Below are 269900 nucleotides of genomic sequence, written 5' to 3'. Positions count from 1 at the left end.
CATTTCTCCCACTCCAGTCAGAACCAAAGCATAGATCATTCCTTGGATATCATTCATTTCTCTCTCTCTAGTGAGAACCACTGCATAGATCACTACCTAGATTTCTCTCATTTCTCTTACTCCAGTGAGGACCACTGCACAGATCATTCCTTAGATCTCTCTTACTCCAGTGAGGACCACTGCACAGATCATTCCTTAGATCTCTCTTACTCCAGTGAGGACCACTGCACAGATCATTTCTTACATCTCTCTTACTCCAGTGAGGACTGTTGCATAGACCATTCCTTACATCTCTCTTACTCCAGTGAGAACTACTGTGTGGATCATTCCTTAGATCTCTCTTACTCCAGTGAGGACCACTGCACAGATCATTCCTTAGATCTCTCTTACTCCAGTGAGGACTGTTGCATAGACCATTCCTTACATCTCTCTTACTCCAGTGAGAACTACTGTGTGGATCATTCCTTAGATCTCTCTCACTCCAGTGAGCTCTACTGCGTGGATCATTCCTTAGATCTCTCTCATCTCTCTCGCTCCAGCAAGATCCACCAAGTACATCACTACTGAGATATCTTTCCCTCCAGTCTTGACCACTACATCGATCACTCCTTAGATCTATCTCATTGAAGTGAGGACCACTGACTAGATCACCCCTACTCCAGTAAAGATATCTATAGCATCTCTCATAGGGATCGGCTAGTACATCATTCATATCAGTGGACCAGGGAACTCCTTGACCCCCAAACAGTCCGCTATGATTGATTTTGAACTCCACCACCCAGTTACAGCTGACTACAATCACTGATAAACCCTGAAATCACACCTGGGAGCCTGCAATCCCTCTCTAAAAACCCATCTCTAGCTCCTTATCACGCTTGTGACATCATCATACCTGCTGCCAGAGCCAAAAGCCAAGGTGCGAGGATAGCTCCACTTTAAATCATCATCTGTTTTTTTTTTAAATGAACAGTGATCATCATAAAAAGTTATTCATGGCAAGTTATTTTTTTTGCACATTTTGGATCAATGCAGGAAAGGCAAAGGGACTGATCTAGATTTGGGGGAGGGGTTACTCCGTTGAAGCGGTAGTTAGATTTTGGTCGATGGGATATCCATCATCATAGCGACGGAGTTACCCCTCCACGAGATCTGAATCAGGCCCAGAATCCCTCTGCATGTTTCTACACATTCTACGCTACATAATATTTCATCTACATGAAACTGATCCTGATATCATTTTTGCAAGGAATCACTAAATGCTTTTTGGTGTGTTTAATTTTGCACTACAGATTCTGCTCTTGTTGTTCTTGTCTGCAGCCATTCTATCGCTTTCATATGAAAATGGAAGATATCAAGAATTTAAGAAGTTTGTGAGGAGATTAATGGTGTGACTGTATTATAATGAATAAATGCCCTCTGCTGTACAGAATTCTGTGAGTTTTTCAAAATCACTCGTCCTTTGGCCTCGTCCCTCTATATGAAGTACTTAAGTGTCACAAAACCAGAGTCAGGATCAGTGTTTGTCAGAATCTGAATATTAGGCCACATGTGATAATGCCTAATGAATGGTAGAACCCTGTTGTCAGCCATGTGTGGTTTGATTATGAACACGTTCCTATCCTACGAACGTGGGGACCCTCACAAATGTGATTCAGTTCTAGAAGGTCACACGCATGGCACCTATGCCCTGGGATCTCTCTCTCTGTGCAAGGAAGTCACCTCCTTCTGGAGGTCTTGAATCAGTCCACATACATCTGTGTTTATGTTATTGGCAAGATCTTGGGCAGGCTAGCAGATCCCAATTGGTAAAAAGTGCCCTTTACTACTCCCTCAATCCCCACTGTCAGGGAAAATGTTTTCACATATAATGCTGGCTATTAACATACATAGGTGACACAGCAACACCTGCTCACTGCATCAAAATGAAAACGGATTCACTCAGAAACCAGTTTCCAGTGTTATCTCCTTGGTTGAGCAACACTGCAATATGTGGCATGCATGAATGTCTCAGAGGCTTATAATCTCACTCATTTTAACAACAGCCTTAACAGACGATTTGGGTCCAGATTTAAGAGGGCCTAGCGCCTCCTTGCCCTACATTAGCGTAATTTTGTTTTAATGCTAAAGTGGCCCAACGAGGCGAAACTTGCTGCACCAGATTTACAAAGTGGTGCAATGCATGCATTGCACCACGTTGTAACCCTTTGAGCCACATTATGCCTGCACCAGGCATAATGTATGCAAGGGTGGTGTTGCCCCATTGGGGGGGCCGAAAATTGGTGCAAAGAAATCTAAAAAATTTATTTGCGCCATTTTTTTCTGCATTTTTAAAGGCTGGTCAGAGCAGGCGTCAAAAGGGGGCACACCGTTGGTGACAATGGGCTCCTATGTACTGTTCAGGGTTAGCACCAAAATGTTGGCACTATCTCTGAATTGTAAATAGCATTACAAATTCTGACGCTATTGCCCCCTACCCTGCGCCATGGTGCACTGTATTTTAAATACAGCGCACACATGGTGGCATTAGGAGGCGCTAAGGGGCGCAGGGAAAGTGGCGGTGCACTGGGTGTAGCATCACCTTTCTTCAATCTGCCCCTTGGTGTCTTGAGGTGGATGGATAAAAGTTAGATTAACTTTTTAACAAAATCAATTATTATTGTTTTAAAAGCAAAATAGGTAAGGCTAATAATGACCAAAACAATACAAGGGTCCTCTACCCTGAGGCATATTAATCAGCACACTTCAAGAGTGTGACAATGCAGTCTTGCAAGATGAAAACCTGTAGAATATCATTGTTTCTCACAGAAACCAAACTCCCCATGCCCCCAGCCCTCCAAGTTTCCCTACTCCATGGAAATAACATCCCACACAACCACATCTGGCCTTTTCAATAGCCTTCCACAAAACAAAGCAATCAAGAGGGATCCATTATCCTCCAGTCTCTTGGATTTCAGTTGATGTCTAAGGTTCACGTTATCCCAAGTCTTCAACGCACCACCTCGCCCCCTTGAAAGCATCAATAGGTTTTAAGGCCTTCAGCCTTAGTGGTAATGACAATGATGATCCCCCCCTTAAGAAAGATATGTCAACACTGAACTCCAGATCATTTCAAAATCTACTTTCCTGTCCATTGCGTTATTGGTAAATTTCTCCATTGCTAGGAGATTCCACAGACAGGCATGCCAGGGTGTTAGGAGTGAAAGCTAGGATTTCCTCCAGTATGAGGCCACTGTGGCCTTGGCCGCCCCTAAACAATTCCATGAAACCACTGTTAGTTCTGTTTTAATGTTGTGGGTGGATGGTCTACTTACTAGTAGGACAGTGGGCATGACGTGAGTAATTGGATATCGCAAGATAGTCTTAAGGACCACTTATGTCATATCTAAATTGGTAAATATTGGAACAGTCCCACCAGATGTGTCTTCTGTCCCCAACCACATCACATCCTCTCCAGCATTTTGGTATAAGATTTATGGAGTGTAGCTGGATAATAATATCAAGAAGGTTATAGTGAGCTTCTCTTACAGATATACTGACAGATATACTATGGACTCAGTAGTCACTGCCTCTTTAAGGCCTAGCTGAAGCACCCAGTGCCTTACCTGTGTGTTGTGGATTCTCTGTCTTGTCTTCTTCAAAGATTTGTTTGCACTCACCAAAAGATTTAGGGGGTCATTACAACATTGGCGGTAAAAGCCGCTTACCGCCATGCAGAAGACCGCCAATACACCGCCGCGGCCGCAGAAATCCACCACAGCTATTATGACACACATCTCGGAATCCGCCGAAATTCAGACACCCACACAAGTCCGCCACACCAAAGGTCAGTGATAAACTGGCGAAAACAAAACCTCCACCGTCACGCCAACAGAAACACGCCCATGCTATCACAACCCACGAATCCACGCGGCGGTCTTTCAACCGCGGTATTCCATTGGCGGTACACACCGCCGCGCTCAAAATACACCCACATCTCCAAAACACCGCCACATTGGACAATTCGAAATACACACACCTGATACACATACACACACCACTCCCACACACCCATTACAATATAAAACACACACCCACATCACCCACAAACCCCTACGACCAAAAATTGTGATGAAGGCCAGAGAGAGACTGCCCAGCATTGACAACCCCACCACACAGAGGCACACAACACCATCACCCACACTACTTCCATGCACAAAACACCACACACCACTACACATCACCACACTCATCACCACATACACCACCCCACACATCACCTACACCACCCCATGGCACGGCAAAGACACCCCAGGTTCTCGGAGGAGGAGCTCAGGGTCATGGTGGAGGAAATCGTACGGGTAGAGTCACAGCTATTCAGATCACAGGTGCAGCACACCTCCATTGCCAGGAAGATGGAGCTATGGCGAAGAATCGTCGACAGGGTCAATGCAGTGGGACAACACCCAAGAAATCGGGAGGACATCAGGAAGAGGTGGAACGACCTACGGGGGAAGGTGCGTTCCGTGGTCTCCAGGCACAACATCGCGGTACAGCGGACTGGCGGCGGACCCCCACCTCCTCCTCCACAACTAACAACATGGGAGGAGCAGGTCTTAACCATTATGCATCCTGAGGGCCTCGGAGAAGTCGGTGGAGGAATGGACTCTGGTAAGTCAAATCTTAACTATCATATCCCCCACCCTACCTGCATGCTATCACAGACCCCCACCCTCACCCCCTCCCCTAACACTCCAACTCCTCACTAATGTACTAATAACACAAACCACCCATCCCAACACCAAGCCCTGCATGACACAACAAAGCATGGACACCCCTCACTAAAGCATGCCCACTGCACATACTCATAACACCCCCCCAACCATCATCACACAAGCCCCCACACAGGAATGCTAGCACCGGGGTACAGGGTCACCCACCCATTGCACACCATGACACACACACATGAAATATTCATGCTTTCACACCCCTGCAGGACCACTACCCAACGTCACCAGACAGGAGGGTCCAGACATCTCTACCCCACCCACAGAAGAGGCCCACAGTGATGACAGCAGCTCTGGCCAACTGGATCCAGATGACCAGCCCGGACCATCGTGGGCCCCGGGACAGTCGGTTCCCCTCACACAGGCACAGCCCACCACAGACCTTCCACCCTCTGGTAACACCAGCACAGCACCCACCCAGCGGGTCCATACCTCCGTACCCAGGACACGTCAATCAGCTGTGTGTCCACCACTACAGGGAACCCAGGATAACCCACCACCCCAACAACAACAGGGACCTGGGGGCAGTGGTAGTGGGCACACAGCCCAGGGGACAGAGGCACAGGAACACAGGGGAACAGGGAGGGCTGCTGTGCAACAGGGGGCGGACAGGCCAAGGGAACCCACTCTCCACGAGGCCCTCTCCTCCATCATGGGAGCCTACCACCACTCCCAGGAGACGATGGCTACGGTCCTGGCCAAGTTTCAGGAGACCCAGCACCTGCAGGAGGAACAGTATTTGGGCTTCAGGGAGGAACTCATAACCATCAGCTCCGTCCTGGGCACCATCGTAGGGGTGCTGAAGGAGATACTGAACACCAGGAGGGGCACCGTGGCACTCCAAGGGGCCCCTGACACTAGCATGGACGATGAACTGCCCACCACTTCCTCTGGCGCTAGTGGACAGGAGGCACCGCCACAGGAAAACCACACCAGCACCCCACACCCTGCAGATGGAGAACCGCCCCGCAAGCGGTCCCTGAGATCCAGGAACAGGACAGAGCATGATGGCAAGACCCCGCCAAGAAATTAGACCACCCTGATTGTCATCCCACTGTCCCACTTTGTAACCCTGTCCATATTGGAACTGCCCCAGCTCCAATTCCTATGCCCATATGGGCAATGCACCTGTTAGACTAATAGACTGGACTCTGCCATGGACATTCCTCCACCATCACCCCTGACCATTTTACCACCCCCCTCCAATATTTAGCACTTCAATAAACACCCTTGAAGCACAAAACAATCTGGAGTCAGTCTGTGATTTTGAAAATGTGTATTGGCAATGACAGTGACAAAATCCGTTCTTAAATGTAATGTCAACATACCTATGTCACACATCACAAGTCCATGAGGAATGTAAGCAGATGACACACGTTGGTAACCACACCTGTGAAACCGTAATGGAAATGTACAACTCAGTTACCATGTACTGGTTGAAATTGACAGACAGGATAGAGTTAGAAGTGTGAAAGTACTTGTAGTAGGCAGGAATGTGTACTCACCTGTGTGTCACTGGAAGTATTGCTGGATAACTGAGTCCCTGTTGTCAATGTCTTCTTCCTCTGCTTCCTCCTCATCACTGTCCACAGGCTCCACAGCTGCCACAACACCGTCATCTGGACCATCCTCCTGCAGAAAAGGCACCTGGCGCCGCAAAGCCAGATTGTGATGCATACAGCAGGCGATGATGATCTGGCACATCTTCCTTGGTGAGTAGAAAAGTGAACCACCTGTCATATGGAGGCACCTGAACCTGGCCTTCAGGAGGCCGAAGGTGTGTTTGATCACCCTCCTAGTCCGCCCATGGGCCTCATTGTAGTGTTCCTCTGCCCTGGTCCTGGGATTCTTCACAGGGGTCAGTAGCCATGACAGGTTGGGGTAACCAAAGTCCCGGCGGATAGATGACATCAGGTCAGGCTCCAACTGGGTACACAGTTCCTGGATTATGGCACGGTCAAACCTGTAGGTGATGATTAAATGTCGCTCCTCCATTGTCAACAGGTCCACCAGCGGTCGGTACACCGGAGGATTCCGCCATCTCCTCACATGTCCCAGCTGACGGTGCCTAGGAAGGACAACAGCGACCACAGAGTTAAACAACTCAGAGGTATGTACCCACAGTCTACACAGAACACGAAACATAATCCAGAAAGTTGTCTGTATGTGTGTTGAGTCCAGGCCTAGGTATGTGTGACGCAGTTGGTAATTTGGCCATGTGGGCCCCTGAAATGGCGGCTGCCTGACCTCTAAACTGGGACAATGGGATGTGAGGTAACTGCGCTGGCGTTGTACACCGTCGCAGTAGGTGGTCGAAGACCGTGGCGCAATGCTGCATTGGTTAACATTGGACCCTATGGGTCCCAGGAGCCAATGCCGAAGTGCACCGGCGGTGATGATACGCACCGCCGCGGACCTCACTGCCGCGGACGTGACCGCCATTTTCTATCTGTTGAATCACTCGATACCTGATCTTCGACAGGAGAGGACCTACACTGCAAGTGCTGCTGTGACCTCAGTCTGGAAGAGACAATGGCTTGTGCATCTGGGAAAAGGGCCCCTGCCTTCACTGCACAGGAGTTGGAGAAGCTCGTGGACCGGGTCCTCCCCCAATACACGCTACTCTACGGTCCTCCAGACCAACAGGTGAGTACACAGGGAGCAAGTTGTATGGGCTATGCCTGTGTGGAGAGGGCTGGTTGTAAGAAGGAAGGGGGCAGAGTTCTGCGTGCATGAAGGACGATGAATGCATGTGCCACATGGCAAGGGTAGGGATGTGGGCCACTCACTTAGACGGTGCTGTTGGTAATGACTTCTCTTCTTCCCCTGTACATTTCATCTAGGTCAGCGCTCACCAGAAGAAGGATATTTGGCGTGTCATCGCCAAGGACGTCCGGACCCTAGGGGTCCACCAGAGACGGAGCACCTACTGCCGTAAAAGATGGGAGGACATTCGCCGCTGGAGCAAGAAGACGGCGGAGGCTCAGCTGGGGATGGCCTCCCAACGTGGGAGGGGTGCCTGTCGCACCATGACCCCCCTGATGTTCCGAATCCTGGCGGTGGCCTACCCTGAGTTGGATGGGCGCTTGAGGGCATCACAGCAGACACAAGGGGGTGAGTACAACATCATTCTGCGGACTTTGCGTGCAGTGAAGGTGTCTGGGTTGGGGAGGAGGGCTGTGGGTTTCCCTAGGCCAGGGCGAGTTCCGTAGGCTAGGCCCCTCCGTAATGCAGGCCATGTGGCACTCCACCCCACCTCTGTAGAGTGCCAAGTACAGGTATTAATGCCCCTGTGTCATCTATGTGTTCTGATGTCCACCTTAGCCATGTAGGCCATATCCCAGGAACTGCATCTGTAGAGCCCAACAGCGTGGCGTAGTGCAGGGGGCTGCTGTGTCTGTATTGTCCGCCAACGGTAGCGGTAAGCCAGGCACTCAACCTGTCTTTCTTCTGTCCCCCCCCCCTTTTTGTGCTCCCCCTGTTCTTGTGTGCATCAGCATCATCAGGTGGAGGTACAGTGGCACCGGAGCACAAGGGAGCTGCATCCCACATGGCCATGGAGGGCCACACCATGGACTCTGAATACACTAGTGGGACGGAGGGCGAGGGGAGCTTCACGGCGGTCACAGGATCAGCAACCAGCGACACGGACTCGTCCTCCGATGGGAGCTCCCTTGTGGTGGCGGCAAAATCTGTACCCCCCACTTCTACAGGTACAGCCGCCACCCCCCCTACGCCCTTCCAGCAGCCCCTCAGCCTTCGCCCCAGGCCCGCTCACCCAGGAGGGTGGGCATCACCTTCGCCCCAGGCACCTCAGCCCCTGCCCCTGTCACCTCTGCTGCCCTCAGTGAGGAGGCCATTTACCTCCTCAGGTCACTCACTGTTGGGCAGTCTACCATTTTGAATGCCATCCAGGGTGTAGAAAGGGCATTGCAACACACAAATGCATTCCTGGAGGGCATTCATTCTGGTGAGGCTGCCCTTCATCGAACCCTGCAATCTCTGGCCTCAGCACTGATGGCAGCCATTGTCCCTGTGTCTAGCCTCCCCCCTCCAACTTCCTCCACCCAGACCCAATCTCCTGTACCCCAGCCTATCCCAAGCACACCATCAGACCAGCCTGCACACACCTCAACACACAAGGGAAGCTCAGGCAAACATAAGCACCACACATCCCACAGGCACTCACGCAAGCATCACACACATACAGACACAGCAACATCCACTGCCTCCACTGTGTCCCTCTCCTCGTTGTCTCCCTCCTCCCTCCCAGTGTCGTCTACACTCTCACCTGCATGCACTACCACTACAACCACTAGATCCCGCACCAGCACACCCACCACCACACCCGCTCACCTGCACTCACCACCCCCACTCCCATTTACACGTCCCCTGTGTCCTCTCCCAGTGTGTCTGTGACGCCCCCTCCCAAAGTACACAAACGCAGGCACACACCCACCCAACAGCCATCCACCTCACGACAGCCTCCAGCGCATGTACCTGCACCCAAAGCCACAAAAGTTACACCTCCTACAACCACCTCCTCTTCCTCCACTCCCAGGCCCCCTCCAGCTACCCGTCCCAGTGTTCCTAAGAAGCTTTTCCTGCGCAATCTTGACCTCTTTCCCACCCCTCCCTCCAATTCATAGGTCCCGTACTAGCACCTCAGCCAAAAAATCGCCGGTACCAGTGGTGCCTGTTAGAGGTATGTGGAGTGCACCGGGCACAAGGCCAGCCAGTGTGACACGGAGCCACAGCACAGCCAGTCCCCCCCGTGAAGCACCAGAAGTTGGACAGTGCCCAGCAGGACAGGGGGAAGACTCCAGCCGCCAAAGCCGATCACAAGGGTCCCGGGGGGAGTGTCCACTCAGCTGTGACTCCTCCCAAGGTGGAGAAGGGGCAGAAGAAGTCGCCAAAGTCTGGGAAGAGCAGCACGGCCATCATCCCCGCTGCCCAGGAGGCCACCGCCAGCATCATCGTCACTGGCCAGGAGGCCACCGCCAGAGTCAGTGCCCAGGAGGGCAACCCCATTGTCACTGGCCAGGAGGCCACCGCCAGAGTCACTGCCCAGGAGGGCCCCAGCAGCCACAGCCCCGCTGGGCAATGAAGGACCGCCATGTCAAGCCCCGCTGAACAGGTCGGAAACTGCAAAGTCAAGCACCGCTGAACAGGGCAAGCACCGCTGAACAGGGCACAGACCGCCATGTCAAGCACCGCTGAATAGGGCACAGACCGCCATGGCAAGCACCGCTGAACAGGTCAGAAACTGCAAAGTCAAGCACCGCTGAACAGGGCAAGCACCGCTGAACAGGGCACAGAGCGCAATGGCAAGCACCGCTGAACAGGTCAGAAACTGCAAAGTCAAGCACCGCTGAACAGGGCACAGACCGCCATGGCAAGCACCGCTGAATAGGGCACAGACCGCCATGGCAGGCACCGCTGAACAGGTCAGAAACTGCAAAGTCAAGCACCGCTGAACAGGGCACAGACCGCCATGGCAAGCACCGCTGAACAGGGCACAGACCACCATGGCAAGCACCGCTGAACAGGTCAGAAACTGCAAAGTCAAGCACCGCTAGTGACAGAACTGGGACCGTGACAGGGAGAGTGATGCACTCTGGGCACCAGTCCCCCTCCAGAACCAGTGGAGAACAGCATCCACTCCGTCTGTCCTTCACAGGATGAAGCACTCTGGGCACCAGTCCCCCTCCAGAACCAGTGGAGACCAGCATCCACTCCGTCTGTCCATCACAGGATGAAGCACTCTGGGCACCAGTCCCCCTCCAGAACCAGTGGAGAACAGCATCCACTCTGTCTGTCCTTGGCAGGATGAAGCACCCTGGGCACCAGTCCCCCTCCAGAACCAGTGGGGAACAGCATCCACTCCGTCTGTCCTTAACAGGATGAAGCACTCTGGGCACCAGTCCCCCTCCTGAACCAGTGGAGACTGTTATCCACTTGAGAGACTGTGGCTTTGCACTCCCCAGGATGTAACAGTGGGCAAACCACCCACTATAGAGATTTGAGAGACTGTGGCTTTGCACTCCCCAGGATGGTACAGTGGGCAACCCACCCACTGTAGAGACTTGAGAGACTGTGGCTTTGCACTCCCCAGGATGGAACAGTGGGCAACCCACCCACTGTAGAGACTTGAGAGACTGTGGCTTTGCACTCCCCAGGATGGAACAGTGAGCAAACCACCCACTGTAGAGACTTGAGAGACTGTGGCTTTGCACTCCCCAGGATGTAACAGTGGGCAAACCACCCACTATAGAGATTTGAGAGACTGTGGCTTTGCACTCCCCAGGATGGTACAGTGGGCAACCCACCCACTGTAGAGACTTGAGAGACTGTGGCTTTGCACTCCCCAGGATGGAACAGTGGGCAACCCACCCACTGTAGAGACTTGAGAGACTGTGGCTTTGCACTCCCCAGGATGGAACAGTGAGCAAACCACCCACTGTAGAGACTTGAGAGACTGTGGCTTTGCACTCCCCAGGATGGAACAGTGGGCAACCCACCCACTGTAGAGACTTGAGAGACTGTGGCTTTGCACTCCCTAAGATGTAACAGTGGGCATGGAGCCCCCTCGTGGATCTGGCGTTGTGCAGTCATCCGGGTGAGGTGCCCCCCCTTCCCTTCCCCCTGAGGTGCCTGTTGTATTTCTATCTGATGCCCCGGCAGTGTTCTCTCCGTTTTGATCAGGTATCGTGGGTGGGCCTCGCCCATGCATTTTGGGCCCAGTGGTCCACGGACAATGAATGATGCATTACCTGCACTACTAATCATGATTTAAATTTTGTGGAATGTGTATATTTATCTGTATATATTTGGTTACTGTATTTTGATATATTACAATGGTTGCACTCATTTCCTTTTGTCTTTGCATTCTTCCAGGGGTTTGGGGGTTGTTACTGTAATGTTTGGATATGCATTGGTGTGTGTGTTGTAGTGGGTGAGGGTGGGGGTGGGGTGGGGTGTTGAGTGTGTGTGTCCCTGACTTTTGCCTCCCCCTCCCCTATGTCGTAGGTGCAGTACTCACTGTTGTCTTCTGCGCCGGTGTTGATGATGGTCGTACAGGAGCAGGAAGACTATCGCAGGGAGTATTTGGTGTTCCCGTTCCATGGTGTCCTTGTTCCTCATGGGTTGTGTAGAGGTGAGCGTTTTCCCTTTGCAATGGCTGTTTCCGCAGTGTTTTTATCCACATTGAATCCGCCCCGGAAAAGGTGGCGGATTGGTAGGTTGTGATACTGTGGGCGGTACTTTGTTTCCCGCCTGTCTGTTGGCGGTGACCGCCACGCTGTTTGTCTGTACCGCCGTGGCGGTCGGAGTGTTAAAGTGGCTGTCTTTGTTGGCGGTTTCCGCCACGGTCATAATTCCCATTTTTTTTTCCGCCGGCCTGTTTGCGGTCTTACCGCCGCTTTAACACTGTCTGCCAGGGTTGTAATGACCCCCTTAATCTTCCTTTTAGCATAAATCAGAAATCACGTGACAGTCACCATGATGCCAAGATGTGAAGGAGCCTGGGGGAAATGCTGGTGGAAATCTAGGATTGAAGTACATCATAGTGTTGGGGAAGGATATGTAGTTAAGCGTCACCATCTATTTATTGAATCTCTCACTGTAAGGGATGTGGCATAGGACTCTCTTTGGGGGGCAATTCCATTAGTCCTAGGTGGGTGACTGTCAGACCCCATTAGAGGCTACTGGGCCACCGCCATGGGGTCGGGGTCAATTGCCTCTCGTGTCCTGGGTTCTGTCCTACTACGGCTCTGCAAAATTGGGCCAAGTGCAAACCCCCTTCAGTGTTTGACTCTCAGTGGCAGTGATGGCAAGAAGTGACATTTTTCTCTATGAGGTAGTGAGGGGGTGCGCAAGCGAAGAACTCAACAATCACCCCAAAAGCTGATTGTCCAATTGAGTGCTTTACTTCAGTAAAAGAAAAGTAGTTTAATGTACATATTCAAAACGTAGTACTCCAAGAGCAAGTAACAGGTACAAATAGGACACTGTAAGTCTGGCTGCTCTGCCTTGCACTCAGCTGCACAGCACCCCCTCTTCCAGGTGTCTCTCCCTTTCGTAATTCCAGAAAGGGAGACCGTAGGTCTTCCCCTGGGGTTTTAGGTTTTCCAGTGGGTTGGTATCAAGCTTCAGGTCCAGAATGACCCTTTAAATCACTACATGGCACTTTGGGCCATATGTATGAACACATTTTCCCATAGACATAGAATGAGTAAAAACCTTTGATACACCTGGCCCTTAGTTAATTAAAAAGTCTCCTTTCAGCACAGTCTCACCACAGAGCAAGCACCAGAGCCCGGCAGGAAACTATAGCATGTTTATCTCTTCGATCCCACTTCCGGTTGAAGAAGCAATAGCTGGAGGTATGGCCTGTGATTTGCAGGAAGATCTGTAGGAGAACAGAGGGGACACCGTCAGATGTCCTCGCAGACGGGGTGGACTGGATGAGCAGAGGTCTCTAGTGTTATACATATGTATAACAACAGTGGTTCACAGGACTCAATTAGATCAGTGACCAAAAACAATGTATGTAAGTGGAAGAAATTATTTTGTCTAGTCTTGAACACTCAGTAACCGTTTATTATCCATAAGTGACTAAGTAAATTATTTATAAAAATACGTTTTAAGTCTAGGTGAACGGTGGTGAGATAGAAAACTTTAAGTACTTACGGCGTGATTCGCAAAGGGCCTCTGCACTCGTGTTGGAGGCCCCGCAGTCGTGGCTGGGGTTTCACACTTGTGACGAGACCTCCGCAGTGGGTAGTTGCAGTATGGAGGGGTCCTGTCATGAGTGCGGGACCCCCACCACAACTGTGTGGCCTCCACCACAAGTGTGGAGGCCCTTTGTGAATCAGGCCCTTAATGTTCCCAGTGATCACAGAAGAATATATAACATATTTGACAAACTTATAGAGTTTTAAACACATAACATAAAACAAATAAATTGCCAGAGCCTGTGATTATCTAACTAGAAAGATTTTAGGTTTGAGTGGGGTAGTTGTCAATGTTGTTTCAACCCTGTTTGAAATGTTGAGGTCTCGTCAGAACAAACAAAACGAGGAACACCCACCTAGGTGGGAGGATCAGGCCAACGATAAATTAGATAATGGTAAATGAAGACTGGGCATGGCTTAACCAGAATTTTGAGTATGGTACCTCTAATAGGTCGAGAGACTACTGACTCATAGACATAGGGACTGATTTAGAGCTTGCGGATGAGTTACTCTGTCACAAAGGTGATGGATACCCCCTCCGCTGAAATATAAATTCCCTATATCCTATGAGATTTATGTTTTGATGGATAGGAAATCTGTTGCCGTTGTGTCAGAGTAACCTGTCCACCAAGATGTAGATGAGGCCCATAGTCTTAATGGATGCCTCAAAAAGCAGTACCCACCATTAATGGGTGAGTCACACGCTGTGCCACCTGGATAGTAGCAACGGGATTAGTGAATGGCAACAGTAAGGCGAAGACAACAAACTCGACAGCGCTCACCCGGTGGGTCACCTGAAGACAACCTGTCAGTAAATATCAACACCTAGGGGCATATTTATACTCTCTTTGCGCCGAATGTGCTTCAACATTTTTGACGCACAATCGGCGCAAACACTGCCCCATATTTATATTTTGACGTCCGACCTCGCGGGCGTCAAAGTTCCACAATGTGCGTCATTTTTAAGAAGGGGGAACCAGCCTTGCGTTAATTATATGCAAGGTAGGCGTTCCCTTCCAAAAAATGACTTTAAGGCCTGTGCGCCTTATTTATACTGTGACGTCATTTTGACGCACAGGAGGGGGCAGGCCTTAAAAAACGGCGCCCAGCCTTATGGGCGCCGTTTTTTAACGCCTGGGTCAGGGCAGGCGTTAAAGTACCTGTGGGCTCAGAAGGAGCCCAGAGGTGCCCTCCCATGCCCCCAGGGACACCCCCTGCCACCCTTGTCCAACCCAGGAGGACACCCAAGGATGGAGGGACCCATCCCAGGGAAGTTAAGGTAAGTTCAGGTAAGTATTTTTTTCGGTTTTTTTTTGTGGCATAGGGGGGCCTGATTTGTGCCCCCCTACATGCCACTATGCCCAATGGCCATGCCCATGGGACATATGTCCCCTGGGCATGGCCATTGGGCAAGGGGGCATGACTCCTGTCTTTGCTAAGACAGGAGTCATTTCAATGGGGGTTGGGCGTAAAAAAAAAAATGGCACAAATCGGGTTGAGGCCAAAATTTTGCCTTAGACCTGACTTGCCCCATTTTTTGACGCCCAAGCTCCATTTTCCCCTACGCCAGCGCTGCCTGGTGTGAGTCATTTTTTTTGACGCACACCAGTCAGCTGCGCCGGCTAACGTCATTCAATAAATAAGGCGCCTGCATGGCGCTTTGGAATGGCGTTAGCCGGTGTTAAAATTTTTGAAGCACAACTGCGTTGGCGCAGTTGTGCGTCAAAAAGTATAAATATGTATAAGTTATAGGCGACTCTAGTTAGACTTTAGGCAATCAAAAGCCATGGCAATATATTGCTTTCAAGTTGTGGGTTTCCTGCATTTCCACAATTTATAAGTTTTGTTAAATAGACTATATTTTCTTTCCTTCTTGCGTGATTACTGGGCACACTAAGCACTTTAATTCTTCTGTCTCACTACCTTGTGCAAAGTCCTGGAAGAATGTCTATGGATGATTTACTTTGTTTTTGTCATTTATGGATTGTAAACTCTTATTGAGCGTTCAATGCTAGATAAAATGAATCCTTTAATTACATTTGTTGTTTTCAGTGATTGAATTGACTGATCAAAATACCTTGTCTAATAATTGAGTCCTTGATAAATCACTTTTGTTGTACACACATCATTGACCAGGGATCAAATAGGTCCAATGGCAACCACAGCAGGTTTTTGTTGCAGTGACAGGGCCCTCCTTCGATGCTGTTCTTCATCGCAATTAGACAATCCACCTAGGGATCTTGGTGGAGGTGGCAGGGTGCACATCAGTACAAGCTGCCTTGGGCACAATGCTTGTCTGAGGTGGCACAAGCACAATCTGCCCAGTTCTTGCTCACAGCGCCAGCGACCTCTCCCCGTGATTCCTGTCTGGAGTCACTAGCTCGGCCAGACTGCGTCTGTGCTCCCCAGGGCATGCACATCACTCTCCACAGTCTTCCTTCTTGTGGCCGACCCACACAGGCCAAGCTGCTTCTGATGCTCCCTGGACAGTCACTTTCTGCAGAGTTGGCAGGCTCCTTCCCTCTCTCAACAGGCAGGTTGGGTTGTAGGCACTTCAAGGTAGAAGATCAACTTTTCCAGCAAGGCAAGAGTTCACAGCTGCCCGGGGCAGCACATTCATTGGAGTAGGGTGCACTGTCCCTGTTTGTGCTTGGGGCACCTGCTTAAATGTGCAACATGGCACAAACGAGGGCACTGTGCCCTATACGTAACACAGGCCCAGGTGGGATAGCTGGGAAATATGCCCATGCCATATGAAGAACCAGAACCTTATGGGCCTGGCGGCGCAGGGTACGCCTGAAATCTCCTTGGATTCACCTGCCTCAACTAACAGAGACACGGGACACTCTGTCAGACGTAAAAGATCAGATTTTATTAGCTGCAGCTAGTACAGTTGTCCAAGAAGTACACAAGGTATGTTCTCAGGAGACTGCCACTTTACTTTGTGGCGCACAATCTTATATACCGTATAAAAACCATTTATTAACTACATACACTCCCAGAACACATAGAAAGGAGCCAGTAAGAATAATGTAAAGATAGAACAGAGCCAATAGAAATGTCGGAAAACAAGACAGCACCAATAGAAGGAATTGGAAAACAAAGTATCAAGTGACTTAAGGTTGCCTTCCCTCCAGCTGTGTTTGTCACCCCTCCCTTGAACTAATTCATTAACCGATCCACAACGAAGTTGCATGTGGTGCGATAAGTTTGTGTGCGTTTGGAGGACAGTTGTGAAATGAGAGAATACTAGCAAAGGACAGCGAAGGCCAGACGATAAGATAAGATCGGCGGAGGATAGTGTGAGCCTACAGATAGTTGAAACAAGGATTAGAAAACCAGACAGGGATTAGTGTACTCGGTCAGACCTTAATACCAGCCTTGTAAAGATAGAGGCAGAAGGCTGTTTTGAACACCATGTTGCAGAATAAGCAGAAAAGGCAGAATGGACTTCGTTCGCTGTGCTGCCTGAGTGAAGGCAACATAAAATGGCGGCGGGCCACAAAATGGCGGGTCGATACGATCGTATTAAAAATCGAATTTCCTCAGACCCTCCTTTTGCCAGAACTCAGGCAAGATACACAAACTCATGTTAATCTGAGTCGATGTCTATGGCCATGAGGTCATCAAGCTGTTGCTGTACCATCATTTTGATATTCTCTGCTCTTTGTGACTTGGGTTTGGGAATACATGCAGTAGCACATAGGTTGCAGATGGCAGGACCGCAGTGCATACAAAGACAACAAGAGAATATAAAAGCTAAAATTACTCCAAAGAATGTCAATACCTTCCAACCCCATTTGGACAGTAATCCCCAAAACCACTCTGAAAAGGACCAATCTCCTTCGTCCTGATGAATCGACTCGGAGATTATGTGTAACTTAGAGATAGCTTGGTATACTGTCGGAGCGTCATTAGGTATGAAAATACAGCAACTTGATCCGATCAATTTGCATACTCCACCACGGTCCGCAAGAACAAAGTCTAAGGCAACACGGTTCTGCAAGGTCATAAGACGATCAGCCTGTAGTTCAGCTGTAATGTTACTTAAAGCTCCTACAGTGATGTCTATGGTGGTTTCTACGACACGAACCAATTGCCTTATATTTCTGCTGTTGGCCATTGGACCCCAGAAGGGAAGAAATCCTTTGAGGAAATCTCCTCCCTCTTGTCCTGCTGTGTCTTTCGAATCCACAATCCCTCTGCCATATCTATTTTTATGATGGTTCGCAGGAGCGGTGTATGTAGGGGGAAGAAGAAAGGCTATATAACAAGTACCAGAGAAATCAGCTGGCAACCATGTATAAGCCCTATCGTGGCAAACGAAGTATGTACCTTGAGATGGTACTAACGGCAGTGAATTCAGGGCTGAATAAACATATGTATGGGAACATAAACTTTCTCTTTGTCCGGTGTTTGGAGTTCTACCATTTATTTGCAGACAGAAATTTCCTTGTTGGGGTATGACCCGTATCGGAGGAGATTTTCCTTGCTTAACCTTATCATTGAGGCTGGAAATGTAATTAGTTATGTTCCAATTGGTATATGCTTTTCTTTCATCTATGGAAGCTTCACTTTTTTCCATGATTTTAGCCATAGCTACCATTCCCTTTATCAATAAACTATGACTGAAATCTGAACCAACACTATGTGAACTGACAGGTTGTTTAATTTTACTTTGATATGCATTATTGAAAATGACAAAATAAGCCCAAGCGGAACCTTCATAGGAGAATGGAAGAACTAAATATGGCATTCCTTTTTCTACCGTATGTGGTATGAGTCCACACACCCAACAGTCAGTTGTATTGATCACTAACTGATGTTGATGTAACAACTGGACGAAGGAATTGTTAAAGTATTCAGTTCTTCTGATGAGTTCATGCTGGGGAAGAGTGTGAAATAGGTGCGGAGAGATAGTAGAAGAAGATGTAGAGGTAGGAGAAGAGACAACTTTTTGCTGCAGAGTAATAATGATCCAGTTTACAGATGCCAAAAGAATACACGACAATATAATGACGCATAGAGCAATACTACAACGACTATATATTTCTTTACAATTATTCTTTACATTTTTACTTTCTCTTTTATCTAATGTAGCCTCCATCTTTCTAAGTGGATGCTCACGGCAATCTTCCTCAATCACTGTAGTCACGATTATCTACCGTCCTATGACACTGTGAGGTCCTGCAGGCCTATTGCCACTTACTCAGGTCGTAACTAAGACTCCTACCGTGACCCTGCAACCGGGATAGAGTACTACATAGGAGAGAAATTTACAAGTTCTTTGGTCTTGGTCTCAAATTATAGCGTTCCTGTCCAGAGGCAGTCTGGTTTTGAAACAATGTTCCTGGATTTGTCGTGTTCAAGCGACGATGCGATGGTATTGCTTCTTGAAGGATGTCGTCGTCCTCTTTCTCAGAAAGTGTTCCAATTAGACGCGCATCACTGAATGGTACAAATTGCGGAACTTTCTCACTTTCAGAGTCACTGATGCCTCTACGGACCCACTGATCGAAAGGCAAGGGCAAAGGCACTTTCTTGCAGTGCACGGCATGCACCCAGTTTTTCTTTCCTTCGACTTTAACTGCTGTTCTTGTGGTCAAAAGAACCAGGCGTGGCTCTCTCCATCTGGGCTCCAAATTTCTCTGTCGTTGGAAATTTTTCGTGCAGACCCAGTCACCTGGTCGGATGGAATGACCTGGGTCTGTGGAAGCCTCTGGTAGAGCACTCTGAACCTGTTGATGAAGAACACGCAATTTAGTTGTAAGGTCATGCAAGTAGTCAATCAACATCGGGTATGGCAAGTCTGAGTATTTTTTAGGGCGAGGAACTCCCCATACATTAGCTGGGCGACCAAATATCACTTCGTAAGGGCTAAGCCCCAAACGAGAGTGTACTGCTGTTCTGGTGGACAGAAGAGCCAATGGTAAAGCATCAGGCCAATTAAGTCCTGTGCTAGCTTGCACCTTAGCAATTTTAAGCTTCAAGGTTCCATTGTAGCATTCTACTAAACCAGCCGACTGTGGGTGATTCGCCGCGTGGAACTTCTGTTTTATGCCAAGACCTGCACAAACTTTTTGCATGACTTGACCCACAAATTCGCTCCCATTGTCACTCCAGACAATGCGCGGCAAACCAAACCTAGGGAAGAATTCTTTCAAAAGTATTTTGGCAGTTGATAAAGCAGTATTGTCCTTCAGAGGGTAGGCTTCTACCCATCTAGAAAAAGCACATACTACCACCAGAACATATTTGAGGTTGTTGCATCGTTCCATGTGAATATAATCGATCTGCAACACCTCAAATGGATATGTTGGAGGAGCAAAATGACCTGCTGGAGTTGGGGTTCCCTTTCCCGGATTGTACATCAAGCAAACAATACAATGTTTTACTACATTATTTGCACACTTTGGGATCCCCTCATTTTGCCACACTGGAGCCAGAAGTTTACATATTCCTTTTGCACTTAGGTGAGCTGGACCATGTGTCATAGTAACTACAGGCAGTACATAAGCATCTGGTAACAGCCAACGTTGATGTTCTGATAATTCAACCCAACATCCCATCTCATCTAACATTCCTGTACTTTCCTTCCACTTTCTCACCTCATTCTCCGTAGCCTCTCCTTGAATTGATTTCACACTCTCTACTGTATCTTCACACATTCCCTTTTCTCTTACGCAGTTTGCGGGACCTGCAACATACATTCGACTTGTGTTGTCTCTGGCTGTCTTTTTCGCTACCTCATCTGCAAATGCATTTCCTCGACCAACATCGTCCACAATCTTTTTGTGTGCACTACACTTCACGATCGCTATCTGAGTAGGCATTGTAAGTGACTCAAGAAGTTCAGTCACTAATTGACCATGTTGTATCTTAGTACCATGGGAAGTAAAGAATCCTCTTTCCTTCCATAAACGCCCAAAGTTAAACGCTACACCAAAAGCGTATTGGCTATCAGTGTACACGTTTACTCTTTTTCCTTTGGATAACACACACGCTCTAGTTAAGGCTATCAATTCAGCTGCCTGAGCTGAATTATGTCTAATGCGTGCTGTCTCCACAATCGTATGCAAAGTAGTAATAGCGTAGGCTGAAGCTGTATCTCCATTCGGGAGCTTGAAACAAGAACCATCTACCCATAGTGTTCCATCTGGATTCACTAATGGCGTGTCTTTTAGGTCAATTCTACCCTTAGTCTCTTCTTCAGTACGGAGAAAACAATCATGCTGTTCAGAGACATCTCTCTCTTCTGGAAGAGGCAACAAAGTAGCTGGATTCAGGGTATTACATCGTTTGATGTGTATGTGACTAGCCAAAAGCGTCAGCTCATATCCGGACAACCGAGCACTCGTAAGATGCTGCGTTTTTGTCCTATTTAGTAAAGTATCCACTGCATGTGGCACCATAACAATGAGAGTATTATCTAGCACTACTCCAGCAGACTGTCGAATAGAAATTGCTGCTGCCGCTGTCGCCTTAAGACAACTAGGCAATGCTTTAGCTACTGGATCTAACGTAGCTGAGAAATATGCGCATGGTCGCTGTTGATCTCCAAAACGCTGCGTTAAGACTGACAATGCACAACCCTCTCTTTCGTGGACATAGAGCGTAAAGGGCTTACTGTAATCAGGAGTACCCAATACAGGAGCAGAACACAAAGCAATACGCAAATCAGTAAAACTCTTCTGACATTCGTCAGTCCACGGAAGAGGCTGAGGCGTATCTTTTAAAGTTAGCGCCAACAGCGGTTTAGCCAATAAAGAGAAACTCGGAATCCACTGTCTACAATAAGAAGTAATGCCCAAAAAAGCACGTACCTCTCTTTGTGTGGATGGCACTGACATTTGTGCAATTGCCTGAATTCGTTCGGGGGTCAATCGTCGTCCCTCCTTTGACAAGAGATGACCCAAATAAGTCACCTCGCGACAGACATATTGTAATTTAGAAGGAGAAACCTTGTGATTCAGATCAAACAAATGACGCAACAGTGCAACGGTCACGTTTTTGCAAATCTCCTCTGAATCAGCGGCAACTAATAAGTCATCCATGTACTGAATGAGAGCGGCACCGGACGGTAAGGAAAAGGCATCAAGATGACATTTTAGAGCTTGACTGTAAATAGAGGGACTTTCACAATAACCTTGAGGTGCGCGTTTAAACCGGAAGCTTCGGCCTCCGAGGGAAAAACCAAAAATATCTCTACTCTCTTCGGCGATGGGAATACTAAAGAAAGCATTCTTTAGATCAATAACTGAAAACCAAGTCGCTGTAGAAGGTATCATCGTCAACAGAGCAGTGATATCTGGGACTACAGGAAACTGCGGTACGACAATCTTGTTTACCTCCCGAAGATCAATTACAAAACGATAAACAGGAGGCTGAGAAGGATCAGTGCGTTTAAGAACCGGAAGAACAGGACTGTTACATGTATTTCCTCTCGTTTCCTCAACCACACCCTTCTGAATCAAATCATGGACAATTTCCAGAAGTGCTTTCTCACCTTTAGTAGAGATTCTGTATTGCGGAATACGTGGCATTTCAGCATTGGGCTTAAGAGTAACAACATAAGGGGGGATCTCAAGACAACCAACGTCATTCGGACCCGTAGCCCAAAGCGTTTCGGGAAGAGAAAGCAATTCAGGTGGGAATTGATCTTTTGATAAGTACATTGGACTAGTCATTTTCTGTCCTAGAGTGAGGTATACACCAGAAGGTGAACAATATATCGTAGCATGCATTCTTTTTAATAGATCTAAACCCAACAGATTTTCACCACAACCATTCGTCAGAAGAAGCGGAGCTTCTAAATCATAAGGGCCTATTGAAACAGGCAAAGGGCAAGAAACTGGATTGCGAACAGGGGCGCCAGAAAATCCTACAGATACATTCGTTAAGCCAGACAAAGGTGCGCCAGGGAGTTTAGAATGAATGATAGAGCTTCTCATGGCACCAGTATCTAAAAGAAATGGCTCTGAAACACCCATTGTAGTGACTTTAACATAAGGTCCATTCTGATCCACTGGAATTGACGTAACCCCCTTACTTTGTCCATGGCTGTCCTATTCAAAATGAAGACTTTCATTCCCTCCTTCAATATACTGATCCTCACTGTAATACTGTGTAGACCTAACATTTTGCTGGTCAAAGTAATTTCCGGAGTTTGGAGGAACAAAAGAACGCTGCTCTTGGGTTAACACACCTCGACCTCTACCTCTATTTGCTGACTGAGGACCACCACGACCTCGTGAAGCAGATGTTGCTCCATTACGCTGCAACAATGCCGGACAACTGTTCTTAAAATGACCTTCCTCCCTACAATAAGCACATTGATTGGGACCTAGCAAAGGTCTTGGAATGAATGGTTCAGGCTTTTGATACAACCTCTGAAACTGCGGAGGCTGTTGAAACTGAGGCTGAACATAACGAGGATGATAAGCCTGTTGCAAGAGAACTTTAGTTTTTAATTCTTTCGTCTTTTTCTCTTGTTTTTCCCTTTCTTCTTTGTCTCTATTTTCATAATATTGTGCAGTAGCCAATATCTGGGCGGAAGAAGAAACTGCCCATGAACTCTCGGAGTCTTTTAGCTTGTGTGATAGTTCAGGAAGCAAGTTATATACGAACTTATCCACAAATAATCGCTGTCCCCCTTCTGTAGCCATATCTTGACCACTGTGATCAATGAATGTCTCCTCGAATCGGGTAAAGAAATCGGAAACACTTTCATCTTTCTTTTGTTTACATGCTGCTAGCTTATCCCAATTAACTCTCAAAGCAGGCATCATTGTTTTCATTAATGTAATAATCCTACCAGGGAGTTCTGAGATCAAAGCGTCGGGCTTTGCACCACCTACTTGACCTCTATCTGCGGCAATAATAGCGTTCCAATCGCCGCCTAATTCTTGAGCGTGATCCTCTCTACGAATTTTAGCCCATATTGTCTGTGGAACTACATTTCCCATCAACATGTCAATATCTGCTAGATTCATAGTACATGCATCAACTGTTTGCGACAACTCTTTATAGTAACCAGCAGGATTTTTGCGTGGATCTGGGAGTGACTGTTTAAGTGCTAAAACTTCAGACCTTTTCCAGGGGACATGTATCCATATGCGCTGAAAATGCGCAGGAATAGCTGGATTAGCACCTGCTGCTGCAACTTCTTCCTTCCATATTGGAGAAACCTCTCTCATGGGATAGTTTTTCAGTGCTGTCCTAACTGAAGGATCAGAATCAGGAAAAGTCTGTGAGAACAATAGGGATCTGAAAGAAATAAGTGTTCTGACAGCGTTTTCAACCTTAGGACCCACAATAAGTCCTTTGTCAAAGTCAGCCTGAACATCTAACAGATCCTGTGGGACCGAACCCAAATTCATATCCTCCCATTCTTTAGCAAGAGTATCGCACATAACTTTAAAAACATATCTCTGCGTAGGTGCATTCCATTGCAGAAAGGTGGACATAATATCAGACGTACTATATTGGGGACCCTTCTTGATCCATCTACAAGCAAGTGAGTCCAATTTTTCTCGCTCTTCGGAGTCTGTGAATTGACTACGAGACTGTCTTCGAGAAAAAGCTGGAGACACGTTTAAAGCTTCAAAGAAAGGTGATAAGAGACCAGAGACAGTATCTGCAAATTGCTTACGCATAGATGGAGAATTTGACATAAGGATAGGGGACAAGGTATTAGGTGAATTAACTAAAGGAGCATTAGGAATTGCCAAAGGAGCAGAAGGCAAAGGAGTTAAAGGCAAAGCTGGCATAGGCAATACTTGAGGAGGCAAATGTGGAAAAGCTGGAGCAGGCGGAAGCACAACTGGCGGCTGAACAGGCTGTAACATCGGGGGTGCATTAGCACCTTGTACATAGGGCGGAGGCAATTTCAATAAGTGGGACATTAAGGAATCTTCCTCAAAATCTTTTCTCTTATCAAGGGAAGAGATAGGCAACGTCGGATAGCATTTATCTATTGCCATTCGATGCTGTCTGTCTGAAATTTCCATTGCATTATCTATTTCATCATCTTTGAATTGCTGAGCAGCCTGTATAATCGTCATTCCCTGTGTTTTCCTATCTCGTTTCGCTTGTTTAATTTCTCTCTGTTTGGCTTCCTTACGCCAAAGGCGAAAAGAGTCAAACATTGCCGGCCGGGCTTTTCTTTTAAATAACGTTGCTTCTAAATTATCTAGCACATCAGTTTCGAAACTACCATTTTCTGGCCATTTTAAAACACCATCTTTCTTTGTATATCGGGTCCATGTCTTATTAAAAGCAATAGGACCAACACCATGTTTAGAATAGAGCTCATATGTGGGAGTTCCAACCGAAGGAATCGGACAGGAGTCCTCAAGCTGGGAGTCCCTATTACAACCAAAGCAACAAAGTTTTCCAAACTTAGTCATACCAGACATCTCACGATTTTTACTGGCTGTTCACAAACATCAAGGGGGTAAAACTTTCAGTTTACACAGCACAAATGCACTTACCCCTCGGCTTTGGCCACTGCAATGGCCAAATCTAAGGACCTAAGGACAAAACAAAGACCAAAATTTGTGGGCGCGACCCACCAAATACTTAACTAAGGATGTCTTCTTACACCAACAGAGGCCCGTCTATCGTCTCGCTTTACCATACATCATCAAAGAAAGGGCCAAGGCAGGGCGGCAGTCAGGGCAGCAGTCGTCAGTAGCCGTCAGGAAGGAGTAACCGCGCTGAAAAAGACCTTCGGACCACTTCGACATACAGGGGTCGCTTGACGTGGCTCGCGATTCCTCCAGAATTTTCTTGCGGGGTTCCTCACGACCTTCAGGCAGAACCGGTACCGCTGAAGCCGCCCCACGTTGGGCGCCAGTTGAAGAACCAGAACCTTATGGGCCTGGCGGCGCAGGGTACACCTGAAATCTCCTTGGATTCACCTGCCTCAACTAACAGAGACACGGGACACTCTGTCAGGCGTAAAAGATCAGATTTTATTAGCTGCAGCTAGTACAGTTGTCCAAGAAGTACACAAGGTATGTTCTCAGGAGACTGCCACTTTACTTTGTGGCGCACAATCTTATATACCGTATAAAAACCATTTATTAACTACATACACTCCCAGAACACATAGAAAGGAGCCAGTAAGAATAATGTAAAGATAGAACAGAGCCAATAGAAATGTCGGAAAACAAGACAGCACCAATAGAAGGAATTGGAAAACAAAGTATCAAGTGACTTAAGGTTGCCTTCCCTCCAGCTGTGTTTGTCACCCCTCCCTTGAACTAATTCATTAACCGATCCACAACGAAGTTGCATGTGGTGCGATAAGTTTGTGTGCGTTTGGAGGACAGTTGTGAAATGAGAGAATACTAGCAAAGGACAGCGAAGGCCAGACGATAAGATAAGAACGGCGGAGGATAGTGTGAGCCTACAGATAGTTGAAACAAGGATTAGAAAACCAGACAGGGATTAGTGTACTCGGTCAGACCTTAATACCAGCCTTGTAAAGATAGAGGCAGAAGGCTGTTTTGAACACCATGTTGCAGAATAAGCAGAAAAGGCAGAATGGACTTCGTTCGCTGTGCTGCCTGAGTGAAGGCAACATAAAATGGCGGCGGGCCACAAAATGGCGGGTCAATACGATCGTATTAAAAATCGAATTTCCTCACATAGATGTCACTGATTCTCCTTCAGGTCCTTGGCAGTGGATCAGGGATAGGATGAGAGAGTGTGGGGGGTACCGGCTCATCAGGAGCTGTGGACCGATGTGGGGTCCACCGCCCAACTCAGGAAATCCACACTGGAAAATCCACACAAGACAAGGTTCAGAAACAAACCATCAAGGTTTTTTTTCCAAATTTAAATATCATTACAGAAGGCAGAAAGGTAATGGTTGCTAAAAAAAAAAGCATTCAATATGCAAATAATTGTGATTTAGCATAAGCAATGGAAGCAGAGCCTTAAATGTTGAAACATAATACGCATTTTCCCGATCAGCAAACAGTGAGCTTTCAAACTGTTACAGCTAAGCATTACGATGCAACCCAACCCTACACCATTTTTATGGAATGACCATGGCGGCCATGTTGCTCGGTTGAGTCATTCCTGAGAGCTGCACATCCTCCTACTAGTCCTTTCAAACCAATGCAATAACAAAGCATGACTGCTCTTTTCCACAGTGATGCCAAGCCCATCTTCTATGTATCCCAACTTATCCATATCCAATCAACAACAGCACTAGTACTGGGTCACACGAAGGTACAAACGGAGACTTATCCACACACATGCAATGTGTGGAACTGCCACAGATCAATTACAGTATCCTCACTAAGCTACTTGCTCCTGACAGAGGGGGCCTGCAGTTTAGGGTCCCCACCCCCATCAGAATAAAAGACATGAGATGCACTGAGGCCACACAGATGCTCTACTAGTATTGCCCACCTTACTTCTCTTGTGGAAATGCACTTTGTATTTTCTCTGATACACCAACCGGTCTATGTCCTGAAGAAGCCACTAAGCCAATGGGGCCGAAACGTGTTGACTGTTTATGCAAAGGAAGAAGGGCACCAGACCCTACCGCCAGACCCTATCACTAAATGAGGCCAAAAAACAAATAGAAGGACCACCCGCCATTGCCCCTTTCTTGATCATTAACCCAGTGCCTTTGCTATCTTTGGTTTTTAGGTTTCAAGGAATAGTACCATTAAGGGATGTCAATGGTTTTAAAGGGTAGAGGTGGGGTGCTAAGGGTTCTTTGGTTCTGGGATGGGTAGTGTAAAAGAATAGTAAGTATTTTTAGGGTTCAGGGTTTGGGTGTGTTAAGCAGTAGTAAAAGTTTTTAGGTTTAAGGGATGGGTAGCGTGAAGGGGTTGTACATTTTTCATGTTAAGAGAAGGGTAGTATTACAGAGTATCCTGGGTTTCTTGGGGTTCATGGAAGGGTAGCTGTAAGAAGTTTTTAGGGTTCAGGAAAGGGTAGAATTAAGGAATAGTAGGGGATTCTTAGAATGCATGTAAGGGTAGCATTATGGGGTAGCAAGAGGTTTTCAGGGCAGGGTTCTGGGAGGGGCAGAATTAAGGGGCAGCAAGGGGGATTCAGGTTTCAGTAAAGGGTAGGGTTTGGGGTAGTAAGAATTGTTAAGGTTCATGGATGGGAACGTTTAAGGGGTAGTAAAGGTTTTTATGGTTCGAGGATGGGTAAGGTTTAAGTATTCATAACATTAAGGGCTAGTAGGGTTTTAGGGTCCAGGGATGGGTAGCATTTAGGAGTAGTAAAGATTTTTTCTTGTTTGGGGGGTACCTGGATCAGTAGCATTAGTGGGCAATAAGGGGTTTTTAGGGTTCACAAAAGGGTGGGGTTCAGGGGTGGTAAGGGTTTTTTAGGCTTCAGAGATGGGTAGTATTAAGGAGTAGCATGGTTTTCGGGTTCTGGGAAGAGCAGTGTTAAGTAGCAAGGTTTTTCAGGGTTCATGGATGGGGATTAAGAGGATCAGGCATGGGTAGCGTTAAAGGCTTTTTAGATTTAAGGAGTAGTATTGGGTTTTCAAGGTTCGATGGTGGGTAGCTATAAGGGGTGGTAAGGGTTTTAGTGTTCAGGGTTAGGTAGTATTAATCAGTAGTAAGGACTTTCAGAGCTATGGGATATGTATCATTAAGTGGTAGTAAGGGTTTTTATGGTTCAGGGATGGGTATCGTTAAAGTGCAGTAAGGTTTTAAGGGTTCAGTACAGAGTAGCATTAATTTGTTTCTAGTGATTTTTAGGGTTTAGGGAAGGATAGCATCATGGGTAGAAATAACTTTTTGGGGGTAGTAAGAGGTTAAAGGGTTCAAGGAAAGGTAGTGTTAAGGAGTAGCTAGGGTTTTCAGGGACGGGTAGCAATAATGATTAGTAAGGGGTTTGTAGGAATCAGGGAAGGGTAGTATTGAGGGGGTTTCAGTAGTGTTTGGGGTTAGTAAAGGGTTTTTAAAGTTCAAGGAAGGGCAGTGTTAAGTGGTACTAAGGAGTCTTCTAGGTTCATGGAAGGGTAAAGTTAGGGAGTAGTAAGGGGTTCTTAGGGTTCAGGGATGGGTAAAGTTAGGGAGTAGTAAGGGGTTCTTAGGGTTCAAGTTAGGGAGTAGTGAGGGGTTCTTAGGGTTCAGGGAAGGGTAGCATTCAGGTTCAGTAATGAGTTTTTAGGGTGTAGGTAAGAGTAACATTGAGCAGTAGTAAGGGTTTTTAGGGTTCCCATAAGGGTGGCGTTAATGGGTCGTAAGGCTTTTTAGTGTTCAGGGATGGCTATCATCAAGGGGTAGAAAGAGAATTTTAGGGTTCAGGAGCTGGTATTGTTAAGCGTTAGGATTCAGACAAGGGTGGCATTAAGTGTTAGCAAGGAGTTTGTAGGATTCGTTGAATGGTAACATTAATGGACATTAAAGGATGTTTAGGTTCCAAGGAAGGGTAAATTAAAATGACAATATATTAAATAAATTAATTAATTTAGCATACAAAAATATTACATTTGAAGAAAATTAAATGTATTGGTAATGTAAGTTTTTAGAAATTCAAATTAATAATTTTCTGAGCTAATGTGCTAAAAATGTCTCTCCGGACCATAAATCTTAAATGCCTTGATAAGGTGTCTCTGAGGGAGGTTTATGATGGGAAGGGAAGGGAGAATGTAGTTTGTCTGGCAGCATAGCAACATATTTTTCCTGACTGGCCTCCTCTCTTCCGTGCTGCTGCCCTAGAACAACAAATACCTTAATCATCTTACCTAGGTGACACATAGCACTTCAGTGGCCCTTTTTTGACCTAAAGGTCAAGCTCTGTTGTAACACAATAGCCAGACTTTGTAAGGAGCTCCGTCCGGCTCGTGCAACTTGATAAACAAAGGATTCCAGCTCTTGGATGGAAAGCACTTTTTCTGTGGACGCACACAACTTCTGCCCAATCAGACGTGTATTCCTGTTCACCAACATGTAGGTGGAGCGAAAGCCTATCTCTGTCCCACTTCTGAATCTTTTGTAGGCTGATCAGATAAAGTATCGGCGAGACCTAAAAGTACATATAGTAAGGCTCATAAATGGTACCTGAAAATACAAGCCCTTCTACTAGCTGACCAGTAGGTGGCAACACAACCCAGACTAACTAGCCCGGCATCTCTATCCTCTCCCCAACAGAATTTTGCATTTTAGACACAAGCAAGAAATAATGATCTTTAATACAGCAAAATACACATTAATGTATATATCATCACTAACCAGTCCAGAAGCACAGCACGAGGCTGAAAAGGACTGTAGATGGCGACACCACTGACTAACCCTGTGCACTCCCTCCCAAAAGATATCAAATTAGTGGACAAAGCTAACAGGCAAGGACGACTATCGGGCAGTGCGACTGGTGCGGCCGCACCGGGCGCTGACCTCAGGGAGTGGGGGAGGCAATGTGTTTAGCGACATCTTGCAATTTAAAGACACCTGCTGCAGAGTTCCTTGTGCAAAATAAACAAAATGCCTGAAACTGCCTAAAACCAGCGCTGGAGAAGGGCGTCTGGAATCTGAGACAAACAGTGCACAGAAGCACTGAGTTCTCAGTAACCGCTGGCTTCATATAGCAATGTATAGAATAAGGTTTCCAAATTCACTGTCACAATAATAGCAGAAGATGTGGATTCCTGCTAAGTGAGGGCATCTGCTTCTCGGTTGTCCATCCCTGGATGAATGGTGACAGAAGGAATAAAAGTCTTCAAAGACACGCATAGAGCACAACTGTCAGTGCGAGAGGAGAGGAGGTGCGTGGATTGTAAGGTTCGGTGATCAGTGCTCCGGCACCAATAAAAATGTCAAGAAAACTCTTGTGACTAATGTCCCTGACAGATCGAGTTTTGTTTTTGGCCTCTGGATAAAATAGCACAGAGGGTTAATATTCCTGCTGCAAAGAGTGAGTACCCTGCTGATCCCAGATCTGTATTTTATGTGGATAGCTCAGTGGGTCACTGCTTTTGTCAGAGAGATTCTTTTGTTGCCACAGCTCATTAGATACAAGCCTGATAGAGAACGGTGACTGTTACGCACTGTCATCCAACAGCTGCATGCAGGCTGCATAAAATAGGTTAAGACGCTATGTTGCACTGGGCGCCTCCAGCGCTAAAGCCGGCCCTGCTAAGAGGGTTTTAAGAATACTCACCAGGAACCGTTTAACTGGGATTCCAATGATGGAGGGGTCCATAAAGGGGTGTGGCCAAAGAAGCACAACTGGAATCCTTTCCAAGAGGCGTGGCCTATGTAATTAAGGGCGTGTCATAAAACATGTGAATCATATATGCCAACAGACCAGATTCAAACAGGAGACTACTGATTTTTTTAAGGAAAAATGGTTTTACTTTACTTGTCTCCCGACCTAAAATTGCCTCGGCTTCAATAGTAGCCAATGGGGAAAATACATTCCCCTGAATGTTTTTCAAAGACTCCCGCTACCCTGGTCCACAATATTGGCATCTATTGTGTGAAACAGAATCTCGTGGTTCACACAGTGTGCCACCTGGCAAGTATTTGAGTGTCTCTGTCAGGTTTCTGTCAATGCACCCAGACCCATAACACAACAAAGGACATATTCCTCAAACAAACCAAATGCATTGACTTTGACAATGCTTGCTAGCAGTATCAAATAAACGAGTAACAGCAATTCTTTTGTTGCAAGTAATTAGAACTGATCGTGCTTGAATTCTGAAAATATGAGACTGTGAATTAAACGTTTCTAAAGTCGCTGGAGCTGGTGTAGGTCTTTGGAGTGTCCCAGTCTTCATACCACTCTACCCTGTGGTCACTGCCAGTGGCAGGCACTTTGGGGCATATTTAAGAGCCCCTAGCGCTGTTCCAACACCACATTAGCTTCCTTTTTCAAGCTAATATGGAGTTAAAAGGCCAAAAATGCTGCGCCATATTTAAAGTGGTGCGATGCATGCATAACGCCACTTTGTAACCCTTTGTGCTACATTATGCCTGCACCAGCATATTATATGCAAAGGGGGCATCCGCCCGTTAGGGTGGGCCAAACAAATGGTGCAAGGAAATAAGAGATTTCCTTGCACCATTTTTGGCACTTTTAACTCCTGCTCAGAGCAAATGTTAAAAGGAGGCTTCCATTGCGTACAATGGGCCTCTGGGTGCTTTGCAGGATTAGCATCAGAATTTTTTACGCTAATCCTGCAAAGCGCTGGACTAACATTGAAAATTCAGATGCGATTCTCCTAATTACAACCATGGTGCGCCGTATTTTAAATACGGCACGGACATGGTGGTGTTAGAGGGCGCTAAGGGGAGCAAGAAAAGTGGCGCTGTACTGTGGGGTTAGCGCTCTAGTTTTTATGGCATCTGGCATATTTTAAGACCAGATGCATGCGACGCGCAGCGGACGCGCGCAGCGGGCGCACCGCTAAAGGCAAGCCCGTCTGCGCCCATCTGCGCCCGTCTGCGCCAGAACGAGCCCAGAGCCTAGAAGCTCTGGCTCTTCTATGGTTAACAGGGTATCATTGTGTTATGATAGGGATACTTTGTATGCTTTCAACTTAGGGACACATGGTTTATGTGTCAATTCCATCGATCCTAGCAATAAGAGCCACACATGCACAGGTTGCAATTGGGCCCCTTCCCTTATCATTGACCCAAAGTTGCCTTCGGAAAACAACAAACATACTATCCTGTTGACTAACTGTCGTCCTTTAGGGGCGCACAAGCTAGATATTCGCACTCTTTTGGAACAAATACAACCACTGATTTTATTTCTAACCAAAACATGGTTAGATGATAGTTCAGCTCCCGATATTGTTAAGGCTCTTCCTCCAGATTATAAAATCCGTAGATTGGATAGACCCTCTAGGGGAGGTGGCATTGCAGTTATTTTTAGAAACACATGCTCTGTTAGTATAAATCCTCTTCAGACTACAGGATGCGAGAGCCTGTTTTTTGCTATCAGCCCAAATCCCCATTATACAATGTCTGGTATTCTAATGTATAGGCCCCCGGGGCCATTGGGAGACTTCCTTACCTCATTAGCTGAGAAGATATCTCAACTAGCTCACATTAAATCTACTTTCACACTACTAGGAGATTTTAATCTACATGCTGAAGAAGAGGAGAAAGCCTCAGAAAGATGTCTGGTATCAGACATGAAAGCTTGCGATCTAAGTCAGCTAATCACAGACCCCACCCATAGTAAAGGTCACACTATCGATCTTGTTTTTTCTAATACTTGGGAACTAAAATATTTGAGATTCCATCATCTGATTTGGTCTGACCACCACCTAATATAATTGGAATTAGATATTCCCAAATACAAGTCAAGGGTGGGTAAAACACCTATTCGCACAAGAAAGTGGCATAAACTAAAGCCCACTGACTTCATCAATTCTCTAGAAAAGAACAGGCCAGAGAATCTAGGAGACACTAGGGTTGTGCCTAAAATAAGGGATAACGACAGGCAACAGAACTTAAAAAATATAACGTTCCTGTCTCACTCATTCAATAAGTGGATTTGTGATAGCCTTGATGAACTTATACCCTTCTATGATCTAAATGACAGACCCCGGAGAAGGATGTCACCCTGGTATACCCCACATCTACTGGAACTTAAAAGGGAGTGTAGAAGAGCAGAAAGGAAAGGGAGACTTAATCAAGACGTATTACTGAAAGCAGAATATAGGAAACAGATCCGTATCTATCACAATGAAATAAAAGAAGCACAGACAAAATATTATGCATCAAAAATAGAAGAAGCTGCCAACTCCCCAAAATAAATTTTTAAGGCCCTTAAAGACCTAATTAATACCCCTGAAGAACCACGCCTCATTGAGGATCCGCAGCCTCAGGTTGATCATTTAGTGGCTTTTTTTCATACAAAAAGTACAGTATATCTACTCCTCCTTCTCTAACATTTATAAAGGAGATCATAAGGGTAATGTACATAAGGCCAAGGATGCAGTAATGTTTGATAACTTTACCCCGATTAACACAGAACCGTAACCCGATGTCTGGTTTCCATTAAATCCGGTTCACCAATGGATCCAGCAACACCCCAGATCCTCCTTATGGGTTCGCCAATGGTAAGCCCGGTGATTGCTGATCTCATCAACTCCTCATTCTATATGGCTATAGTGCCAGATCTTTGGAAGCAGGCCAATGTCAAGCCTCTCCTGAAAAAACCTAATTTGGACCCAGAAATCATGAATAATTGTCGTCCCATTTCACTGCTACCCATTATAGCTAAAATAGCCGAAAGACAAGTGCAAGTCCAACTCTCACTATTTTTGGAAGAAAATAAGATCCTTCATCCCATGCAGATGGGTTTCAGGCCACAACGTGGCACAGAAACCGCATTAATAGCGATTACGGAAGAAGCAAAAATACAGCTAGATACAGGGATCGAAACAGCTATTATTTTGCTAGATCTCAGTGCCGCGTTTGATACGGTAGATTTGGAGGTTCCCACTGAGAGACTACAAGATGCTGGAATTACCGACACTGCTCTTGGACGGATTACCTCCTTCATTAATGAAAGATCCTATCAGGTATTAGAGAAATTTTGCCTCTCCAAACGTATCTCAAGTGGCTGTGGAGTTCCTCAGGGTTCATCCCTGAGTCCTCTGTTATTCAATATCTATATGCTCCCACTCGCTGAGATTGTTCAAACGTTTGGCTTAAAACTTGTTTCCTACGCAGACAATACACAACGTATTGTCTCCTTCTCCACCAAGCAGCCGGATCTTGGGACAGCGCTTGAACCTTGCCTACAAGCAGTGGCCGTATGGCTGGCATCTAATAAACTTAAGCTTAATGATGGAAAAACGGAGGTGATGTTCTTCGGACGCCTCAAGAACCCACTTACAGATCTCCAATTATAGATGGATAGATGGGGTAGGTGCTCTACCGCCGCCCAAAGATCTTGTAAAAAGTCTGGGAGTGTGGCTGGATCCCTTTTTATCAATGTCCCAACATGCCAACAGAATAGCTGGAGCCTCCTTTGCGTTCTTGAGGATGCTTAGGAAGGTATTGCCAATTCTGCCTTTCACCGCTAAAAGACTGATTATGCAGGCCTTGATAGGCTCCCGGCTTGATTACGGGAATGCCTTATTCATAGGGTCACCTAAATATGTAATAGATAGACTACAGAGAGTTCAAAATGCCGCAGCACGAATGCTTTTAAAAATTCCTAAACATCGGTCTATACGCAAGGGAATCTCCTCTCTACGTTGGCTCCCTGTTGCAAAAAGAATTCAATGCAAGACTCTATGTACAGAGCATTACATAATCTAGGTCCTGAGATGATCAGACCTTTAGCCATATTCTACATGCCAGGTAGAACATTGAGATCCTCCTCGGCCAGCCTTTCTGAGGTTCCCAGAGTCAAAAAAGCAAGATGAGGACAACGATCCCTGCCTTTTCACGGAGCAAAACTTTGGAATAGCTTGCCGATATAGATCTGAGCATGCTTACAGGAAACTTCTTTCTGCAAAACCTTGAAAACAGGGTTATTTAGAGCCTGAAGTTTTTGATGTTATGTTTCTTGCGATTAAGTGGGCAGCGTAAAGCGCTACGAGGCCTCAGGGCAGATAAAGCGCTATACAAGCTATAATAACATAACACAACATATAAGAACACAGTATAACTTCATCAGTTGTTTGCTACATCACTTATTCACCATACTCAGCCTTCTCTTTAGTTTCTCTCTCTATGTTTTTTTCTATCCCTGTTTCTTCTTTAGCTCTCTGTCATTACTTCTTCTATTTTTCCTGTGTAATTACCTCACTTGTACTTCCTGTTTTGAACTGAGGTCCCAAATATTTCTCACCAGGGGCCCCTAAATCGTTTAAAAGGACACTGTGTACAACATAATATGGGCCCGATAGGGACCTATTTGATTGCTATTCTCCGGTAGGACTAACCTCCTTCACGTTCTGTCCAGCGAAAAAAGCAACTAGGACAAATTAATCACTCACCACGACTGGCAGAAAACTGGCTACTCTCCTTTCACTGGGCTAAAAGTGACTGGCACTAGTGGCATCAAATGAATATATTAGGATGGACTGGCCGGTTTTAGCAGTAGTGTTTAAGGGTGAGATGTTTACAGGATTTCCCTCTTAAAATGTCTAATGGTCTTCTTCAACTGGGTCTTCAGCCCATCCTTGTGGGATGTCAATGAAGAATGCCTGTGCATTGTATGTGTATCATTATAGATTACGCAGTGCTTTATCTGAGCCAGTGGCTGCCAGTGGGGGTCACAAGCAGTTAGTTTTGAGGGCCGGCACATATCTTTCTGCATCAAGCATTTACTGCAACCAAATGACATATATGGGAAAGACGAAGGAAGAGAAAAACGAAAAAGCGTTGCCAAGGGAGAAATCAGAAAGCTGCAATAGTGAGCTGAAGGGGCAAGGAGTGGCCAGAAATGAATTAAAGAGGCCCGAGATGGCTTCAGGATTACACTGCCTCTATTAAGTGCTCGCAGGTTTAATTGCAGCAGCTGCGTGTTTCAGAGTAGAGCTTTGGTCACCGGCACGTTTTAATTTACAAATTAAGCAATGGGGTTACGGAAAGCATGCAGTGTTTGTTGTGCTACAGGACAGAAGTTCATGGTGATTCTCTTTCTGTTAATAGCTGACAAGTTGGAGGCTGTGAATGAGTCTGGTAGACAGAAATGTGATCTGGTGGAAAGTCAGGGAACATTACCAAACCTCCCAACGAAGACAGCAGGGCTCCAGAAGTAGGAAGGGGCGGTGCCTTCATGAGGGCATTGGGGTGTCGCCCTACTGATTATTAATAATAATTTCGTAAAGTAAAATGTTTATATATTTTAAAAAGTACAGCAGCATGATGCTACTGTGAGCACATAACTTCCAGAATTTCGAGCGAGGAGCGCTCCTGAGGCAGCCAGGCGGGCCTGAGGGGTGGTGCTTAGTGTTGCAATAGCAACAATGTTGCCAGGCACTCTGTGAGAAAGCTTCCCACCGCTGCACCTAAGTGCGCATGTCAGGTTGGACGGCAGCCTTCCTCCGGTCAACCCAACATGCGCAGTAGGTCTTAGCAACATAGGCTACATTGTTCACATTAGTGAGCCAGGGAGGACTCACAAGGCGCAGCCTTCGGTATTAGAAATTAGCGTTGAGATCCTCTGCCCCAGCCAATCCTGACGCTGCACCAACAGCAGGAGACGTGGTAGTGTTGCCAGGCGGGGGCCTGGCATTGAGTTCAATCAACATGGACGATGCACATGATGAGAGTGGGGGAGGAGGAGACTGTCTCCTGGGGTCCTAACGTTTTTTCGTCATTTGGTGCAGCGCCATCACGCCACGAGTGATGAGAGATGGGCCACACAACAGGCATGGTGACAAATCCAGATGAGAACTGATTGAACCAGCTAATCTTAATCCACACACAGCACACTGGTAACTTAAGTAAGTTTATTAGAGGATCATCACCAGGATGTAAAACAATTTGAAGGATCTGACACAACTAAAAAAGAACATGGAAAAACAATAAATTGAGAGAAAACAATGGTGTGTTGTCTCCTTTCATAATCACTTATAAATGAGCAAGGCTCATTGACAGTCCTTGTATAGTTGTACTGCGGGAAAGTTGGAGAAAGATTGATAAAAAAAGGCATAGGCATAAATATAGTCATCTGTTTAATATTGTCCCACAGATAGGTTTTAGGAAACTTAGGGTAAGATTTACAAAAAACTAGTGCAGCGCCAAAATCAGCAGTGTAACGCTGTACCAAAATCAGCAGCACTGCGCCAGTTTTGAAATGCAGGGCTGCACCGTATTTACAACAATGCGGCGCAGCCCTTGGTTTCCCCATGCGCTGGTGCTAAATTAAGCTGCCGGCACCAACACAGGTGTAAAGAAATGGCTCCCTTTTGCAGTTACCCCCCACTTTTTGCCTGATACTGATGCTGACTTGACTGAGAAGAGTGCTGGGACCCTGCTAACCAGGCCCCAGCACCAGTGTTCCTTCACCTAAAATGTACCATTGTTTCCACAATTGGCAGACCCTGGCATCCAGATAAGTCCCTTGTAACTGGTACTTCTAGTACCAAGGGCCCTGATGCCAAGGAAGGTCTCTAAGGGCTGCAGCATGTCTTATGCCACCCTGGAGACCTCTCACTCAGCACAGACACACTGCTTGCCAGCTTGTGTGTGCTAGTGAGGACAAAATGAGTAAGTCGACATGGCACTCCCCTCAGGGTGCCATGCCAGCCTCTCACTGCCTATGCAGTATAGGTAAGACACCCCTCTAGCAGGCCTTACAGCCCTAAGGCAGGGTGCACTATACCATAGGTGAGGGTACCAGTGCATGAGCATGGTACCCCTACAGTGTCTAAACAAAACCTTAGACATTGTAAGTGCAGGGTAGCCATAAGAGTATATGGTCTGGGAGTCTGTCAAACACGAACTCCACAGCACCATAATGGCTACACTGAAAACTGAGAAGTTTGGTATCAAACTTCTCAGCACAATAAATGCACACTGATGCCAGTGTACATTTTATTGTAAAATACACCCCAGAGGGCACCTTAGAGGTGCCCCCTGAAACTTAACCGACTGTCTGTGTAGGCTGACTAGTTCCAGCAGCCTGCCACACCAGAGACATGTTGCTGGCCCCATGGGGAGAGTGCCTTTGTCACTCTGAGGCCAGTAACAAAGCCTGCACTGGGTGGAGATGCTAACACCTCCCCCAGGCAGGAGCTGTAACACCTGGCGGTGAGCCTCAAAGGCTCACCCCTTTGTCACAGCCCAGCAGGGCACTCCAGCTTAGTGGAGTTGCCCGCCCCCTCCGGCCACGGCCCCCACTTTTGGCGGCAAGGCTGGAGGGAACAAAGAAAGCAACAAGGAGGAGTCACTGGCCAGTCAGGACAGCCCCTAAGGTGTCCTGAGCTGAGGTGACTCTGACTTTTAGAAATCCTCCATCTTGCAGATGGAGGATTCCCCCAATAGGGTTAGGATTGTGACCCCCTCCCCTTGGGAGGAGGCACAAAGAGGGTGTACCCACCCTCAGGGCTAGTAGCCATTGGCTACTAACCCCCCAGACCTAAACACGCCCTTAAATTTAGTATTTAAGGGCTACCCTGAACCCTAGAAAATCAGATTCCTGCAACTACAAGAAGAAGGACTGCCTAGCTGAAAACCCCTGCAGAGGAAGACCAGAAGACGACAACTGCCTTGGCTCCAGAAACTCACCGGCCTGTCTCCTGCCTTCCAAAGATCCTGCTCCAGCGACGCCTTCCAAAGGGACCAGCGACCTCGACATCCTCTGAGGACTGCCCCTGCTTCGAAAAGACAAGAAACTCCCGAGGACAGCGGACCTGCTCCAAGAAAAGCTGCAACTTTGTTTCCAGCAGCTTTAAAGAACCCTGCAAGCTCCCCGCAAGAAGCGTGAGACTTGCAACACTGCACTCGGCGACCCCGACTCGGCTGGTGGAGATCCAACACCTCAGGAGGGACCCCAGGACTACTCTGATACTGTGAGTACCAAAACCTGTCCCCCCTGAGCCCCCACAGCGCCGCCTGCAGAGGGAATCCCGAGGCTTCCCCTGACCGCGACTCTTTGAATCCAAAGTCCTGATACCTGGGAGAGACCCTGCACCCGCAGCCCCCAGGACCTGAAGGACCGGACTTTCACTGGAGAAGTGACCCCCAGGAGTCCCTCTCCCTTGCCCAAGTGGAGGTTTTCCCGAGGAACCCCCCCCTTGCCTGCCTGCAACGCTGAAGAGATCCCGAGATCTCTCATAGACTAACATTGCGAACCCGACGCCTGTTTCTACACTGCACCCGGCCGCCCCCGCGCTGCTAAGGGTGAAATTTCTGTGTGGGCTTGTGTCCCCCCCGGTGCCCTACAAAACCCCCCTGGTCTGCCCTCCGAAGACGCGGGTACTTACCTGCAAGCAGACCGGAACCGGGGCACCCCCTTCTCTCCATTCTAGCCTATGTGTTTTGGGCACCACTTTGAACTCTGCACCTGACCGGCCCTGAGCTGCTGGTGTGGTGACTTTGGGGTTGCTCTGAACCCCCAACGGTGGGCTACCTTGGACCAAGAACTAAGCCCTGTAAGTGTCTTACTTACCTGGTTAACCTAACAAATACTTACCTCCCCTAGGAACTGTGAAAATTGCACTGTGTCCACTTTTAAAACAGCTATTTGTGAATAACTTGAAAAGTATACATGCAATTTTGATGATTTGAAGTTCCTAAAGTACTTACCTGCAATACCTTTCGAATGAGATATTACATGTAGAATTTGAACCTGTGGTTCTTAAAATAAACTAAGAAAAGATATTTTTCTATATAAAAACCTATTGGCTGGATTTGTCTCTGAGTGTGTGTACCTCATTTATTGTCTATGTGTATGTACAACAAATGCTTAACACTACTCCTTGGATAAGCCTACTGCTCGACCACACTACCACAAAATAGAGCATTAGTATTATCTCTTTTTGCCACTATCTTACCTCTAAGGGGAACCCTTGGACTCTGTGCATACTATTCCTTACTTTGAAATAGTGCATACAGAGCCAACTTCCTACATTGGTGGATCAGCGGTGGGGTACAAGACTTTGCATTTGCTGGACTACTCAGCCAATACCTGATCACACGACAAATTCCAAAATTGTCATTAGAAATTGATTTTTGCAATTTGAAAAGTTTTCTAAATTCTTAAAAGACCTGCTAGGGCCTTGTGTTAGATCCTGTTTAGCATTTCTTTTAGAGTTTAAAAGTTTGTAAAAGTTTGAAATTAGATTCTAGAAACAGTTTTAGATTCTTTAAAAAGTCTTCCAACTTTTAGCAAAATAATGTCTGATACAGAGATGAATGTGGTGGAACTCGACACCACACCTTACCTCCATCTTAAGATGAGGGAGCTAAGGTCTCTCTGTAATATAAAGAAAATAACCATTGGCTCCAGACCTACCAAAATTCAGCTCCAGGAGCTGTTGGCAGAGTTTGAAAAAGCCAACCCCTCTGAGGATGACTTCACAGAGGAAGAAATTAGTGACTTGGAGGGCAATTCCCCCCTTCCAGTCCTAAATAGGGAGACCAGGGCCTCTCAAGCCCTGTCTCCAAAAATGATAGTCAGAAATGTTGCTTCCCTCACAGGAGGGTCCAGCATTTCTGAAATCACTGAGGATGCTCTCAGTGAAGATGACCCCCTGTTAGCCAGGATGGTCAAAAGATTGGCTTTGGAAAAGCAGCTCCTAGCCATAGAAAGGGAAAGAAAAGAGATGGGCCTAGGTCCCATCGATGGTGGCAGCAACCTAAATAGGGTCAGAGATTCTCCTGACATCCTAAAAATCCCCAAAGGGATTGTAACAAAATATGAAGCTGGTGATGACATCACCAAATGGTTCACAGCTTTTGAGAGGGCTTGTGTAACCAGAAAAGTGAACAGATCTCACTGGGGTGCTCTCCTTTGGGAAATGTTCACTGGAAAGTGTAGGGATAGACTCCTCACACTCTCTGGAAAAGATGCAGAATCTTATGACCTCATGAAGGGTACCCTGATTGAGGGCTTTGGATTCTCCACTGAGGAGTATAGAATTAGATTCAGGGGGGCTCAAAAATCCTCGAGCCAGACCTGGGTTGATTTTGTAGACTACTCAGTAAAAACACTGGATGGTTGGTTAACTGGAAATGAAGTGTGTGACTATGTTGGGCTTTATAATTTGTTTATGAAAGAACACATTTTAAGTAACTGCTTCAATGAAAAGTTGCATCAGTATCTGGTAGACCTAGGTCCAATTTCTCCCCAAGAATTGGGAAAGAAGGCAGACCACTGGGTCAAGACTAGGGTAACCAAAACTTCCACTGGGTGTGACCAAAAGAAAGGGGTTACAAAAACTCCCCAGGAGAAAGTGGGTGACACTAGAAACAAAGAAAAAGAGTCCTCTGTAGGCCCCCAAAAACCAGAACAGGTGGGTGGGCCCCAAGACACAACCCAAAACAAAGGTGGGTACCAGGGTAAGAACTGGGATGCCACTAAGGCATGGTGCCACAACTGTAAACAGTCTGGGCACCACACCAAGGACACTTCTTGTCCCAAAAACAAACCCCAGAACAAAATTCCAGGGGTAACCAGTGTAGCCATGGGAGATGACTCCTCAGATGAGGAGGTCTTCCTAGCCTTCAACTGGAAACAGGGCCCAACAGGTGAGTTGGAGATCCCAGAGGGAAGTAGACACTTCCACCACCTACTGGTGAATGGAATCCCAACCACTGCCCTGAGAGACACTTGTGCCAGTCACACTATTGTGCATGACAGGCTGGTGCTCTCAAACCAGTACATCCCAGGTGAGACTGCCAGGGTAAGAGTTAGCCTAGACAGGGTCACTAAGAGGCCTGTGGCTTTAGTGCCCATAGAAGTGGGTGGCACTCTTAGCTGGAGAAGGGTAGTAGTCAGTACAGACCTCCCCCTTGATTGTCTCCTTGGAAATGACTACCCAGAGGTTAGTCAGAGCCCAAGAGAGAAACTGGTCCAGTGCCAGTCCTCTCCCAAGGATTCTGGAAGTCCTGCCTCTGCAGTAAATGCAAGCAGGCCCCAGAAGAAGAAGAAAAGAAAACAGAGTAGGAAGGGTGGACAACCTTTAGCCAAGGTTACAGCAAGCCAAGGAGATTCTGCTCCAGTAGGGGAGAACTCCAAAAATGGCCCTGATAAAGTCCAACCTGACCCACAAGAAGTCCTGGCTAGTCAGGCAACTGTTAAACCTGAGTGGGTGGCTCCTCAGCTAACAGAAGAAAGAGTGGAAGAAGGGTGTTTACTACAAGATGTGGTAACCCCCCACTCCAATACAGCAGACAGGCAACCTGAACCCAAAGAAGCCTGTAACTTAGCCCCTTCCCTTTTAGGTGAAGAGCTAAAGGTGTGGTTCTGGGCACTGACAGCTCTCAGTGGCCTCTGCTGGGGGTTAGCCTTTATGGCTGCACTATCCTTAGCATGGTGGTCTGACCCCATGCCAAATAGCAAGTTAGGCCCCCTGACCCTATTGGTCATGGTGGGGTTACTCCAGCTCTGGGTAACCTCTCTGGGTAAGCTAGGGGTGACCCTGGCCAAAATAAGGTTAGCAGAGGCGGACACCTCTAAGACCAAAATAGAAAGAATGGGTGGAGACATTGAAGAGGCAGACAAGAGGCAATTCAGACTAGGTCCTATCACTGTGGAAGTGGGTCAGTTCCCCAAAGGGAATGACCTGAACAGAAGGATGTAAGGCAGAGTAGGCCCTGCAACTAACCAGCCTATTTCTCCTACTCTTCCTCGCCTGACAGACTAGGAAGACTCTCCCAGCTTGGGCTGAGTCTCCTGGCCTGTGGGCTGGGGGGGGCTTGTGTAAAGAAATGGCTCCCTGTTGCAGTTACCCCCCACTTTTTGCCTGATACTGATGCTGACTTGACTGAGAAGTGTGCTGGGACCCTGCTAACCAGGCCCCAGCACCAGTGTTCCTTCACCTAAAATGTACCATTGTATCCACAATTGGCACACCCTGGCATCCAGATAAGTCCCTTGTAACTGGTACTTCTAGTACCAAGGGCCCTGATGCCAAGGAAGGTCTCTAAGGGCTGCAGCATGTCTTATGCCACCCTGGAGACCTCTCACTCAGCACAGACACACTGCTTGCCAGCTTGTGTGTGCTAGTGAGGACAAAATGAGTAAGTCGACATGGCACTCCCCTCAGGGTGCCATGCCAGCCTCTCACTGCCTATGCAGTATAGGTAAGACACCCCTCTAGCAGGCCTTACAGCCCTAAGGCAGGGTGCACTATACCATAGGTGAGGGTACCAGTGCATGAGCATGGTACCCCTACAGTGTCTAAACAAAACCTTAGACATTGTAAGTGCAGGGTAGCCATAAGAGTATATTGTCTGGGAGTCTGTCAAACACGAACTCCACAGCACCATAATGGCTACACTGAAAACTGAGAAGTTTGGTATCAAACTTCTCAGCACAATAAATGCACACTGATGCCAGTGTACATTTTATTGTAAAATACACCCCAGAGGGCACCTTAGAGGTGCCCCCTGAAACTTAACCGACTGTCTGTGTAGGCTGACTAGTTCCAGCAGCCTGCCACACCAGAGACATGTTGCTGGCCCCATGGGGAGAGTGCCTTTGTCACTCTGAGGCCAGTAACAAAGCCTGCACTGGGTGGAGATGCTAACACCTCCCCCAGGCAGGAGCTGTAACACCTGGCGGTGAGCCTCAAAGGCTCACCCCTTTGTCACAGCCCAGCAGGGCACTCCAGCTTAGTGGAGTTGCCCGCCCCCTCCGGCCACGGCCCCCACTTTTGGCGGCAAGGCTGGAGGGAACAAAGAAAGCAACAAGGAGGAGTCACTGGCCAGTCAGGACAGCCCCTAAGGTGTCCTGAGCTGAGGTGACTCTGACTTTTAGAAATCCTCCATCTTGCAGATGGAGGATTCCCCCAATAGGGTTAGGATTGTGACCCCCTCCCCTTGGGAGGAGGCACAAAGAGGGTGTACCCACCCTCAGGGCTAGTAGCCATTGGCTACTAACCCCCCAGACCTAAACACGCCCTTAAATTTAGTATTTAAGGGCTACCCTGAACCCTAGAAAATCAGATTCCTGCAACTACAAGAAGAAGGACTGCCTAGCTGAAAACCCCTGCAGAGGAAGACCAGAAGACGACAACTGCCTTGGCTCCAGAAACTCACCGGCCTGTCTCCTGCCTTCCAAAGATCCTGCTCCAGTGACGCCTTCCAAAGGGACCAGCGACCTCGACATCCTCTGAGGACTGCCCCTGCTTCGAAAAGACAAGAAACTCCCGAGGACAGCGGACCTGCTCCAAGAAAAGCTGCAACTTTGTTTCCAGCAGCTTTAAAGAACCCTGCAAGCTCCCCGCAAGAAGCGTGAGACTTGCAACACTGCACCCGGCGACCCCGACTCGGCTGGTGGAGATCCAACACCTCAGGAGGGACCCCAGGACTACTCTGATACTGTGAGTACCAAAACCTGTCCCCCCTGAGCCCCCACAGCGCCGCCTGCAGAGGGAATCCCGAGGCTTCCCCTGACCGCGACTCTTTGAATCCAAAGTCCTGATACCTGGGAGAGACCCTGCACCCGCAGCCCCCAGGACCTGAAGGACCGGACTTTCACTGGAGAAGTGACCCCCAGGAGTCCCTCTCCCTTGCCCAAGTGGAGGTTTTCCCGAGGAACCCCCCCCTTGCCTGCCTGCAACGCTGAAGAGATCCCGAGATCTCTCATAGACTAACATTGCGAACCCGACGCCTGTTTCTACACTGCACCCGGCCGCCCCCGCGCTGCTAAGGGTGAAATTTCTGTGTGGGCTTGTGTCCCCCCCGGTGCCCTACAAAACCCCCCTGGTCTGCCCTCCGAAGACGCGGGTACTTACCTGCAAGCAGACCGGAACCGGGGCACCCCCTTCTCTCCATTCTAGCCTATGTGTTTTGGGCACCACTTTGAACTCTGCACCTGACCGGCCCTGAGCTGCTGGTGTGGTGACTTTGGGGTTGCTCTGAACCCCCAACGGTGGGCTACCTTGGACCAAGAACTAAGCCCTGTAAGTGTCTTACTTACCTGGTTAACCTAACAAATACTTACCTCCCCTAGGAACTGTGAAAATTGCACTGTGTCCACTTTTAAAACAGCTATTTGTGAATAACTTGAAAAGTATACATGCAATTTTGATGATTTGAAGTTCCTAAAGTACTTACCTGCAATACCTTTCGAATGAGATATTACATGTAGAATTTGAACCTGTGGTTCTTAAAATAAACTAAGAAAAGATATTTTTCTATATAAAAACCTATTGGCTGGATTTGTCTCTGAGTGTGTGTACCTCATTTATTGTCTATGTGTATGTACAACAAATGCTTAACACTACTCCTTGGATAAGCCTACTGCTCGACCACACTACCACAAAATAGAGCATTAGTATTATCTCTTTTTGCCACTATCTTACCTCTAAGGGGAACCCTTGGACTCTGTGCATACTATTCCTTACTTTGAAATAGTGCATACAGAGCCAACTTCCTACAACAGGTATCCTTGCACACTAGTGCAAGGGTGTCTGCGTTGAGGGATGTGATTGTTTATGTGCAGAACAATCTAAAATGGTGATTTGGCACTTCTATGTGTGCTGCAGAACGCAGCACACATAGAAGTACAAAATCGTCATTTTTTAATGATTGTTTATGTGCAGGAAGGGACACTTTCCTGCACATAAACAATCATCCATGGCATTTTGCTTCTACTATGTGTGTTGCAGAATGCAACACACATGAAAAAAGCAAAAAACGATGCCATGCTAACACCACCCCTGAGGTGGCATTATTTTTTGGAGCTGCCTCAGATTTACAATTTCTCATAAATCTGGGGCAGCGTCAAAATCAATGGGGGTTCGATGGAACACCCACAGCAACACCCATTGCACACCCCTCTGACCGAGAAAACTGTGTTAGAGGGGCCCATATTTACAAGGAGACGTAAGGCCACAAAAAGTGGTGTTACATCTCCTTGTGCATATGGAGAAGAGTTTAGTGCCACCGGAGCGTCGCAAAAAGTGACGCTGTGATGGCGCTAGGGCCTTGTAAATCTGGCCTTTGGTTTGTTTATGCTTGTAAAAAGGATGTGAGTTTTCAAAAAATAAGGGCTGCAGCAGCATCAACTTCAATGGCTTACAAACATGGACTAGGATGTTAATAAGGCAAATTAAACTTAACCATAAATTAATCTTCTTCAAGAAAATAGTAAAAAAATAAATTAAAAACGTACAGAAAACATGCTATTAAAGTTCTAAATAAGAAGAAGAAGGCAGTCAAAATCCCTGCTGCTTAAATAATAGTTTGCAGCTGATTGAGCAAATCAGCAGCAGTGACTATCACTTTCAGTTTGCAGGGCCAAAGTGAAAAAAGCATTGACAAAGCCAATAGATCTCGTTTATGCCAGCTATTGGATTTTTACAATGATTTAAGCCAAGTCCCGACAGCAAGCGAGGTGACAGGCAAGCAACCCAACACTGGGTGTGAGGAATGGGGCAAGCAACGATGATGGGGAAAGAGTAACAACACAGAAGGGAGCGAGTACAACCAACAACTTGGGATGGCGAGTGGAGGAGAGATGGCCTGCGAACACATGCGCTGTTATGGAGTGCTGCAACTAGAGTAAAAAAAGTAACTCCAACAGCAGAAGCAGTGGAAGGACACTGGGCAAGGAAGAAGTACTTGGGTCATGTTCCAGGGGAGGGACAAACACATGAAGAGGAAGCGATGCTGGCTCAGGCTGATCAAAGAGATGCAAGGAAATGAGAGATGAAACCAACCAATAGTAAGCAATTGGTGGGCTCTAAGCCCTTGTAAGTAAACAAAATCTCTTGCAAGTGACAGCACAAGTCACAATTATGTCTCAGACAAGACTGAAACTGCTTAATGCACTATGGAGCAGCTCAGCAGTAAATAGAAAGTGCTAGGCCCTTCAAAAATAGAAATAATAAAAAAGTTATATTTCTTCAGGGTGTTCAGGGTACCATGGAGGCGTGAGTGGGAGGAAGCAATATGTAGGGGAAAACTTAAATAAAACTAAAGGTTTGTGAGGTAGAGGAAGAAAGAAGCACATGAAGGATAGAGCAACATGGAATGGAGAGATGCACACTCACAAGAGAGAGCAACACAGAGTGTGGAAGGAAGCGAAATACACGAGAGACAGCTGGAAACACATGCATTCACATGAAGTGCTGAACCAAAAAAAGGCTCCCTTGAATTAAGCAGCAAAAGGATGGAAGACAGCCGAACAGAGAGATGGAAAAGAGACTCTGCTCCAGGGGTTAGACAAACACAAGATGGACAGACTGGAGCAAGTAAGTAAAAGGCATTAGCAATAAAGATAACCGATGGTAAGCAATGGGTGGACTGAAAGCTCTAAGCCCACAACATGCCTTTCTCAATGAGACAGCTTGCACTGTCTAGTTGGCTCGACCTAAACATGCATTTCATGAATTTCACCTTGAAAGAACTTATTCAGTAAACTCTTCATGAAGTTTTATTTGGAACTGAGGTTTTCACTATTGTTGCTTTGAGGTTTTCTTCGAGGGAACACACCTCGAATTTCAGATGTTATTTTATACATGCTTCTATAGGAGAACCAGATTTCTCCTGAAAACAGCACAGAGAAATTCTGTAGTGTACAACCCACCATGAGCAAGGCATTAGATCATAGAAGCTATACTGCCCCATTTCTGTTCCATTAGATTTGAGTGATAGGGCATTGACTGCCCATGTTGTTGAAATATAGTTTGAATGTGCTTTTTGATTAATTTAAGCTGCTGACACATCTAAATTTTAATTTCTGATTTAGGTGCTTTTACTTATGAAGTGCTTGATTTCAGGATGCCCTCACATGTTCTAAAAATATAGTGCTGTTTAGTAAGTGCCCTTGCATGCTCCGTTGTTTCATTGTGCTGCCGTGATGATATGTTGTTGGATTTACAGTTTATGTCATCAGGAAGTAAACATGCACAAACATGGGCCATCTTAGAAATTAAATGAAAATACTTAACCTACATCAAAAGTATCCACTATGCCTCATTTTTCTGGGTCATGCATACCAAAAGATCTGATTCAGGTGGGATACTCCTGATTTTTTAAGCAAGAAATTACTTTATTTTGGCTGTGCCCCCTGAATGTTCCTCTTCTTCAATAGGAGTCAATAGGAAAAGTGCATCCTCCCGATTATAGGGCATATTCACAAGCCCCTTACTCCCCTTACGCCCCCTTAGCACTGCTGTCGCGTCATTTTTTTTCTCACTCAAGCGGCACTAAACAGGCCCTCACCCTGCGCTATATTTACAAAGTAGCGCAATGCTAGCATTGCTCCACTTTGTAAACCCTTGTGCCACATTATACCGGTGCCAGGTATAATGTATGCAAAGGGGAGTGTTCCCCCACTGGTAGACCCAAAAAAATGGTGCAGTGAAATTTACAAGATTTCACTGAGCCATTCTAGCGTCATTTTTTAATGCCTACTAAGGGCAGGTATTAAAGTGACGCTAGGTTATTTGCAATGGGCCTCCCTGAGCTTTGTTTGACTAGTGTAAACATTTTTGGCGCTAGTCAGGCAGCACCACAATAGCATCAAAAATGTTGACGCTATTGTGCTAAAATGCACCATGGTGCCATGCCATGGTGTTGTTACGTGGCGCAGGGAGACACAAGGAAACTAGCGCATTGGAGCTGATGCACCAGCTCCTTGGAAAAATATTCCCCTATATTTTTTTTAATCTCCCACTTTCCTCTTCTAAAATGTTGACATGTAAGCTAGGCATGCCTTTTAAGTTTTTACAACACATACTTAATCTTCTGATTTATTTGCCTCGCACTATTCTCGAGGGTATGGATGAATTCTGATAATGCAGCCTGTTTAGCAAAGGGGACCTACTCATTGCTTCCATATTGTTGTAACGTAGATTGTTGCTTCATATATTAATGTTCTTAAAACCACTAGTTAGCATGTTGATGACATCATCACGAATGACATCACACTTCCTTTGACTTAAAGATGACTTTGCAGCACGTCACATTGTACATCTCAGCTGAGCCTCAGGCTGTGCTGGTGCTCGGGACACTGAGGTCAGATCTAATATTACAGGCTTGAAAGAGGCTGAAAAACATAGGAAAGTGATCTAAAATAGGTAGGCAGTGGAAGTCAATAAAAGTGGTAGCCTACACCGTATTCTTTCTAGAACAGTTTGGTGCAACAAACATAAATTTGCAATACTATTATCACACACTTCCCCTTACAAAAAAGGCTGAGCTATTTGTTTTGAGAATACGTTAAAACCTAATATGTTGCTAAGAGGTGGAGTGGCTTTTAAGTTGTATTTACAGTTGCAACTTCTAAGGACCTAGGGTGTAATGGCCAAAGTACCATGTTAAACAGAGAGCTCTGCTCACACGCTCAACACCATAAAAATGGCAAACTTTTAAAACAGAGAACAATTACTTGTTTTTATTTTTTTATTTGGGGTTGTTAAATCTTGTGTGGCTGCTGACAAAGAGTGCAGTTAGTTCTTCCTTAAAAGGTGGAGATCCCATGAATGGCAATAGACAAGAGTTTTTAGGCCAACAATCAAAGCTATATTTTGGCTGAAATTGCATCTGCTTGAATAGAAGTCAATGGGGAAAATGTAATCCCCTGATTTAAAAAAAAAAAAATCTCCCACTTTCCTGTTTTCAAATGTTGGCATGTTGCAGAGGCGCTGTAATAAATGCGTGATTTTGCATTTAAGTGCGGTGATGTGGTCCCACCAGACTGAAATGTGTTATTGCAACGCCTGATGCGTGGTACTTGGCAGCGCTGGTCATGCACGAGACCCGTTGTTGCTCAGTTACAGTATCAACTTTCTGAAAGGTGTAGGGCTAATGAACTACATTACCCAGGTTTCAAAGACTCAATTGATGACGCACGGGCGGCCATCTTGAGCTTGGCGTTCAAGCGTCTTTGACGAGCGGTGGCTGCTCAGGTCTCAGACATTTCCTCCCTCTCTCGTCTGATTGGCTGCCCTTGTGCTCTCTGCGCATGCGCGGCCACTCTATGCTCCGGGACGGTCTATCTGGCCTTGCGCTCTATGGCCTGCACTTCCGGAGCGCGGTGTTTGGGTGCTGCAGGAGGAAGCGCTGTGCTTTGGGGAGGCACAGGCGGTCTCTGAGGGGAGGGCACGGAGGGAGGGGCCCTCCGCTGCCTGGGACTGTGAAGGAGGCTGGGCAGGGGTCCCAGGGCATCAGAAGCACTATTGGAGGGGTCACTGAGGGAGTAGGGGAGCCACAACACGGGGTCCCTGGGGTTGGGTACATAGAACGGGGGTGTCCATAAAGGGGGTGCTTTGAGGGCTCGCACGGGGGTGTTTCATCCCAGGCTCCTTGGCTGTCCACAGACACAGCTGGGGTCAGTGGGGGCGCAGCTGGGAAGCCCCTGGGGGCAGTGAGGCTTTTGGGCCTCTGCTGGTGACAGGAGGCACACCCAGTGCTTGAGAGGGGGCAATAAGTAGGTTTATAAACATCTCGGATTTGAGGAGCCCTGGAGTAAAGACAAGATGCCCGAGATCAAAGTGAAGCACGTGGTTTCCTGCAGCAGCGAGGACACAGTAAGCAAAGCCGGGGTTTCTGATGACAGCTGCTGGCCGTGGCTGCCAAGCTTTCAGTGTCCACGTGCATGATCGTTCTGTGTTTGCAAAGCCCCTGTATGTGACATTTGCATAGCTCATGTAATTGCATTTATATAGCGCGCACTACCACTGATGAAACATTAAACTTTCAGCGACACTGCCACGCGCATGTGAACACAAAACTGCTAATCTCACTAAGCTTTGGGTTTGAATACAATACTCGCAATTGTTTATTAATGCAGAAAATAGCACAACTATAAGTGCCAGCATGCAGTTTTGAAAGGGAGTGAATGATGTACCTGTCATCAGTGAACGTGTGCACATGCTAATAATTCACCAGTCTCCTCTCCCTTAAATCCTTTTGAGAGAAGGCCATGCAGACTCGGTGTAAAGAGGGGCCCGTGCAAGTGACACATCTAATCAATCAAGGACTTATAGAGCGCACTAGTCACCCGTTAGTTTCTCAAGGTGCTTGGGGGGGGAGCTACTGGTCATAGAGTCATGTCTTGATGCCTTTCCTGAATGTAAAGAGGTCTTGGGTCTGGTGAAGGTGGAGCAGTAGGGAGTTCCAGGTCCTGGCGGCTAGGTGAGCGAAGGATCTTTCTCCAGCGGCTGTGCGGCGGATGCGGGGGACGGACGCGAGGGCGAGGCAGGCGGAGCGAAGATTGTGGGTGGGGGTGTGGAAGGTGAGTCTATCGTTGAGGTAGCCAGGGCCTGTGTCGTGGAGGGCCTTGTGTGCGTGGATGAGGAGTTTGAAGGTGATCCTCTTTGATACTGGTAGCCAGTGTAGGTCTCTGAGGTGGGGTGAGATGTGGTCACGGCGCGGGACGTCCAGAATGAGGCGGGCGGATGCGTTTTGGATTCTTTGCAGCTTTGTTAGAAGTTTGGTTGATATTCCTGCATATAGGGCGTTTCCGTAGTCCAATTGGCTGCTGACCAGGGCGTGGGTGACAGTTTTCCTGGTTTCAACGGGAATCCATTTGAAGATTTTGCGGAGCATACGGAGAGTGTTGTAGCAGGAAGAGGAGATGGCATTGATCTGCTGAGTCATGCTGAGTGTGGAGTCCAGGATGAAGCCCAGGTTGCGTGCGTGGGTGGTGGGTGAGGGTGCAGATCCTAGGGAGGTGGGCCACCAGAAGTCATTCCAAGCTGAGGGGTTGGTGCCAAAGATGAGTATTTCTGTCTTGTCTGTGTTTACCCTAAGGTGGCTTGATTCCATCCAGCTGGCGATGGCGTGAAGTCCGTTGTGGAGGTTGTTCTTTGCTGTTGTAGGGTCTTTCGTGAGGGAGAGGATGAGCTGAGTGTCGTCTGCGTAGGAAACTATGTTGATGTGGTGGGTTCGTGCGATGTTGGCGAGGAGGCCATGTAAATGTTGAAGAGCGTGGGGCTGAGCGAAGATCCTTGGGGGACGCCACAGATGATTCTGGAGGCTTCTGACAGGAACGGCGGGAGGCGGACTTTTTGGGTTCTGCCTGAGAGAAATGACGAGATCCAGTCGAGTGCCTTGTCGCGGATTCCAGCGTTGTGGAGGCATGTGCGGAGAGTGTGATGACATACTGTGTCGAAAGCAGCGGAGAGGTCCAGGAGGATGAGTGCTGCTGTTTCTCCTTCGTTGAGCATGGTCCTAATGTTGTCTGTGGCAGCGATGAGCGTGGTCTCGGTGCTGTGGTTTCTGCGGAATCCGGATTGGGAGGTGTTGAGTACTTTGCTGTCTTCAAGGAACCGGGATAGTTGGCTGTTGATGATTTTTTCGATGACCTTGGCTGGGAAAGGGAGGAGGGAGATTGGCTGGTAGTTCTTGTGGTCGTCCGGGTCTGCCTTTAGTTTCTTCAGCGCGGCGTTGATTTCTGCGTGCTTCCATCTTTCTGGGAAGGTGGCTGACTCGAAGGAGCTGTTGATGGTTTTGTAGAGGTGGGGGGCGATGATATTTGCATTGTTGAAGATATGGTGTGGGCATGGGTCCGATGGTGATCCAGAGTGGATGGAGGCCATGATGGTGGCAGTGTAATCTATATTGGCGGGGGTCCTGGTGTGGAGGAGGTGGGTGTTGCTTGTAGTGTTAGGTTCTTGGGTGTTTATCAGCTGGTGGGTCTGGGGTTTGAAGCTATTATGGATTTCTTCTATCTTTTGACGGAAGTGGGTTGCCAGTGAGTTGCAGAATTCTTGTGATGGCGGGGGTTTGTTGGAGCAGGTCCTGGGGGTTGAGAGTTCATTGATGATGCCGAAAAGCTCTTTACTGTTGTGATCGTTGGCGTCAATACGGTTTTTGAAGTGGGTCCTTTTGGTGGTGCGGATCAATTGGTGATGTTTGCGTAGGGCATCCTTGAAAGCAATGTGGTTGGAGTTGGTAGGGTCAAGGTGCCAGGTCTTTTCCATTCTGCGACATAGCCGTTTGGATTCCTGTAGTTCTGGTGTGAACCAGCTGGCCTTGATTCTGTGGGAGGTGTTTGGTTTTTTTTTTAGTGGTGCGAGGGTGTTGGCGCAGTCTTCTATCCAGCGGTGTAGGTTGGTGGCGGCTGTGTTGGGGTCCGGGGTGCCAGGGGGTGGGGCCCGGGCGAGAGTGGAGATCAGTTCATCTGTTGATATTTTGCTCCAGTTGCGTCGGAGGGTTGTGTGTGGTGGTGGTGAGTGACTGATTTCTGGTAGGAGAAGTGGTTGCAGCGGTGGTCAGTCCAGCTGAGTTCGGTGGTGTAGCTGAAAGAGATGTGTTTGCTGGCTGAGAAGATGGGGTCTAGTGTGTGGCCTGCGGAGTTGGTGGGTGAAGTGACAAGTTGCTTGAGACCGAGGTTGGCGAGGTTGTTGATTAGGTTGGTGGTGTTGATATCGTTGTTATTTTCTAGGTGGAAGTTCAGGTCACCAAGGAGGATGTAGTCTGTTGAGACGAGGGCTTGGGAGATGATGGCGATGTCGTCGCAGAACTGCGTTCTGGGGCCAGAGGATCTGTAGATCAGTGTTCCTCTGAGTGTGTTGTTGATGTGGATTTTGAAATGGAGGTGCTTGGCGGAGTTGATGGTGTTGTGGGAGTTGGTGGAGATTCTTATTGTGTTTTTGTAGTCTATGGCGATTCTCCCTCCTAGTCTGTTGCTTCGGTCTCTTCTGGTGATCTTGTAGTTTTCTGGTATGGCTATGTCTACGTGTGGTTCAGATGCCGAATTCATTCAGGTTTCGGTGAGGAATGGGACGTCGGGTGAGTGTGTGGTCAGTAGGTCCCAGAGTTCAATTGTATGTTTGTGGACGGAGCGGGTGTTGAGTAGGATGCATCTTAGGCGGTTGTCTGTTTTGATTTGGAGTTTGGAGGTTCGGTTGCAGGTGAATTGCAGGCTTTGCAGGAGAAGGGTCCTTTGGTGCGCGTTGGTGAGGCCTGGACGCAGATAGAGGAGCGTCCTGATAAAGGGCTTGGAGTTCGTTGGCAGAGTAATGGTGTTTGGTGGCGCGGGGGTGCGTTGGCCAGGGGGTCTGGCGCTGGGTGCGGTCTTGGCGCAGACGGGTTTGCCTTTGGCACGCCTTCAGCGCGCCCGCGCTGCACCCGGCATAAGAGGGGAGGTGGGAGGGTTTGGCAGCTGGGAGGAGGGAGGTAAGCCTCTAATGGGAGGGTGGGGGGCGGGGGCAGCAGGAGCGGAAAGGAGGTGGGAGGGGGGCGGGGCCACGGGGAAGCAGCAGCGGGAAACCTCGAGGGAAACCCAAGAAAGGAAAAAGATAAAAACAACACTCAAGTATGGCAGCACCTACCGGAGCAGTGGCGAGAATGGAGCAACCTGCCTGCAGTGATCTAACGTGCATGTTAGAGCACTTTGCTCTCCCTGAAACCTAAAATAGGTGCATCTTTGCAAGTATCCGAGTTTTGGCAAGAGGTTCAGTCAAGGTCAGACTCGCAGCATTTGTTACTGTTGCCCAGTCTCAGCACAACTGTCGCTATTGAGGTTTCCCAGATCTTCAGCCAAGTGCTGTTTCCAGGTCTTTAATTAATCTAAAGGGTGTAAGGAGCAAGATAATTACCCGGCATTGGCGAAGGTTGAAGGTCTCGCCTTCGCCTTCGCCTGTGTGACAGTATTGCTTTGCTAATGATTTTTAGATTTTCTGTATAGAATCTATGATGCTCTGTCACATAGCTAAAGAAGAATCAGGATAAAGCCCATGGCACAGCTGCCCTTGTCGTTTTGTAGGGTCATGCACAAGCCAATAGAACGATGCAGGTACTTCTATTTTTGCTTTTGGTTTTTTTTTACCAGTCCCAGTTGGATTGATAAACAGAAAAAAAATGCACCACACCATTTTTTAAAGTGGGAGGGGCCGACGAAACACAGGAAATAAGAGGGGCGGCTTTGCAGGTAGGGAAAGCAACACAGAGGGAGTGTAGAAAAGAAAACGGACGAGAGAAACAGCAACATCAAGTTTGGAGGGGGCTTAACGGCGAGAAAACAACACGGTCTTGAAGATGGAGAGTCCATCACACAGGGTGGGAGAGTAGCACACTGGTGAAGTGACAGATACGGTGAATCACAGGAGGGGGCAGCCAGAGAATGAGAAAGTGAGTGAGAAAGGCCGAAGGGGTTAGAATGAGAGCGCTGAATGTACATTGAAAGAAACTAAAGAAGGCATGGCTACATGGAACATGTTTTCATTTAAAGAGGAAGGCAGAGAGAATGACACAGCTGTCGAAAAGGAAAGTGAGATGAGCATGGCCACAGACAGGAGTGACCAGGAAAAGAGCTTGAGAGAAGGACAGAAAGTTGGAAAAATAGAACTGTAAAGATGGGTTGGACAGCTGTGTGGCAAAGAACAGGAAGGGTGTTTGTAAAAGACAGAGCAAAAGGGGGAATTAGTGTCCACTGCCAGAGAGAAAAGGGAAAAATCATAGGAAGAGAGGGTGGGAATAAATGTTGGGAGATTTGGGGGGGGGGGGGTAGGGAGTGAGCACATAAGATAGGAGCGGCATAGGGATGTGAACGAGAATGGGGATCGAGGCGGTAGTAGGGTAAAAAGGGGAGAACAGGAGAGAGGACAGGACATTTGTGCAAATGTGAAAGGAAGCATTGAGGTGGGAGATTGCAGTAGAAGTCAGAAGGATGGGATGCCTGATTGAACAAGATGTGCCCACTGTTTGCGGTCTGGCCCATTCGGCGTGCCAGCCACTGCTGGATCCCAGGACTCCTTGAGTGCTGGCTGTAGGTGTGCTATTGGTCCCCCAGCCATGGACCGAGGACTCTTTTTGGCTTACTTTTAAGCCGGGATGGACAGTTTGTGTTAGTGCCCACGACTATAATTGGCGGAAGCCACCAGTCAGTGGCTTAGCTGCTCAAGTGAGGGACTCTGAGATCCGGTTCTGCTCTTGTCCAGCTGAGACCACTTTCCCCTGATGAGGCCACCTCTTTCTACCGTGAGCCCCCAGCAAGAATGCGCTATAGTGCATGTGGTGCCACCCAAGCCTCCTTCATAATGGGTATAATTTGATAACAGGCCATTAAGGGTTGGTGCCCTGCCTGAGCCACATGACACTGACCTTGGTGACGGTTCTGCTGGCACCCACATGGCATTAAAACCATCTTTACTACATCTGGGCAATTAATGAGCCAGGGCTAGCAGTGGCACAACCAGCACAACAAAACACGCAGTTCAATTTAATTAGGTGACAGCTTCGGTTGCCTGTGGTGATGCAGTGGAAATTGCCAAATATATCAGACTAACCCGTAATGCATAGCACTTGGCTGGACAAACGTGGGAGCTGTGTGAGGAATCTTTACCTTTTACTATTGGTCTCTCGAACCTTGCATCATCCCTGTGGTCACCTATACTAGCCGTTGTACTATGTTAGGAGGCGGAGCCTCCTAGCACCATTGTAGATATTCATTTTGGCACCTATTGGGGCCCAACGTACTCAATTTGCCTACTCAGGAGTTGGACTCAATAAGTCCTGCACTAGTGGTACTCAGGTAATTGTTTTTGGGTTGCCCTCTCACCCTTGCAACTTTGAGTTTTATGCTCTGCCGTACGCATCTGTTTGTGCCTTGAAGAAGGTGTGTGGTCGGCTGACCACTGGACACCGAAACACACTTTGGCACCTACATTTCAGTTGTACAGTTGCCATACAGAGTCTTTGCTATGTTTAGATGGGTTTTTTGTATTTTGTGTTGACCTTTATATTATACACTGCAGGGTTGTGAAATGTATTAAAATATTTACTTGTCCATGGAACAGTTTGCTTCTGAAATCTACTTGAAAGAATAAAAAAATGTACTTATCCCTTTGGTGCCATATAGTGCGGCGACGAAATATGGCAGCAATCTCATTATGTAAGAGCTCTGATAATAGCCTCTTTGATTATTCCAGGGCTACCAGTAGAGTAGGGCTTGAATACTTTCAATTTCTACTATAGCAATTGTAAGAAAGTACCATCTTGCCTGGTATGTTACCCCCATATTTCACTGCATATATGTTGTTTTAGTGTATGTGTCACTGGGACCATGCCAGCCAGGGCCCCAGTGCTCATAATTGTGCCCTGTATGTGTTCCATGTGTGATGACTAACTGTCTCACTGAGGCTCTGCTAACCAGAACCTCAGTGGTTATGCTCTCTCTTTACTTTCTAAATTGTCACTAACAGGCTAGTGACCAATTTCACCAATTCACATTGGCATACTGGAACACCGTTATAATTCCCTAGTATATGGTACTGAGGTACCCAGGGTATTGGGGTTCCAGGAGATCCCTATGGGCTGCAGCATTTCTTTTGCCACCCATAGGGAGCTCTGACAATTCTTACACAGGCCTGCCACTGCAGCCTGAGTGAAATAACGTCCACGTTATTTCACAGCCATTTACCACTGCACTTAAGTAACTTATAAGTCACCTATATGTCTAACCTTTACCTGGTAAAGGTTGGGTGCTAAGTTACTTAGTGTGTGGGCACCCTGGCACTAGCCAAGGTGCCCCCACATCGTTCAGGGCAAATTCTCCGGACTTTGTGAGTGCGGGGACACCATTACACGCGTGCACTGTGCATAGGTCACTACCTATGTACAGCGTCACAATGGTAACTCCGAACATGGCCATGTAACATGTCTAAGATCATGGAATTGTCACCCCAATGCCATTCTGGCATTGGGGAGACGATTCCATGATCCCCCGAGTCTCTAGCACAGACCCGGGTACTGCCAAACTACCTTTCCCGGGGTTTCGCTGCTGCTGCTGCCAACCCCTCAGACAGGTTTCTGCCCTCCTGGGGTCCAGCCAGGCTTGGCCCAGGAGGGCAGAACAAAGTACTTCCTCAGAGAGAGGGTGTTACACCCTCTCCCTTTGGAAAAAGGTATCAGGGCTGGGGAGGAGTAGCCTCCCCCAGCCTCTGGAAATGCTTTGATGGGCACAGATGGTGGCCATCTCTGCATAAGCCAGTCTACACTGGTTCAGGGATCCCCCAGCCCTGCTCTGGCGTGAAACTGGACAAAGGAAAGGGGAGTGACCACTCCCCTGACCTGCACCTCCCAGGGGAGGTGCCCAGAGCACCTCCAGTGTGCTCCAGACCTCTGCCATCTTGGAAACAGAGGTGCTGCTGGCACACTGGACTGCTCTGAGTGGCCAGTGCCAGCAGGTGACGTCAGAGACTCCTCCTGATAGGCTCTTGCCTGTGTTGCTAGCCAAACCTCCTTTTCTGGCTACTTCATCTCTCTCTTCACCTTCTGCCAAAGGATCGACCGCTGACTGCTCAGGACGCCTGCAAAACCGCAACAAAGTAGCAAAGAAGACTACTGCAACCTTGTATCGCTGATCCTGCCGTCTTCTCGACTGGTTCCTGGTGTTGCATGCTCTGGGGGTAGCCTGCCTCCTCTCTGCACTAGGAGCTCTGAAGAAATCTCCCGTGGGACGACGGAATCCTCCCCCTGCAACCGCAGGCAACAAAAGACTGCATCACCGGTCCTCTGGGTCCCCTCTCAGCACGACGAGCGTGGTCCCTGGAACTCAGCAACTCTGTCCAAGTGACTCCCACAGTCCAGTGACTCTTCAGTCCAAGTTTGGTGGAGGTAAGTCCTTGCCTCCCCACGCTAGACTGCATTGCTGGGTACCGCGTGATTTGCAGCTGCTCCGGCTCCTGTGCACTCTTCCAGGATTTCCTTTGTGCACAGCCAAGACTGGGTCCCGACACTAACCTGCAGTGCACAACCTCCTGAGTTGTCCTCCGGCATCGTGGGACTTCCTTTTGTGTCTTCGGGTGAGCTCCGGTTCACTCCTCTTCGTAGTGCCTGTTCCGGCACTTCTGCGGGTGCTGCCTGCTTCTGTGAGGGCACCCTGTCTTGCTGGGCGCCCCCTCTGTCTCCTCTCCAAGTGGCGACATCCTGGTCCCTCCTGGGCCACAGCAGCATCCAAAAACCCTAACCGTGACCCTTGCAGCTAGCAAGGCTTGTGTGCTGTCTTTCTGCGTGGGAACACCTCTGCAAGCTTCTTCACGACGTGGGACATCCATCCTCCAAAGGGGAAGTTCCTAGTCCTCTTCGTTCTTGCAGAATCCACAGCTTCCACCATCCGGTGGCAGCTTCTTTGCACCCTCAGCTGGCATTTCCTGGGCATCTGCCCAGTCTCGACTTTGTCGCGACTCTTGGACTTGGGCCCCTTGTTCCACAGGTACTCTCGTCCGGAAATCCACTTTGGTTCCATTGCTGCTGTTGGTCTTCCTTGCAGAATTCCCCTATCACGACTTCTGTGCTCTCTGGGGAATATAGGTGCACTTTACACCTACTTTTCAGGGTCTTGGGGTGGGCTATTTTTCTAACCCTCGCTGTTTTCTTACAGTCCCAGCGACCCTCTACAAGCTCACATAGGTTTGGGGTCCATTCGTGGTTCGCATTCCACTTCTGGAGTATATGGTTTGTGTTGCCCCTGTACCTATGTGCTCCTATTGCAATCTACTGTAACTTTACATTGCTTGCATTACTTCCTTTTGCTATTACTGCATATTTTTGGTATTGTGTACATATATCTTGTGTATATTTGGCATCCTCATACTGAGGGTACTCACTGAGATACTTTTGTTATATTGTCATAAAAATAAAGTACCTTTATTTTTAGTATATCTGTGTATTGTGTTTTCTTATGATATTGTGCATATGACACCAGTGGTATAGTAGGAGCTTTGCTTGTCTCCTAGTTCAGCCTAAGCTGCTCTGCTAAAGCTACCTTCTATCAGCCTAAGCTGCTAGAAACACCTCTTCTACACTAATAAGGGATAACTGGACCTGGTACAGAGTGTAAGTACCCCTTGGTACCCACTACAAGCCAGGCCAGCCTCCTAGAGCAATTTCCTTATTTTGCCACCTTTCCGCAGATCTCCATACTGGGGCTGGAGGAAGGAGGAAGCAGTAAGCAATAGTTCCAGGGCTGGAATGCCTTTGAGTCTGCAGACCTACTAACTTGCGTGATTTAAGGATTTTCACCAGCTCTTTTCTAATCTGTTCCCATAACGAGAAAGGTTGGACATTTTTTGTAAAGTCATGAAAGCCACTAATTCAAAAACATATACAATGGATGTGCTTTTGTGACTTTCTTTAAGAATTGGGTCCCTAATTAGGTCTGGCGTTAACAAAGACATTTTGTTTTTATTAAACTTCTATTTCTCTCTCTATTTATCCGCTGGCTTTACTGTGAGTGATCACATTCTGCTCTTCCACAAGGAGCATATTGCCACACAAAGTAGTTTTGTTCAGTGCCAGGAACTACTGTGGCAATCAGTGGCATAACAAAACTGGAGGGGGCTCCCCTGCAAAGAACATGGAGTGCCCTGCTCCAGACTCACTGGGGCTTGCGGGGCCTTTGTTGCACCACTGATGGCAATGTGTGCTTCTTGAGACCCAAAACTTTTTTTTTTCTTTTTGCCAGTGTTTGTTACAATGGTGAGGGCCTGGCAGCTCCGACAGCAATAAAATGGTACAAAAAACCATGCCGAAACAAGACACTCATTGACAAAACCAAGAGACTCAAAAAATGTTGGATCGATTGGCTTTGCCAGTGCTTGTTTATTTTCATGCTTCCAATAATCTTGTTGAAAATGGCTACGCTGATTTTCCAGTAGGAATATTTTTTGGAAATGCTAGCATGCATCAATACATTTTACTAAATGACACTTCAAAGAAATAGCACCTAAAATTTCATAGTAGTGAAACGTTTTCCCACTTGCATTTTTTTCCCCAACATTTCTATTTCGAAAGCAAAGAATCTTCACTCTTGCTTACAAGCTTCTTACCCCAAACAATATGTCCTGGGCGTATTCCACATCCCTGCACTGTTTAAGTAACTCTGTATTTAAACTTTCAGTGATGTGAATCTAATCATGTGAACTGGTATCAAGTATAAGCTCTGTTAGCATCTACATCATGACTGTTATTGCGGATGATTTTGTTTTGTAGAAATCAATTGGGTACTGTATAAGACTGCATTTATCTGTGTTTTACGGGTCTATAGTTGAGTATGATGTTGTATGTGAATGGTATGCATTGAGATTGTGAGTGTGTTTTCTTAATTTGTTGGGGGTGTTGGGGAGTTGCAATATGTTATTGTCTAAATCATTCTGAAAAATGTAAAGGTAAACTTTGAATAAACAAAAGTAACAAGAAGTGTATTGTATCATAGCAGTTTATTTGTGATGTTAATTGTATCTTGCGACAAGAGCGTTTAATTGGAGCTCAGTTGCTCTTTGATTGTCTTGTTGTGCCATGGGGGCACTGAAACTGTTCCACACTAGTATCTTCTGCCCTCTCCTGCAGATGCCTTGGTACAGCAGAGCTAGAACCCTTACACCAGTGAGGGTTTGTCTAGCCTCTGGCAGAAAGCATCTCCATGTACTCACATTTCTGCTGTTGCTGAGCAGCACATCACAGCATTACATGTTCCTGCTCAAGAAGAGCAACAGAGGTTTCATACTCCTGTAGCATGTGCACACTGTAACCAAGCTTGGAATGCTTTAGGCTTGCTTTGCTATAGATGGATGGAATGGGGAAACACTTTTAAACCTTTCAAGAAGGTACCAGAAGGACATGTCTGCGCTTTATAAAGCTCTCAAATAAATACATAAGCCGAGACATTGGCCTCAATCTGTGAAGTTTACACATTGGAAGTAACTGTTGTTTGCATACCAATTCAGAGCATCAGACTGACCAATGGCAAACCTATTGTGTGTTGATCTGTTTATTGTGTAACACTGCAGGAATTGGAGAGTAGTGTTGTTACACTCAGTCCATAAATAGTTGAACAGACACCACTGTGATAGCAATGGAAAATTTGAGTGCATTTTATAAAATAACGCAGCTGATTTTTGGATTGTGCTAGAGATGTGTGATAGATAACAAGATTATTTAACATAGATTATGTCCATTACGTTTGTATCCCATTAGGCTCAGTTATTTGTAAAGATATTTTCGATAGACAACTCTACCATAATATTCTGTATCTTCCAGTTGAAGTAGCTGAATTATCACTTTAGGCTTTAAGTTAAGGATGGTGTCTTCAGAGAGGACAGTGTGTCAAGGAGTGAGGTCACCAGCTTACTGTTGCCCAGTGTCCACTTAATTGGACTTCGTTTTTAGTTTTACTGTCGGCCTCAACTGCTTCACTCTCGTTTGTTACAACATGCAGGCATTATGTCCTCTTCTTGTGTTTGGCTCTACCCTGGAGCATGGACCATCCACCGCACCCCTTTTAGGAGCTTCTTCTATTTTCATGTTCAAGCATTCCAATTGAGAGCTTGTATTTCCAGTCTGTCGCCCATATCCCCATCAATGTAGCTTCCGTTCCCTCCCACTCGTCTGCTTTCCATGCTGCTTCTTTTCCCTCCCAACTCTCTACCCGTTCCTATTTGCCATTGCAATGTACTCTGTGCCACTGCACTCTATATTGCACCACTTAATTCTGCTCCACTGCACACTAGCCTACTCTACGCCATTCTATTCTGTACCACTCTACTTTGCACCACTCTACAACATTGAACTGTCACTCTACTCTTCTCTGCTCCACTCTATTCTACGCCAGTGCTCTCTACGCCACTGCACTGTACTCTGCACTACTGCACCCTATTACATTGCACTGTGCTCTGCACCGCTGCTCTTTACGCCACTACTGCTCTGTATGCCACTCTAACCTACGCTACACCACTCTGCTGTCACTCTATGCCAATACATTATGCCATTTCACCTCACTGTGCTCCACATCTCTCTACTCTGCACCACACTACTCTATACCACTGCACTCTGCTCTGTACCATTCTACACCACTGCATTCCACGCCATTCTACCCTACATCTCTACAACACTGCTCTCTGCACCACTCTACGCCACTAAACTCTACTCTGCATCACTCTGTGCCACACTATGCCACCCCACTCTGTACTACTCTACTTTGTTGTACAACATGGCTAAAAGACATTGGCAAGCTGATAGCTCTCACGTCGGCAAAAACAGTTGGCTTTGCCAATGCTTGTTATGTTACCGTACTTTTGGACTTTTTATTGGTTGGTGTGTTTCTCTACCAATACATTCGTGCCCTTGCATAACTACAACAGGGATTTTGCTGATTTAGTTTGTCATGTTTTCATCCTTCTAATGCCAGCCTAAGGTCGGAAGTTTGTATCAGCCACATTTTTCATGCTTGAAGCAGCCATTGAATTTCTGCGAAATAGTAATTCTTACATAGCTATGTCCTGTTACGTGATGGTGATCAATGCGTACTTGAGCGTGTGGTGGTATTCCTTAGATGCGGCATCACCACCAGTGTTGTTCTTAGCAAGAACCCTACAATTTTAAAGTGTGGCTGTTTGTAGGGGCACAGTCTCCTCGTACTGATGCTCCTTGGCTGGATTAAGATGAGCAGCCATGAGGGTCCTTCTTTGTCCATCACAGGCTCAGAGGACGCCTTCAGGCTTTTCTGTGTCAAGCCCGCCCAACAACCTAAAGATAATAGAATGCTCTCCAGGTCAGGCATGCGAGTCACACTTAACAAGACTTGAGTCAGCGAGAAAGCGCTGGGGGACAGTTCAGGGTGTGTGCCCGAAAGTGCTCTATGTAGTCCTGCAAAATGACTTCTGCTTTTGAAATGAGACTTTCTACGAAGACCATCTGTGACATTCTGTGTACCCTTTGTGGTCTGTGTGGTAGATCACAGCTGCCTTTGCCACCTTTCGAGGCCATGTGCCAATAAAACAGTGAATGTGCCAAACTAACCGCAGGTGTTTTTGGGTGTTACTGCCTTGGAAAACAATGGTTTCCTTATGACTCTTGAGGGTGTTTCACATTGGAACAGGGGTAACAGTGGACAACCTGGCGGCTGGGAAACCAGGTTCAACTAAAACAATGAATGAGCCAAACCAAGTGCAGGTGTTTTTTGGATGTTGGTTTAATGGAAAAACAATGATTTCCCTGTGACTGTGGGGACAAGATACTTAGGGCCAACAGTAGTGAATCAGGGTTACATGTAGTGTCTGCTTTTACGGTGAGAGCTTGAAACTCCGTAGAAGAGGAGAGCAGTCCTTGTCAGTTGTATTTTATCGGCGCAGCTGTTAGCTCTGTGTTAACTAGGAAGGCAAATGGGGTTTGCAATTTGTTGTCGTTTTTTGTTTTCATGAAATCAGTCTTTTTTTAAGGAAATGAAACTGCAGCTTTGTTGGATTTCATTTTGCTTGATCTTGCTTGCAAACAGAATAGCATAGGGAAGATGTGCCCTCTGTGCCTTTTGTAAGTTTCAGCCTACTCCGGTTCACTAGTTCCAGGGGGACTCCTCTTGTAGGTAGTTTGGTGACCAGATCTGCTCAGCACCTGCGACCACTCAAGCTAAGCCAGTGGGAGGTACTTCACCATTAGTAATGCGGTAGAAAACTAGTGCTAATACTCAATATTCTAGAATGTTTGTTATTCCCACTAAAATCAAACTTCAAGTGATGGTTTAAAGTGGGTAATCACTCGCTAAAACAGCATGAAGGTGAAATGTGAGTGCACCACATTGGTCACAAGCGAAAACATCTGGATCACAAAAGAAGAGGCGAATAGAAAGCTATTGGTCTTAAAGAGTGCTGTCCATCCCAGAGGCCGCTCTGTTCTTTGCACCTGTCATACTTCCCGTGCACTTTGTTTACGAATGTGGATTGCAATGTCGATTCCCCATGGTCTCTGTGAATTGCGCCTAAATTTATAGTTCTTATGACATCAAGATCACCAAAATTGTATTTGTGGTATTTATTAAATCTGTTTTACCCCCAGACGCACAAAGCAGAAAACTTGTTGAAGGCAGATACTTATCGAAAATGGAAGGCAAGCAAGGCTGGAGAAAAGCAGGTGTCTGTGATCCTGCAGGTGAGGCTTAAGATGAGGTGGGAAATTCTTCTTGAACTGTGGAGGGTAACGTACAAGTTGTTCCTGACTTGACAGCACCATCCCGACTTGCTTTATATTCGGGGGGAGTGGGCATGGTCAGCCTGATGCCTTTATTAGGTATAGGTTCTGAAAATAGCTACAGTTTGTGTGATTGTCCAAACTGAGGTCTGTTTGAGGGCAGAGTTATATTGTCGGAGAACAGGAAACAGGTTTCATGTAGATCTTTAATAAACCGCTTTATGGGAAGTGCCAAGTTGGAGGTTAGGTATGGATGGACACCATACACTTGTTCCATCACCTGCCTGAGTCCCTGTAATGATTGAGTAGAGGAACAGTAACAGAACTAAGATTGAGGTCTTTTTAATGCATGATTGTAAAAGAAAGCAGCATTAACATCACAGTGTGTATTTCTCTTGGTAGCGGAATGTCTGGGAAAACAGTGGGTGAGAGTTAAGCTGGTCAGCCAACAGCTCTGTAAGCATCAGAGTAAAGGAAACCCGTGAGATTCTGCATCGGTTCCAAGATGGACAGTAGTAAAAGTTATGTTAGAATTAAAAGGCATTTGCAGAACACAGCTGTGATGCAGGTCGTTAATAAAAGGCTTGATAAGAGCTCTCCTTAAATAGGACAGATGCTTTCAGGTTGAGCATGGGGTGCTTTGGCTGGTTGGTGGATGGCCAAGTGCTGGAATAGCAGGAAATATTCCATGATGCAACTGTGGTCCTTTGAGGAAGTGACCTACTCGTTTCAAACTTTTCCTCTTACTTTAAAGTCTGTTTCGCATACTCTGCTTCTTTGACTAAGGGTTTAGGACTTGGTTTGTATTATTTTTCCCGCCGCTCCAAGCTTACGCTTTACTTGCCCAACTCTCTTGTGTCCCTGCAGCTCGAAAAGGCAGAGCAGATCCACAGCCTGGACATCGGAAATGAAGGCTCAGCTTTCGTCGAGGTGCTGGTTGGCCACTCCACATCCGCCAGCGAGCAGGACTATGAGGTACAGGCCCTGTGCCAGCACTGAGGAAACAGGTGGCTGTGTCCACAGCCGCAGGGTAACCGGGAGTGGCGCGAAAGCACAGCTGTATATAGATGATGATATTCTTGAATCGGTGGTTATTCAGTCTTCTGCATTAAAACCTTCCAGAGGTTCTAGGAAATCGTTAAGTGCTATATAAAACCAGTGTAGGGTTCAGACCTGAGCACTACACTATTAAAGTTGACTAGTGCTGCAGACTTGTTCACGTAAGCCCAGCCTCATGCCCATTCACTCTCTGGGCTGAAAACGTAACAGTTAACCACAACTGGTGGTAGTCCACTTAGTGGAGCAGGACTTCTGCCGAAGAGCCTGTAAATGTGACCTTGAAGGATCTGCAACTGCCTTCTGTTTGTGCCTGAATGTGGGGCACCTTCCTTCACAGTGGGCGCTTCAACGCGCTAGAAGAGGAGAGCAGTCTTTGCCAGTATTTTGTTAGTGCAGCTGTTTGTGTTCTTTAGCTTACAATGCAGGTTTATTACCTGAACGTTAGGATCTTCCTGCCATGGCGTTTTCCTGTCCCAAGTGCAATCTCCTACATTCTTGTCCCATAGTATTGAAGTACTTCAGTACATTCAGTGCCCCATCTCCTGCTGCCACGCAGCTTTCATTCCTTACACATCTTGCCTTGTCCCTTGTTGATTTTACAATGCCCCACAGCACTGATACTTTGACATCATGTCAACCTCTTACCTTCTGACACACAGACCAGAAGGAAACAGGAATGAATACAGAAATTGCACTCGTGAATCCAGAAAAAGCTTCATGCTGCAAATCCGTGTTTCCTTAACCCCACCCTTTAAATCAACATTTATTCATAGAGAGATCTCCAAAAGGTACAGACAAAGTAATGGCAATCCTGCCGAGAGAATCACACGTGCAATGAGAAACTGGTAGATGCACAGAAACCGACACATTTAAAGTTAAAGAGTAACTTAGAAAGTGAAGTGCTCCTCGCTCACAGGGGATTAGTAAATCTTTATTGTTGCTAGGCAGCACAAATGCAGTCTTCCATACCTGCCACAGAACACAGTGACCTCACATAGCTGCATTTGGCTCATGATAAATGGTTTCTAAAGAGTGCATGAGCCATGTGACAGCTCTGCCCACACAATACAACAGCTTTTTGTAACGTATATATCCGTGTAACATAAGCCAACACATAGACCCTACAGGCCAGTAGGGCCTGAGACAAGCACAGGATGAGAGCATCTGAAAAATAGAGTTCTGGAAACAGAAGAATTTAAATATTGCAACCACTGATTTTTCTTGAGACCTTGTACGTGGTCCTTTGGCTGTTCTGGAATTTTTTCTTGTCTGCATGAAACTCTGATCTACCACTTGTAGTTTTATTTTCAATACTTTCTACATAATCACTTTTTTACACAGGTAATTTTCTGTTTGTGAAGTCTATAGATGTTTTGTTTTGAACACAGTTGCCAACATGTTTTCTAAAAGCTGCATGGCGATGGACCTCCTGACAAAATAAGCCATGTGTGCAACATCCTTCACCGCCATCTGTTTCACAAACTAGGCTAATACTGTGAATAATGCACCCTTTTTTGTCAAAGGTGATACTGGTCACTTCCTCCTTCATGTCCCCATCGGAGAGCAAGAATGGGAGCAACCTGAATCGCGTCCGCATGTTTGGGCCAGACAAACTCGTGAAAGGAACAGCTGAGAAGAAATGGGACCGGGTGAAGATTGTATGCACACAGCCCTACAACAAGGTACGTGATGAAGAGCAGACGCCACCTGTGGACAGCACCAGTGCAGAACAGTGCTGTCCCTTCACAGGGGTCTGCTGGGGGTTTTGTCTGACCATTCGGTTGAGTGAACTCTGCGACACAGCTTTGTTCAATGCTGGGGAATTGTGGACCCGGTGGATTGATAGAAGTGTAATTTCAGGTTCTTGAGAAAGATGCGGTGGTTGATTTTGTTTGGCGGTGTGTCTTTGCCTCTGCACTATTAGCTGCTATGGCAGCTGTGGTTTCCCTACACTTCACTTTGAGGTAATATGCACTTTATAAGAGTTGTGAATGAGTCAAGCATTCTTCTTGGTGCCCGGATGGAGTTCTAATCTGATTATCAGGTAAAGCACATGGATTATGCTTTTGTTCCATGGCTGCAGCTGTACCATGATTGCCCCGTGACAGATTCAAGATGAGCTGCGGAGTAGTAATAATATCCATGGCAAGGAGCTATGATATCTTGACGTTTGGTTGAGCTCTCTTCATTGTGGTTTTATCCCCACGATGGAGTGCTCATCGCTGTCCTTTAAAACCCACGGGTTGTAGCTCTCAGTGGAAAGCAGTGATTGCTACTGTCATGTCTGTGTCCAGTGACAGCTACTGTGAGAATCATGGCTTATTCTATCTGTCGCTTGGAGCTGCGATTTCTAACTGTTCCACGGGAGCAATTCTACCCTCTTAAAGGGCCTGTGATTTGCATGTCCCTTGATATCTGCAGTAAGACGTGTAGGTCACCAGTTCTGGAGCTCATGCTATAGTTGCAGCATGACGGTACCTATTCCTGCTGTAGAAGACTTTATGTGCATTTCATTTGTGGATCTTCAGTTGCGCACATTCTCCTACACGCCTTTAAGACGGTTCTTGTCTGACATTGTTTAATCCCACACTGAGTCCCAGCAGATTTCCACGCTGCACGATTAATATTGAAGGTGTTTTAATTTTTTATAGAATATGTTCTGACCAGGCAAGGGGTGCTGTAGTCCTTTTTGCTTTAGTTTAGTTTCTGTGCTGTCACAAGGCGGAGGCTGCAGCGGTGTGAGGCTAGGTGTCCCTGGCCGCTGCAGAAGGACCGGTGCTTGAAAGGAGTATATGGTAGTCTGGGCGAGGAATGGCGTCTATCGGCTCTTTTACTCACAATGAACTTTACATGCTGTATTGTTGTACAGTCTCCTAACCTCTGCGTTGTTCCACCTTTCCTTTCAGAGCCTGGCTTATGGCCTCTGCTTCATTCGAATGAATTCCCCGCCAGACCCAGATGAAGTGCAGGCGGCCGCTCCCTCTATGGTACACTTCAGTCTCCTCTACATTTTACATGCTCTTTGCCACCGTCCTGATTCATGTACTGCCTTTTTAGAAATGCTCATTAATATTCATCCTGTCCAAGTACAACTTGTGAAGTGTTATAGAGATTCACAATAGGAATAACCTAGCACAGCTTAAACCAGCAATTGGGCACCGGTTGCCATGTACCGTAGTTTCTAGACTGGCACCCCTGCATGTTGGAAGAAAAGATTTATGGCTGCACTTGGGTCACTGAAATGCCTGGATTATTGAGCTAATGGCTATCACCTGTCTGGCTTATCTCTGAAAGGCAAAGCGGGTTGTTGCAGTCCGGCTGACACATGTTTTTCACACTATAAGCCAGTCTTCTTTAAAGGTGAATGACGTGGCATTCTGGAGAAGAGGACTATTCGCTTTACCAGCACATCAGTCTTCACTTCTAGGTTGCTAGTTAACCCGATAGTTGACTATGTGTGATGAAAGTAAGGTGGTCTAATGCCTTGAAACCTATTTGGAAGCGGAAGGTATAAAATACTTGATCATCAGTGCCGATCCGTAATATGCGAAGGACCGAGACACCCCGGTAGCTTCCCTAGGCCAGGGTTCTGCAAAGTCGGTCCTGGAGAGCCGGGTCCAGGCCAGATTTTTAGCATATCCACTTTTAGAAAAAAGATGTTTCAGAAATCTACAATTTACTAAATGTGGATATGCTAAAAACCTGGCATGGACCTGGCTCTCCCGGACCGACTTTGCAGAACCCTGCCCTAGGCTGTTAGAGGAAGCACGCCCCATCTGCTCAGTGACTTGCCACGTGGCTTGAATCCAGTCTCTGCGCTGCAGCCGCTCTGCTGATCTCTTTTGTTTTTCTGCAGAAGGTCACCAAGTTGGGTCAGTTCAAAGTGAAAGAAGAGGAAAGCAGCTCCCTACAGCCTGGCGCCCTCTTCTTCAACCGGGCCAGCAAGCCTAGCACTCCTTCCCCAAAAGGTGAGGGCATCAGTCTGTTATTGCTCCTCTCGCCCTGCCTGCATCTCTGCTCTCTCTCTCTGCTCTTATTCTCCTCCTTTTCTCTTCTTGACTTTCTTCTTCCCTTTTCTGCTTTTTTCACTGCATCCCTCATTTTCTCCTGTCATGCCACCCTTTTCCTTTGTTCTCGTTTCCTGGATAATAATTATTTTATTGATCAATCACACGGTATCCACTGGCAAGCAAACATCAAGTGTTAAAACATCTTAAAATTCAAAACTGCAAGTGTGAAGCACCAAAAATGGACTATCCTTGAGCTCTACCCAGCTTTATCTCCATAGCAGTATAGGTTGCTAAAGTATAAGCCCCTCTCATTTGCACAGTTTGTAAGGAAGGGCCAGATGTAGCAAAGGGTTTTTCCCATTCTGTGTCAATGGGAAAATGTGTTCGTACATATTGCCCGAAGTCCTTTGTAGGGTCCCTGTTTGTGTCAGGCATAGAGATGGTACCGTGTGAAAGTGGGAGATCAGGGGGTGAGCAAATACCTATCACAGCTAGTAGCATGCACACAAGTAGCACTGAGAGGAATTTGTTGAGAAAATGAGCAACTCCTAGAGGTCATGCCACTAATTATATAATGTGGGTGGCAATTACGTGAACTATCACAAGTACATTATAGTCATTTGAGTGTGTGCTGAGAAGTGAAGAATGTTGCCAACGAGGCTGATGCGATCAACTTCAGTCCACTTACCTGAACATTGCAAGTCATATTTTTTATATTTATGTAAAGGGCTGTGAATCAACACAATGTGTACAGTGCACCTGTACTGTTCCCACATCTCCATCAATAGGATTTCAGTTCCAAATTTTGTTTAATCTCTGGGTGGACCAATTTCATCCATATAGAATCTTGAAGAGCCCAACTTCTAGCAGGATTGCTTCAACCTCTGTTGTAAATCTTCTGTAGCATCAACCAGACTTCCTCTAAATTCTCCTTTGAACTTCTTCTTGCCTGCGTTCCTTTAAATGCGGTTCCTTGGGTATTGAAGACAGTTTAATTGTTGGTGTTTCAGAGTTCATGCCTCTGGCGTCTCTCAGAGCTTCAATGTGCGTAGAACGAATTTATGAATACATCTTTAAAACTAGTTAATTAAAAACTAATTATTATAAAACAACTCTTAAAATCCAGTTTAAAAAGAGTATCTGTTGGGCAAGAGGGATTCTTTTAGCTTGGTCAATTGCGTGTTGAAATTTTGATTATTATCCCCTTGGCTCAAGCCATGCAAAGTACCTACATTAGTTCTTATTGTCTGTTGATTTCACAAAGCCACTCCATAAGTGGCTATCAGAGCATTTGAAACATAGGCTGCTGTGTTCTTTGCAAATACAGACCCTAGACAATGAATAACAGGGGCTAGAAACCTCTAACTCTTGCTGTTGAGACCTGGGCAGCAGCATACGGTATGAGCCGACCTTTTGCCCCTGTAATTGTAGAAGCAACAGCCTGAGGTTTTCCTTTTATACGTCTATGATTGTAACACTTCTCCCAGCTCGAACAGACCAAAATGAAAGCTGAGGTATTGTATTATCAAGTCCCATGGTGTTGTGAGTTGTAGACTGGTCAAGTGTTGCCCAATGATGTAGCTAAGTAAAACCAAACTTCTGTAAAACTGTTTCTTAAAGAGGTCTTAGTCATTGTTTGCAGATTTTAAAAAAATGTTTTGTTTTTTCTCAAAGTTCTTTTAAAACCTGGTAATAACAAGTCTTAAACCGCAGGTGGCTGCATGTTTAGCTAATGTAGCCGAGTATACTGTCTGGTGCGAGTTTGTTGCACTTCCATAGATAGGTGATTCCAGGTTTTTACGTAAGGTAACTTTAAATGTCCTCTCATCATAGACTGAGCATACTTTGCTTTATACCAGTACATAAGGATAGCAGTACTCTGGGCTACAGGTTGAGACTGAATCTTGAATTACAGGCACATTTGCTACTCGTTTGTTGATGGTGCTAGTTATAAAAGCGATTTAAAGAGATTTCACTGTGTTTATTCAGCCAGGTGCTGAATTGCACTGGAAAAGCTTTCAACACACAAGTCTCTGCAGGAGATTGAGGAGCTGATGCCGTGTGCGGTCATGTGTCCAGTCTGTAGCAGAGACAGTGGTGCAGCTAAAGTTATTGCATCTATGAATGGCAATGGAGAAGTGTGGCACAATGGTTAGAGCGGCAGACCCTGTTGCAGAGATCTGGCCCGGGACCAGGGTTCAATTCCCGCCTCGGTGGGTCTTGGGCTCAATTCCCTTGGACCAGATCATTCTCGCCTCGGTGCCTAATCTAATTATTGGGTCCCACTCTGTAACTCTGGGCAATAGCTTGCTTAATCTCCACAACGGCCCTCACAGCGCTTCAATGCCTGGCTTCACCCTGGGGCTGCCCAGGAGTGGGTGCCTCACAGGGAAAAGCCAGGAGGGGTTCCACAGCGGTATGCGTACAGCGCCTTGAGACCCTAACGGGTGAGTAGTGCGCTATACAAGTGCGAAGTTTACAGTTTATGAATGGATTAAGGTGAAATTCAGCTCGCCAAAGCTCAGAAGACATGTTGAGCCCGACAGTGTTCCGTAAAGGAGCCTCTTTAGTCCAGTAAGATGCCTCTCCATTGTTTAGCAGATCTACACTGTTCCCTAAGCAGCCATTCGTTCATAGTGATTTGTTAGTAGGTTCTTAGATGTGATCCATGGCAAACACCTTTGTATTAACTGACATTTTCCGGCAACCACACAGGATGTTTGGCCATGTCTTCGCCAGTGTCCAGGCATGTTCAGTGATCATTCATTCTGATGTTTTTGCCTAGCGCTCAGTCTGGCTGACAGTGCAGTTACGCAGTGTTCGGTGGGCTGGTCTGCAAGGTCCGTGTGAGCCGTGGTTGTGCTTTTTTTGTGTCTGTCTGTTGACCTGTTTTATGGGCTGTTTTTTACTGTTGAGTTCCTTGATATTACATGAAACCATGCTTGCAACATCAAATACAAATGCATGCGGTATCCCACGCCCTGCAAAACACTTATAAGTCTGCCTTTACAAGTATAAACTGCCCCGGTATCCAAATGTGGAAAACTTTTTTCACTATCCATTTCAATATTCAGGGCCACTTTTATTTTGCTGCCAAGGCCTATTATCTGCCCCAGTCAGAGCACAGTCCAGCACAGGTCCAGCACAGGTTTGTTCCAAGATGGAGAAATAGAGCCCTACAGAAGTGCTTGATTTAATATAGTTTGGGCATCTTCAGTCCTGACTTTCGATCATCCCACAGGTATAGTTTTATGACCTGGTTGACCTTGATCACTAATGAGTGAAGGACACTGATGGGGAGCATCCCGAAGATGTAATTTAAGCATTTCTAATAGATTGCACACTGCCATACTTGGGGATTTCTCACATGACGAAGGAAGAACACTGCCCTGCTAAAGACTAGACGGGACCTGATGCAAAAAGAAGGGACATTTTGCCACAGTGTGCAGAGAGCAGCCTCGGGATCAGTGGGGATGGGTAAACGGTGTGATGTGTGCGAGTGATGGTGGATATGAAAGGAAAAACAAAAATGTATCCAAGTATTTGGATGTGGAAACAGTGTGGGGGGGGTTAGAACACACCACTATACAGCTATTTGGGCCACAAGATTGATGTTGTGGAATATATTTGATCTTACATACATTTTAAATACAGTATAACAAAGGTTTAAAGTGTTAGTGGCTGAGAAGTGAGAATCCGCTACTGATAGCTCAGTCTCGGCACGGTTTCAGGCTGGGAACAGGAGTCCCTACCACACGATCTGCAAGGTTTACAGTCGCCGTAAGAGGAACAAGCAGTGGGAGTAGCGCTCTGAATCTGCTGTAAAGGTCGCTGAAAGAAAAGAACAGGCACAGCACACATGGATGGAACTGATGAGGCTTCGATCGGTCATGTCTGGGGTGGTGTGAAGCCTGCGCAGAGCCGCACGCTGTTACCCGCCAGCCCATGGGGGCACTCCGATTGAAAATCTCCAAATACAGTCTGGAGCCTAGGGATATTCCCAAAGTGAGGAATCAGCGGTTAGACACACCCATCAGACTAATGCAGAGCAAGCTAGAAAAAAGAATAGGCAATTACGGGCAACCAAGATTCCAAAGCTATTTCTCGTCCTACTAAGATAGGAGGCATTATCCAGTGGTAACATTTGTTAGTAATGGAACATTAAGAACTCGCGGTCTGCTTTTTTGCTTGCTGTGTACAGATCTATACTGTTAGCCCACTTCATCCATCTTTTGGTCAGAATCTAGTTGGAAAATGCTCCATCTTTTCCAGAGGTTTAAAAACAAAAAAAGTATTTTGTGTAGAATATTTTCTTATGCCCTCTGAATGAAAAAATGCACTACATTTATCTCCTCTTTTAGGAGAAATTGCAATCAAGAAATTATGTATTCCTCCTATCTTAAGTAGAGGTGGCGTGGGTAGCAAATTTTTTTTGAACCTCAACACCAAAGGATTCTGAAATATTGGCCCCTTCAGTGCCACATGCTGTTGCGAGCATCAAGTGTGTGTCACTGTCTTTTGGGGGTGAAGGGTGCAGAATCATGGTGTTCTTCAGCATTTGGTTTGCTATGTTTAGACTTGTTCTTCACCCTCAGGGTTTACTGTTTTAGGGACATATGCTTACAACTTGACCACTATCTTTTGCAATTCTGTGTCCTCAAATATCTCTTGAATCCTTTGGAGTCCGAATTCTCGACAGTTTGAAGAAATCTGGTTTAGCTAGTCTTTTTGAAATCGTATGTGACAGGCTAAATAAATTCAAGCTTGTGCTATACACATGGGCTTCATGTTGTTTCTTTGATTTCTCTGTATCACAGCAAAACATCTTTTTCACTACACTGCTGAGAAGCAACAACTGCTTGTTTGTAGCAGGCTTGTATATTTATAATAGTATTGTAAAACATTACACCTTTTACTACTCACAAAAGGTTTTAAACACCCCTCACATTTTCCTCTTTTATACTTTCAAAACAACTATTCTGCTCATGACCCCAGTTATACCCTGCATTCTTCTTGAACAAATCATGAAATAGATCCACATTTATTGGAATAATTTTCTATTAGCTTGCGTAAAATTAATTCAAGCCAAAGACTGACATCAGTTGCTCCTTGTTGATAGGTCATTCTTTGGCACTATTTCCAACTTGCAGCTTCTGGGTCCCCAGTACTCAACCTCAAAATTGCTCTTCTCGTGCTTGATAGTTAACCCTGGATTCCAGAATATGGGCAACACCTCCTCCATTTGCTGTCATGCTCCTCTATGCCTTGACCAAAAACTAGAATGTTAGCTTGGAAAACTCTTCCCCAGTCAACACCCTTCTGTATTTCAGTCATCGATCTTTAGAACACTGCAGATGCGCTGGCCATCCGAACTGGCGTACATATTTATTGGTATGCATTTCAGGCACGATGAAGCCTGTAAAATGTTGAGAATCCTCTTGAAGTTCACTTTGGTGGTAAGTACACATTAGGTTGATTGTTGAGAATACAGATGCTCCTGCCACAAATGACAAATCCTGGAAATTTGGCAAGGGGAAACTGTCAACCCATACTGTGTCATTAAGACAGCTCCACATAGGAATTAAATTCCACGATTCCTTAAGGAAAATCAGTACTGGCGAAAGCCAGTCTAAAGAATTTATTAGTTCAGTTATGATCTCTTATCACAAGTCTTGTAAAATTACTTAAACTTTATCCCTGTAAGACAGTAGCACATTCCTCAACACATTTTCACTTGTCACAATTCTTTTGTTGGTGAAATTCCAGAGCTCTTCTCCAAAAAATGTCCTTAAATAATCTTCCAATCGTAGCATATCTTTCTACTGTACACTTAGGGCAGATGTAGCAAAGGTTTTTACCCATTCTGTGTCTATGGGAAAAAGTGTTCGTACATATGCCCCTTAATCTCACCTACAGCATGCAACAGGGAATTAGCTTTCATACCCAACCATATGCTCAATTCTTGTGTGGTCAGTCCAGCACGACTCTGATTACGACTCTTAAGTTATCCAAAACCCTCATGAACTTGAAGTTGATCTTGGTCTGGGTGACGAATCTCTACATCACCAAAAACAAGAAGAGGTTGTGGTCGAAGCACAGGTCTTATTCCCACTGAAAGTTGTGGGGAAAGTCTTGGTACTATAACTGTCCCTGACACAGTCCACTTAACATTCTAAGACTTTAAGTCAAAGTCCAAATGAAAACATAAAGTGCCGAAGCAGCACTCTATCCCACCCTTCCAACCTATTTCGAAAGTGAAGATACAAGGGTGTCAAGCTAAACTTTGAAGTACCCGGTTTTGTAAACAGTTCCTCAGTATGTCCCAACCACTGAGAGTTTGATGGCCATCTTTCACTCCACAGTAGATAGCGGCTTCACAGGGAGGCTGTGCTGCAAATATTAAGTAGGATTCCATCCGCTTTGGGCATTCCTTTGGACCCATGGGAAACACCGGGACCTCCAGAGGGATTACTATTAGCAGGCCTTCCCCAACACTTTCTGTGCCATTGACACCCATTTGTGGGCCATACCAACTCAATTACAGACTTCCAAACTGATTCCCAAGACAGACCCCAAACTAAAATTGTCCCAAGCCCATCTGATGTCATGCTACAAGATCTCAAAGGTGCAACCAGTCATTATGCAACCGGCCTCAAACCCTTTGCGTCTGTCCTTATGTAGCTGTCAGTAAAGGCTCCCTTTTCTTTTTGGTTGTGACTCAGTACAAGAAACACAAAGGGTTCCCAAGACACTGATGAGAAGAATGATCTGTTTCTCCCCCTCATTATAATTCTGATACATTGTACTTAGATTTATAAAATGCTAGAGGGTTGGACACCTCACTTGGAATTGAGCTAGACTCGTCCCATGGGCCACAAACAGAAGAAGGTGCATTATTTGCAGCGTGGTCCGTAGGATGGCTGATATGCTGGAGCTGCAGCTGTCCTCCATTGAGACAAAAACACATGATCTAACAGAAAATCCTCCAACTAAGCCAGATGTTGCTGTGCTGCCAGTTCAAGTTTAATTTCAAGCTTTTTTTTAATAAATTGCATAGTAAATAAATCCATTACTCCAGCAATAAAAACAGAGACGGTATTACAAATTTGGAATAAATGGTGTACAGAACACCCATAGTCATTTACATAATGATTTCTCATTCATTTGTATTAAAATAACCTTGGATTACCAGTAAAGTGCTCCGCGTTCTCATGAAATAGTAAATGTAAACGTAGCTGTGTGACGGTGCAGAGGGATTAGTGCTAGCCGCAATAATCTCTGTGCAGTTTTGTAAGGAAATGCCTCCTTGGCATGGTTGCCCCCTGACTTTTTGCCTTTGCTGATGCTATGTTTACAATTGAAAGTGTGCTGAGGCCTGCTAACCAGGCCCCAGCACCAGTGTTCTTTCCCTAACCTGTACTTTTGTATCCACAATTGGCAGACCCTGGCATCCAGATAAGTCCCTTGTAACTGGTACTTCTAGTACCAAGGGCCCTGATGCCAAGGAAGGTCTCTAAGGGCTGCAGCATGTCTTATGCCACCCTGGAGACCTCTCACTCAGCACAGACACACTGCTTGCCAGCTTGTGTGTGCTAGTGAGGACAAAACGAGTAAGTCGACATGGCACTCCCCTCAGGGTGCCATGCCAGCCTCTCACTGCCTATGCAGTATAGGTAAGACACCCCTCTAGCAGGCCTTACAGCCCTAAGGCAGGGTGCACTATACCATAGGTGAGGGTGCCAGTGCATGAGCATGGTACCCCTACAGTGTCTAAACAAAACCTTAGACATTGTAAGTGCAGGGTAGCCATAAGAGTATATGGTCTGGGAGTTTGTCAACCACGAACTCCACAGCACCATAATGGCTACACTGAAAACTGGGAAGTTTGGTATCAAACTTCTCAGCACAATAAATGCCCACTGATGCCAGTGTACATTTTATTGTAAAATACACCCCAAAGGGCACCTTAGAGGTGCCCCCTGAAACTTAACCGACTATCTGTGTAGGCTGACTAGTTTTAGCAGCCTGCCACAAACCGAAACATGTTGCTGGCCCCATGGGGAGAGTGCCTTTGTCACTCTGAGGCCAGTAACAAAGCCTGCACTGGGTGGAGATGCTAACACCTCCCCCAGGCAGGAATTGTCACACCTGGCGGTGAGCCTCAAAGGCTCACCTCCTTTGTGCCAACCCAGCAGGACACTCCAGCTAGTGGAGTTGCCCGCCCCCTCCGGCCAGGCCCCACTTTTGGCGGCAAGGCCGGAGAAAATAATGAGAAAAACAAGGAGGAGTCACTGGCCAGTCAGGACAGCCCCTAAGGTGTCCTGAGCTGAAGTGACTCTAACTTTTAGAAATCCTCCATCTTGCAGATGGAGGATTCCCCCAATAGGGTTAGGATTGTGACCCCCTCCCCTTGGGAGGAGGCACAAAGAGGGTGTACCCACCCTCAGGGCTAGTAGCCATTGGCTACTAACCCCCCAGACCTAAACACGCCCTTAAATTTAGTATTTAAGGGCTACCCTGAACCCTAGAAAATTAGATTCCTGCAACTACAAGAAGAAGGACTGCCTAGCTGAAAACTCCTGCAGAGGAAGACCAGAAGACGACTACTGCCTTGGCTCCAGAAACTCACCGGCCTGTCTCCTGCCTTCCAAAGATCCTGCTCCAGCGACGCCTTCCAAAGGGACCAGCGACCTCGACATCCTCTGAGGACTGCCCCTGCTTCGAAAAGACAAGAAACTCCCGAGGACAGCGGACCTGCTCCAAGAAAGGCTGCAACTTTGTTTCCAGCAGCTTTGAAAGAACCCTGCAAGCTCCCCGCAAGAAGCGTGAGACTTGCAACACTGCACCCGGCGACCCCGACTCGGCTGGTGGAGATCCAACACCTCAGGAGGGACCCCAGGACTACTCTGATACTGTGAGTACCAAAACCTGTCCCCCCTGAGCCCCCACAGCGCCGCCTGCAGAGGGAATCCCGAGGCTTCCCCTGACCGCGACTCTTTGAATCCAAAGTCCCGACGCCTGGGAGAGACCCTGCACCCGCAGCCCCCAGGACCCGAAGGACCGGACTTTCACTAGAGAAGTGACCCCCAGGAGTCCCTCTCCCTTGCCCAAGTGGAGGTTTCCCCGAGGAACCCCCCCCTTGCCTGCCTGCAGCGCTGAAGAGATCCCGAGATCTCTCATAGACTAACCTTGCGAACCCGACGCTTGTTTCTACACTGCACCCGGCCGCCCCCGCGCTGCTGAGGGTGAAATTTCTGTGTGGGCTTGTGTCCCCCCCGGTGCCCTACAAAACCCCCCTGGTCTGCCCTCCGAAGACGCGGGTACTTACCTGCAAGCAGACCGGAACCGGGGCACCCCCTTCTCTCCATTCTAGCCTATGTGTTTTGGGCACCACTTTGAACTCTGCACCTGACCGGCCCTGAGCTGCTGGTGTGGTGACTTTGGGGTTGCTCTGAACCCCCAACGGTGGGCTACCTTGGACCAAGAACTGAACCCTGTAAGTGTCTTACTTACCTGGTAAAACTAACAAAAACTTACCTCCCCCAGGAACTGTGAAAATTGCACTAAGTGTCCACTTTTAAAACAGCTATTTGTCAATAACTTGAAAAGTATACATGCAATTTTTATGATTTGAAGTTCCTAATGTACTTGCCTGAAATACCTTTCAAACAAGATATTACATGTTAAATTTGAACCTGTGGTTCTTAAAATAAACTAAGAAAAGATATTTTTCTATACAAAAACCTATTGGCTGGATTTGTCTCTGAGTGTGTGTACCTCATTTATTGTCTATGTGTATGTACAACAAATGCTTAACACTACTCCTTGGATAAGCCTACTGCTCGACCACACTACCACAAGATAGAGCATTAGTATTATCTATTTTTACCACTATTTTACCTCTAAGGGGAACCCTTGGACTCTGTGCATGCTATTCCTTACTTTGAAATAGCACATACAGAGCCAACTTCCTACATTGGTGGATCAGCGGTGGGGTACAAGACTTTGCATTTGCTGGACTACTCAGCCAATACCTGATCACACGACAAATTCCAAAATTGTCATTAGAAATTGATTTTTGCAATTTGAAAAGTTTTCTAAATTCTTAAAAGACCTGCTAGGGCCTTGTGTTAGATCCTGGTTAGCATTTCTTTTAGAGTTTAAAAGTTTGTAAAAGTTTGAATTAGATTCTAGAACCAGTTGTAGATTCTTAAAAAGTATTCCAACTTTTAGAAGCAAAATGTCTAGCACAGATGTGACTGTGGTGGAACTCGACACCACACCTTACCTCCATCTTAAAATGAGGGAGCTAAGGTCACTCTGTAAAATAAAGAAAATAACAATGGGCCCCAAACCTACCAAAATACAGCTCCAGGAGCTTTTGGCAGAGTTTGAAAAGGCCAACCCCTCTGAGGGTGGCAACTCAGAGGAAGAGGATAGTGACTTGGAGGAAAATTCCCCCCTACCAGTCCTATCTAGGGAGAACAGGGTCCCTCAAACCCTGACTCCAAAAATAATAGTCAGAGATGCTGGTTCCCTCACAGGAGAGACCAACACCTCTGAAATCACTGAGGATAACCCCAGTGAAGAGGACATCCAGTTAGCCAGGATGGCCAAAAGATTGGCTTTGGAAAGACAGATCCTAGCCATAGAGAGGGAAAGACAAGAGATGGGCCTAGGACCCATCAATGGTGGCAGCAACATAAATAGGGTCAGAGATTCTCCTGACATGTTGAAAATCCCTAAAGGGATTGTAACTAAATATGAAGATGGTGATGACATCACCAAATGGTTCACAGCTTTTGAGAGGGCTTGTGTAACCAGAAAAGTGAACAGATCTCACTGGGGTGCTCTCCTTTGGGAAATGTTCACAGGAAAGTGTAGGGATAGACTCCTCACACTCTCTGGACAAGATGCAGAATCTTATGACCTCATGAAGGGTACCCTGATTGAGGGCTTTGGATTCTCCACTGAGGAGTATAGGATTAGATTCAGGGGGGCTCAAAAATCCTCGAGCCAGACCTGGGTTGACTTTGTAGACTACTCAGTGAAAACACTAGATGGTTGGATTCAAGGCAGTGGTGTAAGTAATTATGATGGGCTGTACAATTTATTTGTGAAAGAGCACCTATTGAGTAATTGTTTCAATGATAAACTGCATCAGCATCTGGTAGACCTAGGACCAATTTCTCCCCAAGAATTGGGAAAGAAGGCGGACCATTGGGTCAAGACAAGGGTGTCCAAGACTTCAACAGGGGGTGACCAAAAGAAAGGGGTCACAAAGACTCCCCAGGGGAAGGGTGATGAGACAACCAAAACTAAAAATAGTAAAGAGTCTTCTACAGGCCCCCAAAAACCTGCACAGGAGGGTGGGCCCAGAGCCTCTTCACAAAACAATGGGTACAAGGGTAAAAACTTTGATCCCAAAAAGGCCTGGTGTCATAGCTGTAAACAGCATGGACACCAAACTGGAGACAAGGCCTGTCCCAAGAAAGGTTCCACTCCAAACTCCCATCCAGGTAACACTGGTATGGCTAGTCTCCAAGTGGGATCCACAGTGTGCCCAGAGCAAATCAGGGTCCACACTGAAGCTACTCTAGTTTCTGAGGGTGGGGTGGATTTAGCCACACTAGCTGTCTGGCCGCCTAACATGCTAAAATACAGACAGCAACTCTTAATTAATGGGACTAGAATAGAGGGCCTGAGGGATACAGGTGCCAGTGTCACCATGGTGACAGAGAAACTGGTTTCCCCTGGCCAATACCTGACTGGAAAAACTTACACAGTCACCAACGCTGACAATCAGAGAAAAGTACATCCCATGGCAATGGTTACTTTAGAATGGGGAGGGGTCAATGGCCTGAAACAGGTGGTGGTCTCCTCAAATATCCCAGTGGACTGTCTGCTTGGAAATGACCTGGAGTCCTCAGCATGGGCTGAGGTAGAACTAAAAACCCATGCAGCAATGCTGGGTATCCCTGAACTGGTGTGTGTGAAAACAAGAGCACAGTGCAAGGCACAGGGTGAACAAGTAGAGCTGGAGTCTGGAAGAATGGCCCAGCCTACCAAGAGAACAGGAAAGTCAGTTGGGAAACCAACTGCAACACAGCAAAAGAAAGGGAACCTCTCTTCTCAGGAAGAAGTTCTGCCCTCTGAGGGAACTGAGCCTTTGGAGCTTGAACCTTATCAGGTTGAGCTCTTAGGCCCAGGGGGACCCTCAAGGGAGGAGCTGTGTAAGGGACAAGAAACCTGTCCCTCTCTTGAAGGCCTTAGGCAGCAAGCTGCTGAAGAGTCCAAAGGCAAGAAAAATGGAACACATAGGGTCTATTGGGAAGATGGACTCCTGTACACTGAGGCCAGAGACCCCAAACCTGGTGCCACTAGGAGAGTGGTAGTGCCTCAGCTGTTCAGGAAGTTCATCCTAACATTGGCCCATGACATTCCCCTTGCTGGACATTTGGGACAAACCAAGACGTGGGAGAGGTTAGTCAACCACTTCTACTGGCCCAATATGTCCAACATGGTTAAGGAGTTTTGCCTCTCCTGCCCCACCTGTCAAGCCAGTGGTAAGACAGGTGGGCATCCAAAGGCCCCCCTCATTCCACTTCCAGTGGTGGGGGTTCCCTTTGAAAGAGTGGGTGTGGACATAGTTGGTCCACTAGAACCTCCCACAGCCTCAGGAAATATGTATATCCTGGTAGTAGTGGATCATGCTACCAGGTATCCTGAAGCTATTCCCCTTAGGTCGACTACTGCCCCTGCAGTAGCCAAGGCCCTCATTGGTATCTTTACCAGAGTGGGTTTCCCTAAGGAGGTGGTGTCTGACAGAGGTACCAACTTCATGTCAGCATACCTAAAGCACATGTGGAATGAGTGTGGGGTGACTTATAAATTCACTACACCATACCATCCACAAACTAATGGCTTAGTTGAGAGATTCAACAAGACATTAAAGGGCATGATCATGGGGCTCCCAGAAAAACTCAAAAGGAGATGGGATGTCCTCTTGCCATGTCTGCTTTTCGCTTACAGAGAGGTGCCACAGAAGGGAGTAGGATTCTCACCCTTTGAACTTCTGTTTGGTCATCCTGTAAGAGGACCACTTGCTCTTGTTAAAGAAGGCTGGGAGAGACCTCTCCATGAGCCTAAACAAGACATAGTGGACTATGTACTTGGCCTTCGCTCTAGAATGGCAGAGTACATGGAAAAGGCAACCAAAAACCTTGAGGCCAGCCAACAGCTCCAGAAGTTTTGGTATGACCAAAAGGCTGCACTGGTTGAGTTCCAACCAGGGCAGAAAGTCTGGGTTCTGGAGCCTGTGGCTCCCAGGGCACTCCAGGACAAATGGAGTGGCCCTTACCCAGTACTAGAAAGGAAGAGTCAGGTCACCTACCTGGTGGACCTGGGCACAAGCAGGAGCCCCAAGAGGGTGATCCATGTGAACCGCCTTAAGCTCTTCCATGACAGGGCTGATGTCAACCTGTTGATGGTAACAGATGAGGATCAGGAGGCAGAGAGTGAACCTCTCCCTGATCTTCTGTCATCAGACCCAAAAGATGGCACAGTAGATGGAGTGATCTACTCAGACACCCTCTCTGGCCAACAGCAAGCTGATTGTAGGAGAGTCCTACAACAGTTTCCTGAACTCTTCTCCTTAACCCCTGGTCAGACACACCTGTGTACCCATGATGTGGACACAGGAGACAGCATGCCTGTCAACAACAAAATCTTTAGACAATCTGACCATGTTAAGGAAAGCATCAAGGTGGAAGTCCACAAGATGCTGGAATTGGGAGTAATTGAGCGCTCTGACAGTCCCTGGGCTAGCCCAGTGGTCTTAGTCCCCAAACCTCACACCAAAGATGGAAAGAAAGAGATGAGGTTTTGTGTGGACTACAGAGGGCTCAATTCTGTCACCAAGACAGATGCTCATCCAATTCCAAGAGCTGATGAGCTCATAGATAAATTAGGTGCTGCCAAATTCTTAAGTACCTTTGACTTGACAGCAGGGTACTGGCAAATAAAAATGGCACCTGGAGCAAAAGAGAAAACAGCATTCTCCACACCTGATGGGCATTATCAGTTTACTGTTATGCCCTTTGGTTTAAAGAATGCCCCTGCCACCTTCCAAAGGTTGGTGAATCAAGTCCTTGCTGGCTTGGAGTCCTTTAGCACAGCTTATCTTGATGATATTGCTGTCTTTAGCTCCACCTGGCAGGATCACCTGGTCCACCTGAAGAAGGTTTTGAAGGCTCTGCAATCTGCAGGCCTCTCTATCAAGGCATCCAAATGCCAGATAGGGCAGGGAACTGTGGTTTACTTGGGCCACCTTGTAGGTGGAGGCCAAGTTCAGCCACTCCAACCCAAGATCCAGACTATTCTGGACTGGGTAGCTCCAAAAACCCAGACTCAAGTCAGGGCATTCCTTGGCTTGACTGGGTATTACAGGAGGTTTGTGAAGGGATATGGATCCATTGTGACAGCCCTCACTGAACTCACCTCCAAGAAAATGCCCAAGAAAGTGAACTGGACTGTGGAATGCCAACAGGCCTTTGACACCCTGAAACAAGCAATGTGCTCAGCACCAGTTCTAAAAGCTCCAGATTATTCTAAGCAGTTCATTGTGCAGACTGATGCCTCTGAACATGGGATAGGGGCAGTTTTGTCCCAAACAAATGATGATGGCCTTGACCAGCCTGTTGCTTTCATTAGCAGGAGGTTACTCCCCAGGGAGCAGCGTTGGAGTGCCATTGAGAGGGAGGCCTTTGCTGTGGTTTGGTCCCTGAAGAAGCTGAGACCATACCTCTTTGGGACTCACTTCCTAGTTCAAACTGACCACAGACCTCTCAAATGGCTGATGCAAATGAAAGGTGAAAATCCTAAACTGTTGAGGTGGTCCATCTCCCTACAGGGAATGGACTTTATAGTGGAACACAGACCTGGGACTGCCCATGCCAATGCAGATGGCCTTTCCAGGTTCTTCCACTTAGAAAATGAAGACTCTCTTGGGAAAGGTTAGTCTCATCCTCTTTCGTTTGGGGGGGGGTTGTGTAAGGAAATGCCTCCTTGGCATGGTTGCCCCCTGACTTTTTGCCTTTGCTGATGCTATGTTTACAATTGAAAGTGTGCTGAGGCCTGCTAACCAGGCCCCAGCACCAGTGTTCTTTCCCTAACCTGTACTTTTGTATCCACAATTGGCAGACCCTGGCATTCAGATAAGTCCCTTGTAACTGGTACTTCTAGTACCAAGGGCCCTGATGCCAAGGAAGGTCTCTAAGGGCTGCAGCATGTCTTATGCCACCCTGGAGACCTCTCACTCAGCACAGACACACTGCTTGCCAGCTTGTGTGTGCTAGTGAGGACAAAACGAGTAAGTCGACATGGCACTCCCCTCAGGGTGCCATGCCAGCCTCTCACTGCCTATGCAGTATAGGTCAGACACCCCTCTAGCAGGCCTTACAGCCCTAAGGCAGGGTGCACTATACCATAGGTGAGGGTGCCAGTGCATGAGCATGGTACCCCTACAGTGTCTAAACAAAACCTTAGACATTGTAAGTGCAGGGTAGCCATAAGAGTATATGGTCTGGGAGTTTGTCAACCACGAACTCCACAGCACCATAATGGCTACACTGAAAACTGGGAAGTTTGGTATCAAACTTCTCAGCACAATAAATGCCCACTGATGCCAGTGTACATTTTATTGTAAAATACACCCCAGAGGGCACCTTAGAGGTGCCCCCTGAAACTTAACCGACTATCTGTGTAGGCTGACTAGTTTTAGCAGCCTGCCACAAACCGAGACATGTTGCTGGCCCCATGGGGAGAGTGCCTTTGTCACTCTGAGGCCAGTAACAAAGCCTGCACTGGGTGGAGATGCTAACACCTCCCCCAGGCAGGAATTGTCACACCTGGCGGTGAGCCTCAAAGGCTCACCTCCTTTGTGCCAACCCAGCAGGACACTCCAGCTAGTGGAGTTGCCCGCCCCCTCCGGCCAGGCCCCACTTTTGGCGGCAAGGCCGGAGAAAATAATGAGAAAAACAAGGAGGAGTCACTGGCCAGTCAGGACAGCCCCTAAGGTGTCCTGAGCTGAAGTGACTCTAACTTTTAGAAATCCTCCATCTTGCAGATGGAGGATTCCCCCAATAGGGTTAGGATTGTGACCCCCTCCCCTTGGGAGGAGGCACAAAGAGGGTGTACCCACCCTCAGGGCTAGTAGCCATTGGCTACTAACCCCCCAGACCTAAACACGCCCTTAAATTTAGTATTTAAGGGCTACCCTGAACCCTAGAAAATTAGATTCCTGCAACTACAAGAAGAAGGACTGCCTAGCTGAAAACTCCTGCAGAGGAAGACCAGAAGACGACTACTGCCTTGGCTCCAGAAACTCACCGGCCTGTCTCCTGCCTTCCAAAGATCCTGCTCCAGCGACGCCTTCCAAAGGGACCAGCGACCTCGACATCCTCTGAGGACTGCCCCTGCTTCGAAAAGACAAGAAACTCCCGAGGACAGCGGACCTGCTCCAAGAAAGGCTGCAACTTTGTTTCCAGCAGCTTTGAAAGAACCCTGCAAGCTCCCCGCAAGAAGCGTGAGACTTGCAACACTGCACCCGGCGACCCCGTCTCGGCTGGTGGAGATCCAACACCTCAGGAGGGACCCCAGGACTACTCTGATACTGTGAGTACCAAAACCTGTCCCCCCTGAGCCCCCACAGCGCGGCCTGCAGAGGGAATCCCGAGGCTTCCCTGACCGCGACTCTTTGAATCCAAAGTCCCGACGCCTGGGAGAGACCCTGCACCCGCAGCCCCCAGGACCCGAAGGACCGGACTTTCACTAGAGAAGTGACCCCCAGGAGTCCCTCTCCCTTGCCCAAGTGGAGGTTTCCCCGAGGAACCCCCCCTTGCCTGCCTGCAGCGCTGAAGAGATCCCGAGATCTCTCATAGACTAACCTTGCGAACCCGACGCTTGTTTCTACACTGCACCCGGCCGCCCCCGCGCTGCTGAGGGTGAAATTTCTGTGTGGGCTTGTGTCCCCCCCGGTGCCCTACAAAACCCCCCTGGTCTGCCCTCCGAAGACGCGGGTACTTACCTGCAAGCAGACCGGAACCGGGGCACCCCCTTCTCTCCATTCTAGCCTATGTGTTTTGGGCACCACTTTGAACTCTGCACCTGACCGGCCCTGAGCTGCTGGTGTGGTGACTTTGGGGTTGCTCTGAACCCCCAACGGTGGGCTACCTTGGACCAAGAACTGAACCCTGTAAGTGTCTTACTTACCTGGTAAAACTAACAAAAACTTACCTCCCCCAGGAACTGTGAAAATTGCACTGTGTCCACTTTTAAAACAGCTATTTGTCAATAACTTGAAAAGTATACATGCAATTTTTATGATTTGAAGTTCCTAATGTACTTACCTGAAATACCTTTCAAACAAGATATTACATGTTAAATTTGAACCTGTGGTTCTTAAAATAAACTAAGAAAAGATATTTTTCTATACAAAAACCTATTGGCTGGATTTGTCTCTGAGTGTGTGTACCTCATTTATTGTCTATGTGTATGTACAACAAATGCTTAACACTACTCCTTGGATAAGCCTACTGCTCGACCACACTACCACAAGATAGAGCATTAGTATTATCTATTTTTACCACTATTTTACCTCTAAGGGGAACCCTTGGACTCTGTGCATGCTATTCCTTACTTTGAAATAGCACATACAGAGCCAACTTCCAACAAGTTTTATGAAAATGGCAGTGCACGGCCGCAACAGTCTAGGCCAGACACAGCTCAGCTTTCCAACTCCTTCGTTATGAGCCTGACTGGGAGTGGCTGTACTCATTGTGCATAATATCCTGCCGCTGCTCTGTTGTCATTTGCCTGGAAACAAATAATCAAGGCAGGTGGGATGCTTACCCTTCTGAAGCTGTGTCTTGACTGTACAAAATGAAGTAAAGTGACATGCCTGCCTGTCTGTCTCTGCAAAGTAAGTTAAGATCCTCGATGTTTTTATTGCACATTATGTCCTGTGTAGACTGTCAGCCAGCTGGGTCGGTGTGCACGGGATCTAGGCTAGTCTCAGTTTCAAGAGCTGTTTTCTCATGTTTTCCCTCAACTCTCATTAGGTATTTCACCTGCAGTTCAGCCGTGTCCCCGTTGGTTTAAAACAAGCTGCAACAGCTCGTCTACAGTGGCATAGCCCCTTGCTGTTGAACATCGCTTTTAGTATTGTCCTATGATCCTCTAGTGTGGACTTGCATGAACTGATTTTGTGAGCATTATTTCAAGTCCTTGCCCGCATAGCAGACATAGCTCCCTTTGCTTAATGTGTTGCCATGGCGACAGATGTAAGAGTGAGGGAAGGCACCCCAGGCAATATTTCAGGAACCTCTCTTTGAAATAAGCATTAGCCCCAGAGTCGAGGGGCAATTGGGATTTCAACACAGTGTAGCCGGCTGTTGTCATCCAAGCGTGCTGTCACTTTGAAGATGCTTCTTTATCAGTCAGCATTGAAACTCACTTGATTAGTTTGTTCACTTTTTTTCAAATTGAAAATAGCTGAACTATGCGTCCCATACTGAGTTTAGACCAAGAGTTGCCAACGAAAATGTGACGTAGTTTCTAGCTGGGGAATGGGCTCTCATGCCAATTTCCTGCCACAGATAATAGTTTACAGTTTGCGTGCTGGCATTTTGTAACTTACAAAGGCATTTGGTAAACACCCCTTGCCTGGCCAAGGTTTGTTTTGTTAGCCTGAATTCCAGCCTCAGCTAAGGCACTGACATATGCTGAGACAGTTGGAATAAGGACCTAAAGGTTTTGGCTATGATCTTATCAGGAGGAGGCCATCTTTTCACCTTGAGGCCTTGTAGTAAAGTACCCTTTTTGACATGGTCACCCCCCCCACATGTTTGCCACTGGTACTGAGGTTTTCGACTAAAGATGCGCTGGTTTCCTGCTAACCAGGTTCCCAGTGCCAGTTCTCTTTCCCTCAAACAAGGTAAACTAACCTAATTTTGTATAATTTGTACACACATAGTAAATGGTACCCCTGATACCTAGGGCACGGGTACCAAAGAGGGTCCCTAAGAGCTGCAGCATGTATTATGCCACTCAAAGGGACCCCCCTACAAATTGTACACAGCCTGCCATCACAGACAGCGAGTCATGGTGCAAGCCATGAGTGAAAACATGTGTGTGCCATGCTCCAGTCCCAGCATCTAAATATATGTAAGTTGCCCCAACAGCAAACCTTAGAGCCCTAAGGCAAGGTGCATCATTTTTGATGTGAGAACATATCTGCAGGAGCAGTTATACCTCTGAAATGTCTAGTTCAATTACATTGCAAGTGAACAGGGAAGCCGTCTTATAAATCAATCAGTCATAGTTGTAGAGCGCAACTACTCACCCGTAAGGGTCTCAAAGCGCTGAGGGGGGGTCAGTCCTCTGTGCTTAGTCGAAGAGCCAGGTCTTAAGGCCCTTCCTGAATTCAGGCAACAATGGTGACTGCCTGAGGTGAAGGGGGAAGGTGTTCCAGCTCTTTACTGCGAGGTACGCACAGGATCTTCCTGCCGCCGAGGTCTTCCGCATGCGGGGTACGGTGTCTAGTGCCTGCTGAGCAGAGCAGAGAGGTCTGACGGGGGAGTAGAAGGTGATGCAGTACTTGAGGTAGGAGGGTGCCAGGTCGTGGAGCGCCTTGTATGCATGGACGAGGAGTTTGAAGGTGATCCTCTTCTCGATAGAGAGCCAGTGGAGGTCCCTAGGAGTCTGGTGATGTGTTTGCGGCGGGGGACATTCAGGATGAGTCTGGTGCAGGCGTTTTGGATCTGCTTCCGTTTTTTCAGGTTCTTCTGGGTGGTGCTGGTGTAGAGAGCATTGCCATAGTCGAGTCTGTTGGTGACCAAGACATGGGTTGCGGTTTTGCAGCAATTGTTTGGGATTCATTTGAAGATCTGTAAGGAAATGCCTCCTTGGCATGGTTACCCCCTGACTTTTTGCCTTTGCTGATGCTATGTTTTGAATTGAAAGTGTGCTGAGGCCTGCTAACCAGGCCCCAGCACCAGTGTTCTTTCCCTAACCTGTACTTTTGTATCCACAATTGGCACACCCTGGCATCCAGATAAGTCCCTTGTAACTGGTACCCCTGGTACCAAGGGCCCTAATGCCAGGGAAGGTCTCTAAGGGAAGCAGCATGTCTTATGCCACCCTAGAGACCCCTCACTCAGCACAGACACACAAAGGAAACAAAGAAAACAACAAGGAGGAGTCACTGGCCAGTCAGGACAGCCCCTAAGGTGTCCTGAGCTGAAGTGACTCTAACTTTTAGAAATCCTCCATCTTGCAGATGGAGGATTCCCCCAATAGGATTAGGGATGTGACCCCCTCCCCTTGGGAGGAGGCACAAAGAGGGTGTACTCACCCTCAGGGCTAGTAGCCATTGGCTACTAACCCCCCAGACCTAAACACGCCCTTAAATTTAGTATTTAAGGGCTCCCCTGAACCTAAGATTTAGATTCCTGCAACTTACAAGAAGAAGAGGACTGCTGAGCTGAAAAACCCCTGCAGAGGAAGAACAGAAGTCACCAACTGCCTTGGCCCCAGACTTACCGGCCTGTCTCCTGCCTTCCAAAAGAAACCTGCTCCAGCGACGCTTTCCAAGGGACCAGCGACCTCTGAATCCTCTGAGGACTGCCCTGCTTCCAAAAAGACAAGAAACTCCTGAGGACAGCGGCACTGCTCCAAAAGAACTGCAACTTTGTCACAGAGGAGCAGATTTAAAGACCCCTGCAAATCCCCGCAAGAAGCGTGAGACTTGCAACACTGCACCCGGCGACCCCGACTCGACTGGTGGAGAAACTACAACTCAGGGAGGACCCTCCTGCGACTCCGAGACCGTGAGTAACCAAAGTTGTCCCCCCTGAGCTCCCACAGCGACGCCTGCAGAGGGAATCCCGAGGCTCCCCCTGACCGCGACTGCCTGAAACTCCATTTCCCGACGGCTGGAAAAGACCCTGCACCCGCAGCCCCCAGCACCTAAAGGAACGGAACTCCTGTGCAGGAGTGACCCCCAGGAGGCCCTCTCCCTTGCCCAGGTGGTGGCTACCCCGAGGAGCCCCCCCTTGCCCGCCTGCATCGCTGAAGAGACCTCTTGGTCTCCCATTGAAAGCTACAGAAAACCTGACGCTTGTTTGCACACTGCACCCGGCCGCCCCCGCGCTGCTGAGGGGGTACTTTTTGTGTGGACTTGTGTCCCCCACGGTGCCCTACAAAAACCCCCTGGTCTGCCCTCCGAAGACGCGGGTACTTACCTGCTGGCAGACTGGAACCGGGGCACCCCCTTACCTCCATTGAAGCCTATGTGTTTTGGGCACCTCTTTGACCTCTGCACCTGACCGGCCCTGAGCTGCTGGTGTGGTGACTTTGGGGTTGCTCTGAACCCCCAACGGTGGGCTACCTTGGACCAAAAACTGAAACCTGTAAGTGACTTACTTACCTGTGAAATCTAACAAAACTTTACCTCCCCCAGGAACTGTGAAAATTGCACTGTGTCCACTTTTAAAACAGCTTATTGTGTTTTATGTAAAAAGTATACATGCTAAAGTAATGATTCAAAGTTCCTAGAGTACTTACCTGCAATACCTTTCAAATGAGATATTACATGTAAAATTTGAACCTGTGGTTCTTAAAATAAACTAAGAAAATATATTTTTCTATAACAAAACCTATTGGCTGGATTTGTCTCTGAGTGTGTGTTCCTCATTTATTGCCTGTGTGTATGTACAACAAATGCTTAACACTACTCCTTTGATAAGCCTACTGCTCGACCACACTACCACAAAATAGAGCATTAGTATTATCTCTTTTTGCCACTATCTTACCTCTAAGGGGAACCCTTGGACTCTGTGCATGCTATTCCTTACTTTGAAATAGCACATACAGAGCCAACTTCCTACATTGGTGGATCAGCGGTGGGGTACAAGACTTTGCATTTGCTGGACTACTCAGCCAATACCTGATCACACGACAAATTCCCAAAATTGTTATTAGAAATTGATTTTTGCAATTTGAAATTTTTCTAAATTCTTTAAAGTCCTGCTAGGGCCTTGTGTTAGTCCCTGTTAGCATTTCTTTTAGAGTTTAAAAGTTTGTAAAAGTTTGAATTAGAACCTAGAACTAGTTTTAGATTCTTAAAAAGTATTCCAACTTTTAGAAGCATAATGTCTAGCACAGATGTGAATGTGGTGGAACTCGACACCACACCTTACCTCCATCTCCAGATGAGAGAGCTAAGGTCACTCTGTAAACTAAAGAAAATAGCAATGGGCTCCAGACCTACCAAACTACAGCTCCAGGAGCTGTTGGCAGAGTATGAAAGAGCCAACCCCTCTGTGGATGGCAACACAGATGAAGATGATAGTGAACTGGAGGAAGATTCCCCCCTACCAGTCCTATCTAGGGAGGAGAGGGCTTCTCAAGCCCTGACTCCAAAAATAATAGTCAGAGATGCTGGCTCCCTCACAAAAGGGACCAGCACCTCTGAAATCACTGAGGATAACTCCAGTGAAGAGGACATCCAGTTAGCCAGGATGGCCAAAAGATTGGCTTTGGAAAGACAGATCCTAGCCATAGAAAGGGAAAGACAAGAGATGGGCCTAGGACCCATCAATGGTGGCAGCAACATAACTAGGGTCAGAGATTCTCCTGACATGTTGAAAATCCCCAAAGGGATTGTAACTAAATATGAAGATGGTGATGACATCACCAAATGGTTCACAGCTTTTGAGAGGGCTTGTGTAACCAGAAAAGTGAACAAATCTCACTGGGGTGCTCTCCTTTGGGAAATGTTCACAGGAAAGGGTAGGGACAGACTCCTCACACTCTCTGGAAAGGATGCAGAATCCTATGACCTCATGAAGGGAACCCCGATTGAGGGCTTTGGATTCTCCACTGAGGAGTATAGGATTAGATTCAGGGGGGCTCAAAAATCCTCGAGCCAGACCTGGGTTGACTTTGTAGACTACTCAGTAAAAACACTAGATGGTTGGATTCAAGGCAGTGGTGTAAGTAATTATGATGGGCTGTACAATTTATTTGTGAAAGAACACCTATTAAGTAATTGTTTCAATGATAAACTGCATCAGCATCTGGTAGACCTAGGACCAATTTCTCCCCAAGAATTGGGAAAGAAGGCGGACCATTGGGTCAAGACTAGGGTGTCCAAAACTTCCACAGGGGGTGACCAAAAAAAAGGGGTCACAAAACCTCCCCAGGGGAAGGGTGGTGAGACAGCCAAAAACAAAAATAGTAGAGAGTCTTCTACAGGCCCCCAAAAACCTGCACAGGAGGGTGGGCCCAGAGCCTCTTCACAAAACAATTCTGGGTACAAGGGTAAAAACTTTGATCCCAAAAAGGCCTGGTGTCGTAACTGTACTCAGTCTGGACACCAAACTGGAGACAAGGCCTGTCCCAAGAAAAATACCACTTCTAACTCCACTCCAGCTAACACTGGAATGGCTAGTCTCCAAGTGGGATCAACAGTGTGCCCAGAGCAAATCAGGTGTCACACTGAGGCTACATTAGTCTCTGAGGGTGGGGTGGATTTAGCCACACTGGCTGCCTGGCCCCCTAACATGCAAAAATACAGGCAGCAGCTCTTAATTAATGGGACAAGTGTAGAGGGCCTGAGGGATACAGGTGCCAGTGTCACTATGGTGACAGAGAAACTGGTTTCCCCTGGCCAATACCTGACTGGACAAACCTATCCAGTCACCAATGCTGACAATCAAACTAAAGTGCATCCCATGGCAATGGTAACTTTAGAGTGGGGAGGGGTCAATGGCCTGAAACAGGTGGTGGTCTCCTCGAATATCCCAGTAGACTGTTTGCTTGGAAATGACCTGGAGTCCTCAGCATGGGCTGAGGTAGAACTGAAAACCCATGCAGCCATGCTGGGTATCCCTGAACTGGTGTGTGTCAAGACAAGGGCACAGTGCATGGCACAGGGTGAAAAAGTAGAGCTGGAGTCTGGAAGAATGGCCCAGCCTACCAAGAGAAAAGGAAGGTCAGCTGGGAAACCAGCTGCAACACAACACCAAAAAGAGAACCTCTCTTCTCAGGAAGAAGTTCTGCCCTCTGAGGGAACTGAGCCTATGGAGCTGGAACCTTATCAGGTTGAGCTCTTGGGCCCAGGGGGACCCTCAAGGGAAGAGTTGTGTAAGGGACAAGAAACCTGTCCCTCTCTTGAAGGCCTTAGGCAGCAAGCTGCTGAAGAGTCCAAAGGCAAGAAAAATGGAACACATAGGGTCTATTGGGAAGATGGACTCCTGTACACTGAGGCAAGAGATCCCAAACCTGGTGCCACTAGAAGAGTGGTAGTGCCTCAGGGTTTCAGAGAGTTTATCCTGACCTTAGCCCATGATATTCCCCTTGCTGGGCATTTGGGACAAACCAAGACGTGGGAGAGGTTAGTCAACCACTTCTACTGGCCTAATATGTCCCAGAAGGTTAAGGAGTTTTGCCTCTCCTGTCCCACCTGTCAAGCCAGTGGTAAGACAGGTGGACACCCAAAGGCCCCCCTCATTCCACTTCCAGTGGTGGGGGTCCCCTTTGAAAGAGTGGGTGTGGACATAGTTGGTCCACTAGAACCTCCCACAGCCTCAGGGAACATGTACATCCTAGTAGTAGTGGATCATGCTACTAGGTATCCTGAAGCTATTCCCCTTAGGTCGACTACTGCCCCTGCAGTAGCCAAGGCCCTCATTGGTATCTTTACCAGAGTGGGTTTCCCTAAGGAGGTGGTTTCTGACAGAGGTACCAACTTCATGTCAGCTTACCTAAAACACATGTGGAATGAGTGTGGAGTGACTTATAAATTCACTACACCATATCATCCACAAACTAATGGCCTTGTTGAGAGATTCAACAAGACATTAAAGGGCATGATCATGGGGCTCCCAGAAAAACTCAAAAGGAGATGGGATGTCCTCTTGCCATGTCTGCTTTTCGCTTACAGAGAGGTGCCTCAGAAGGGAGCAGGGTTCTCACCCTTTGAACTTCTGTTTGGCCACCCTGTAAGGGGACCACTTGCTCTTGTTAAAGAAGGCTGGGAGAGACCTCTTCATGAGCCTAAACAAGACATAGTGGACTATGTACTTGGCCTTCGCTCAAGAATGGCAGAGTACATGGAAAAGGCAAGCAAAAACCTTGAGGCCAGCCAACAGCTCGAGAAGTTTTGGTATGACCAAAAGGCTGCCATGGTTGGGTTCCAACCAGGGCAGAAAGTTTGGGTTTTGGAGCCTGTGGCTCCCAGGGCACTTCAGGACAGATGGAGTGGCCCTTACCCAATCCTGGAAAAGAAGAGTCAGGTCACCTACCTGGTGGACCTAGGCACAAGCAGGAGCCCCAAGAGGGTGATCCATGTAAACCGCCTAAAACTCTTCCATGATAGGGCTGATGTAAATCTGTTGATGGTAACAGATGAGGACCAGGAAGCTGAGAGTGAACCTCTCCCTGATCTCCTCTCATCAAACCCTAAAGATGGCTCAGTAGATGGAGTGATCTACTCGGACACCTTCTCTGGCCAACAGCAATCTGATTGTAGGAAGGTCCTGCAACAGTTTGCTGAGCTCTTCTCCTTAACCCCTGGTCAGACACACCTGTGTACCCATGATGTGGACACAGGAGACAGCATGCCTGTCAAAAACAAAATTTTTAGACAGTCTGACCAAGTTAAGGAAAGCATCAAGGTGGAAGTCCACAAGATGCTGGAGTTGGGAGTAATTGAGCATTCTGACAACCCCTGGGCTAGCCCAGTGGTCTTAGTCCCCAAACCTCACACCAAAGATGGAAAGAGAGAGATGAGGTTTTGTGTGGACTACAGAGGTCTCAATTCTGTCACCAAGACAGATGCCCATCCCATACCTAGAGCTGATGAGCTAATAGACAAATTAGGGGCTGACAAATTCTTAAGTACCTTTGACTTAACAGCAGGGTACTGGCAAATCAAAATGGCCCCTGGAGCAAAAGAAAAGACAGCATTCTCCACACCTGATGGGCATTATCAGTACACTGTTATGCCCTTTGGTTTAAAGAATGCCCCTGCCACCTTCCAAAGGTTGGTGAATCAAGTCCTTGCTGGGTTGGAATCCTTTAGTGCAGCTTATCTTGATGATATTGCTGTCTTCAGCTCCACCTGGCAGGATCACCTGGTCCACCTGAAGAAGGTTTTGAAGGCTCTGCAATCTGCAGGCCTCTCTATCAAGGCATCCAAATGCCAGATAGGGCAGGGAACTGTGGTTTACTTGGGACGCCTTGTAGGTGGAGGCCAAGTTCAGCCACTCCAACCCAAGATCCAGACTATTCTGGACTGGGTAGCTCCAAAAACCCAGACTCAAGTCAGGGCATTCCTTGGCTTGACTGGGTACTATAGGAGGTTTGTGAAGGGATATGGATCCATTGTGACAGCCTTCACAGAACTCACCTCCAAGAAAATGCCCAAGAAAGTAAACTGGACCGTAGAGTGCCAACAGGCCTTTGACACCCTGAAACAAGCTATGTGCACAGCACCAGTTCTAAAAGCTCCAGAATACTCCAAGCAATTCATTGTGCAAACAGATGCCTCTGAACATGGGATAGGGGCAGTCTTGTCCCAAACAAATGATGATGGCCTTGACCAGCCTGTTGCTTTCATTAGCAGGAGGTTACTCCCCAGGGAGCAGCGTTGGAGTGCCATTGAGAGGGAGGCCTTTGCTGTGGTTTGGTCCCTGAAGAAGCTGAGACCATACCTCTTTGATACTCACTTTGTAGTTCAAACTGACCACAGACCTCTCAGATGGCTGATGCAAATGAAAGGTGAAAATCCAAAACTGTTGAGGTGGTCCATCTCCCTACAGGGAATGGACTTTATAGTGGAACACAGACCTGGGACTGCCCATGCCAATGCAGATGGCCTTTCCAGGTTCTTCCACTTAGAAAATGAAGACTCTCTTGGGAAAGGTTAGTCTCATCCTCTTTCGTTTGGGGGGTGGGGGGGTTGTTTAAGGAAATGCCTCCTTGGCATGGTTACCCCCTGACTTTTTGCCTTTGCTGATGCTATGTTTTGAATTGAAAGTGTGCTGAGGCCTGCTAACCAGGCCCCAGCACCAGTGTTCTTTCCCTAACCTGTACTTTTGTATCCACAATTGGCACACCCTGGCATCCAGATAAGTCCCTTGTAACTGGTACCCCTGGTACCAAGGGCCCTGATGCCAGGGAAGGTCTCTAAGGGCTACAGCATGTCTTATGCCACCCTAGAGACCCCTCACTCAGCACAGACACACTGCTTGTCAGCTTGTGTGTGCTAGTGAGAACAAAATGAGTAAGTCGACATGGCACTCCCCTAAGGGTGCCATGCCAGCCTCTCACTGCCTATGCAGTATAGGTAAGACACCCCTCTAGCAGGCCTTACAGCCCTAAGGCAGGGTGCACTATACCATAGGTGAGGGCACCAGTGCATGGGCACTGTGCCCCTACAGTGTCTAAGTCTAACCTTAGACATTGTAAGTGCAGAGTAGCCATAAGAGTATATGGTCTGGGAGTCTGTCAAACACAAACTCCACAGCACCATAATGGCTACACTGAAAACTGGGAAGTTTGGTATCAAACTTCTCAGCACAATAAATGCACACTGATGCCAGTGTACATTTTATTGTAAAATACACCCCAGAGGGCACCTTAGAGGTGCCCCCTGAAACTTAACCGACTATCTGTGTAGGCTGACTGGTTCCAGCAGCCTGCCACACTAGAGACATGTTGCTGGCCCCATGGGGAGAGTGCCTTTGTCACTCTGAGGCCAGTAACAAAGCCTGCACTGGGTGGAGATGCTAACACCTCCCCCAGGCAGGAGCTGTAACACCTGGCAGTGAGCCTCAAAGGCTCACCCCTTTGTCACAGCACCGCAGGACACACCAGCTAGTGGAGTTGCCCGCCCCCTCCGGCCACGGCCCCCACTTTTGGCGGCAAGGCCGGAGGAAACAAAGAAAACAACAAGGAGGAGTCACTGGCCAGTCAGGACAGCCCCTAAGGTGTCCTGAGCTGAAGTGACTCTAACTTTTAGAAATCCTCCATCTTGCAGATGGAGGATTCCCCCAATAGGATTAGGGATGTGACCCCCTCCCCTTGGGAGGAGGCACAAAGAGGGTGTACTCACCCTCGGGGCTAGTAGCCATTGGCTACTAACCCCCCAGACCTAAACACGCCCTTAAATTTTGTATTTAAGGGCTCCCCTGAACCTAAGATTTAGATTCCTGCAACTTACAAGAAGAAGAGGACTGCTGAGCTGAAAAACCCCTGCAGAGGAAGAACAGAAGACACCAACTGCCTTGGCCCCAGACTTACCGGCCTGTCTCCTGCCTTCCAAAAGAAACCTGCTCCAGCGACGCTTTCCAAGGGACCAGCGACCTCTGAATCCTCTGAGGACTGCCCTGCTTCCAAAAAGACAAGAAACTCCAGAGGACAGCGGCACTGCTCCAAAAGAACTGCAACTTTGTTACAGAGGAGCAGATTTAAAGACCCCTGCAAATCCCCGCAAGAAGCGTGAGACTTGCAACACTGCACCCGGCGACCCCGACTCGACTGGTGGAGAAACTACAACTCAGGGAGGACCCTCCGGCGACTCCGAGACCGTGAGTAACCAAAGTTGTCCCCCCTGAGCCTCCACAGCGACGCCTGCAGAGGGAATCCCGAGGCTCCCCCTGACCGCGACTGCCTGAAACTCCATTTCCCGACGGCTGGAAAAGACCCTGCACCCGCAGCCCCCAGCACCTAAAGGAACGGAACTCCTGTGCAGGAGTGACCCCCAGGAGGCCCTCTCCCTTGCCCAGGTGGTGGCTACCCCGAGGAGCCCCCCCCTTGCCCGCCTGCATCGCTGAAGAGACCTCTTGGTCTCCCATTGAAAGCTACACAAAACCTGACGCTTGTTTGCACACTGCACCCGGCCGCCCCCGCGCTGCTGAGGGGGTACTTTTTGTGTGGACTTGTGTCCCCCACGGTGCCCTACAAAAACCCCCTGGTCTGCCCTCCGAAGACGCGGGTACTTACCTGCTGGCAGACTGGAACCGGGGCACCCCCTTACCTCCATTGAAGCCTATGTGTTTTGGGCACCTCTTTGACCTCTGCACCTGACCGGCCCTGAGCTGCTGGTGTGGTGACTTTGGGGTTGCTCTGAACCCCCAACGGTGGGCTACCTTGGACCAAAAACTGAAACCTGTAAGTGACTTACTTACCTGTGAAATCTAACAAAACTTTACCTCCCCCAGGAACTGTGAAAATTGCACTGTGTCCACTTTTAAAACAGCTTATTGTGTTTTATGTAAAAAGTATACATGCTAAAGTAATGATTCAAAGTTCCTAGAGTACTTACCTGCAATACCTTTCAAATGAGATATTACATGTAAAATTTGAACCTGTGGTTCTTAAAATAAACTAAGAAAATATATTTTTCTATAACAAAACCTATTGGCTGGATTTGTCTCTGAGTGTGTGTTCCTCATTTATTGCCTGTGTGTATGTACAACAAATGCTTAACACTACTCCTTTGATAAGCCTACTGCTCGACCACACTACCACAAAATAGAGCATTAGTATTATCTCTTTTTGCCACTATCTTACCTCTAAGGGGAACCCTTGGACTCTGTGCATGCTATTCCTTACTTTGAAATAGCACATACAGAGCCAACTTCCTACAAGATCTTTCAGAGAAGTCGGAATGTCGGAAAACAGGAGGATGCGAGCGAGTTGACTTGGCGGTTCATGGTGAGCGATGAATCCAGGTTAAAGCTGAGGTTGCATGCGTGGTTTGTTGGGGCGGGAGGGGGGAAGGGAAGCAGGCAACCAGGAGTTGTCCTAGGCTGATGTGGAGGGTCCCAGGATGAGAATCTCGGTCTTGTCAGAGTTGAGCTTGAGGCAGCTGTCCACTTCCATCCTGTTGTGGAAATTCTTCTTGGCAGTTGTGGGGTTTTCGGTCAGTGAGATGATCAGCTTTGTGTCGTGGGCATAGGAGACAATGTTCAGCCCTTGGTTCCTGACGATGGATGCGAGCAGGGCCATGTAAATGTGGCTCAGGGAGGAGCCTTGTGGAACTCCGCAGCTCATCTCTGTAGGCTGTGACAGGTAAGGCGGGAGTCTGACTCTCTAAGTTCTGCTGGTCAGGAAGGAGCATATCCATTGTAGGGACTTTCCACGGAGGCCACCTGCGTGGAGTCTGGAGCAGAGGGTGTGATTTGAGACCATGTGAAAGGTGGCCGATAGATCCAGTAGAATGAGTGTTGCTGTTTGGCTGCCGCCGATGAGCGAGCGGATGTCATCTCCTGCGGCAAGGAGGGTGGTCTCTGTGCTGTGGTTAATCCTGAAGCAGGATTGACAGATGTCAAGGATGTTGTTGTCCTCAATTTTTTTTGCAGAGGTGTGTGTTTGATGGCATTTCTGATAACCTTGGCTGGGAAAGGCAGCAAAGAGATGGGGTGGTAGTTCTTGAGGTCCAGGGGGGTCAACCGTGGGTTTCTTCAGGAGCGGGTGGATCTCTGCGTGCTTCCAGGTAGCCATCTCCATGGAGCAGTTGAGAATGGCAAAGCTGGTGTGCGATAGAGGTAAGGTATGTACTGGGCACTGGTCATTACAAGTTACCCAGCTACATAATGGCTTCACTATGGTGTTTGAGGTGCCCCCTAATACCTACTACTCCTCTAGTGTGAAAGCTGACTGGTATCAACTAGCCTGCCACTGCAGACATGTTTCTGACTCCCTGGAGGTAAGAGCCTGCGATCTCAGAGGCCAGAAACAATGCCTGCTCTGGAGGAAGGTATTATCACCTTCTCCAGCAGGATGTCTAGTGAATCTGCATGCCGAGGCCAGGGACTTCAAAGACCCTGATGCCTTTCGTATGCGACCCCCAGCTACCCCCCAGGCCTAGGAGTTTCCACCCCCTGCCCAGAGGTCTACTCTGCACAAGGACACGCAATAAACTAGCTATGTAAGTAGGCTTGGTGCACTACCAGGCTAGTCCCACCCCTAAGGTGGGCAGCATGATGTGCTCCACAAAAGAAAAGTTCCACCATCATGTTCTTGGTGGAACTTGGAATTCTGGGACAGGGTTATACCCACTCCCTACAGGAAGTGGTCATATAGGGGGTGTACTGACCGCAGGGGTAAGTAGCCCTGTTGCTACTACCCTACACTCCCCTGAATGCCTGTAAATTAAGTCTTTAGTTGGCCCCCTGATGCCAGAAGAACAGATTTGTCTGACTGAAGAAAGAACGAGACAAAGAAGAGCCGTGGAAGCGAGAACTGTGGGCTGGTTGTGGACTTTGGCGCAAAACCCTGCCTGGTCACCTTTTCCTGTCCTGGCAGTCACGAAAACCTGACTTGTTGTGCATCCTCCAAAAACCCCAGAGAGCCTCAACCACTTCACAAAGCCTTCAGCATCACCCTTGAAATGGAGGAATCACTTCCCTGCAGGCACCAACTGCAGCGTCTGGTTCGCTGTATTGCTGATCACTGTGCTCACTGGCACAGCAGCCACCCTGGAGGAGGTTTCCTGACCCCCAGCGGGACCGACCCATCTCCCCACCAAGTGAGAATACCCCAGGTCCTACCAAAGCCGGCCTGCACCAATACCTTGCTGCAACCAACGCTTGTTTGAGTCCAGACCAGACTCCAGTGCCACAACCAGAAACCAGGCCTCGAAGGACATCACCATCACAGCACCGAGAGTGGACTAGCTGCCCTGTTTTGTCCCCTTCTTGCAGGTCAGCCCAAGGATTGTGGTGCCTTGATGCAGGCACACCTGCTGACCAAAACCTGCTGCATCCGAGCTCCACGACCCGAGTCCTTGACAACACACGGTGATCTCTTGCTCCCAGGACCCCCACCAACTGAGCCCCCTGTTGGGAGCTCCCGGACTTGTCCCCAAGTCTCCTTCTGCAAGTCCACGTGATCCCCCCCACCCCTGAGCCAACCATACAGGGCACAAGGCACCGACCCATCCATCACCTTTGCACCTTGACTGCCCTGGGCAGATAAAACTGAACTGCAGGTGTTTCTTGTGATCTCGTCTCCTTAGCACCCAACAACTTAAGGGGGACCCCTGAGAACCAACTGCAAAGACCCCTATGCAGTAAAGGTACTTCACCCTAAGGAAGTCTTTTTCCGTGTAGAAGCAGATTTGAGTGAATTGTTACTTACTTTCAAAAATTGATACAGTACAACAGTACTTACCTACTTTTGAAGTTTTTCTGTTGTCGAAACATTCTGTAAAAAAGAACTATATGTTCGATGGCATCTGTCGCTGTAGATACGCATGTTCTGCAATAGCTCGCCATCTGGTGTTGGGCCGGAGTGTTACAAGTTGTTTTTCTTCGAAGAAGTCTTTCGAGTCACGGGACCGAGTGACTCCTCCTTTTGTCTCCATTGCGCATGGGCGTCGACTCCATCTTCGATTGTTTTTTTTCCGCCATCGGGTTCGGACGTGTTCCTGTCGCTCCGAGTTTCAGAACGGAAAATTAGCTAATTTCGGAAGATTTTCGTCGGTATTGTTGCGTTCGGGATCGGCGTACTTAGATTCAACACCGCATCGAAGATCGAAGAGCTCCGGTGCCCTTCGGGGTAGTTTTTCGATCCTCCGTCGGGGCCTGGTCGGCCCGACCGCGTGCTGAAGAACGCCGATGGAACGGACCCCGTTTCGTTTCTGCCCCAAATGCCACAATAAATACCCCTACACAGACCAACACTTGGTCTGCAACCTGTGCCTGTCACCTGAGCACAGCGAAGACACCTGCGAGGCCTGTCGTGCGTTCCGGTCCCGAAAAACACTCCGAGACCGTCGAGCCAGAAGACTTCAGATGGCGTCCGCACCGACAGCCCAACGGGAGTTCGAGGAACAGGAAGAGGAAGGTACCTTCTCGATCCAAGACTCAGACTCCGAAGGATTCGACGATACACAAACCGTGAGTAAGACGTCGAAAACCACACAGAGAAACATTTACAAGGCCCAGGGGACGCCACTGCCACCAGGCCATGGCTCGACCCATAAATTCGGTGACCGACCGTCGGCACCGAAAAAGGCCCAAACAGTGCCGAGATCGTCCGACTCCGGTCGAGACACCGGCCCGCAGCCTTCTCGGGACCGAGAAAGTGCTGGAGACAAGCCTCGACACCGAGATGCCGGTGTGGACACGGCTCGACGCCGAGACAGCGGCACCGAAACAGATCGACGCCGAGAGGTTTCGGCCCCGAAAAGGAAAAAAGTCACCTCGGAGCCGAAAAAACACGCAGACAAAGTTTCGATGCCGAAACAAACTGCAAGCGACCCAGCTTCAGGCTCTTATACAGAAGAGCACTCGCTAACCTCCCAAATGCAGAAGCATAGGTTTGAGGAAGAGCTACAAGCAACTGATGTGGACCATACGCAAAAGCGTATCTTCATTCAGCAGGGGACAGGAAAAATAAGCACCCTTCCCCCCATTAGGAGAAAGAGGAGGTTGGAGTTCCAGACGGAACAAACACCACAACCAAAAGTGGTGAAAAGAGTTACACCACCACCCTCTCCTCCGCCCGTGATTGACGTTTTACCAGCACAAACTCCATCACACTCCCCAGCTCACACCACCATGAGCCAGGGTGACCAAGATCAGGACGCATGGGACCTATACGACGCCCCAGTGTCAGATAACAGCCCGGAGGCATACCCTACAAAGCCATCTCCACCAGAAGACAGCACCGCGTACTCTCAGGTGGTGGCTAGAGCAGCACAATTTCACAACGTAAGCCTCCACTCAGAACAGGTCGAGGATGATTTCTTGTTCAACACACTCTCCTCCACCCACAGCTCATACCAAAGCCTGCCTATGCTCCCTGGTATGCTCCGGCACGCAAAAGACATATTTAAGGAGCCGGTCAAAAGTAGGGCAATCACACCAAGGGTGGAAAAAAAGTATAAGCCGCCTCCTACGGACCCGGTTTTCATCACTACACAGCTGCCACCAGACTCTGTTGTTGTAGGAGCAGCTAGGAAAAGGGCCAACTCCCACACATCTGGAGATGCACCACCCCCAGATAAAGAAAGCCGCAAGTTCGATGCAGCTGGTAAGAGAGTCGCAGCACAAGCTGCAAACCAGTGGCGCATCGCGAACTCCCAGGCACTACTTGCGCGCTATGACAGAGCCCACTGGGACGAGATGCAACATCTCATTGAACATCTGCCCAAGGACTTACAAAATAGGGCAAAGCAAGTGGTCGAGGAAGGACAGACCATTTCCAACAACCAGATCCGCTCCTCCATGGACGCTGCAGATACAGCTGCACGGACAATTAATACATCTGTAACTATCAGAAGGCATGCATGGCTCCGAACGTCTGGATTTAAACCAGAGATTCAACAAGCAGTTCTCAATATGCCTTTTAATGAAAAAGAACTGTTCGGTCCAGAAGTGGACACAGCAATTGAGAAACTCAAAAAAGATACGGACACTGCCAAAGCCATGGGCGCACTCTACTCCCCGCAGAGCAGAGGGAATTACAGCACATTCCGTAAAACGCCCTTTCGAGGGGGGTTTCGAGGTCAAAGCACACAAGCCAGCACCTCACAAGCCACACCGTCCAGTTACCAGGGACAGTATAGAGGAGGTTTTCGGGGACAATATAGAGGAGGGCAATTCCCTAGAAATAGAGGAAGATTTCAAAGCCCCAAAGCCCCTACTACTAAACAGTGACTCACAGGTCACTCACCCCCTCCACACAACACCAGTGGGGGGAAGAATAGGCCATTATTACAAAGCATGGGAGGAAATCACTACAGACACTTGGGTTCTAGCAATTATCCAACATGGTTATTGCATAGAATTTCTACAATTCCCTCCAAACATACCACCAAAAGCACAAAATTTAACAACACACCATTCCAATCTCCTGGAGATAGAAGTGCAGGCACTATTGCAAAAGAATGCAATCGAATTAGTGCCAAACACACAAATAAACACAGGAGTTTACTCACTGTACTTTCTGATACCAAAGAAGGACAAAACACTGAGACCAATCCTAGACCTCAGAGTAGTGAACACTTTCATCAAATCAGACCACTTCCACATGGTCACACTACAAGAAGTATTGCCATTGCTAAAACTACACGACTACATGGCAACTTTAGACCTCAAGGATGCTTATTTCCATATACCAATACACCCATCGCACAGGAAATACCTAAGGTTTGTATTCAAAGGAATACATTACCAATTCAAGGTACTGCCTTTCGGATTAACAACCGCACCAAGAGTCTTTACCAAATGTCTAGCGGTAGTCGCTGCACACATAAGAAGGCAGCAAATACATGTGTTCCCATATTTGGACGACTGGCTAATCAAGGCCCATTCGTTCAAACAGTGCTCAAATCACACAAATCAGATCATACAAACCCTCTTCAAACTAGGGTTCACCGTCAATTTCACAAAATCCAAAATTCTGCCACGCAAGGTACAACAATACCTGGGAGCCATAATAGACACATCAAAAGGAGTAGCCACTCCAAGTCCACAAAGAATTCAAAATTTCAACACCATCATACAACGCATGTATCCAACACAAAAGATACAGGCAAAGTTGGTATTACAACTCCTAGGCATGATGTCATCATGCATAGCCATTGTCCCAAACGCAAGACTGCACATGAGGCCCTTACAACAATGCCTAGCATCACAGTGGTCTCAAGCACAGGGTCACCTTTTAGATCTGGTGTTAATAGACCGCCAAACTTACCTCTCGCTTCTGTGGTGGAACAACATAAATTTAAACAAGGGGCGGCCTTTCCAAGACCCAGTGCCACAATACGTAATAACAACAGATGCTTCCATGACAGGGTGGGGAGCACACCTCGATCAACACAGCATACAAGGACAATGGAACGTACATCAAACAAAACTGCATATCAATCACCTAGAACTTCTAGCAGTTTTTCAAGCACTAAAGGCTTTCCAACCAATAATAGTTCACAAATACATTCTCGTCAAAACAGACAACATGACAACAATGTATTATCTAAACAAGCAGGGGGGGACGCACTCCACGCAGTTAAGCCTGCTAGCACAAAAAATTTGGCATTGGGCAATTCACAACCAAATTCGCCTAATTGCACAGTTTATACCAGGGATACAAAATCAACTCGCAGACAATCTCTCTCGAGATCACCAACAGGTCCACGAATGGGAAATTCACCCCCAAATTCTAAACACTTATTTCAAACTCTGGGGAACACCTCAGATAGACTTGTTTGCGACAAGGGAGAACGCAAAATGCCAAAACTTCGCATCCAGATACCCACACAAACAATCCCAAGGCAATGCCCTATGGATGAACTGGTCAGGGATATTTGCTTACGCTTTTCCTCCTCTCCCTCTCCTTCCTTACCTGGTAAACAAACTCAGTCAAAGCAAACTCAAACTCATATTGATAGCACCAACTTGGGCAAGGCAACCCTGGTACACAACGCTGCTAGACCTATCAGTGGTACCCTGCATCAAATTGCCCAACAGGCCAGATCTGTTGACACAGCACAACCAAAAGATCAGACACCCAGATCCAGCATCGCTGAATCTAGCAATCTGGCTCCTGAAATCCTAGAATTCGGGCACTTACAACTTACCCAAGAATGTATGGAAGTCATAAAACAAGCAAGAAGGCCATCCACCAGGCACTGCTATGCAAGTAAATGGAAGAGGTTTGTTTGCTACTGCCATATTAATCAAATACAACCATTACACACAACTCCAGAACATGTAGTGGGTTACTTGCTTCACTTACAAAAATCTAACCTAGCTTTCTCTTCCATTAAGATTCACCTTGCAGCAATATCTGCATACCTGCAAACTACCTATTCAACTTCCCTATATAAAATACCAGTCATTAAAGCATTCATGGAGGGCCTTAGGAGAATTATACCACCAAGAACACTACCTGTTCCTTCATGGAACCTAAATGTTGTCCTAACTAGACTTATGGGTCCACCTTTTGAACCCATGCACTCCTGCGACATACAGTTCCTAACCTGGAAGGTGGCATTTCTCATCGCCATTACTTCCCTGAGAAGAGTAAGCGAGATTCAGGCGTTTACTATACAGGAACCTTTTATACAACTACACAAAAATAAAGTCGTCCTAAGGACCAATCCTAAATTTTTGCCAAAGGTTATTTCACCGTTCCATCTAAATCAAACAGTGGAACTTCCAGTGTTCTTTCCACAGCCAGATACCGTAGCTGAAAGGGCACTACATACATTAGATGTCAAAAGAGCACTAATGTATTACATTGACAGAACAAAAAACATCAGAAAGACTAAACAACTCTTTATTGCATTTCAAAAACCTCACGCAGGAAACCCAATTTCAAAACAAGGTATAGCCAGATGGATAGTTAAATGCATCCAAATCTGCTACCTTAAAGCTAAACGACAGCTGCCCATTACACCAAGGGCACACTCAACCAGAAAGAAAGGTGCTACCATGGCCTTTCTAGGAAACATCCCAATGCAAGAAATATGTAAGGCAGCCACATGGTCTACGCCTCACACATTCACCAAGCACTACTGTGTAGACGTGTTATCCGCACAACAAGCCACAGTAGGTCAAGCCGTATTAAGGACATTATTTCAGACTACTTCCACTCCTACAGGCTGATCCACCGCTTTTGGGGAAATAACTGCTTACTAGTCTATGCAGAACATGCGTATCTACAGCGACAGATGCCATCGAACTGAAAATGTCACTTACCCAGTGTACATCTGTTCGTGGCATCAGTCGCAGTAGATTCGCATGTGCCCACCCGCCTCCCCGGAAGCCTGTAGCAGTTTGGAAGTTACCTTCAATTATTTATATATGTATCATCTCAACCTTAAATAGGTGCATACTTAGTCACTCCATTGCATGGGCACTATTACTACAATTCAACTCCTACCTCACCCTCTGCGGGGAAAAACAATCGAAGATGGAGTCGACGCCCATGCGCAATGGAGACAAAAGGAGGAGTCACTCGGTCCCGTGACTCGAAAGACTTCTTCGAAGAAAAACAACTTGTAACACTCCGGCCCAACACCAGATGGCGAGCTATTGCAGAACATGCGAATCTACTGCGACTGATGCCACGAACAGATGTACACTGGGTAAGTGACATTTTCATTTCCTATACATTGGTCTCTAGTTCCTTCTTGAGTGTGTCGCATTTATTTACTCTGTGTGTTCAACAAATGCTTAACGACACCAACACCACCACCTTGCTCGACAACCTCGACAACCTCGGACTCAAGCAACTGGTGAACACCCCCACCCACACCGCCGGCCACAAGCTCGACCCCATCTTCACCGCCAGCAACCACTTAGCCTTCAACTACTCCTCCGAGATACACTGGACCGACCACAGATGTGTACACTTCACCTTCAGAAGCAAGACCCACCACCTTCGCACACAACTAATCTCCCGCAGACCCTGGAACAAAATCTCCACAGAACAGCTACTTTCCACTCTCAACCACAACCAACCCGCAATCACCCCCGACGCCAACAACGCAGCCCTCTGCCTCACACAGTGGATCACCAACTGCGCCGACAACCTCGCCCCCCTCAGAAACCTCCCAAGACAGACCAACATCAGGAAACCCCTTTGGTTCACAGACGCCCTCAAAGAAACCAAGAAAACCTGCTGTACCATCGAAAAAACCTGGTGCAAAGAACGCAGAGAACATGTTAGCGCTCAAGACCGCCACCCGCAAACACCAACAGCTGATCCGCTCCACCAAAAGGGCAACCTTCAAAGAGAGACTGGACAAGAACACCCACAACAGCAAAGAACTCTTCAACATCGTCAAAGAGCTCTCCAATCCCAACGCCAGCTTCAACACCATCACGCCCTCACAAGACCTCTGCAACTCCCTCTCCACTTTCTTCCATCGAAAGATCACCGACCTACACAACAGCTTCGGACCCCAGATCCCGCCGACCACCACTGAACTCACAGCCCCAACCCTCACCCTCAACGCTTGGACCCCCATCGGCCCCGAAGAGACAAGAACCACCATGAACACCATCCACTCCGGCGCCCCATCGGACCCATGCCCCCATCACATCTTCAACAAAGCCGACACCATTATCGACCCCTATCTCCAGAGCATCATCAACAGCTCGCTTGCCACGGCCATCTTCCCCCAGAGTTGGAAACACGCAGAAGTCAACGCGCTCCTGAAGAAACCTACAGCGGACCCCAACAACCTGAAGAACTTCCGGCCCCATCTCGCTCCTCTCCTTCCCGGCCAAGGTCATCGAGAAGGCAGTCAACAAGCAACTGGCCAACTTCCTCGAAGACAACAACTTGCTCGACCCCTCCCAGTTTGGCTTGAGGGCCAACCACAGCACGGAAACTGCCCTCATCGCAGTCACCGACGACATCAGAACCCTGATGGACAACGGTGAAACAACCGCCCTCATCCTCCTTGACCTCTCGGCCGCCTTCGACACCGTCTGCCACCGCACCCTAATAGCCCGCCTCCGCTCCACTGGTATCCAAGGACAGGCCCTGAACTGGATCATCTCGTTCCTCTCGGACCGAACACAGAGAGTCTACCTCCCGCCCTTCCGCTCCCACCATGATCATCTGCGGCGTCCCACAAGGCTCCTCACTCAGCCCCACTCTCTTCAATATCTACATGAGCCCCCTCGCCAACATTGCTCGCAAACACAACATCATCATCATCCCCTACGCCGACGACACACAGCTGATACTCTCCCTCACCAAAGACCCAGCCACCGCCAAAGCCAACCTGCAGGATGGAATGAAAGACGTCACACAATGGATGAAGCTCAGCCGCCTGAAACTGAACTCAGACAAAACGGAGGTCCTCATCCTCGGAAACTCCCCGTCCGTCTGGGACGACTCGTGGTGGCCCACGGCCCTGGGCACCGCACCTACCCCCTCAGACCACGCACGCAACCTCGGATTCATCCTGGACCCCCTTCTCACCATGACTAAGCAAGTCAACGCCGTCTCATCCTCTTGCTTCCACACCCTTCGAATGCTCCGGAAGATCTTCCGCTGGATCCCCGCCGATACCAGAAAGACTGTTACCCACGCCCTCGTCATAAGCCGTCTGGACTACAGGAACACCCTATACGCAGGAACCACCGCAAAACTTCAGAAACGTCTTCAGCGCATACAAAACGCCTCTGCACGCCTCATCCTCGACGTACCCCGCCACAACCACATATCCGCCCACCTGAAACACCTGCACTGGCTCCCCGTCAACAAAAGGATCACCTTCAGGCTCCTCACACACGCACACAAAGCCCTCCACAATAAGGGCCCCGAATACTTCTACACTCCTACCCGTCAATTTCGCTCAACCAGCCTCGCTCTCGCCACCGTCCCTCGCATCCGCAGAACCACCGCCGGAGGTAAATCCTTCTCCTACCTGGCAGCCAAGACATGGAACTCCCTTCCTGTCCACCTCAGGACTACCCAGGACCACCTCGCCTTCAGGAAGCGCCTCAAGACCTGGCTCTTCGAGCAGCCTTCAGGAAGCGCCTCAAGACCTGGCTCTTCGAGCAGCAGTAACCCCCCCCCCCAGCGCCTTGAGATCCTCACAGGTGAGTAGCACGCTCTATAAATGCCTTGATTGATTGATTGATTAACTCTACCCTCTGATAAGCTTAAACTGCTCGCCCCACCCTACCACAAAAGAGATAATTTGGGATTATTTTTTTAATCCCTGCAAACCAATAGGGTTTGCCTGGACTGTCTGCAGTATCCCCTTACATTTATTCCACTACATAGCTAGCCAGCTTCCTACAGGCCATTACCTACCCTTAGGCTAAGTTATTCTAGTTTGTTGTCAAATTCTGTGCTCTGTTTGTCTGGCTGGGAGGATGGACATCTAACTTGAGCTGGGATTGTCCAATATGCATTTTTGCCTGCCAGGATCTCATTAACTGGTGGAGAGCCCAGCATATTCATATTAAAGTCCCCTGAACAAACTAATTCCATTGGATTCAGCCCATTCAAAAGCTCCATGATCTAAGTTTTCAAGTGCTTTATTAATTTGCATTTGTCCTTTGCTATTGGCATCTATATAATCGCTATTGCCGGGGGAATCTGTGATGCTCCCCAAATGAAGGCAATGCAGACTATATGCAGGCCTGGGCATATCATTAATTTTGGCTTGCACTCCTTGGTTATCCAACGGAGAGTCATCTTGGCTTATTCGGTGCCTCTAACACCCAACTCCAGTCGTTAGACTTGTCGTATGGTTCTTTGTCGCCCCAGGCTAGAAGTAGTTTAGCCCGTGTTTCTTTGCTGGTGACATACTGAAGGCGCCCCTTAAGACTGAGTTTATTTGCTTTGGCCCATAGATGTTACTGTGCTTGTTTGCCTGATTTGCTTAAGGATAAGGGTAGTTTCGTTATTTAAATGAGGTCACTTTAATTCCCCGTCCTTTTTAAAACCTTCCTGTGTCCACTACTCTTTTGACTGCTTGAGGTGATGCCCAGGAATCCATGGTTGTTTAGTTAGGCTGCTTGGTCTGGATTTGATGAACTCCACCAAGACTATATCACTCAATCCTATGCCTTTTATATTCCGTCATTTGATGGAGGAGGCATAGGATGTTACTTCAGTTCAGTGTGTCACAAGTCCCTCCAGACTGGTATTCTGGGTACATTAATGTCACCAAACTCTCGCCAACATCTAGTTGCAAAGACTGGTAGGAGGTGATCATTCCCCAGCCTTCCAGTTCCTGAACCTTGTCATACTTGTACTCTTTTGGGCTAGTGCTGCTGCAGGCAGCTGCACCATTAGAAGTGGGTGGAGGTTTAGGTATATCCTCTCTGTTTTGTCCAGGTGGTGGATGGCCAGGTAGTTACTTCTTTAGGCCCTCTCGGATTCTCTGTTTGCTCTTCCAAAGGATTGGGTGATTTGCGAGGACCTTGGGTCTGGCTTCCACCGAGGGGTGTGCTGCTGTTGTGTTATGAGCTTCACTGATGTTTCCCTGTGTGTCGCCAGCCTTGAGCTGGGTGGCTGTACTTGCTGCCCAAGAGCATTTGCTTTGGGCTGGGATATGTTACCTGCTGGGCTCCCTGCAGTTGCCGTTTATTTTGGGTGTGTACAGTGTTTGCTGAGGCCACCTCCTACAGAGTAGTAGGTCCTTTAGTATGTTTGACATCTTCCGGTGCCTGGTCTAGGTTGCTTTCTTCATCTGGTTCGTGGCTTCTCTGTGGATGGTGGCTTATGTTCTTAAAGACTGAATATAAATTAGACTTATCTGCTGGTTTCAGCTTATTTCTCGTCTTACGGCAATTTTTCCTTTGGGGTTTGTAGAGTTTTTAAGGGTTGTCGGGCATCATTTTTTCATTCGGAACCTCACCTTTGTCCCTTACTGTGGCAGCTGAGGTTGTAGTTCATAAGAGGGTAGGATGCAAAATCATCAACTTGGTGCTATGGGCTGGATTTCTTTGACTCTGGATACTCTGTGGTGTGGAGGTTGTGATGCTCTGGCCAACAGTGACCTTATTCACGACGTTCCTGGCTGATGTTTCTAGGTCTTTTTGGGGTATCACCACTAAGTTGCAATTAACCAGTATGCCCCCTGATACGTTCTTGTTAGACAGCTTTTCCAAATTTAATGTGGTCTTGAGATCCTCAATCAGACCACTTGGGGCGGATGCTATTGTTTCTAGTTTGTCCAGTATGGGTAAGCAAGGGCAAGTGCTACAAAGTGTTTCAGCAGCCAGTTGAGCTCGCTTTATAAGCTATTTAGATCCGCTATTTTTGCGTCTGTGCCACTGCCATTGTGTTTAGGAGAGTTATTTGAGTATCCATTTTTTTTCTTCAATTGGTAATTTAGAGCTTCAACAGAGGATTGAAATGTTCTTCGTAGTGAGATTACAGATGTCCTTAGTCTCAAAGTCACTTGATTTAATTTCAGGTACCATGGTCTTTACCTTTGAAAAAACTTATGGTGTGCCTCCCATGTAGGATATCACTATTTCTTGCTATTCCTCAGAGGTCAATGGGGGCATCTCGTGCCACTGGACCCCATGATGATTTGGTGGCTGCCCAAGGTGTCTTACAATGGGGGTCTGCTGGGTATCTTGGAAGAGGGTGTGCTGACGATAATCCATGTATTTTCTTGTAGCACTGTCTTGGTGTATAAAAAAAACTTACCTTCACTGTACTTATCTTGCGTATTAAAGGATTTCTGATAAATCATGCCTTTTATAGTCATGCAACTCTTTGTTCCAGGGGCCTAACTTGACAATCTTTCTTCTGCAAAAGCAGTTTTACTGTGCTAAAGCACAACTCCCTCCACGCCGTGTTCCTGTTTTGTTGTGGCTTTTGCCTAGTAAAACTAGGTAACATTGGCTCAGTTAGCATGGCAAAATTAATTGTGACTGTTTCTAACATGCTGGCTCTATGCTTGCCTGAAAAGCCTGGGGGTGGAAGCTCTAAAGACCAATAGACAGGTCATTATGATGCACCAAAGCAGCCAGTGACCTCAAACTACTATAAAAAAAAAGAATCTGTGATGCTGGTGGGTTTTTTTTTTTTTTTTTTTTTTCTCTCTCAGAAATCCAAGGCTGGAATAGCAAAAGATAAAAATTTTGTGCATCCAAAATCTGTTTTCTAGTTTGGTACTAGCTCTCTCTAAAGCATAGCTCCAGCTACCATGGATTCCAAGTTGGTGATGCTGAAAACCATCTTGAAGAAAAACTGGTAATACTAGGGCTACTATTTCTGCTTGCGTCGCTGTGTACAATTAATACATTTAAAACAATGTCCAATTACCACCTGTAAAGAAATGGCTCCCTGTTGCAGTTACCCCCCACTTTTTGCCTGATACTGATGCTGACTTGACTGAGAAGAGTGCTGGGACCCTGCTAACCAGGCCCCAGCACCAGTGTTCCTTCACCTAAAATGTACCATTGTATCCACAATTGGCACACCCTGGCATTCAGATAAGTCCCTTGTGACTGGTACTTCTAGTACCCAGGGCCCTGATGCCAAGGAAGGTCTCTAAGGGCTGCAGCATGTCTTATGCCACCCTAGGGACCCCTCACTCAGCACAGACACACTGCTTACAAGCCTGTGTGTGCTAGTGAGAACAAAATGAGTAAGTCGACATGGCACTCCCCTCAGGGTGCCATGCCAGCCTCTCACTGCCTATGCAGTATAGGTAAGACACCCCTCTAGCAGGCCTTACAGCCCTAAGGCAGGGTGCACTATACCATAGGTGAGGGTACCAGTGCATGAGCATGGTACCCCTACAGTGTCTAAACAAAACCTTAGACATTATAAGTGCAGGGTAGCCATAAGAGTATATGGTCTGGGAGTCTGTCAAACACGAACTCCACAGCACCATAATGGCTACACTGAAAACTGGGAAGTTTGGTATCAAACTTCTCAGCACAATAAATGCACACTGATGCCAGTGTACATTTTATTGTAAAATACACCACAGAGGGCACCTTAGAGGTGCCCCCTGAAACTTAACCGACTGTCTGTGTAGGCTGACTAGTTCCAGCAGCCTGCCACACTAGAGACATGTTGCTGGCCCCATGGGGAGAGTGCCTTTGTCACTCTGAGGCCAGTAACAAAGCCTGCACTGGGTGGAGATGCTAACACCTCCCCCAGGCAGGAGCTGTAACACCTGGCGGTGAGCCTCAAAGGCTCACCCCTTTGTCACAGCCCAGCAGGGCACTCCAGCTTAGTGGAGTTGCCCGCCCCCTCCGGCCACGGCCCCCACTTTTGGCGGCAAGGCTGGAGGGAACAAAGAAAGCAACAAGGAGGAGTCACTGGCCAGTCAGGACAGCCCCTAAGGTGTCCTGAGCTGAAGTGACTCTAACTTTTAGAAATCCTCCATCTTGCAGATGGAGGATTCCCCCAATAGGGTTAGGATTGTGACCCCCTCCCCTTGGGAGGAGGCACAAAGAGGGTGTACCCACCCTCAGGGCTAGTAGCCATTGGCTACTAACCCCCCAGACCTAAACACGCCCTTAAATTTAGTATTTAAGGGCTACCCTGAACCCTAGAAAATTAGATTCCTGCAACTACAAGAAGAAGGACTGCCTAGCTGAAAACCCCTGCAGAGGAAGACCAGAAGACGACAACTGCCTTGGCTCCAGAAACTCACCGGCCTGTCTCCTGCCTTCCAAAGATCCTGCTCCAGCGACGCCTTCCAAAGGGACCAGCGACCTCGACATCCTCTGAGGACTGCCCCTGCTTCGAAAAGACAAGAAACTCCCGAGGACAGCGGACCTGCTCCAAGAAAAGCTGCAACTTTGTTTCCAGCAGCTTTAAAGAACCCTGCAAGCTCCCCGCAAGAAGCGTGAGACTTGCAACACTGCACCCGGCGACCCCGACTCGGCTGGTGGCGAACCAACACCTCAGGAGGGACCCCAGGACTACTCTAAGACTGTGAGTACAAAAACCTGTCCCCCCTGAGCCCCCACAGCGCCGCCTGCAGAGGGAATCCCGAGGCTTCCCCTGACCGCGACTCTTTGAATCCTAAGTCCCGACACCTGGGAGAGACCCTGCACCCGCAGCCCCCAGGACCTGAAGGACCGGACTTTCACTGGAGGAGTGACCCCCAGGAGTCCCTCTCCCTTGACCAAGTGGAGGTTTCCCCGAGGAACCCCCCCCTTGCCTGCCTGCAGCGCTGAAGAGATCCCTAGATCTCCCATTGACTTCCATTACAAACCCGACGCTTGTTTCTACACTGCACCCGGCCGCCCCCGCGCTGCTGAGGGTGAAATTTCTGTGTGGGCTTGTGTCCCCCCCGGTGCCCTACAAAACCCCCCTGGTCTGCCCTCCGAAGACGCGGGTACTTACCTGCAAGCAGACCGGAACCGGGGCACCCCCTTCTCTCCATTCTAGCCTATGTGTTTTGGGCACCACTTTGAACTCTGCACCTGACCGGCCCTGAGCTGCTGGTGTGGTGACTTTGGGGTTGCTCTGAACCCCCAACGGTGGGCTACCTTGGACCAAGAACTGAACCCTGTAAGTGTCTTACTTACCTGGGGAAACTAACCAAAACTTACCTCCCCTAGGAACTGTGAAAATTGCACTAAGTGTCCACTTTTAAAACAGCTATTTGTCAATAACTTGAAAAGTATACATGCAATGTTTATGATTTAAAGTTCCTAAAGTACTTACCTGCAATACCTTTCGAATGAGATATTACATGTAGAATTTGAACCTGTGGTTCTTAAAATAAACTAAGAAAAGATATTTTTCTATACAAAAACCTATTGGCTGGATTTGTCTCTGAGTGTGTGTACCTCATTTATTGTCTATGTGTATGTACAACAAATGCTTAACACTACTCCTTGGATAAGCCTACTGCTCGACCACACTACCACAAAATAGAGCATTAGTATTATCTATTTTTACCACTATTTTACCTCTAAGGGGAACCCTTGGACTCTGTGCATGCTATTCCTTACTTTGAAATAGCACATACAGAGCCAACTTCCTACATTGGTGGATCAGCGGTGGGGTACAAGACTTTGCATTTGCTGGACTACTCAGCCAATACCTGATCACACGACAAATTCCAAAATTGTCATTAGAAATTCATTTTTGCAATTTGAAATTTTTCTAAATTCTTAAAAGTCCTGCTAGGGCCTTGTGTGTTAAGTCCCTGTTTAGCATTGTCTTTTAGAGTTTAAAAGTTTGTTAAAGGTTTGAAATTAGAAACAGTTTTAGATTCTTTAAAAAGTCTTCCAACTTTTAGCAAAATAATGTCTGATACAGAGATGAATGTGGTGGAACTCGACACCACACCTTACCTCCTTCTTAAGATGAGGGAGCTAAGGTCTCTCTGTAATATAAAGAAAATAACCATTGGCTCCAGACCTACCAAAATTCAGCTCCAGGAGCTGTTGGCAGAGTTTGAAAAAGCCAACCCCTCTGAGGATGACTTCACAGAGGAAGAAATTAGTGACTTGGAGGGCAATTCCCCCCTTCCAGTCCTAAATAGGGAGACCAGGGCCTCTCAAGCCCTGTCTCCAAAAATGATAGTCAGAAATGTTGCTTCCCTCACAGGAGGGTCCAGCATTTCTGAAATCACTGAGGATGCTCTCAGTGAAGATGACCCCCTGTTAGCCAGGATGGTCAAAAGATTGGCTTTGGAAAAGCAGCTCCTAGCCATAGAAAGGGAAAGAAAAGAGATGGGCCTAGGTCCCATCGATGGTGGCAGCAACTTAAATAGGGTCAGAGATTCTCCTGACATCCTAAAAATCCCCAAAGGGATTGTAACAAAATATGAAGCTGGTGATGACATCACCAAATGGTTCACAGCTTTTGAGAGGGCTTGTGTAACCAGAAAAGTGAACAGATCTCACTGGGGTGCTCTCCTTTGGGAAATGTTCACTGGAAAGTGTAGGGATAGACTCCTCACACTCTCTGGAAAAGATGCAGAATCTTATGACCTCATGAAGGGTACCCTGATTGAGGGCTTTGGATTCTCCACTGAGGAGTATAGAATTAGATTCAGGGGGGCTCAAAAATCCTCGAGCCAGACCTGGGTTGATTTTGTAGACTACTCAGTAAAAACACTAGATGGTTGGTTAACTGGAAATGAAGTGTGTGACTATGTTGGGCTTTATAATTTGTTTATGAAAGAACACATTTTAAGTAACTGCTTCAATGAAAAGTTGCATCAGTATCTGGTAGACCTAGGTCCAATTTCTCCCCAAGAATTGGGAAAGAAGGCAGACCACTGGGTCAAGACTAGGGTAACCAAAACTTCCACTGGGGGTGACCAAAAGAAAGGGGTTACAAAAACTCCCCAGGAGAAAGTGGGCGACACTAGAAACAAAGAAAAAGAGTCCTCTGTAGGCCCCCAAAAACCAGAACAGGTGGGTGGGCCCCAAGACACAACCCAAAACAAAGGTGGGTACCAGGGTAAGAACTGGGATGCCACTAAGGCATGGTGCCACAACTGTAAACAGTCTGGGCACCACACCAAGGACACTTCTTGTCCCAAAAACAAACCCCAGAACAAAATTCCAGGGGTAACCAGTGTAGCCATGGGAGATGACTCCTCAGATGAGGAGGTCTTCATAGCCTTCAACTGGAAACAGGGCCCAACAGGTGAGTTGGAGATTCCAGAGGGAAGTAGACACTTCCACCACCTACTGGTGAATGGAATCCCAACCACTGCCCTGAGAGACACTTGTGCCAGTCACACTATTGTGCATGACAGGCTGGTGCTCTCAAACCAGTACATCCCAGGTGAGACTGCCAGAGTAAGAGTTAGCCTAGACAGGGTCACTAAGAGGCCTGTGGCTTTAGTGCCCATAGAAGTGGGTGGCACTCTTAGCTGGAGAAGGGTAGTAGTCAGTACAGACCTCCCCCTTGATTGTCTCCTTGGAAATGACTACCCAGAGGTTAGTCAGAGCCCAAGAGAGGAACTGGTCCAGTGCCAGTCCTCTCCCAAGGATTCTGGAAGTCCTGCCTCTGCAGTAAATGCAAGCAGGCCCCAGAAGAAGAAGAAAAGAAAACAGAGTAGGAAGGGTGGACAACCTTTAGCCAAGGTTACAGCAAGCCAAGGAGATTCTGCTCCAGTAGGGGAGAACTCCAAAAATGGCCCTGATAAAGTCCAACCTGACCCACAAGAAGTCCTGGCTAGTCAGGCAACTGTTAAACCTGAGTGGGTGGCTCCTCAGCTAACAGAAGAAAGAGTGGAAGAAGGGTGTTTACTACAAGATGTGGTAACCCCCCACTCTAATACAGCAGACAGGCAACCTGAACCCAAAGAGGCCTGTAACTTAGCCCCTTCCCTTTTAGGTGAAGAGCTAAAGGTGTGGTTCTGGGCACTGACAGCTGTCAGTGGCCTCTGCTGGGTGTTAGCCTTTATGGCTGCACTATCCTTAGCATGGTGGTCTGACCCCATGCCAAATAGCAAGTTAGGCCCCCTGACCCTATTGGTCATGGTGGGGTTACTCCAGCTCTGGGTAACCTCTCTGGGTAAGCTAGGGGTAACCCTGGCCAAGATAAGGTTAGCAGAGGTGGATACCTCTAAGACCAAAATAGAAAGAATGGGTGGAGACATTGAAGAGGCAGACAAGAGGCAATTCAGACTAGGTCCTATCACTGTGGAAGTAGGTCAGTTCCCCAAAGGGAATGACCTGAACAGAAGGATGTAAGGCAGAGTAGGCCCTGCAACTAACAAGCCTATTTCTCCTACTCTTCCTCGCCTGACAGACTAGGAAGACTCTCCCAGCTTGGGCTGAGTCTCCTGGCCTGTGGGCTGGGGGGGGCTTGTGTAAAGAAATGGCTCCCTGTTGCAGTTACCCCCCACTTTTTGCCTGATACTGATGCTGACTTGACTGAGAAGAGTGCTGGGACCCTGCTAACCAGGCCCCAGCACCAGTGTTCCTTCACCTAAAATGTACCATTGTATCCACAATTGGCACACCCTGGCATTCAGATAAGTCCCTTGTGACTGGTACTTCTAGTACCCAGGGCCCTGATGCCAAGGAAGGTCTCTAAGGGCTGCAGCATGTCTTATGCCACCCTAGGGACCCCTCACTCAGCACAGACACACTGCTTACAAGCCTGTGTGTGCTAGTGAGAACAAAATGAGTAAGTCGACATGGCACTCCCCTCAGGGTGCCATGCCAGCCTCTCACTGCCTATGCAGTATAGGTAAGACACCCCTCTAGCAGGCCTTACAGCCCTAAGGCAGGGTGCACTATACCATAGGTGAGGGTACCAGTGCATGAGCATGGTACCCCTACAGTGTCTAAACAAAACCTTAGACATTATAAGTGCAGGGTAGCCATAAGAGTATATGGTCTGGGAGTCTGTCAAACACGAACTCCACAGCACCATAATGGCTACACTGAAAACTGGGAAGTTTGGTATCAAACTTCTCAGCACAATAAATGCACACTGATGCCAGTGTACATTTTATTGTAAAATACACCACAGAGGGCACCTTAGAGGTGCCCCCTGAAACTTAACCGACTGTCTGTGTAGGCTGACTAGTTCCAGCAGCCTGCCACACTAGAGACATGTTGCTGGCCCCATGGGGAGAGTGCCTTTGTCACTCTGAGGCCAGTAACAAAGCCTGCACTGGGTGGAGATGCTAACACCTCCCCCAGGCAGGAGCTGTAACACCTGGCGGTGAGCCTCAAAGGCTCACCCCTTTGTCACAGCCCAGCAGGGCACTCCAGCTTAGTGGAGTTGCCCGCCCCCTCCGGCCACGGCCCCCACTTTTGGCGGCAAGGCTGGAGGGAACAAAGAAAGCAACAAGGAGGAGTCACTGGCCAGTCAGGACAGCCCCTAAGGTGTCCTGAGCTGAAGTGACTCTAACTTTTAGAAATCCTCCATCTTGCAGATGGAGGATTCCCCCAATAGGGTTAGGATTGTGACCCACTCCCCTTGGGAGGAGGCACAAAGAGGGTGTACCCACCCTCAGGGCTAGTAGCCATTGGCTACTAACCCCCCAGACCTAAACACGCCCTTAAATTTAGTATTTAAGGGCTACCCTGAACCCTAGAAAATTAGATTCCTGCAACTACAAGAAGAAGGACTGCCTAGCTGAAAACCCCTGCAGAGGAAGACCAGAAGACGACAACTGCCTTGGCTCCAGAAACTCACCGGCCTGTCTCCTGCCTTCCAAAGATCCTGCTCCAGCGACGCCTTCCAAAGGGACCAGCGACCTCGACATCCTCTGAGGACTGCCCCTGCTTCGAAAAGACAAGAAACTCCCGAGGACAGCGGACCTGCTCCAAGAAAAGCTGCAACTTTGTTTCCAGCAGCTTTAAAGAACCCTGCAAGCTCCCCGCAAGAAGCGTGAGACTTGCAACACTGCACCCGGCGACCCCGACTCGGCTGGTGGCGAACCAACACCTCAGGAGGGACCCCAGGACTACTCTAAGACTGTGAGTACAAAAACCTGTCCCCCCTGAGCCCCCACAGCGCCGCCTGCAGAGGGAATCCCGAGGCTTCCCCTGACCGCGACTCTTTGAATCCTAAGTCCCGACACCTGGGAGAGACCCTGCACCCGCAGCCCCCAGGACCTGAAGGACCGGACTTTCACTGGAGGAGTGACCCCCAGGAGTCCCTCTCCCTTGACCAAGTGGAGGTTTCCCCGAGGAACCCCCCCCTTGCCTGCCTGCAGCGCTGAAGAGATCCCTAGATCTCCCATTGACTTCCATTACAAACCCGACGCTTGTTTCTACACTGCACCCGGCCGCCCCCGCGCTGCTGAGGGTGAAATTTCTGTGTGGGCTTGTGTCCCCCCCGGTGCCCTACAAAACCCCCCTGGTCTGCCCTCCGAAGACGCGGGTACTTACCTGCAAGCAGACCGGAACCGGGGCACCCCCTTCTCTCCATTCTAGCCTATGTGTTTTGGGCACCACTTTGAACTCTGCACCTGACCGGCCCTGAGCTGCTGGTGTGGTGACTTTGGGGTTGCTCTGAACCCCCAACGGTGGGCTACCTTGGACCAAGAACTGAACCCTGTAAGTGTCTTACTTACCTGGGGAAACTAACCAAAACTTACCTCCCCTAGGAACTGTGAAAATTGCACTAAGTGTCCACTTTTAAAACAGCTATTTGTCAATAACTTGAAAAGTATACATGCAATGTTTATGATTTAAAGTTCCTAAAGTACTTACCTGCAATACCTTTCGAATGAGATATTACATGTAGAATTTGAACCTGTGGTTCTTAAAATAAACTAAGAAAAGATATTTTTCTATACAAAAACCTATTGGCTGGATTTGTCTCTGAGTGTGTGTACCTCATTTATTGTCTATGTGTATGTACAACAAATGCTTAACACTACTCCTTGGATAAGCCTACTGCTCGACCACACTACCACAAAATAGAGCATTAGTATTATCTATTTTTACCACTATTTTACCTCTAAGGGGAACCCTTGGACTCTGTGCATGCTATTCCTTACTTTGAAATAGCACATACAGAGCCAACTTCCTACACCACCTTCAACCACTGCCCAAAGCTTGCTGTCTGTTGTCAAGAGGATTCCTGGGCTGCCATTGCAAGAACAATTGTTGGCTCAGAAACTGATCGTGATAGTACCCATTCCAAAGTTAATGTCAAAAAGTTAGATTTTCATCAGAATTGGCAGCTGAAGATTTCTCTAATCTGTGAAGCATTGCGCACTAAAGAAGCTGTTTGGGCTTCCATTAGCCTCTAAAGTTCAATTTAAAACCCTCCCAATCATTTGTAGGTTGCATTTTGGGACTGCATTTTTGTGATCTGCTAGATGAAACCTGCTGACAGTATTGAAAGAAAAAGCTGTTGAGAAACAAAACTGTGGTTGGGGGGGTTAGGGAATGACTTTTATAGTGGGGCTTACATCCAGTCGAACTCTTCGCCTTCCTTATGACTTTAGGCATACACACCAGTCTGCCATTGGGAATGGCATTAAACATTGCTGTTGCGCTTAAGTCGCACACTGGGAGTTTGCTCTTTATAAATTACATGATTGATGCATCTAGGGCAAGATTTTTGCATTCATCTGGTCTTTAGTACCAGGCCCCCTGTTCTGCTTTGCTTGGCACTGAGAGGGAACAAAGCTAAAGAACGTGAAGAATGCAGCACTCTTAGTCTGAGTAATTAATTTATTAAGGCACTTCCCAGGTTTCAAATGAAAATATACAAAAATAACGTGAGCACTTAATTTGAATGCAGCAACACACATGCATCTACTCAAATCTAAAATAATCACAGCAATTGGATAATAATAAAGAAAATGCAATACATCAACAATGAATATATATGCAGTGACTATGTATATTTATGCATGCACACAGTAAAGCTAGATATTAAAAATGCATCACCATGGGGATCGAATCCAACATCATCCATGTCTGCCAACGTCAAGCTGTGGAACCCGTGACAGGTGAGACAGGAGTAACCTTCCCCATCTGGATTATTCTGAGCAATGCGTCCACCCTCAGAAATGAGTTCCTTCTACCTCAATGTCAAGCTTCCTCTCCTTAAGAGGAAGGTTCTAAAAAAAAAAAACCCTCCCATCAATTAAGTTGTGAATTTACTGGGTCAGTTTTGAAAAATACAAGCAAGAGATTGGCCAGGTCCCAAGGTGTCTTTCCACGACCGAGCTGTACCCCTCTCTGCCATAAACATTCTCATTTCTCATCCTGGTGCACTCTTATCAATGTAGCATCTCCACGTTATGTTCCCTTCCCTGGTGAGAAAAGCGAAAACCTGTTAACAAGCTGTGCGTGGAAAAATACCTGCGCCACTAATGTGATGGCATTTGAAGCTAAGCTAAGCACAAAATGGAGTCAGGGGTCAAGTTGGAGTCAGTGGTTAAATACAGATAGCATTACACCCCCTGATCCTTTCTTTAGATGCTAGGGATATGCTTTGGCCTCTGGAGAAATATGGCTACTGTGACTTACTTTGAAGCAGATGGAGAGCTCCATGGAGAGGATCAGACCTCCCATGAAAAAAAGGTCTAGCACAAGGCCTCTATTAAGTTTGTTGCTGTAATTGAGCTCCGGGGTGCTCAACCTGTGCAGCCCATCTGGCCAGAATCGCCCAGAAGTAAAAAGAGTAGACAATTCATTGAGGAGCTGGCCATTTCTCGGACACTGCAGGTTGAACCTGTGAGTTCTGTTGGTGACAGAGAACTGTAGGTGATCTCCCACCAACAGGAAAATCCTGACCATAACTGTGCACATCTGAGATAGGGGACCTTTTAGTTCAGTCAAGTGGCTAAATAAAATGTTTTTGTCAGGCCAGATACAGTTCTCTAAACTTTCAGCATGGTTCCTATGCTCCTGGAGCAGAGGATCAGACTTGTGGGGCTGGATCAGTTAGTGTTTTAGAGCATGCACCTAAGATAAATTTGATAACAAATCTAAATGGAACTCTTCACCGTGGTCAGTGGTTACCCTGAACATCTGATGTGAATCTATACCCCTGAAGCGTTTGTAGGGCATACCTGACCAGAACATAGTCCCTAAAGTAAGAATACCCACCACAAGCCTGTGGGATTCCAAGAAGGGGATACATGTCATAGTGTGGAGAAAATTTAACTTTTATGAACCCCTTCCCCTAGTTTCTGTCATATTGACCTCTGGGGTTTGAGATCTCCAGGATTTAATGGGGCTAACAATCTTTTCAGTTCATGTATAAAAATAACATTTTGTGAAAGGACTCCTTTCTCATTCCTGTCCAGGGTGCCAAAACCTCACATGCCAGTAGAAAGACTTTACATGCATAGATGCCAGGATCAACTTACATTGTGATGCAAGGATAATACAAAGACTGTTACGGTCTAGGGTAGCTCATATTATAAACAGGTAAACTTGCAAATTACTGTCAACACGATCATAGTTACTCCACTATTAACAGTTGACGGTTGTCTGATGCACATGCTGCCCTCCCATCTTTCATATGAAGTGAAGTGTCAAAGGCTAAACTGATTGCCCGCCTATTTGATGCGAAAGATTATTCTAGTGGCATTGTAGCGTCCTTATAATAGAAGATTTTTTTATTTTTATTTCAAAAGCGTTTAAAAACAATTCTGAATAACCCGTGGATGGCAGAGTAATACAAAACGTGATTCAGCTCAGACTGGAATGACTGCTGTTATTTTTGCTCTGTCCAGATCATGCCCTTGTCCCATGTGTTCCTGCTCGCACATGAGCTTCTCAGAAGAGGTAGAATCTTGGTAGAGATTTTGAGTGTCATGCTCAAGCATGTGTTGTTATTTAAATTTTCTCCAGTTTGTGTTTAGTAGCTAGCCCCTAACCTCATAGATGTGAATCTGTCTGGCAGTATGCACACTTACCTTGTGGTCCCTGAGTGGCTCAGTATCCTGTAGGATAAAAACTCAGGCACTGACTGATTTAATTTCTTATTGTAGCCTCCCAGAGTGAGCAGCCCTCGCCGACATATGCTGCCGCTGCTCTCCACTCTGACATCTCCGGGGAACCCAGCGCCTCACCAGCTACCAAACCTCCTAGTAGTGGCAGTTCCACCAAGGTAAATATTTGCTAGTACTCTCTGGACATGTACTGACATATCCTTATCTGCAATAGCCACATGTGACATTCCCATCAGAGAGTAACAACTTATTTATCATACACTATTTCTAGTTGCTGATGTGTTTTTAAGTACTTCCATTATTACAAAGGTGTGAATGTTTAAAGAGAAATACCTGTCTTTGGGAAGGGATGCTTCAGTAATCAACCTATGTTAAGACAAAACAAAAAAACAATATTTTCGCTTTTGGTGCCATTCAGTGAAGTGACTGATTATGGCAGTTTTCATTATGTCAGCGCTTTGACAATAGCCTCTTTGATTATGTTTAGGGTCCTTTTATTTCGGGGTTGCTGTAGCAATGTGCCCATTTTGATAAGGTTGCTCCCGCTTTTTGTCTGATATTTGATGCAATTTTGACTGAACGTGCACTGGGTTCCTGCTAACCAGGTCCTCAGTGCCAGAGCTCTTTTCCTAAAACTGTGCGATTGTCCCCCAATTATCAGTACCTTTGGCCCCCTGTAAGTCCCTAGTAAATGATACCCCAGGTACCTAGGGCATGGGCACCAAAGAGGGTTCCCAAGGGCTGCAAGATGTGTATTGTGCTACCCTCAGGGAACCCTCACCCAGCACATGCAGACTGCCATTGCAGGCTGCGTCTCTTGGTGCAGCTAAAAGTGAAAACACTGCATGCAATATGTGTAAGTCACCCCTACAGCAGGCCTTGGAGCTCTAGGGCAGGGTGCATAGGTTGAAGTGTGAGGACATCTCTGCCTGAGCAGATATGCCCCTGCTGCTATATCTTTGTCAATTCTTAGCCATTTTAAGTACATGTGCTGGACCCTGGTCACTAAGAGTTCCACAGCTACATGACGGCTTCACTGAGGATAGGGATGCATGGCATCAGTGAGGGTTTAATTCGAGATGTTTGATACAAGTGATGGATTTATTAATACACGCATCCGACCACACCTTTTAGAGGTGCCCTGAAAAACCTACCATTTACCTGTGTGCTGGCTGACTAGTTCTAACTGGCCTGCTCCCACCAACACGTTTCTGACCCCCAAGAGTTAGAGATTTTGCTCTCTGGCAAACAGGAACAAAGCCTGCTCTGGCAGGGTTGTTAGCACACTCCTCCCAACCGGATGAGCTCTGTATCTGCATTCCAAGGCAGGGAACTTCAAAGAAGCCCACTGCCCTTGATATGTAGATCTGGCTTCCCTCAAAGGTGAGGATGCCGACCGCCCCCTCTCTTGCCCAGTGGCCATTTGGCACCTGGACAGGTGGTAAAATTAGCAGACCGGGAGGGGTGCCCACCTCTCAGGTCAGACCCACCTCTAAGGTGCGCTGCCTGATATGGACACAACTTTTGAAAGCCTGCATTCTTGGTGTTGGCAGAACTAGAAACTCTGGGATAGGGTTATGCCCACTTCCCACAGGAAGTGGTCACATAGAGGGCATAGTGACCCAAAGGGTATAAGTACCGTATTGGCTTCTACACTACACTCCTCTAACACCCCTAAATGTTGTATGGGTGGCTGGCACGAGGAAATCAGATCCCTGCTGATCTGAAGGACAATCAAGAGAAGCAAAAGGCAAGAACTGAAGACCACTGGCTGACTCGGCACCAGCCCTGCCAGCCTGCCTGATGACTTCAACAGTTTCTAGAAAGACGTCACGTCCTCCAGCTGCTGAATCTTCCAAAAGCCAAGGAAGAACTTCAGCCCAGCACAAGGAACTCCCATGGATCAGTGAAGCTGCTTCCCTGTACCTTTGCAGGCACCGAAGAACCACTGAAAAGTACTACAGACTGCCAAAACCCAGTGCTGGACAGTACCATTGAACCTGTGCCCACCAACTGGAGCCGAAGTGGGCCAGCGGTTCCAATGCGGTCCCCACCCTCTCCAGAGACACTCCATCATTCCCCACTGCAACCTCCACACCGACGCCTGCAGCCTCTTTGTGCAGGTCCCCACTCAACTGCAACCACCTCCTGTGCTGGCAACCCGACGGTCCACTGCACTTCTGCACTCAGGCGCCCCAGAATGAGAAGATGAGGACCACAGGTGTGTCTGCTTCCCCCATTCAGACTGGTCCTCCAGTCCACACCTGCAGCCTGTTTCTGTTGGCCCCCTCCACTGCGACAGCCATCGGTGACTGAAACCTGATGGTTCAAGAACCCTCTGCACTCAGCTGCTGCGGACTGAGGAGAAGAGGGCCACTGATGTGTCTACGTCCCAGAGCATCACAAGAACCGAGACCACCTGGTGGCCCACACTGAATGGACCCCCAGGTCTAACCTGCAGCCTCTTTTCCAACCGGACTGATCCCCCAATGACTGACATTGGGCACCCAATGCCGTACTACACCTCTGCACACGGCTGCCTCAATGCTGCCCGGTATGACCTGTTGGTGTGGTCTTGACTCTTGCCCAATACTTACATAAATTCCAGGAGATTGCTCTAGTAAGTTGCTGTTCTCTACCTGTTTCTTGTATTTGTTTTTCCTCCGTAAGATAACATTGTAGCTTTCAAGAACTGCACTGTCGACTTTCCTAAACTGTAAAGGTTTTTCTTGCAAAACTTACTTACCTGATAATACTGATTCTGGTGCCAAAACATATATAAAGATGCTTGCTATTTTGTAAATTGGTGTGGATCTCCTTAAGTCGCGTGTCTCATTTGTTGACACTGTGTGTATTTGCAGATCTCTCACACTCCACACTCCCAAGGCTGCTCGACCGCACTACTCCCTAAAAGAGCACCTTGGAATTGCTAGAGCAAGCTCCTGTCCACTAGTCAGGGCACCCCTGGACTCTTCGCATTATATGTCTCATTTTGATATATCGTATAAAGAGCCAGCTTTCTACAGTTCGGATTCAAGTAGAACTCTGCTGTTTCCACCTTCATGCAAGGGGGAGTGAAGCAGGAAGCAGTAGCCCCAAGTTGGAATGCTTTGAGAGTCCTGCACACCCACAAACATGTTTAAGGACTTCTCTCAATTCTCTTCTCACACTGGAAAAGGTTGGAAGTTTGCCCCTGACAAGGGAAGGCTTAAACCTTTTCTCGGATGGGAAAAACGATGGTGTAGAGAAGTGAATTTGCAGTCAGCAGATTTTTGCATAAGCAGATATACACAAGTGTTCACTAATGTGAAAACAGAGTTCACAAAAGCTTGCTAGCAGTACCTTTTCTAGGCTTCCTTCTGTAAACCTATGAATGCCTCAAAGTCCTATATCTGACTTTCTGTAAGAATTAGGCTCCTAATTTATTTTCATGTTGCCACAATCATGCCTATCCTTCTTTTGCACTGATTCTCCACTATTAATTTTGTTTCTTTAAAATACTGAGATGTATTAATTCAGAGAAATTACACCGTTTCAGAATATAAAATTGTTTTGAGTGTCAAATTGTTTTGTGCGCATTTTATTTTCAAAACAATCACCTGCCGTGCTTTAATGCTTCTTTATATATTTGCATATAATCGGGCAGCATTCTCGTTTGTCTATATTTCTGTATTGGAACCACCACTGTATGTATCCTCAAACTGTGCTTACTGCCTTTCTCCGCATACACCCTCACTTCTAATAAAGGATTGGCATTAATGAACTGAACAACTTATGCGCATAGAAACAAACCTTGCTTTAGTGACACAGTATACGTTCACCGCTCCATAGTGTAGTTCTGTTAACTGATAGCCAAAGGTCTTGTGCTGGAGGAGGGTTGGGCCTGCTTGTCCATTCGACAATATACACATGAAAACCGGACCTTCACCCCAAATGATATCTCATGGGCATCTGGTGATAAGAATCCCTCTCTGTCTGATTGTCTATCCTTTTTGTCATTTTTATGATCTGTCTTGATAGCACAACCATCACCAGACGATTAGGTGACCATTACCAGGAGAGAGACTTCAGCTGCGCCCACATTGAGAACCAGAAGTACATGTTTTGATTCGGTCGAAGTTGTGTGCTTCCAAAAAGTCATTGCCTTCCTTGAAGCTGTGATCATTTTATTTATCCAGGTGCCTGAACTTAAACTTTCATGGGCATGCATGTGGCAATGTAAGCCTATTAAAGTGTACTAGATAGCTAGCTAACATGTTGTTTTTCTCCGACAGCGTAGATGGGAATAGAGAAGTCATAAACCCACATGGAATTTTAGGTCTGACTTGAAAGTGCATCTGCCATCTGACCATGTAACCTACACCAGTATTATTCTGGAGTTCTTTGTTTCTACACAAATACATAGCCATTCCCATGCTATTTACTCATAATGCTTCACATTACAATACAACATTTCTTTAAAGCCAGTCCTATTTGCATTGCCAGTTCCTGTTAGTGTTATTTCCTCCTCTGTATTTGTCTGTCCTATACTTTGTCTTGTTGCTACAACTGTTTTAGAGACTTAAAGTGTGTTTAGTGTTCTTGAAATACCTGCTAATAGAAGGGGGTCATCCAACCTGGAGATGTTTGTGAACAACTGTTTTCAAAACGGCAGTTTCTTAGTTTTATTATATTTGTATTTTTCTAGAGCTGTTACTGAACAACCACGTTTGATTGTTTTTATCGATTTTACTTTAGGTGAATCACAACTCAGTCGCCTACTCTCTTTGCACAGCCTCTGCAGCTGGTGCACTAAGTCGATTAACTAGGTTGGTCTCTTAGTCTGTCTTGCCTGAAATTTTCTACCATTTTCCCTCTTTGCTGTAGAAATCACCTTTTTGTGTAGAAATCACCTTTTTAGCTCGAGTCAAAAATCTAGGTGTTCATTAAATTAGGCTGATGAATACCTTCAAGCAAATTGTGATCCTCCTTACCCACCCAAGTTTGAGATTCATGGCTGCAGGAGTTTGCCTAACCCATGCATCTCCATGTTCTGCGTTGTAGATGTTATACACTTGCCCCTGCTGAGGTCGGGTAAGACCTGACCTTCCTACCTAGATACAGGGATATCTTGGAGTGGCAATGGCACCACTACAGAATTTTCAGGTTTCCTAAATCTCTGCTTTTGGGATTGAGGTATTACTTTTCTTTCACACTTCCTATACTGAGTGCTTTGATTTTGATTCTTTCCTCCACTGGGAGCCAATGGAGGGTGGCCAAGGAATTTTTTTGCCCATGCACCTTATTGTGCCAACAGGCCTTGAAGTTGGAACTCCATGTTTCAGCATCTCTTCAGCAACCAGTCCTGGTTTGTAATCCCACCCCAGTTATCAGTACCTTACATACCTTTGTTCTGTAGAGCGAAAATGGGTCTGCTCTGTGGAGTGAAAATGCCCCCCCTTTTGTTGAAGAGGACAGGGGACCAATACTGTTATTCAAAATATAGAAAGTACACAAAATCTTACTGCTACTTTTCTGCTCTCCACCTTGAAGAAGAAACTTGCAAAGTACGTTTTCTTTTTAGGTATGTTTCACCTGCTATGTTTATTGAAGAGCATCAGAGAATGGAAAGTTTCCTTCGAAGAGATCATTTCTTTGTATAAACGGGCAACGTTAGCTTTGGGCTGTAGAAAGGCCCCAGGGGTGAGGTGAGATGTGGGGTTTATTTTCTGACATGGCCAGAGAGCCTGCTTTGGCCCTTTAAGTGCACCCTTGGTAGAGGAGTGAGGGGGTAGGGCAGTTAGCCTGGTGGGCAGAGCCAAGGCTATCCGTAGTGCAGCAGGTGCAGTTACTTCGGGGCCTCTCACAGCGCAAGAGGCACACTTTACCCTAGTAATGGGCGACAAAGATTTTTGGAGAATTTTTGTTTTTGTTTGATGCATTTGCACTATTATAATATTTAATGTGAATTTTGGGTGAAATAAAAGCTACTCTAAAAATTATGTTGTAAATCGTGCACCACCAGATCCATCCTTCAGGCCCTGCCTTTCCTCTCGCCATTTCCTCACCATAAGGTTTGGGGGGGGGCAGACATTAAGACCTTTTTCTCAAGTAGGGGCCAGAAGCTCTAATTAAAAAAAAAAAAAAAAAGTTTAAAGACCTGCGACTTACAGGGTTGCTGTTGAAATGAAAAACATGGGCTAGCAGTGGTTAGGTTCTGAATATGCATCTGTGTTCCTTGCAAAGTGCCAGTTAAGGAACTAAGCATTGGCGATGCCAGTACTCTTTGCCTTTACAGGCCTATTGGCTTTGTCAGTGGTTTTACTACTTCTGTATAGCGTCCCCAAAGCTTTGCAGCATGGCTAAGAAAAGAAATATTAGAATGCGCCAACGTGTCATTTTTTTTTTTTTTTTTTTTTTGGACACTCATAGCAAGGGGGAGGCGCAAAGCAAAAAGAGAAAAACACGGCGGAAGGGGAAAGCAAACAAAAGAGAGAGCAACTTGGAGCTGGGGGGAGAAGTGCATGGGCAGCAAAGCACTGTGGGATGGGGAGAAGCACACAGACGGAGAAAGAAGAACGTGTGTGTGGTGGGGGACGTGCATGAGGGAGACAACATTAATGGACTGCTTAAAAAAAAAAAAAAAAAAGTAGCGCCTAAAAAGTGAGCAGAAGACGCTCCAGGAGAGGGGCAAATCAAGAAGAAGGGAAGCCCACAAAAGCTAACGAATAAGAATCAAGCAAATGAGTTACAATAAAGTCAACCAGTGGTCAGCAGTGGGCGGGCTTTTAGCCCACTGTAAGCTAACAGTAGTCAAGACATGAGAAGTGTCTTCTCCGACAACTTGAGTTCAGCTTTCCATCCTTCTTCGGTTGATCAGTTAAGCACTGCTTAATCAGATAATTGATGGGACTCACAGCGCTTTGAAATGGCAACACTTATGATACGGAGTGCTATATAAAACAGGTTATTATTTACTTGTGCATGCCTTGCTCATGAACAGTGTCTGCTTTGTGACAGCAAGTGGTTTTAAAGCATTTGTCATTCTTGGTGATTAGTGAGTTCACATTAGAACAAGTAACAGTAATTTTTGTGAATCACCATGTGCTCCACCGTGCTACAATTTGGACCAGTGAAAATAATGAATAAACCTTCCTCCTCCATTTCAAACCCATACTATATAAAACACAGCAAACTGAGCCGTCTTCAAGCTCAAATGTAGGCCAAATAGTATTACCCGTTATGCTATTAAATCCCTTCTAACAACGCACTTACAGAAATCTTGGCAATCGTAATCAGATATCTTCCTGTGCCAGCTAAATTATTCCTTAAGAGCCTGAAACACAGAGATATGAAGCTTGAGAAAAGCTGTTCGTAATATTGTCATTTGTGTAAAATGCATAGTGGTCATTCTCTGGTATTCTGATGCTGTAATAAATTGCACAAAATCCGTACAAAGATATCAACTTCTGTGCAGAAACCTTTTAACACACTAGTATTCTGTTTACACTTAATTTACTAACTGAATCAGCCTGCTTTTGTACATCCAAATTGAACTGAGGGATATACTTTCTAAGAGTCCTGAACTGCATCCCAAGAGTTGCAAAATTGAGATCTGTTGAGATCGAATTTGGTGTGGTGGAAAATTAACTTTTACATTTGTTTTTTCAAAGTACTTCTTTTTGAGTGGGGAGCTATTAAAAACTGTGCAAATGAACATTTCCACCACACACACTCATGTGAAATACTTCCATCCATTGTTTGAACATGACAATCTCAAAACTCAACACAACCAGCAGTGCAAACACATGTCCAACCCAGTGCTTATCTTTTAGAAATGAAAAGTACTTTATTCTCCAGTAAGGCACAATACTACACAAATCACAAAAATGACCCAGATAAATGTCCGACTGCTATATGCTTCAAGGTGGATGCCCCTGTGCACTCTACCCTCCTCCCCTTCTCTGATTGTCGAGGGCCCAGTGGCATATTTACTAGTGGAGATGCAGCACTCCCAGTTGTTAACATATTGTCTCTTTTTGGCTTGTTTTATTCTAAATAGTCTCCCACCTGATCCTCTGGGTGATGGGGACTGCGGTAGGCCTTTCTCTTATAGTCTAGCTCACAAGGGTTGTGCTGGGTTGCGATCTGATCACACAAAAGGATGTCCAGACCGGGTGGGTGTGGGCCATGCGGAAAGGTTCAGAGGACAGTGGTCAGAGTGACTGGCTTCTGATAGTGGAGTTCTTCTGGGCTCTTGTGATGCCCCTTAGCCGTGGAGAAGACGACCAAAGGTGGCTATCCGTGCCAGAGCATTGTAAGGCTAAGCCCCAGTGTTGGTTCAGCCCGACTGGCCTCCTGGCCAGACCCTGCAGCCTCTTTTCGCAGTTACTGATCTCCATTGGAATGCATTGGGCACCCAATGCTGTTTTGCACCCTACACCCGGCTGCCGCCATGCCGCTGGTGGTGTACTGCTGGTGCTTGCCCAGTATTCACCTTAACTCCTGGAGATTGGTCTTGTAAGTTGCCATACTCAACTTGTTTGCAGAACTTGTTTTTCCTCCCACAGGAGAACACTGTAGAACTCAGAAATTGTACTGTGTCCACTTTTTTAAGTGAGAAAAATTTGTATTTATAAACGTACTTACCTCAACGATTTTTCCTCCGATGCCTAAACACATATAAAGATACCTGCTATATTTATAAATTGGAGTGGAACTCCTTTTTGAGTTGTGTTTCATATATTGACTTGTGTGTATTTGTCTTGCACTCCTCTGTGTTAAGCCTACGGCTGCTCGCCCACACTATCCCTAAACAGAGCACTTTAGGATTCCTTAACCAGCCCACTCATTGGGGAACCCCTGAGCCCTTTACACAGCATTTACATACCAATTAAAGGGGCCAGCTTCCCACATTGGTGGTGCAGTGGTTGGGATACACGACTTGACATCTACTGTACCACTTAGTTGATAAGTCATTCCACAGCGGAATCCAAAAACTGTCTCTAGGTAGTGAAAACTCTTTTTTTTCTTTTTCCCAATTTTCAATTTTTTCTAAATTGTTTTAAAATAGCTGTAGGACCTTGGTTAAGTCCCTATGCATAACTGTTTAGAATTTAAAGTAGTAAAGTAAGTTAAGCCCTTTAGAAAAATTCTTGGCATTTTTTGTAAGTCCTTTTGAAAAGTTCCCAACTACTTTAAACACCATGTCTGAGCAAGGTCCTTCCCAGGAACTCAATCTGGCACTCTATCAACACCTTAAGGTACCCCAACGTAAGGAGCTTTGTAAAGCATGGGAACTTGCCATGGGTCCTAAACCCTCAAAAGCTCATCTGCAGCAGTTGCTGGCAGAAAACCTTCAGGCCCTGGCAGGAAGAAGATAGCACCGAGGTGGATGAGGTAGACAGTGACTCCATCTCTTCCATCACGTCCCCCTCAGACAATACCTCCACTGAGAACCGTACTAGTAGTGTCTCAGAAGGAGATGCTGAAGATGCAGATAGCATTAGAGGCTAAACTCTTAGCTATAGAAAAATAAATAATGTATGGGGTTAGAACCAATCTCTGGTGGCAGCAATACTTTAAATAGGGAGGAAAGAGTTGGCTTTCGACCCTAAAATCTCCAAAGGAATTGTCCCCAAATATGAGGATGGTGACGATATCACCAAAATGGTTTTCAGCCTTGGAGAGGGCTTGTAGAGTGAGCAAATGCAACAAAAAGTATTGGAGCTCTCTACTCTGGGAGCTGTTCTCAAGCAAGTGCAGGGATAGACCCCTGACATGGGAAGGGACACATACTGAGTCCTATGACCTCATGAAGGGCCCATTGAGGGCTTTGGATTCACCACTGAAAATAATAGAATCTTGTTCAGGGAGACACAAAAGACCCCAAGTCAGTCCTGGGTTGATTTTGTAGACTTTTCAGTGGAAACACTGGGTGCTTGGTTGAAGGGAAGTCATTTACACGATTACGATGGGCTTAACAATTTAATTATGAAGGAACATCTGTTAAGTAACTGTACTTCTTAGAAGTTGCATCAATCCCTGGTGGACCTGGGGCCAGTCTCTCCCCAAGAGCTGGAGAGGAAGGCTGATCATTGGGTCAAGACTAAAGCGTCCAAGAAAAGTCATGGAGGAGATGACCAAAAGAAAGGGTCGGGGAAGCCCCTCCTTCCCCCTAAGAGAAAAAGGTGGAACACTCTAAAAATAAAGAAAAATAGTCCTCTGTAGTCCCCCAAAAACCTGCTCAGAAGGGTGGGCCCTGAGACACCTCACAAAACAAAAGTGGGTACCAGGGTAAGAACTGGGACCCGAAGAAGGCTTGGTGCCTTAACTGTAACAAGATAGGGCCCGACCCAAGGACCCTTCCTGTCCTAAAAACCAACACGCTAGTGCACCTCCAGGAGTTGCTAGTGTAGTGTTTGAGGATGGCTCCTCAGATGAGGAGGTCCTCCTAACCTTTAACTGGAAAGTGGGCCCACAAGGTGAGATGGAGATTCCAGAAGGGAGTAGTCACTTCCACCACCTACTGGTGATTTGAGTCCAAGCCACTGTCGTGAGATACCTGTGCCAGTCACACTCTTGTACATGACAGGCTGGAACTCAAACCATTACGTCCCAGGTGAGACTAGAAGTGTAAGGGCTATCCCAGGGGAGGTTACTGTTAAGACTGTGGCTTTAGAACCCTAGAGATAGCTGGGTCCCTTAGTTGAAGAAGGGTGGTAGTCAGTACAGACCTTCGCCCTTGACCGTCTCCTTGGAAATGACCACCCAGAGGTTGGGCTGAGCCAAAGTGAGGCACTGATCCAGTGCCAGTCCTCACCCAAGGATTCTGCAAGTGCTACCCCTGCAGTTAGTGCAGTGCAAGTAAGCCCCAGAAGAAGAAAAAGGGAAAGTGTAGGAAAGGTGGGCAACTTTTTGCCAAAGTTCCAGTTAGCCAAGGAAATTCTACCTGGTGAATGCCCACGTGACCCACAAGTCCTGACTAGTCAGGCAACTGTTAAACCTGAGATGGTGGCGTCTGAGCTGACAGAAGAGCGAGGGGAAGGAGAGTGCTTGCTACAGGATGTAAGAACACCCCCCCTCAAACTCTAAAACAGCAGACAGGCAGCCTGAGCAAGCGTTGTCCATTCATTGGGGAACCCCTGGACCATTTACACTGTATTTATATACCACATTAAGGGCCAGCTTCCTACAGTGCCCCAGTAGGTCCCGGACCAGGTCTCAGAAAAAGGTAGGCCTTATGCCCCTGTACGCATGCTATGTTAGCGTAGGATAAGACCAAAAAATCTAGGAACCTGGAACATCAGATTCTCACTGTTAGACACTGTGTAGGCGTTTATTTATGGAAAAAAACTATTAGTATCCTGAAACATTTTGTGAATAAGGCAAGTATTGTCTAATGGGTAGCTTACTTTTTTGTCGAATTTAAAACAATATGTTTGTATTTCTGTATCTCTATTGTTTGAGACATGCTTTCCTGCTTTGTGAGACAGTCTGTTTTATTAAGCTTAGTTTAGCCCAGAATGATTTTTTGGTGTGTGTTTTGAAATGCACGTGTTCACAATGCACGTCCGTGGAAAGATTGCAATTTTAAGCTTTTCTTAGTTTCGAAAAAATCCTCTGAAGGCTTTTTAGGTAACCTCGGAAGACAATTACGTTTTTAGACACCAGAACAGCGGCCACAGTGTTCAGTGTCTGTTTACAGCTAATTAGCAGAACCAATGAACTGAGCAAAAGAAAACGACATAGCAAAATATTTCACAGTTTTTATGATTTTTTAGGAGAAACCCCAGCAATAGACCAGCTTTCATCTAAATCATAGAACCAGATAGTTTTTCCGATCTATTCATCAAATAGTTGTCATTGTGCGCCATTAAACAAAACTCTAGACAAACTTACTTTGTCTTGAGGTCCTCTGAGTTGATTTCCCAATGATCCGGTATCAAATCATGAGCTTATAGTAACACTAAAAATAGCTAACAATAAAGTTAAAGAACAGCAAATGTTTGGGGTATGAACTACCTGGCTTTTGGTACCCTATCATTTTTGCCTACCACTATCTGGACACAAAAGAGGCAGAAAGGACAGCAGAAAATGAAAAGGATAAGTAGGAAAGGTAAAGGGGGCATGGGAAGTAGAAGACTAGGGAAAAAGAGCAAGACAGTTAATGAAATAAGGAGAGGTCTAGGGGAGGAGAATGAAAGAAGAATAGCAAAACACTAGAAGGACAGGGTGGAGGAGTTATGGTAAAGGCTTGAGTTGAATGGAAGAGAAATAAGCAGGGCGGTGCGCATGGAAGGCTGAGAGGAGTAGATGATTGTGGTCCCACTCCTGTAACACAAACCAGAAAAAGGAGAACCTGTGATGCATTTTTTTAGTTGCCTTGTTGATCGGTAGGCTCCTGGACAACTAAAAACACAACAAGTCCTCTGTAGGCTCCCAAAAACCTGTGAGTATAGCTTGTAGGATTTGTAGGCTGAATCGTACCGGACACATCCTACCTGAAAGTTTTGATTTCAGTCTGTATTTTTGATTTATTTGTGGTTGATTGTTAGGATTCTGTGGCAGCTAAAAACACAATATGAACATAACTTGGTAGGATTTGGTAGGCCACAGTGTAGTTCTTTAGAAAATGTGACTGAAGGTGAGAAAAAGGACAACCGAAAGGCTAACGTTCATTCACATAACATAAGAAATAAATTCTGCTCAACTGTCCTGACCATTCACCTCTTTTCACATCACTGTTAGACTTGAGACTAAACCGAATGTAAAAGCATCAGCTGCATTTAAAGGTTCCTGTACACAGGCAGAAACCCATTGGCCAGCTTTGAGAAAATAAATAAGTATTGGCACTTTACCTTGTAATTTCTGTGTTTTGGTTGAGAGGAGTGGTTTAGCAGAACGTTCATTCTCTACTCTGTGGTCACTCACTGTTAGTTAAGTTGTTCCTACTGGTCGCCCTATACAAGAGGACTGTTTTGTCCAAACATTAATATCCATGGTTATTTTTCTTCTTTGTCCCCACAGGAAATCACTCCTGGGAAAAGGAAGTTTGAGTTCAAGGAGAACCAGAGCAACACGTCCCTGAAGAAAACTGAGCCAAAAGAACCAACCAAGGACCTTGCTCGATCGAAAGCCAGCCCAGTGCCGCCACCCCCAAAGAAAGTTAAAGGTGTGTTGGGGGACACCAGCAATCTTGCTCCCTGCTGCTTCCCATTACTGCAGCATGTATCGCCAGCAATACATTTTAAATTGCCTTATTTTTCAGAGTTAACATGAATACTAAATCACTATTTAAATCACCTTTAACATATTAGTCACGGTTAGCACATTTTTAATTGCTGCGTTGATTGTGGTGCTGCTTGGCAGAGTAGCTGTCTCACCTGTGGGCAAGCGTCTTCACCCTTCCTGTTTGGTTGGGTTAGTCCCCCCCCTTATCTGCACTCCCAGTATATTGCTTTTTTCGATTATCATTATTGTTGATTGCTTGGCTCCTGGGCACACCTTAAAAACACAATGCAGACACAGCTTGTTAGGATTTGTTACGCTAAAGTGCAGTTCTTCAGAAATGGCAATAGTAGCAAACATTGGCAAAACCAGTAGGTTACGTATATGTGAGACTTATTGGCATGCACAAAGATTATTACTTTTTTTTTTTTAAGATGTTGCACAGCATCCCATGCCGCTGTACATCTTAACAAAGCCTAATTGTTCTGCGAACGCTGTCTGGCTTTGTTAGTGTTATTTTAAAGAAGTGCAACATGATTCAAAGTAAATAAAAATGAAGCACTATGGCACAGCCAGCGCTGGCCACGCCATAGCGCTTTTGGTTTCCTTTAAGTAATCCTACTGGCTTTGCCAATGCCTGCTACCGGAAGACAGCGCTTCACTGTTCCATCAAGGACGCTTCTCCTTGGAACTCCGGCCAGGACCCCTTCCTGCCCTTCCTTTTTGTTTTTTTACTTTTTGACAAAGTATGAAATTCGGAATTGGATTGGCTTTTTCACAATGAAAAAAAAGTAGGCTTTTTTTGTAGCATTTGGCCCAAAAAGTCAAGTAAAATTAAGAAACCCATCTCAAGGTAGTGAAGCAAGCTTCTTGGTGCAGTGAGTTTGACAGGCGGCCTCAGTCATGTGGAAGGTGGTAAAGGATTGCAGATGCACACCGACATTTTGATTTTTTAATTTTTTTTTTAAGTTCTATAAAAACATTCTACACACATTTCTGAGAAGCTGCAAAGCTTGCAGATTTACAGGACCGCTCACTATGGTAATTCTTAAGGCATGCATAAATGTGCAGGTTTTACATACATGCAGTTTAAATGTTTAAGAAAGCATTTGAACTTGCTTTTTTTCCCTCCAGTGTTACATAAAGATGCTGCACAGAGCCTGAGATGCTGTGCAGCATGACTCAAATTAAATAAAAACATAGCGATATGTGGCTGCCTGCGTTGCCTCCATCATAGTGCTTTTTTTGTTTACTTTAGGTCATGTTGCATTGCAGCCCATGCTGGTGTGCAACAGCTTTGCTAATGTTTTTTAAAGAGGATGTGGTGTTATGGCCAAAACAGCTGCTTGCAGAACTGGGGAACTAGGTTTGAGTCTCTGTGTCAGCTCAACATCCTGTGATTCTGGGCAAATGACTGAAATTCCCCATACTTAAAAATCAAAAATGAATGTGTCCTTGTGTAAAGTAAATGGTGCTCATGTAAAGCTCTCTAATACCTTTGGGTCGAGTTTGTGCCATAAACCTGGAAAAAAATAATTTAAAAAAAGCAACTAGAGGGAGGAACGTGGCAAACAAAGAAGGTAGGGTGAGTGGCTTAAAGAAAACAAAGAGGTTGCCGAAAAGTACATTAAAAAATAGTACCTTAAGAAGCTTGTGGCTAGTGTAAGGGCACTGGCCACAGGAAGCAGTACTTGGTCCATGCTCCATGGCAGGGACTAAGGGATGAAGACTGAAGCCCAGTACAAGAGAAGGTCGAACGTGAGGCAGAGTAGCCGACCAATAGCAAGCAAGGAAACAAAAGTGACATAAGAGCCAACCAATGGTAAGTAAAGGTAAGTAATGGACAGACTCTAAGCCCCTTCTAAGTTTTTATTTTTTTATTTTTTTTAAACAACAATTTTTGCGGACAGCACATGGGTCCTGTAGCGAATCCTAAAAGTGAAATATACAGTTACAGTAGGATAAGAAAATGTACACCATCATCCTGGTTTCTTTGCAACCAGCAAAAATCTCCCATGTGGAAAAAGTGAACATTTCAGAGGTTTGGTCAGTAAAGGTGGTCTGCTTCTAAAACAGTATCACGGTCGAACCAGGTTGTTTAAATTGATTGAGAGAAAGTAATGAAGTTTTTTTTATTTGACGCCTGGTTATTTGTTATCTAGGAGAAGTATGTTCACTTTTCATACGCCTGCCAAGAAGGCAGCTGGGTTGTATTTGCCATGTGTTTCTTTCTTGGTATATTTCAGTTTTGCGTCTCAAAGTATAAAAAATGTCTAATGTTGTAAAGCATATAAAGACACTGTAAAAGTAAATGAACATGGAAAAGTGTGTGCAGGAAATTCAAGTTGCTGACATTCTGTGAAAGTGGGCTAGTTTTATGTCACAAAATGGTGGAGGATGGGTCATCCTCTCTTCGTGGACCGTGCAGACTCATAGAGCTCTCGGGTTAAATGTGGGCATGTGTTTTGTAAAGGACCTTTCTCCTTTTAACAATTTCTCCCAGGTGTTGCATCCTAGAGTTGGCACTCATTTGAATTGTGCTGCTGTTTTGTTTAAAATATCTAATTTGCTTCCTCTGTACTTGTAGCAGAGTCACCTGCCTCTCACACTACACCATCAGCCCCCCAGCCAAAGAAAGCTGTGATGCCAGAGAAGACCAGTGTGAAAAAGGAGAAGCCGCCCGCAACATTTGGCCAGTTACTTCAAGGCACTGTTTTTGTGCTGAGTGGCTTCCAAAACCCCTTCCGCTCTGAGCTGCGTGACAAGGCCCTCGAGATGGGTGCCAAGTATCGACCCGACTGGACTGTGGACAGCACACACCTCATGTAAGTGAAGCTGTGGAAAGGCGAGTCACTGTGGGTTGAGGGCACAGATACCTAGAGAGGGAGGGGAAAAGGAAGGAGCCCAGAGTGACATTTGAATTGACAGCCTTCTGTGAAACAGGACAGGGAAAGAAAACCAACATTGCAGTAGCGTAGTGTTGGTGGGGTTAATCCAGCTACATGTAGGACTTGGCGGAGGGGGAGAGAATACAGGTTATATTGTTTGGGTGGGCAGTTAGTTGAAACCTAACATGGGAGTCCTCCGTCCCTTTTTAAAACATTAGAATGTTTTCATTTGGAGACATCAGATGCACCTCAACAATAGCCATTTAAAGTAAAGTTTCTAGAGCCTTAAAAGTGATCTTGCAGAAAGAGACGAAAGACTGGAAGGGTTGAAGATGTAACAACCAAGAAACAAAGTAGGTAAGGGTTTTTGATACCGGGTAAAAGGCTGCATGTTGGGGGGGGCGTGTGTACTGTAGCTGTCTCTGCTGGATACTACTGATGGATACCTTGAATGTTTAAGAGATCGCTGACTCTCCTTTCCATCTCTTCTCTCTAGTCTTTCTTTCTATCCCTTCTCTCCAGCACCCTCTCTGTCTGTCCTTTTAAGTCCCTCTTTTCAGACCTTCTTTCAGGTCCCTCACACCAGTCCTGCTTTCCAGCTTTTCTTCCAAGTGCCCTACGGTGTACTTGCATATTGCAAACAACTAGAAAGAAATGGTGTGCTGTACAAGGCTGTAAGCACAGGGATGTGATTGAGTATTGTTTAAAATGAGGCAAAATATTCAAGTATGGTGATTCTCATTTTTTCCCCTAAAGAACAGTTGTTTTCTATTAAGACCTGAGTCTTCAATTGTTTCCTGAACTGCAGTGGTTTTAGGGTTGTTCATTTCTTGACAGTTATGTTTTTCCAGATCTTTGGACCATAGCTAGATATTCCTGTCTTCGGATTTTCACTTTTTTTAGTTCTTGGTTTCTAGTCTGTCGATATCCTAGTTTATAGCATCATGATGTGGATCTGTGGTGGTAAATTATTTGATTGGGTATGCGGGAGTGCCATTTCTGGTAAACATGCCTTTTATGCAGCTGGGTTTCAAGCTGATGCAGGAGTACAGTAGGAGGCAGTTTCTTTCTTCAGGTTTCTGGTGATAAGGTTGAACTAGGTCAGGTCTTTAATGTTCTACTGAGTCTAAAGTGCCTTTCAGTGTGCTGATGTCTGCGAAGTAAAGCGATTTAGGTTCGTTTCGGAGAGCAGGCCAAGGGTTTCTGTGTGACTTATGTTGGCGAGCAGGATGAATTCTGTCTTTGCCAGGGTTAGTTTTAGGTAAGTGCTGGACGTAGAATTCTGATAAGGATCGACTGCACTGATTGTCAAGCGGATTTTAGATATTTAGGTAGAATTGTTTGTTTACAAACATATGGGTTGAACTTGATGCTGCTTCAAAAAGAAAAGATTGTAAGGGGTTCCATCTACACTTTGTTGCTCTGAGGATCTCCTTAGGACATAAGGAGTTTGTGGTAATTTACAGTTCCCTTGTGTATGAGTTAAAGGTGCTTTGCAAACTACAAGGTAAACCTCTGTTAGTACATGTTGTAAAAGCCCATTCATTTCTCTAGTGTGTTGCTTAGTTCTTAGTGGTCAATGTGGTCCAAAGTCTAGTACAGTCAGGATGCAAGGAGCACTCCTATTGGTGATTAAGGGAATGTTTGACATTGTGAAGGGTGATGGTCTTAGAGATGCGTTATGTGCTGAAGATGGATTGGTATTCCTGAAGGGCTGGTCTTACTTATCTAGTTTTGTAGATAAGTGGAGGCAGTTAAATGGAGACAATTTCCCTGATTGGATGGTGTAGTGGTATAATAGTTTTGCAATATGTTTGGCGTTTAGATAGTTTCTCCAGTAGAGGAAGGATCTGGCATCTTTTGAGATCATGTGGGAAAGATACTCGATTGGCAGAAGATCTGAAGATGTTGAGAGTGCGCAAGAGAGTGTCTGTATAGATTTCACAGAAGATGAAGGAAGAACCTTGTCTTTATGTATTTTGACATTGTTAAGAACTTTGCCAGGGCCATTATGCAAGGCAGAGTTGAAGGTTGCAGATTTTTCTGGGTTGCTGCAGGATTACAGGGAGCTGGAGGCACTGTGGATGTTTACTTTTAGTATGTGATATGGGTTATTTTTTTTTTTATATTCTTAATATAGAAGGGATTTATGGCATCACTCTTGTTGATAGAATGTGTCATGGAGGGTTCAGCATGGGGTTGTTGCAGTCTTTGAATGCCTGAAGAGTTCTATCACGGTTTACCATTATCAGCCCCCTCAGCCCTCCTTCCTCTGGCCTCCTTCATCAATCCTCATCCATATCCCCTCTCCCAAGTGCTGCTCCTCAACCCTCCTTGCAGGCCGCCCCTCTATCTCTTCCCCTCAGACCTCCTAACCAGTCCCTCTTCTAGCTCTCCTTTCCAGTCCCTCTACGTCGTATACCTTCCAACACACCCACCTTTCTGTTCCTCTGCTCAGACATTCCTCACAGCCTCTCTCTACAGCCCTAGATCCGTTTCACAGGCATCCTCCCCATTGGACCTCTGAAAACTATTCTCTTTCGCAGAACCTCTCTTTAGAACATTTCTCCCACTCCCTTCCTCGTGGCTATAGACAGTCTAAGTCCCCCACACTGTAAGCTTTCCTCCTCCTCTTTAACCTTGCCCGTTTACCGTTGACATGCCTTACCTCTGCCCCCGCTTCTTTCCCTTGCTCTTCCCCGTTAGTCCTTCTTTCGAGCCCTCTACCAAAGCTCTGTTCTGCTCTGTTCCTTTCCTGACCCGCCCACTCTAATCCCTGTCCTGAGTTTTTGAGCCCCAGTCTCAGAGCTCTAAATACTCCCTTTCTTCTTAGACATTCTTCTTCAATAATACAATAATCAGATTTGTTATAGAGTGCGCAGCTACTTTAGCAAGCCCCCTTATGCTAAGGCTCATTGGATTATTGATAGGCCAGACCGAACAATCATCCAGGCATCCAGATGCTAAAAGAAACATTCAATGGCTTTGTTTTCTACCGTCCCAGATGTGCGTTTGCCAACACCCCGAAGTATGCCCAAGTGAAGGCCATGGGGGGCATCATTGTGCGCAAGGACTGGATCCTCGACTGTTATAAGAGGAAGCAACGCCTTCCGTGCAAAGGGTGAGTGACTTGAATTCCTAGTTTCATTCTGTCATGCCACTTTGACCAACCCTGTGCATTTTGTACTATAACTTACATGACATGGCTGTTCCAGCAGTAGCAGCCACCTCCCCCCCCCTTAGCGCCTTGAGACCCTAATCAGTGAGTAGTGCGCTTTGCAAATTCCCTGATTGATTATTATGTATTTGTTTTTGTGTGACTATGTATACAGATGGAGGTCACTGGAAACTATGAGTAACAATACAAACATGAAAACCTAAATTATTTAGTGTGGCAGTAAGAACCATCATTATGTGTTGTTGCATTAAGAGGGTATTGTCTTCACCATCCTCCATGAGGACGTTTTTTTGTTTTGTTTTTATTAAGTACTTTAAGCCTCGTAAGAGTGTGTATGTTCTGTGAGAGTACCACTTTTCCCGGCAACCTATCTTTCTGCAGCCTTGAGAAAAGCACAAAGTGAAAGAAATGTCTTGTTTAAGAACGCAGTGCTAACCTAGGTGAAGAACAGCTAGATAGAGAAAATAAAACAAGACCGCAAATGTGGCTACTATTAAAATAATATAACAAAGCTAAAATAAAACATATCTAGGTTAAAGTGCACAGCGGAAGGCCTAGTTTGCTAAAATAACATGTTTAAAACTGTAGCTAGACTGGCTACACAACAGTAGGATGCACAGACCCTCGCCCACCAAAGTGACATGGTTTATCATTGGTCTGTGCTCCTCCCTCAGTGGGAGTAGCAATGCCCAGCGGACCCCTAATAGGGGCTCTTTGCCGGAGATCTTTTCTACTCAAACTGTTGTGGTCTGCACCTAGCTTGAGAGGGGCTGTGGTAAATTGGTAGTGAAGTAGTAAAAATTGGCAATGGGTTGCCAAATATTCACTATTTATTGACGCTGGAAACGCATGTCAAGATTGAAAACAATCTATGAAGACAACAGTGAGTCTCAGGATCTTCATCAGAAGGTCAACATGTTTCTTGCCTGGTCTGTTCACAATGGGTCAGTGGCAATTCGTCAAGGTTTGTGTATTAATGCCCTAATCTACCTATAGGGTATACAATGCTACACATATGTGTGTGTGTAATGGGGAGTCTATAATTTGTTATGTAATTCACATATTGGGTGAAATTCAATGAAGGAATATAAGTAAGTATAGGAATAGTTTCAAACTGGAGATCTTGAGCCTATCAGACAATTTTTAATTTGTAAACGGGGGCCTTAGACTGCCATGGAGTCGCTTCTCAAGCTTAAATTTTTACTCCTGAGAAAGCGTGGTGAACAACCCACCCGCTCGCTGGCACTCGGGGGAGGGGTAGAAGTAATGTCTAATGCTTTATGCCTACATGGTGCCAACCCCCACCCACATCCTACTCAGGGGTGTAACGGAGGCCCCCGCAGCCCCCCACAGTGTGGTGGTGGAAGGGCGAGTTTTTCTTGTTCTGGGGCGGGCCTCCTTACCCTCTAAGCCATGCCATTGATGCCAGAAGAATGCGTGCAATGGAATGGAACAAGAAATAAACACTCTGGAAAGCCACTCTGCTTTACTGAGCAGGTCCCTGCAGTGTGAGGGGGTGGGAGGGTGTTACCGTTCACAGGGCCCCAATTGAGCCCGTTCTACACGGGGTCCCATCATTTTGCGTCACGCCACTCGTACTGCTCCTAAAATATACTGCGTGTTGTCTTGTTGATGCCTTCCTTCAAGGTCTTTAACCCATTCCCAATTCCATAGTCTTTGCTTGTGTTTTTCACTCGGGAGGACCCTTGAAGGTCCGCTAAGAGCCTCTGGTTGGGTTTTCTGACAGCTCCTCTTGGGTTTTATGGACCTGGCTTCCTGTCAGACTGTAGCATGCCCTAGGTGATCTTTTTCTTGTCGGCCTGTTTTGCCTAGACTACAAATTCGTGTGGACTCTTTGTGCTTCCCAAATGACTTTGGTTTGCCCTGAGTGTGACTTGAATGTTATTGCTCGCCTTTTTGTTTGAGTTTTGTACTTCGTCACTCCCTGCCTTTCTTTGGTGTGAGGTCTGGTTGTCTGCATCCTTTTGGGAAAGGGGGAGAGATTTTGAACCGGATCCCAGCTGGGGCCATGTGGTGCATTGCTTAATGTACTCTGACATTTCCCCTCTGTAAGGAAATGCCTCCTTGGCATGGTTACCCCCTGACTTTTTGCCTTTGCTGATGCTAAGTTTTGATTTGAAAGTGTGCTGAGGCCTGCTAACCAGGCCCCAGCACCAGTGTTCTTTCCCTAACCTGTACTTTTGTTTCCACAATTGGCACACCCTGGTATCCAGGTAAGTCCCTTGTAACTGGTACCCCAGGTACCAAGGGCCCTGATGCCAGGGAAGGTCTCTAAGGGATGCAGCATGTCTTATGCCACCCTGGGGACCCCTCACTCAGCACAGACACACTGCTTGCCAGCTTGTGTGTGCTAGTGAGGACAAAACGAGTAAGTCGACATGTGTAGGAAGTTGGCTCTGTATGTGCTATTTCAAAGTAAGGAATAGCATGCACAGAGTCCAAGGGTTCCCCTTAGAGGTAAAATAGTGGTAAAAAGAGATAATACTAATGCTCTATTTTGTGGTAGTGTGGTCGAGCAGTAGGCTTATCCAAGGAGTAGTGTTAAGCATTTGTTGTACATACACATAGACAATAAATGAGGTACACACACTCAGAGACAAATCCAGCAAATAGGTTTTGTATAGAAAAATATCTTTTCTTAGTTTATTTTAAGAACCACAGGTTCAAATGTAACATGTAATATCTTGTTTGAAAGGTATTGCAGGTAAGTACATTAGGAACTTTGAATCATTTCAATTGCATGTATACTTTTCAAGTTATTCACAAATAGCTATTTTAAAAGTGGACACAGTGCAATTTTCACAGTTCCTGGGGGAGGTAAGTTTTTGTTAGTTTTACCAGGTAAGTACGACACTTACAGGGTTCAGTTCTTGGTCCAAGGTAGCCCACTGTTGGGGGTTCAGAGCAACCCCAAAGTTACCACACCAGCAGCTCAGGGCCGGTCAGGTGCAGAGTTCAAAGTGGTGCCCAAAACGCATAGGCTTCAATGGAGAGAAGGGGGTGCCCCGGTTCCAGTCTGCCAGCAGGTAAGTACCCGCGTCTTCGGAGGGCAGACCAGGGGGGTTTTGTAGGGCACCGGGGGGGACACAAGCCCACACAGAAATTTCACCCTCAGCGGCGCGGGGGCGGCCGGGTGCAGTGTTAGAACAAGCGTCGGGTTCGCAATGGAAGTCAATGAGAGATCAAGGGATCTCTTCAGCGCTGCAGGCAGGCAAGGGGGGGCTTCCTCGGGGAAACCTCCACTTGGGCAAGGGAGAGGGACTCCTGGGGGTCACTTCTGCAGTGAAAGTCCGGTCCTTCAGGTTCTGGGGGCTGCGGGTGCAGGGTCTTTTCCAGGCGTCGGGACTTAGGTTTCAGAGAGTCGCGGTCAGGGGAAGCCTCGGGATTCCCTCTGTAGGCGGCGCTGTGGGGGCTCAGGGGGGACAGGTTTTTGTACTCACAGTCGTAGAGTAGTCCGGGGGTCCTCCCTGAGGTGTTGGTTCTCCACCAGCCGAGTCGGGGTCGCCGGGTGCAGTGTTGTAAGTCTCACGCTTCTTGCGGGGAGATTGCAGGGTTCTTTAAAGCTGCTCCTTTGGATAAAGTTGCAGTCTTTTTGGAGCAGGTCCGCTGTCCTCAGGAGTTTCTTGTCGTCGTAGAAGCAGGGCAGCCCTCAGAGGATTCAGAGGTCGCTGGTCCCTTTGGAAGGCGTCGCTGGAGCAGAGTTCTTTGGAAGGCAGGAGACAGGCCGGTGAGTTTCTGGAGCCAAGGCAGTTGTTGTCTTCTGGTCTTCCTCTGCAGGGGTTTTCAGCTAGGCAGTCCTTCTTCTTGTTGTTGCAGGAATCTGATTTCTAGGTTCAGGGAGAGCCCTTAAATACTAAATTTAAGGGCGTGTTTAGGTCTGGGGGGTTAGTAGCCAATGGCTACTAGCCCTGAGGGTGAGTACACCCTCTTTGTGCCTCCTCCCAAGGGGAGGGGGTCACATCCCTAATCCTATTGGGGGAATCCTCCATCTGCAAGATGGAGGATTTCTAAAAGTTAGTCACCTCAGCTCAGGACACCTTAGGGGCTGTCCTGACTGGCCAGTGACTCCTCCTTGTTATTCTCATTATTTTCTCCGGCCTTGCCGCCAAAAGTGGGGGCCGGGGCCGGAGGGGGCGGGCAACTCCACTAGCTGGAGTGTCCTGCGGTGCTGTGACAAAGGGGTGAGCCTTTGAGGCTCACCGCCAGGTGTTACAGCTCCTGCCTGGGGGAGGTGTTAGCATCTCCACCCAGTGCAGGCTTTGTTACTGGCCTCAGAGTGACAAAGGCACTCTCCCCATGGGGCCAGCAACATGTCCCTAGTGTGGCAGGCTGCTGGAACCAGTCAGCCTACACAGATAGTCGGTTAAGTTTCAGGGGGCACCTCTAAGGTGCCCTCTGTGGTGTACTTTACAATAAAATGTACACTGGCATCAGTGTGCATTTATTGTGCTGAGAAGTTTGATACCAAACTTCCCAGTTTTCAGTGTAGCCATTATGGTGCTGTGGAGTTCGTGTAAAACAGACTCCCAGACCATATACTCTTATGGCTACCCTGCACTTACAATGTCCAAGGTTTTGCTTAGACACTGTAGGGGCACAGTGCTCATGCACCGGTACCCTCACCCATGGTATAGTGCACCCTGCCTTAGGGCTGTAAGGCCTGCTAGAGGGGTGTCTTACCTATACTGCATAGGCAGTGAGAGGCTGGCATGGCACCCTGAGGGGAGTGCCATGTCGACTTACTCATTTTGTTCTCACTAGCACACACAGGCTGGTAAGCAGTGTGTCTGTGCTGGGTGAGGGGTCTCTAGGGTGGCATAATACATGCTGCAGCCCTTAGAGACCTTCCCTGGCATCAGGGCCCTTGGTACCAGAGGTACCAGTTACAAGGGACTTATCTGGGTGCCAGGGTGTGCCAATTGTGGAATCAAAAGTACAGGTTAGGGAAAGAACACTGATGCTGGGGCCTGGTTAGCAGGCCTCAGCACACTTTCAATTCAAAACATAGCATCAGCAAAGGCAAAAAGTCAGGGGGCAACCATGCCAAGGAGGCATTTCCTTACAACATGGCACTCCCCTCAGGGTGCCATGCCAGCCTCACACTGCCTATGCAGTATAGATAAGTGTAAGGAAATGCCTCCTTGGCATGGTTGCCCCCTGACTTTTTGCCTTTGCTGATGCTATGTTTACAATTGAAAGTGTGCTGAGGCCTGCTAACCAGGCCCCAGCACCAGTGTTCTTTCCCTAACCTGTACTTTTGTATCCACAATTGGCAGACCCTGGCATCCAGATAAGTCCCTTGTAACTGGTACTTCTAGTACCAAGGGCCCTGATGCCAAGGAAGGTCTCTAAGGGCTGCAGCATGTCTTATGCCACCCTGGAGACCTCTCACTCAGCACAGCCACACTGCTTGCCAGCTTGTGTGTGCTAGTGAGGACAAAACGAGTAAGTCGACATGGCACTCCCCTCAGGGTGCCATGCCAGCCTCTCACTGCCTATGCAGTATAGGTAAGACACCCCTCTAGCAGGCCTTACAGCCCTAAGGCAGGGTGCACTATACCATAGGTGAGGGTACCAGTGCATGAGCATGGTACCCCTACAGTGTCTAAACAAAACCTTAGACATTGTAAGTGCAGGGTAGCCATAAGAGTATATGGTCTGGGAGTCTGTCAAACACGAACTCCACAGCACCATAATGGCTACACTGAAAACTGGGAAGTTTGGTATCAAACTTCTCAGCACAATAAATGCACACTGATGCCAGTGTACATTTTATTGTAAAATACACCACAGAGGGCACCTTAGAGGTGCCCCCTGAAACTTAACCGACTATCTGTGTAGGCTGACTAGTTTTAGCAGCCTGCCACAACCCGAGACATGTTGCTGGCCCCATGGGGAGAGTGCCTTTGTCACTCTGAGGCCAGTAACAAAGCCTGCACTGGGTGGAGATGCTAACACCTCCCCCAGGCAGGAATTGTCACACCTGGCGGTGAGCCTCAAAGGCTCACCTCCTTTGTGCCAACCCAGCAGGACACTCCAGCTAGTGGAGTTGCCCGCCCCCTCCGGCCAGGCCCCACTTTTGGCGGCAAGGCCGGAGAAAATAATGAGAAAAAACAAGGAGGAGTCATTGGCCAGTCAGGACAGCCCCTAAGGTGTCCCGAGCTGAAGTGACTCTAACTTTTAGAAATCCTCCATCTTGCAGATGGAGGATTCCCCCAATAGGGTTAGGATTGTGACCCCCTCCCCTTGGGAGGAGGCACGAAGAGGGTGTACCCACCCTCAGGGCTAGTAGCCATTGGCTTCTAACCCCCCAGACCTAAACACGCCCTTAAATTTAGTATTTAAGGGCTACCCTGAACCCTAGAAAATTAGATTCCTGCAACTACAAGAAGAAGGACTGCCTAGCTGAAAACCCCTGCAGAGGAAGACCAGAAGACGACAACTGCCTTGGCTCCAGAAACTCACCGGCCTGTCTCCTGCCTTCCAAAGATCCTGCTCCAGCGACGCCTTCCAAAGGGACCAGCGACCTCGACATCCTCTGAGGACTGCCCCTGCTTCGAAAAGACAAGAAACTCCAGAGGACAGCGGACCTGCTCCAAGAAAAGCTGCAACTTTGTTTCCAGCAACTTTAAAGAACCCTGCAAGCTCCCCGCAAGAAGCGTGAGACTTGCAACACTGCACCCGGCGACCCCGACTCGGCTGGTGGCGATCCAACACCTCAGGAGGGACCCCAGGACTACTCTGATACTGTGAGTACCAAAACCTGTCCCCCCTGAGCCCCCACAGCGCCGCCTGCAGAGGGAATCCCGAGGCTTCCCCTGACCGCGACTCTTTGAACCTAAAGTCCCGACGCCTGGGAGAGACCCTGCACCCGCAGCCCCCAGGACCTGAAGGACCGGACTTTCACTGGAGAAGTGACCCCCAGGAGTCCCTCTCCCTTGCCCAAGTGGAGGTTTCCCCGAGGAACCCCCCCCTTGCCTGCCTGCAGCGCTGAAGAGATCCCGAGATCTCTCATAGACTAACATTGCGAACCCGACGCTTGTTTCTACACTGCACCCGGCCGCCCCCGCGCCGCTGAGGGTGAAATTTCTGTGTGGACTTGTGTCCCCCCCGGTGCCCTACAAAACCCCCCTGGTCTACCCTCCGAAGACGCGGGTACTTACCTGCAAGCAGACCGGAACCGGGGCACCCCCTTCTCTCCATTCTAGCCTATGTGTTTTGGGCACCACTTTGAACTCTGCACCTGACCGGCCCTGAGCTGCTGGTGTGGTGACTTTGGGGTTGCTCTGAACCCCCAACGGTGGGCTACCTTGGACCAAGAACTGAACCCTGTAAGTGACTTACTTACCTGGTAAAACTAACAAAAACTTACCTCCCCCAGGAACTGTGAAAATTGCACTAAGTGTCCACTTTTAAAACAGCTATTTGTCAATAACTTGAAAAGTATACATGCAATTTTGATGATTTGAAGTTCCTAAAGTACTTACCTGCAATACCTTTCGAATGAGATATTACATGTAGAATTTGAACCTGTGGTTCTTAAAATAAACTAAGAAAAGATATTTTTCTATATAAAAACCTATTGGCTGGATTTGTCTCTGAGTGTGTGTACCTCATTTATTGTCTATGTGTATGTACAACAAATGCTTAACACTACTCCTTGGATAAGCCTACTGCTCGACCACACTACCACAAAATAGAGCATTAGTATTATCTATTTTTACCACTATTTTACCTCTAAGGGGAACCCTTGGACTCTGTGCATGCTATTCCTTACTTTGAAATAGCACATACAGAGCCAACTTCCTACATTGGTGGATCAGCGGTGGGGTACAAGACTTTGCATTTGCTGGACTACTCAGCCAATACCTGATCACACGACAAATTCCAAAATTGTCATTAGAAATTGATTTTTGCAATTTGAAAAGTTTTCTAAATTCTTAAAAGACCTGCTAGGGCCTTGTGTTAGATCCTGTTTAGCATTTCTTTTAGAGTTTAAAAGTTTGTAAAAGTTTGAATTAGATTCTAGAACCAGTTGTAGATTCTTAAAAAGTATTCCAACTTTTAGAAGCAAAATGTCTAGCACAGATGTGACTGTGGTGGAACTCGACACCACACCTTACCTCCATCTTAAGATGAGGGAGCTAAGGTCACTCTGTAAAATAAAGAAAATAACAATGGGCCCCAAACCTACCAAAATACAGCTCCAGGAGCTTTTGGCAGAGTTCGAAAAGGCCAACCCCTCTGAGGGTGGCAACTCAGAGGAAGAGGATAGTGACTTGGAGGAAAATTCCCCCCTCCCAGTCCTATCTAGGGAGGACAGGGTCCCTCAAACCCTGACTCCTAAAATAATAGTCAGAGATGCTGGTTCCCTCACAGGAGAGACCAACACCTCTGAAATCACTGAGGATAGCCCCAGTGAAGAGGACATCCAGTTAGCCAGGATGGCCAAAAGATTGGCTTTGGAAAGACAGATCCTAGCCATAGAGAGGGAAAGACAAGAGATGGGCCTAGGACCCATCAATGGTGGCAGCAACATAAATAGGGTCAGAGATTCTCCTGACATGTTGAAAATCCCTAAAGGGATTGTAACTAAATATGAAGATGGTGATGACATCACCAAATGGTTCACAGCTTTTGAGAGGGCTTGTGTAACCAGAAAAGTGAACAGATCTCACTGGGGTGCTCTCCTTTGGGAAATGTTCACAGGAAAGTGTAGGGATAGACTCCTCACACTCTCTGGACAAGATGCAGAATCTTATGACCTCATGAAGGGTACCCTGATTGAGGGCTTTGGATTCTCCACTGAGGAGTATAGGATTAGATTCAGGGGGGCTCAAAAATCCTCGAGCCAGACCTGGGTTGACTTTGTAGACTACTCAGTGAAAACACTAGATGGTTGGATTCAAGGCAGTGGTGTAAGTAATTATGATGGGCTGTACAATTTATTTGTGAAAGAACACCTGTTAAGTAATTGTTTCAATGATAAACTGCATCAGCATCTGGTAGACCTAGGACCAATTTCTCCCCAAGAATTGGGAAAGAAGGCGGACCATTGGGTCAAGACAAGGGTGTCCAAGACTTCAACAGGGGGTGACCAAAAGAAAGGGGTCACAAAGACTCCCCAGGGGAAGGGTGATGAGACAACCAAAACTAAAAATAGTAAAGAGTCTTCTACAGGCCCCCAAAAACCTGCACCGGAGGGTGGGCCCAGAGCCTCTTCACAAAACAATGGGTACAAGGGTAAAAACTTTGATCCCAAAAAGGCCTGGTGTCATAGCTGTAAACAGCATGGACACCAAACTGGAGACAAGGCCTGTCCCAAGAAAGGTTCCACTCCAAACTCCCATCCAGGTAACACTGGTATGGCTAGTCTCCAAGTGGGATCAACAGTGTGCCCAGAGCAAATCAGGGTCCACACTGAAGCTACTCTAGTTTCTGAGGGTGGGGTGGATTTAGCCACACTAGCTGTCTGGCCGCCTAACATGCAAAAATACAGACAGCAACTCTTAATTAATGGGACTAGAATAGAGGGCCTGAGGGATACAGGTGCCAGTGTCACCATGGTGACAGAGAAACTGGTTTCCCCTGGCCAATACCTGACTGGAAAAACTTACACAGTCACCAACGCTGACAATCAGAGAAAAGTACATCCCATGGCAATGGTTACTTTAGAATGGGGAGGGGTCAATGGCCTGAAACAGGTGGTGGTCTCCTCAAATATCCCGGTGGACTGTCTGCTTGGAAATGACCTGGAGTCCTCAGCATGGGCTGAGGTAGAACTAAAAACCCATGCAGCAATGCTGGGTATCCCTGAACTGGTGTGTGTGAAAACAAGAGCACAGTGCAAGGCACAGGGTGAACAAGTAGAGCTGGAGTCTGGAAGAATGGCCCAGCCTACCAAGAGAACAGGAAAGTCAGTTGGGAAACCAACTGCAACACAGCAAAAGAAAGGGAACCTCTCTTCTCAGGAAGAAGTTCTGCCCTCTGAGGGAACTGAGCCTTTGGAGCTTGAACCTTATCAGGTTGAGCTCTTAGGCCCAGGGGGACCCTCAAGGGAGGAGCTGTGTAAGGGACAAGAAACCTGTCCCTCTCTTGAAGGCCTTAGGCAGCAAGCTGCTGAAGAGTCCAAAGGCAAGAAAAATGGAACACATAGGGTCTATTGGGAAGATGGACTCCTGTACACTGAGGCCAGAGACCCCAAACCTGGTGCCACTAGGAGAGTGGTAGTGCCTCAGCTGTTCAGGAAGTTCATCCTAACATTGGCCCATGACATTCCCCTTGCTGGACATTTGGGACAAACCAAGACGTGGGAGAGGTTAGTCAACCACTTCTACTGGCCCAATATGTCCAACATGGTTAAGGAGTTTTGCCTCTCCTGCCCCACCTGTCAAGCCAGTGGTAAGACAGGTGGGCACCCAAAGGCCCCCCTCATTCCACTTCCAGTGGTGGGGGTTCCCTTTGAAAGAGTGGGTGTGGACATAGTTGGTCCACTGGAACCTCCCACAGCCTCAGGAAATATGTATATCCTGGTAGTAGTGGATCATGCTACCAGGTATCCTGAAGCTATTCCCCTTAGGTCGACTACTGCCCCTGCAGTAGCCAAGGCCCTCATTGGTATCTTTACCAGAGTGGGTTTCCCTAAGGAGGTGGTGTCTGACAGAGGTACCAACTTCATGTCAGCATACCTAAAGCACATGTGGAATGAGTGTGGAGTGACTTATAAATTCACTACACCATACCATCCACAAACTAATGGCTTGGTTGAGAGATTCAACAAGACATTAAAAGGCATGATCATGGGGCTCCCAGAAAAGCTCAAAAGGAGATGGGATGTCCTCTTGCCATGTCTGCTTTTCGCTTACAGAGAGGTGCCACAGAAGGGAGTAGGATTCTCACCCTTTGAACTTCTGTTTGGTCATCCTGTAAGGGGACCACTTGCCCTTGTTAAAGAAGGCTGGGAGAGACCTCTCCATGAGCCTAAACGGGACATAGTGGACTATGTACTTGGCCTTCGCTCTAGAATGGCAGAGTACATGGAAAAGGCAACCAAAAACCTTGAGGCCAGCCAACAGCTCCAGAAGTTTTGGTATGACCAAAAGGCTGCACTGGTTGAGTTCCAACCAGGGCAGAAAGTCTGGGTTCTGGAGCCTGTGGCTCCCAGGGCACTCCAGGACAAATGGAGTGGCCCTTACCCGGTACTAGAAAGGAAGAGTCAGGTCACCTACCTGGTGGACCTGGGCACAAGCAGGAGCCCCAAGAGGGTGATCCATGTGAACCGCCTTAAGCTCTTCCATGACAGGGCTGATGTCAATCTGTTGATGGTAACAGATGAGGATCAGGAGGCAGAGAGTGAACCTCTCCCTGATCTTCTGTCATCAGACCCAAAAGATGGCACAGTAGATGGAGTGATCTACTCAGACACCCTCTCTGGCCAACAGCAAGCTGATTGTAGGAGAGTCCTACAACAGTTTCCTGAACTCTTCTCCTTAACCCCTGGTCAGACACACCTGTGTACCCATGATGTGGACACAGGAGACAGCATGCCTGTCAAAAACAAAATCTTTAGACAGTCTGACCATGTTAAGGAAAGCATCAAGGTGGAAGTCCACAAGATGCTGGAATTGGGAGTAATTGAGCGCTCTGACAGCCCCTGGGCTAGCCCAGTAGTCTTAGTCCCCAAACCTCACACCAAAGATGGAAAGAAAGAGATGAGGTTTTGTGTGGACTACAGAGGGCTCAATTCTGTCACCAAGACAGATGCCCATCCAATTCCAAGAGCTGATGAGCTCATTGATAAATTAGGTGCTGCCAAATTTCTAAGTACCTTTGACTTGACAGCAGGGTACTGGCAAATAAAAATGGCACCTGGAGCAAAAGAAAAGACAGCATTCTCCACACCTGATGGGCATTATCAGTTTACTGTTATGCCCTTTGGTTTAAAGAATGCCCCTGCCACCTTCCAAAGGTTGGTGAATCAAGTCCTTGCTGGCTTGGAGTCCTTTAGCACAGCTTATCTTGATGATATTGCTGTCTTTAGCTCCACCTGGCAGGATCACCTGGTCCACCTGAGGAAGGTTTTGAAGGCTCTGCAATCTGCAGGCCTCTCTATCAAGGCATCCAAATGCCAGATAGGGCAGGGAACTGTGGTTTACTTGGGCCACCTTGTAGGTGGAGGCCAAGTTCAGCCACTCCAACCCAAGATCCAGACTATTCTGGACTGGGTAGCTCCAAAAACCCAGACTCAAGTCAGGGCATTCCTTGGCTTGACTGGGTATTACAGGAGGTTTGTGAAGGGATATGGATCCATTGTGACAGCCCTCACTGAACTCACCTCCAAGAAAATGCCCAAGAAAGTGAACTGGACTGTGGAATGCCAACAGGCCTTTGACACCCTGAAACAAGCAATGTGCTCAGCACCAGTTCTAAAAGCTCCAGATTATTCTAAGCAGTTCATTGTGCAGACTGATGCCTCTGAACATGGGATAGGGGCAGTTTTGTCCCAAACAAATGATGATGGCCTTGACCAGCCTGTTGCTTTCATTAGCAGGAGGTTACTCCCCAGGGAGCAGCGTTGGAGTGCCATTGAGAGGGAGGCCTTTGCTGTGGTTTGGTCCCTGAAGAAGCTGAGGCCATACCTCTTTGGGACTCACTTCCTAGTTCAAACTGACCACAGACCTCTCAAATGGCTGATGCAAATGAAAGGTGAAAATCCTAAACTGTTGAGGTGGTCCATCTCCCTACAGGGAATGGACTTTATAGTGGAACACAGACCTGGGACTGCCCATGCCAATGCAGATGGCCTTTCCCGGTTCTTCCACTTAGAAAATGAAGACTCTCTTGGGAAAGGTTAGTCTCATCCTCTTTCGTTTGGGGGGGGGTTGTGTAAGGAAATGCCTCCTTGGCATGGTTGCCCCCTGACTTTTTGCCTTTGCTGATGCTATGTTTACAATTGAAAGTGTGCTGAGGCCTGCTAACCAGGCCCCAGCACCAGTGTTCTTTCCCTAACCTGTACTTTTGTATCCACAATTGGCAGACCCTGGCATCCAGATAAGTCCCTTGTAACTGGTACTTCTAGTACCAAGGGCCCTGATGCCAAGGAAGGTCTCTAAGGGCTGCAGCATGTCTTATGCCACCCTGGAGACCTCTCACTCAGCACAGACACACTGCTTGCCAGCTTGTGTGTGCTAGTGAGGACAAAACGAGTAAGTCGACATGGCACTCCCCTCAGGGTGCCATGCCAGCCTCTCACTGCCTATGCAGTATAGGTAAGACACCCCTCTAGCAGGCCTTACAGCCCTAAGGCAGGGTGCACTATACCATAGGTGAGGGTACCAGTGCATGAGCATGGTACCCCTACAGTGTCTAAACAAAACCTTAGACATTGTAAGTGCAGGGTAGCCATAAGAGTATATGGTCTGGGAGTCTGTCAAACACGAACTCCACAGCACCATAATGGCTACACTGAAAACTGGGAAGTTTGGTATCAAACTTCTCAGCACAATAAATGCACACTGATGCCAGTGTACATTTTATTGTAAAATACACCACAGAGGGCACCTTAGAGGTGCCCCCTGAAACTTAACCGACTATCTGTGTAGGCTGACTAGTTTTAGCAGCCTGCCACAACCCGAGACATGTTGCTGGCCCCATGGGGAGAGTGCCTTTGTCACTCTGAGGCCAGTAACAAAGCCTGCACTGGGTGGAGATGCTAACACCTCCCCCAGGCAGGAATTGTCACACCTGGCGGTGAGCCTCAAAGGCTCACCTCCTTTGTGCCAACCCAGCAGGACACTCCAGCTAGTGGAGTTGCCCGCCCCCTCCGGCCAGGCCCCACTTTTGGCGGCAAGGCCGGAGAAAATAATGAGAAAAAACAAGGAGGAGTCACTGGCCAGTCAGGACAGCCCCTAAGGTGTCCTGAGCTGAAGTGACTCTAACTTTTAGAAATCCTCCATCTTGCAGATGGAGGATTCCCCCAATAGGGTTAGGATTGTGACCCCCTCCCCTTGGGAGGAGGCACGAAGAGGGTGTACCCACCCTCAGGGCTAGTAGCCATTGGCTACTAACCCCCCAGACCTAAACACACCCTTAAATTTAGTATTTAAGGGCTACCCTGAACCCTAGAAAATTAGATTCCTGCAACTACAAGAAGAAGGACTGCCTAGCTGAAAACCCCTGCAGAGGAAGACCAGAAGACGACAACTGCCTTGGCTCCAGAAACTCACCGGCCTGTCTCCTGCCTTCCAAAGATCCTGCTCCAGCGACGCCTTCCAAAGGGACCAGCGACCTCGACATCCTCTGAGGACTGCCCCTGCTTCGAAAAGACAAGAAACTCCCGAGGACAGCGGACCTGCTCCAAGAAAAGCTGCAACTTTGTTTCCAGCAACTTTAAAGAACCCTGCAAGCTCCCCGCAAGAAGCGTGAGACTTGCAACACTGCACCCGGCGACCCCGACTCGGCTGGTGGCGATCCAACACCTCAGGAGGGACCCCAGGACTACTCTGATACTGTGAGTACCAAAACCTGTCCCCCCTGAGCCCCCACAGCGCCGCCTGCAGAGGGAATCCCGAGGCTTCCCCTGACCGCGACTCTTTGAACCTAAAGTCCCGACGCCTGGGAGAGACCCTGCACCCGCAGCCCCCAGGACCTGAAGGACCGGACTTTCACTGGAGAAGTGACCCCCAGGAGTCCCTCTCCCTTGCCCAAGTGGAGGTTTCCCCGAGGAACCCCCCCCTTGCCTGCCTGCAGCGCTGAAGAGATCCCGAGATCTCTCATAGACTAACATTGCGAACCCGACGCTTGTTTCTACACTGCACCCGGCCGCCCCCGCGCCGCTGAGGGTGAAATTTCTGTGTGGACTTGTGTCCCCCCCGGTGCCCTACAAAACCCCCCTGGTCTACCCTCCGAAGACGCGGGTACTTACCTGCAAGCAGACCGGAACCGGGGCACCCCCTTCTCTCCATTCTAGCCTATGTGTTTTGGGCACCACTTTGAACTCTGCACCTGACCGGCCCTGAGCTGCTGGTGTGGTGACTTTGGGGTTGCTCTGAACCCCCAACGGTGGGCTACCTTGGACCAAGAACTGAACCCTGTAAGTGACTTACTTACCTGGTAAAACTAACAAAAACTTACATCCCCCAGGAACTGTGAAAATTGCACTAAGTGTCCACTTTTAAAACAGCTATTTGTCAATAACTTGAAAAGTATACATGCAATTTTGATGATTTGAAGTTCCTAAAGTACTTACCTGCAATACCTTTCGAATGAGATATTACATGTAGAATTTGAACCTGTGGTTCTTAAAATAAACTAAGAAAAGATATTTTTCTATATAAAAACCTATTGGCTGGATTTGTCTCTGAGTGTGTGTACCTCATTTATTGTCTATGTGTATGTACAACAAATGCTTAACACTACTCCTTGGATAAGCCTACTGCTCGACCACACTACCACAAAATAGAGCATTAGTATTATCTATTTTTACCACTATTTTACCTCTAAGGGGAACCCTTGGACTCTGTGCATGCTATTCCTTACTTTGAAATAGCACTTACAGAGCCAACTTCCTACAATAAGTCACCCCTCTAGCAGGCCTTACAGCCCTAAGGCAGAGTGCACTATACCCTAGGTGAGAGCACCAGTGCATGAGCACTGTGCCCCTACAGTGTCTAAGCAAAACCTTAGACATTGTAAGTGCAGGGTAGCCATAAGAGTATATGGTCTGGGAGTCTGTCATGCACGAACTCCACAGCACCATAATGGCTACACTGAAAACTGTGAAGTTTGGTATAAAACTTCTCAGCACAATAAATGCACACTGATGCCAGTGTACATTTTATTGTAACATACACCCCAGAGGGCACCTTAGAGGTGCCCCCTGAAACCTTAACCAACTACCCGTGTAGGCTGACTGGTTTTAGCAGCCTGCCACACTCGAGACATGTTGCTGGCCACATGGGGAGAGTGCCTTTGTCACTCTGTGGCTAGTAACAAAGCCTGTACTGGGTGGAGATGCTTATCCCCTCCCCCTTGCAGGAACTGTAACACCTGGCGGTGAGCCTCAAAGGCTCACCCCCTTTGTTACAGCACCCCAGGGCATTCCAGCTAGTGGAGTTGCCCGCCCCCTCCAGCCACGGCCCCACTTTTGGCGGCAAGGCCGGAGGAGATAATGAGAAAAACAATGAGGAGTCACTGGCCAGTCAGGACAGCCCCTAAGGTGTCCTGAGGTGACTCTGACTTTTAGAAATCCTCCATCTTGCAGATGGAGGATTCCCCCAATAGGGATAGGAATGTGACCCCCTCCCCTTGGGAGGAGGCACATAGAGGGTGTACCCACCCTCAGAGCTAGTAGCCATTGGCTACTAACCCCCCAGACCTAAACACGCCCTTAAATGTAGTATTTAAGGGCTCCCCAGAACCTAGGAACTCAGATTCCTGCAACCTAAGAAGAAGAGGACTGCTAAACTGAAAAACCCTGCAGAGAAGACGGAGACACCAACTGCTTTGGCCCCAGCTCTACCGGCCTGTCTCCCCACTTCTAAAGACACTGCTCCAGCGACGCTTTCCCCAGGGACCAGCGACCTCTGAATCCTCAGATGACTGCCCTGCTCTAGAAAGACCAAGAAACTCCCGAGGACAGCGGCTCTGTTCACCCAAGACTGCAACTTTGTTACAAAGAAGCAACTTTAAAACAACTTGCGTTTCCCGCCGGAAGCGTGAGACTTGCTACTCTGCACCCGACGCCCCCGGCTCAACTTGTGGAGAACAATCACTTCAGGGAGGACTCCCCGGCGACTGCGAGACCGTGAGTAGCCAGAGTTGCCCCCCCCCTGAGCCCTCACAGCGACGCCTGCAGAAGGAATCTCGAGGCTCCCCCTGACCGCGACTGCCTGTTCCTCAGATCCCGACGCCTGGTAAAGACTCTGCACCCGCAGCCCCCAGGACCTGAAGGATCTGAACTCCAGTGCAGGAGTGACCCCCAGGAGGCCCTCTCCCTTGCCCAGGTGGTGGCTACTCCGAGGGCCCCCCCCCCTTGCCTGCCTGCATCGCTGAAGAGACCCCTTGGTCTCCCATTGAGTTCAATTACAAACCTGACGCGTGTTTGCACACTGCACCCGGCCGCCCCCGTGCTGCTGAGGGTGTACTTTCTGTGCTAACTTGTGTCCCCCCCCCGGTGCCCTACAAAACCCCCCTGGTCTGCCCTCCGAAGACGCGGGTACTTACCTGCTGGCCGACTGGAACCGGGGCACCCCCTTCTCCATTGAAGCCTATGTGTTTTGGGCACCACTTTGACCTCTGCACCTGACCGGCCCTGAGCTGCTGGTGTGGTAACTTTGGGGTTGCTCTGAACCCCCAACGGTGGGCTACCTTGGACCCAAACTTGAACCCCGTAGGTGGTTTACTTACCTGCAAAAACGAACAAACTCTTACTCCCCCCAGGAACTGTTGAAAATTGCACTGTCTAGTTTTAAAATAGCTATATGTGATTTATGTGAAAAGTGTATATGCTATGTTGATTATTCAAAGTTCCTAAAGTACCTACATGCAATACCTTTCATTTGAAGTATTACATGTAAAATTTGAACCTGTGGTTCTTAAAATAAACTAAGAAAAGATATTTTTCTACACAAAAACCTATTGGCCTGGAATTGTCTCTGAGTGTGTGTTCCTCATTTATTGCCTGGGTGTGTACAACAAATGCTTAACACTACTCCTTTGATAAGCCTACTGCTCGACCACACTACCACAAAATAGAGCATTAGTATTATCTCTTTTTGCCACTATCTTACCTCTAAGGGGAACCCTTGGACTCTCTGCTACTATTCCTTACTTTTGAAATAGTGCATACAGAGCCAACTTCCTACACCCTCTCTGTTTGTTTTGTTTTCTGTACTTTAGGGACACTGCATGTGCTTCTGTGGAGTGTGGTAATTGGAAGGGGTATGTGTGTTTTTATTGCCTTGCTTTAATACGAGGTGTAGTGAGTAGTCTAATGTTAGGTAGGGAGCTGTTAGCAACTGTCAGCTCTGTCTTAGTTACTGTTTTATGAAAGCTCATTGTGGCCTGTGCATTCTGGATGGCTTTAAGGGTGTTTGTTGAATGGCTTGGTGTTAGTTGATGTTCTAGGTTCATTGATGAATGTGTAAGGCCTTCAAGATGTAGAGAGCAGCATGATTGGTTTGCTAGCTTTGGCTTTGGAGAATATGGATGAGAAGAAAATAAGTGAGGAGATGGCATGTGATAGAACTTATCCTGTAAACCTATACTCGGATATTTAAATTCTGTTCGCTTTTTTGAGATGCTTCCAGTATTATCTAAAGAGCTCATATGTGAATGTGATTAAAATGAAAATAAAAATGTGACTGTCAGGATTCCCAAACTTGCCCTCCTTTGGTGAAAGGATTTTGTTATACAGTTAGTCCTGTGCGTATTTCCATGTGAGCTTTGCCTGGAAAGCATTTGCTTGTGCTTGATGCGTGGTTAGTAGTCCAGTTTGTGTCGCAGTCAGGAGGGTATGAATGGTTTTGGTTTCATTGATTGTGGAAGCAATATTGGGTTAATGGTGTGGTTTAAAGCCTTATGGTTTCTCAACCTGATGACATCTGAGTTAAAAACAGAACTTTGGATTTGTGCCTTGCTTGTTTGTTTGAGGGGCATTGCGGAGAGAGATGCTCTTGGGCTATGTAGTGGTTTTCAGCGGTTTAATGCATAGATTTCAGTAAAGGAAAAGAAAAGTGGGCAGAAAGCATAGTGAGACAGTAACATGGTAATGTGTGTGGGTGCTAATCATTACCCAATAATGGTCTGGGAGCAACAAGCGCAGGTAGCTGTTCTAGCTATTAGATTCTGGTAGGGAGTGAAAGAAAGATAGAAAACATGTGTATTGTAGTTAATAACGCTTCTTCAGGTTTGGGTGGTTTGGGTGTCTTTGAAAGAGTTTAGAATTTGACTGCTTTACTTGTGTGAAGCTCACTAGTGTAAGAAGCCAGGTGGCGCGTCAGCTTGGTCCCAGTGCCTTTGAAGTATTCTGAGCGGTCGCTCTGGGTGTATTTCTTGAAGACGTGTGAGATGGAGCTCATTGCCTTTGTTATGATATGTGTAGCCGCAGTTGAAAGGGTGAGGTTTGATCCTCTTGCCTTCATGTATGCGTTGTGGGCTGAAGGACATTTATGTTGCTGATTGAAAGGGGTTGCCATGGATACAATATGGAAGTGGTTAGGAGGTGAGTAGAGGAAAGAGGCGTATATGCTTCTTTTGTTGTAGTTTTTGCTAAGCGTTTTCTTATTTAGACCTGTTGTGCAATTTTCGGCACTCGTTTGAGGGAGGAGTCTGTAAAGTATGTGCCATGCATACCATGTTACTTTCGGGTGTATGGTGTAAAATAAGAATTGTATTGTTTTGTGGTGTGACTGAGGCCTTTTCTTGGGATGCTGGAAACATTGTTGCTTTCTGGCAAGTATCCTTTGATGGTATTAACTACCGCTGGAAGCCGACAGCCACGGTTCTACCACACTCTAATTGTATAGCCAAGATCATCCTTTGGGTGTGTACTTCCTTCATAGCACCAGGGCTGAGCACTTCTGTCTTACTTCAGGAGGTGGGTGGGCTGAAAAACTCAATGAGTCTCTTTAAAATCAATGTTCAGCCAGAACTTTATCTTAAAAAAAGATTTTTTTGTTAACCCCACACAATTATCAACAGTTTGAAAGAGTCAAGGTTCACCCAAAGAAAAAAAAGGTACCAGCTAGTTGTCGTGCTTAAGTGCAACCTTGAGCTTTGGCATAGCTACTCCGCGCAAGGCACTAGATTTCTCTTAACATTGGTTCATGTCAGCTCATTGATCTTGGGTTTTTAATGTGGGTAAGAAAATTTCTCCCACACTGGTGTGGTAGATGTGGGCAGCGGACACAAAAGAGGGGACTTTTCTTGTTGTTTGCCAACTTTGAGTGTGAGAGGGATGCCTCCGAGGCCTCTGATCGTTACTCACCTGGACCTCTAACAAGGCTACGGTGACAGGGGAGCTCATGCTTGTAAAACGCACAACCCCTGGCCACTATTGAGACCTTCCGCAGAACTCACCACTTAAGCCTTCCGATCCGTAACATAAGAGACCCTCCTTATGTTACTTTTGTAACCTTTCTGAAATGCGTCTGCTCTGGCGTACGTCAGTAAAGCCCAGTATTTTGATATATCTGATGCTGCTCCTACATCAGTTACCCCCCAAAACGAAACCTTTTACCATGGCCGGGTCTCAAACTGACAGCTGTCCGAATAGTCATAACTAAATTGTGGGCAGTAAGAATCCTGTTTTTTCTTTAATAAGTGACGATGTAGAGTTGTGTAGAGTGCTGTTTACCCTAGGTCAGCCGGTGTACTTCTGGCTGTGTCTTTGGAATGTCAACGTTTTCAGTTATATGTGAATTATAGCACACTTAACCTTAGCTGAAACTTCAGGTGTTGTTATAACCTGCAGTTGAAAATGGCTGCTAGGTTTCTTACACTGGTTATGTCTCAACGATGGGTTTATTGCTGTTTTCATGAAATGTGCCTTGTTCTTACATGCAAGTATGGCGCCACTTAATAGACTTTCAGATATTCAAGTCCATAACAATATGGCTTTCCCTTAATGCTTTAAACTACAAATTCAGTACGTAGCACTCTGTTTGTTTGGTTGCTCTTCTGGACAGGCTTAACCCAGACCCAACCCTTGTACAGTTCTGGAAATTGCAATACTCCTTTTAGAATATAGTGCTGCCTGTTCAGTTAAAAAGCCCTTGCTGGATACCCCAACACTAAGACCAGGTCCAGCCAAGCTGTCCGACTAGGACCTCATGCGTGTAGCCTCGACCGCCTGTCTGCAGCTGCGGTTAGGTCTTCTCGTTGAAACTTCTCCCACTGTATTTGCACTTACGTGCTCCCTTTAGTGTTTGTACGTTGCCGCTACCAACTCTTATAGATTCTCTGTCAAGGATATTGAAAGCTTGTCTCCGTCTCAAGAGGACTTCTCCACCCACTAATGCTGCGCGCTACTCTTGTGTTCTTGAACTTCAAACAGAATTTTGGTCTTTAATCACCCATGCGAAATCGAGGATTTGAATAAGCATTCACTGAGTGCTTGTATGGAAGTCTGGGTTGGAGTAGGGAGGGGACCGAGCTGGGCTGATTCCTTTATTGTATTGAGTGGTCCAAATTTGAATATGTCTGTGAATGAGAAAGTAGGAGGCAGAGAATGGGTGAGATGTTGAATGTATTAAGTTGCCACTTATCCAGGGGGTGAAATGTTATTCTGAAAGGGAGCCTTAGTGCCCTTCCCGCAGCTTCTATGTAAACGGTGTCTGCTGCACAGGTGTATAATATCCGCTACTATTCTGCACCCTACTCTAATTGCAGATGTGCCCGATCACAGAAGTGTCATTCTGCATCAAATTTGTGGGCAGCAATGCCCGTCCGCGTCCCTTGTGTTTGTGCTTGCTCTTATTGGATTGTACCATTTGCCAAAAAGCCCTTGAGGTTCTGTACTAGTTGACCTACCTTTACAGTGTTCTGAGGCCTGCCTTGATCTTGCTTTTAATACTCTATCAGTCTGCCCCATGATCTACAAGTGGTATCAGATGTGATTGAATCTTCTCATCAGTTGGCTTGAAGCTGCACTCTACAGCTTGGAGTCCGCCTTTGGTGTGAATTTGTTTTGAACCTTAGCACATGCCAGCTGACGCGTGTATTGCTATAACATTTAATTACACACACTGGACTGTAAGTTATTTTTTTTTTTTTTTTGTTTTTTTTTGTGTTAAATAACCATACGTAGTTGTTGTTTGTTCAATAATTCAGGGTCGGTGTCTTCTTGTGCTCTCAGATTGCAGAGTGGGTACACCCTGCAGAATAGGTTTCCTTCCCTGCTAGCAGTCACCCTGAGTTGGGGGGTTATGACTGTTTTAAGAGTGACTGGTTTCTCTTTAAAATGCTTTAGCAATCATTTTCCAAAACCAAGTAATAGAATAGGATAGAATTGTGGGCACTTGAAAGCTCTTGTATTAGAATACAGAATTGTGGGCACTTGAAAGCTCTTGTATTAGAATACAGAATTGTGGGCACTTGAAAGCTCTTGTATTAGAATACATTCACTGAAGTGCAGATAAAAGTTTACTTTTTTTCTTATATGCCCTGACATGCCTTCTCTGTGAGACGTAAACCACTATTCCAGGTGACGCATTCTTTTCTTGTCCTCACAGGTACCTAATGGGCGGTGCAGAGTCCAGCAGTAGCGATGACGACAGTGATGATGATGTGCACGTTGTTCCAAAACCCGCGCCACCGCACCAAGTACGTCTCCATGGGCTGCAATGTGGACGTCCCTACTACAGTAGTTAAGAAATCAGAGAAATTAGGTCCATTAAACTGGGGTGTGGATTCTATGTTTAACTAATTTACTTACCTAAGGGACAGATGCTTACAGATATCGACATGTCCTGGAAAATAAAATTCTACTTCTCCCACCTAATGCATACATCATTTATGTGGACTGAAATGGAAACCTTAATGTCTTGCTAGCACTTATTACGAGTATCCTTAGGCTTCCTTTCCTGTTGGTTCTCTCCTTTTCCTCCTGCACTGATGCACCCCTTCTGACCCAATCACTGATCCCCGGCATATTCACACACCAACCTTTGTGTGCGCACACACACAAGCACACATGCACTCACTCACACTCACACAAACTCTCACTCTCTAAAGATCAACACACGTGATCTCATTCCTCAGATGCATTCCCTAAGCTCTTAACTTCCAGAATGCCTCTCATGAGTACCCCTCATGCTCTGAGCCAGCCCTATTTACTTTGCTCTACCTGGCCCCTTCATCCGTGCCCCATGCGCCCCTGTCCGGAATATGCACTCTTCCTCGGGCTCAGACGCCTTTGCCCCTCACGTTGCTCTGTCGTATACTGATGCCCACCCTTCGTGTACCTGCCTGCCCTGAGTATTTGTCTGCCCTTCCACCCAAAGCAGCTCTAAAAGGTTAGTTTCTTGTTTTGTTTTTGGAACTCTCTGTAGTGCCTTGTTTATGTTTTGGTTGTTCTTTGAAAGTGGTTCCTGTTAGGTGTAGATCCTCGAGTAACCACAGCCTGTAAGCTGCATTCTTTTATTTCATTTCGTCTGTAGAGGAAGAGTATATTCCTTCGCAACAATGGTAGCTGTTGAAGTCTTGTTGAAGTTTCATCAGGAAGAAGGCATTTTATCTAGCACAGAAGAAGTCTATCCCAATATTTTGATGTATTTTGACTTTAAAAACCTGTATTTCTTTTATTGAGCTGATAGGTGCAGAAGGCTGCTTATGTATGCCCCTGTGAAGGTGCTCACAGTTTTCCTCCTCCTAAATGAATAGCTCTGTGAGGAGTTTCACGCTTGCAGGTGGTTTGACTGTTCAAGCAACCCGGGTTTTTGTTGCATTGTGAAATATATATATATATATGTTCGATGGCATGTGTAGCTGCAGATACACATGCTGTGCACAGTCCGCCATCTGGTGTTGGGCTCGGAGTGTTACAAGTTGTTTTTCTTCAAAGAAGTCTTTTCGAGTCACGAGACCGAGGGACTCCTCCCATTTCGACTCCATTGCGCATGGGCGTCGACTCCATCTTAGATTGTTTTTTTTCCGCCATCTGGTTCGGACGTGTTCCTTTTCGCTCCGTGTTTCGGGTCGGAAAATTAGTTAGAATCTCGGAAACAAATCGTCGGTATTGTTTGCGTTCGGTATCGGGTTAGTTAGAACAAATCGAGACCGAATTTTGAAGAGCTCCGGTGGCCCTTCGGGGTTTTTTCGATCCCCCGTCGGGGCCTGGTCGGCCCGGCCACGTGCGACTTCAAGGCTGATGGAACGGACCGCATTCCGCTTCTGCCCAAAATGCCATAACAAGTATCCGTATACGGATCAGCATCTGGTCTGTAACTTTTGCTTGTCCCCCGAGCACAAGGAGGATACTTGTGAAGCCTGTCGAGCGTTTCGGTCGAGGAAGACGCTGAGAGACCGAAGAGCCAGGAGACTACAAATGGCGTCCACGCCGACAGGTCAAGAACGTTTCGAGGAGGAAGAAGAAGCTTTCTCCATACACGAGTCGGATTCTGAAGAACTCGACGCCGAAGAAACACCCCAAACCGTGAGTAAGACGTCGAAAATCAAGACTCACGAGAAGTCCACAAAAGCCCAGGGGACGCCACCGCCAACAGGCCATGGCTTAACCCGAAAACTAGGTGCCCGATCCAAGGCACCGAAAAAGGGCATGCTGGTGTCGAAGTCATCCGACTCCGGTCGAGATACCGCCACACAGCAACCTCGGAGCCGAGACAGCGGCTCCGAGAAACTTCGGCACAGAGACAGCGGCACCGAAGAATTTCGGCACCGAGACACCACGCCGAAAACAAAGAAGGTTTCTTCGGAGCCTAAAAAGACTTCCGAAAAGGTTTCGGTTCCGAAACATCCAGCCTCGGAGCCGAAAACTAGTTCCTATACAGAGGAACAAGGATTAACCTCCCAATTACATAGATTTGGAGAGGTGCTTCAAGCTGTAGAGCCTGACTACACGCAAAGAAGGCTTCATATTCATGAGGACACAGGGAAGATAACCACTCTTCCCCCAATCAAAATAAAAAGGAAACTTGCCTTTCAACAAAAGGACAAGCAACCACAGGCAAAAGTGGCAAGGAAAACAACCCCACCACCGTCTCCACCACCATCAATACATGCATCACCAGCAACAACTCCACCACTGATGCACTCACCAGCTCATACTACAATGAGTCAGGATGATCCCGATGCATGGGACCTTTACGATGCTCCAGTGTCTGACAACAGCCCAGACTCCTATCCCACAAAACCGTCACCACCTGAGGACAGTACATCCTACACACAGGTGGTCGCAAGGGCAGCCGAATTTCACAACGTCACCTTACATTCTGAACCAATTGAGGAGGACTTTCTGTTTAACACCCTATCCTCCACCCATAGCCAGTACTAAAGCCTTCCTATGCTCCCAGGAATGCTAAAACATTCAAAAAAACATTCAAAACAAATATTTCAGGATCCAGTTAAAGGCAGAGCCATAACTCCAAGGGTGGAGAAAAAGTACAAGCCACCGCCAACAGATCCAATCTATATTACAACACAACTAACACCAGACTCAGTAGTTGTCGGGGCAGCTCGTAAGAGAGCCAACTCTCATACCTCAGGAGACGCACCACCTCCAGACAAGGAGAGCCGCAAATTTGATGCTGCGGGAAAAAGGGTTGCAGCACAAGCAGCTAATCAATGGCGTATTGCCAATTCCCAAGCACTTTTGGCAAGATACGACAGAGCTCATTGGGATGAAATGCAACATTTCATCGAACACTTACCCAAGGAGTTCCAAAAAAGAGCGCAACAGGTGGTAGAAGAGGGACAAAGTATCTCAAATAATCAGATACGGTCTTCCATGGATGCAGCAGATACAGCTGCAAGGACAATAAACACTGCAATCACGATACGAAGGCACGCATGGCTGCGCACTTCAGGGTTTAAGCCGGAAATCCAACAAGCTGTGCTCAATATGCCATTTAATGAACAGCAATTGTTTGGGCCGGAGGTAGACACTGCCATTGAGAAACTCAAAAAAGACACCGATACAGCCAAAGCCATGGGCGCACTCTACTCCCCGCAGAGCAGAGGCACATTTCGAAAAACACCTTTTAGGGGAGGGTTTCGAGGTCAACCCACAGAAATCACAACCTCACAAACAAGACCTACTTACCAGGGTCAATATCAGAGGGGAGGTTTTCGGGGGCAATATAGAGGGGGCCAATTCCCAAGAAATCGAGAAAAATTCCAAGGCCCCAAAACTCCTCAAAATAAACAGTGACTCACAAGTCACACAACCCCATCACATAACACCTGTGGGGGGAAGACTAAGCCAATTTTAAAAAATTTGGGAGGAAATAACAACAGACACTTGGGTCTTAGCAATTATCCAGCATGGTTATTGCATAGAATTTCTCCAATTCCCTCCAAACATCCCACCGAAAACACACTATGTCAAAACAACATATAGATCTTCTAGGACTAGAAGTTCAAGCATTGCTACAAAAGGACGCAATAGAATTAGTACCAAATCTACAACAAAACACAGGAGTTTACTCACTGTACTTTCTAATACCCAAAAAGGACAAAACTCTGAGACCAATACTAGATCTCAGAACACTAAATACCTACATCAAATCAGACCACTTTCACATGGTCACGTTACAAGACGTAATCCCACTGCTCAAATAGCAAGATTACATGACAACATTAGACCTAAAAGATGCGCATTTCCATATACCAATACATCCTTCACACAGGAAATACCTAAGGTTCGTATTCCAAGGAATACATTACCAATTCAAAGTGTTGCCATTCGGAATAACAACTGCGCCAAGAGTTTTTACAAAATGCCTGGCAGTAGTAGCTGCACATATCAGAAGGCAGCAAATACATGTGTTCCCGTACTTAGACGACTGGTTAATCAAAACCAACACGCTAAGAGTGTTCACAGCACACAAAATATGTCATACAGACCCTTCACAGGCTAGGTTTCTCCATCAACTACGCAAAGTCACACCTTTTGCCGTGTCAAACACAGCAATACTTAGGAGCGACAATCAACACAGCAAAAGGGATTGCCACTCCAAGTCCACAAAGGGTTCAAATATTTCACAAGGTAATACAGGCCATGTATCCAACACAAAAGATACAAGTCAAAATGGTAATGAAACTCCTAGGCATGATGTCTTCATGCATAGCCATTGTCCCAAACACAAGATTGCACATGCGGCTCTTACAACAGTGCCTAGCATCACAATGGTCACAAGCACAGGGTCAACTTCTAGATCTGGTGTTGATAGACCGCCAAACATACATCTCGCTTCTATGGTGGAACAGTACAAATTTAAACCGAGGGCGGCCTTTCCAAGACCCAGTGCCACAATACGTCATAACGACGGATGCTTCCATGACAGGGTGGGGAGCACACCTCAATCAACACAGCATCCAAGGACAATGGGACATACATCAGAGGCAGTTTCACATAAATCACTTAGAACTGTTAGCAGTATTTCTAGCGCTGAAAGCATTTCAACCCATAATAACCCAAAAATACATTCTTGTCAAAACTGACAACAATGTATTATCTAAACAAACAAGGAGGGACACACTCGACACAGTTGTGCCTCCTAACACAAAAAATATGGCATTGGGCGATTCACAACCACATTCGCCTAATAGCACAATTTATTCCAGGGATTCAGAACCAGTTGGCAGACAATCTCTCTCGAGATCACCAACAAACCCACGAATGGAAAATTCACCCCCAAATACTAAACAGTTACTTTCAAATTTGGGGAACACCTCAAATAGATCTATTTGCAACAAAGGAAAATTCAAAATGCCAAAACTTCGCATCCAGGTACCCACAAGATCAATCCCAAGGCAATGCTCTGTGGATGAACTGGTCAGGGATATTTGCGTACGCTTTTCCCCCTCTCCCTCTCATTCCATATCTAGTAAACAGGTTGAGTCAAAACAAACTCATACTAATAGCACCAACATGGGCAAGGCAACCTTGGTACACAACACTACTAGACCTTTCAGTAGTACCTCATGTCAGACTACCCAACAGACCAGATCTGTTAACACAACACAAACAACAGATCAGACATCCAAATCCAGCATCGTTGAATCTAGCAATTTGGCTCCTGAAATCCTAGAATTCGGGCATTTAGACCTCACACAGGAATGTATGGAGGTCATAAAACAAGCTAGAAAACCTACCACTAGACACTGCTATGCAAATAAGTGGAAAAGATTTGTTTATCACTGCCGTAATAATCAAATTCAACCTTTACACGCATCTGCAAAAGAAATAGTAGGATACTTACTACATTTGCAAAAATCTAACCTAGCTTTCTCTTCCATTAAAATACATCTTACGGCAATTTCTGCTTACCTACAAATTACGCACTCAATTTCATTGTTTAGGATACCAGTCATAAAGGCGTTTATGGAAGGCCTAAAGAGAATTATACCACCAAGAACACCACCAGTTCCTTCGTGGAACCTCAACATTGTCCTAACACGACTCATGGGTCAACCTTTTGAGCCCATGCACTCTTGTGAAATGCAATACTTAACGTGGAAAGTTGCATTTTTAATTGCCATCACATCTCTAAGAAGAGTGAGTGAAATTCAAGCATTTACCATTCAAGAACCATTTATTCAAATACACAAAAATAAAGTTGTTCTACGGACCAATCCTAAATTTTTACCAAAAGTAATCTCACCGTTCCACTTAAATCAAACGGTAGAATTACCAGTGTTCTTCCCACAGCCAGATTCGGTAGCCGAAAGAGCACTACATACATTAGACATCAAAAGAGCACTAATGTACTACATTGACAGAACAAAACTAATTCGAAAGACAAAACAACTATTTATCGCCTTTCAAAAACCTCATACAGGAAATCCAATTTCAAAACAAGGCATTGCTAGATGGATAGTTAAGTGCATTCAAACCTGCTATCTTAAAGCTAAAAGAGAACTGCCTATTACACCAAAGGCACACTCAACCAGAAAGAAAGGTGCTACCATGGCCTTTCTAGGAAATATTCCAATGAACGAAATATGTAAGGCAGCAACATGGTCTACGCCTCATACATTTACCAAGCACTACTGTGTAGATATGCTAACTGCACAACAAGCAACAGTAGGTCAAGCTGTATTAAGAACATTATTTCAAACTACTTCAACTCCTACAGGCTGAACCACCGCTTTTGGGGAGATATAACTGCTTACTAGTCTATGCACAGCATGTGTATCTGCAGCTACACATGCCATCGAACGGAAAATGTCACTTACCCAGTGTACATCTGTTCGTGGCATTAGTCGCTGCAGATTCACATGCGCCCACCCACCTCCCCGGGAGCCTGTAGCCGTTTAGAAGTAGACTACATTGCACGAGTAGTTACAAGGAAGGTAGCGGTGAGGATTGAGATCTGGCTTTTGGAAAAGAATAAAACAAACTGATGACAACCGAGTCGGATATTTGACTATATGGTGATAATATTGCCTAGTGAAACCAGAAACATCAGGATATTGATAACAGTTAAAATAGGCAAATTAACCAGAAGGTTGCAGTGATTACGTGACTTTGTTGTTTAAAAGAAAGAGTTGCCAGTGTCCTTCGACTGTCCTGAAGAGGCCATAAATTTAGAGGCCGAAACGCGTTGACATTTCCTTACGGAACCAAGGGCGTGTAATTAATAAACTGAAGGTTTAAATAATTGGAAAGCACTACATAAATACCTTTAAAGTATGTGAGGTGTTTTCAGCTGGGTGCTAACCCCTTGGTCACCGGTATAAGACAGGATCACTACGAGAATTAAGCTAGAGTGACCTTTATGAACCATTCCGTTGGACATTTTACTTTATTTTGATGTAATTATTTTTTTTGTGTGTAATTGTGTAGAGGAATTTGTGTTTAGTCATTGATTTGATATGTTTTTTAGACGTACTTATGTCGAGGAATTCGCTGCTATTTTCTAAATAAATAAATAAAGATTTTTGGGAAATTAATTATCCCGATTAACCAGAAGTGGATTGACTGGTTAGTTTAATTAATGCATAGATTTGTACCTACCTGTTATATATCTTTTGTGATTTTGTTCTAGAAGTAGATCTTAAACATTTGTACATTTGTAAATATATTACTTAAAACTTTATTATGTACATACGCATTCACTCCATTGCATGGGCACTATTACTAGCATGCACAACTCCTACCTCACCCTCTGCGGGCAAAACAATCTAAGATGGAGTCGACGCCCATGCGCAATGGAGTCGAAATGGGAGGAGTCCCTCGGTCTCGTGACTCGAAAAGACTTCTTCGAAGAAAAACTACTTGTAACACTCCGAGCCCAACACCAGATGGCGGACTGTGCACAGCATGTGAATCTGCAGCGACTAATGCCACGAACAGATGTACACTGGGTAAGTGACATTTTCCATATATAGATAGATAGATCGATAGATATATGGTATAAGATATCTTTTTAGGGAGCAGCTTGAGGAACGGTACCAACAACATGAGCCCCATACATGCTGCCCTCTTGTCAGAAGACTGAGGGATGTCTTTAAATCTCTTTCCAATCCCCGGTGTATCTGTACTGTCCAACCGTGATCTTCTCTTCGTTCTCTGCACCTCATAGGGTGGTGATAGGTGATGTTGATCTTTGTTATTCACGGGCCTGGCCATTTGTCTGTCGTAAGCCTTGAAGTGTGACGGATGGTTTTGTTAAAGAGCATTAGGGGGTAGCGATCCTCTTCTTTACGACATTTGAGTGATCTGGCTCTCCAGCCTGATATGATTTTTTCGGGGCTTACTAATCCAAGCTGCTTTTTCTCCCCATTGAGCCATCAAAATAGTGATTTGTTGCTCTGCATTTGTTGTTTTCATTTTCTTTGGCCTTGTGTTCCTTTCAAGTTGTTCATGTGACAAGCTTTATTTTATGTAAGCTGTATGGTCTCAGTTGCCCATTCAAAAAGGAATGGCCATATGCTTTCCAAATATCTTCCTCTAGTACAGACGTCTCTGAATAAGATTGTTTTTGTTACAGTAATTAGTTTGTTAATGTACTTGTACCTCTTTTTCCGGCCAAGGTTCAAGTGTCATTGGATTCTTTTTTTCTCCACCCTATTGTCTTGTTTAAGAAAAACATAAAGAGATATATTATAGGGGAAAAGTTGCACCTTTATGGATAACATTGACCCCTCAGTAATAGGAACTCTTGATTTTTACACTCCTAATGCCTGAGCCCGCACCTCCTCCCTGATCAGTTTGCAGCAAATATGGGTTAAATACCCTTTAAAAATGATCCTCTGCACGGCAGATATTGGGGTTTGGGGTGGGAGTGTCTAGAAGAGAACCAAATCTAGTAACCTTTTCAAATAGCATTCAAATGTAATTGTAATTGTATTTATATAGCGCTTACTACCCCTGACAAGGCTTTGAAGCACTTTTCGGCGAGTAGCACGCTACTCCGGAACCCAAGAGGAATTAGTGGTGGATTAGTACAGGAAAAGATGAGTACAGTATTAGTATGAGTTAATTTAAGTGGAGGATATGTTAGTTTGTTAGTTGGATTGACTAGAGTAATGAAGGGGATAGAGGAGGGAAGAATCCCAAAGTGTTAATTAGGAGTTTATAGTAATAGGATGAGGCTTTGGATGAGTAAAGGAGAGATGAGGAGGTTAGAGTCTGTGGAAAGGGGTTACGGAGATCATGGTAGCAGACGGTGTTTTGGATGAGTTAAAGGTGAGATAAATGAGGGAGAATTTAGTAGGGTTGTGTAGGAAGTTGGCTCTGTATGCACTATTTCAAAGTAAGGAATAGTATGCACAGAGTCCAAGGGTTCCCCTTAGAGGTAAGATAGTGGCAAAAAGAGAATACTAATGCTCTATTTTGTGGTAGTGTGGTCGAGCAGTAGGCTTATCAAAGGAGTAGTGTTAAGCATTTGTTGTACATACACACAGGCATTAAATGAGGAACACACACTCAGAGACAAATCCAGGCCAATAGGTTTTGTTATAGAAAAATATATTTTCTTAGTTTATTTTAAGAACCACAGGTTCAAATTCTACATGTAATATCTCATTTGAAAGGTATTGCAGGTAAGTACTTTAGGAACTTTGAATAATCACAGTAGCATATATACTTTTTACATAAAACACAATAAGCTGTTTTAAAAGTGGACACAGTGCAATTTTCACAGTTCCTGGGGAGGTAAAGTAATGTTAGTTTTTGCAGGTAAGTAAACCACCTACGGGGTTAAGATTGAGTTCCAAGGTAGCCCACCGTTGGGGGTTCAGAGCAACCCCAAAGTCACCACACCAGCAGCTCAGGGCCGGTCAGGTGCAGAGTTCAAAGTGGTGCCCAAAACGCATAGGCTTCAATGGAGAGAAGGGGGTGCCCCGGTTCTGGTCTGCTAGCAGGTAAGTTCCCGCGTCTTCGGAGGGCAGACCAGGGGGGTTTTGTAGGGCACCTGGGGGGGGACACAAGTCCACACAGAAAGTACACCCTTAGCAGCGCGGGGGCGGCCGGGTGCAGTGTGCAAACAAGCGTCGGGTTCGCAATGTAAATCAATGGGAGACCAAGGGGTCTCTTCAGCGGTGCAGGCAGGCAAAGGGGGGCTCCTCGGGGTAGCCACCACCTGGGCACGGGAGAGGGCCTCCTGGGGGTCACTCCTGCACTGAAGTTCCGATCCTTCAGGTGCTGGGGGCTGTGGGTGCAGGGTCTTTTCCAGCTGTCGGGATTTTTAGAGTCAGGCAGTCGCGGTCAGGGGGAGCCTCGGGATTCCCCCTGCAGGCGTCGCTGTGGGGGCTCAGGGGAGACAACATTGGTTACTCACAGTCTCTGAGTCGCCGGAGGGTCCTCCCTGAGGTGTTGTTTCTCCACCAGTCGAGTCGGGGTCGCCGGGTGCAGTGTTGCAAGTCTCACGCTTCTTGCGGGGATTGCAGGGGTCTTTAAATCTGCTCCTCTGTAACAAAGTTGCAGTCTTTTTGGAGCAGGTCCGCTGTCCTCTGGAGTTTCTTGTTCCTCTTGAAGCAGGGCAGTCCTCTGAGGATTCAGAGGTCGCTGGTCCTTGAGAAAGCGTCGCTGGACAGGTTTCTTTAGAAGGCAGGAGACAGGCCGGTAGGACTGGGGCCAAAGCAGTTGGTGTCTTCTTTCTTCTTCTGCAGGGGTTTTCAGCTCAGCAGTCGTCTTCTTCGGTAAGTTGCAGGAATCTAAATCTTTAGGTTCAGGGAAGCCCTTAAATACTAAATTTAAGGGTGTGTTTAGGTCTGGAGGGTTAGTAGCCAATGGCTACTAGCCCTGAGGGTGGGTACACCCTCTTTGTGCCTCCTCCCAAGGGGAGGGGGTCACATTCCTATCCCTATTGGGGGAATCCTCCATCTGCAAGATGGAGGATTTCTAAAAGTTAGTCACCTCAGCTCAGGACACCTTAGGGGCTGTCCTGACTGGCCAGTGACTCCTCCTTGTTATTCTCATTATCTCCTCCGGCCTTGCCGCCAAAAGGGGGGCCGTGACCGGAGGGGGCGGGCAACTCCACTAGCTGGAGTGCCCTGTGGTGCTGGAACAAAGGGGTAAGCCTTTGAGGCTCTCACCGCCAGGTGTTACAGCTTCTGCCTGGGGGAGGTGATAGCATCTCCACCCAGTGCAGGCTTTGTTACAGGCCACAGAGTGACAAAGGCACTCTCCCCATGTGGCCAGCAACATGTCTCGAGTGTGGCAGGCTGCTAGAACCAGTCAGCCTACACGGGTAGTTGGATTAGGTTTCAGGGGGCACCTCTAAGGTGTCCTCTGGGGTGTATTTTACAATAAAATGTACACTGGCATCAGTGTGCATTTATTGTGCTGAGAAGTTTGATACCAAACTTCCCAGTTTTCAGTGTAGCCATTATGGTGCTGTGGAGTCCGTGTTTGACAGACTCCCAGACCATATACTCTTATGGCTACCCTGCACTTACAATGTCTAAGGTTTGGTTTAGACACTGTAGGGGCACAGTGCTCATGCACTGGTGCCCTCACCTATGGTATAGTGCACCCTGCCTTAGGGCTGTAAGGCCTACTAGAGGGGTGACTTATCTATACTGCATAGGCAGTGTGAGGTTGGCATGGCACCCTGAGGGGAGTGCCATGTCGACTTACTCGTTTTGTTCTCACCAGCACACACAAGCTGGCAAGCAGTGTGTCTGTGCTGAGTGAGGGGTCCCTAGGGTGGCATAAGATATGCTGCAGCCCTTGGAGACCTTCCCTGGCATCAGGGCCCTTGTTTCCAGGGGTACCAGTTACAAGGGACTTACCAGGATGCCAGGGTGTGCCAATTGTGGAATCAAAAGTACAGGTTAGGGAAAGAACACTGGTGCTGGGGCCTGGTTAGCAGGCCTCAGCACACTTTCAATTCAAAACATAGCATCAGCAAAGGCAAAAAGTCAGGGGGTAACCATGCCAAGGAGGCATTTCCTTACAGGTTGTTTGGGAGATCAAAGTAGTAAACTGAGGTTGGGGGTGAGCTAGATGCAGTAGAGGAGGGAAGAGTGTAGGAATGGTTATTTTGGAGATGAAAGTAGTGGAATGGGTTTGGGATGAGTCAGAGTGGGGATGGAGGATAGATTGATAGAGACAGAGAGTGATGGGGAGACAAAGTAAAGCTTACGAGAGCATATTTTATTTTGTATTTATTTATTTAATTTTGTTTTAATTTTTTTTTCTTTTTTTTTTCTCTAGTAAAGTAGGACTAGAGTAATGAATAAATTGATATGTAAATGCATAGTAAGGGAATATATGTGTAAGGAATATAATAATGGGTATATTAATATGAGTAGTAAAGTTGTATTGTATAAACCAACTTTCAAGATGTGTAATATTTGAAGTTAATTAATAAGTGTACTTTTCTAACATTCATTATCTTTCCTCAATTTTTCAATAGCAAAATGGTTGCTGTTAAATAATTTAACATTTGCTCTTTGTGATATAAAAAAGAAGGCAGGGATTCATTGGTGTCTAATATAACAACTTATCTAAGAGCTATGCAATGACCTATGAACATGTTAAGCATAGAATAACACATATATAGCTACTCAATAAAAATTGCAATTAAATGTGGAGCTCTGTTCTGTTAAAAATTATACCTTAAATCGGACGTTAAACCTTAACACCCAGATTTTGACCTCCTCAACCACCCTGTATAACGGGGGAATGCCTACCTTAGCATTTGAGGCACAACTGAACCCCTGGTCATGTTTGAAATACACTTTCAAAATTCTTTGGTGGGGTGACTGACGAGTGCAACCACTAACCCCTCCGTACCCAAGGTGGGACTCTTAGGTAACAGCGCCTGCATTTTAAATCCTTACTTACGTCAGAATATTCCTTTAAGCAGTGAGAAGTATAATGCTCTCCCCCTCTTTGCCAGAGCCTGGATGTGACTTGAACATACTGCAGCATATCGCACTGACTTGTTTGGTATGTCCCTATCCTTTATTGTTCATGCCAAGTATCTCTGTCCTACACGGCGAATGTTATAAACATTCCTAACCGTAGCAAACTGAGTGTGCTTTTTGGTGCATGGACACTGCTAAAACACTTCTTTTGGAGCTCCTGGTCTGCCAAGTTTGGTTAGCGTTCTAGTAAACGTAGATGCTAATTGCAGTCACTATTAATGCAAAAAACTGTCTCTTTTTTTAGGGATGTAACGAATGCTGTCTCTTTTTGGTAAAATCTAACTGAGAATGGTAGTGTGCTTCCCATGCCACTGATTTGAGCTAGCCTGGCTGATGAGGGGTGAAACCCCGAAACCGGTCCCAGGATGCTTGTTTCTAGTCCAGGGAAGACCTGGCCTGGCAGTTCGGGCTGGACTGTTCCCATGGGGAACAGGGTCAAGACTGATTTACAAATGGCTGGGTCCAAACTGGAATGACATGGGTAGCAAAAAAACGATGGATTTAGGCCCTGATCTCTGTACTGGGGGTGAATGTTTGACATTGTTCAGCATTCCATCCATCACTTGTTCTTTTTGCATAGTGTAAAATCAAGATACAGAATTAGCTTCCTTCCTAAAATCTGCTGATTAAGGGGTCATGTAGGGAAATTCAGTCCTGACAACAAAGGGTATACAAAAGACTGCATGATGAGCCAGAATGGATCTTGCCAAGGCAAGCTGTGTACTAGGGAATTCCCTGAGATACAGAAGGTGCACATATGTACACTCTTGCCATAGAATGGTCAGTAAATGCAGGGCAAAAAACACCTCTGATAGTGGCAAAACGTTATGAATTTAAATACCACAAACATTACATATGCATAATCCCACCACTTTCATCCCTTTCCTCTGGTGCCCTAAAATGCCAGAATGCTCCCCCTCCCCCCACCCTAGAAAGGCCAAACAATCCGATCATCAAACCCACATTCCAGTGTGACTTAAATTCCCTGTGAATACATTTCTCTGTCCCCATTTTTTCACTTTTGTCTCCCTCCCAAACATGGACACTGTATAATCCTTTGCAATGACACCTATTACACTGGCAGACGAAAAATAGTGGCCCCACATATACAAGAACTTCAGATCACATATACATTTCATTATGAACATTGTCCACAATTAAGGGCTTCTTGCTGATGCTGATTTACTCCCACTGTCCGCAAACTCTGCAAGACTGGAAAATCATAATCTGCTAACCAAAGGGTGGCTCCCCTTAGTGCACATTTAAGATAATATTTTTGCTAAACATTAACACCAAGTAATCTAGTCTTCTCTACAGATAAGAACCACTTGAAAGTCATTTACTAGCAGAACCTGAGGAGGAGCGTTCCAACTTCTTAAAAAGAGATACATTGAATCTCACAAGCACACCTGTGACAAGTAGACCATTGCCTGTCACGCATGAGCAGTCTTTCTTCCATTGCCCTGCCCCCTCTCTCGGCACCGACCCGCCAGAAATACCCATGCCCTCTACCACAATGTGGCTCCACATGCCTGAAGGGGGCATGCTGTTCCAGAACCTACAATTTTCAAAGGCACTTTTCAGGAGAGAAGTTAAAGAGTGATAGAAAGAGTTGTAGTATTGTAAACGTCAAAACAACGTTTGGGCCAGGCTGCGATTTACTAACAGTCCCCGCCATGTCCTCCTCACTAAAGCTTCACAAACATGGGAGGTGGGTGCGTGTTTTTAATATCCTTTTTATTTACTTGCTCAAATGTTGAGTTCTTGGATTGTCCCAGAGCACCAGTTCAATACCTGGTTTATGAAGTAGATATAAGAATAGCATGAACATAAAATATGGGTTCTCTGTAGTTCCAGACTGTTTAGGGGAGGTTGTCGTTCGTGCACGTTCCTGTAGACTGTGGTGTAATAAACATCCTTTAGGAACCCTGTTGTGCATACTGTTGTTCCACCAGAGGCCTCAGCTGCAGCCTGCTGTAAAAGGAGGTTCATGTATGACGTGAAGAACCAAAAATGCGCTGAACTGAATTCCACCAAATTATGATGGCACATAGGGTCTGAGTCGCCAAGAAAAGTAGTAAATCTGTACTACCCAAGTACTGCTACAAGTGGGTGCAGGTTTATTGTGGGCGTTACCAGTGTTATTGTAAAACGAACGCCTGGAAAGCTGTGCCACGCACAGGTTTCCAGAGTTTTTATTTTTATCCTTTTTTTATTACCAGCATTAAGTTAATAAACGTGGAAACAATCTCTCAGGAAGGTTTTTCTGAATTTCTCTCACATGGGAACACTTCACTGTTTATGCCACACAACTTTTGTGGCCTTTTTTTTTTTTTTTTAAGCAGAGCTGCCTAAAGAACAGGCTTGTTGGTGAAATTCAGTAACTTAATTAATTAAAAAATATTAATATTGTGACTCATTAAAATGTCCTTGATAGTCTTGCCTGCTTTGCCTGCACCATGTGTAACACTTTTGTATCCCACCCAGAGGGCAGACCCACCAAACTCCAACCATAAAGTGAAAGGCCCCAGCCCTGTCCACGTCCAGTCACCGCGGTCCCCCGAGCCTGAGGAGATGGAGCAGCAGCATCCCAGCACGTCAGTCCCAAAGCCAAGCCGTAGAGATGAAGGAGACTATGATGCGTCCACAGATGATGATCTTGCAGGTAGGTGGTTGTGAAAACACAGGTGAGGGTTAGCACTTTCTTTGCGGTGAGAGATTCTGTATTTCATAATTTATTTCTCAGGCGTGGGGATGAATGGATCAGGAAAGATCTCAAATTGGTAGTAGGGTCTCTTCAGCAAACAGGTCATAGGCCTACGGGTAGTTGCCACAGTTGCGGGGGTGGCTACGGGGAGGGAAGATAATAAATGTGTGTCATCAAAGAATTCATAAATAAACTATTCATACGCACACAGAGGGTTTTCGGCCCGCCCTCTTCATCCATTGGTATTTTCAGCTGCCAATCACATTTTGGTTTCGCCTTCCAAAACATGCAATATGGAGCAGTAAGTCTGCCCGTTACAGCCATTGGCTCTCTTACAGTGTGAGTGATGATATTTTAACTCACATCCACATCAACCTGAAGAGATGTGCACTTTAGTTTCAGGTCTTTAGGGCAGGTACTTTAACTTGCAGGTTATGTTTTTTTGTCCTTCCATCCTTTGTCTTGTAATACTTTTTTAACATTGTGTGTTTAAACTATATCTTCATGATACAGTAAATCAAAGCAAACAGAACCTTTTCTTTGTGCCAACATTTTAAACATGTGGCTACGATGCTTGGGCAGAAGCATGTCGTAGTATATGCTTACAGATAAAAAGATAAAACAAATGTAACTGTTGCACCAGACGTATTTGATTTGTCAGTGCTTGTTTGAATTATATAATGTTTAGTGCCAATTTGCGTTCACATGCAGTATTGATCCATATCTTGGGAGTGTGGAAACTAAGCCTGAGTGCATCTCTTCTTAAAACAGGGGTTTGAAAAACGTAGTGATTTATAGCTATACAGGGTTCTTTGTCTCCCCTGTGCTTCCGGCTTGTATGCCATGTATTTGGAGATGTTCTTTCTTGGGGTTTATATATGAGACATACTCATTGGAAGGAAGTTACAGTGAGCTTCTAGTGATGTTCTTACAAACGTGTCTGATAAGAGTCCTGCTGAAGCATGTTGAAATGTCTCCATATAGCTAGTGAGGTGGCTGGGAGTCCGGTGAGGAGGGAGTTTCTCTAGTCGAAGCAGAGAAGTGTCAGTATCATTGGTTTCAGATTTTTAGAACTGGGCGAAGGGCCCGATGAACATGGAAGTGTCAGCTGGCGGAATGCCCCTTTTACTGTAGTCTTTTTGTGAGAGTTCACATTTAGCTTGTTGCTGGAGGAATGAGTTTCTGATGATTTCGTTGTCTTTGCTTATCCGAGAATGTGTGGCCATTTTTTGAACAGCGCTTTTATTGAGTTTGGGTGAGGAATAGGTATGAGGTTTTTTGGAGGCTAAGCTTGAGTTTTTTAAGGGCCGTCCATGCTTGTGTTTAGTGAGGGCTTTGTGCAGTTGAAGGTGCATCTCAGAGCTTGTGGATTGAATAGAGTTTCATACTCAATATAGGTGATAGCCAGAGAGCCTATTGATTCCCTAGTGCTCTAGAAGAACATTGGCGATTAGGATGACTGAGGGCACTCTGATCGTAAGGATCATACTTGACTGAAATTTGCCAAAACAGTGATTCGGTTCCAATTTATCTGGAAGAGATGTGTATTTTGATCAGTTCACTTAGTTTTTTTTGTGCTTTGTTTGACTTTGTTTAGTTGTTTCTCAGATGTGTGTGTTTTACTCTTGACAGTCCAGATCAGATTTCGTTTTGTTCTCGGTGAGTGGGCTCTATCTCCATTTGTGTTCGCTAAAGCCTACTTAATTCCTTTCTCAGTCCCAGCTTTCTAAGAACCATTTGAAATAAACAACAGTATTTCTCCTTTTTCTTAGAAGGGGCTGTGTCCTTTTCTGATATTTGATCATGAAGAATTGTAGTATTATAGCAGTGGCTGAGTCAGTCATATCTGGGCTGTTTGTTAGGAAATATCTCTCTCTTGTGTTCAGGGTGTCCAGGCAATTTTTATTAATGCCGTCTCTTTAAACGTTTGGGTTGGAGGTGTGATAGGTGGAACGGAATTTGGCAGTGATCAGACTGGTCTGAGATGATTGACTCATCAGTGTGTTTGGTAAGATTACTTGTGGAATTGAACTTGGTGTATATTTAATTCTGATACTGTTGATGCAGGTTACTGTCCTGGAGGGGAGCTCAAAGAGCTTGAACTGCTAAATGGTGCAGCTTGAGGAAGATCAAGTAGATACCCACTTCCAACTGGAAATGCTTCTCCCATCTCAAGAGGCACCAGTTCCTGCGGGTGCACTGCAGTATCTTACCGGAGCAAATAGTCTCTAAAGAACCACCTTCTTCAAAGGCAACCAACCCCAAAGGTGGAGAATAAATCCAAGTCCCAAGCTAAGACCCAAAATATATTAAGACTAATACACCAGTGTACTTCTTGATAGTGTCCAAAGCAAGTAAGAGAGCTAACGTGCCTACAGATACTGAATGCATTAATATTATCTGATTGAGACATCTAGTTGCAGATTTGTTACCTTAGAGTATCCCCTAGGCGTCCATCTGGGCTCTGAGATTTTTCTTGAGCAGTACCCCTGTGTGCGGGTAGGTGGGGTCAATCAGTATGACGTCGCTGGTCCTTTATATGCAATACCCTGGTGTGCTGACATCTATTCTTTAGTTTTTCAGTGCCAGTCAGCGGTGACCCGAAGAGAGCTACCTCTCAGTCATTTTTAACTGGTATGTTTTCAACTTTTGTCAAAGCCTTTTTGGAGTATTTTACTCCTGATGCGTTGAGGGATGTCTTCCAGGAAAACAGTTTTCAAGCCATGTGGGTCCTGTCATTGGGCAATGTCCATGACGGATCTGCACCTCGTGTGCCTTTGGTGCCTGGAGCACCACCACAACACAAAGTTGTGCTCCAAATGTCACGCCTTGTATCTAAAGGCTTTGAGGGAGCAGTACCTAAAGCTGATTGTGGCCCCGGAGCTCAACTCTGTGCAAATCACAGTCTTGGTCGAGAGGAAGGTCTTGTGATCGGTCTTGGAGCCCCACCCCTCTTCTTCGCCCCGCTCCAAGTCGTTGGGGCGATCAGGTAAGTCAAGGCACAAGAAGTCGAAGAAAGCCAAGTGTTCTTTGACTTTACCTTGACTGAAGAGATGAGGGAAAGGGAGCGTCATCACTCTAGGCCTCCATCTGCAGAGCCTGCGTCTGGGCTGACTACGCGCCTCCCCGAGTTTCCGGGAGCCGGAGCGACCGCTGCCCAATTCAAAGTTTTATGGGGCCATGCGCATCATTTTTGGGCAACCCAACACCGCTGGAGCGATTTCAGGCCCTGTGGAGTTGGAAGGGGCGCTTTAGAGTTCCGTGCCAGCAGCTTTATCCTCGTCTCGGAGGGGCGCCCATGGATCCATTACTGATCCGGACCAGTGGCGGGTGTACTCATTCGACCTTCGCCGACGCTCTTCGCGCTGGATCTGCCCCGGGCGGCGCCATCCCCATCCTCATTACTGACTCATATATGGAGTCGGATTGATGTCGTATGACACCGACTCCGGCGCCATCAGGAGCCATGCCTCCTATGTCAGATCCCGACCCTTTTTCCTATAGCCTAGGTTATGGTGAGGAATGGGAGGGATCGCTGGACCCTTTGGAATACCAGCTCCAAGACACCATGAACTGGTGTACGGACTTGAATGAAATCAGTGGACTGGATACCTCACCAGATACTAGCATGCATTCTCCCTCTACTGTGGCTACTGACAAATGAGCTTCATATTTTATGGTGGTGCAGAGAGCAGCTGAGGGCATGGACCTAGAGCCACCTTCGGTGGCAGTCAGGACTAACCTCTTGACAGAGGATCTTCTGACGTGTTGGCTCTTATTGTACCAATGAGACTGCTGGATTCGGGCGGCAGCACCACCAGGTTTTGGGGAATTTAGTCCAATTCCACACCTTGTGACATCTGTTGGTCTAACCCTTTCAGCCAGCTATAAGTACCTCTCCAGCAGCTGGAAGTGGCGGTGATTTGTGGCAGCCGTGCGCATGAAAGTCTGACTTCTTGGGGAAATCATGGTGGAGCAGATCTCATCTTTTTCTCCCAGTTACATTTGTCTCACACATGCAAAGACAAACGGAAGCACAGATTGATTCAATATACTTCACTATACTGTATTGAATCAGTTACGTTCTAGATAAAATGGCATGTACTGCAAAGATTAGGATGATAAAGCATAATAATAATAATAATGGGGTGACAAAGAAAGTGAAACATAAGAAAGGTCCAACCATAGTGCCAGAATGCTAGGTTTTGGAATTCCTACCTACGCTCCTAAAGTACTTTTTTAGAGCACAGCAGTGTTAACTCTAATCTGACCTGCAGAACCCCTAGGAAGACACCATCCCCATACCTGGAAGTGGTGTAGCGAAGGGGGTTGTTAGTCTACTGAGAGTCCTCTCTCATGTAGGCAGAGAAGGATGTCCAGTCTCGTCGGACAGCTGCAATGAAGCGGCAGCATGCAGTGGCAAGCTTCTGGCTGGAACTCTCCCTCAAATATAAACACAGATGTTTTATACTAAAACAGCTAATGTTCTAGAAAAGCTGCCCTAACAAAAAAACACATTTTCCCATGAAGTGGTAGAGATTGCGGTGTTCCACTTTGTGCCGGCAACTAAAACATCACCGTAGAAGAGAGCTTCTGCTCAGAAAATAAAAATGAATAAAATGAACTACAACTAGGATCAAGAGCACAAGCTGCAGGCCTATGGCTAAACTAACGTGCCCATAGAAAGCTGCTAAGGTAACCTCACGACGCGCTTCAACCTGGAGCTTCATCATCTGAACCCTTCTCACCTTCATGAAGCCCATACATATTTTCTACTGGGTACCTTGTCCAAACACAGCACAGTGCGCTTATTTCCATAGTCCTGTCCTCCCTGCCCACAGTTAGGTGTCCTGCCACCAAAACGGTCTACCCCTGTCATTGGCACAAGTTTGTGGCATGATGCACAGACAAGTCTGTTGACCCCTTTTCTGCCCCTCTCTCTAAGGTTCTGTTGTTTCTACTTTCTTTGGCCCAGCAGGGCACTGCTATGGGCACCCTCAAAGATTATTTGTCTACAGTTGCTGCTTTTTTAAGGTTGCTTGATCATCCTTTGTTGTTTAAATCTCCTATTGTAAATAGGCTCTCTAAAGGCCTTACTCATATGTTTCTTCCAACCCCTTGCATTGTGCCTCAGTGGGACTTGAATTTGATTTTGACATTTCTGACGTGTGCTCCTTTTGAGCCTCTCCACAAATGCCCTATCAGGCTTCTCACTTTGAAAACAGACCTCCTTGTGGCCATCACATCTGGCCGCAGGGTGAGTGAGCTGTAGGCATTGTCATCTAAGCCATCCTACCTTTCTATCTACTCGGGCCTCCTTTCTTCCGAAAGTGCGTACGCCCTTCCATGTGGGCCAATCCATCACCTTTCCTACTTTTTACGCACCCCTCCACATCCTTCTAAGGAAGATGAGAGACTCCACCACCTAAACTTAAAAAGAGCATTCTCATTCTACTTTGAACGTACCAAAGAGTTCCAGGTGGATGATGAACTCTTTGTTGGTTATGTGGTGCGAATAAAGGTGGGACATCTGTCAGGTGGCAACGTGGGCATCTCTGCACACATTTAACAAACACTACTTACTTCCTGGACAGTCAAGTCCGTAGGTATAGACACTTTGCTTGTTCGGTCCTGCAGGACCTTCTAGTATGATCTTAGTCCACATGACCTCTTCCCGGGATGGTGCTGCTTGGGTTGCTATTCTAAGGTAAGGAGTCTGCAACTAAATCTCTCAATCAGATGGACAAGTTACTTACCTTGGGTAACACCTTATCTAGTAGAGACAATATCTAGTTGCAGATTCCCTACCGACCCATTGTATTGCTCTCACTTGCTCTCACTTAAACTAAGAGGACACAATGCCAAAAGAATTCAGCACTCTTAGTCTAAAAAATGAATTTTATTAAGGCACTTCCCAAATATCAAATAGGTCATACGGATATATGAGAATAAGCATATAACTTACATGCAGCAGAACATATGTATATACAAAGATAAATGCATATACCAATTGGTCAAGACTTAAAAAGAAATGCGCAGTACATCAACAGAGCATGTATACATGAGCGAAACAATCAAGACTTGGGATACAGCACCAATGGGGTTGACATCCTCCTCGCCAGAGCGACTTGATTCAGAGAGGAGACCCAATTGGGATCACAAATCAGATGCTAGGAAGTGCGTCTGCTCCACAGACAAGCTTCTACCTGAGCGCCAAGTCTCCCCATCTTTTATACCTTAAAACACTTCAAGAAGAATGTTTTAGCAAACTCTTCCCCTCTGTTATGAAACTAAATGCTGGCTGTACTTCATATGGGTCAAAAAGACCCATAGAAGCTGGCCAGGCTCCCAATGTTTGTTCCGAGACAGATTGGTACATTCCTCTGGTATAAAACAGTCTCAGCCTAGTGAACTCTCAAGTCCCCATCCCACATAATATGTTCCACCACTGTTCGCTGGTGAAGAGAAAAACATGTTTTGTAGTAAAAGCACCTGCGCTGCCCTGCAACTACAGCAGGGCACAAAATGGAGTTAGGCCAGCAAAATAGAGTTGATAGTCAAATGATAGTTAAATCAAAATAGCATCATACCCACCCATCCTTCCCGCTCTGCGATCTGATTTCTAGAGTCAGGGACTCCCATTTCAAGGCCTTAGATTTGACGCACCAATAGTGAGTTTGTTTGCGGCTCTGCGCTTCTAGCGTGAAAAGTTGTAAAAAGAAACTGACGTCAGCACACCAAGGTGGGGCCTTTATTGGGCCTGTGACGTTAAATCTGGCTAGGCGACGACGGCCGCGGTCCCAATTGATGCCACCTAATGGTGCGTAGGGGTACTACTCAAGAAAAATGTTCAGATCCAGACTGATGCCTGGGGAAATTTTAAGGTAAGGAATCTGCAACTAAATATTGTCTCTACCAGATAAGGAGTAACCAGAGGTAAGTAACTTGTCCATCTCAACTGAACTGTTTCAACTCCTTATATCATGAACTTCCTGCTAATCTAATATGGAGGTTGCAACTGAAGCAAAATTGCGCTGTTAGGATTGTGCTGGGCTTTAAAGCTCAGGACCATTTCTTCGCTGCATTATCATGTTCGCTGACTACCTCTGAAGCAACACATTTTAGTAAAGTCCATTTGCTTGGTTAAGAAAGCAGTTTAAATGCCTTTAGTTTCTTCTTTATGTACTTGTTTCAAATAGTAAGGTCCCAGTCATTCACTGAGATGTGCTAATCTTACATTGTTAAAGGTTCATAAATTTGGCTGCAAGAGAATTTATGATGGAGCTTTTTCTGTGGCTCTTGGTAAACATTGCAATCGTCTGCCGTTATAACTATCTGAAACAAGTCTTCTGAAATGTGACAAACTTCTAAAAACGTGAGTTTTGTCCAAATTACCCTTAAGGATTCCTAAAGCAATTATTTGTTATATTTTACTGTGGCCCTATGCACTACAATTTAGGTTCTCTACTGCCAGGAGTCTCTGTTTGGGTGTACATTGCACTTAACAAATCCTCAAAAATAAATACATAAAATAAAACACATAATTGCAGCAAAATGTTTGAGCCAGTAGGTGGAAAAATGGACAGAATAGCAGTTGTCAACTGGCACATTGTTAACACAAATGCCCTGCTCAACAGATATGCTCACCAGCAGCAGGAACTCATGCAGGATCTGCCATAGCAGTTTAAGAAAGAAGGTCAAGGCTGTTTCCCAAGAAGGGAGAACAATCCCCAATACATGCCAAAAGTTCTCTCTGGGTGAAGCGGACACAGCAAGCTTTATGTAGTGGCACCACACTAAGGTGGCACATGGGGAGTCACTTCTTTTGCACCAGAGCAAAAGGTGAAGCCGGTTTACAATAGATCTAACATCCCAAACAAATGACTATCTTGAGTAAGGTGACTCAACACTGTAGGGGAAGAGTAGGGGATTCCTTCCACAAAAAAGGGTGTTAACTCCTAAGCTGCTGAGGCTTTTCCTACCCCAGTACCACCTCTCACCCCTCTTTCTGTTGAGGTTTAAGGCACTTAAGGCTTAAACCTTCGTAACTTTTTTCCACAAAAGGCGTCCGCACTGTGCCCTTTTTTCCCCCTCATGTTTGGGATTTTATAGATACCAAGTGTTTGCAAATTCCCCTCAAGTGAACCAACAAAATACCCAAAATGTAATAGCCCTCTTTAGCTATAACCTTTTGGGGTAAACTGTCTAGCAGGTCTCCTTGAAAAAGGTCTTCTCAGTCCACCAGAACTGAGGTACCTTGCCTTCATCTTATCTAGGATGTGCATGAAGGATGTGTTTCCCGAAGTTTGTTACACAAAGGTCAAGATCTGGTAGACGTTGTGTGAAACTGGCTGACTAGTCATTGGCTCATTCTAGACAGTGACTGTCAGAAATAGGGCTATTCATTATTAGGGGCCACCCTTGCAAACTAAATAAACCAACTCTGTTTAGGTCAAAACACAGAGAGAATCTCTGCTCAATTCCTGGTAGATAAGGCAGCAGGTAGTCTTTGGAGACCTGTGTCAGGCAGTTCATGCAGTATCAACTATTTTAAAGTAAAGAAGATCACATAGTGTAAGGAAATGGCTCCCTGTTGCAGTTACCCCCCACTTTTTGCCTGATACTGATGCTGACTTGACTGAGAAGTGTGCTGGGACCCTTCTAACCAGGCCCCAGCACCAGTGTTCTTTCACCTAAAATGTACCATTGTCTCCACAATTGGCACAACCCTGGCACCCAGGTAAGTCCCTTGTAACTGGTACCCCTGGTACCAAGGGCCCTGATGCCAGGGAAGGTCTCTAAGGGCTGCAGCATGTCTTATGCCACCCTAGGGACCCCTCACTCAACTTTTTTCCACAAAAGGCGTCCGCACTGTGCCCTTTTTTCCCCCTCATGTTTGGGATTTTATAGATACCAAGTGTTTGCAAATTCCCCTCAAGTGAACCAACAAAATACCCAAAATGTAATAGCCCTCTTTAGCTATAACCTTTTGGGGTAAACTGCCTAGCAGGTCTCCTTGAAAAAGGTCTTCTCAGTCCACCAGAACTGAGGTACCTTGCCTTCATCTTATCTAGGATGTGCATGAAGGATGTGTTTCCCGAAGTTTGTTACACAAAGGTCAAGATCTGGTAGACGTTGTGTGAAACTGGCTGACTAGTCATTGGCTCATTCTAGACAGTGACTGTCAGAAATAGGGCTATTCATTATGAGGGGCCACCCTTGCAAACTAAATAAACCCACTCTGTTTAGGTCAAAACACAGAGAGAATCTCTGCTCAATTCCTGGTAGATAAGGCAGCAGGTAGTCTTTGGAGACCTGTGTCAGGCAGTTCATGCAGTATCAACTATTTTAAAGTAAAGAAGATCACATAGTGTAAGGAAATGGCTCCCTGTTGCAGTTACCCCCCACATTTTGCCTGATACTGATGCTGACTTGACTGAGAAGTGTGCTGGGACCCTTCTAACCAGGCCCCAGCACCAGTGTTCTTTCACCTAAAATGTACCATTGTCTCCACAATTGGCACAACCCTGGCACCCAGGTAAGTCCCTTGTAACTGGTACCCCTGGTACCAAGGGCCCTGATGCCAGGGAAGGTCTCTAAGGGCTGCAGCATGTCTTATGCCACCCTAGGGACCCCTCACTCAGCACAGACACACTGCTTGCCAGCTTGTGTGTGCTGGTGGAGAGAAAATGACTAAGTCGACATGGCACTCCCCTCAGGGTGCCATGCCAACCGCACACTGCTTGTGGCATAGGTAAGTCACCCCTCTAGCAGGCCGTACAGCCCTAAGGCAGGGTGCACTATACCACAGGTGAGGGCATAGGTGCATGAGCACCATGCCCCTACAGTGTCTAAGAAAAACCTTAGACATTGTAAGTGCAGGGTAGCCATAAGAGTATATGGTCTGGGAGTCTGTCAAAAACGAACTCCACAGCTCCATAATGGCTACACTGAATACTGGGAAGTTTGGTATCAAACTTCTCAGAATAATAAACCCACACTGATGCCAGTGTTGGATTTATTAAAAAAATGCACACTGAGGGCATCTTAGAGATGCCCCCTGTATTTTATCCAATTGTTCAGTGCAGGACTGACTGGTCTGTGCCAGCCTGCTGCTGCGAGACGAGTTTCTGACCCCATGTGGTGAGGGCCTTTATGCTCTCTGGGGACAGAAACAAAAGCCTGCTCTGGGTGGAGATGCTTCACACCTCCCCCCTGCAGGAACTGTAACACCTAGCAGTGAGCCTCAAAGGCTCAGGCTTCGTGTTACAACGCCCCAGGGCACTCCAGCTAGTGGAGATGCCCGCCCCCTGGACACAGCCCCCACTTTTGGCGGCAAGTCCAGGAGAGATAATGAGAAAAACAAGGAGGAGTCACTGGCCAGTCAGGACAGCCCCTAAGGTGTCCTGAGCAGAGGTGACTCTGACTTTTAGAAATCCTCCATCTTGATTCCCCCAATAGGATTAGGGATGTGCCCCCCTCCCCTCAGGGAGGAGGCACAAAGAGGGTGTAGCCACCCTCAAGGACAGTAGCCATTGGCTACTGCCCTCCCAGACCTAAACACACCCCTAAATTGAGTATTTAGGGGCTCCCCAGAACCTAGGAACTCCGATTCCTGCAACCTAAGAAGAAGAGGACTGCTAAGCTGAAAAACCCTGCAGAGAAGACGGAGACACCAACTGCTTTGGCCCCAGCTCTACCGGCCTGTCTCCCCACTTCTAAAGACACTGCTCCAGCGACGTTTTCCACAGGGACCAGCGACCTCTGAAGCCTCAGAGGACTGCCCTGCATCTAGAAGGACCAAGAACTCCCGAGGACAGCGGCTCTGTTCACCCAAGACTGCAACTTTGTAACAAAGGAGCAACTTTAAACCAACTTGCGTTTCCCGCCGGAAGCGTGTGACTTGCTACTCTGCACCCGACGCCCCCGGCTCGACTTGTGGAGAACAATCACTTCAGGGAGGACTCCCCGGCGACTGCGAAACCGTGAGTAGCCAGAGTTGCCCCCCCCCCTGAACCCCCACAGCGACGTCTGCAGAGGGAATCCCGAGGCTCCCCCTGACCGCGACTGCCTTCTCCTCAGATCCCGACGCCTGGTAAAGACTCTGCACCCGCAGCACCCAGGACCTGAAGGATCCGAACTCCAGTGCAGGAGTGACCCCCAGGAGGCCCTCTCCCTTGCCCAGGTGGTGGCTACCCCGAGGAGCCCCCCCCCTTGCCTGCCTGCATCGCTGAAGAGACCCCTTGGCCTCCCATTGATTTCAATTACAAACCCGACGCGTGTTTGCACACTGCACCCGGCCGCCCCATGCTGCTGAGGGTGTACTTTCTGTGTGGACTTGTTCCCCCCCCCCCCCCCCCCCCCCCCCCGGTGCCCTACAAAACCCCCCTGGTCTGCCCTCCGAAGACGCGGGTACTTACCTGCTGGCAGACTGGAACCGGGGCACCCCCTTCTCCATTGAATCCTATGCGTTTTGGGCACAACTTTGACCTCTGCACCTGACCGGCCCTGAGCTGCTGGTGTGGTAACTTTGGGGTTGCTCTGAACCCCCAACGGTGGGCTACCTTGGACCCAAACTTGAACCCCGTAGGTGGTTTACTTACCTGCAAAAACTAACAAACTCTTACTCCCCCCAGGAACTGTTGAAAATTGCACTGTCTAGTTCTAAAATAGCTATATGTATGCTATTTTGATTATTCAAAGTTCCTAAAGTACCTACCTGCAATACCTTTCATTTGAAGTATTACATGTAAATCTTGAACCTATGGTTCTTAAAATAAACTAAGAAAATATATTTTTCTATACAAAAAACCTATTGGCCTGGAATTGTCTCTGAGTGTGTGTTCCTCATTTATTGCTGGTGTATGTACAACAAATGCTTAACACTATTCCCTTGATAAGCCTACTGCTCGACCACACTACCACAAAATAGAGCATTAGTATTATCTCTTTTTGCCACTATCTTACCTCTAAGTGGAACCCTTGGACTCTGTGCATACTATTCCTTACTTTGAAATAGTGCATACAGAGCCAACTTCCTACACATAGTAAAATGTCCAAACCAGTTTCTGAACCGGAAGCCAGTGTAGTGAATGTAGATAAGATTTTAAAGTATCAGAAGGTGGGGTATTCAGCAATGGCTCACAGCCACACAACAGTTTTCCAGAAAGATCCAAAAACAAAGAATGAGCATAGTTAATGTGGCACGAAACGAGTGCCTCCACTAATGTTTGTGATGGTAGAGGAAGATGGGAAAGAATCTGTTTCAGTACCCAAGGTTGCTGCAATTTTGGTGATGTGACACGCATACACGAGTTTGTCAAACAACACACCTAGCTTTCTGGCTGAGCAGACTGGAGTAGGAACGGCACCGTGTTCTGTAGGCCATCATTTAGTCTACCAAAGCAGAAGTTGGCTATCGAAAATCAACTCCTCAGGCTTTGAGGCAATTGTTTTGCCTCTACTCCAGCTTTAGTCATGCATTTATTAAAGCTAAGTTCTGTGGTGGCAAAGTCTTTAGAGATGGTATTCATTGGCCTTTCCTGGGCCCAGTCAAGTCATTGTCCTCTGTGCGAGTCGTTACTACCTGGGTTAGGAGGGCCTGATAAAGCAGTAAAAAAAACTAGGAGACTCAGTGCTGAAGAGCAGAAGCAAAAGGACCTTGGAAAAGGATCCGAGAGCTGACACTCTCCGGCAGAGGGATGTGTCCAAAAGGGAATGGTTTGACTTCTGAGCGCTGTTTCTCATGTGCTGGTGCACCAGGACATTGTCACCGGGCTGGGTCCTATACCATCTCAACATACTTTAATGGGTCTATTATGCTTTCCTTCCACTGACCAGACTGCCAGTTCAATGATACAGGAAGTCCCAGCCTCAGTCTGTGGCATATAAAGGGGCTTCTCTCCTGGACATTGGGGTCCACGTCTTGTAAGGCTAGTGCAATGGCATGCAGATTGCCCCTTTAAATGTCCTGACCAAAGCTTTTGTTCATTTCTAGCATGGAGGGGATGGGTATGTGGGGAGGGCATAATTCTTCCTCAAGTGTCAGTCTGGGAACTCGCTGTGCACCCTCTGTTTCCACTACTGGCCAGAGGATCCACCACCGAGCCCCTTGGCGATACCACCCTGTCCACCAGTTGGGCCACTCCCTGCATCGGTCCCGCTACTCAGAATGCAAATTCACTGCATGCTAGGCTCCAGTGATATTTTACCAAGCTAGAAGGATTCTCTCTCTTTCTCCCCTGAAGATAAAAGCTCTTCAGTTTTGATCAGATACTGGAGAACTAGGCACACAGTGCATGACATGAGACCATCTTTTTTTTGGACCCCTTCTCTTTTTCTTCTGGCCTAATCGATTGAATAAACGGGCTGGGTATTGACACAATGAATAGTTGTATCTCTATATTTTCTACTTCTTCATATCATATAACATTTGTATCTGTTGTTGATATAACAGGAGGAATTTGTTTTCTTGAAATTACTGGATGACCAGTTTCTTTGTAGGCTTGTTTAATTTTGACAGCTGACGTATGGATGGTTTGTACTTCAACTGAAAAGTAATAAAAAGAATCTGGCAAAAATGCAAACTTGGTTCCTTTTAATATGAACCAGAATTGCTGCATCTCAAAGCTCATAGAATTAGTTTGATAACATTGTAATTCCCGGTCTCAGAACAAAGCTAAATGGTCAGATGTAAGGCTTCGTTGGCGGGCCCTTAGTCATGTGTTAGTTGTGAGTTTCTGATACTCTTCAGTGCCGGCATAATGTTCTTATCGCTCAGAATGAAAATGTCAATCCGAAGCAGGCACCCAATAAGAAGAATTCAAAGCTAAGAAAGCCTTGCCACTTTTTACCAGGGTAGATAGTTTCCCACAAGTGATATGGAGTTAAATATAAGGATTTTTACAGAATATATGGATTTATAAAGCGCAATATCACCTGGTTCGAGGGGAGTGCATTCCTGGCACCGAGCAGGTCTAGCCAATCCTTGGGCTAGAAGGAGCTATTCGAAGAGCCGGGCTTTCAATATCTTGTGGAACTCGAGGATCAAAGAGCAGGCTGTGATGTACAATGGCTGAGGAGCGATGTAGAAGCAAACTCATCCGCCAGATCTGGTTTTGCAGATGCTCAGGATGTGGGCAACTAGGAGTCTGGCAGAGCAAAGGTCTCTCGACTGTGTGCAGAAGGAGATGCAGTTGTTGATATATGCTGCACCAGTGTTGTGTAGTTCTTTAAAGGTGTGGTCAGAAGTCTGAACTGAGCTCACATGTGTATAGGGAGGCAGTGGAGCTCCTTAAGGTGTGGTGTGACACATCTGGTTGGTATTCAGTCTGAGGCAGCTGGTCTTCATCCAGATAACTAATCCAGACAATGAACTTGTCCCCGGTGTTAGGAGTCTTGCCTGAGAGGGAAAAGTACGTTGATGTGGTGGGTGTGGATGACACTGGCAAGGGGTATCATGCATGTGTCAAAGAGGGTCCGGCACAGCGATGAGTTACGTTACTCCACAGGTGAGATAGTGGGTGTCCAATGAGTAGCTGACCATGCAGACTGACTCCCATCAGTCAAGAAGGAGCAGATCCATCTGAGAGCAGGTCTTCGGATTCCAACGTCATGCAGGTGTCGGATGGGGATGGAGTTGGAGGCTGTGTCGAAGGCTGCAGAGAGGTCTAGGACGATAACTCCTGTTTTTCCTTGGTCTAGGTTGATGCAGATAGTGTCTGTGGCTGTGGTGTGATTGGGTCTGAATATGGAATGGTAAGGCTAGGACTTTGGCCAGGTACGGCAAAAGGGAGTATTGTGGGTCTGTATTTGGCGAGCGTAGATGGGTCCACAGTGGGTTTCTTTTGGGGCAGTGGCGTGTTTCGGAGTGTCCATCTGAAACTCAGGATCTGCCAGTGGGTCTCCCCCGGGGTTCTGTGCGGAGTCCTACCCTATTTGAAGTATATATTACCACTCTTGCTCAGCTAGACGAATCCCTGGGCACCAAAGTCATATCATACGCTGATGACGCCTAGCTTTTGTTCTCTTGTGATAGGGGAAATGAGCTCCCTGCAAACTTGATTACAGTGTGTCCAACAGCAATGTTTCTTTGGATGGCAGAAGCTTAGTTTAAGTGCAACACTGCGAAGACAGATTCTCTTTTTTGGTGATATCCCACCTAACAGCTGGCAAATCTTCTGGACTGAAAATTCCTCTCCTGGCCCACAGGATGGCATTGTGAAAAACGTAGGGTGAAATTTGATGACCAGTTGTCATATAAGCCACAAATAAAATTGGTGGCAAGTACATGCTTTGGGGTTTTGAACTTACTGAAAAAGCTTCTACATCTACTGTCTTTTTCGGCTAAAAAACAGTTATTCTGGCTATGAAACATCAAGATTGGATTACGTCAATGTGCTCTATCTGGGCCTGCCACAACCTCTCCTAGAGAGGTTATAGGTGGTGCAAAACGCAGCAGCCTACCTTCTTTTGAGATTGCCTGAAAGATTACATATTTCCTCGCACCTGTGGGATTTGCACTGCCTGCCAATCAGGAAAAGAATTATGTTCAAGGGGCTGGTGCTGATGCATGGAGCCCTTTACCAATCTGGGGCCGAATTTCTGAGAGCCAGGTTCACCTTTTACTATCCCTCCCTAAATCTGAGCTCGGCCAATAATCTATTGGCGGTTATCCCTAGAGTGTGAAAGACTAGAAAGTGTGGCAAATCTGCTGCCTTTCTAGGGGCTGGTGCCTGGAATAAGCTCCCGTTAGAATTCCGGACTGTCTGTAGTCAACCAGTCTTTAAAAAACAGTTTAAAACTTAGCTTTTTAATCAAGGTTGATAGGTTAGACTCCTTTAGTTGAAGGCATGGCGGGGCAGGGCTCTGAAGGGGCCCCAGGTATCTAGCCTGCAAAATGGTTATAGAATAGTTGTAGTGATGGTGGGTCATGTGGTCAAGGTTACTTCTTTGGGTGAAATGGTGCGGTGGATGCATTCTGTAGGCTATCGATTAGCAGGTTTGTGAACATAGCTTTCACTATGCACCAAATCTCTTTAGGTCTGTGTGTTCTGGAGATCAGGATACAATAGATGGAGGAAGGGAGCTGGTTAAGGCTCGGAGGATTCACATCTGGCAGGTGGACAATCTCTGCAGGGCTCAATATAAAGATTTGATAGACAGATGCTATTGTAGATCAGTTCACATCACTCAGCAGTAGCTAGGTGCAAGGATCAAGATAAAGGTTGGGTAGGTAGGTGCTAGAATAGATCCTGAAAGTTAACGTCACTCCGCAGTGACTACTAGGTCAGTGTTTGTAATCCTCGCTTACTTGTGAACCGTGAAGCCACCAACAAGGACCTTCCAGTATATGAGGTTCTGTTTCTGTGTTTTTGATCTTTAAGCGTTTGTAGAGGAGACCTCATGCTCCGCACAGAAGAGAGAGGTGTGAGCGCAGGAACTAAAGCTCCACTCAGAAGGGAGTTGTAGAACGTAGCGCTCCAGGAAACAACACCTGACTACAAACCAGCATTCAGTATCTCGACGTAGGCTTTACATTACAAATTCAATGCCCGTGTCATAAAGCATGGAATTGTGCTTACAGGTAAATAAATTACTTTGTTCTGGTGCATCACAAGCTCATCCTTGAAACCTTGCTTCCAAACTCGGTGGCTCATCTTTATTTCAAAAAGACAAGCTATCTGCCCGAATGGCATGCAAAGGGAGGGAGGGCTTTGTCGAGGGGTTTTCAGTGGTTAAGAAAACAGACCAGTATAATCTGCTTCATAAAGAAGCATGGAAGTTGTGCTCCTTCATTATTTTGTGTCTGTTTATTTAGTGTTTCACTGAAAAAACATTCAGAAAGCTGCAGTTGGATGGGGTTGCATCTCAACACATTTGTGAGAACAGACCCAGGAGCTCAGTTTTGTAAATGAGGCGCAAGCCTGTTGGAGTGTTGTGGTGGAAATTGTTCTCCGGAGAATGTGTAGCCTCCTTACAAGTTCATTCTGACTATGCTGTGTCTGCTGTTGTTTGTCCCAAGCAAGTGAGATCCAGACAACAATAGTGAAGAAAATGTTTTTTATATAGCTCTTCACACCGCATTTCTGGCCTTTTTAAGTGTTGTAAGCAATAGATTTTACTGTATGTCATTTAATGCTACTCACTTTGGAAGTCCTTGCCAGAATTTAGAATTGTGGCCTGCAGATCACAGCCTATATATTCCAGCAGCAGATGTTTAACTCAGTGGGCCATCTTGTTGGCTTAATGTGTGGTGGATGTGGAGAGCTCAGTCTATTGGTGTATCCGGAGATTCTGACCGATGTATTAAGCTCAAGTGTCTCCTGCACTACCAGGCAGTGGAGAGACATTGAGATAGGATTCTCTCAGTCCAACATTATGGTCCAGTGATCTTCTTAGCTGCATTACTTTGGGTGGCTTTCGATCACTTGTGTGGTCCTCTGATCAGGTCCAATAACTGATAGGTAGAAGAATTTAAATATTTTTCTTGCTGTGGTCCTTGGTTTTGAGCAGCATGCCACAGTTTGGAAAGTTAAGACAATAAGGGGTGAATCTTCCTTAGTATTTGCAGCTGCATGTTACAGTGCTTTCAGATGAGCTGCCATGTTTGATTAAGGGCCATTGTGGAAAGGACCCCCTGGTGCTTTGGTGCCCTAGAGCCTCTTTTGCCATATGGTTTCCTTTGACGCTACCAATTATTTGCTTTGCGCGCTTAAAGAACTGCACAGTTTCTCTGCATGAAAGGGGCTCATAGCAGAAACTCCAAATACCCGAGAACATGAGGACAATGGGGTATGTAGCGGCCTGCCAGATACTGACAGTATATATGTGTAGGCCGAAAGTCCTAGACTCCTGAGAGCCTCGTAGTTAGTTTGAGGGATACCAAAGGAAGTTCATATGGTGATCAGTCACCATTAGAACATTATTTGCCAGTCGATTTCTTATGGCTAAATATTCCAGGGGAAAACGCAGCTTATGGCGTTTGAACAGTTAAGGACTGTTGTAACCATTATGGGCAGACCGTGCCCAGCCCGTGGGAGGTCGTCTCAGATCCAAGCTCAGCATCTTCAAGTCAGGGAGTGTGAACTAGAGTACAGGTGGCACAAGCAGTCCTTACGCAACACCACTCGCCTGCGCTCACTTGTCCAGGTCTTCACCATCTGCTGGGCTGACCAGAAACCCTTCAGCTTCCTGGCCCCAAGGGCCCACTTTATGCTCGTCTTTTTTACGAGAACTCAGCAAGGGTCCAGCTCAAGCCAACACAGAAGCTAGATTGCAAATGTTAGCAGGAAGCCTACGAGGTAAGCAGAATGTGTGCTTTGGCTCAAGCAGTACATCTGGTAACCGCTCTTTAGCTGGACATCTGTTATGTTGTCGCACAGGGAGTGGGTGGGAAACTAATACGCAGGTTGACCGTCCACTAGTGGGACTACAACATTCTAATCATGCAGCATAGGTTGGAGGTTACAGGCATCCTTTAAATGACCATATGCGCTTACTTTATTTATATTTATAAAGTTTTATGTAGCGCCCACATTACCCGTGAGGGTATCAGAGCTTTTCACAAATGATTGGAACGAAGAAACAGGAAAGCAAACAACAACATAATTGAGAGGCACAGAATGTTGTGGCTCACCAGTTGAGTAAAGATACCTCCACAGGACCAAGCCAACAAGACATTAGACAAGATCCAACATTCGATTAATAATAATAGGTATAAACACTGAGTCATATTGTGTGAACTAGAGCAGACATTTGTTCTTAACGTCTTTTTTGAAAGGTGTAGTTGAGAGGATCTGTCTGATATCACGTGGTAGGGGGTTCCGAATTCTCGGGGCAGTACCCGAGAAAGCTCTATCGCAAGTTTTCTTTTTATGGAATTTGCGTGGTTCTAGCAACAAGGTGCTGGTGCTTCTTGAGGATCTGCAGTGAGGAGATTTTTTTTGTTGTAGCATAAGGCTGTATGGGTCCTGAAGATAATTTTTAACTCTATCCTTGCCTCATATGGGAGCCAGTTTGGGGGGTTTAGATTGGGAGTGATGTGTTTGTTTCTTTTTGTTCCTGGGATGAGCCTTGCAGTCGAGTTAAGAGAGGCCTTTAGGGGAGCCAACTTGGATTTAGGTAAGGCACATAGGGTTGTTCTTCTTTAGTCCAGCCTGGAAATAACTATGGCTTGAACCGCTTTCTTGAAGTTGTCAGGGGGAACGAAGGGTTTTAATTTCCTTAAGATGTTCATTTGGTAGTTCACTCCTTTAATGGTGGTACTGATGTGCTCCTGCATGTTCAGGTTCTTGCCAGTGATCTGGTGAGCAGTTAGCTGCTTCATCCATTATTCGATCTCGGGCGAATATTTGGGTGTGACAATTAGGCAGAATTTCGTTTTAAGGGCATTTAATTTGAGGTGGTTGCGGGTCAGCCAGTTTTTTTTTTTTTTGTAGAGTTGTGTTGAATGACCTAATATCTTCAGGGGAGGAACTTTTCAAGTACAGTTGGGTGTCATCAGCATACATGTGATACTGGATGTTGGATAATTTCAGATAGCGACTCAGTGAATAGGTTGAAGAGAGTGGGTAATAGAGAGGACTCCTGTGGGACCCTTAGTGTGACCGGTGTGGCGTTGGACAGGAACTGGTTAAACCTTGATTCTTTGAGTTCTGTTGTGGAGAAATGAGGTGAACCAATTTAGGACAGGCCCTGAAAGCCCTATCCTATGTTCCAGTAAGTCTAGGAGGCAGGCATGTTTAACCCTATCGAAAGCTGACGATAGGTCTAGGAGGATTAGAAGGCAGAATTCGTTGTGATCAAGCATGTTTAGCAGACATCCGCTATGTGTGTGAGAGCTGAGAGCCGATTTAGTGCTGTGGCCTCGGCAAAAGCCAGATTGGAATTGGTCTAGAAGTTAGACATGTTCTATGTGGTTGCTAAGTTGGACCTCAACACATTTTTCAATGAGCTTCACCAAAGTCTGTATGTTGGAGATTGAGCGGAAGTTGTTTAGGTCCGAGCGATCTGCTGTGAGCTTTTTCAAAACTGGGGTTACCTGTCCTACTTTTAGGCAGTCCGGAATAGTGCCTTGAAGTAGTGAGGCATTTGCTACCTGGACCAGAGCGGGAGCATAGAAGATTTGATCTCCATGGAGCTAGTCGATGGTAAAGGGTCATTGAAGTGGTTTAAGGGTTTCAGAGCTGTTAGAATTTTGTGAATGTTGCTTTCATGGAAGGTCTTGAATGTTTTCCAAGAAGCATTGTTTTGTGGATGTGTCCTGGTAGGCATGGGGGCACAGCTGTCTGTGGAGGAGGAGGCTGATATGCAGTAGCACCGAAGGTGCTTCCTTGATGTCAGCAGATAATTTTTAAATATTTCTGTCTTTCCCAGAAAGAAGAAGGTAATATCCTTGCAGTTTGAAAGTGGACTGGACTCAATTGCAGAAGGGTTAGGTTGGTTATTAGAGTGGAGTGTGACAAGTTCAAACAGATTTTGTGGTCGATTTCTGGCTTGATTTAGTTGCATTCTAATTAAATTTGCCCTTAGAACTTCTGATGCTTTTGTTATAGATGTTTGTTATCGATCTTAAGAGTTTGTAGTATTAGAGGGACAGAGAGAATCTCCAAGGCCGTTAAGCTAGTCTCAGATTACGGCTTTGTGTTTAGGCTACCATTGAACCATGGTTTAGAGTCTTTGGTGGACATTCTTTTTAGTTGTAAGGGCACAATTGAATCTAGAATTTTCATCATGTTATAATTGTAAGGATCTGTAATGACTTGGACATCTAACATGTCCACTGAAGGGGGCTGGATGTTATTGCTCAGGGATGTCCGTTCATTCATGTTTATGTTCCGCGTGCCCCTTTTCCATTGTTTGAGTTTCATTAGTGGAGCCTTTTTTGTTCTCACAGCATCTCTGATGAGGAAGGTGATGCAGTGGTGGTCTGTCCAGTCACCAGGGATGATAGATTGAAGTTGAATGTTGTCCACCTTTGCAGTGATTAGGTCCAAGGTTGCACCCTTGTTGTATGGGGCTGTCGCAGATTTGGGTCCGAACAAGCTTGGCTAGAAAGGTTTTGAGGTTGTTGACTGCAGGGTCATTCAGGTCATTCCAGTGTAGGTTGAAGTCTTCAAGGATGATCTGGTTGACCTGATGGCCAGTGTTGGTTGAGATGATTTCCATGATTTGTTCAATGAATGGGAGGTTGTCCCCGGGGAATAGTAGATTGCATGAAGTTTGCAAAGGTGGTCTGTTGTTACTTGCAATATCAATGCATAGGGTATTCGCAAGATGATAGAGCTAACGGTTTGTGACTGTTCCACTGAGAGATTATGGTAAATGCATGCAATCCCACCTCCAGGTCTGTTAGATCTATCTAATCTAGAGATGTGGTGTAAAGAAATGGCTCCCTGTTGCAGTTACCCCCCACTTTTTGCCTGATACTGATGCTGACTTGACTGAGAAGTATGCTGGGACCCTGCTAACCAGGTACCAGCACCAGTGTTCTTTCACCTAAAATGTACTTTTGATTCCACAATTGGCACACCCTGGCATCCAGGTAAGTCCCTTGTAACTGGTACCCCTGGTACCAAGGGCCCTGATGCCAGGGAAGGTCTCTAAGGGCTGCAGCATATCTTATGCCACCCTGGGGACTACTCACTCAGCACAGACACACTGCTTGCCAGCTTGTGTGTGCTGATGAGAACAAAACGAGTAAGTCGACATGGCACTCCCCTCAGGGTGCCATGCCAACCTCACACTGCCTATGCAGTATAGATAAGTCACCCCTCTAGTAGGCCTTACAGCCCTAAGGCAGGGTGCACTATACCATAGGTGAGGGCACCAGTGCATGAGCACTATGCCCCTACAGTGTCTAAGCAAAACCTTAGACATTGTAAGTGCAGGGTAGCCATAAGAGTATATGGTCTGGGAGTCTGTCAAAAACAAACTTCACAGCTCCATAATGGCTACACTGAATACTGGGAAGTTTAGTATCAAACTTCTCAGAATAAACAACCCACACTGATGCCAGTGTTGGATTTATTAAAAAATGCACACAGAGAGCATCTTAGAGATGCCCCCTGTATTTTACCCAATTGTTCAGTGCAGGACTGACTGGTCTGTGCCAGCCTGCTGCTGAGAGACGAGTTTCTGACCTCATGCGGTGAGAGCCTTTGTGCCCTCTGAGGACAGAAACAAAGCCTGCTCTGGGTGGAGGTGCTTCACACCTCCCCCCCTGCAGGAACTGTAACACCTAGCAGTGAGCTTCAAAGGCTCAAGCTTCGTGTTACAATGCCCCAGGGCACTCCAGCTAGTGGAGATGCCCGCCCCCTGGACACAGCCCCCACTTTTGGCGGCAAGTCCAGGAGAGATAATGAGAAAAACAAGGAGGAGTCACTGGCCAGTCAGGACAGCCCCTAAGGTGTCCTGAGCTGAGGTGACTCTGACTTTTAGAAATCCTCCATCTTGTAGAAGGAGGATTCCCCCAATAGAGATAGGAATGTGACCCCCTCCCCTTGGGAGGAGGCACAAAGAGGGTGTACCCACCCTCAGGGCTAGTAGCCATTGGCTACTAACCCCCCAGACCTAAACACGCCCTTAAATTTAGTATTTAAGGGCTTCCCTGAACCTAAGAATTTAGATTCCTGAAACTTACCGAAGAAGAAGACTGCTGAGCTGAAAACCCCTGCAGAAGAAGAAAGAAGACACCAACTGCTTTGGCCTCAGTCCTACCGGCCTGTCTCCTGCCTTCTAAAGAAACCTGCTCCAGCGACGCTTTCTCAAGGACCAGCGACCTCTGAATCCTCAGAGGACTGCCCTGCTTCAAGAGGAACAAGAAACTCCCGAGGACAGCGGACCTGTTCAACAAAGACTGCAACTTTGTATCCAGAGGAGCAGATTTAAAGACCCCTGCAATCCCCGCAAGAAGCGTGAGACTTGCAACACTGCACCCGGCGACCCCGACTCGACTGGTGGAGAACCAACACCTCAGGGAGGACCCTCCGGCGACTCCGAGACTGTGAGTAACCAAAGTTGTCCCCCCTGAGCCCCCACAGCGACGCCTGCAGAGGGAATCCCCAGGCTCCCCCTGACCGCGACTGCCTGACTCTAAAATCCCGACGGCTGGAAAAGACCCTGCACCCGCAGCCCCCAGCACTTGAAGGATCGGAACTTCAGTGCAGGAGTGACTCCCAGGAGGCCCTCTCCCTTGCCCAGGTGGTGGCTACCCCGAGGAGCCCCCCCCTTGCCTGCCTGCATCGCTGAAGGGACCCCTTGGTATCCCATTGATTTACATTGGAAACCCGACGCTTGTTTCTACACTGCACCCGGCCGCCCCAGTGCCGCTGAGGGTGTACTTTTTGTGTGAGCTTGTGTCCCCCCCGGTGCCCTACAAAACCCCCCTGGTCTGCCCTCCGAAGACGCGGGTACTTACCTGCTGGCAGACTGGAACCGGGGCACCCCCTTCTCTCCATTGAAGCCTATGTGTTTTGGGCACCACTTTGAACTCTGCACCTGACCGGCCCTGAGCTGCTGGTGTGGTGACTTTGGGGTTCCTCTGAACCCCCAACGGTGGTCTACCTTGGACCCCAATCTTAACCCCGTAGGTGGTTTACTTACCTGCAAAAACTAACATTACTTTACCTCCCCCAGGAACTGTGAAAATTGCACTGTCCACTTTTAAAACAGCTTATTGTGTTTTATGTAAAAAGTATATATGCTACTGTGATTATTCAAAGTTCGTAAAGTACTTACCTGCAATACCTTTCAAATGAGATATTACATGTAGAATTTGAACCTGTGGTTCTTAAAATTAACTAAGAAACGATATTTTTCTATAACAAAACCTATTGGCCTGGAATTGTCTCTGAGTGTGTGTTCCTCATTTATTGCCTGTGTATATGTACAACAAATGCTTAACACTACTCCTTGGATAAGCCTACTGCTCGACCACACTACCACAAAATAGAGCATTAGTATTATCTCTTTTTGCCACTATCTTACCTCTAAGGGGAACCCTTGGACTCTGTGCATACTATTCCTTACTTTGAAATAGTGCATACAGAGCCAACTTCCTACATGTGGTGACTAGGGTGGACTAGTAAATCCAGTATAGGTGCAGAGGAATAATCTAACCATGTTTGAGTTAGGATTGAGAAGTCGCGCTTATGTGTAAGGATGAGGTTGGCGATATCCAGTGCATGTCTAACAGCCGATCTGCAGTTGAGTAGCATGCATTTCAGGTAAGGATTGGTGTCCGTTCAGGGAGCCTGTGTGATGGTAACTCGTTTGAGATTGGCTTTGTTTACAACTCTGGTGTTGTGCCTAGATTGTCTGTGGATTCACAGTAATAGTTTGGATTTGGCCCAAAGTGTCCGTGTCAACAGAGTTTGTAGTTATAAGTAACGAGGAGGCCATGAATGCTGCTGCCAGATAGTTGATCATTCAGTTTAATGGATTGGGAGAGGCCGTTAGGGTAGGGTATGGCTCTCCATCTCTGGTGAGTAGAGGAAGATATGTGTGAAGGCAGCCTAGTGCGGAAGTTAGAGGATTGGGCGTGGTTGTGACTAATGTACATCGGAATCCTGTTGGACCACTGATTGATCACCAGCTCTGCAGTGATGCTTATGAGGCTTTGTAGTTCTTCCTTAAATTGTTGAAGGTTCAGTGTAATCTCACGTAGTCTGGATTCAAGTAATGCATGAAAACCGAGTGGTCATAATTTGGGGCAAGGAGCCAGGTGATGAGGGGGTGCTCTGGGTTGTGGTGTTGGAATATTGCTGGTCTAGGAGAACCCTGGGAGACCCCCTAGAACATGTCGCAGAAATGTTTTTTAGGTGACGGTAGACGTGGGGGAGCAAGGGTGGTAAATGGGTTAGGCGTCGAGTGTAGCAAGGGCATGCATGAGCACTAATAAAGGTTCCTGAGAGATGCCTGAGGAGCTAGTACAGCCTTGGGAAGGGGATGCTTCCTTACTGGTCACAGCGTTCTTGATGATATAGAAAAAATCATCAAACATTTCCAGGTTGCAGTTAGATGACTGGATGAGGATAGTCCCATTATTATATAGGGCTATGGTGGCATCTGCTCTGCAAAAGAGAGAGGGAGCTACAGAGAGTCTTAGACCATGAGGAGTTTTCCTGGAGTTAGTGATCAAGAGCAAAGATTATAGGGCTTTCCTCCTCTGCGCTCGTCTTTTCGTTCCTTTATTCGAACAGAAGTATGGGTTAGAGATTAAAGTTTCTGGGTGACATGTGAGGAGTCTGTGTTTTAAACTCTTTGATGCATTTTGTGTTAGATTAGGTGGGGTTCTTAATTTTATAAGCATTTAGGCCTGCCTTAGTTTGATGTCAAGTGCTCTTAGGGAGTTAGGAACCATGAACGGATTGCTGCTGGAGGCCGATGGAAGAAAAGGGTTAAACGAATTTGGAGGGGGGGGTCCAGATTTATTCTCTGCACTTGCGAAAGGGAGAAGGGTTGATGGTTCAGAAAATGACCTTCTGTGAGTCGAACCAGGCCTACTAAAAGGCGGTCTCCACACCAGGTGCTGTGGTCAATGATAGGGCACTGGCGAGGAGGGTGTCAATCCAGGCTACAAACTGGAGAACAAAATAAAAGGAGTATTAACCATTGATCGAGAACTGATGGGTGGGGGGCGGTAGTAGTGATGGGGCTGTAGATCATACCCTTAAAGATAAGTAAGGCACGATCAATAGTGGGGGTGAATCAAGGAAGAGTGGATAAGTTGAGAAGAAGTTATAAAGTTAGAGTTCGGAACAGCCTGTAGCCTTTACGAGATGGCCGCTCTTAAAGGCTTGGGGGTAAGTGTCAAGCTGGAGCCAAAAGTCCTGTTTTCCTTTCTGTGGAAGGGCAAGTCAGCAGTCCTAGGTTTGTTTCCATTCAACTCCTACTTTCCTTTCTGTGGAAGAGCAAGTCAGGTGTACATTCATTCTGTGGAAGAGCACTTGGATGGAAGATCATCCCTTTCTTTAGAATATATAGATTGTTAGACCTGATCCGCAGAGGTGCAATAATAAGAGTGTACTTCAACTCAATAAAGCTCCTTAAACCAGGAAAGGAAGTCGCACAATCAGACCAAGGAGTTTCTACTTCATCTCAGTGTGATGGCATGCCTTGGTTTTCTTCCACCAGTCAGTCTCTCAGACTCTGGCTACTTCCATTTTAGAGATGGTTGCTCTATTGGCTCTGCTGATCAGAGCCGAACAGCACCTTTCAGGGAGAAGAGTGGAGCAACTTCAACAAATGGCTTCATGCCTCGAGTATTACAAGCATCATCAGAAATGGAGCAACTATTGGTCTCCTTAAAGACACTGCTCGCTGTGAGGTCATCTAGCAGGCTGCCCATCATCCACTCTTCAGGCCCCCGCTTGTGCTTGCTGTCTGCATCACCGACTACTGCCCGACGCGTGTCTCTCCATGGAAACGTGCATCTCCGCTTGCAGCCGGCATAGCTTCTTGTGAAGTTCAAGCACTTGGAAGGGATTAACCAACATTGCACTAAATGTGGAGAGCAAATCCCTTTGCATGCTGTAGCATTAATTTCCAGTCCTCCATGGTCAGGCTGGCTGCGGCAGCTTTCTTTAATTAACTAGACCATTAATTAGAAAAGGGGTCTGGGCACTTCAGCTGCTCTGAAAAGATTGCAGGCAAGAAGTGGTATATTCCATGATTCTCATCCATGAGCCTAGTGTCATGTATCTGTTAAGATGTCCTGGGTTGAAGGTGTCTCTGCATCTGAAAGGTTACAGAGTTGCGTGGCTTCAGTCTCCTTTTGCTTTAATTCTTCTGAAACAGATTACTTGTTTTGAGAAGCAGGGTTCAGAGGTGCTCCAGTGTTGAACAGTACACTATATCCATGAATGACTACATGGTTTGAAGAGGTGAACATCCTTCAAGGGGTCCTTCAGTCTTCCTTATCTATGAACACTCGTTTTCAAGCAGCTATTGAAAGTTCCTGCTGAACACTGCCCATGTATGTACATTAAATTGTCTTAAGACTGGTTCCTTCACTGTACTGTTTTAGTTCGGTTCTATTGTTTATAATTAGAAATATAAAATATTGACTAATGTTACTCGCTGCGAAATGCAGCTGTCGCACCGATCCGATGGCTCGGAAATTAGAAACTGTTACTACTGAATTGAGTAACTTTGTGGCTTGCTATTGGAATGAGCCTCTTTAGGTTTGTTGGTGTGCAGGGGGGTCAGTGTTTATTTGCATGTAGTTATCTTCCTGTAGCATGTTTAACACAGTAACAGAAGCAGGGTGACCTGAGACTGCCAACCTGGCAGTGGTCTTTTGTGCCCTCGTACCCAGGTGCCAATGACACCTGGGTGCAGGTACTACTTTGTAGTATGAAATCAAAACGGGAGGATCTCCCTTGTCATGTTCTTCCAGTGCTTTGGAGAACACATTAGTGCCTGGTCTCTGCCCTTTCTTGTACCCCATTAAGGGCAGTTAACCACAAACTAATGAATGCAAATTAATGTGCACTGAAAAAGGGCCAGTTGCTTAACTGCTACAAAAAAGGCTGATGAAATCAACTCATGCCTGCTGAACCATTAGAGAGACAGAGGACGAAATCTCAAGTTGATATTCACTGTTCTCATACCGCTTTGTGGTTCGCTTCCTGGGCTAATAACACATAGCACCAGTACCACCAGAAGCCTGCTTGAAAGTGCTTTGAGTCAGTTAGGAACCAAAAATATCAAGTATGGATCTGCCAAAAGTGTGATGGGGGTATGATTGTAGGTTATTAGTTCACATCTATGAATTAAACCCTCTCTAAATATGACAGGCATATCGACAATGTAATATAGTGAAGGCAGGCCTCTGAGAAGAGCAAGTAAACAAGAGACCTTGAAACCTTAACGCAGGCTGTCAGGGATTATCCAGAACTAAAGGATTCCTCATCTTTGGTGCCTTAAGCGCTAACGTAGTCACCAGAGATTTTACACTTTGGTCAGTAGAACCCAGAACTTGAAGATGGGACATACAGCTAGAACGTAGAGGTAAAATAGTGCGGACCGCCTCTGAGCCACATGGAAGGCAAAAACCTTCTCAGTTGAGATGGAACCCCCAGCGAATGTGTGTGAATTAATTTTTTTAATTTTTTTTTAATTCTTTTTATTTGAAACATACCACAATTTAACAATGCCGACTGTGACAGTGCAGTTGTTCATTTTTTTATTCTTTTTTCCTAACAAATCGAGCAAACATCAGGATGAGTTGAATACCTTCATGGAGGATCTTAATTTTGATGTGACAACTAAAGTAATGTTTATCAAAGTGAACAGATAGTTAATAGTGCAGGTGAGAGTTTATCCCACAGGATGAGGCAGCATGGTGTGCAATGTACTAAGGGCATGTTGAGACAGATCTGCTTATTCCTGGAGCATATCTGACCGCGATAATTACAATAGGTGATGGGAGTGGGATTATCATCTTAACATTGTTTTAGTGGGGGTCTATTAGGTTATGCCAGAGGATTTACCAGGGTTTTTGAGAAGGTGATCTAAGAATCCCCCAGGGAGCTCTTCCCAGAAGAAGTCCTGAGTGGTCTCATTTTGACGTCACGGTGGGACATTGTCTTTCCCTGTGTTTTCAAGCTAGAAAAGTAGGTCATCCCACCATTAGCTAGAGGGTGTTTTTTTTAGGCCTCTTACCTTTTCTCATTCGAGGGCTTTGCATTCTGCTTTTCCCATTTTAAAAGGGTCAATATTAAAGGCGATTCTTTCTTCCTCCATTACTATGTTATAGTTTGCTTAGCTAGCAGTAAGGCCAGGTCTGTACAAAAGGCAGGCAATTTATTATTTGGAGTACATTTAAAGAGGCCCAGGGCACGTCCCCTAGCTTTTGAGGTTGGGACAGCCAGTGATAAAGGTGGGTGTTTTAGTGATTTTGGGCCAGTTGTTCAAAAGAGAAGAACAGCTCCACAGCATGCGTTGACAGTCAGCTGCCGTTGGATGTTTTTCATGGCTTGAAATGATGGCCCCAGAGAACATATATTAATTTATGCTCACAGTTTATCAGGTACACTGTATTTATCCATTCTTTCATGTTTCTCACTCCGTGCAGGCCCCCCACTGCTACACTCCAGCAGTGCTTTAGAGTTTGCAAACTCACATAGCAACAGTTCCTGGCCCGCGTTCAGAGCTCCGCCTAGTGATTTCTGCACCTTGCTCCCTTGCCCTTATGTGGGTGCGTGCCGGCGTTCCCTTGTACCACAGTCCTAAAAAAAAGCAGGTAGATAATGTCCTGGAATAGAGATGGCTGGACGGCAACCGGGTCCTCCTGGATGGTATATATGCCCAAACACTGAACAAAATAATTTTTCTAAATAAGTTAGCAAACAGCTTGCACGCGAAGCTGGCAATTCCTGGATCCTAGGTAAAGACTCCCACTGTACTGGGAACACTAGATAAGCTAGATCATATGGCCCATCCCACCCCTGCTCCTCGACACACAATGGAAATGGGCTGTCCCATTGGCTAACACAGTGGTCTTTGGTACACATGAAGGCAACGTAACGCTGGGATCATAATGCATTTGTTTTCCACGTAGCATTTGTTTGCGTAGACTGAATAGTGTGTTCTGCATCACTTTATCCCCTTCTTACTCGCTCTGATTACTTTGGTGGAAGTACTTCTGATCACAATCCATTGCTCATTGATTTCAATTGCAGTAAAACTCATTCTCCTATTCACTTCATGGCTATGGGGTTGAGTGCGGCTCGTAGGCTCGTTATACTGGTAAATAGTTGATCAACAGAGTAATTACAGAGTGCTGAAGACTGCCTATGGCTCTTGTCTGGGCAGGTGAGTATCTGATTTGGACCTGGGATGCCCAGGGTCTTCTGCCCCAGAAATCAGTGCCTCTTGTGTAGCAGGAAGTTGTGTTTTATGTAGGTATCTGTTAGTCTTGGTGTTCAGCTATACGCCAAAGCAGCCAGTGTTAGACGGTTCCTACCAAAATACAGGACTGCGTATCAGGGAGGCAGAACATCAGAATATGGGCAATTGCCCTTCCACACCATTGGAAGCTGTTGGGCCAATTCCAGGCTAGCTTACAGTGCCTCACCCCAACCCTTGAACCTACCAGGGTGGAGGGTGATTATAGGAACGTGAACACGACTCTCTGGCTCTCCAGGGAAGTCGTGGAAACAGATCGCACACTTCTCTTCGGATTACTCATGCATGCCCAGACGAAAACACAAGAAATATATGAAAGTTTTCAAAACATTTATTGAAACAATTCCATAAAGAGAAAGAGGTGCAATAATTAGGCAGAGGAAATTAAAGCAGAGTAACCAGCATTATGAACATGGTAAAGACAATGAATAATCCAACCATGATAAGTGAGTGTTAGAGCTTCTTACCTAACCCTAAGACCATACCGAGAGCGTTACGGGTGCGCCCTTTTGCCTGGCTCGATCTAAGGCACTGGTTCCCAACCTGTGGTCCCGGGACCCCTGGGGGTCCGCGAAGACTCCTCAGGGGGTCCGTGGCTGCTTAGAAAATTAAACAATGTTAACAGATTGGGTCCCAGCTTTCAGTAATGACTTAGTGGGGGTTCCCCAGACTCCAATAATGATTCAGTGAGGGTCCCCGGGTTCAAGTGATGATAAAATGGGGGTCCACAGAAGTCAAAAGGTTGGGAACCACTGATCTAAGGGATTAGCCTTAGTCCCTCACCTGGAGATAGTGTCAGGAGTCAGCCTGCAGTGTGGATGGAAATCTTTTCAAGAAGCGTGAAGATTAGTGCCAGCAAATCTGCATGTCTGATACAGCAGTGGTTCCCAACCTGTGGTCCGCGGACCCATGAGGATCCGTGAAGCCTCCTCAGGGGATCTGTTAGAAAACAAAATATTAACAGATTAATAAAGTGTATAAATAAAGTGGCTAAATGTGCAATTGAAATGTTTGAAACGTACTGTAAATGTCAAGGAATTTGAAATTGGATGCTGAAAATGAAATTAGTATCAGATTAATTTGTGGGAGCAGTGTAGGTGCATCTTCAGAATATTGTACGGACGATGTCAACTGAATGTGGAAAAGCACCAGCCTTCCTATTAAAATTACATTTGTATTCGTTTGCCAATGAAATAAAATGTGTTATCATTTGTGTTTGATGGAATGCTTGTTTCTGTATTTTTGTGTATTGTTTTGCGGTTTAAATCATCCAGAATGTTTAGGGCTGCGTCCCCGGCTTCCACTAAGGACTCGTGGGAGAAATCCCATGATTCCAATAATGATTCTGTGTTGGTCCCCATGTTCCAATAATAATAATAATAAAGTGGGGGTCCACAGAAGTCAAAAGGTTAAAAACTACTGAGATTCAGCATTTGTCCCAGGATGCTCACAGCTGGAATGCCCCTTCTGGGTCAGTGCATCACGTATATCATAGTTCCACGCTGTGCTAGAAGCACATTTCTGATGTAATGCTAAGCCTGGATGTTAGAAGCGGTCTCCTGAATGGGCAACACAAGAACGAGGATATTGTGTACACTGTTCTTAGCCTCGAACAAACTGTTCTGATTACATGTTGAGGAAAAGCTAACTGAACAATGGTGTTGTACAGCATATTCCTAGAAGAACATCATGCACTGAAAGCGTGTAAAATGTCAATGCTAAAAGTGATGCAACTAAAACGTGTAACGTAATATGAAATGAGGCTACTAAAAGGGGGGAGCCAACTTCATTCCCAGAGGTGCTCACAAACCCAGTTCCTTTTTATACTAGGAGATGTGCTTGAGGCTGGCATCATTGGATCAACTGGAGGGCTTTCTCGGGGGTTGCAAAGAGCAGCTCACAGTTATGTAGTATCAGCTTTCTCCCGTTAGCCAGAGGTTGTCTGCAGGGCGAGGTCAACCAGCGTGCATAGAGCCCCCACGCTCCCCAGCCACAGAGAGGGGCAAGGAGGGAGCAAAGGCAATAATCCCTGGAGGAGCGGGTTGTCTTGCTTTCTTTCGTTCTCTTTCATTCTTTCTTTCCTTTTCTCTTTGTTTTTTCTTTCTTTCTTTCTCTTTCGTTCTTTCTCTTTCGTTCTTTCTTTTGTTCTTTCTCTTTTGTTTTCTCTTTTGTTCTTTCTCTTTCGTTATCTTTCTTTTTCTTTCGTTCTTTTTCCTTCTTTCTTCTCTTTCTTTCTTTCTTTCTATCTCTTTCTCTGTATTTCTTTCTTTCTCTTTCTTCCTTTTTCTTTCTTTCTTTCTTTCTTTCCTTCTTTCTTTCTTTCTTTCTTTCTTTCTTTCTTGACTGCACCTGGCCGAACAAGAGGTCTGTGCAGAGCATTCATGGGCAGCAAGGATCAATCGCACAGGGTCAGTGCCCATCTTCCACTGCCATCGCCTGGCACAGATGCCACCTCTCCCTCCTTCCTCACTTGTCCATGTGCTTCAAGCTGCAACCAGAGATCCGTGCTCATAAATGGGAATAGATCTGATTCAGGCAGACACAAAAAATTGCTTTATTTTGTCTGTCTCCCGTCTGAAATCACCTCTGCTCCAGTAGAAGTAAATGGGAGAAGTACATTATCCTGATTAATATGTGAAAATCTCCATCTTTTATCTTCTGAAATGTTGAATATATGCCACAGGAGCATGCATCCTCACGAGCTGACTGGGAGGGCCTGATCAGAGGGAATGATAACTGTGGTCCTAGTGTTGGGAGAAGGGAAGGTAGTTAGCTCCTGCTCCACCGGTTCTTCTGTCTGTGGAGACAGCAGCATTCCCCTGTTCAAGAGTTCCCACACGGGCCGGGCTCCAGTGCCACCCCGGCCATCAGCTGAGCCTCTCCAGCACCAGGGGTGTCAGTCCTCTTCACAGCTGGCCCAGGAGAACAGTGGGTCAAGACGACATATCACGGCCCATTAGTAGGCCTCAGCCATAACGCCTAGTGAAGCATGCTCCCTGGCGGTCTCAGCAGATGTCCCGTGCGTCAGCTCACCACCACAGCTCGGATGAGCAGAAGTGCGGTTCATTGGACTTATACGGATGGATACCACAGGTACCAGGTCACCAGCTTCTTTCTCTTGTATCTGCCATCTTGACTGCCATAGCCATATCCCCACCAATGTGTCTCATAACATAATAATTATAAGTTCAACTTCTGATTGTCTGGCATGACAAAACCGTTCCTGGATGAAGAGAAAGATTAATCATTTGGAGCAGTAGGAAAAAAATACCCTTTCCCCACAACAAGTTGGAGTATTTAATATGAAATCTGCATTACGGTATATTTTTAAGTTTCAACAGCACATGTGCTATCTCTCTGCAAGTCATGTTGTTCAGTTAGCTTCAGCTTCTGTCTAGTTTCATTCATCCCCGTTTGTCATGGCGTGTGGGCATCCTTTCCTTTTCTTGAGTGTGTCCCTCCCTTGGAGCATGGGCCATGTACTTGTTAATCCACTGCTCCTGTTTTTGGAGCTGCTTTTTCCTTCAAGCAGTCTGTGAGCAAATGGGGCGTGTTATATGGTGTGGTTATCCGACTTCACTGTGTAGTACACTTATCAACCCCTTTAGTTACCAGTAGGCTTTGTTTGTTAAACCTTAAACTCGACTCTGGGTAGCTGTGGCTCTGAGCAGCAAGGTTTGCACAATAGAACAAGAGTAAAGCACTTAAATAGCAACAAAACAATTGACGAAGAAATCAAGACATTCAAGAAATCCGACATCATTTTATAAAAATAAACAGTATTTTTAGACACACCACAACAAGAAAAAACCACTAGAAGGTTCCGGAGATATGGAGTTTACAAGGTTTATCAAAGTATTTCACTCAACTTGGGAACAAGCATTAGCAAACTCAACGAATGGTGACACTTAGAAACTTTTTCAGCAAAACGTTGGGCTAGTTGTATTGCAGTCACTTACTCACTTTAGGTGACCAACTCTAGTAGGAAGCTAGTCAGGGAGACCAGCAAGGTCAATAGAAACAGTTACCTCCACATATCAATCTCCAGGCAGTACCAAGCACGTTATCCCCTTTGGAATGGATTCCTATGGATGTGGCCCTGATGCAAGAGCTGCTGAAGATGCTCAAGCGTGCTGTGGATGGGATGCATTCGCCGGGGATCTTCCTGTGGCTACTCCTTGGTTCATGAAGGGGATAATGCGGTCCTGGTCACAGTAGTGACGTCCCTAATGGGAGACCGGTTTTCTAAAAGAACATGAAGCCCAAGGAAAATACTCAGTCTCCACTGTAGAGGCATGCAATGACGTTTGTCATGTTTGGGGTATGGGGGGAGGGGGAAGCATTTGAAAGTAGGGTAAATGCTAGTAACAGTCACTGGTTTCCCTTCTGAGGTGACGTGTTTTGCCCACCTCCCAATGAAAAAAGTAAATGGACAAAGTGATGTCCAGTGTGCTTATATTGTTTGCAGTATTGGTGCTAAGCCTGTTTCTAGGTGTTTCAGTTTTTCTTGAACCTTCAGGTGAGTTCCACACGAGCACTCATTCGGGTTTAAGGTGGGATTAGTGGAGTATACTGGTTCCCCACCTGTCCTATTAACCACTACTCTGTCTCCCTCACAGCATCGAGCTGTGGCTTCCATCCTCTGCTTTCTCAATGCACAATTCCTCCACTCTGCATCCAAGCGCCTGCGTCTCCTGAGTAGTGTGCGTGTGCTGCGTCTCCTGAGTAGTGTGTGTGTGTGTGTGTGTGTGTGTGGGGGTGGAGGGAGGAAGCGGAGGGTGTCCTATTGTCTTGCTTTGTTTCCCTCTGCTTACGTTGACTCTTTGATGTGCCCTGAATCTGTGTGTGAGGTTGAACCCCTACTTCTGCATTCAGGCTGAAGAGCTCAGTTCCAGCCCCCCTCCCTCTCACGTGCTGACATTCCCACAAAGCATTTCTTGGAAGCTGATTGATCAGCCCGCCCCTGGCATAAAGCCTGTCAGACACACACAAGACTGGGATTACTGTTTTCACTTTGGCTGTCTCAGGAGTTGTGACTTACTTGACAGGCTTATGTGGGACTGAGAGAGGATGACTGCACGCACAGATTTGCGGAGATGCATTGTGTCTCAGTAGAGAATGATGTGATTACGTGCCTAATTTTCGCAACACTCTGCACTCATTCATCCATTAATTTGTAACGAAGAATCGTGTCCCCTTTGGGCAAGTTCCTCTACTGAGAGTTGAAGAATAAAGTGGTTTAAAAGATCACCCCCTCCATATGCCCGCCCTGCCCCAGTCTCTCCCACTTTCTGTAAATGTTAGTGCACCTTCAAGATGCCACTGTGCTAAAGGCATTTCTTTCACCGATGCAGCACAAAATGGAGGTGCCACCTAATCCCCACTTTAAATGTAACATTAATAAAGCTGGCATATCTATATAGATAGTCCAATGTGCTGCTTTTCCACCCGTGATTAACAATTGATAACATTTTCATAATTACAATTAGCAATGTTTAATTTTTTTTTCTAAAACAGATTTTTTGTTACATTTTTATAAAGGCACAGTTTAGGGACCCTTCATAAATGTGTTGGTGTTTGGGTTCTGCTAAGGAGGTACTGTCTACACGGGAGAAGCACAGGCCTTCTTTATGTTCTTGTAATAAAAATACATCTCTTCTTGACGAGGACTAGTTGTCTGCTGGCAAGGAAAACATCCCCTTGTTAGCCTTCTTTGTGATGTTCAACAAAAGGTCTTCTCATGAGTCATTCAGGCATGAGCACATGGATGAGACAGGGGCTGGGGTTCCAAAGCGGGGCCTTTGTGCTCACCCAGAGGAGCCTGTGTGGATAGAGCAGTTTTGGGGTGAAAGTCCTCTGCATGGCTCTCTGAGGCAGTACTGTACTGACCGTGTGCATTTGCTTACTAGCCCCTCAACAGTGCTGTCATTCCACTGGAGATTCCCCTTTTAACTTGTTCTCGATTTTAGTCACTGGACTCCAAGGTCAGGGGTCAGCCACAGTTAATCCCATGTGGGAGTGGCTACTGCCCTTCCTACATGGAACTAAGTATGGTGGCAGTGCGATTACTTGGAAGGGGTACAATCCTTTTCCCCAGCACCTCATGTTAAAGGTCTGCTCAGTTCAGTCTCCAATAATGGGGGTCCTTGACCTTCATCATGTCTGGGACAATTCTAAAAGGTGTGTGTTGGCTTTACTGTGTAAGTGGAGTGGTGAATCCTGTGGTCCACAGGACACCACATGTGTTTGCCACACAACATGGTGGTCTTCTTTCTGATAGGCTGGAAGTGTCCAAATACTAGTTGCCATATGTGCAGTGGTCTCAGGAGGGACAGCTAGGCAGGCTCCCTTGAAATTGGGACCCCATAGTGCAAAATATGGAGTTTTCAAAGCTTTAACTCCTCCTGGAGCAGGTCCTGTGTATCAGGAGAGAAGACTGAGTAGCCAGGAAGATTCAGCGGAACCGCCGCTCTCAAGTCCCGGAAAGCTTGCGGAAGAACATGCAGAACCACCTTGCTGCTTTACCTGTCCACAGAGGGGAGGCTTACGTGAACCAAAAGAGGAGCTGTTCAGCGCCTACCGGGAGTCACCTGGGCCTCAGGGAGGAAGCCCAAGAAAAAGCTTGGTTGAAGGGCATGCATTGAAGGCTTTTCGACAGACCGCAGCTTCCCAGGAGCTAGGAGGTCACCCCAGCCAAGCTGCCTGAGAACAGCCCAGTGGTAGGAAGTTTGAGAACTTGCTCCATTGCCTTGAATTGAGAAGAGTGAGCATGCTCATTTCCTAACACTCTCTGTCGGATGCCTCTTCCAACCTCCTTTGCTGCTTTCTGAGGTTTGGTGATCTCTCTGCTTTGGCACTTGGCCTGGGATCCAGTCTCTTTGGCTGGAGGAAATCGCACCGATTCTTAAGCGCCTTAACAGTCTTCCTAGCTGCTTCTGTTCCAGCTATAGTGAAGGTGTGCTCAAGATCCTCTGCAGGTGGCCAATAGCCAGGTTCTACCAGTCTTAACAGTGCCTGTTGTTTGTGCTCCTGACTCATGCCCGCACCACCGTAAAATCTTCACTATGATTGATTTCTCCTGAAGTACCTCCTGCTGGGCACCTGGTGCGTACTGGTACACCAGTTAGCCACTGCCCCAAACCTAGAAACCAAGAGGCACTGAGTTCTGGACTCATAAATGTGAACTGTGCTCTGCGACAGCCAGATGTCACTAGCACCGGATCACCCGTGCCACACGTCTGAAAACACCGAAAGAAAAAATATTTTCAAGGGTGGAATCGCATGTCTTTGGGTGTGGTATTTTTCTGGTTAGAGAGGAGTCTTTGTTCTCCTCAGAGTCAAAATAGGACTTGGAAGCCAAGCCTCACCGCTTAAAGATATTTAACCGTTCATAACTTTCTGGCACCATTGCACCGTTAATTAAAATTGCAAACCTGAACGCTTCAGACTTTTCCAGAGCCCCTCATAAGTTGCGACATTAGTTAATATTGGCCATATGGCTCAGTGTTAACTGGATTTCTAGTGGGAGAAGAATAAATACATTGTATTTCCAAGCATTATTTCTTAAAGATACTGATTTAACATAGAACATTATATCTGCACATTCGTAATACACAATTTACTAATTTTACCTACCACACTGATTTTAAGGGTGTAGGTGCCGTAAACAGTTTTGTGATTGTACCGTCTGCCTAACTATTGTTAAAACCCCTTTTATCTTTTCCAAAGTAAAGTACTGACTGGATGTTCTATTCAGTACCCATTACCTGACGTGTTTCATAATAGATGACCAGCACCAAATAGAGTGCACCAGTCGCTGGTGGTTAACAACATCATTGCATAAGAAAAGGCCCAGCGACTGCTCGGATACGAAGAAGAGGGCTCATAAGCATGTTTTACTTAAGTGCCTTTCGCAAAAGACCAAGCAAGATGGCGGAGTCAAAGAAACTCTGGATCTTGGCCAAACTCCACTGTGCTACAGCCTCCCTCCTGACCGCACCCTTGTAGTTCTAGCCCAAAAGAGCTTAGGTTGAGGTGTTCTGCCCCACCCCCATGGGAATAGAGTAGGACGAGGATCCTGCAAGACCATGGCAGTTGCAAAAGAGATGTTGAGGAGAGAAAGATTCTGAGAGCCAAAAAAGCAAAATCAGATTACTTTGCTGCAGTTAGTTGGAGCATGGCTTTCTGTTGCAGAGCTGCCTTGTACCAATGTAGTTGTTATTGGTTCTGGTCCTTCGGTATCCTGAGCTGAATGTATGTGGTGTTATGTTCAATAAAATCTACCACTGACATTCCTGTATCATCTCACCCATTGCGTCAGACCTTGTGAAGTCATATTCTTATACTGCCTGGTAGTATTTGCTGGTGGACCAGGCTGACCTCTGATAAGGAAATTAAGTAGGTAGTTAACTTTTTTGTTCAAGCCCACTCTCTCACTTAAGGCTGCCTGCTTAAAGTTACTTTCACCCATCTTAGTTTGTTTCAGCCTTTTCTTTCTAATAAAGGATCTATGGTATAAATCATTTGGCGTTGGCTTTTCTAAATATTATATTTAATTTTGTTATTGCACATCCAAATGGCACTTCGAGAGTCTTGTGTCTTGTTTTCCAGTGTAGCATCTAGAGTTGGGTGTTGCTGGGGCTCTGGCACTCTTGCCCCGCTGGTTTCTCAGAACTAGGAATAAGAGAAATAGCTGATCTGCTAGAAAAGGCAAAACAGGTGGGAATTAGGAAGCAAAAGCAGCTGTGTAAGGACTGGACCTAAGGAACAGGAAGTAGCATCATAAAATAAAAGCTACAGAAGGGAATGAGCTGACCAGCCAGAAATAAGAAAAGTAATCAATGGAATGGAGGGATTTGGCTGAAAGAACCAGAAACAATAGCATCATAGTGAAGACTAGAAATAAGAGACCAAAAGGAAAGTCACTACAGGCGGCTTAGCTACTAGTCATGAAGCTAGTTTGACGAACCAGCAATAAACCGATGTAGAGTCAGGAACCATACAGTAGATCCAGTAATGACAATAGCAGGAACAGAGCCCACACATGTGTGCCATGCAAAAATCATCACACAAGTGGGATGTTGTGGAGCACAGGCCATGCCATGCAAAATTAATATGAGAGTCTGGAATAAGGGGTTAACTGAGTGTAAAACAGGGAACTAGTAAAGCGAACCAGGTGTAAGAATAACCTGCAGAGGAAGTGGTCCAAGGAACAGGAGCACAACCACTGTGAATGGGGAGGGATGGATCCAGACGACATGAGTGACCGGAGGGTAGTAGGAACAAAGGGCAATCTAGAGACAAAAAGTAGAGCCAACAGAGTCGAAGCCTAGAAACAGTGATCGATTCCAGGCAAAAAGGACTTAGACCTCAGTCTGAACATTGCAATAAATCCTCTGAATGAACTGCACGCTCATATGGTTGTCAAAAGGCAAAAAATAGTAAATTTTTGTTAGCATCCGTTCAATACCTTTAGCCAGAGCTTTTGGTCTATTGGTGTTTTGTTTATTTATTTTTTAATTTTGGCGCTTGAGCTTTGTATTAGAAAGAAAATGAGTGGTTCTTTCCCATTGGAAACCAAAATTACTTACATTTAAAAGAGGCCCAAATCAGTAACTCTTTAGGCAGCAGTTTATAAATTATGTTGACTTATGAACAATGTCATGTTTTCTGAGCCAATGTTTATAAATGTTATTTGAAAATCCCAGCAGGGGTGTAGAATTTAATAAAATATCTACTTGTCCATGGGACAGGTTGCTTCATAAATCTACTTGGCCTGTAAAAAAAATGTACTTGTCCTTTTGGTGCCATGTAGCGCGGTGCCAAATTATGGCAGAATTCTCACTATATAAGAGCTCTGATAATAGCCTTTGATTATGCCAGGGCTAATACTACAGCAAGGCCTGACTACTAGGAGTTTCCTTATTTTGCCCCCTTTCCGCAGATCTATATACTGGGGCTTGGGGAAGCAGTAAGTAATAGTTCCAGAGTTGGAATACCTTTGAGTCTGTACAAACCTACTAACTTGCATGCTTTAAGGATTTTCACCAGCTTTTCTCTAATCTTTTCCCATACTGAGAAAGGCTGAAAATTTACTCCTGACCAGGGCAGAAGTCGAATTCTTCCAGGGCTGGGGAAAAAAGTGGTTGGAGGGAAAACGAACTGGTAACGGATCAATAGATTTCTGCATGCGCAAATCTACACATGCACATTTGCTCATGCTAAAATACAGTTCACAAATATGTTATAGGAGTACAATTTCCCGATCTTCTGTAAATTCATTAAAGCCATAATTCTGCACTAATGTAATGACATATACCATGCGTGCACTCTTGTGACTTTCTTTAGGAATTGGGCCCCTAATTAGATCCCTAATTAGGTCTAATTAGGTTTTTGAGAAAAAGCAAACCATTTGTTTATTGCTTTTGCCAATGCTGGTTACAATTGCGAGGGTCTGGCAGCTCCCACACAAAGTTTTACAAAAGGCATGTGAAAACAAGAAACGCAGTAACAAAACCAAAAGACTGACCACAATTGTTGCATCGGTTGGCTTTGCCAGTGCTTATTTTCATGTTTCCCATAATTATGTTCAAAATGGTTACACTGGTTTTCCATTATGAATATTTTTTGGAAATACTAGCATGCATCAACACATTCTACTAAATGAAGCTTCGAAACATTGGTACATACAATTTCGCACTAATTTAGCAAAAATGTTTTTTCATTGTTGTATTTTTTCTGGACATTTTATTTTGAAAGTAAATCATCAATCTTGGTTACAAGCTTCTGCAAACATTTACATCTAATCAGAGCATTATACATAGCCTCATAGTGTTAAACTTTTCTAATGTGTTTGTACATTTTGTTTACTGCAACCACTGTCAGTTGTGCAGTCAGAGCTTACCACATTTATTTAAAGCACTCACCCAACTAATAAAGGCTTTGCATTAATGAACCATAAATACAAGTTCAAACAGCATTAACACGTGGACATAAATATTCCCTCAACTGCAGACAGACCCCTTCCCTTTAAACTGGCAGCCAAAGAGTTTGTGCTACAGGGGGTTGGGCCTAGTGGTCCCAAGGACAAAATAAATATGAAAACTTGTTGTCCTTGACCTAGAACAATATGCCCTGGGCGTCGGGCTGTAGGAATTCCACACCCCTACCCAGCTTTATGCTGTTAGCATTAGACTGCACCACTTCAATGTCATTAATCTTAGTAGGTTCAGGCAATTATTTCAGTCTGCTGAATGGTATGAATTCTAGGCCTTTTTCACTAAATAGGGACGTTAAGACATGTGCAAAGGATTATTTATGAGACCTCTGGTGGGTTGAGCACTGGTATGGTGGCTGGCTTTCTTTAAACATGAGCTTGCATTGGGTATTAATTCTGTGCTGTGAATGTAGCATGAAATAACACCATACAAGAACATGTTTGGGGACCTTAATTCCTTGACAAGTTATTCTGGTTTGAGTTAGACTGCAATCTCCTCATCATTTTATTATTGCACTTGTCTTCTGTTGCTTTTCCACTCCCTTGACTGGCCCGCTTGTGATTATTGTGCTACCATGATTTTGGAACATGTTTGTGTTGCTGTTAACTGTCATTTTGTATAGTCTCTCCTCTTTATGAAGGACAGCATTGATCTTTCTGTAGGGTGTATATCATCCTGCAACCTGGATCCTAAGAGTTAGAAGTGACTCAGGTTTTTTGCAGATTTTTCCACAAAGCTGAGCCCCATTTTTTAAATCTACCTTACATCTTTAAGAAGTGTTTTTCATTCTTAGCGCACCATTCTCCAGAATTGCAATTTACTAATCTAATAGAAATGCTGGATGAGTATACAGTTTTGAAATTTGTGATATGACCAAAGGCATCCCCTTTTTTGGTCATTGGCTTTTGAGTAGTATCTGGCTTGTGGCAATTCTAATCTGGGATAAGAGGACCTATGTCTTCTAGTCTGTCAATCTGCACATTTGTCTCGCTCTCTTATTGCATCAGTCTATTCCTCCCTTTTTCTCTGTCTGTTTTTTCATGGGTGATTATCCTCAAGACTGTGGTGTTCTGTGCTTTGGCTTTGTACTCACTTATGTCTCTAATTATTCCTTGGCATCCGTGACTTGCTAAGGCGTCCTCCACTTGAGTTTCTTGGAGTAATTGACAGCTATAATGGAGCTGATGTCAACCGTGGCTCCCATATCACAATAGGGGATTTATGGGACGGTGTTGTTCAGTGTCCACAAAATGTCTCTTCGATCCCTGCTCATCAAAACAACTGAAGAATGCATATCATTGTATGTGTTCTGTCCTTGTTATTGTTGGTTAATTTCCATTCCCATAGAATGGCGTCTTGCAGACAAGCCCATGTACTCACCTTTCTCTCTCTCGCTACCCACCATTTGCCTTCTCAACATGTACCAAAGACGGAGTAACTCATAGTTGCTCAAACATGCCTCTTACTTGACATTGTCGCATAGGTTCTCATTGGGACAATAAGGCTACTGGATTTGGGCGGTATGATCGCCTGGGTAGTGGGTACTGAGTAAAATTCCACACCAGGTGACACCGGTCGGCCTTATCCGGGTTTTCCGGCTAACTGGCAGTTCCTCATCTCCGACCGAGATGATTGTGCCAACCGAGCTCATGGTAAGATAGACTCCGCTTAGAATCGTGGTATATCAGATCGCCTCCCTTTCTCTCAGTTACCAAAATCTCACTCGGGCAAAGACAACAGAGGCAGAGTATAGTTAAATAAGCATTTATCAAATTATCTGCATCTTAGATAAAAGCAGGTGCTCAGCAATAACGAGAATGATAGAAAACAATAGGAGCTGATATGTGACTAAAAATTTAAAACACAAAAACAGTCCTACCATGCGGTCTAAACAGGGGGGTGGATATATAACCTCTCACCTATGCTATGTACGAGCACAGCATACTAAGCCTAATCTGCCCGTTGGCTTTCCCCCTGGGAGGACATCGTCCCTCACACTTGAAAAAGAGGCCTGAGGTCTAGCGAGATACCATCCCCATTCAGTTCAGGGCTTGGTCTCTCTAAGCAAGTAGCTGTAGTGAAGCGGACAGCAATCAGCATAAGCTCGTGGTCATCTGGCTGGAATCTCCCTCTAACGGGTTTTGGACTGAAAGGGTGTTTCACAATAAAACAGCTGACATTCTACAAAAAGGTACCCACTTCTTAATGTATTGTTTTCTGTGAATGCAGGAAACACGGTATACCACATTTGTCGGCAACCCTATCTGACTGTAGCCTTGGATAAAGCACAAAACAAACTACATGTCTGTAGGAGGCTGGACTGGCTTGTAGTGGGTACCAAGGGGTACTTACACCTTGCACCAGGTCCAGTTATCCCTTATTAGTGTATAGGGGTGTCTAGCAGCTTAGGCTGATAGAAAATGGTAGCTTAGCAGAGCAGCTTAGGCTGAACTAGGAGACGAGTGAAGCTCCTACAGTACCACTAGTGTCACTTGCACAATATCATAAGAAAACACAATACACAGATATACTAAAAATAAAGGTACTTTATTTTTATGACAATATGCCAAAGTATCTCAGTGAGTACCCTCAGTATGAGGATAGCAAATATACACAAGATATATGTACACAATACCAAAAATATGCAGTATAGCAATAGAAAACAGTGCAAACAATGTATAGTTACAATAGGATGCAATGGGGACACATAAGGATAGGGGCAACACAAACCATATACTCTGAAAGTGGAATGCGAACCACGAATGGACCCCAAACCTATGTGACCTTGTAGAGGGTCGCTGGGACTGTAAGAAAACAGGGAGGGTTAGAAAAATAGCCCACCCCAAGACCCTGAAAAGTGAGTGCAAAGTGCACTGAAGTTCCCCAAAGAGCACAGAAGTCGTGATAGGGGAATTCTGCAGGAAAGACCAACACCAGCAATGCAACAACGATGGATTTCCAGACGAGAGTACCTGTGGAACAAGGGGACCAAGTCCAAAAGTCACCATCAAGTCGGAAGTGGGCAGATGCCCAGGAAATGCCAGCTGTGGGTGCAAAGAAGCTGCTACTGGGCAGTAGAAGCTGAGGATTCTGCAAGAACGACAAGGGCTAGAAACTTCCCCTTTGGGGGATGGATGTCCCACGTCGTGAAGAGTCGTGCAGAAGTGTTTTCCTGAAGAAAGACCGCAAACAAGCCTTGCTAGCTGCAACGCTCGCGGTTAGGGTTTTTGGATGCTGCTGTGGCCCAGGAGGGACCAGGATGTCGCCAATTGCGTGAGGGGACAGAGGGGGCGTCCAGCAAGACAAGGAGCCCTCTCAGAAGCAAGCAGCACCCGCAGAAGTGCTGGAACAGGCACTACGAAGTGGCGTGAAACGGTGCTCACCCGAAGTTGCACAAAAGAGTCCCACGCCGCCGGAGGACAACTCAGGAGGTCGTGCAATGCAGGTTAGAGTGCCGTGGACCCAGGCTTGGCTGTGTACAAAGGAAATCCTGGAAAAGTGCACAGGAGCCGGAGTAGCTGCAAAAGACGCGGTTCCCAGCAATGCAGTCTGGCCTGGGGAGGCAAGGACTTACCTCCTCCAAACTTGGACTGAAGAGTCACTGGACTGTGGGAGTCACTTGGACAGAGTTGCTGAGTTCAGGGGACCTCGCTCGTCGTGCTGAGAGGAGACCCAGAGGACCGGTGATGCAGTTCTTTGGTGCCTGCGGTTGCAGGGGGAAGATTCCGTCGACCCACGGGAGATTTCTTCGGAGCTTCTAGTGCAGAGAGGAGGCAGACTACCCCCACAGCATGCACCACCAGCAAAACAGTCGAGAAGGCGGCAGGATCAGCGTTACAGTGTCGCAGTAGTCGTCTTTGCTACTTAGTTGCAGTTTTGCAGGCTTCCAGCGCGGTCAGCAGTCGATTCCTTGGCAGAAGGTGAAGAGAGAGATGCAGAGGAACTCTGATGAGCTCTTGCATTCGTTATCTAAGGAATTCCCCAAAGCAGAGACTCTAAATAGCCAGAAAAGAGTGTTTGGCTACTTAGGAGAGAGGATAGGCTAGCAACACCTGAAGGAGCCTATCAGAAGGAGTCTCTGACGTCACCTGCTGGCCCTGGCCACTCAGAGCAGTCCAGTGTGCCAGCAGCACCTCTGTTTCCAACATGGCAGAGGTCTGGAGCACACTGGAGGAGCTCTGGGCACCTCCCAGGGGAGGTGCAGGTCAGGGGAGTGGTCACTCCCCTTTTGTAGGAAGTTGGCTCTGTATGTGCTATTTCAAAGTAAGGAATAGCATGCACAGAGTCCAAGGGTTCCCCTTAGAGGTAAGATAGTGGCAAAAAGAGATAATACTAATGCTCTATTTTGTGGTAGTGTGGTCGAGCAGTAGGCTTATCAAAGGAGTAGTGTTAAGCATTTGTTGTACATACACACAGGCAATAAATGAGGAACACACACTCAGGGACAAATCCAGCCAATAGGTTTTGTTATAAAAAAATATCTTTTCTTAGTTTATTTTAAGAACCACAGGTTCAAATTCTACATGTAATATCTCATTTGAAAGGTATTGCAGGTAAGTACTTCAGGAACTTTAAATCATTACATTAGCATGTATACTTTTTACATAAAACACAATAAGCTGTTTTAAAAGTGGACACTTAGTGCAATTTTCACAGTTCCTGGGGGAGGTAAGTTTTCACAGGTAAGTAAGTCACTTACAGGTTTCAGTTTTTGGTCCAAGGTAGCCCACCGTTGGGGGTTCAGAGCAACCCCAAAGTTACCACACCAGCAGCTCAGGGCCGGTCAGGTGCAGAGGTCAAAGAGGTGCCAAAAACACATAGGCTGCAATGGAGAGAAGGGGGTGCCCCTGTTCCGGCCTGCCAGCAGGTAAGTACCTGCGTCTTCGGAGGGCAGACCAGGGGGGTTTTGTAGGGCACCGGGGGGGACACAAGTTCACACAAAAAGTACACCCTCAGCGGCACTGGGGCGGCCGGGTGCAGTGTAGAAACAAGCATCGGGTTTGCAATGTAAATCAATGAGAGATCAAGGGATCTCTTCAGCGTCGCAGGCAGGCAAGGGGGGGGGCTCCTCGGGGTAGCCACCACCTGGGCAAGGGAGAGGGCCTCCTGGGGGTCACTCCTGCACAGGAGTTCCGTTCCTTTAGGTGCTGGGGGCTGCGGGTGCAGAGTCTTTTCCAGCCGTCGGGAAAGGGAGTTCAGGCAGTCGTGGTCAGGGGGAGCCTCGGGATTCCCTCTGCAGGCGTCGCTGTGGGGGCTCAGGGGGGACAACTTTGGTTACTCACAGTCGTAGAGTCGCCGGAGGGTCCTCCCTGAAGCGTTGTTTCTCCACCAGTCGAGTCGGGGTCGCCGGGTGCAGTGTTGCAAGTCTCACGCTTCTTGCTGGGAGTTGCAGGGGTCTTTAAAGCTGCTCCTTGAAACAAAGTTGCAGTTCTTTTGGAGCAGTGCCGCTGTCCTCGGGAGTTTCTAGTCTTTCTTGAAGCGGGGCAGTCCTCAGAGGATTCAGAGGTCGCTGGTCCCTTGGAAAGCGTAGCTGGAGCAGGGTTCTTTGGAAGGCAGGAGACAGGCCGGTAGGACAGGGCCAAAGCAGTTGGTGTCTTCTGTTCTTCCTCTGCAGGGGTTTTTCAGCTCAGCAGTCTTCTTCTTCAGGTAAGTTGCAGGAATCTAAATTCTTAGGTTCAGGGGAGCCCTTAAATACTAAATTTAAGGGCGTGTTTAGGTCTCGGGGGTTAGTAGCCAATGGCTACTAGCCCTGAGGGTGGGTACACCCTCTTTGTGCCTCCTCCCAAGGGGAGGGGGTCACATCCCTAATCCTATTGGGGAATCCTCCATCTGCAAGATGGAGGATTTCTAAAAGTTAGAGTCACTTCAGCTCAGGACACCTTAGGGGCTGTCCTGACTGGCCAGTGACTCCTCCTTGTTTTTCTCATTATTTTCTCCGGCCTTGCCGCCAAAAGTGGGGGCTGTGGCCGGAGGGGGTGGGCAACTCCACTAGCTGGAGTGTCCTGCGTTGCTGGCACAAAGGGGTGAGCCTTTGAGGCTCACCGCCAGGTGTGACAGCTCCTGCCTGGGGGAGGTGTTTGCATCTCCACCCAGTGCAGGCTTTGTTACTGGCCTCAGAGTGACAAAGGCACTCTCCCCATGGGGCCAGCAACATGTCTCTAGTGTGGCAGGCTGCTGGAACCAGTCAGCCTACACTGAACAATTGGGTAAAATACAGGGGGCATCTCTAAGATGCTCTCTGTGGGCATTTTTTAATAAATCCAACACTGGCATCAGTGTGGGTTTATTATTCTGAGAAGTTTGATACTAAACTTCCCAGTATTCAGTGTAGCCATTATGGAGCTGTGGAGTTCGTTTTTGACAGACTCCCAGCCCATATACTCTTATGGCTACCCTGCACTTACAATGTCTAAGGTCTTGCTTAGACACTGTAGGGGCATAGTGCTCATGCACATATGCCCTCACCTGTGGTATAGTGCACCCTGCCTTAGGGCTGTAAGGCCTACTAGAGGGGTGACTTACCTATGCCACAGGCAGTGGGAGGTTGGCATGGCACCCTGAGGGGAGTGCCATGTCGACTTAGTCATTTTCTCCCCACCAGCACACACAAGCTGGCAAGCAGTGTGTCTGTGCTGAGTGAGGGGTCCCTAGGGTGGCATAAGACATGCTGCAGCCCTTAGAGACCTTCCCTGGCATCAGGGCCCTTGGTACCAGGGGTACCAGTTACAAGGGACTTACCTAGGTGCCAGGGTTGTGCCAATTGTGGAAACAATGGTACATTTTAGGTGAAAGAACACTGGTGCTGGGGCCTGGTTAGCAGGGTCCCAGCACACTTCTCAGTCAAGTCAGCATCAGTATCAGGCAAAAAGTGGGGGGTAACTGCAACAGGGAGCCATTTCTTTACACCTTTCCTGTGTCCAGTTTCGTGCCAGAGCAGGGCTGAAGGGTCCCTGAACCGGTGTAGACTGGCTTATGCAGAAATGGGCACCATCTGTGCCCATGAAAGCATTTCCAGAGGCTGGGGGAGGCTACTCCTCCCCTGCCTTAACACCTTTTTCCAAAGGGAGAGGGTGTAACACCCTCTCTCTGAGGAAGTCCTTTGTTCTGCCTTCCTGGGCCACAAGCCTGGCTGGACCCCAGGAGGGCAGAAACCTGTCTGAGGGGTTGGCAGCAGCAGCAGCTGCAGTGAAACCCCTGAAAAGGCAGTTTGGCAGTACCCGGGTCTGTGCTAGAGACCCGTGGGATCATGGGATTGTGCCAACAATGCCAGGATGGCATTGAGGGGGCAATTCCATGATCATGTGGATGTTATTTCACTCAGGCTGCAGTGGCAGGCCTGTGTAAGAATTGTCAGAGCTCCGTATGGGTGGCAAAAGAAATGCTGCAGCCCATAGGGATCTCCTGGAACCCCAATACCCTGGGTACCTCAGTACCATATACTAGGGAGTTATAAGGGTGTTCCAATATGCCAATGTAAATTGGTAAAATTGGTCATTAGCCTGTTAGTGACAATTTGTACAGAGAGAGCATAACCACTGAGGTTCTGGTTAGCAGAGCCTCAGTGAGACAGTTAGGCATCACACAGGGAACACATAAATATAGGTCACAAACTTATGAGCACTGGGGTCCTGGCTAGCAGAAGTGGAGAAGTGTGGCTCAAGTGGAGAAGTGTGGCTCAATGGTTAGAGCGGCAGACCCTGAAGCAGAGATCTGGCTCAAGACCAGGGTTCAAGTCCCGCTTCGGCAGGTCTTGGGCTCAATTCCCCTTGACCAGATAATTCTCGCCTCGGTGCCTAATCTAATTCATGGGTCCCACTCTGCAACTCTGGGTGTAAAGAAATGGCTCCCTGTTGCAGTTACCCCCCACTTTTTGCCTGATACTGATGCTGACTTGACTGAGAAGTGTGCTGGGACCCTGCTAACCAGGCCCCAGCACCAGTGTTCTTTCACCTAAAATGTACCATTGTTTCCACAATTGGCACAACCCTGGCACCTAGGTAAGTCCCTTGTAACTGGTACCCCTGGTACCAAGGGCCCTGATGCCAGGGAAGGTCTCTAAAGGCTGCAGCATGTCTTATGCCACCCTAGGGACCCCTCACTCAGCACAGACACACTGCTTACCAGCGTGTGTGTGCTGATGGGGAGAAAATGACTAAGTCGACATGACACTCCCCTCAGGGTGCCATGCCAACCTCCCACTGCCTGTGGCATAGGTAAGTCACCCCTCTAGTAGGCCTTACAGCCCTAAGGCAGGGTGCACTATACCACAGGTGAGGGCATATGTGCATGAGCACTATGCCCCTACAGTGTCTAAGCAAAACCTTAGACATTGTAAGTGCAGGGTAGCCATAAGAGTATATGGGCTGGGAGTCTGTCAAAAACGAACTCCACAGCTCCATAATGGCTACACTGAATACTGGGAAGTTTAGTATCAAACTTCTCAGAATAATAAACCCACACTGATGCCAGTGTTGGATTTATTAAAAAATGCACACAGAGGGCATCTTAGAGATACCCCCTGTATTTTACCCAATTGTTCAGTGCAGGACTGACTGGTCTGTGCCAGCCTGCTGCTGAGAGACGAGTGTCTGACCTCATGCGGTGAGAGCCTTTGTGCTCTCTGAGGACAGAAACAAAGCCTGCCCTGGGTGGAGGTGCTTCACACCTCCCCCCTGCAGGAACTGTAACACCTAGCAGTGAGCTTCAAAGGCTCAAGCTTCGTGTTACAATGCCCCAGGGCACTCCAGCTAGTGGAGATGCCCGCCTCCTGGACCCAGCCCCCACTTTTGGCGGCAAGTCCAGGAGAGATAATGAGAAAAACAAGGAGGAGTCACTGGCCAGTCAGGACAGCCCCTAAGGTGTCCTGAGCTGAGGTGACTCTAACTTTTAGAAATCCTCCATCTTGCAGATGGAGGATTCCCCCAATAGGATTAGGGATGTGACCCCCTCCCCTTGGGAGGAAGCACAAAGAGGGTGTACCCACCCTCAGGGCTAGTAGCCATTGGCTACTAACCCCCCAGACCTAAACACGCCCTTAAATTTAGTATTTAAGGGCTTCCCTGAACCTAAAGAGTTAGATTCCTGCAACTACAAGAAGAAGGACTGCCGAGCTGACAAACCCCTGCAGAGGAAGAACAGAAGACACCAACTGCCTTGGCCTCAGACTTACCGGCCTGTCTCCTGCCTTCCAAAGAAACCTGCTCCAGCGACGCTTTCCAAGGGACCAGCGACCTCTGAATCCTCTGAGGACTGCCCTGCTTCGAAAAAGACAAGAAACTCCCGAGGACAGCTGCACTGCTCCAAAAGAACTGCAACTTTGTTACAAGGAGTAGATTTAAAGACCCCTGCAACTCCCCGCAAGAAGCGTGAGACTTGCAACACTGCACCCGGCGACCCCGACTCGACTGGTGGAGAACAACCAACTCAGGGAGGACCCTCCGGCGACTCTACGACTGTGAGTAACCAAAGTTGTCCCCCCTGAGCCCCCACAGCGACGCCTGCAGAGGGAATCCCCAGGCTCACCCTGACCGCGACTGTCTGAACTCCATTTCCCGACGGCTGGAAAAGACCCTGCACCCGCAGTCCCCAGCCCCTAAAGAAACGGAACTTCTGTGCAGGAGTGACCCCCAGGAGGCCCTCTCCCTTGCCCAGGTGGTGGCTACCCCGAGGAGCCCCCCCCTTGCCTGCCTGCATCGCTGAAGAGACCCCTTGGTCTCCCATTGAAACCTGAAGGAAACCCAACGCGTGTTTGCACACTGCACCCGGCCGCCCCCGCGCTGCTGAGGGTGTACCTTCTGTGCTACTTTGTGTCCCCCCCCCGGTGCCCTACAAAACCCCCCTGGTCTGCCCTCCGAAGACGCGGGTACTTACCTGCTGGCAGACTGGAACCGGGGCACCCCCTTCTCTCCATTATAGCCTATGTGTTTTGGGCACCTCTTTGACCTTTGCACCTGACCGGCCCTGAGCTGCTGGTGTGATAACTTTGGGGTTGCTCTGAACCCCCAACGGTGGGCTACCTTGGACCAAAAACTGAAACCTGTAAGTGCCTTACTTACCTGTTGAAACTAACAATAACTTACCTCCCCCAGGAACTGTGAAAATTGCAGTGTGTCCACTTTTAAAACAGCTTATTGTGTTTTATGACAAAAGTATTCATGCTAATGTAATGATTCAAAGTTCCTAGAGTACTTACCTGCAATACCTTCCAAACAAGCTATTACATGTGAAATTTGAACCTGTGGTTCTTAAAATAAACTAAGAAAAAATATTTTTCTATAACAAAACCTATTGGCTGGATTTGTCTCTGAGTGTGTGTACCTCATTTATTGTCTATGTGTATGTACAACAAATGCTTAACACTACTCCTTGGATAAGCCTACTGCTCGACCACACTACCACAAAATAGAGCATTAGTATTATCTCTTTTTACCACTATTTTACCTCTAAGGGGAACCCTTGGACTCTGTGCATGCTATTCCTTACTTTGAAATAGCACATACAGAGCCAACTTCCTACACTGGGCAATAGCTTGCTTAATCTCCACAACGGCCCCAACAGCGCTTGGATGCCTGGCTTCACCCTGGGGGTGCTCAGGAGTGGGCGCCTCCCAGGGAAAAGCCAGGAGGGGTTCCATAGCGGTATGAGTACAGCGCCTTGAGACCCTAACGGGTGAGTAGTGCGCTATACAAGTGCTAATTTACATTTTTACATTTACAGTGACACATAACAAACATACTGAAAACATAGGGTTTTCACTATGAGCACTGGGCCCTGGCTGGCAGGATCCCAGTGAGACAGTGAAAACACCCTGATATACACCCACAAACAGGCCAAAAGTGGGGGTAACAAGGCTAGAAAGAGGCTACTTTCTCACAATGTCCTACTAAGAACGTGATGCTTTCCTAGGCGAAAGAACAACGAGCTAGAGAAAATTAAACAGCACCGCAAATGTAGCTATTGCTAGAAAAATAAAGCAGTGATGTTTAGAAATGTAAGCAGGTTAAAGTGCACAGTGTCAGGCCTAGTTAGCCAAAACAGCATGTCTAAACCCTAACTAACATAGCCATACAACATGTGCCATGCGCAGAAATACTCCTAGCCCTCAGGCCAGTCCCCAGAAGAGGCCATCAAATATGTCTTCAAGACTTGGGAAACAGATGCAGACGATTCTTGGGATCCGTTAAAGCTGGCCACAATCTCCTGGCTGAGTAAATTATATAGTAAAGGTCTCCTTTGTTTGCTTTCAGAAGACCATGGCGCTGAGGACTCCGGTGGAGATACAGAGGATGAATTAAGACGGTGAGTTTGCACTATGATGGAGTATCTTTGAAAATGTCACCACAGGATGTTTGCGATAGCAGCTTTCCATGTCTTATCGAGGTTGACTGTTTATTTGAGATGCTGACTACAGAGCCTGCTGCGTTGGAAAGCACACAGAGTTTTTCTCATGCACGGTAATTTTGAGCTGCGGCAGTCCATGCATTGTGGCTCCCACACTTCTCTTTTGATGCCTTCCAGGCATGACACTCACAATCACCCCCCACCCAGACCAAACTCAGCTAGGTCAAACACTTCAACAGTGGCCTGCAGGACCCCAACACTCTGACCACAAGGGATGCTGGCCTGAAGGATCCCCTTTTATTTCTGCAATGAACATTGATAGATGAATTTGAATCCTTTTAGAAACAGCCCCGTATTGATTCATCACTGGCCGACTCACAGTTTTGCCATTGCTTTTGCACGGTCTTTCCAATACTCTTCACTTCTGACCAGCACCATCCGTGCTACTCCAGTACTGAAACACTGGCAGCTCTTCCAGTACTCCTCTGCCCTAACACACAGCATCCTCGGATGCAGTAAGACCTGTCTGAGCTCTGGCAAACAACATATGGCACCTGAAGATCCCCTAATATTGCAGAGCTGCAAGAAAGCTCTGCAGTGTGCCACACCAGTACTTGGACCAGTATATAGTTTTGCATGAGCATTTCAATCTTGATCTGAAAACACACCCAACATTCCAGGACTGGGACCAATAAACTTGTTTTTCAGAGAACCCCAATTCTTCATTCCCTTTCTAATCTAATACGAGCACATCATGCAGTTCTGCCCCTGTACCTTAGTCTTGGCCTTTTGTTTCTACTTATATTTCAGGCTGAGAACCATCCATCTCTGCCTCTGTGACTCACTTGTGACATTGGGAGCTCTCCTGCACTGGGTCCTACACACAGCTTTTCAGATACATCCCAATTCTGTCTTGCATCATGATACTAGTATTCATCCCTGTGTATCCTGCAGCACTTCCTGCTAATCCAGTCCTAGTACCAGTGCCGTTCAGCTAATATTAACCACCCCTCCACCTAGAAAATCCCATGCATTTTCTATAGTACTGTATGACTTGTTCCACACCTTACATTGAGATGTTGTGCGCGTGAGCTGCTGGTGTCTGTGCACACATGTACACAACAGCCTCTTTGACCCTCTCAGACCTAGTTGGACTTGTTTTGTATTGTTTAAGATACCACCAGAGGGGTGTGACTGTTAGATCCTTGCCCTCTAATCTCCCAACAAGATTGACAGTAATTAGGTTTTCCCCTCTGTCTTCCTTGCCAGATGTGTGTACAACTAGCTGTGTTTTCACCTTCCGGTTGTCCTCATAGTATCAGGACTTTGTTTGCCCTTTCCCGCTGTGTCTCCACAGGAGTGTGACCGATTCCTTCTTCCCTCTTCTCTCAGGATTACAGAAAAGAAGCAAACAAAGCTGGAACCCAGTGTCAAAAAGGAGAAAGATCCGTATGCAGCATCAACGGATGAAAATACAGACATCGATGATGATGTGGATCTGCCCATCCCTGAGCTCCCAGGTACAGCGCACGTGGCGTTTTATAGCCTGAATGTACGGCTTTTTCAGAGTGGGTCTAGGTCCACTAATGCGGGGTTCTACCAGTGTGGCTTTGGCAGTTCCAGATTGTCTGTTTACCTTCCAAGCCCAGCACAGCCCCCTTGCATCACCGAGCCTTGTCGCTTGGCTGGTGTACGATTGAGAAGAGACACCCGCAGTCAGCCTTTTCTCTGGTACCTGTTGTAATATCACATGCCATAAATGAAACAAACTACTGTAGCCGTGTAAGATCTGTTTGTCCAGAAGAGAACACTTGAAGACACCTTTTCTGCCTCTCCTGATTCTTTGGGTTTCTGTAGCACTTATTTCTCTCCCCTTGAAATACTCCAATCTGATTTCATGGTTGTCTAGTTGCACTTTACAAAACCTCTACACACTGTGCTCTATTCTAAGCTGTTGGGTTGTTTTTATGATCTTGCATAGTGTCACCAAAGGGGCCTTTGCTTTGCTGGTTTTGGATCATGTGTTGCTGAATATTCCCAGTGTCAAGCTATGAATGCGCTGGTAAAATAAAGAAGTAAATAACATGTGGCATGTTGGGTTTTTAACCCTGCTTTCCCTGTAAGAGGCTTGTTCACATTCAGTTGAGCTCATTTTACTCATACCGATCTGCCTTGGTACTTCCCAGTAAGCGACTGAAACGATGCTCGGTCAGACGATTACTGTTTACAGTAGTGCTTGGGAATCTTCTAAAGGACTTTCCACTTTTTATCTACTTCATCTAAGCACATAGCTGGGAGGATGAAGGGAGCAGAGCGACCCAAAGTGTGTTTGTGGCTGGAATAATAAGCCCTAAAACGGAGCAGTTTGAGAAACAAAACATCTTTAAGGATGACCAACAGCTCAAGTTTGTGTATTTCCTGTATTCTGTCACAGTACGTGTTATTCCAGAGCTTCTCTTAAAGGACATGGAAAGAAAGTTCTAGGAGGAACATTGTAAGGAAATGCCTCCTTGGCATGGTTACCTCCTGACTTTTTGCCTTTGCTGATGCTATGTTTTGATTTGAAAGTGTGCTGAGGCCTGCTAACCAGGCCCCAGCACCAGTGTTCTTTCCCTAACCTGTACTTTTGTTTACACAATTGGCACACCCTGGAATCCAGATAAGTCCCTTGCAACTTGTACCCCTGGTACCAAGGGCCCTGATGCCAGGGAAGGTCTCTAAGGGCTGCAGCATAACTTATGCCACCCTGGGGACCCCTCACTCAGCACAGACACACTGCTTGCCAGCTTGTGTGTGCTAGTGAGGACAAAACGAGTAAGTCGACATGGCACTCCCCTCAGGGTGCCATGCCAACCTCACACTGCCTATGCAGTATAGATAAGTCACCCCTCTAGCAGGCCTTACAGCCCTAAGGCAGGGTGCACTATGCCATAGGTGAGGGCACCAGTGCATGAGCACTGTGCCCCTACAGTGCCTAAGCAAAACCTTAGACATTGTAAGTGCAGGGTAGCCATAAGAGTATATGGTCTGGGAGTCTGTCAAACACAAACTCCACAGCACCATAATGGCTACACTGAAAACTAGGAAGTCTGGTATCAACCTTCTCAGCACAATAAATGCACACTGATGCCAGTGTACATTTTTATTGTAAAATACACCCCAGAGGGCACCTTAGAGGTGCCCCTGAAACCTTAACCAACTACCCGTGTAGGCTGACTGGTTTTAGCAGCCTGCCACACTCGAGACATGTTGCTGGCCACATGGGGAGAGTGCCTTTGTCACTCTGTGGCTAGTAACAAAGCCTGCACTGGGTGGAGATGCTTATCACCTCCCCCTTGCAGGAGCTGTAACACCTGGCGGTGAGCCTCAAAGGCTCACCCCCTTTGTTACTGCACCACAGGGCATTCCAGCTAGTGGAGTTGCCCGCCCCCTCCGGCCACGGCCCCACTTTTGGCGGCAAGGCCGGAGGAGATAATGAGAAAAACAAGGAGTCACTGACCAGTCAGGACAGCCCCAATGGCAACCTGAGCTGAAGTGACTCTGACTTTTAGGAATCCTCCATCTTGCAGATGGAGGATCCCCCCAATAGGGATAGGAATGTGACCCCCTCCCCTTGGGAGGAGTTACAAAGAGGGTGTAGCCACCCTCAGGGCTAGTAGCCATTGGCTACTGCCCTCCCTGACCTAAACACACCCCTAAATTCTGTATTTAGGGGCTCCCCAGAACCTAGGAACTCAGATTCCTGCAACCTAAGAAGAAGAGGACTGCTAAGCTGAAAGACTCTGCAGAGAAGACGGAGACACCAACTGCTTTGGCCCCAGCTCTACCGGCCTGTCTCCCCACTTCTAAAAGACACTGCTCCAGCGACGCTTTCCCCAGGACCAGCGACCTCTGAATCCTCAGAGGACTGCCCTGCTCTAGAAGGACCAAGAAACTCCCGAGGACAGCGGCTCTGTTCACCCAAGACTGCAACTTTGTTTCCAAAGAAGCAACTACAAGACAACTGCGTTTCCCGCCGGAAGCGTGAGACTTGCTACTCTGCACCCGACGCCCCGGTTCGACTTGTGGAGAAACAACACTTCAGGGAGGACTCCCCGGCGACTACGAGACTGTGAGTAACCAGAGTTGCCCCCCTTGAGCCCCCACAGCGACGCCTGCAGAGGGTATCCCGAGGCTCCCCCTGACCGCGACTGCATGCTTCCCAGATCCCGACGCCTGGTAAAGACTCTGCACCCGCAGCCCCCAGGACCTGAAAGATCGGAACTCCAGTGCAGGAGTGACCCCCAGGAGGCCCTCTCCCTTGCCCAGGTGGTGGCTACCCCGAGAAGCCCCCCCCCCCACCTTGCCTGCCTGCATCGCTGAAGAGACCCCTTGGTCTCCCATTGATATACATTGGAAACCCGACGTGTGTTTGCACACTGCACCCGGCCGCCCCCGTGCTGCTGAGGGTGTACTTTCTGTGCTAACTTGTGTCCCCCCCGGTGCCCTACAAAACCCCCCTGGTCTGCCCTCCGAAGACGCGGGTACTTACCTGCCGGCAGACTGGAACCGGGGCACCCCCTTCTCCATTGAAGCCTATGCGTTTTGGGCACCACTTTGAACTCTGCACCTGACCGGCCCTGAGCTGCTGGTGTGGTAACTTTGGGGTTGCTCTGAACCCCCAACGGTGGGCTACCTTGGACCCAAACTTGAACCCCGTAGGTGGTTTACTTACCTACAAAAACTAACAAATACTTACCTCCCCCAGGAACTGTTGAAAATTGCACTGTCTAGTTTTAAAATAGCTATATGTGATTTATTTGAAAAGTATATATGCTATTGTGATTATTCAAAGTTCCTAAAGTACTTACCTGCAATACCTTTCAATTGAAGTATTACATGTAAAATTTGAACCTGTGGTTCTTAAAATAAACTAAGAAAATATATTGTTCGATGGCATCTGTCGCTGTAGATACGCATGTTTTGCAATAGCTCGCCATCTGGTGTTGGGCCGGAGTGTTACAAGTTGTTTTTCTTCGAAGAAGTCTTTCGAGTCACGGGACCGAGTGACTCCTCCTTTTGTCTCCATTGCGCATGGGCGTCGACTCCATCTTCGATTGTTTTTTTTCCGCCATCGGGTTCGGACGTGTTCTTGTCGCTCCGAGTTTCGGAACGGAAAAATAGCTAAATTTCGGAAGATTTTCGTCGGTATTGTTGCGTTCGGGATCGGCGTAGTTAGATTCAACACCGCGTCGAAGGATCGAAGAGCTCCGGTGCCCTTCGGGGTAGTTTTTTCGATCCCCCGTCGGGGCCTGGTCGGCCCGACCACGTGCTGAAGAACACCGATGGAACGGACCCCGTTCCGTTTCTGCCCCAAATGCCACAGTAAATACCCCTACACAGACCAACACTTGGTCTGCAACCTGTGCCTGTCACCTGAGCACAGTGAAGACACCTGCGAGGCCTGTCGTGCGTTCCGGTCCCGAAAAACACTCCGAGACCGTCGAGCCAGAAGACTTCAGATGGCGTCCGCGCCGACAGCCCACCGAGAGTTCGAGGAACAAGAAGAGGAAGGTACCTTCTCGATCCAAGACTCGGACTCCGAAGGATTCGACGATACACAAACCGTGAGTAAGACGTCGAAAACCACTCAGAGGAAGATTTACAAGGCCCAGGGGACGCCACTGCCACCAGGCCATGGCTCGACCCATAAATTCGGTGACCGACCGTCGGCACCGAAAAAGGCCCAAACAGTGCCGAGATCGTCCGACTCCGGTCGAGACACCGGCACGCAGCCTTCTCGGGACCGAGAGAGTGCTGGAGACAAGCATCGACACCGAGAAGCCGGTGTAGACACGGCTCGACGCCGAGACAGCGGCCCCGAAGAAGATCGGCGCCGAGAGGTTTCGGCCCCGAAAAAGAAAAAAGTCACCTCGGAGCCGAAAAAAGACGCAGACAGGGTTTCGGTCCCGAAACAAACTGCAACCGACCCAGCTTCAGGCTCTTATACAGAAGAGCACTCGCTAACCTCCCAAATGCAAAGGCATAGGTTTGAGGAAGAGCTACAATCAACTGATGTGGACCATACGCAAAAACGTATTTTCATACAGCAGGGGACAGGAAAAATAAGCACCCTTCCCCCTATTAGAAGAAAGAGAAGGTTGGAGTTCCAAACTGAACAGACACCACAACCAAAAGTGGTTAAAAAGGTTACCCCACCACCCTCTCCTCCGCCCGTGATTAACGTCTCACCAGAACAAACTCCATCACACTCCCCAGCTCACACCACCATGAGCCAGGGTGACCAAGATCAAGACGCATGGGACCTATACGACGCCCCAGTGTCAGATAACAGTCCGGAGGCATACCCTACGAAGCCATCTCCACCTGAGGACAGCACCGCGTATTCTCAAGTGGTGGCTAGAGCAGCACAATTTCATAATGTAAGCCTCCACTCTGAACAGGTCGAGGATGATTTTTTGTTCAATACACTCTCCTCCACCCACAGCTCATACCAAAGCCTGCCTATGCTCCCTGGTATGCTCCGGCACGCAAAAGACATCTTTAAGGAACCGGTCAAAAGTAGGGCAATCACACCAAGGGTGGAAAAGAAGTATAAGGCGCCTCCTACAGACCCGGCTTTCATCACTACACAGCTGCCACCAGACTCTGTTGTTGTAGGTGCAGCTAGGAAAAGGGCGAACTCCCACACATCTGGAGATGCACCACCCCCAGATAAAGAAAGCCGCAAGTTCGATGCAGCTGGTAAGAGAGTCGCAGCACAAGCTGCAAACCAGTGGCGCATCGCGAACTCCCAGGCACTACTTGCGCGCTACGACAGAGCCCATTGGGATGAGATGCAACATCTCATTGAACATCTGCCCAAGGACCTACAAAATAGGGCAAAACAAGTGGTGGAGGAGGGACAGACCATTTCCAACAACCAGATCCGCTCCTCCATGGACGCTGCAGATACAGCTGCATGGACAATTAATACATCTGTAACTATTAGAAGGCATGCATGGCTCAGAACATCTGGATTTAAGCCAGAGATTCAGCAAGCAGTTCTCAATATGCCTTTTAACGAAAGAGAACTGTTCGGTCCAGAAGTGGACACAGCCATTGAGAAACTTAAAAAAGACACGGACACTGCTAAAGCCATGGGCGCACTCTACTCCCCGCAGAGCAGAGGGAATTACAGCACATTCCGTAAAACACCCTTTAGAGGGGGGTTTCGGGGTCAGAACACACAAGCCAGCACCTCACAAGCAACACCGTCCAGTTACCAAGGACAGTATAGAGGAGGTTTTCGGGGACAATATAGAGGAGGGCAATTCCCTAGAAATAGAGGAAGATTTCAAAGCCCCAAAACCCCTACTACTAAACAGTGACTCACATGTCACTCACCCCCTCCACACAACACCAGTGGGGGGAAGAATAAGTCATTATTACAAAGCATGCGAGGAAATCACTACAGACACTTGGGTTCTAGCAATTATCCAACATGGTTATTGCATAGAATTTCTACAATTCCCTCCAAACATACCACCAAAAGCACAGAATTTGACAAAACATCATTCCAATCTCCTGGAGATAGAAGTGCAGGCACTATTGCAAAAGAATGCAATCGAATTAGTGCCAAACACACAAATAAACACAGGAGTTTACTCACTGTACTTTCTGATTCCAAAGAAGGACAAAACGCTGAGACCAATCCTAGACCTCAGAGTAGTGAACACTTTCATCAAATCAGACCACTTTCACATGGTCACACTACAAGAAGTATTACCATTGCTAAAACTACACGACTACATGGCAACTTTAGACCTCAAGGATGCTTATTTCCATATACCAATACACCCATCGCACAGGAAATACCTAAGGTTTGTATTCAAAGGAATACATTACCAATTCAAGGTACTGCCTTTCGGATTAACAACCGCACCAAGAGTCTTTACCAAATGTCTAGCGGTAGTCGCTGCACACATAAGAAGGCAGCAAATACATGTGTTCCCATATCTGGACGACTGGCTAATCAAGGCCCATTCGTTAATAGAGTGCTCAAATCACACAAATCATATCATACAAACCCTCTTCAAACTAGGGTTCACCGTCAACTTCACAAAATCCAACATTCTGCCGCGCAAGGTACAACAATACCTAGGAGCCATAATAGACACATCAAAAGGAGTAGCCACTCCAAGTCCCCAAAGAATTCAAAATTTCAACACCATCATACAACGCATGTATCCAACACAAAGGATACAAGCAAAGATGGTATTACAACTCCTAGGCATGATGTCTTCATGCATAGCCATTGTCCCAAACGCAAGACTGCACATGAGGCCCTTACAACAGTGCCTAGCATCACAGTGGTCTCAAGCACAGGGTCACCTTCTAGATCTGGTGTTAATAGACCGCCAAACTTACCTCTCGCTTCTGTGGTGGAACAACATAAATTTAAACAAAGGGCGGCCTTTCCAAGACCCAGTGCCACAATACGTAATAACAACAGATGCTTCCATGACAGGGTGGGGAGCACACCTCAATCAACACAGCATCCAAGGACAATGGGACATACATCAAACAAAACTGCATATAAATCACCTTTTTTCAATCAGTTTTTCAAGCACTAAAAGCTTTCCAACCAATAATAGTTCACAAATACATTCTCGTCAAAACAGACAACATGACAACAATGTATTACCTAAACAAGCAAGGGGGGACGCACTCCACGCAGTTATGCCTGCTAGCACAAAAGATTTGGCGTTGGGCAATTCACAACCAAATTCGCCTATTAGCACAATTTATACCAGGGATCCAAAATCAACTCGCAGACAATCTCTCTCGAGATCACCAACAGGTCCACGAATGGGAAATTCACCCCCAAATTCTGAACACTTATTTCAAACTCTGGGGAACACCTCAGATAGACTTGTTTGCGACAAAGGAGAACGCAAAATGCCAAAACTTCGCATCCAGATACCCACACAAACAGTCCCAAGGCAATGCCCTATGGATGAACTGGTCAGGGATATTTGCTTACGCTTTTCCTCCTCTCCCTCTCCTTCCTTACCTGGTAAACAAACTCAGTCAAAACAAACTCAAACTCATATTAATAGCACCAACTTGGGCAAGGCAACCCTGGTACACAACGCTGCTAGACCTATCAGTAGTACCCTGCATCAAATTGCCCAACAGGCCAGATCTGTTGACACAGCACAACCAAAAGATCAGACACCCAGATCCAGCATCGCTGAATCTAGCAATCTGGCTCCTGAAATCCTAGAATTCGGGCACTTACAACTTACCCAAGAATGTATGGAAGTCATAAAGCAAGCCAGAAGGCCATCCACCAGGCACTGCTATGCAAGTAAATGGAAGAGGTTTGTCTGCTACTGCCATATTAATCAAATACAACCATTACACACAACTCCAGAACATGTAGTGGGTTACTTGCTTCACTTACAAAAATCTAACCTGGCTTTCTCTTCCATTAAAATACACCTTGCAGCAATATCTGCATACCTGCAGACTACCTATTCAACTTCCCTATATAAGATACCAGTCATTAAAGCATTCATGGAGGGCCTTAGGAGAATTATACCACCGAGAACACCACCTGTTCCTTCATGGAACCTAAATGTTGTCCTAACTAGACTTATGGGTCCACCTTTTGAACCCATGCACTCCTGCGAAATACAGTTCCTAACCTGGAAGGTGGCATTTCTCATCGCCATTACTTCCCTAAGAAGAGTAAGCGAGATTCAGGCGTTTACAATACAAGAACCTTTTATACAACTACACAAGAATAAGGTCGTCCTAAGGACCAATCCTAAATTTTTGCCAAAGGTTATTTCACCGTTCCATTTAAACCAAACAGTGGAACTTCCAGTGTTCTTTCCACAGCCAGATACCGTAGCCGAAAGGGCACTACATACATTAGATGTCAAAAGAGCATTGATGTATTACATTGACAGAACAAATAACATCAGAAAGACTAAACAACTATTTATTGCATTTCAAAAACCTCATGCAGGAAACCCAATATCAAAACAAGGTATAGCCAGATGGATAGTTAAATGCATCCAAATCTGCTACCTTAAAGCTAAACGACAGCTGCCCATTACACCAAGGGCACACTCAACCAGAAAGAAAGGTGCTACCATGGCCTTTCTAGGAAACATCCCAATGCAAGAAATATGTAAGGCAGCCACATGGTCTACGCCTCACACATTCACCAAGCACTACTGTGTAGACGTGTTATCCGCACAACAAGCCACAGTAGGTCAAGCCGTATTAAGAACATTATTTCAAACTACTTCCACTCCTACAGGCTGATCCACCGCTTTTGGGGAGATAACTGCTTACTAGTCTATGCAAAACATGCGTATCTACAGCGACAGATGCCATCGAACTGAAAATGTCACTTACCCAGTGTACATCTGTTCGTGGCATCAGTCGCAGTAGATTCGCATGTGCCCACCCGCCTCCCCGGGAGCCTGTAGCAGTCTGGAAGTTACCTTCAACTATTTGTATAGGTATCATCTCAACCTTAAATAGGTACATACTTAGTCACTCCATTGCATGGGCACTATTACTACAATTCAACTCCTACCTCACCCTCTGCGGGGAAAAACAATCGAAGATGGAGTCGACGCCCATGCGCAATGGAGACAAAAGGAGGAGTCACTCGGTCCCGTGACTCGAAAGACTTCTTCGAAGAAAAACAACTTGTAACACTCCGGCCCAACACCAGATGGCGAGCTATTGCAAAACATGCGAATCTACTGCGACTGATGCCACGAACAGATGTACACTGGGTAAGTGACATTTTCATTTCTATACAAAAACCTATTGGCCTGAAATTGTCTCTGAGTGTGTGTTCCTCATTTATTGCCTGTGTATGTACAACAAATGCTTAACACTACTCCTTTGATAAGCCTACTGCTCGACCACACTACCACAAAATAGAGCATTAGTATTCTCTTTTTGCCACTATCTTACCTCTAAGGGGAACCCTTGGACTCTGTGCATACTATTCCTTACTTTGAAATAGTGCATACAGAGCCAACTTCCTACAAACATGTACTGTGTCTCGATTTTTCCTGGTTAGTTCTTATTTAAAGAAACTTAGAATGGCAGCAAAAAGTATTTCATCTCAAACTCTAGATCCCAAGCCTATTTTCTCCCACTGGAGGAATACTGAGAAATCAAGAAAGAAGCCCCTGAGGTCCCTGCAGTATGGCTTAACTTCCTCAAAGTACTCTTCAGAATCCAGTGAGCCTTCTCCTCTGGATGTACACACCATGGGCTTCCCGCCGCCACGTGCCACGCATCTGCATCACCATGGCCAGTATCCTTGCTGCAGATCCTGACCGGCTATCCTAAAAGTGGGGAGACAATATATGAAGAAAAGGCATTTGTCCCATGGCGACAGAGCAGACGCCCAAAAGAACCAAGAATGTTAGAGGAATATATTGTGTAAACTAAAGAACGTCCTGAGGAAGCGTGAGAAAATACCATACACCCTTAAGACCAGGAATGATTGAACCACACTACTGATGCTGTCATCCGTTCATCATAATACTCAGGCAATTGTTCCATGAGGGCGATGGGAAGATCGACTTTGAAGCATTTCTTGCGACCCCACCAGATTATGATAAAGGTCCTAGTAGTTTATATATCCCAGAGAAGTTGCATACTCCCCTGGCCTTGTCACCTTCTGAGGGAATCTTCTCTTTACTGCACAGATTGATTAAGTGTCATCTGAGTTTGGCCTAACTATGCAGTAGGCTGAAGACCAAGGTTTCCTGTTTGTGCTGTCACAGGCACCTGAGAGAACATTGCTGGTTCCTCCTTTGATGGACCACATTGGAAAGAAGAGACAGATCAGTTCAGGAATCCTTCCAGAGTGCCAGCAATCCTATTACAGCAAGGCCAGCAGTACAGGTCTCCTGTGTCTGTCGCATTTATAGTCAGCCTATAGCTAAGCTGGAGTTGTAGTGGTAGCAGCTGTGCGTGGAGCGCCTTGAACCCTGTCTGTGATCTCTCAGCGGAACGTATAAAAGAGAAAAAGGAAGCTAGAGGCCGTGGACATGAAAGTGCTGTGATGACAACCCTCCTGACAAGCGCAGCCATTGCAGAGGTGCTTGAGACTAGATAAGACCTGGAGCAATGTGAACATGGAACTGCTACCATTCCTGCTGGCAGCAATCCTTAGGCATGAGTGGAGATCTAGAAATGGGGCAGGGTAGCCTCCAAGTATGCAGTGAAGGCTGTCCTGAATGTCAGAGATGTGGATTCCACGCTCAGAGTGTGTCATTTGCTGACCAGAGGTCTAGGTAAGGTGCATGACGCTGTTCGACAAGGAGGTAGGTAAAGCCAGTTCATGAGTAACTAATGTCCGTGAAGCACCCATCTGCCTTTCGAAGACCAAAGGCAGGAGAGGGACATTTCTCAATCACAGAGGGTTTCACCACCACGGTTTGAGCAATGATCCCTTTCAGCTTTACGGTGAGTACCAGCATCCGTGCCCCCTGTAGATCAGCGGGATGTCTGGTCTATGTAGCACCCTAGAAGAATGGGGTCCGACTCTAGTTCATTCAGCCAGTGATGAATGAATGAAAAATAATTTCCAAAGTGGGAACAGCTGCTTCCAGGGAAGCGTCCCGGTGCTAGGCTAACAGAAAGGGGGCCTGTCTGCCCTCCTCCAAACAGAAAGGCCAACCTTAAATGCGGGATCCATCCTAGTTGGCCGAATATGTTCCGGCATGGAATAACACAGGCTGGCCGCCCGAAAGGAGCCGGATCTCCCACCCGCTGTTGCTTTATACACCCTAGGAGTGCATGGCAGGTTTTGATTTGCTGAGCGGAATGCCCCGTATGGTATGTATTTTTTCACTTTTTTGTTTTGTGAGACTGACTTTTTTTGTGTACAGCTCTGTGAGTGACCTTTAGCGCTTGAACTGAACCTTTTGCTTGATAGGCAGCCAATGCAGCTGCTTCAGATCTTCCCCAGAAGACTGCCATTTGGGTATGTTCAAAACGAGATGCGCCGCCACGCTCTGCACACGTTCCACAGCCTGTTGATCATGTCCTCTGGTGCTCCCGGATACAAGCCCTTGGGCTAATCCAGTCTAGGTTTGATCAGAGCCCGCCCGATGTCTTTCCGAGTAACTTCAGGGAGGAGTTTTATTGTCATTTTTGTTTTTTAAAGATTTAAAAAGGGGAAAGCAGCTGCAGTTGACTGCCCATGTGGTTTGAAAGCTGAGGAGGCATCTCGTTGCACCCCCAAGTTTCTCACAACTGGTGCTGGGATGGCGCTTCCCCAGCTTGAGAGGACCGACTCTCCTGATGTCCATCGGAGAGGAGTCCCGAATACCAACATTTCAGAGTTTTCAGGATTAAACTTCAAACAGATGCTATGCATCCAACTAGGTAGGGTCCGAGAGACAACCCTGGACGTTGCTTGCCATAGTATCATCGAGTTGTTGAAAATCAGGCATCAGCTGTGTGTCATCCTCATAAGACACAGTTTTGAAGCCAGCGGGCCATATGAACATTGAACAGGGTGGGGCGATGGGTCCAAGAACCACATTTGGGCCTGCGCTGCTGAGTGTGCTTTTCTTACAAAGATGATCTGAGGTGCCATAACATTGGACAGGTGGATGGTGGACATATGGATGCACTCTGGAATTCATGGGGATATCACATTACCATTCCCCACTTTCCACCATCATCTGCATCCCATCTCCCCCTCCGTCAGGGCCACTCATGGATGGGCCCGAACAAAATTGGGGAAATTACTCCAGGTACTTGCAGAAGAAAAACAAGGGCCTCCCTCCCTTCATAGACTTGTATCTCCCCAACATCTCACCTTAAAGGCGGATTTTTAATTGTTGCACATTGGCAGAATTGATCCCCTATTTTCACCCAGAAGTTTGGATGTTTTCTTTTGGCTTTGAGGATACATGCTCCCACATTCCCATCTAACTTAAGCATGGGAGTTTCCTCTCATTCAGAGTGGTTTAAAGACATTGGAAGTTCAATTGTTTTCCCCATTGGTTTGTGCTGGGGTGTGCGTGTAAAGTCTGGTGCATGTGGCATCTCTTCTTTGCAGGGTGGGGGTCCTTGTCTGCCACGCTGATCAAAATAACAAAAGCAGCAAAGAGGGGGAACATTTCCATTCTGATGCTAGTAAATTGACATTGACAGCGGAAGTAAGTACCACCACACACAAATGCATCCAGCTGTTTCTAGATTTGAGGCTGTCAGATTGTATTTCTCAATCTCTGTTATAACAAGTTAAGAAAACCGTCCTCTGTGGGCCTAGCCTCCAGGTGGTACAGTTTACAACCAGTGGCAGACGTGGAATAGGCCATGCTGGAAACGTCTGGCAATAAGCTGGTCGACAGAAGTGATGCCCAGACAGTTTATGGCCTTTTTAAGTTTCATGTTCTCCTGCATTATCTTGGTACTGCATGCAGGCTCGTAATGCAAAATCTGCAGGAAGAACTTCTGTTAACAGAGATAGGAGGACGAGCTTCAGGTGACTCTTAGTAAGTGCACCTTTAAGTTGGTGGATCCATTATCTGAATTTGAAGGCCACTAGCCCTTTCCTTCCTCTGCCTGCAGGCAGGTTAGTTCCATGGGAGTTTTGGGAGCATACCTTGGATCACTCCTGACCTGGTGAGACTGTGGTCTGTCTGAAAGGACTATATATCAATATCTTGTAGCAGTATGTCAGAATAGGCCCAGAGAGCATTCCATCTACAGGCCACAGGCTAACAGCCATCTTCTAGACAGTGGTACATGCACGGGAAGTGAGACATGGTGATGATCTCACATCACCAATCCTGAGTCTCTGCTTCTTGCTGTGGCTTTTTTTAGTAGTAGACTTTGGGCAGCTAAGCCAGTTCTCTGACCGCATCTAGGTGCTGGATAACTACATGATCCAAAGTAGAAGAGGTTCTGGGCTGACACTAATGTGCATCCTGGGCTTACAAGCCTCATGAGCTCTTGTTGTATCTGCTGTGCTTTGCTTCCAAACAAGTGTATCTGTCCTGTCCTTCAGCTTGTAGCATTAGACTTCTTCAAAAGACTATTGTAGATTCCTCCTCACCGATTAGCCAAGATGGAAAATAAACATGGTGGTGGTGTGCTTCATTTAGAAGCATTATGCGTCAAATTGACCTAAATTTGTGACAATGGAATTTTGCAGATTTTGGCCCCCACCTTCTCCCATTAGAAATGCTGCTGCGATCTTTGCACTCCAGTGGGCTTGTAACCGTGCTCTCATTACATGAGACATGGCCGGCCAAGTGCATTATTGTCACGCAGACCCTTATTTTAGTGCGTGTGCGCTGCCAGTGCCCTCACGTGCTTGTTCATGTCGTAGAATTTTGCACTGATTAATTAGTTGCAGAGTCAGTTAAGTTACAGGTTTTAGTGTTTGACGTTCTCTGTTAGCATTTCCTGTTCCTTGGTTTTGCAATTCGCTTGTCTGCAATCCATACCAGCGGGTGTTTGTGCCTGCGCTCTCCATCTTCTTAACCCGTTCAAGGTCTCACCGCAGTCTTGAAGCAATGCTCCACTTACTGAGTGGGCAGATGTGTTTTGCAGACATGTTATGCCCTTCGTTAGGGATGGTGTGTAGCACAGCTGCAGATGAGGCGAACCAGAGCCAAGCCAGTTTACACACATCCAGAGTAAGACCACAAAATGCTGCCCTTTGCAGGAAGAAAGGCTTTCCTCAAAACATATGAGGGATTCTTTCTGAGAGGTTTTCCTTCGTGAGGGGACGGAGTAGCTAACACTCCACCTAAAGACAGTATAACTAGGATCTTGCAGCCCAGGCTGATCCAGATCGCAGGGTGCGTAAAACACTAGCCAATAGTGCACCACGCATGAAACATTCCGACTTTCAAAAATTCTAAATATCTTGTGCTGGAAGCAGTTGGAGATCTTTAGTTAGACACTGTTGGGAAGTCTGTAAGCTCAAGGATATAAAAGTGGATTTTCTGACTCTCAATGAAACACAGCTTGGGGAAGTTCTTCATCAAGTCATGCTACTGCTATCCCTAGTGGCTGTAAAAAGGTGTATGATAACAGGAGGTCGTGGTGGAATTGCATTAGGATTCAGGGAAGAAATTTCATGTCGGCGCACCACAGAGTGGTGATCGTTACGCCCCATATTGGTTTGGAATTGTACTGTTCATCCAGTCTCCTCATATAAATGCAGTAGTTTACCCTCCACACACAAACCAGCACTGAAGCAGAATTCCTTCTTGCCATTGGAGGTTATCAATGAAATTGTCACCTGCTATAATCCGATATTGAGTATACAAAATATTAAACTGCATGTCAGCAGACTCTCTGGTACCAAGTCTAGAGATTTTTTAGCTCAGTGTTTATCTAGGTCTTGAGCGATGGTTGAAGGATGCACACACAAAGCGGCCTCCTGCGATCTGGCCTCTGTTACTAAAAGCTCCAGTTAAGTTTTACGGATCTCGTTAGTGCAGGTTTCTATTGGGATGTCTTTCGCAATGGTGTCAAACAGTTTATTCCTTCCTCCTGCCTGGACCCTGCTTAGATCAGTAACCTATTTGTGACCATTTGAACAACACTGTAGAACACCTGACTATAATGAATATACTCTCTCCTTCTAAACCTTCTGAAAATAAATCCTGTCTGCCTTTTAATGCTTTATTTATTTGTTTCATGCTAACTACCCAGTTTGAGGGAAGTACATAGGCGAAGCAATTGTGAAGGCTAAACATAGCTATTCAAGCATGAGTTTGGTCTCTTGGTAAAAATGCCCCTCCGACCTCTGGTACTTCCAGTGTCGTTCAGCACTTTCAAGAGCATTGAAAAGACTTATCCTCCTTCTTCTCTTTGCAATTTTAAAACACTTAACAGGATAGATACTGCCCATCAAATGAGACATTCTCCTAACTGGCTGTGACGGTGGCAGCTAGGTAAGAAGTGAAACTCTACTGGTGGACAGTAAGTCATGATCGCCTGACTGCTCATGCTCAGCAGTGATGTCTTGATTCATCAATGGCTTTAGTTAACAACTTGCTGGTGACCTGGGTTGTTCTGAACTGTTGCAAGGCTAGACTGTTGTCTTTTGACTCCAGTGATGTGGTGCGCAATTGATATACTACATTGATTACGCTCTCACTGCTGCATGGGGTCTGCTGCAGCAATTCTCACATAGCTCTAGTGAAACACATAAGTCCTGACTTTTTTCCTGGAGGACACAAGGGACTCTTATTGGTTAATGTCCAGACACCGAACTTTCCAGCAGGTTATATCCTGCAGAAGAAGGTGCTAATTCCTAAGAACCGCAATGCAGGTATTAATTGATCTGACGAGATCAGGAATACATTTATAAAGCTAGCTTAAGTGAGATCCTTTTTTTCACCTGCATGCAGTGTTAGGCTCCTCTAGCTGCCAAAATCTGACCTTGTTTATTGAGCCATGAAACTACATGCACAGCAACGTCCTGTGACCTTTTCATCCCAGTAAGCCGGTAGCTGAGCATAGAGAGCTTTGCAGCAGTCTAGGCAGGTGCCCACAGTTGTTCCCGCCACCCACACCTTGTTAGGGATGGATAGTAGGAGTAGTATATGCTTAAGAGTCTTAAGTTGTAAGAAGCAGCTGCCTACTACCAAGTTGGTTCATTGCTCAAGCAACATTTGTGAGTCAGAAACCATTTCCTGGATGCTTTGCCTTCAGTTTGAAGGGGTGATGTGATGACCCAAGAGAAATAGGGGTGTGAGGTCACTCAGCCTAAATCAATTCAATTGCCTTTTATGCAGGTACACATACATTTCTTGCCAAAGGTTGTAACAACATTTCACATCAATCAGGCAACATATTTAGCTTCTATTCCTTCTGCACCCCCATTTATTACCAGAAAAAGCTCTGAACGCATTAGTTATTCAGAGAGCAGCAGTGACAATGTGACTAGAACCAAGTCTATTCCAAAGTCACAACTTTGTGGGGCTTTTGCACAACCCCTTCTTGGCAGTCCTCTAAAGCTGCGTTGAATATATGGAATGTGAGGTGCTTTCAGGTCAGCCATACCGAAGCCAAATGCGCCCTTAGTGTTCCGCCTGAGGCATAACACGCAAAGAAATGGCCACAATGGCTTTCCTAGAACACATTCTGTTTGCAGATATCTGGAATGCTGGCACTTGATCTTCCACGCTTTCACTGATACTACTGGACGGACAGTCCTGCTGGACTAGAGGTGTGAGTGGGACAGACTGTACCCTGATCCATACATCTACTTCTGCTTGTAAGATCCTTGAGTAGAGAGTTGGGTGCTGCCTTCTGGACACTGCTTGTAATCTCCAGCGACACATGCTGACAATGAAGAACACTACTCACTCGTAAGAGTGTTTGCAGCATGTAGTGCTGTAGATTCACCTGCGCTGTGAAAACCTACCTGAATACTGTTATGGTGGAGCACGTTTCGACATGTTCAAGAAGCACTCTCGCAATAGGATTTCAAATTCACCCACATACGCAGACATTAGTTTCATTTGCTTCGCCTCTCATACACTTCCCATGTATGGGGAAAGTGCAATTGCAGGTGCAACTGGTGTCCTGGGGTTCACAGAAGGTATGCCTACTGCATCCGACCCTTGTGGAGCAACTGACCTCTCCTGCCGCTGCAGCATCCAAGAAACAGGGAGAGCTGCCTGGGCTTTGCAAATCACCAAGAAGAACTGCCTCGGAGCACAGGAGCTGCTTCCCTGCATCTGCAGGCTCCCAAAGGAAGAACTGTGAGGACCCGGACCAGCAAAACCCGACGCCGGCATGTGTTCCTCCTACATGCTTAGCACTACCCTCCGATATGCCTAACTGCTCGTCCACACTACCACAGGAGTTTGTGACTCTGTGATACATTTGGGGTTCGCCTGGACTCTTTTCAGTGTACCCCTTTTTGGTCCACGATATAAAGAGCCTGGAGCTAGTAGGGTGGAAATAAATGGGGTTTTCGTAGTGGCTTTCAGTTGTACAGTGAAATGAAGATGAACGATGAATGTTGGCATTATAAAGTTGGTTTGTGATTGTGGTTGGCTCTGATGTTCTCTGATGACTTAAGAGGTACGTCTTTGTGTTAGATTTCTTCACAGGTAAACACTTCTACTTGTACGGAGATTTTCCCTCGACAGAGCGCAGGATGCTGTATCGATACATCACCGCATTCAATGGGTAAGTGAGCAGTTGACATTAGCGATGTCCGTAGCATTGGAAAGAATTCAGTCTTCCAACCCTGTGACTAATCAGTGGTTAGTCCCAGATACTGCAACACTAGTTCCACAATCCTGGCCTCTTGAAACAGCACTTCTAGTCTAGATATGTGTTAACCTTCAAGATTTCGGTGTTGGCATTTTCAGCAGTCTTTGTATGTCTGTAAGACTCATGCAGTCAGCAGTCACAAGCAATCACTACCGGTTATGAAAGCCAGCAGCAGAATGACTAAATAACGCATGCTGTTACTTTTTCAGCTTAAGCTAATCTACCACATGATGGCCTGCTCTAAAAGTGACAAGCCACAGTTGAGAAGGAAGCAGAGCTGCTTCATCATGTGCTGCTCTAGGAAATTGTTTTGAAGAAGGAACTCATGCCTGTAGGAGGCAGTATTTGCTGGCTTTTTAACATAATTTAATCAACCACACCAAAACATAACCCTCCGCAGCGACTTTGTACAAGAAAAAGGAAGCAGAGAATGCTATGCAGATACCTAGACTATATAAATGAAAGTATTCATCCTGTCCATCATACCAATTTTGCAGGCAGTTCTTTTTCTGCTCACTGAACAAGAGTTGATAAACAGTGCTGTCTTTTACAAAGCTTTGTTTATATGATAACTGCTATTTTGGGTGAACGGGGGGGGGGTTGTGCGGTTGTTTGCATCCACCCAAGGACTGGTTAAATTTTTTAACGTGGTAGAAGCTCTTTCCTTTTTAATGTTAAAATAAATGGTTTCGCCTGCTCTCTTTGACTGATGTCCGTCCTGTGGTGCAAAAACGTCTTTAAGCCACTATAAGATGTTTCTCCTGCCTTCCGGACTCTCACATCTCAAGGAATTTGTCATCTGTCAGGCAGTGTCATATAGAAAACTAAACCGTTCTACAGAGGAAGGGTGTCCTGGGAAAACTGGCCATGGAGCCCGGTGTGGTATGATAGTGCGTGTTGGTTTGTCAGTGTATCACTTATCTGGCGTGCATTGTATTCCAAGTACGTGTCCTGCACAAGATGCTGTTCTTTTCTGTGCTGACCTCTCATATTCCTCTCAACAAAATGCGAGCACCCTGTGGTTGGAGGAAGAAGCCAGGCAAGCCCTGTGTTTTAGTGCAACTTTCCCCTGTCAGAGTAAAAACCAGCTTCATGGCTTCCTGTGTTGTCTACATCACATCCAATCGGAATTAGCTCACATTTGTTTTCGTATGGACACAAAAGTAGGAAAGCCATGACTCTGGCCTCCAGTGGGTGTGGGTGTGTTGGGGAAACTCCCCAAGTTTAAAGGCGCCTTGGGCCATTTCAAAACTGCAGCTCCTTTGTCACCACGGGCAGCACTATTTCAAACCCCATTTCCCCAACCTTCCCCCCCCAAAAAAAAAAAATACAGTATTCATCTTTGCCAACTGTGTACTTGGAGGGACTACACACAATGTCTGGTTGAATTACCTTTTTGGCCAAAGGTGCAAACTGCCATTCTTTTTTCAGACTGTGGCTACATCTAGAAAACATGCATTGCTGCTTGATCTGGAGGACAGGGACTACTGGCCTGCTGGTACAAAGAGCAGGGCTGCGCTTCCCAGGAGGAAATTATTGACTAAGGAAGTTTGCCATTTGTGTCCCAAATTTCAAAGCAGGGAGTTAATAAATAAAGCCTGGACTCCAGTATCCCTACCCATAGCCCAGTAATCACCCTATATGTAAAGGACACCAAAGCATACCCAGATTTTGAACTACCCTCCCTAAGGTAGCATTGGTCATAGGGATCAGTGTAGACAAGAATTTTAGAGCCTAGTGCAAGGGAGCTTTATAGACCTTTGGGACGAATCTTAGGCCAAGAAGCTTCCAGGGCCATTTGTTAAAAAATAATGCACTGAATGGACATAAACGTATAGTGGTCCTTGGCCACCCGTGGTAAACACCCTTACCCAAACAGGCTAAGGCCTATTACCTTTGTACTGCCACAGGACTTGAGGATGATCATGGAATAATCTGCAATTGCAGGGTCAGCTGCAGATACCGAAGATGAAGCATTTAGTATTGAAAGGCTGTGGAAAATCTTGCCGGAAATCCTGGCAAGGAGTCCCGGTCTTCAGGAATGTGTTCTGTGTGCCAACATGCACTGCATGAATTCAGAGAAAAAACGAAATCAGACTAGGTTACAGGTAGACGGGTACTACGCCATGGGTATGACTAGAAGTTGAGGTACTAGGTTAGGAGTAAAAGTATTCTGATCTTGGCAGACAAGTTTAAGTGTACTAACGTCCAGGTAGGGGTAGAGGTAATACCTTATAGGTAAGAGTAGACCTAATGAGGTGTAGAGATGCTAGGCCATAGGCCACATTATTGAGGTCCAGGTACTGGTGTGTAGGTAGGATCCAGGGTCTGGGAGAAAAGAAAAAGGCCTTGTCCAGGACAGAACAGGATGATTCAAGGAAAGAAAAGAAGAGTGGTGTGGAAGTCCCCACACCAAGATAGGTACTGGAAATGCTACTTATTAGCAAGAACTGTAGGAAACATATTTTAGAGAAAGATTATTCAGAATAGACTCACTCAAATATGTGTTTTTATGCAGAAATCTGTGGTGAGGTGGACAGACGCAGGTGCCACCATTGAAGAGGCCACTCTGCACTAATCGGAATCATTTTGCTTTTTGACCTGGAAGATCACAGTCCCTAGACTTAGGTCAGTAGGAAATGCACATACATGATTCAGTCTAGCAAAAAGGCATTTCCTCATTTGGAGTGCAGTTTTTAGCTCCTCATGACTTTCCGGGCTTTTTCAGTTCTCTTCTGTGGCAAGCGGGTTGATAGTAGGTTGCCCTTAGAGTAAGGAGTTGATAGTAAGCACCTTGTTACAAAGCATGCAATTATTCATATCTAGTAGATGTCTGCAGAGTTTGGTTGAATTTGAATTGTGAAGCTCTGGGAGGTCTCATTTGCCACCAGTCCTTGCCAGATTGTTTATGCCTGAAGGTTTTAGGACCTTTATCCTGCCAGTTTGTTGTGGTTTGTGGTGGAACACAATGGTGACTGTCTTATCTTTCTGGAAGAGAATTTCATTGAATTTGATTGCTGAGCAGAATATTTTATTGGAAAATGGACTGCCCTCAGCTCTAAAGCACCATGTGACAAAATAATGGAACAGTGTATGGGTGGGGAAAATTGAGTTGTTGTTAGTGGTGAGAATGTGGAAGTGGACCAATTAATACACTTTCCTTCTTGGACCACAAGGGCAGCTTCACCTGGATGTAGTCATTATGATCTAGCAGATGTAGGGTGTACTGGAGATGGACTTGTATGAGACTCCAGGCAGTTAGAAGTGCCAGTGTTATACTGCCTAGATATGATCGATGGAGCCATGTTGAACTTACTGAGCCTGGACTGGGCATTCCTTGTCCAATACATGTTTCCCTTCATTTTGCTCACCTAGACAGTCGTTCTGAAGGGATGGTTGCACAATGCCCATGTGATCCTGGTTGCTTCTGAGGTGCCAGTGCTATCCTGACCTCCTGTTATTGAGATGTGTGCCACCTTTGGCCTCTTCCTCAAGCAGATTACTCCACACAGTCCAGTGGCCAGATGCTTCACCTGAAAATGTCTATCTGTCACCTTTGTGGCTGAACTTGAGAATGTAGACCTGTCTCTCTAGGAGTTACCATTAGAAGTTTTAGGATTTTCTTCTTTACGTCAGGTGCCCATGTATAGATGCAGTGTATTGGTGGAGATGGACCATGTTTTTCTCCTAATTTTCAAGAGCAACTCTTTGCAGAAGATGAGGTTGCAAGTTCTCTGGCAGCAAAAGAGCTACATGTTGCTGCTGGTAAATGATCCTGAGCTGGTATTTCTGCTTGTATTGTTTTCTCTTACAAAGGCACTCTGTGATACGGTGTTTGTATTGTGTGTGCCTTAGGATACAATTGCTTAGCATGCTCCTGTAATCTAGCTTTAGGCTCAGCATTGCAATTTGTTTCAGGTCATGGAATATACAGCTTACCAGAACTGCCCTCACTGCAAATGAAACACCCTTGGGCAGGCCACCCAAAGGTGTGCAATCTGTTCGTACCATAACACGCTTCTTCCTGTCGTGCCTTGCTTTTCACTCCCAAAAAGTTGGTCCTTCCACATACCAACTTGCATGTCAGCCAGGCAGATAAGTTTCTGGGTCAGTGTCCAAATTTCTACCCATTCTCCTCATGCTCAAGGGCATGTTGAAATCCGCACCTGAGAATTTCCAAGGGCCTGTTTAGGCTGGAGGTCCGATAATCGAGAAAAATGTATATCCTCTCTGTGGCCCAGTGTATATTAGGGGGCAGGTACCATCCAATTCTCTGGTGGTGCACACCGTCCGCAAATGTGCATCTGGTCAGGCCACTGGTGATGGCTCCTCCTCCAGATAAGGAGACCAAAGAAAAATATGCCACAGCACGGGGTGGCGTTATGAGCAGCAACCCACTCCATCTACACACTCGGCAAAGAACAGCTTTCTCTCATTCAGGAACAAGTCCAGTCCTGGCCTTCCTACACAAGGGTGTTATAGAGGGGGTGCCCCCACAATCTCAAGGGCGCGCAAGTATTCTTGCTACTTCCTTATCCCCAAGAGGGATGTCTTTCTCAGACCCATCCTCTCTCTCAAGCCCCTCAACCGTTACATCCTATCAGAACATTTTTGCATAACAAACCTGAGACATGTCATCCCCAGACTTCATGGCAGCACTCGATCTGAAGAAAGGCTATAATCGCATCCCTATCCAAACGGCTCATCAATGGTACCTTTGCATTGTTGGAAGTGAACATTGCTACCAGATGAAAGTACTTCCTTTTGGGATCACCACAGCCACGAAGATATTTACGAAGTGTCTATCAATCATGGCCGTGCTTTTGCTAAGGGGGGACATTCAGTTCTTCCCTGGGTCAGCAATTGGATGATCAGCAGCAGCAAACTGTGGTGTTTAACACTCACTCAAACTGCATAGTCTCTACTCATTCATCGTAAATGCTACCAAATCCCACTTGCAGACGCTTTAAATTAAACCATTTCTGGAATCGTTACTCAACGCATCCACAGACGAAGCCTTTCCAGCCAACGAGGAGTCCTAGCCTTTCAGCACCTGCTTCCTCTTTTTCAGCCCAATCGTCGACTCGCAGTACCAACTGTCATGGGCCTTCTAGGAATGAAAGTGTCCTGCACTTCTATCGTCCCTCATGCAAGGCTTCACATGTGATATCTACAACCTCTGCAAGAGTGACTTGTGGCTCAATAATCTCAAGTGAAGGGTCACTGGAAAGAATTTAGCATTAGTACGGGCCACACTGCATGCTGCTCTCTGCAGTGGTGGAACAACAACAATTTGTTGCAAGGCAGGCCTTTTGCAGACCCAGTTTCACAGGTGACCATCACAGCAGATGCCTCTCACAAGTTGGATCCTGCATCTCAACATCATCACAGTCCAGGGAATGTGGCCCTTTTAATAACAAGGCTGCCACATCGATTACTTGGAACTGCTAGACATTCATGTAGCCCTGAACGCCCTCCTTCAAGTCATTTGTGGCAAGGTGGCCCTCATCACGATGAACGTGGCTGCCATGTACTACCTTAATAAGCAGGGTGGCACTCACTACCCAAAGCTTTCTCACTTAGCCCATGAGGCTTGGCATTGGGCACTCCACCAGAAAATTCACCTCATGGTGGAGATTCTCCCTGGGGGAAACAAACAAATTTGCAGACTTGCTCAGCAGGACGCATCAACATGTCAAGAGAGGGAATTCCACCCCTCAGTTCCTTAACACACAACCGCGTTGAGGCAGCCCACATTAAGACGTGTGCCACACCGGAAAATACAAAATGACCAAGCTCCTCCACCATGTATCCACACCCACAGTCCATGGGCAATGTACAGTGGATTAATTGGTCAGGCATATTGGCTACGCTTTTCCACTTTTACCATTGTTTCCATTTGTGTTGGGGAAACTCCGGCAAATATCACTAATACTGGACCAGACAGCCTGTGTACTCCACCCTCCTGAAGATGTCCCTCTCCCCTCACAAAAGGTTCTTGCTCAAAACTCACCTCACACAGTGGCAGGGTCGTGTAAAGCAGTTGGATCTTGGACAGCTCAACCGTGCGATTTGGCAACTGAAGTCCTAGAATTTAGGTAGCTCAACCACCTTTAGTAATGTTTGTCCATTTTAAAGGAAGCTCGATGGCCCATAACAGAGGCGTGGATGGGACACTGTTTGTTGACTACTGCATCTCCAGAAACTGGACCTTCTAAGGCCTAATGTCCTGGATTTGATTGCCTATCACTTGTAGAAATTAGACCTGGTCTACACCTCTATTTGCCTACACTTAGCCAGTCGCAGCCTACTTGCGGACCAGGGAAGATGCAATTTTGCTAGAATTCCCATTAACAAAGCCTTCACGGAGGACCTCAAGAGTGTCAACCCCTCTAGAGAACCTGTTGCTTTTGTGTAGGATCTCAGTGTAACCCTCACCAGGCTCGTGGGACCACCCTTTGAACCTTTGCCTTCATGCCCCCCTTTATTTCCTCTCCTGGTAAGTGGCCTTCCTCGTGGCCATTACATCGCTTAGGCACATTAGCGAGCTGAAAGCGCTCACCATACGGGAGCCATTCATCTAGGTCCCCAAGGACAAGGCTGTCCTAAGAGCCAATCCTAACTTCCTCAGTTGGTTGGTGTCACCCTTCCACCTTAACCAGATGATAGAGCTCTTTCTGCAACTAGACTATATTGTGGAAAGAGCGCTGTACACCTAGGATGTCAAGATGGTTCTCATACACGAAATTGACTGGACAAAGACATTCTGTAGATCAGATCAGCTCCTTGTCTCCTTTGCAAAGACTCAAGGAAGTCATCCTATCTTCAGAGCAGGCAGTCAAAGGAATTCAGACTTGCTGTCACAAAGCAAAGAGGATTCTACCTGCTCCACCCAAGGCACTCTCCACCCATAAAAATGTGCAACCATGGCTTTCCTAAGAAGCATTTGCAAGGTAGCCACCTAGTCAATAGCACACTACCAGGCACTACTGTGCAGACACCTTAGCCCATCAGCAGACTATGGTAGGACAGACGGTGTTACGGACCTTATTCCAGATGTCTGCAGTATCCACATGCTAACCACCACGAACGGCGGACAGTTTATAGTCTGTGCTAATCGTGTATCTGCAGCATGCATGATACCAGCTGAAAATACTACTTAATCTCTAAGCATTTGTTCATAATGTGTAGTGCTGTAGATTCACATGTGCCCGCCCTCCTCCACTGAAGGCCTGTCTTTTCAGATCTCTTGCTTTCTTCCTTTCACTGCACATTGTGCTTCATGCACCTTACTTACATTTATTTTCCATTTGTGCTCTTCCCCTCTGGGTGGAAAACAGTGTAACATGGAGTTGATGCCCTGCTCAGTGTACACTAGGAGGAGAAGTTGTCATCCCACATCTCGAGGCTTGAGACTTCTTCAAACAAAAACAGGCTGTAAACGTCTGTGCCTAGCAGTAGATAGCAGGAGTATGCTAAGCATGTGAATCTACAGCACTAATCATTAAACAGATGCTTACAGGGTAAGTAGCATTTTCATTCGTAATTCTTAAAGGATGAAGAGTATATATCCACATCCTGTAATTGTCCCTGAAGTCTGTTCCCTACTATTGTAATGGGTTCTTCTTTTGAACTTTCTAATACAGGCCTACCTAGGATTTTGACATTGGCAGTAGTTTCTTTAGTAGCTGTGGCTTGATATGAAGATTGGAAGCTACACCACCCATTTCAGTTTTGGCTCCTTATGCACATTTTAAGATACAATGACTGCAGGCAAAAGCCCTCCTTCTTGCCTATGATGGTCTCAGAATTTTATGTGAGGCAGGTGATATTTTTGCCATGCTTTTTCTGGCACCTCATCCAACAAATGTTGGGAGGAGTCTGTATAGACTGGACCATCAGCTGTTACAGTCACATGTCCATAGAATTCCCTGTTGATGGCAGCTTGGCATTGCCCTCCGGCCTGGAGCAGCTAGGAAACAGGTGGATTTAACCGAGTATCAAATTGCTGCGAATTGGTTGCTAAACACTGCCCTCGGAGTTCCATGCCTACTCAACGAGTGGTAAACCAGCAACCTCCACTCGCCCGAAGAGTGAGTCTTGCTAATTCCATTGGTCAGATAGCAGCTTGGTCCTCATTGCATTCCTTCTCTCAGCACTACTGTCTGGATGAGCAGGTCAGAGCTTGAACTCAGTTTTGGAGGCATCAAAGCTTTCTGGGTCAGCCACGAGGTATCCTCAGAGTTGCTTTTAGGGGAGCTTCTCAAGTCTGCAGGAGCAAATATTCTTAAAAGAACCGCTTTCATAGGTTTACAGTCTTTATGCTGGCTAGGACACCTCCTGCAGATTCCTCACCACCCTCTCACCTCTCTCTAAGTGGATGACATATTTTCGTTTTTTTGTCTCCAGCCTCTGTACCCTTGGCTTCTTTGGCACTGTGGGAAAGTACTGGTGCAACTGATGTCTTTTTTGTGCTGTCAGGGCCACTTCTGGGAGCTTTGGGCTTTGTGCTTGAGATCAGGTTAAGCTCATAAAAAGACTTTGCTTTGCCTTTTCTAGGAAAAATGTATTACAATTTAAAAATCTAGGTTCATTAAATGTGTCCCCGGTTCCAATGCTTGCAGTAAGATATTCTTCACTGTCTAAATTCAGGTAGAAGAACTATGATGAAAAACAAAAGAAATACTTCATTAACGTTTCGCTCTCCAGAATGAAATCTCCCATAGTCAAATTTTTTTATCCTTTCATCCCTGGGCTAGAATTGATTGCCAGTGCAGTGAATGGTGATTGGTCCATGCATGTGAATCTATGAAAGATGGTAACCGTGGAGAACTTTAAATCACAGGATAAAGTGACTAGTCTTCTCTACGGGTGCTGATGTTACTTCTGTCTTCCTTTCCAGGGAGCTGGAGGAGTACATGAACGAGAAGGTGCAGTACGTGATCACGGCGCAGGACTGGGATGATACCTTCGAGGAGGTGAGGCTTGAGAAGGGGCTTCTTGTAAGTGTGTGAACGTAAACACTGATTTGCGGCTTAGTCATCCCTCAGTAGCCAGATTGGGATGCAGGATGCGAGCCATCACTTCTCCTCAATAGTAGCCTGGTCCTTCTTCTGTCTTGGTTTAGCCCAGTGGTTCCCAACCTTTTGACTTTCGTGGACCCCCACTTTATCATTACTGGAACCCGGGGACCCCCACTGAATCATTATTGGAATCCGGGGACCCCGCACTGAATCAATACTGAAAGCTGGGGACCAGATCTGTTAATATTATTTAATTTTCTAAGCAGTTGCGGACCCCCTGAGGAGGCTTCCCGGACCACAGGTTGGGAACCACTGGTTTAGACCTTTCAGCGCCTTGCATGTTGTTGTTATAGGGTTTTGAGCGTGACACTGCTGTACTTTTTCACACTAAATGTCTTCATTGGCTTTCGGAAAACAGCAGCCTCTCTAGTGCACTTACATATTACACTTTCCTTTCTCTGAAGGTAAACTTTGTTCTTACGCTTCAGGTTTCCTCTGTGCCAGGCAGGGCAATAAGAACCTGAGTCTTAATCTCATTAGTAACCCCTGACTTTCTTCACAGGCGCTGAACGAGAACTGCAACCTATCCTTCGTGAAGCCACGCTGGATCTACACGTGCAATGAGCGGCAGAAACTGATGCCACATCAGCTCTATGTAGTGGTACCGCAGGCATAGCTACCGCTGGAGCCCAGAGCTGGCAAGAATGCTGGGTGGAAATCTAAGGCTATCTGACAGTGCGGAACTGCTTGCACCCTCTACAGTGATGGATTAATCGGGTCAAGGGACACAGTACATTTTTGTAGGTTCTGAGGATCCAACTTTTGTAGAATTAGGTTCTTTGGGGTCCTAGTTGCCTCACACTGGCGTGATTCCCAGGCACCCTGACTACCCGTTTCCACCAGCAAGTGGTCACAGGAGACTGAAAAATATTTTTCTACTTAGTTCTTTTATAATGGATTCCATTTTTGGTCGATTAACAACATTAAAAGGAGAGTTTTGACTTGCAAAGAGCTCTCAGAAGTGGAATGGGACTAATACTTCAATCCAGTAATACGTACACACGAGTCCCCTAGTGTTGTCTGGAGTCATGGCCAACCTCTCCTGTCCTTTGGGAGGAGTGTACAAGTTTTACACACAGGTGGATGCTTTTAGACCACCATCCGTAAGAGCAGCACCAAGTTTACCGAGAGCAATCTGCTTGTCCCAATGGCTATCAGAAGTGGCACATTAACTTGTGTCTGGCCACGAATACAAGAAGTGCAAGGAAAACTAGAGCAAACCAATCACGTCAATGTGTTCTTCATTTTAAAAATAAAACATTTTCAATGAAGAAGTGATTCATGATATCTGGAGTTTCAAAGTTGTTATTCAGGACAGGGCCTAGCTCCTTTCCACCATTCCATACAACTATCAAGCACATAATACCTGTGATTTGGGGCACTGAGTCTGGGTATGTTTCCAAGCATCCTTGACTAGCCTCAACAGCCTGTATTGAGCCTCTAAAGATCAAAGGTTACTCAAGACCACTGGTTCCAGTATATGCTTATCAGAGCCTCTGCTATGCAAGGGTCATTTTACAGGAGGCACTGATGAAGCACCTTTGGCATTCCATTATTCTGTGATGTCACCACTGGCCCTGCTCGCTCCCATAGTATCAAGTCACTGCTGTGACCCCCTTGTGGGCTGTGAGACGAACACTGCTGTCTGGGCTTATACTATTGCTAATCTCTTGCCAGTTGAGCATGTTCATTTACTTTGGTTTCAGTCCTGCCAGTCATATAACTTCTGTTCTGTGTATCACATTTCCCAGCTAGCTCTGATCCCTTGCAACTTTATAAACTGGCCACCAGGTGTCACTTCTCCTGAGGTCATACTGGCTGCCCACCAGGTAGTTAATCTGCAGCTAGCTGTGATTCCTTGTAACTTTATAAACTGGCCTCTAGGTGTCACTGCTCCTGAGGTGATACTGGCTGCCCACCAGGTAGAGTTAACCTGCTGTTAGCTGTGACTCCTTGTAACGTTATAATCTGGCCACTGGGTGTCACTGCTCTTAAGGTCATAAGTCTGTCCACTAGGTAGTTAACTTGCAACTAGATGTGATTTCTAGCAACTTTATAATCTGGCCACTAGGTGTCACTGCCCTTCAACTCATACTGGCTGTCCACTACGGGCCGCTGCTACACTGTGTTCCCTGGCAAAGGGTGTAATGGGCTGCCCGGAATGCACCCACCTCCTCTGTGAACGGTCTCTGCACAGATATCTTATTGGAAGGAGGTACACCATCTGTTCCCTAGTGGAGGTGTGGGTGGGCCCCCAGCAGACCGTAGCTAGAGCGATGCAGAAGGAGGGGGCTAGACATTTGCATGCCCACATGTGACCCACAGGAGGTAAGCCGGAGAGGCTGAAATGATATTAAAATGTAATTGGCAGTGAAATTGCTCGCGCACAGAAGGATCAGGCGTGAGATTATTGCAGTGGAATAGTCTGAATTAAATGGCACGGAACCCCTGCAGTGTTGAGTGGCCCAGGACGGCCGGAGCTGCGGTCCTGATGGAGGAGTCTGGCGCGTGATGTCTGCGCTCGTCTCGCTGCGAGCACGGCCATGGTTTTCATGACAGCTCTGGAAAGGGGGGCGCAGAGAAAAGGAGATTGCTTCCAGCTTTGCACGCAGAGCTGAATGTGACGAATTGTATTTCCTCTCTTGTTATCTGTTACAATAAAGATGGTCTTTTACAGTATCTCCGACCCATGTTGTCTCATTCAAACATTGGTGTTTTCTGACAGGCTTTAAACCGAAGAGGGGCCTCAGAGAGTCATAACTAGCCTTCAGCTTGGCACAAACTTACATCCCCTTTTCCCTAACCTGTGCACTGGTTGGTTATCTGCCTTCTGTATGTGTCTCGATTCACTTAAGGTGTTTCTTTAATGCCAGTGTGCTGAGACGTTTTAAGGCATGGGGAAAGTGGTCTGTGGCCCTTGGCCCCAGGCTTTCAGGGGGCCCCTGATCCGGGTCTCTTCGCCACACCTTGAATGATCTTTAAAAAGAGATTGTTTTAAATCCATTTTCCTTTAAATTACGTTTAATATGGATAATGTGTGGGTATCTGTTACAGACATTTTGCAGAGAAACTTTGTTTTTCAATGCCATAACAGCTACACAAAGTTTCCTTGTTCAAAACAGAACCTGACACATGAGAAGTGGCCGTGGGTCGCAGAGATTATTTGCAGTAATATTAGTGAGCTGCTGCTGTGTTACAGTATTGAAAACACAACTCTCTGTCCCTTTATATAAGATGTAAACACATTTAGAATTTGGGCCACCGGTGCCTGTGCAGTGTCAGTGACCTGACCAAAGAGAACATGAAAAAGCTAAAATTGGTTCGTAAATTCAGAGCTTATCCGAACATGGGCCCCCAAAATATGTTTGGCCCAGGGTCCCCCAGCCTTAAGATGTACCTGCCAGTGTGCTGCCAGCTACCTCATTCAGTGATTTCAGGCCTTGTGTACATGCAGATGCTCACGCGCAATGCTTGCAGCAAGCAGTGAGCCTTCGGTGAGCCTTAGTGTTTCACCATTCTGTTACCTTGTAGACCGCCTTAAGAAATTACCTGCTCACTAAAAGTCTTTATAATAAGGGCTTATCACACAAGGACAAGCTGTAAAAAAAAAAAAAAGGAAAAACCTGAGAAGCCCTAGAAAGGCTAATCTTTTGATGGAACTTCTGGCCCCAACTGAGCAATTAAATGAGCTTTGAGGTCATTTCCCGAGCACTGTTAACACTGGCGCTATCAATGGAGACCATAGTCCGCTCCAGCAGTGCCCTCTGTGGTATTGGATCGAAGAAAGCAGCACTGAAGTCCTGCGGGTTTCACTAGAGTAGTGCATTCAGAGAGCCCCCAGGGCACATCTGCACATCCCTGCTCCAGCTTGTCACTTGTCAAGAGAAAACATTCTAAATAGGAAATAACATCAAGACTCGAGGACAAAGCAACCAAGACATTAAGACACTTAGCTACACATACATAAGAAACGGTGCAAACAAAAAATGCAAAGGAAACAGGCGGGCACTGGGTATGACTGCCAAGTGAACAGACTCGCAAACTATAATACAGTCTCAAGCTGCTAGGAAATATCTTTCTGCATTGGCTGCACCTGCGTTTCTGATGTATACTGCTGATCACAGCTTTAGAATATTCCCCAGGTGTCAGACTGGATTCTGAAGCTTTCCAGCAATGCTCATGCATTCGGCTCCCTGCTGGCCTTATAATGCCCCAGAAATGACAGAACAGAGTTGCATATTAGCACCCTCCCTGTGTGATGACATCAGATCCTTTTTTTTCCTGTGCTTTCCAATGCAGATCTGGAGCTCCACTACCTCATTTGTCTGCCTTTGAAGATTTCTAAAACCAAGATCCAGTATGCTAAAAAAAACTATGTTAGGCTTCAACCATGGCGTCAATGCGGAATACAGATGTCGGTCACAGACCCAAACATGGTGTCTCTCCGATGTCTTGGCTAGAGGCACGACTCGAAATTGTGTACACTTTTGCACACTAAGGTGGTCTGCGACCAGGAGGTGAAACTGTATGTTTTGCCTCCTGGCACTCGCCACCATTCCACGCATCCAGAAGGCCACAGATGGAGGAAGATCCTTCTCTCACCACACCGCCAAGGCCTGGAACTCCCTTCTCATCCACCTCGGAAGTTCTCCCACCTTATCGCAATTCTGACAGGACCTCAAAACTTGGCTTTTCACCTGATCCCCTCTGTTCACTGACGGCCTCTCACTTACTGCCCCCACCCCCCAGTGCCTTGAGACCCTAGCGGGTGACCACTCACGCTTTACAAGTATTATGATTGATTGTATGTTACAGAGCAGTAAAAGAAGTTGAAACCTTTTCTTAGGTCTTGCACTACGTAGCGAGTGCGGGTCCAATATAACTCCCGGGGACATTTTTGCGAGAAGCCCACCTTGCGCTAGAAGTCCTCCATAAATCTAAGTTGAAGTCAAAACAAAAACACAAAAAAACGTAGCAGGACTTTTCCCCATCTCACCACTCTGTCTGAGGAGTATCTGCAAGAGTGTCACTATGCCAGTGTATCCGCCAAGGGGTCCTCTGGTCCCCTGGTACAAATCAGGTTCCCCAGCTGATCCAGATGCACCCTGAGTTTCCCGGCCCATCAGCGATACCAGATCATATTGAGTTCTTCAAAGAAGCCATGCAGCAGACTTTCAGCACATTTCCGGCTCCCTCAGGCACACCTTTAGACCCCAGATGCCTCCATTTGGATAACCACCGGTGGGTCCTTTCCCAGTGCCGACTGATCCGTGGAATCTGTTCTAGGTCCAGTACTGACTAGTACAGACGCCTATTCCTGTGCTGGGCTGACACTCCTTGATGCTGGTGCCAATGTCACCTGCGCCAGAAGAGGACCTGATTCTGCTCCTAATGTCTGACCCCGAACCAACTTCAGCTCTATCTCGATTAATGTTACACTGCAAAATTACTAAAGCATCACAGGTAATACTCCCGGATTGTACATTGATGTCTACCAGGAAGGCAGCTCCACCAGAGGCTCAATTATCCTTTGGTCTGTCATTATGAACAAGGTACGTTGTCAGAGGGAGGTGATAATGGTGGGGTTGAGGATAGTGATCTTCCCTCACAATATAATGATGACACTTTCTGTTCAGACTTTCAAGTGGCCAGGAGGCTTGATATATTCCTTTATACGGGGTTGGACTCACGTCTTAGGCCACCTACTGAGGAGAGTGCATAATTTGAGGTTGTGGTTTGAAAAGTAGTTGAGATACTGGATTTAAAGTTGTCCTGTCAAAACCACGACTAATGTTCTCAGAAATTCTTCAGCCATGGTCTGACACATCTAAACCCTTGCTTCCTTCAACAAGACCCCCATGGATACTTTGATGGGCACTTGGTCCAAACCATGTTTCTGCCTGCCAGTGAGTAGGCAGGTGGTCATGTGGAACATCAGGCAATCCAGATTTTCTTAGAAACCTGGTGCAGGCATGTACAGTAAGAGTAACCCTAATTCTGATGGTTGCTTTTAACCACAAATTGCTCACCTTCGCAATATCCCCTGGTTCCAGACTGAATAGGGAAGATTTTTCAGCATAGCTCCTGTATGCACATAGATGGCACCTTGCAGCTCCTCGTCACCTCCACTGCACCCCAAAATAGATGGCGGAAGTTGCATATAGGCCCACCCAAGCACACAGGACGTTGGTTTCTTTTCACACCATTGTAAGCAGTTTCAGAGCTAGCCCCTGACTTGCTTTCATCAGTTAATAAGCTTTTTCCCTACAAAATGTATTTCTAGTGTGCAGGGGATCATGTATCCTCCCTTGTATAGGGACTGTTGCAAACACATTTCTGATAGAGACTTCTAACCACAGTTTCTTCACCTTTTGAATATTCCTGAGGCATCAGACTGGATCCAGAACATTTTCAGCAGTACCTCAGCACGCCGGAAGGTGGGGCCTTACAGCTTTGCACTAACTCCATTCCGCTCTGAAATAACGTGCGGGCCCTACATCGGCATCACTCCCGTGAGCTTACATCACTTCCTTTCTTTCTTCTCCACCAGATGTAGATTTGGAGCCCCCTTAATGTCTCTTAGAGACATTTTAAATCTGTTTTTCAATGTTCAAGGATGTCATCCCCAAAAACAGGATTTAAGCCCTGTTTGGACTGTCACAAACAAACATATGACAGATCTACTCAAGGTATGCTGGTGGTGTTTGGGTGAGCCACTTCTCCAAGACCTGCAGTGACTGTGCGTTGATTAACCCAAAGGCCATCAGCTAATGCGAGATCAAGCTTTGCATCGCTAAGCATAAAGAAACTCCTCATTGGGGCCGCTCCCCATCACGTCCACGTCCAAGGTTCAAATCCGGTCATGTTCCCTGCTTGTCCGTGATTTCCCCTAGGTAGAAGAGATTATTGAAAAATTTTCCTCGCCCTATGTTCCCAGAAAGCTTATAGAAATTCACGCCATTGATTGGGCAGTGGCGCAGGCACCTGCCTTATACCGCGACCACATAGGATGGGATAAGGATTCCCCCTATCATGTAATACGAATAAAATCTCAACCCCAACCCCAATACCAAATAAAGTGTGAAGCTAAAGCACCGGTGAGGGAAATCTTCACATAGCTAGAATACCAGGGCGTAATTGAATCCTGTGTCTCACCAATGAACAATCCATTGTTCCCCATAGCAAAACCCGACCATTCATACAGAATCGTTTTAGAATATAGACACCTAAACAGTCACACACGTACATTTGCTA

The 269900-nt window shown here is 46.7% G+C and overlaps 1 protein-coding gene across 2 annotated transcripts; it reads left to right on the top strand.

Moving 5' to 3' along the window:
- Window positions 1-50108: 50108 nt before the first annotated feature.
- Window positions 50109-265325, top strand: XRCC1 (X-ray repair cross complementing 1). Of its 2 annotated transcripts, none has more exons than XM_069201327.1 (17): window positions 50109-50615; window positions 64864-64956; window positions 65863-65970; window positions 67578-67736; window positions 68961-69041; window positions 69911-70022; window positions 124993-125111; window positions 137962-138106; window positions 140750-140987; window positions 144055-144171; window positions 166482-166572; window positions 181798-181975; window positions 234174-234225; window positions 235660-235787; window positions 253386-253476; window positions 262466-262541; window positions 263149-265325. In XM_069201327.1, exons 1-17 carry the CDS (start codon window positions 50565-50567, stop codon window positions 263260-263262), a joined length of 1953 nt encoding a protein of 650 aa, XP_069057428.1. In that variant the 5' UTR covers window positions 50109-50564; the 3' UTR covers window positions 263263-265325. The 2 variants fall into 2 exon arrangements, with proteins under 2 accessions (XP_069057428.1, XP_069057429.1); XM_069201328.1 differs by having other exon boundaries at window positions 50429-50615; window positions 234177-234225.
- The last annotated feature ends 4575 nt before the right edge of the window (window positions 265326-269900 follow it).

The sequence above is a fragment of the Pleurodeles waltl genome, chromosome 7 (genome assembly GCF_031143425.1).
Source record: "Pleurodeles waltl isolate 20211129_DDA chromosome 7, aPleWal1.hap1.20221129, whole genome shotgun sequence".
Taxonomy (NCBI): Eukaryota; Metazoa; Chordata; class Amphibia; order Caudata; family Salamandridae; genus Pleurodeles; species Pleurodeles waltl.
The sequence above is the reverse complement of the archived record's forward strand: the minus strand, read 5'-3'. Positions and strand labels throughout refer to the sequence as shown.

Excerpts from the sequence above, each read along its gene's own strand:
- XRCC1 (XM_069201327.1), top strand. The coding sequence starts at position 50,565 with ATGCCCGAGATCAAAGTGAAGCACGTGGTTTCCTGCAGCAGCGAGGAC. Across the intron at positions 144,172-166,481 it reads CAACGCCTTCCGTGCAAAGG|GTACCTAATGGGCGGTGCAG; the intron begins GTGAGTGACTTG and ends TTGTCCTCACAG. Across the intron at positions 181,976-234,173 it reads CACAGATGATGATCTTGCAG|AAGACCATGGCGCTGAGGAC; the intron begins GTAGGTGGTTGT and ends GTTTGCTTTCAG.